General features: G+C 48.9%; 5 protein-coding genes across 67 annotated transcripts; 3 read left to right on the forward strand and 2 right to left on the reverse strand.

Moving 5' to 3' along the window:
- Window positions 1–933: 933 nt before the first annotated feature.
- On the reverse strand, window positions 934–28,525 carry ZAP70 (zeta chain of T cell receptor associated protein kinase 70). Of its 5 annotated transcripts, none has more exons than XM_081484544.1 (14): window positions 28,434–28,525; window positions 28,117–28,193; window positions 16,185–16,635; window positions 15,267–15,427; window positions 9,175–9,313; window positions 8,992–9,022; window positions 8,866–8,912; window positions 8,597–8,648; window positions 7,403–7,595; window positions 6,682–6,888; window positions 4,775–4,967; window positions 4,544–4,684; window positions 4,334–4,446; window positions 934–2,958 (listed from the first exon to the last, which is right to left on the reverse strand). In XM_081484544.1, exons 3-14 carry the CDS (start codon window positions 16,584–16,586, stop codon window positions 2,835–2,837), a joined length of 1,803 nt encoding a protein of 600 aa, XP_081340670.1. In that variant the 5' UTR covers window positions 16,587–16,635; window positions 28,117–28,193; window positions 28,434–28,525; the 3' UTR covers window positions 934–2,834. The 5 variants fall into 5 exon arrangements, with proteins under 5 accessions (XP_081340670.1, XP_081340667.1, XP_081340669.1 ...); XM_081484541.1 differs by having other exon boundaries at window positions 8,992–9,073; XM_081484543.1 differs by having other exon boundaries at window positions 8,992–9,073; window positions 28,304–28,525.
- Window positions 28,526–38,044: 9,519 nt separating this feature from the next.
- C4H2orf92 (chromosome 4 C2orf92 homolog) lies at window positions 38,045–120,211 on the reverse strand. 29 transcript variants are annotated; one of them, XM_081484585.1, is made up of 16 exons: window positions 119,974–120,211; window positions 116,694–118,109; window positions 116,159–116,308; window positions 111,417–111,537; window positions 109,596–109,770; window positions 99,449–99,677; window positions 97,953–98,202; window positions 97,802–97,835; window positions 78,658–78,720; window positions 74,307–74,403; window positions 74,099–74,133; window positions 61,430–61,522; window positions 55,809–55,886; window positions 49,286–49,399; window positions 46,892–47,042; window positions 45,025–45,714 (listed from the first exon to the last, which is right to left on the reverse strand). In XM_081484585.1, the coding sequence occupies exons 7-16, from the start codon at window positions 98,007–98,009 to the stop codon at window positions 45,633–45,635; spliced, it is 804 nt and encodes a 267-aa protein (XP_081340711.1). In that variant the 5' UTR covers window positions 98,010–98,202; window positions 99,449–99,677; window positions 109,596–109,770; window positions 111,417–111,537; window positions 116,159–116,308; window positions 116,694–118,109; window positions 119,974–120,211; the 3' UTR covers window positions 45,025–45,632. The 29 variants fall into 29 exon arrangements, 23 of the variants coding, with proteins under 23 accessions (XP_081340712.1, XP_081340708.1, XP_081340704.1 ...); XR_014051914.1 differs by lacking the exons at window positions 45,025–45,714; window positions 74,099–74,133; window positions 99,449–99,677; ... (3 more) ...; window positions 116,694–118,109; window positions 119,974–120,211 and adding exons at window positions 38,045–38,617; window positions 39,138–39,270; window positions 60,331–60,402; window positions 68,689–68,769; window positions 98,505–98,772 and having other exon boundaries at window positions 74,311–74,403; XR_014051915.1 differs by lacking the exons at window positions 45,025–45,714; window positions 74,099–74,133; window positions 97,953–98,202; ... (4 more) ...; window positions 116,694–118,109; window positions 119,974–120,211 and adding exons at window positions 38,045–38,617; window positions 39,138–39,270; window positions 60,331–60,402; window positions 68,689–68,769; window positions 98,505–98,772 and having other exon boundaries at window positions 74,311–74,403.
- Window positions 98,689–116,974, forward strand: ACTR1B (actin related protein 1B). 17 transcript variants are annotated; one of them, XR_014051911.1, is made up of 14 exons: window positions 98,689–98,863; window positions 99,268–99,377; window positions 102,417–102,481; window positions 103,581–103,656; window positions 104,672–104,797; window positions 105,196–105,320; window positions 105,546–105,762; window positions 105,879–105,971; window positions 106,058–106,232; window positions 107,701–107,762; window positions 107,994–108,034; window positions 108,229–108,346; window positions 109,562–109,797; window positions 111,779–111,879. XR_014051911.1 is itself a non-coding variant. In XM_081484553.1 (13 exons), exons 3-12 carry the CDS (start codon window positions 102,426–102,428, stop codon window positions 108,329–108,331), a joined length of 1,074 nt encoding a protein of 357 aa, XP_081340679.1. In that variant the 5' UTR covers window positions 98,689–98,863; window positions 99,268–99,377; window positions 102,417–102,425; the 3' UTR covers window positions 108,332–108,346; window positions 116,652–116,974. The 17 variants fall into 17 exon arrangements, 15 of the variants coding, with proteins under 15 accessions (XP_081340679.1, XP_081340685.1, XP_081340676.1 ...); XR_014051910.1 differs by lacking the exons at window positions 99,268–99,377; window positions 111,779–111,879 and adding an exon at window positions 116,652–116,974; XM_081484553.1 differs by lacking the exons at window positions 109,562–109,797; window positions 111,779–111,879 and adding an exon at window positions 116,652–116,974.
- A 2,323-nt stretch (window positions 120,212–122,534) lies between the features above and the next one.
- Window positions 122,535–126,002, forward strand: COX5B (cytochrome c oxidase subunit 5B). The gene is made up of 5 exons (XM_081484588.1): window positions 122,535–122,848; window positions 122,925–123,067; window positions 123,606–123,679; window positions 123,856–123,955; window positions 124,851–126,002. Exons 1-5 carry the CDS (start codon window positions 122,826–122,828, stop codon window positions 124,961–124,963), a joined length of 453 nt encoding a protein of 150 aa, XP_081340714.1. The 5' UTR covers window positions 122,535–122,825; the 3' UTR covers window positions 124,964–126,002.
- Window positions 126,003–134,316: 8,314 nt separating this feature from the next.
- FAM178B (family with sequence similarity 178 member B) lies at window positions 134,317–240,359 on the forward strand. Of its 15 annotated transcripts, none has more exons than XM_081484589.1 (17): window positions 134,317–134,611; window positions 144,049–144,118; window positions 144,294–144,715; window positions 145,708–145,769; window positions 149,356–149,448; window positions 154,679–154,831; window positions 162,602–162,707; window positions 166,290–166,374; window positions 187,308–187,422; window positions 196,295–196,376; window positions 196,647–196,823; window positions 197,060–197,157; window positions 210,537–210,624; window positions 220,771–220,896; window positions 237,802–237,879; window positions 238,171–238,326; window positions 239,994–240,359. In XM_081484589.1, the coding sequence occupies exons 2-17, from the start codon at window positions 144,073–144,075 to the stop codon at window positions 240,024–240,026; spliced, it is 1,920 nt and encodes a 639-aa protein (XP_081340715.1). In that variant the 5' UTR covers window positions 134,317–134,611; window positions 144,049–144,072; the 3' UTR covers window positions 240,027–240,359. The 15 variants fall into 15 exon arrangements, with proteins under 15 accessions (XP_081340715.1, XP_081340719.1, XP_081340717.1 ...); XM_081484593.1 differs by having other exon boundaries at window positions 238,171–238,323; XM_081484591.1 differs by having other exon boundaries at window positions 134,317–134,363.
- The last annotated feature ends 3,449 nt before the right edge of the window (window positions 240,360–243,808 follow it).

Below are 243,808 nucleotides of genomic sequence, written 5' to 3' on the forward strand. Positions count from 1 at the left end.
AAAGAGAGAGGAAGATCCTCTGGACCAGACACTTGGGTGGACCCATAGAAGAGGCTTGGGTTGCCCAAAGCCACAGCCCCCTACATCTGAAGGGCTGGAGGAAGGGGAGGCCTTTCTCTCTTTGCACCTCCCAGGACTCTCCCCTGCTCAAACACCCTCTGTGTCTCCCCACTGTCTTTCAGGTTCTCTAATTCTTCAACCTGGATTTACCTTCTCTTTCTGGCCAAACCAGAGGCACAGAGAGATTAAGTCACCTCCCTGAGTAACTTACTCATATTTTAAATACAGTACGAATTTTGTGGACATTAGTAAAATAGTGAAAACCATTCAGGCAGAAGGAACAGAAATTGCAAAGGCCCAGAGGTAAGCATTAACATGAATATGTTTGAGGAAACTTGGAAGAGGTCAGAGCTGCTCACAGGAAAGATTCTTCAAGTGGTTGTGGAGTGAATGGATTGCAGGGCACAGAACTAGGGGCTGTGAGACCAGGGGGGAGTCGTGGGTTCTGCTCCAGGCAAAAGTTAACTCAAAAAGGGCAGCAGGCGAGAGCCAGGTTTCAGAAGCTGAGCCACCGTGGCTTGGGGAACACCGCCATCTCGGGGTATCTTTTTGAAACTGCACCCTCTGACATTGGCTCCAAGGGTCATTAAGTGTGAGCACACAGCATTCTACAGCATCACCCACTCAATGCACTTGAGTTTGAGCAATCTCTGGAAAATAGTGAAGGACAGCGGATCCTGGACTGCTGCAGTCCATATGGTCGCAAAGAATCAGACATGACTTAGCAACTGAATGACAACAGCATTCTCCAGTGTATTTGACACCCAGAGAGATCACTTTAAACACCTCCTCCCCATAAAGTATTTTCAGCAATAATTATAACATGAAACAATAATAATAATGACCATAAAAGAAATGCAAACAGCGAAAATGTTTTCCCTTGTGATATAATACTTTATGTAACAATGTAAATAATTATCCAGGAATAACAAGTGGTTTAATAAAACTAAAATACCTGCAAACAGTACAACTTGGGAAGCCACAAAACAGTACTATTGATGTAACTTTTCTTGATTTGTTCATTCATTTGAAAAGTTAAAAAATAATTTTTGCCTTTTAATGGTGTTAAAGTAACACAGTCAGTTTATGAACTAATAAGTAGATTTATCAAATAAAAGAATATATCGCATGGTTTGCAAGCCTTCACGGCTTTAAATTTTAAAGACAAAAATCTCCAAGTGTGGCTGCACAAAATGAAAAAATGGAGGTAATTCAAGTTTGTGTCTTTATCTTTACAATTGCTGTGCTCTCCTTGTCTGTTGTCAATCTTTGCAGGAAGATACTGTCTGGCAGGGCTTGGAGACCCTCAAACAATTTCAAAGCATGACAGATTTACTCTCCAAACACAGAGCTGAGAGTCTGTGTGTCTGGGGTTGACTGTAAAACTGGGAGTTCTCTGAACTACCTTGCAGGTAGAATGCAAAGTTCATGAAACAATATGCTAACATGAAGCTTACACATAAATTATTACAACTCCGTAAGCGGTAAAAATCAGAGTAAGGTCTATACCTAAGTTAATAATTCCAACATCAATTTCCTGGTTTGGACAATGCACCCACATCACCAAGGTTCCGGGGCTTCCTCCTGAGTGTCCCCTGCCCACGCCCCCCACCCAGGTCTCATGCTCAGCCTCCACACGATCCCAAAAGCCCCAGTCCCCCACCCGCACCCTATAGTTCTACAGAAGAGCCTCTGACTTTCTAGAGCTCCACAAACAAAAAGAAAGAAAATCTACCTTCCCCGAAGCCGCAGAAAATCTCCTGGCCTCTCCCTGGTTTTGAGAGGGGTTCACGGCCGCCCTGGAGCCCTCAGCTCTTTGAGGCCAGGGAACTGAGAACGGGGCCAACTGCAGCTGAGGATGAGGGGGAGTGAGTCCAAAAGAGAGAGGCAGGGACCTGGCTCTGTTTCACACCCCCCGGCACCTCAAATCTCCGCGCGGGGAAGATGAGGCAGCGAGGGCCTGGAGACGGTCTTCTCCGGAGTGGGATTTAGCTGGGACTGAGTCCGCACACGGGGCATCGGGTTGATAAAGATTCCCAGCTGCGACTGCCTGGGCCCAGGGAAGAGGCGGAGGCAGCTGAATAGGCGGGACTGAATAGGCTGAATAGAATGCTGGAATCACCTGAGGAGACTTTAAAGACACGGGTTGGGGCGTGGCTGGGGGAGGGGCCAGCATGGTGTTTACGTCTCCGCAGGTGATGGCTCACAAGCGGTGAACAGGGGCAGAGCCTATTTCACGCCGTCCACGAAGGTCGGGAAGCTGGGGTCGGCAGTGCCCCTGGCCCCTCAGCCCCCCGACTCACAGGAACATGTTCCCAGGGCAGAGGGGTGGCAAAACCAGCCCCCAGACCCACACAAAAATAGCTGCTTCAGGCACTTCTCATGGACCCTTGCAATGACCCTTTCCTGGTCCTCCCAGCCCCACCCCAGAAAGATGAGGGATCCCAAACAAGGGAGAAGCTGGAGTTTATTCCAATGATTCCAGGTCTCGCAGCCTGAGGACTCCCAGAGTCTGCCTTTCTGGACCCAGAGGAAGGAGCGTCCAGCTGCAAGCAACACCCCCTCAGCTCAGGGCTCCCCCATAGATTCCAGTCCAGGACCATCTTCCCCTGGTCTTGCTTCCTCCCCCAGCCAGAGGGGCCAGGTGACCGGGCTGGGAATACTAGACCAGTGTGGGCCAGAGAGAAACTGAGCCTGGAGGTCCCGGGAGAGAGCTGAGGGCACAGGAGGAAAAGCTGGAGGCGTGGGGGCTCAGGCCCTGGGCCGGGTGGAGCTCAGGGACACGCAGCCTCAACCCCATTTCCACAAGCGGCGGGCTCCTCTGCCTTGCTCGCCAAGCTGTAATAGTAGGTGCGCATGCGCTGTTCAACTGCGGCAAAGTCGGGACGGTCCTCCCACCTGTGAGGGGTAGCGGAGATCCAGGTGGCTGACCACACCCCCAGAACCCAACTTCAGCTAGTGGGTGGGCATGCACGAGGCTCAGAAAGCAGTGAGGCAGGGGTTATTGGGTGATGGGGCGGGAATCTCCTGCGTGTAAGACAACTGCAATTCAGGGGTTGCCCTCTGGCATAAGAGAAGGGTTGACACAGGATGGACGGGAAGCGTATACTGAGTCCTGACTGCTAAAGACTTAGAATTGAGAGCTCACTGAGTGTTGGGGTGACAGCTTGACTCCAGGGAGCTGGGATACTGAGTGCTGGAGTACTGAGCATGTGTATTTGGGCAAGGTACTTGGGTGCTAGGTGTGGGCTCACATGGATGCAAGTATGCTGCCAGGGATGGAAAGGAATATTGGAGTGTGGAGGGAGGTGGGTTCATCTAGTGGAGATTCCAGGTACTAACGGTACTGTGTGTGAATATCCATGAATTGTGTTGGAGTGTTAGACACTAGCCTCTTTGGATATTGAGGTGTTGGTGTATTGAGCATTTCCTGATAGAGGATGGCTTAATATATATTAGAGTAGGAACGATCTGATCATTTCTTATTAATTTATCATAAATTTGTTGTTCAGTCGCACAGTCCTGTCCGACCCTTTGCAACCCCAAGGACTGCAGCATGCCAAGTTTCCCTGTCCTTCACCATCACCCAACATAAATAGGGTGTCTATTTATTGGATTGCTTGGATGTCTGGGTGTCAGCATGACAGGTGTTGTCCAGTGGAATAATTGATGTTGGGGCAGTAAAGGGATCAAATATTGGAATCCCTAAGCATTGCATGATTAGTGAAGAGTGACAGCTTGTTTGGGTGCACATTACCTGTGCTTGGAGGTGGAGGTACTGACAGTGTTAGGGGTTAGGGTGTTCAAGCACTGGACTTCAAGCTGATGAAGGTGGGGGATATTGAATATTTGGAGGCTTCAGTGTTGACCTGAATGGGCAACTAGGTGTTGGCTGATGGGGAAAAGGAATTATATTATATAATGGAATATTACCCCATGCCCTGAGTATTGGTGTCATATTTTGGGTAACAGTACTGACTTGTTTGAATCTTACAGGATTGCTTGAGTGCTGGCTGAGGGGGACTGAGGTTTTAGATGCTGGAGCCCTGGGTATCCCCAGGTAGGGTGTTGGGGTGCTGGAACATTGTAGGGTCAATGTGTTGAAGAGCTGAGCACAGACGCAGGGTAGTAAAGGTACTATGGGTTGGAAAGGCCATAAACCATGTGGGTCTTTGGGTGGGAAGAGCAACGCTTGACTGTTGGACACCACAACCTCCTGCCCCAGGTCCAGGTGTCAATTCAGCCAGGTACCCTCCCATCCGCTGGCACTCACTTGTAGGTCCAGCAATCGCTCATGAGCTTGTACATCTCAGGGGGACACTCTGGTGGGCACTCCATCCTCTTGCCCTGCTCGATGAAGGCCATGACCTCCGGGCCCTTCATCTTCTGCTCAAGCCAAAGTCAAGTGCACCTGTGAGTAATCGGCTCCCTCCCCCAGTCCCTCTTCCCACCCAGCCAACCACCTGCCTCTGCCCACGCCTGCCTTGTAGGGCTTCTGCCCGTAGGAGAAGGCTTCCCACATGGTGACTCCGTAGCTCCAGACGTCGCTGCGGCTGGAGAACTTGCGGAAGTTGATGCACTCAGGCGCATACCACTTGAGCGGCCATTTCCCAGCTGAGCGGGCCTGAGGGGTGGGAGATAATGCTGAGAGAGGGCTCAGGGACCCTCCACTCCCAACCTTCCTCCACCTGGGCATCCAGCACCGGGGGCTCACAGTGTAGTAGCTGTCATCAGCACCCAGGGCCTTGGAGAGACCGAAGTCGCTGATCTTGGCGTAGTGCCGGTTGACCAGTAGGACGTTGCGGGCCGCCAGGTCACGGTGCACAAAGTTTTTCTCTTCCAGGTATTTCATCCCCATAGACACCTGGTGCAGCAGCTCCGCCACATTGCTGACGGGGATTTCCTCCCTATGGTGAGGGGGAAGGGGGAGCAGCTGGGAGAGGATGCCCAAGTCCCCAAGGAGGCAAAGCCCAAGTCTGATCCAGGTGAGCCTCTGTTCAACAGGAGCTTATTGTGTACCCGCTGTGTGCTAGGCATGGGGTGGGGTCATACCTGGTGTGTGAACAAAACAGGCGCACAAAGTTTTGCCCTCATTCAGGCTTTAAATTCTACCCACCATGATCCCCAGACTTGATACATTTGCCTGCATCCCCTGTGTGCCCTCAGGGGGTCTCCTGGGCATCTCTGAGATAATAAAGATAAAGTCAAGCTCCTGATTGCTCACAGGTGCACAGACACACACTTCCCTTTCATCTTTTCATGTACTCAAGCCTTGCCCTCAGCTCCTCTTTTTCACACGCAATAGTCAATCCATCAGCAAACCCTGGCAGCTCTGCCTTCAGAATTCCTCCAGTATTCCTCAGCTTCTCTCCATGTCTGCTTCTGCCACCCTGGACCAGCCCCCATCATCACTAGCCTAGACCTGAACAGCCACCTCTGTCCTCACCCACCACGGCCTGTCCTTCACACACTGGACTCAGATCCTGCCTCTCCTCCTCTGCTCACAGCCCCCACCTCACTCAGAGTAAATGTCCAAGTCCTCTCCATACCAGTGAGGTCATGCATCATCCACCTTGTCACACCCCTGCCCATATCACCTTTCCTCCCTCCTGCACTCCTTTGCTTCAGCCTCAGGGCCCTAATTCATGGTTCCTCCACCACTCCAGGCACCTCAGGGCCTTTGCACCAGCCGCCCACGCTTCCCCTCAGCTGCACTTGGCTGCCTCCCTCAGTTTGCAGAAACCTCACATTCTCACTTCTCACCTCCCAGCCTGACACTATATACATTATTATAATTATTATTAAAGCCTCTCTTTCTCAACCAGAATAAGGGCAAAGAACTTTGTCTCTCCCTTCAGTGATAATCCCAAGTGTTGGTAATAGTCCCCAACACAGAGAAATTGCCCAGGAAACACCTGTGGAATAACTGAGTACCTGAGCTGGGACCCGTGAAGGCACATGCTCCAGTGAGAGCTCAGGTTCAAGGTCACGTGCCTCCATGAATGTAAAAGATTCTGTCATAAGGGTAAGAGTTTGAGGCATGAGGAAACCAAATGAAACTGCAATTTCTTTGTATTAGAGGTCGGCCAAATTTTTTTTCTCTAAAGGGCCAGAGAGTAAGTATTTCAGCCTTTGCAGGACACATTTGGTCTCTGTCACATAGTCCTTTTTCCTTTTTGAAGACCTTTGAAAATGCAAAGCCAGGCTATACAAAACAAACCTGGCTGCAGTTTTCTCACCCTACTTTAGGTCAAAGACAATCAACCATCACAGTGGATCTTGAATTGGCAGAGAGAGCTGGGGTGTCAGAAGCAACACAGCTAATACTTACAAAGCTCCTACAAGGGCCCTGTTCTGAGCACTTTATAAATATCAACTCATTTGACTTCAAGGGCCCCTGGAGGGGGCATTGCAGTTTTTTAAATGAAGAAACTGAGACATGAATTAAGAGACCCACCTGGAGTCACGAGAGTTAGTGACAGAGCTGAAACTCAAACCTGAGATCAGATCTGTCAGGGGTGTAAGTGTGTCTACGAACGTGGGGAAATGAGTGTGGAGCACGCCTCTGGGTGGACAGGCTCAGCCCCCAGTCCCAAACGCCCCGCCAGCCCAGGGGCTCACTTCTTCCCAACCAGGAACTTGTGCAGGGGCCCGCCACCAGCCATCTCCATGACCAGCATGAGAGCCTCAGCCTGGCAGACTCCAATGAGCCGCACAATGTAGGGGTTGTCCAGCTGGTGCATGATCTGCGCCTCCCGCATCATCTCGTCCTTGTCCGCCTTCTCCGTGCTCTGTTTCAGCACTTTGATGGCCACGTCGATCTGCTTCCTGCCGTGACACATGGAGGGGCACCGCCTGAGCCCGCACAGGCCTGGACCACTCCCTCATCCCCACCAGACCTGCCTCTCTTCTCCCCAGACTTGTGTAGTGGATGCTGTGGTCTGCCACCTAGACCTCCCCATCACTCAGAGCTCACAGCCAAGCCCCTCACCAGGAACTGCCCCTCACCAAAAAGAACCGGTTCAGTTTCACCCTCCCCAGGGGCAGCCTATATCCAATGACCAGTGTATCCAATGGCCAATCAATGGAGGAGACAAGGGTTGGCCCCTCTGCAGCTCCCCTGCGATCAGCCAAGATCTCCATTGCAAATGCAGCTAGCCCAAACTCTCCCTGCTCCTGGCCAGCTCCTCTCACTCCCTCTCGGGACTGTCCTGAACTTTCCCAGGTGACCCCCATCACAGTCAATCTGAAGTCTCATCCTGGCTTCACCCCACAAGGCCTGGAGAGGCCATGCCCCTTCTTCCCCACCCATAGTGGTTCCCCAGCCAAGATGGGAGCTTACTTGCGCATGCGGTAGACGCCCTGGCGAACTGAACCAAAGTTGCCGCAGCCAAGTTCGATGTCAGCCATGAGGAGGTTTTCACGCTTCAGGAAGAGCTTCTTGTTTTTGAGCTCCTCGGGGTCGCTGTAGGGGCTCTCGTAGACACTGGTGTCCATGGGCATCGTTCGCGGCTTCTCTGAGGACACTAACCGTGCTGGGCACACACACAGGTGTGCACTCCCAAGTCAGGAGCAGGGAAAGGGACAGGGGTGGGAGGAGGACAGGGCAGCGTTGGCACCCACCAGGCACACGCGCCTCAAGACACAAGTCACACCATGCAGAGTATGTGTGTGCACGTGCGCATGTGCACTGTGTACGCTCCTGGTCGCGCCAACTGTGAAGCCACATCTAATATGCACATGTAACATGTGAGCACTGGCTAACGTGTGCATAGACATGTGCCCCTGTGTGTTCACACATGTGCACCCACAAACTCTCACCCATGTCTTGGTGTGTGATAGGGGTCCTAAAGTGTGTCTACACAAGCAACCGTTAGTGTGCCAGCTGCAGTGTGCACATCTGTGCATGTGTGTGTACTGACACATGTGCACACGTGTCATGCCCACCCTTGTCTACGTATGAACCACACAGCCATGTGTACAAGGACTCCAGTGAATCTGTGTGCACATGCTTGCATCCATACATGAAACACACAAGCTTCTGTGGCAGGCATTTTAGGTATGTGGGCTGTGGAGTCTGTCTTCCTAGGTTCAAATCCCAGCTCCGCCCCTGGCTCGCTGTGGGACCTGATGGTTCCTGCCCTCCTCTCTCTTCTGTAAAATGAGAATAATGACCATGACCACCTCTTGTGGTTTGTCGGGAGGATTCTGTAAAGCTCATATACTCAGTGTGCTAGAGCATGAATGGCACACAGTAGGTGCTTAATGGAAGTGTTTCTAGACCCGAGGTTGCCTGGGCATGGCCAGGTGTACTCCTCTATGTGTCAGCATGCCCCCAGGCACACGCACCCAGGCAGGCGTGATACGTATGCCCATGTGGACACCTGCAGGCCCGCTCTGTGCACAGGGCAACCCAGCCCACTGCTAGAGGTCAGGCCTGGCCTAGGCCCCTCCTCTGACACACCCCAGGGCCTAGCCAGGATCCCGATCTCAGCCTGACACGAACCCCCACACGCCTTCACCTCTGCCGGCTCACCTGGTTCAGGGGTATATCCATCTGAGTTGAGAGTGTCGATCCGTCTCTGAGGCTAAAGGTCATGGGGTCAGCAGGGCCTGAGCAGGGGGCACCCAGCCCCTTTCATGGGCCCACATCCTCTGAGGACTCCCAGGGACAGTGCTGGGGGGGACCCTCTTCTGTTCCATGGCAGCCCCACTCTTCCCTGCCAAGTCCCACCCTGGGAACAGGACCCATCGCCCACCATGCTCCATCCCCAAGGCCCCAACTCTGGGAGGCCCCTGACTCACCTGAGTGAATGTGGACGGGTGGGCGGGGAGTGTAGGAGCAGCGGCCTCTGGGGGAGCAGAAGGGACAGTGAGGAGGTGGAGCCGTGGTCTCCCGGCCCCCCCCACCTCAACTGCAGCCCCACTCACCTGAGCTGGCGCTGCTGTTGGGACAGGCCTCCTTCAGGCAGTAGATGAGTCCATCAGCCTTCAGCTTTAGGTACTCTACCAGCTATGGGGGGTGGGGTCAGGGCTGGGACTCCCCTCTTCCCCAGGAGCCTGAGCACCCCCCAAACAGCCTCTCCCCTACAACAGGGCAGGTGGGTGGCTTACCTGCCAGAGTGTGTCAAATTTGGTCCCCTCGGGAATGCAGTATTTGCCCGCCTTGTCCTGGCTGATGAGGTAGTGGTACACAGTTTTCCCATAGATCAGAGACAGCGCATACGTGCCCTGCTCCTTCCGGGGTCTCAGCCTGGCAGGAGAAGGAGGGGGTGTCACCCCGACAACCACCTGGGCCCCTGGTGGTTCCCTCCTAATGGAACTCAGTTCCCACACATACACCTTATGGCCTCTGCACCCCAGAGCCTCATGGAGACGTGGAAGGGGTTGTGGGAACCAAGGTCAGGCCCCAGTTGACCTTCAGACCTACTAGTAACAGGCTCTGGGTGGGACTAGGGGAGGGGGCACCAGGGTGACCAGAGAAGAGGAGGACCATGTTCATAGTCGTCCAAGCACAGGTATGGGGCCATCCACAGGGGAATATTGGACCACCTGTGGTGGATATCCAGCCCTACATGGCCTAATTCTCAGCCACCCCCAGCTGGATACTTGGCCATTCAGGGGGGAACACTTGGCTATACACTGGGGACACATGGTTCTCCGTGGCTCAACATCTCACCACCCATGGCTAGACACTTGGCCACAAGTGGGTGGGGGAAGACAGTTGGCCACTCATGGTGGGATATTTTTCCATCTGAGCCACTCATGGGGGACACACAGCCTTAAGACCATTCTCCTGGGGAGGCAAAGCTGTTTCTATACATTGAGCGATAAAGGTAAGCACAGGTCCATGGCTAGATCATAGGGCACCTTCGTACAAATCAGAACAAGTCACATCATCACAACAGACTCATCCATTATCATAACAGATGACCTTTAACAGAATGAGACCCTTGATTGTACTCTTCTGGAAATTTGCCAAAATAAATGTTAAACTCTTCCACGTCTATGAACGAGAATGGAGCCCCTCAAAGACAGTGCCTTCATGCAGTAAGAACCTGTCCAACAACACACATGTGCATGGATGCACACAGACACACAGGCCAGTTTAGGGCGCCCTGCACCCTCCCATCCCATGGAAAACTAGTCAGCATCCTGGCGCAAGGTTCTACTTCAAGGTTAAGTGTAGGTTTCCAGCAGAGGAGGGAGGGCGGCTGTTCCTGGGGTCTCTAGCACTGTGGAAGTTGCGGGCAACTGACCAGTAATCTAGAGGATTGAACTAAGTTACACAAGAGTCGGCCAGCAGCACGCAGCAGGAAACAGTCATGGGATAACCCATGTGGGTTCCCTCAGGCCATACACTCTCAGGGCTTGGGTCCTGCCCGTGGATATCCATTCAATGGACAAATATTTACTAAGTCTTGAGCACATGCCAGGCACTGTTCTAAGGGTAGGAGTCCAGTGGTGAACAAGACAGATGCGAGTTCACCTTGCAACCCTTCCTTAGGCCAAAGGAACAGAGAAATATCCCTTAAATCTCCATGGCAAAACCTGAGTGAAGAATGGAGGGGTGACTGTGAATATCCTATCCATTCCCAGATAGCAAGTTCCCAAAAGAACAATTCAATGAAGGCTGACGTGGTTCCCAGGCCATCTCACAACATTCAGGGACACCTGGAGAGACAGGAAACAGGGTATGTTGGGGGGCAACAGGGGAGCACCAAAGTCAAGGAAGAGAATCCTACAACAAACTAAGAAATGCAAATGTCCCACAGAAAGGAAGGAGCTTCCATAACTAGACTAGTAGGCTGGCCTGGAGGTAATGGCCTCTAATTTCTAGTTCTCTCCTTTTGAGAAGTGAAAATACCTCATAGGTTCAAACTCTTACGATTTTTGAACTGACAACAAAAACTCAGTGCCCAGCCACTCACCCACAAATGTGTGTGGAATATTGAGAAAAAAGAAATACAGCCACAATATTGGGCATTTCTTCCCATCAACAGATGGCCTCTAGTTCTGTATGTTTTGAATCAGGGCTTGACCACATTACTTGCTGTGGCCAATAAAATATTAGCAAACAGGACACAGGAAGAGGCTTGAAAAGTGGTTGAGCACTGGGGCTTGCCTGCCCTTTCTTGCTTTTCCTGGCAACCCTGCAACCACCACAGGAATGAGTCCATGCTAGCCTGTTGGGGGAGCCACACAAAGGAGAACCAAGGCACCCCAGCCTGCCAACTGCCAGACTTGTGTGTGAGGCCATCCCACATCTTCCAGCCCCAGTCAGCCCTCCAGTTGTGACCACACAAACAAGTGCAAAAGAAACCAGCTGAAGAACCACTCAGCTGAACTAAGCCCAAAGAGCCAACCCATTGAATCAAGGATGAATAAACAACTGGTGTTTTAAGCTACAGCACTTTAGGTTGGTTTGTTACACAGCAAAGGCTGACTGATATACTGTCTTTGGGACAAGACATGAGCGTTCATAAAAGAGCAGCCACCAGTCCTATATAGGCAAACACTGGTGTGTTCACCAAATACATTTCAATACCACAAATTCTACTTTGTTTACTAAAAATCCACCAGTTGGTGGCAGTTCTCTGTCCTTGAAGTTCAAACCTGAACTTAAAAACTAGAGGTACAGGCTAACACACAACTTCTATCTCCACTTTTAAAATAAAATATAGAGGGCTGCCCTGGTGACTCAGTGGTAAAGAATCCTCCTGCCAATAGAGGAGACACGGGTTTGATCCCTGAGTTGGAAAGATCCCACATGCCACGGAGCAACTAAGCCCGTGTGCCACAACTATTGAGCCTGTGCTCTAGAGTCTGGGAGCTGCAACTTCTGAGCCCACAGGCCGCAACTACTGAAGCCCAGGCACCCTAGAGCCTGTGCTCTGCAACAAGAGAAGCCACCAAATGAGAAGGCCATGCACCATAGCTAGTGAGTAGCCCCCACTCTTTGCAACTAGAGAAAAGCTCGTGCAGCAACGAAGACCCAGCCCAGCCAAAAATAGATAAATATTTACAAAATAATACATGGAACCTGATAATGGTGATAAAAATAAGCTACCATTCATGAATATACTTGCTCAATTCTTCAATATTTGTCCTTTCATCTTCACCACATTCTCCACAAGATACACACCTTGTGCTATAATTACCCACGTTTTGCACATGAGGAAGCTGAGGTTCATCGAGATTACATCTCTTGCCTCAACTGCACAGTTGGTTTGGGATGGAGCCAGGATGTAAACCCATTTCTGACCCTACAATTGATTGCTACATGGGACTGACACCCAGCCCTGTAATAGATTCTCTGTGTACCTCCAGCAAGTTGCTTCTCCTCTGTGTACCTCAGTTTCCTCACATGTAAAATGAAAGAACAGAGCTAACTCAGACGTTCTTATCCCGAAAAGGGCTCCAAAAATGAGGTTCAGGATTAACCATGATCTCATATAAGTGTGAGCCACTCAGTTGTGTCTAACTCTTTGTGACCCCATGGACTGTAGCCAGCCAGGATCATCTGTCCACAGGACTCTTCAGGCAAGAATACTGGAGTGGGTTGCCATGCCCTTCTCCAGGGGATCTTCCTGACCCAGGGATCGAACCTGTGTCTCCTGCATTGCAGGCAGATACTTCACTGTTTGAGCCACCAGGGAAGCCCATGATCTCATATAACTGTCTGCAAAATCTTTGGGGGTAAACAAGTGTTAGGGATTATGAGTAGTGTTCGGCTTCAGTACAATTCCCAAAGGGGCCTGTGGTCCATTAAGAAACACTTAATGATATAGTCTTGAAGCCCCTTTCCAGGGTTCAGGTGTCTTTTTCAGTTGAATCAATCAGGACCACAAATGCTGCAAATAGGCAGAAAGGAAGTGAGCTTTGGCAGCAAAGAGCATTCAGTATAATTCCATCCATTTGCCAGCAGCTCCGAACAGTGGTCAGTGATAAGTATGGCCCTGGTCTTGATTCCTGGGCACAGGGGCCTGTGACTTTCCATCATACCTGCACCCTCATTGCAGAACAAGACCAGTCCTGGGCTTATCCCCAGCATCATGATGAACCAGGGGTGTTCTTTCATGAGATTTTGTGCCTACAGCTTTGACCTTCAGTCCCTAACTATCCACATATTGAGAAAGCAGTTATTGATGACAGGAACCACAAGAAGAGCCTATGACAGCTTCTGTCCAGAACATGCCCTGCCTAATTGTCCAGGAGTCTGGCTCACTGTAGCCGCTCTTGGTCTCAACATTTCCCTCCCTGAGTCATGTCCCTCATAATGTCACTGCCCCAGCTGTTTCTGAGCCCCAGCATCAGCCTCAGTCTATACTATATCCAGATCCTAGCTCTCTCAGCCTCAGTCTTAGAAAATAGCCTTAAGTTGTTTAGAAGCCATCTTTGCACCTGAGTATTATCTATAACATGCACTCAAGAATTCCCTCAGAAGCTTTGCAAACTCCACGTCAATTTACAGCCTAGCTTTGTTATACAGGGTGAAAAAAAATATTGTATTATTTGACAACAATATTTTATTATTATTACAAGAATCCTGTAGAGGGATCCCTGCAGATAATCTGGTGCACATGCTCAGGCCTCACAGGGGAGGTGAAATCAAGGGGAAAAGGTCAGTTTCTCTAAGTGGGATGGCCCTGGGAGAGGAACAGCCCTGGGGGAGGTGGGTGAGAGCAAGGACTCAGCGAGGCAGGATCTCAGGCCAAGAAAAGACCATGAGAAGGGAGGCCCTCAAGAATTCACATCTTAGGGGAGGATGCTGCACTTCCTGAGGCCACAGGAAAGAGACAGGCACCAATTTTCTCTGTATCTCGAGACCAGAGTGACCGCAGCTGCAATCTGGATAACATCTGCTTGATAGAGGAACCCAGGTCCTGACCAGAAAGCAGCAGCCTCAGCACAGGGCTGTAAATAGCTTTAGACAGACTGTTTCATAATAATTAACTCATAGACAGCCACATGGTTCAGCCATGGCCCAGGCTCAGGCAGAGATACCACATTTACCCATGTATACTAACATTCAGCACGCTTTTAGTATATGCCAGATACGTGACTTTTACTTGTTGCTGTTCAGTCACCAAGTCATGTCCGACTCTTCACAACCCCATGGACTACAGCACACCAGGCTTCCCTGTTTCACCATCTCCCAGAGTTTGTCCAAGTTCATGTTCATTGCATCAGTTATGCCATCCTGCCATCTCGTCTTCTGTCGCCCTCTTCTATTTAAGATTGCTTAACACATATTAATTGGTGTATTCCCCAACAGATCCTTGGGTTAGTACTATCGTCATCCACAGAGCAGTTTCAATGCTCCCTCAGGGCTCCTACCTCACTCAGGGTCAAAGCCAAAATCACCTCCCTGGCCTCACCCTCTCCCATTCCATGCATGCATGGGTGCTAAGTTGCTTCAGTTGTGTCCAACTCTGTGTGACCCCATGGACTGTAGCCTGCCAGGCTCCTCTGTCCATGGGATTCTCCAGGCAAGAATACCAGAGGGGATTGCCATTTCCTTCTCCAGGGTATCTTCCCAACCGAGGGATCGAACCCACGTGTCTTATGTCTCCTGCATTGGCAGGCAGATTCTTCACCACTAGCACCCCGGGGAAGCCCTCCCACTCCAGCTGTCACTTACTCAGCTCCAAGCACACTGGCCTCACTGCTTCTGGAACATGCCAAGAACCTCCTCCTGGTCTGAGTACTTGCCAGGAACACCTCCCAGAGAGCTCACAGCCCACTTATCACCTCCTTTGGTTCTTTACGCAAAAGTCACCTTCTCTGGCCACCTAAGCTCAACTTGCAACCCCTCTCCAGCTCCACACACGGCACTTCCCACCATCTGACATACTCTATGTTTTAGTGATTCCTCGTTTTTTGTCTGCCTGCTCCGTAAAGACACTGGATTTGTGTCTGTCTTGTGCACTGCCACGTCCTCAATGCCTGGAACAGTGCCTGGCACATAGTAGGCGTTCAGTAAATATTTGGTGAATGAAGAAGAGTTAATGCAAGCAAGCAGTTCCAATACTTGCCCAAAGAGCCCAGCTGCCAAGTAGCAGACGCTGGCTTTCAACCCAGGCCGCTCAACTCTGGAGCCACTAGCACTTGTGAGCACAGGCACACCCCCTCATTACCCACCTGCACACTGAGGTCCACCCCAGCCTCACCCGCCAAAACCCCAGGCCCCAAGCCCCACATACAGGAACTTGCCGTCGGTCTGGGAGCCCGAGTAGAGTTTGCGCTCGGCCTCCTCGCGCGTCAGGCTGCTGTGGTACCAGGGCATCCGTTCGTGAGCTGTCGTGGCAATGAGCTTCTCCACCTGGGGTGCCTGGCTGATGATGGCTTGCTCCAAGGCCTCGCCCTGGGTAAGGGAGGGTGAAGAAGACGTGTAAGTGTCGTTAAGTGCGCGCCACAGGACCCCTCTTCCATTTCCTGGACACTCCCAACTCAGGCGCGCCTAGGACATAAGTCTTTTAGGCTGGTGAGGACAGCCACCCCTCCTCTCATCTCTGTGGTCGCGCTTCAATCCATCCAGGCCCCGAGCATAAGCCACGGCCCAGGCCCCGCCTTCTAGTAGGCCCCACTCTCATCTCCCACTTGAAGGCCTGACACTGGTAATAGGGCAGTGCAGGCTATCGAAGACCACAAGCCACTGCCCCTGCCGGCAAACCTACCCCAGGGCACTGCTCCCACCATCCTCTCTTGGACCCCGCTCCCAGCCCAAGCCCCAGCTCCTTGGGTCCCGCTCCCAACCTCGTCCGTTCCGGACTCAGAGCGACCTCAACTTTCCCCGACTTCCACTTTGCCTTGGATAAGCATCATAGCTTCGCTCAGACCCCTGCCTCCGAGGTCTCCTCCCAGGTCATGCCCCCAACCAGGCCCCACCCCTCTAGCATCTAAAACGGGCGCAGCAAAGCACAGCGCAGGCTGGCGAAGACGGCCGCTCTCACCAAGTCCCATTGCTCCCTCGGCCCCAGAGCCCGCACTCCCCGCACCTTCTCAAGGCCCGCCCCTCCGGCTCCGCCCCAAGCCCCTTCCTCCAGTCCCTCCCCCTCCCGAAACAGCTCCACTCTGGCCAAGCTCCCCCAGGGCTATTCCCTCGGACCCCGTGCTCTCACCTCCAACTTCCAAGTCTGGCGCACGTAGTCGCGCACCATGGCATCGCGAAGGTTGTCGAAGACCCCGGGCTGCGGCTCGAGCCCCGACGGCCTGTTGCATGGCTTGCGCAGGTTGCAGGGCAGCCCGTCGGGGTCGCGCGAGTAGAACTCGCAGAGCTCAGCCGGACCGCAGTGCGCCTTTCCGCCCGCGATGGCGTAGGTGCCGTTGAGCTGGCGCTCGATGGGGAAGTGGTGGAAGCGCACTTCGTGCACGAGCGAGAGCACGTAGCCGCCCAGCGAGCGCAGGCACTGCCGCAGCAGGAAGAGCCCGTCGGCCATGCCCGCCAGCTTCAGGTGCTCCTCGGCCTCGGCGCGCGAGATGCTGCCATAGAAGAAGGGCAGGTGCGCCGCGGGGTCCGGCATCGCCGCCGCCGCCCTGTGCAGGGTGCGTGGCCTTGCGCCTCTCCAGACCCTGTGGGTTCAAAACGGGATTGAGGGCACGTCAGGGCCTTGGTTTCCCTTCCTGAACCCATCCATTGGACCCAGAGATAGGAGAGACCCTTCATTAAAGGGCATCCGTGCAGCACAGCTGTGTGTGCCAGTTGTGCAGAGCCTGATGTGTGCCGGAGTCAAATTGGAAAGGAGACTTACCCTGCTGGGCTCAGACTGGGGAGTCCCAAACCAGCCTTTGACTTTTCAGGCCTAGGACGGAGCACTGAGGCACCCCTCAATGGCCTGCACACACATGCACCGGGCACACCTATCTCCCAAACACGTGTTGGATTCTGTGTTTCAGGCTGGAGATATGGGTGAATAAGACAGACATGGTCTCTGCCCTCCCCAAGATGACAGTCTGAGGGACGGAGGATGCAATAAGCAAAGAAGAGACAAAAATAATTACAGATTGAGGTCAGTGTTTTAAAGGAAATACAGTGAGACCAAGAAAGAAGCTGCTGTAGCCGGGATGGTCACAATCTCTGAGGAGGTAGCATGTGAGCTGATATCTGAAGGATAAAGAGGAACCCACTTCTCAAAAAGCATCAGGCAGAGGGAACAGAAAGTACAAAGGCCCTGCAGCTGGAATAACCTTTGGTCACCAAAGGAGCTTGACTCCATTAGCCTTCCACAACCTGAGAAATGTCCCTTTGCTCGGCCCCCTCTGCCTTCATGAACTGAGTTTGTAGAAAGCAGAAACTAGTTCGAAGCTATGGCTTTTCCAGTAGTCATGTATGGATGTGAGCAGTGGACTATAAAGAAGCCTGAGAGCCGAAGAAATGATGCTTTCTAACTGTGGTGTTGGAGAAGATTCTTGAGAGTCCCTTGGACAGCAAGGAGATCAAACCAGTCCATGCTAAAGGAAATCAACCCTGAAGATTCACTGGAAGGACTGATGCTGAAGCTGAAGCTTCAGTACTTTATTCACCTGATGCAAAGAGCCAACTCACTGGAAAAGACTCTGATACTGGGAAAGATTGAGGGCAAGAGGGGAAGCTGGCAACAGAGGGTGAGATGGTTGGATGGCATCACTGACTCAATGGACATGAGTTTGAGCAAACTCCAGGAGATAGTGAAGGACAGGGAAGCCTGGCGTGCTGCAGTCCATGGGGTGGCAAAGAGTCGGACTGAGCCATTGAACAACACATAAATTAGTTCAGATAAAAATATATTAGGATTTAACACCAATGTGAACTTTGATATGTCCATTAAACAAAATAAAATGTGTGACTGGAAAGTATGACCTCTTGTGGTGAGGAGGAATTAAGGACATTTAAATAAATAGATATCTGAAGAGGCAGATAACCTAAAATTGCCCACCTTCAACTTTCCACAGTGATGGTGATGTCTGATATCTTGAGAAGCATTGCGTTACACAGGTATCTGAGTCGCTCAAAATTCAGACGATGTACCAACTTGTTCATTTCATTGTATTTGGGCCTCTCAGTTTTACAAAGCACCGTAAGGGATGTCCTTGGTGGCTGAGTGGTTAAGAAGCCATCTTGCAATGCAGATGACACAGGTTCAGTCCCTGGTCAGGTAACTAAAATTTCAGATGCCGTGGAGCAGCCTAGCCCCTGCGCCACAACTACTGGGCCCACACACTCTGGAGCCCAAGGGCCCCAACTGGAGAGCATGCACCACAGTGAAAAAGCCCTCATTACACGGCAAAGATGCTGAGTGCCTGTCACAACTAAGACCGATGCAGCCAAATTTAAAATAAATTTTAAAATATATTTTTTAAAGGCACCATAAAATATTGAACCCCAGTCAATGATCTGTGTGCAGAAATAGTTAGGTGAGATAGGTAGTGATGACTATAATTTATTTTGAAAGGAAGGCATCCAAAAACAAAAGTTGATGTATGGATAAGTAGATTGATATAGTTGAGTCTTGCTGTCTGCAATATTTCTATAAGGTATTGAATGAGGAAGTACCAAACCATTGCTTCTAAAAGAAATTCAGGGTCAAGTTGCTTTAAGTCTCTGGTCACAAAATTTTCATCAACAGATCAGTATATAACCTTGTTTTATTTACTTCTGTTTAAAGACAACTTACATAATTATATTGACTCATTAGCACTGAACTCTTGGCCAACAGCCCTATAACTATAAGCTTATTCAACATGTACTTTTTCTGGGAGGCATAGCTCAGCCTTCCTGCACTTAGGAACACTAAATAGCACCTCAGTGCTGCCCTTGGGGACCATTTACACAGTGAAATTATGGACAAATAGCACAAAAATGTGGTACCAAATAGACTGTGAGAAAGAGACTTGTTTACAATATGAGCTGAAACGAAAAGGCCAAGCATTGCCTTGTTCAGCCTCTGCAGGAACTAGCATGTGGGTTGACTCAAATTTCACACCCCTCTGCACATGCCCTCTAACAACCATGAAAGTGCAACGAGTGTAAGCTTGGAGGTTACAAATAAATTTTAGCAAGCAGGCGAGTTGGCAGATATAGAATCCAATAATAATGAGGATCAAGTGTATGTGATAAAGCAAATACAGCAAAATTCCACTGTAGAATCTAAGAGGTAGATAATTTGAACAACGAATTGTTCTCATTTTCTGTATGTTTGTAAGTTTTTATATAATGTTGAAAAAATTATGCCCATAACAGTTTCTGGTCATTTCTCTGCTAAGATGGGTCCAGTTAAGGCCACCCAGGCATAGTTTTGCATTCAAGGAAGGGTCCTCGGGCACTTTCTTAGTTCAGCAATTATAAGCAGGGGGTGGAAAGAAAGCTTTTGTGGATGGAGAAAGGCTGCCTTTCCCTAGCGGAGAAGGCAATGGCACCCTACTCCAGTACTCTTGCCTGGAAAATGCCATGGATGGAGGAACCTGGTAGGCTACAGTCCCTGGGGTCGCTGAGAGTCGGACACACTGAGCAACTTCACTTTCACTTTTCACTTTCATGCATTGGAGAAGGAAATGGCAACCCACTCCAGTGTTCTTGCCTGGAGAATCCCAGGGACGGTGGAGCCTGGTGGGCTGCCGTCTGTGGGGTCGCAAAGAGTCGGACACGACTGAAGCGACTTAGCAGCAGCAGCAGCAGCAGCCTTTCCTTGGTGTTCAGGAACATCCAAAGGCAGGCACTGGGACTGAGTGAGAATCATTTGAGGCCTGAATCAGGGCAACTGGAGGAGGGGCCACAACCAGCATTCTAACTAGAAGGCTTCTGACACTGGGGTTGGGAGGGCCAGAGTTGGGGGGCAGGCCCTGGATGTCCCAACAGTTACAGGCAGGTGATTAGCTGGGGACCTGGAGATGTAGGCCACCATCCCATTTATTGTTTTTGTTCAGTTGCTAAGTCATGTCTGACTCTTTCTGACTCCATGGCCTGTAGCCTGCCAGGCTCCTCTGTCCATGGAATTCTCCAGCAAGAATACTGGAGTGGATAACCATTTCCTTCTCCAGGGGATCTTCCCGACCCAGGGATCAAACCCATGTCTCCTGCAATGGCAGGAGGATTCTTTACCGCTGAGCCACCAGGAAAGCCCCCATCATCCCTTAAGAGTGTTGAAAGAATCAGAGGACTTCCCTGGTAGTCCAGTGGCTAAGACTCCGAGCTCCCAATGCAGGGTTAGGGGGAAGGGGGTGGCAAGTTCGATCCGTGGTCGAGGTATTATATCCCACATGCCTCAACTAAAGATCCTGCAGCAACTAAGACCTAGCACAGCCAAATAAATAAATAATAAAAATTTTAAAATAAAAAGCGTCGGTTCAAAATGAATAATCAACAAGGACATGGAACTTTATAGCACATGGAACTCTACCCAATATCATGTGGCAGCCTGGATGGGCGTTTGTGGGAGAATGGATACACATAAATGTCTGGCTGAGTCCCTTCACTGTTCACCTGCAACTACCACAACATTGTTAATCAGCTACACCCCAACAAAAAATTTTTTTAAAAAGTTTGAAAAAAAATAAAAGAGGATGGCTTCTATGTATTCATCCTAGAAAAATGGAAACTTAGGTTCACACAAAAACCTGCACAGGAGTGTTTACAGCAACTCTGTGCATGATTGCCAACATGTAGGAAGCACTCAAAGGCTTCCCTGGTGGCTCAAATGGTAAAGAAACTGCCTGCAGTCAGGGAGACCCAGTTTCGATCCCTGGGTTGGGAAGATCAACGTTTTCCAGCAGTTGAAGAAAGTGGGAGTACATCCCACGTGGGATCCTACTCCATCATGAAATGGAAGGACATGGTGATACACATACATGAATGAATCTGAAAAGCCTCATGCTGAGAGCACGGGGCCAGACTCAAAAGGCTACAAACCATCTGATTCCATTCAGAACTGCAGAACAGGTGGAGGCTGCCGAGGCTGCAGACCTGCTGGGAAGTGGGGGTGTCGGGATATGGACTGATTACAAAGGGGTATGAGGGAATTCAGAAGAATAGCCTGTATCTTAAGATAGTTTCTCAGCTGTATGCATTTGTCAAATCTTACAGAATTTTTCACTAAAAGGGGTAAATTTTACTGCATGTAAATGATACTTTTTTTATGTAAATAGAGGAAAGGCAGCAGGAGACTATAGACATGATGTGCGTGTGTGTGCTCAGTTGTGCCCAACTCTTTGCGACCCCATGGACGGTAGTCTGCCAAGCTCCTCTGTCCATGGGGTTCTCCAGAAAAGAATACTGGAGTGGATTGCTCTTTCCTCCTCCAGGAGATCCTCCAGACCCAGGGATTGAACCTGCATCTACACATCTCCTGCATTGGCAGGCGGATTCCTTACCACTGCGCCACCTGGGAAGCCCACATATAGACATACCAGGCACTAAAAATATTAATTAAAAAAGGAAAGAGCTGGCTGTCTACAGTCCTGTCTCACACTCTTGACTCCCTCTGTCCCTCCAGCCTCATAATCTGCTCCCCCCACCTCCGCCTGGCTGCCCTCCAGCTGCCAAGATATCACCACCTGATGGGCACCAGGCACCCTTTTTGAGGCTGGGTCCCCTGAGTGATGGACGCTGTGACCACCCCCACTCCTGCTCGAGCACTGTGGCTCTCTTGAGTCCTTCACCAACCCCCCAGCTTGCCTCCTTCCTCTCTGATGTTTCCTGTTCTCTCTCCTTCCCCATCCTCTGTTCCCAACTCAGGCCATTCTGTCTCTGCCTACCCACGCAGCTGCTCCCACCTGTCTAGTCCAGATCTCTTCCCCTGTGGTCTGTTTCTGCTGCTATCACCTCCTTTGATCGCCACCAGCTGTTTTCTCTTAATAAAACCTGAGATCCAGATCTAACTCACATAGTGCCTGTGGTTGGCTGAACCCCACAGTCTGTTTCCCACATGAGCTGAAGCTCTGGGGTCTGCAAGTTGCTTTGAGGTAGTTCTCCCCCAGGGCCTCCCTTGCTCAAGAAGCTACTGTGTGGGACTTCCCTGGCGGTCCAATGGTTAGGACTTCACCTTCTGATGCAGGGGGTGTGGGTACAGTCCCTAGTGGGGGGAGTTAAGATCCCACATCCCTCGGGGACCAAAAACCCAAAACATAAAACAGAAGCAATGTTGTAACAAATTCAATACTTTAAAAACGACCCACGTCAAAAAAAAAAATCTTTTAAAAAATAAAATGGACCTACTGTGGCTCCCTCCTGCCTACATCATTGAATCTATTAATAACTGAATTCCTCGGCCCTTCCTTTGCTCCAGCCAGGCTGTGCTATCAGTCTTTCTTCAAATTCACTTCCATGCTTGAATCCATGCAGTGCCCTGGTACCTCCTTCCCACTCCTCTCTGCTCCCCAAATCCAGCCAGCCCAGACTGGCAGACTCACAGCCCTGCTCCTCAAGGGGATCAGAACCTGAGACAAGGCAGCAGAGTGGAGGTCTGTCCAGGGGCAGCAGGGAGGGGTGGGGGTAGTGAAGCTGGTCTCTGGGGCCGGAAGCTGTGGCAGGAAACTGTTGACAACACAGTTTGAGAAGCTCCGCCCCGCGGTGGCCGCAGGTGCAGCCTGGGTAGCCAGAGGCAGGTTGGTGCAGAGGCGGGAGTTGGGAGAGGCCGGCCCTGGGGATCCCGTCCAGGGCCAGAAGTTGTGAGGCCCACCTTGGACCTGAGTCCAAGGTGTCCCAGAGGCTGGAGCCTTCCCGTGCAGCCTGTTTTATCCCCACTTCCCTGTCTCTTTGTCAATAACAAAGACAGCAGTAACAGCAGCAGCTTCCAGAGGAGCCTGGCTGGTCTGCAGCCTCTTGGAGGACCAGATGTTTCTGTCCTGAGCCAAGTCCCTACAGACTGCATGACTCTTCCAGGAGATGTGCCTACCATACTCTCCCACCCCGCTCCTGCCCAGGCTGACTCCCCCCAGCCTCCCCTTGAACTTGCGAGCTCCTTGTGAGCTCAAAGATGCTTGTCTGGCCTTCTCAGAGTTTGCAGCTCCATCAGGAGTCTACCAGGCTCATTCTCACAGCCCAGCCCCTGTGGGGAGAGGAGGAAACTGTGATCCTTGGCTAGACAGCTCTGTCTGAAATTCCACTCTTCAAGCCTCCTTTCTGGGGAAAGGTAGGGTTAAACTCTATCTGTTCCAGGCACAGGATGCCCAAATATATTTCAAAGGAAAAAAGGGACCAACTGCATTTTGAAAAGTTGTGGGGAGCATATTTGCATATTAAAGGCCCTGAGAAGACCTGCCAGGAAGGACACTTTTTAGCTTTTTTTAATCCCCACACCTGTTGAGAAGAGCCCACTTATTGGAAAAGACCTTGATGCTGGGAAGGAAATATTGAAGGCAAAAGGAGAAGAGGGCAGCAGAGGATGAGATAGTTGGACAGCATCAATGACTCAATGGACATGAATTTGAGCAAACTCCAGGAGATGGTAAAGGACAGGGAAGCCTAGTGTGCTGTAGTCCATGGGGTTGCAAAGAGTCAGACATGACTTAGAGACTGAACAACAACAACAACAATCCCCACACCTAAGTAGCAGAGCCTGGAAGCATTACTGTTACACAGAACAGACTCTGAGCGTCCAAAGCCCCATTTAAATGTCTACCTTGAGATGCCAGAGGGGAGACTGAGGGCATCGGGCTGCCGACAGAATGAGATGATCCAATTGGACTTGGCAGGGAAGCAGGGGGCAGTGGCAGCAGTCAGGTCTGGAGGCCCTGTGTGGCACCCACAGCCCGGCATCAACAGCATTCCCACCCACGGTGCTGCTGGAATGGAGCCACAGCCCCAACTGCCCAGGCCTCCTCTCACGGACCCCAGTCCTCTGCCCGAGAAGCCAAGTGCCCCCTGAAGCCACATTTCCTGCTCCTCAGTCCACAGGCCAGCAACAGAGGCAGCACAGACATTTGTCAACTAACAAAAAGCCAACTTTGTTCCATTCTGAGTCACCATGACAGCAGTGAGCACTGTGCCATGGATGGCAGCAGGCTCCTTCTCTCTTTTTCTGACACCATGGCATGAGATCTGATCATGGGATCACAGATCTATGGGTAGCAGCAATGTGGATCTGGGTGGGGAGGTACACTTGCCAAGACCCACCTGGAAGACTGGGCCAGTGAAGGTGCCCAGTGCTGGGGGGCTGTGAGGATCCCATGAGATAAGGCTTGCCCAGCACTGAACACAGGCCCAGCCCACTCTCATCCTATCACCTCCTTTTCTGCTTGCAGCCCTCCAGGACTCCTACCTCACTCAAGCTTAAAGCCCAGGTCCTTACAGCAGCCCCTGAGGCCGTGCACAATCTTACCTGCCACCTTCTTGTCCTCACTCACTCCCCACCAGCCACAGCAGCTTCCTAATGTTACTTGTTGAGAGAACTGGAACAAATTGGGCCTGGTCCAACCTCAGAGCCTTTGCACTGGCTGTTCTCTCTGCCTGAACACCATTCCCTCAACATGTCACTTCATTCGGGTCTCAACCTCCAAGAGGCCCTCCCTGACCTCTCTCTAAAATCACCTCCCCTTCTCTATCACTGACCCAGTGTTACTGTTCTTCACCACTGAAATTGTGATGTTCTATCAACTTGTTGACACAAGACGTTTGTCCCATGCTAGAATGTAAGCCTGAGGAGAGTGGAGACTGTCTTGTTCTCCTGCCTATACCAACCAGGCACAGAGTAGGTGCCCAATCAACTTTGGTGGTGGGCAGAGGCTACCCTCTGATACCAGACACCTGAAAGGGTATGTAGCCTGCTGTGGTGGGCTGGGACACCTTTGCAGGTTCTTGGAACCTGGCAGTCTGATGAGGGAGGAGAGGTGTGGGGGCTTCCCTAGGAGAGAAAAGGGAATGACAGACCTAGAGGCTTCCTTCACCAACAGATGGTGGAAGAGGAGAGGACCCACTAGAGGAGACTTTGCACAGGCTGTTCCCTCTGCCTGGAACAGCTTGTATGCTCAGTCACTAAGTTGTGTCCGACTCTTTGTGACTCCTTGGACTATAGCCGCCAGGCTCCTCTGACCATGGGATTCTCCAGGCAAAAATACTGGAGTGGGCTGCCATTTCCTCCTTCAGGGGATCTTCCCAACCCAGGGATCAAACCCACGTCTCTTGGATCTCCTGCACTGGCAAGTGAATTCTTTACCACTGCATCACCTGGGAAGCCACCCACGTTTCTCCTAGCCACGTCCCTCAGGTCCCCTCAGCTGTCCCTTCCACCCAGAGATGTTCCATGATTCCCCCTTCCTTCCCCAGCTGGGTCACCTACTCTGTTCTCCCAGGGCCCCATCCTCCCGCGTCATAGCCCTGATGGCCGTGTATGATCAGTGTCTCCGTTTGCCCCACAGTCTCTGACCAGCCTGAGCTCCCCAAGGCAGAGCCTACACCTGTCTTGTTTTCACTGTAGCTCCCACTGTCTCCCAATGAATATTTGTCAAATCAGCAATAATAACAATAGCCTGTGTGCTAAAGACTTTATGACACCTCTTCTGAGCATGATCTGTTTAATCTAACCCTCACTGTTATCCCCATTCCTCGGCTAAAAAATCTGAGGCTTGTGGAGGGTAATGTCATGTTCAGAGTCATGTGGCCTAAGAGTGGCAGTCAGGATTTGAACCCAGGTCTCTCTGACCCAGCAGCCAGTAGTAGCCACCCCAGTGCATGGCCATGAGGAAAGCGGCATCTACAGCTCTGAGCTGGGTCTCCAGGGCCCCCACACACACCTGGCCCAGGCGTGGCTGCACTCTGAGCTGCCTATGACTGTCAGGGTGCAGAGTGCTGGGCTGCTGCGGGGTCAGAGGCAGGTCCTCAGACCTCAGACAGACTCTGTTGACTGACTGAATAATGCCCCAAGACCAGTTCTCCACCACCACCACTCCCCACCACCTCCAACCTCTGCTGCCGGGGTTCTAAGGCTGTGTAGCCTGAGAAAGGAGCTAGCCCTCTCTGGGTGTCAGGCTCTGTGACTGTAAAAGGGAGATGGGAAAAGGCTTAGGGGATGGAAAAGGTGGGATGAATCGGACAACAGAGTCTGACTGGGAGATCTCACGCTATCTGTGCGTTGCAGCGTGTTTAGCAGTATCCCTGGTCTCTGTCTTACTAGATGCCAGTAACACCCACCGAGTCATGACCAAAAATGTCTCCAGATGGTATTGAATGTTCCCAGTGGGGATGGGGGAGGCAAAATTGGCTCCAGTTAATAAGCACTTCCTTGGAACTTCCCTGGTGGTCCAGTGGTTAAGAATCCACCTGCTAATTCAGGAGACACACGTTCAATCCCTGGTCCAGGAAAATCCCACATGCTGTGGAGCAACAAAGCCAATGGGCCAGAGCTACTAAGCCCATGTGCCATACCTACTGAAGCCCTCGTGCTCCACAACAAGTGATGCCTCCATGGCAAGAAATCCCCATAAGCCCCACACCACAGCTAGAGAAAGCCTGAGATGGGCAGCGAAGATCTAGTGCAGCCAAATAGAGAAATGAATAAATTTTTTAAAAATAATGTTTAAAAAAAAGAAGCACTTCCTTGACCCTATGTTTGGGGTGCGGTGGGGAGCGGCCAGCATGGAAAAGGCTGGTTGCTGCAGCCCCTTAGGAGACTCTCCAGGAGCCATGAGACCACCCTGAGCGAACGATAAGAATAAAGACTTTAACATTATGCGTATATAGCACCTCCAGCATGACAGGCACTCCAATCCCCACGAGAACACTGTGTGTGGAGAATTCGTGGGTTTGGGACATGAAGGAGGGACAGAGAAGAAGGAACTAGCCAAAGGTCACACAGCACACACACAGTACAGGTGGCAGAGTTGGGCCCTGAATCGGCCTCCTGGCTCCAGAGTGTACACGAAACACCATCTGTCTAGGCCACCTGCCTGCCCAGCTTCCCTGCCCAGGCTCCCTGACAAGGCTGCAGGCCAGGCGGCGACAGGAAAAGGCACTGGCAGGAGGAGAGCCCCCCCGGGTGACACCGAAGGACTTACTGTCATAGCACACAGGCCTTAATCTCTCAGCAAAGCTTTACTAAGCACCTGCGGTGCACTGGCTGCCCTAGCTGAGACAACAGTAACCAAATTCAGGGACTTTTCTGGTGGTCCAGTGGTTAAGAATTCGCCTTACAATGCAGCAGACACAGGTTCAGTCCCAGCTCTGGGAACTGAGGCCCCCACATGCTGAGAGGCAACTAAGCCCTCATGCTGCCATTACTGAGCCTGCTTGCTCTAGAGCCCAAGAGCCACAACTGGAGTCTGTGCGTGGCAATGAAAGATCCCACACCGAGCAACGCAATCTCGAGTGCCTGCTGCAACTAAGACCTGAGGCAGCCAAGTAAATAAACAAACGTTAAAAAAAAAGTAACAAAGCTCATCTTGAGCTGTTCACCACACGAACCCCTGTTCCTTCCTGCCAAGACCCTTCCCTGCCTGGGACAGCTTTCCCAACCCCTCACCCAACAGTCAGGAGCCAAAGAGCCAAGCACATACTAGGTGCCAAAATTTGCTTCCGCATTTAAAAGATGGGCAAACTGAGGTTCAGAGAGGCCAGGCAATTTGCCAAGGATACACATCAGTTGAGCAGGATTCAAGCTGTTTACTCCTTCACCTCTGTCTCCCCTTTAACCTGAGCTCCCTCCCAGTGGTTGGAGCCTGCCCTGGGCCCCCTCACGGAAACCATCCAGGATTTTGATGTTCCAGTCTACAGCCCTGTTGATGCTCCCTCATATTCCTGAGCCTGGGGGTCAGAGCACACGTCTGCTTTCTCTGGACATTTCTCTGCTTCCTGGAACTAAGGTTGTCTCACTGATGGGGCCCTGCAGGAGGCTAGGGACTGAGCCAGCATCTGTGGGGCCCCTGAATATACATGTCCACAGCTACTCAGCTGGCGCTCTGGAGAGAGACCTCTTTCCCTCAGGATGGCCATGTCTGCTTCCTTCTCCCATGGGACACCACCCACAAGAGCCCCACAGCCCTTCTGGTACCTCAGTTCCTCCTGACTCTCTCCCCCTTCTTCCTGTACCAGACCCAGGCCACTCCTAGAGATGGTGGCTAGGTGCTGCTTCATCCAGCATGACTTACCTGGGGATGTGCTGATGGACGCCAAGGCCTGGGCCACCTGCAAGGTCTCGGGTCCCAAAGCGACCAGACAACTGGTTCTAGATGAAGAATTGGGGTCCGAGAAACCACTTTGGGCTTCTCCGCAGCCTGAGCCCCCACCAGCTAACCACCCCCTCATACACCCCGGCCAGGTGTAAAGAGGTCATACCCCACTAGGGTTTCTCACTCAGGTCGGGGTGGGGGGGTGCAGAACCTGAGTCCCCCTCTGCCAGCTGCCCCGGAAGGCCCTGCAGTCGGTGGCCATGCTGGACGCAGAAGGCCAGAGGATAGCCACTCACCTAGATGCCCCAGAAGATCAGCACGCCCAAGCAGGGTAGGGATGGGCCCGGAAGGCCTGGTGTGCTCTTGGAAGCGCCTTTCTGAGAAACTCGGCCTATTTCCTTGATGCGCAGATAGGAAATGGGGCCGTGTTTGAAGTTTACGTCAAAGTCACAAAGTGCTGCGTTCAAGGAAAATCGTGAGGCCACGTGCTCCGGGGAGGGCAGAGGGCACTTCCCGGGCCAAGCAGAGCCCACCCAGCAGTGGCAGGAATGGGGCGAGCCACAGGCAGGCTTACACTAGTAGGATGCTTCCAACAGCATCCCCCAAACATGGGGAGGGGAGAAGAGGGAGGCTGTGCTGGAGAAGGGGTAGGGTAGTGGCAATGGGAGGAGGATCCCCTGGACTCGCTAGAAACTAGAGAGCCCTTACTTTCCCCTCCCAAGGGGGTGTGGACCTGGGGCCTGACCATGGCTGAACTGCTCATATGAGTTATTCATTCCACAAGCAGGTGAAAGCTGGAGAGAGGAGAAACCTAAGAAGTAGGTCCAGACTGCAAAGGTTCAGAGCACTTCCTGTGCGCCAGCCATCAGGCCAACAAGGATGGCCCTGTTCCTGCCCTCGGATGGCTCACAGGCTCAACAAGGGGGCAGCTGAGTTCAGGGAGGCCAGAGCTGGGATGGCAGAAACCTAAACACTGTGTACACAGTGGAGCCCGATGCAGCCCAGGGGTGCTGGGGACAGACTCTAAGAGGGATTGGTTGTGTTGTCAAGTCTGGGAGATAGTGTGTACCCCCAGCACCCCCTGGATCCCAGCCCGGCCCCACACCCCACACCTGGCAGCTGACCACCTCCTGCACTGCTCACAGCCTCTTCTCATCCTTTCTTCCCATGTTTGCCCGCCCTCTGACCATGTGACCACACCTCACATCTGCTCCCTCGGCCCACAGAGCTGTCGGGCTGCAAGGCCGAGTCTGTCCTGGTATCCACGCTGCCCCATCGACCCTTGGTGCCCCGAGACTTCAGGGGCTTGCTCACCCACACCTCCTTGCCTTCTTGGATGGTGGGGACCTCTTCAGTGGCCCTTCACTGTGGGGTCTCAGGGACTTATGTGGAGCTTTCCTAGGCCCACTATTGAGACCCCGGGAACCCTTCTTCTCTTGTGCCTGAGCCCTGCCAGAAGGGGGCTGGGCTCAGCTCCCCAACAGGCCTGGAGCTTCCTCCATGCTTTACCCCAGGTCTCCTTTCCTGGGGCCCTCTCCACAATCTCTACTACCTCCCAGTTCCCTAAACCCCACTCTCCCCACTCAGAAAATCTTTTCTCTAAGCTCCAGCTTCCCCTACATATATGTGTGTGCTCTGTACTCAGTCGTGTCAGACTCTTTGCAACCCCATGGACTATACCCACCAGGATCCTCTGTCCATGGGATTCTCCAGGCAAGAACGCAGCTCTGGGTTGCCATTTCCTCCTCCGGGGATCTTCCCAACCCAGGGATCGAACCCATGTCTCTTGCATCTTCTGCATTCACAGGTGGATTCTTTACCACTGAGCCACCTGGGATGCACCCCCACCCATAGATTTCCCCTAAAACTCTTTTTGTTAGAAGCCTCCCCTTTCCCCAGGGACATGGTGAAGTTCAGGATGCAGAAAGACATCTTTGTTTCCATCCTGCATGCTCTTCTCCCGGGGTAGTGCAGAAAGAACACCCTAAAGAACTGGAGAGGAGAGAAATCACAGCATCCGAACCACATCACCTACAATAATAATAGTAACTCTTACTGAGCACTTACTATGTGCCACACCACTGAATGAATCAATTTTCCAGATAAGGTAAGTGAAATCCAGAGAGGTTAAACCACCAACTCCAAGTGGCCAGATGTGATAAAGCAGGGTGATCTGGCCCCATAGCCTAGGTGGACACAGGAGGAGGGAAGCTTGCCTGTAAAGCAGCTCCTGTGGGGCCGCCCCGCCCCCACCAGAGCTGGAATGTGTGCAGCCTGTCTGTGGGGCACCCAAGGGGAGGCAGCATTTGGGACTTCCAGATTCCAGGGTCTTCAGGCCTGAGAAAGAGGCTCCCGGCCTCAGAAAGGCACTGGCTTAGCCACCCACTCACCCCCTTCCATCCCAGAGACCACGTTCTGAGGGGCCCAGGCCAGCTGGGTGCTCAGACAGTTCTGAGATGGGCCTGCAGATAAGACCATGTGTTTTGCCAAAGTGGAGGGCGGTGGATGCGTCTTTTGAAATCGCAGAGGAAAGAGTGAACGGATGGAAATGTGGGCTGGGAAAGTTGCGGTGCGTTTGCCCAGCGTGGGTTTGGGTAAACATGCACTTGAGACATGTGAAGAGCTTGGAAGAAGCTGATCACTCACTTTCACACTCCCCGGGGCCTTTGGCCAGCCGTGTCCCAGCCTGAACTCTCTTTCCTGATCTCTTCTTCCGTACCCGACTCCTCCTCCTCCAGGTCTCTGACTAAATGCAGCTTCCTCCAGGAAGCTTTCCCCCTCCTCAGACTGGGTGGTATGAGACTCTGTGCTGGCTTCACCTGCCCCTGAGCCAGCCAAATTTAGTTCCACAGCTAAAAGGACACCAGGCCACTGCGGGGGTGGAGGTGACATCCGGCAGGTAGGCCATGGGGCGGAGGCTTCAGGCTGCCAGAGAAGGCTCACATCTCAGCACAATGGTCCTCCCAGGGCCCCACCCCTACTGAACTCCCTCCCTCCTCGGTGTCTTCAGCCATGCAGCACCTTCCTTTCCTCTGGGTGGTCAGACAACGTGACTTTGTTCTTATCTGGTCCTTCCACTTACAGCTGAGGGAACTTGAGCAAGTTCTTTGACCTCTTGGTGCCTTCGTTTCCTCATTCAGGAATAGGGATGATAATGGTACCCACCTCACAAGCACTAGAGCAAATGCTCCATTATCACCATCATCCTCATCACCAGCACCTCCTGCATCTCTCTATAGTGTGCTAGTGACTGCATGTCCAAGGGCAGGGACGGGATTTCCTTGCACCCTCCAGGGACTCTTGAGTATAGCATCCTTCCAAGAGAAATTTAGGATACTAAGGGTGAAAGTGACACGCCCCCCAATAAAATCAATCCAATCTGGCTTAAGTCAGAAAGTGTTAGTTGCTCAGTTGTGTCCGACTCTTCGCGATCCCATGGACTGTAGCCCACCAGGTTCCTCTGTCCTGGCTCCTCTGTCCTTGCCATGCCCTTCTCCAGGGGATCTTCCTGATCCAGGGATTGAACCCAGGTCTCCATCCGGCATTGCAGACAGATTCTTTACCATTTGAACTACCCAGGAACAGAAGAGAATCAATTTGCTACAGCAGCCATGTGCTGTGCCCTCCTCTGAGGGTCAGCAAAGAGACGGCTCCTTCTTATTAAACATCCAAACCACAATGACAATGTCATCTCTTTAGATCAGTCTTTGGGGGTTCCCTATTTATTCAAACCGAGCACCTACCCTCTGGCACACTCTGTTCTAGGCACTATGGAGCTGCTGTGAACAACACAGATAGAAATCCCCTCCTTTGAAGGGACAGTCAGGGAATTTGGGATGGACATGTACACACTGCTATATTTAAAACGAGTAACCGACAAGGACCTACTGTACAGCACAGGGAACTCTGCTCAATGTTACGTGGCAGCCTGGATGGGAGGGGATTTGGAGGAGAATACATGTACATGTATGGCTGAGTCCCTACTCTGTTCACCTGAAACTATCACAACATTGTTAACTGGTTATAACCAATACAAAATAAAGTTTTTAAAAATAAAATAAATTTAAAAATTAAAAAAAAGAAAACCCCTTCCCTCATGGAGCTGACATTCTAGCGGAGGAGATAGAGAAGTGACAAAATAAGCAAGTATTCTATAGAATAAAATAAATCAGAAAAAGAATAAAATCAGAAAAGGGTAGAAAAGGTGCACAAGTGTGTGATTTTGAACACGGAGGCTAAGGCAGGCCTCACCAAGGGGATAATCTCTGAGTCGAGACTTGAAGAAGGAGGCGCAGGAGGGAGCCATGGAGATATTGGGGGAAGAGCATTCCAGGCAGAGGGAACAGCAAGCACAAAGGCCCTGGGGCACTGGGGACTGGACCTCTGTGAGGTGAAGATTGTCTTGTTTCTGGTTACATCCCCAGCAACTGTAATGGCAGCTGGTATATAATAGAGTTGAACAAACACAGCATGGTGGATGAAAAGCCTAGGTATGGACCGCAAGAACAACCTGCTGAAGGTTCATATGATGTTCTCAGGGTTATCACCTCCTCTATCTGTTGGCTCTATTCTCAGACAACTTTCTCTCTGTGGTCCAAGATAGCAACTCAGCCTCAAACCCCACTCAGGAGCAAACATCTGTTTCTCAGTATTCCCAGCAAAAACCACTTTTGAGCAAAAGCTCAGTGGCTGAGTGGATCACATGTTCTTCCCTCAGTCAGCCCCTGAAACCAGTGGATTGAATGAGAACTGGTCACAAAGGCCATCCACGTCTCACTGAGGTGGGGGAAGAACCCAAAGGGAAGTTGGAGGCTATGATTGGAAGGATGCTAGACAGGTGAAGAGTCAAAGTTTCTCAGAATAATCATAACAGCTCATGCTCTAAAGCCCGCCAGCCACAACTAATGAAGCCTATGACCTAGAGCCCGTGCTCCACAGGAGAAGCTACTGCAGAGAGAAGCCCACGCACCACCACAAAGAGTAGCCCCCACTGGCCGCAACTATAGAAAAGCACTCTTGCAGCAATGAAGACCCAACCCAGTCAAAAATAAACACAAATTCAAAAAATCATAACAGCTAAGATTCCTTTATTTCTTTAAATTGAGCACAGCTGTGTGTTGACCCAGCTAAAGTGCATTTAATGCTCACAACAGCCCCACAGAGCAGGTTAGCCCCATTTTACAGACAGAGGAACTGAGGCCAAGAGGAAACTGAAGCTTGAGATCTCACAGCTAGTAAAGTGGCACAGCCTGAGGTCTTCTGGCTCAAAGGGAACCCAGAGCCTCTCCAAGGCTCTGCTCTGAAATCCCTGGGGCTGTCTGGTGACACCCCCTCATTACGCCAGGGCCAGGCTGGCTGGACCAACCACTGAGCTAGAGGTGGAAACCCTGAGCAAACTGAGAACACAAAGGGAGCAGGCTCTCTGGTACAGAAAGAGGGAGAGAGACGGCTCCAAGCAGGCTCCCAGCGGGCCCGTCGGCATGGGGAGGCCGCTGGTGAAGCCTGGAGGCCCGTGACCCCAGCTCATTTCCCAAATGGAAGTGCAGATGGGGGAGGAGGCCAGCAGGGGGGTGGGACGAGGGCGGGGGCGCCGCCTGTCGGTAGCTCAGGATAAATCTGATATTTATGGTGTGCCTGCTGTATACCCAAGCCTGACAGCACATCTCCTTCCAAGCTCAGGAGGGCACTCGCAGCCTGCTATCAGGAAGCCAATCCACCTGCTCTCCCCACATCCCCAGCAGCCAGCCTCACACGCAACCAGCACATGGAGGGAACTAATAAATATGTGCTGCTGAATGAAATACCCAACAGCCCTGTAAAGGAGATAAATTCCTACCCCATTGTCAAGATGAGGGAACCGAGGCTCAGAGAAGGTCAAAGTGGGGCCAGTACGGGGGTCCAGCTGGGCCCCGCTTCCCAGGGGAGCATGCATGGGAAATGCTGGAGCGGTGAGGTCTGGGGGCAGATGGACGTAAGGTGGAAGTGGCTGGCCAGGCACCCAGAGACCTGTGGGGTAACCAGGGCCCCGCTCTCACTAAACTAGCTCTTCCCCTCCCTGGCCTCAGTTTCCCTGTTTGTGAAATGGGAACAATCACATGCACCCCATGATGAAAGAGTCAGCTCACTGACACAAAGACCAGGGCCACGCCATCTCCAGAATGAGCTCTGGGAGGACGGGGGAGTGGGGGGGTTTCTGCCGCCAGGGAACTGTGTCCGGCACAGGGAGGTGCCCGCTATACGCTTGCTCGATGGAGACAAGTGCTCAATAAATAATATTGTTGTTGATGATGCTGCCGATGCCAACTACGAACAGCCCCTTCCCCACCCCTCTGCTGCATTCATCCAGACCCCACAATCCTTCCTGTCTCCCTTTCCTTATTCCTTCCCCTCCTTACTTCTACACTCCTCCATTCAAACTACCCCTGACAAAATACAAATTAAATAAATAAAAAACTCCTCCATTATCCCATTTCTTTACTCTTCCCCTGCACCCCAATCTTCCTTTCTCCTCCCCACCCATCCCCTTCTATTTTTTTCTCCCTTCCCTCCACATCATTCTTCCCTAACCCTCCTTTTCCCCAACAGTGCCCCAGTGCTCCACCCTATTCTACCTTGTACCCTTCCCCAACCTTATTCTCCCATCCTGTTTGGACCCAATTCTCCTTCTCCCCATCCCCACTGCTCCCAACCCTCAGGGGCACCAGGCCTGGCTGGCAGGGAGTTTTCATGGAAGGCCCTCACCTCCTTCCCTGCTTCCTCCCTCCCTTGTGGTGACACTTTTGGGGGTCTGGGGTGATGCTGCCCAGCCCAGCAGAGGATGGGCCCAGGGCTCCCCTGCAGCTAAACCCAGGAAACTTCAAACCTGCTAGCCACCACCTCAGGGCCAGGCCACCACTGTGCACTTTCCTGGCTGCCCTAAACACAACCCTGTGCGTTTCTCAGCGCCTCAATCCCCAGGGGCTCCCAAGGCCAATCCTACATGCCCTCAAGACTTAAGTATCAGAGACAGTGCGTATGGCCATGTATCTGTTTTTCAGGACTGCCACAGTAAGTCACCACTAACTGCGTGGTTTAAAACCTCAAAAATTTATCATCACATTCTGGAGGTGATTTCAGATTTTTCACATTCTAAAACCAAGGTACATTGTACAGGAGACAGGGATCAAGAAAATCCCCATGGAAAAGAAATGCAAAAAAGCAAAACGGCTGTCTGAGGAGGCCTTAGAGATAGCTGGGAAGAGAAGAGAAGCAAAAAGCAAAGGAGAAAAGGAAAGATATTCCCATCTGAATGCAGAGTTCCAAAGAATAGCAAGGAGAGATAAGAAAGCCTTCCTCAGCGATCAGTGCAAAGAAATAGAGGAAAACAACAGATTGGGAAAGACTAGAGATCTCTTCCAGAAAATTAGAGATACCAAAGGAACATTTCATGCAAAGATAGGCTCGATAAAGGACAGAAATGGTATGGACCTAACAGAAGCAGAAGATATTAAGAAGAGGTGGCAAGAATACACAGAAGAACTGTACAAAAAAGATCTTCATGACCCAGATAATCACGATGGTGTGATCACTCACCTAGAGCCAGACATCCTGGAATGTGAAGTCAAGTGGGCCTTAGAAAGCATCACTACGAACAAAGCTAGTGGAGGTGATGGAATTCCAGTTGAGCTATTTCAAATCCTCAAAGGTGATGCTGTGAAAGTGCTGCACTCGATATGCCAGCAAATTTGGAAAACTCAGCAGTGGCCACAGGACTGGAAAAGGTCAGTTTTCGTTCCAATCCCAAAGAAAGGCAATGCCAAAGAATGCTCAAACTACCGCACAATTGCACTCATCTCACATGCTAGTAAAGTAATGCTCAAAATTCTCCAAGCCAGGCTTCAGCAATACGTGAACCGTGAACTTCCAGATGTTCAAGCTGGTTTTAGAAAAGGCAGAGGAACCAGAGATCAAATTGCCAATATCTGCTGGATCATCGAAAAAGCAAGAGAGTTCCAGAAAAACATCTATTTCTGCTTTATTGACTATGCCAAAGCCTTTGACTGTGTGGACCACAAGAAACTGTGGAAAATTCTGAAAGAGATGGGAATACCAGACCATCTGACCTGTCTCTTGAGAAACCTGTATGCAGGTCAGGAAGCAACAGTTAGAACTGGACATGGAACAACAGACTGGTTCCAAATAGGAAAAGGAGTACGTCAAGGCTATATATTGTCACCCTGCTTATTTAACTTATATGCCGAGTACATCATGAGAAACGCTGGGCTGGAAGAAACACAAGCTGGAATCAAGATTGCCGGGAGAAATATCAATAACCTCAGATATGCGGATGACACCACCCTTATGGCAGAAAGTGAAGAAGAACTAAAGAGCCTCTTGATGAAGGTGAAGGAGGAGAGTGAAAAAGTTGGCTTAAAGCTCAACGTTCAGAAAACTAAGATCATGGCATCTGGTCCCATCATTCCATGGGAAATAGATGGGGAAACAGTGGAAACAGTGTCAGACTTTATTTTTTTGGGCTCCAGAATCACTGCTGATGGTGATTGCAGCCATGAAATTAAAAGACGCTTACTCCTAGGAAGGAAGGTTATGGCCAACCTAGATAGCATATTTAAAAGCAGAGACATTACTTTGCCAACAAAAGTCCGTCTAGTCAAGGCTATGGTTTTTCCAGTGGTCATGTATGGATGTGAGTTGGACGGTGAAGAAAGCTGAGCGCCACAGAATTGATGCTTTTGAACTGTGGTGTTGGAGAAGACTCTTGAGAGTCCCTGGGACTGCAAGGAGATCCAATCAATCCATCCTAAAAGAGCTCAATCCTGGGTGTTCATTGGAAGGTCTGATGTTGAAGCTGCAACTCGAATACTTTGGCCACCTCATGCGAAGGGTTGACTCATTGGAAAAGACCCTAATGCTGGGTAGGATTGGGGGCGGGAGGAGAAGGGGACGACAGAGGATGAGATGGTTGGATGGCATCACCGACTCGATGGACATGGGTTTGGGTAGACTCCGGGAGTTGGTGATGGACAGAGAGGCCTGGCGTGCTGCAGTTCATGGGGTCGCAAAGAGTCGGACACGACTGAGCGACTGAACTGAACGGAACTGAACTGAAAACCAAGGTGTCATCAGGGGCTTCCCTCAGTGGTAAAGAATCCGCCTGCCAATGCAGGAGATGTGGGTTTGATCCCTGGTCCGAGAAGATCCCACATGTCTTGGGGCAAGTGAGTTCCTGTGGCACAGCCACTGAAGTGCACTCTTAGAGCACGGGAGCTGCAACAAGAGAAGCCGCTGCAGCAAGGAGCCTGCACACCGCGACGAGAGAGCAGCCACCTTCACCACAGCCAGAGAAAGCCCGGGCAGCAACGAAGACCCAGCACAGCCAGTCAGTCAGTTTCTTTAAGAAAAAAGAGCCACAGTGGATCTGGAGGCTTCAGGACAGCAGTCCCCCAACCTTTTTGGTACCAGGGACCGATTTCATGGAAGACAATTTATTCATGGACTGGTTTATGGGGATGGTTTGGGGACGATTCAGGAGCATTATATTAATGGTGCACTTTATTCCTAATCTAAAGCTGCCGCTGATCTGACAGGAGGTACTGGTCCATGTTTGGAGGCTGGGGACCCCTGTTCTAGAGCAGACATGTTGCCTTACCTCTTCCGGCTTCTGGTGGCTGTCAGCAGTCCTGGGATGCCCCAGCTGTGACCACATCACTCCAGCCTCTGCCTCTGTCTTCTCCGCATGTCTGTCTTTCCTCTTCTGTTGCTTATGACACTTGACCTTGGATTTAGGACCCACCCAGGCAAACCAGATTATCTCATTTTAAGATCCTTAATTACAAATATAAAAAAGAATGTATATACATGTATAACCAAGTCACTTTGCTGTACAGGAAAAATTAATACAACATTGTAAATCAATTGTAGTTTAATAAAAAATAAATTAGTAAGGCCTTAACTTGATTATATCTATAAAAATCCATTTCTCAAAGAAAGTAATACTCGTGGGGGTCTAGGCTTTTGGATGTGGACATATCTTTTTAGGGATCACCATTCAAACATATTCAGGCTATATCCGAGCTAGAATTATGTTAACCTGAAAGGGAGACAGAGCAGCTGTTGAAATCTCACTTCATTTTCTTTGTTCACAAATGTTGAGCAGCTGCCAGTGGGGTTGGGGCCGGGTGACAGACACACTCTGGAACCATTTATACTTAATTGTCATTCCATGCTTGCTGCTGACCCTAACTTGGTTGGTAAACACTGAGCCTTCCAATGAATTTCTAAAGAATTCTTAAGCTACTCCCAAGCATTTACTGTGCCTTGGTTACCCTAACACTGATGATAATGCTAAGATACCCAGAAAAAGAGAGGGGCTTTCAAGGGGGCAAGAAGACCAAGCACAGACAGCTTGGCACACACAGTGGGTATTGCACCATACTGAATTCAGTCTTTCTTTTATCTTCTGAAGAAACATCTTCTGTCCCTAAAAGCAAAGGGGGAAATGACTTACTATCTATAAATTGGTTAATAGATGCAAAGTGCTGGGCCTAGTGTCTGATCCACAGAGATGTGGTCATTATTACTCATTTTGGGCAATGTTGACGTTTATGTTGACTCTGACACTTGTCTGTCACAGCTTTGCAGTGTAAACAAGGCAAATTTTAGGCTGTCCATTGTGTAGAAGAGGAGAGGCCCATAGAGGGGAGATGAGTTGAGGTCCCCTAGAGTGGCCAAGGTTTATCTAGTTACATCACAGTGCTTCTCTGTGGAGAGGGGGCCTAAGGCAGAGCTGGGATAAGTCAGGTCTTTGAATGAGGTGCCAAAAGTGGGATCTGAGGCCAGGTTAACATTTTTAGAAATGCCCGGGGGGACACCAGCCAAGTGAAGTCAGAAAACCAGACTGAGATTTTAGCCAAGAAATGCCTTGCGTGCGGGGGCAGAAATCAGGGACTCTTTGGAACAGGGGTGAAGGAGCAGATCTGAAGAAAACCCAGCAAACCTACCATGAGCCGGTTTCACTCAGGGGCTGTCTTTGGAAGGGTCTCCTCTTACAGTCACTGGTCAAACTCCAAGTTCTCAAAGCTTGGGTTGATCATATTCAAAGGGAGGATTACATGTGTGGTGCTTCCTTTTAACCTTTTTTTAAAGAGGACAGAGGATCCCAGTTACCAAAGGGAAGTCCTGTGGAATTGGACTGAGATGTAGGTTAGAGAGTCTGAAGAGTTCTCCCATAGGTGAAGTCAGTGGAGTTTATCCAGAGATATTAACCTGGACCTAAAGGGTCACAGTGACTCCTTGAGCTGGTCCATCCTCCAGGCCAAGGCCTGGACAGCCCCAGTAGGATTCAAACAGAAGAAAGTGGTCTGATATTTCACTGGAGAGAAACAGGTGCCAAGAATGTCCCACTCATACCCAACCTGGCCTTTACCCTCCCCCATCCCCCATGGCTAAAAGCTTTGGGGGCTTCCCCAGTTTTGGAGGGCAAACGAGGAAAACCACAGAGCTGGGAAACATCTACCAGGCTTGCTTTTTCAGAACTACCTCTATTCCCCTGGGGCTGCTTCACCCACTCTGCCTCCCAAAAAAAAGGAGATCAGAATCCTTCCTATTTATTCCTCCTTGGCATGTCCCAAGGGTCCTTCCGGAGATTCAGGAGATGACAGGGGCTGGGCTACTCAATGGTTACAGCACAAACCCTGGATCCAGATTAGAGGCCAGGATACCCCCTTAGCTATATGACCTCTTGCTAGTGAAATTATCTGTCTGGGTTTTCCTTTTCTCTAAATAAGATGAGGACTATCATGCTTAAAAGATAAATAAGATTGACAAACCTCTGGCCAGCTTACCAAGAAGAAAAGAGTAAACTCAAATAAACAAAATAAGAAACAAAAAAGGAGACATAACAGCTGATATTTCAGAACTACAAAAAACCATAAGGGAATACTGTGAACAATTATATGCCAACAAATTCAACAACCTAGAAGAAATGGACAAGGACAAGTTTCTAGAAACATATAGCCCACCAAAACTGAATCAAGAAGAAACTGATAATTTGAACAGACTGATCACTAGAAGTGAAACAGAATCTGTAATTAGGGAATTCCTTGGTGGTCCAGCGGTTGGGACTTGGCACTTTCACTGCTGTGGACTGGGTTCAATCTCTGACCGGGAAACTTTTATCCTGCAAGCCATGCACTGTGGACAAAAAAAAAAAAAAAAAGAATCTGTAATTTTAAAACTTCCTACAGACAAAAGTCCAGGACCAGATGGTTTCATAGGCAAATTCTACCAAACATACAAAGATGAACCTACACTGATCCTTCTCAAACTCTTCCCAGAAAAATGAAGAGGGGGAAACATTCTCCAAAGACATCATATGAAGCCACCATAACACTGTTACCAAAATCAGATAAAGCCACCACCAAAAAAAAAAAAAAATTATAGGCCACTAAATTTGATGAATACAGATGCAAAAATTTTCAACAAAATATTAGCAAATACTGAATCCAACAGCACATTAAAAAGATCATACACCATGACCAAGTGTAATCTATCCGAAGTTCACAAGGATGGCTCAACATATGTGAATAAATGTGATACACTACATAAACAAAAGACAAAAACCACATGATCATTTCAATAGATGCAGAAAAAGCATTTAACAAAATTCAACATCCATTCATAAAAACTCTTACCAAAGTGAGTACAGAGGGAACATATATCAATATAATAAAAGCTACTTATGACAAACTCATGACCAATAAAATACTGAATGGCGCACAGCTGAAAGCCCTCCCACTAAAATCTGGAATAAGACAAGAATGCCCTCATCTCTTCTATTCAACACAGTATTGGAAGTCTTTCCTAGCCACAGTAATCAGACAAGAAAAAGAAATAAAAAAATATTCAAACTGGAAAGGAAAAGGTAAAATTGTCATTATATGCAGATGACATGATACTATATACAGAAAATCCTAAACAAGCTACACAAAAACTAGTAAAACTGAACAATGAATTGAGCAAGGTAGCAGGATTTAAGATTAACATACAGAAATCAGTTGCATTTCTTTACACCAACAATGAAATATCAGAAAGGGAATACAAAAAAAAACAATACCTTTTAAAATCATACCCCAACGAATAAAATATTTAGGAATAAACCTGACCAAGGAGATGAAAGACTTATACATTGAGAACTATAAAACATTAATAAAGGAAACTAAAGATGACTCAGCAAATTTGGAAAACTCAGCAGTGGCCACAGGACTGGAAAAGGTCAGTTTTCATTCCAATCCCAAAGAAAAGCAATGCCAAAGAGTGTTCAAACTACTGTACAATCGCACTCATCTCACATGCTGGTAAAATAATGCTCAAAATTCTCCAAGCCAGGTTTCAACAGTATGTGAACCGTGAACTTCCAGATGTTCAAGCTGGTTTTAGAAAAGGCAGAGGAACCAGAGATCAAATTGCCAACATCTGTCAGATCATCAAAAAAGCAAGAGAGTTCCAGAAAAACATCTACTTCTGCTTCATTCACTATGCCAAAGCCTTTGACTGTGTGGATCACAACAAACTGTGGAAAATTCTTCAAGAGATGGGAATACCGGACCACCTGACCTGCCTCTTGAGAAATCTGTATGCAGGTCAGGAAGCACCAGTTAGAACTGGACATGGAACAACAGACTAGTTCCAAATAGGGAAAGGAGTATGTCAGGGATGTATATTGTCACCCTGCTTATTTAACTTATATGCAGAGTACATCATGAGAAACACTGGGCTGGATGAAGCACAAGCTGAAAAAAATTGCCGGGAGAAATACCAATAACCTCAGATATGCAGATGACACCACACTTACAGCAGAAAGTGAAGAAGAACTAAAGAGTATCTTGATGAAAGTGAAAGAGGAGAGTGAAAAAGTTGGCTTAAAACTCAACATTCAGAAAACTAACATCATGGCATCCGGTCCCATCATCACTTCATGGCAAACAGATGGGGAAACAGTGACAGACTTTATTATTTTGGGCTCCAGAATCACTGAAGATGGTGACTGCAGCCATGATATTAAAAGATGCTTGCTCCTTGGAATGGAAAAGGAAATGGCAACCCACTCCAGTATTCTTGCCTGGAGAATTCCAGTGATGGCAGAGCCTGGTGGGCTGCCGTCTTTGGGGTCGCACAGAGTTGGACATGACTGAAGCGACTTAGCAGCAGCAGCAGCTCCTTGGAAGAAAAGCTATGACCAATCTAGATAGCATATTAAAAAGCAGAGACATTACTTTGCCAACAAAGGTCCATCTAGTCAAAGCTATGGTTTTTCCAGTGGTCATGTATAGTTATGATAGTTGGACTATAAAGAAAGCTGAGCACCAAAGAATTGATGCTTTTGAACTGTGGTGTTGGAGAAGACTCTTGAGAGTCCCTTGGACTAATGCTGAAGCTGAAACTACAATACTTTGGCCACCTGATGCGAAGAACTGACTCATTTGAAAAGACCCTGAAGCTAGGAAGGATTGAGGATGGGAGGAGAAGGGGACGACAGAGGATGAGATGGTTGGATGGCATCACTGACTCAATGGACGTGAGTTTGAGTAAACTCTGGGAGTTGGTGATGGATAGGGAGGCCCGGCGTGCTGCAGTCCATGGGGTCACAAAGAGTAAGACATGACTGAGTGACTGGACTAAACTGAACAGAGAAATGGAAAGAAATCTCATGCTCTTGGATGGGAAGAATAATGATTGCTAAAATGGTCATACTACCCAAAGTAGCCTGCAGATTTAATGCAATATCTATCAAATTATACATGACATTTTTCAGAGAGCTAGAACAATATGGAGTCATAGAAGAGCCAGAATTGCCAAAGCAATCCTGAAGAAAAACAACAAGGCAGGAGGCATAACTCTCTCAGACTTCAGACAACACTACAAAGTTACAATAATCAAAACAGCATGGTATTGGCACAACAGACATGAATCAATGCAACAGTCTAGAGAACCCAGAAATAAACCTATACACCTATGGTCAATTAATCTTTAAAAAGGTGGTGAGAATATACAATGGGGGAAAAGTCTTTTCAGCAAGTAGTGTTGGGAAAGTTGGACAGCCACATGTGAATCAAAGAAGTTATAACACTCCCACACACCATACACAAAAAGAAACTCAAAATGGCTTAAAGACTTAAATATAAGATGCATACTAAGTTGCTTCAGTCGTGTCCAACTCTTTGCAACCCACCAGGCTCCTCTGTCCACAGGATTCTCCAGGTAAAAATAATGGAGTGAGTTGCCATGCCCTCAGGCATGAGGGGATCTTCCTGAACTAAGGATTGAACCCGTGTCCCTTACATCTCCTGCATTGGCAGGAGGATTCTTTACCACTAGTGTCACCTGGGAATCCCAAAATATAAGATATGACATCATAAAACTCCTAGAAGAGATCATAGGCAAAACATTCTCTGACATAAATCATACCGATATTTTCTTAGGTCTCCCAAGACAATAGATAAAAAACAAAAATAAACAAATGGAACCTAATTAAACTTAAAAGTTTCTGCACAGCAAAGGAAACTATAAACAAAATGAAAAGACAACCTATAGAATGGGAGAAAAGATTTCTAAGCAATGTGACTGACAAAGGCTTAATTTCCAAAATATAATAAGCAGCTCATATAACTCAGCAACAAAAAACCAAACAACTGAATTGAAAACTGGGCAGAAGATCTAAGTAGACATTTCTGCAAAGAAAGAAATACATGTGGCCAACAGGCAGTGGCAACCCATTCCAGTACTCTTGCCTGGAAAATTCCATGGACAGAGGAGCCTGACAGGCTATAGTCCATGGGGTCGGAAAGAGTGGGACATGACTGAATGACTAATACTTTCACTTTCAATAGGCACATGAAAAGATGCTCAACATGGCTAATTAGAGAACTGCAAATCAAAACTATAACGAGGTACCACTTCATACCTGTCGGAATGGCCGTCATTAAAATGTCTACAAATAACATGCTCCTCATAGATGTCTTGGGCCAGGTCTCCCCATCCCTTGATTGGGAACTTTGCTTAGGCCGCAGCCCTTTCTTGAACCTCTGACCTCAGATCTCACTCCTGTCCTTGCCTTTCCCAGAATGACTAAGATCCACTCCCAAGAGTGTGCTTGTGGCCGGGCTCCTCCATTGCCCCTTTCACATTCCCAGACATAAGAAGGTGCGTGTCCCTTCAAGGGCTTCCCTGGTAGCTCAGAGGGCAAAGCGTCTGCCCGCAATGCGGGAGACTCCGGTTCGATCCCTGGGTCTGGAAGATCCCTTGGAGAAGGAAATGGCACCCCACTCCAGTACTCTTGCCTGGAGAATCTCATGGACAGAGAAGCCTGGTAGGCTACAGTCCATGGGGTCGCAAAGAGTCGGACACGACTGAGCGACTTCACTTTCACTTTACTTGTCCCTTCAAGAGACATGGGAAGGCATGGATGGCACCTGGAGCACGTGCACCTGAGGGACCCCTGTGGTCACACACGCAGCTGCAGGGTGACCTCCTCCAGCCGCAGGAACCCCCTTCCAGGAGACAGGAAGGTAGCATCCTTCTCTCCAGACCCTGCCTTCCAATGTAGGGGCAAGAACTGCCTGAGCTATAATGGCCACTCTCTTGCTCTTGCAACATCAACATAAGTTTCCTCTTTCCTCCTTTCTCCTCTGGACCCCAAGCCTCAGACCCTTGGCCCCTTTAGCAATGAAGACACAGAGGCATAAATTGACTACCAGAGAGCTTCAGCCGGCTGTTTGCCATGTCTTCAGAAACCTGTGATAGCCATGCCTGATTCAAATATCTTTGATTGCCTCATGTATTTTAATATCGCCTGTATATTAGTTGTTCAATTCATATCTGTTCAATGAATGGCTGAAAGAAAACAAACCAATGTTTTAATAAATAAATAAATCCATCGTTTTGTCAAGTTAGTCTCTCGGGAAACATGCTAAGTCTCCTGTATCAGCCATTAATGCTGTTACCATCATGAGCAATCTGTGGTCAAAACTGTTTTCTTGGTCCATTCAAAGTTGAGAGGAAAAGGTAAACATTTTTAGGGTGCACCTCACAGCCAGAAATCCAAAGGCCTTTCCGTGCATCTGGATGGAGACTCGCCTCACATCACAGCTTTAGGTGCTGGTTGGCTGGCCTCACCACCTGGCTTAGATACCGGGATTTAACTTCAACTGTTTCTGTTTTCCTGCATGTTTTTTGGTCTTCTTGTCTTGAGACTTTTGCCACCAAGTCTTGCCATTCATTATAAAAATATTGTATGTCATATCTGCCGGAGAACGTCTAAAACAAAACACACAGAAGCTGTACTCCACAACTAAATGTGTAGCAATTCCTAACGTCCATTCCTTGGGAGGCAATAGAGGCTGACATTTCTGAGTGGGAAGGTGTGTCATGTGTGAAATTCCTTTTGCCTCTGGGAATTATGGAGCCTCTGGAAATGTCCTCCCCCATCCTCAGCTTTCTCATAACCAACCCAGGCTCTTCACAGCTTTGATTCTTGTCTTTGGAATGGAGCCGCAGCCTTCGCTACTTCTTTTGATACTTCTGAAAGACCCAGGAAGGAAATGGTGAATCTGATGGATAGGCCCCCGTCAGAACCATGAAACGGGTCAAGTTTATTCCCAGGAGCTCTTTAAATCTTCTCTCTAACATTTGCCATATTCAGGGCTCCCCTTTCACTTCAAGGGACCCACTGCTGCCTCAGAGGAGAAAGCTGGGTGTGAGGTGGTGGTGGTTGGCCTGAAAGGGTTATTGGTCCTGGGAGCCTTGGCCTTTTATAGGACACTTTTAGGGAAAGCCATGCCATTGTTGTAGGGAAATGTAAATACTGCAGTGATGGGGTCGGGTGGGATCACCACACACCATGGCCCCCTTTCTCTGCGGACAGGCTGAGTATCCAACACAGTGGTGGGCAGGACCTGAGTGGCCCTAGGGAGCTGCTATTCCCTGTGTGTGTCCCAAGGGATGCAGACTGAGGCACATAATTTCGAGGTACTGTTACTGCAAATGCATAATGTTGTAAACCCTTTGTTGTGCCTGCTTCTGGTCAGAGCCACTGTGGTTGAGCTCTTCCATCAGGGGGATAACTGAGGTATTTAACAGCTAGTACAGGAGGACACTGACTAGTCAAGATGGACACAGTTGGAACAGAGTCCTGGAGGGTTCCCTGCTGTGCCAGACATTAATCCTTCATTTGCTGGGTCATAGGGAAGACTGGGAAGTCTGGGGAGGTCCTGGTGGGGAAGGGCCTGTTTACCAACCAGTAGAGGCATCTTTCAATAGTCCAACAACCAGCGCTGCTGCAGGAGCGTGAACGAGCTGAACATCAGCTCTCCTCTCCTCTCCTCCGGAGCCTCCCTCCCCACACTCCTGGAGCTGAGCCTTTCCATTCTTTCCTACCCCCACATTCCTGTTTTCTGACCTTCCTGCCAGAGGCTGTCCCATCTCCTCTTTCAGTGGCCCTCAGTATAAGAAGAGGTGTGGCCTGATCTGCAGTGGCCTTCAGAGGCCAGGATGGCCCAGACCAGGAAACCCCAAACCCAGCTGTGCATCAGAACCACAAGGCAGGGTGTCCAGGAAGCATGCCAACTAATGCGGACACACAAGCAGGCTCGGAGGCCCCGCTCTCCTCCTAGATCCAGGGTCAGAAGAAACTCTGAGCCAACGCTGGTACAAACACCTGTGGGCTCGGGAAGGAAGGCGGGTGCTAAGAGCCACTCACAAGGACTGCTTCTTCCTGATGTACGTGACCAATGCCAGCAGCAGCAGCACCGTGGCCATGACGATTCCCACCACTGAGACAGCAGCGATGATGATGTTCTTCTGGAGGAACTGCAGAAGCTGTGAGCACGGCATGCCCCTGCTTGGAACATCTAAGTGAGAAGACACACAGCCGAGTCAACAGAGGGTGGGCATCCCATACAGATCTGGAGCACAGCCTGTTGGTTCTGCTTGGATCCCAGATGAAAACCTTAGCTGCTGGCTCCAGGAGTCCTCTTGGGGAAGAAACGGGCTATGTTTAGGGAAAGACATTCATGACCTCTTTGGTGGTGAAGGTGAGCTGCTGAGGGTATGAGCTAGCAAGGAGCCAAGCAACCAGTTTGGAGGAGGTGAGGAGAGAAAAAGGTGAGAGTGAAGATGCAAGGAGGAGGTAGGGCCACCATGGAGGTGAGAAGTCCTACTGCAATGGCTTTTAAGAAAGATGGAGTCAAAACCATAAAAAATGAGTGAAATAATGCTGTTCCCAGCAACATGACTGGACCTAGAAATGATCATACTGAGTGAAATAAGTCAGATGGAGAAAGACAAATACCATATGCTATCACTTACATGTGGAATCTAAAAAAAAAAATGATACACATGGACTTATTTACAAAACAGAAACAGACTGATATAGAAAACAAACTTTTATGGTTACCAAAAGGGAAGGAGGGGGCAGGGATAAATCAGGAGTTTGGGATTAGCAGATATAAACTACTATATATGAACTATATAAACAACAAGGTCCTACTGTATAGCACAGGGAACTATATTCCATGTCCTATAATAAACTGTAATGAAAAAGAATCTGAAAAAGAATATGTGTGTGTGTGTGTATATGTTTATATCCTGAATCACTTTGCTGTACACCAGAAACTGATACAACATTGTAAATCAACTACACTTCAATAAACAAAAAAAGAAAAACAGAGTCAAGTGTCCAGTCCAAGGCTTTCACAGGACAAAGATACAGTCTCTTCTATGCAGCCGCCATTCCCAGCTTCAGGAAATTCTGCCATGCACACTTGTGTGCATGTGTGTGTGTGGGTTTGGGGGAATTTTATGACATAAGGCAAACATGGTGCCAAGCTCTTTCAACCCTTGAGGGACTTGCAGAAAGCTTGAGGGTAGATTTGGAATGCCCCTGCATATGGGCTGGGGACTACAAGGCAATCTTAGCTAGAGCTCAAAGGAAGGTGTCCTCAGCTGACACTGGGGACTCAGAGCTTCTGTCACTCCATTTGTAATGTGACCCAAAACAGACACAGGAACCAGGGAAATGGGGCATGGAGGTACAATGATAGGAATCAGATGTGGAGAGCTGCTGAGGGGAACTTAGTGATGCAGGCAGGAAGATGCTGGCCAAGGGCCTTCTTGGGATATAGGGAGACAATTGGGGCACCTCCAACTCCCCCAATTTCATCAGCTGTATGTCAAGAGGCAGCAGCAGCAAGCAGCTCTAAGGGCTCTGCTGGGATGATTCAGCATTTAATCCCTGAGAGTTAGCAAGTGACAACCAGCTATGATTTTGATAGTGAGTGGCTACGTGGAGCGAGTGTCCTGGGCTTAGTACCAGCACATTGCCATGATGGCTAAGTTTCTATCCATTCTGAATGGGCCCAGCTCAGGCTATCCAAGGTGAAGATCAAGGACTAAGCTAACCTTTGGCATGTAATCCCTCCTGCTTGTTAGAAAGCATCAGTGCTCAGTAATGTCAAGGACTGTGAACATGACGCCTATGTTATGAGTGACCCTGGCAGTGTAGAAACAACATCAAAGTGGCATCATTTTGAAAGTGAAAGTGAAAATGTTACTCAGTCATGACTGACTCTTGAGACCCCATGGACTACAGACCACCTACAGACCTCCTCTGTCCATGGAATTCTCAAGGCAAGAATACTGGAGTGGGTTGCCGTTCCCTTCTCCAGGGGATCTTCCTGACCCAGGGATGGAACCCAGGTCTCCTGCATTGCAGGATTCTTTACCATATGAGCCATGGAAGACCATCTTTTTGAAAGGGTAGGGGCAAATTCTTGAAGCTAGGGATTTCCCTAGCAGTCTAGTGATTAAGACTCTGTGCTTCCACTGCAGGGGGCACCGGTTCAATCCCTGGTCAGGGAACTAAGGTCTTGAATGCCTCGTGGCATGTCCAAAAGACAGATTTTTTTTTTTAATTCCTGGAGTTAATTTAATTTATAATTTTAACTGCTGTCTGTACGCTTTTATGAGTAAATTAAAGGTGTGCTGACATCTAGTCTGTTCCACTAAAATACTGTGAAAGGCAAACAGATGCCTTCTGAAGACATCCATACTGAGGCATCTTTTTCACTCACGCTGTGCAGACTATTATTAATACCTGGACTGACTGCTTCTTGAAGCTTCCTTTTATCAATGGTGGTTGACTGCGTATCACTCGAATCCCTGTTGAATAGAGAGGATTCTTGATCCCTCTGCTCCTCTGCAATGTGATCTACAAAAGACAAAACAAAACAGGTTCATCTAAAAACAACCAGAGGCCTGTGACTAGTTCTGTTTTCATGATGAAAGTAAATGCCTCCAGGGTCAAAGTGAGGAGTCAGAAGAAAGGTCCAAATGCACATCAGTGTTTTGGGTTGTTTTTAATTTATTTATTTTTGGTTGCACTTGGGCTTTGTTGCTGCATGTGGGCTTCCTCTAACTGAGGCACACAGGCTCCAGAGCGTGCGCTGTTTATTTTTTTAATCTAACGCATTCCTGGATAGCCCCAGGCTGTGGTTCTCACCCTGGAGTGTGTATCAGAATCACCAGGAGGTCCTGTTAGAACACAGAGTGCTGGGCTCCACCCTAGAGTTTCTGATTCAGTAAGTTTGGGATGTGGCACCCCAAGTGATGCTGGTGCTACTGATCAGGGACCACGCCTACAGCACCTAGCAAGAGCCTTTCAACTAGTTGCTGAGCCTCTCTGACCCCAGTGTCGACTAGTATAAAACAAGAGATAATAAGACCTATCTCCCTGATAGTATGATGTTCGTGAAAACAATTCATAACCACAAAATACTATTAAAAAACTGTTTCTTGAGGTATGTGGCCAAGATGGCAGAATAGGAAGACCCTGAGCACATCTTCCCTCACAAGCACAACAAAATTACAACTATTTGCAGAACGACCATCTATGAGAATGACCTGAAGACCAGTAGAAAAGATTTCCCACAACTAGAGATATAAAGAAGGAACCATGGTGAGACAGGGTATAATCAGGACCTACTCTGCAGGCAAGGTGACCTGCGAACAGGAGAATAATCACAACTGTGGATATTCTCCCCAAGGAGGAGGAGTTCAAATCCCACTTAGGGCTCCCTAGCCCAGGGCTCCTGCACCAGGAAGATGAGCTTCCTGGCTCTGAAGGCCAGCAGGGTTTGCAAATGGAAGAGAGAAAAGGTTGTAGAAAACCAGGGACTTCCCTGGAGGCCCGGTGGCTAAGACTCCATGCCCCCATTGCAGGGAAGGCAAGTTCGATCCCTGGTCCACATGCCACAGTTAAGAGTTCGCCTGCCACGACTAACACCTGGTGCAGCCAAATAAGTAAATATTAAAAAAACAAACAAAACAAATAAACAAAAACCAACAGAGACTCTGCTCTTATAGAATACACACAAAATCTCAATAATTTGAGAGGCAATAATTTGAAAGGATTCTGGTCAGACCCCCTTGCTGATCTCAGAGAGGCTCCCAGAGAGAGAGGAGGCAACAGGGACTTCCTCTGAGAACACGGACGCTGGCATAGCCATTTTGGGGAACTTGTTCTTCCACAAGGACTTTGGGACTGGCAAGCACCATCTTGGAGTCTTGGAGTCCTCCCTCTAGTCTATCAGTGCTGGGGGCTTGCCTGCCCACCATTGGACTGGCACCAGTCCCAGGACTCCTGGGCAGTGCAGCCAGCCACACCAGGACCCAGTGCCACAACAACAGAGGGCACGAGGCAGGGCCTGGCAGCCAACTAAGTCAAGAGCCAGCCTCACCTACCAGCACCCACAGTAGCCAGCCCTGTCACAACAAAAGAGCCCATCAAGCCCACGGAGCAGGCACTGCTAGAGCACATAGCTTGGGTGACCATAGGAAAGTGGGCTGTGGGCCCCCTAGGAAGTCTCATACATAAGGCCACTTCTCTAAGAAAAGCAAACATGACTGATTTACTTAACACTTAGAAATAAACACAATTAGGTAAAATGTGGAGACATATGAAGATATTTCAAATGAAGGGATAAAACAAAACCCCCAAAGAACTAAGCAAAGTATAGAGAAGCAACCTAGCAGATAAAAAAGGTCAAGGTAGGATCATAAAGATGCTCAATGAACTTAGAAGAATGATGAACACAGTGAGAAGTTTAACAAAGAGTCAGCAAATATAAAGAAGAAACAAACAGACTTGAAGAATAATAACTGAAATAAAAAATACACTAGAGGGAACCAACAGTACATTAGGTAATACAGAGGAACGGATCCACAAACTGGAAGATGGAGAAGTGGAAATCACCCAAGCTGAGCATAAAAAAGAAATAAGAATTTTAACAATGAAGACAGTAAATTAAAAAATATAATATGTTCATATGTTATGTTAAATAATGTTCATATGTTATGTTAAACTGAATATAATATCTTAATATATTAATGTTAATGGAGAAAAGACAATCCCTTTAACAAGTGGTGCTGGGAAAACTGGTCAACTGCCTGTAAAAGAATGAAACTAGAACATTTTCTAATACCATACACAAAAATAAACTCAAAATGGATTAAAGATCTAAGTGTAAGACCAGAAACTATAAAACTCCTAGAGGAAAACATAGGCAGAACACTCTCTGACATAAATCACAGCAAGATCCTCTATGACCCACCTCCCAGAGTAATGGAAATAAAAGCAAAAATAAACAAATGGGACCTAATTAAACTTAAAAGCTTTTGCACAATGAAGGAAATTATAAGCAAGGTGAAAAGACAGCCTTCAGAATGGGAGAAAATAATAGCGAATGAAGCAACTGACAAAGAATTAATCTCAAAAATATACAAGCAGCTCATGCAACTAAATACCAGAAGAATAAATGACCCAATCAAAAACTGGGCCTAAGAACCAAACAGACATTTCTCCAAAGAAGACATACAGATGGCTAACAAACACATGAAAAGATGCTCAGCATCACTTATTATCAGAGAAATGCAAATCAAAACTGCAATGAGGTACCATCTCACACGGGTTAGAATGGCTGCTATCGAAAAGTCTACAAACAATAAATGCTGAAGAGGGTGTGGAGAAAGGGGAACCCTCTTACACTGTTGGTGGGAATGCAAACTAGTACAGCCACTATGAAGAACAGTGTGGTTTCCTTAAAACACTGGAAATAGAACTGCCATACAACCCAGCAATCCCACTGCTGGGCATACACACCAAGGAAACCAGAATTGAAAGAGACACGTGTACCCCAATGTTCATCACAGCAATGTTTACAAGAGCTAGGACATGGCAGCAACCTAGTTGTCCATCGGCAGACAAATGGATAAGAAAGTTGTGGTACATATACACAATGGAATATTACTCAGCTATTAAAAAAAAACACATTTGAGTCAGTTCTAATGAGCTGGATGAAATTGGAGCCTATTACCCAGAGTGAAGTACGTCAGAAAGGAAAACACCAATACAGTATATTAATGCATATTTATGGAATTTAGAAAGATGGTAACAATGACCCTATATGTGAGACAGCAAAAAAGACACAAATCTAAAGAACAGACTTTTGGACTCCATGGGAGAAGGCGAGGGTGGGATGATTTGAGAGAATAGCATTGAAACATATATTACCATATGTGAAATAGATGACCAGTCCAAGTTCGATGCATGAAACAAGGCACTCAAAGCTGGTGCAGTGGGACAACCCAGAGGGATGGGGTGGGGAGAGAGGTGGAAGGGGGGTTCAGGACAGGCGGACACATGTACACCTGTGGCTGATTCATGTCAGTGTATGGCAAAAACCACCACAATATTATAAAGTAATTAGCCTCCAATTAAAATAAATTAATTAATTTTAAAAAATAAAGTAAAATAAAAATATTTCAAAAATGAGGATATGTTAATATATTAATATATATGTTAAATAAAAAATATTTCAAAAAATGAGGATATGTTAATATATTAATATGTTAATACATGTTAAACATTTCAAAAAATGAGGTTAGTAAATTTTAAATATGTTAATATATTGTGTTAAATTAAATATAATATGCTAATCTATTAATGTGTGTATCCTTCTCCAGGGGATCTTCCCAACCCAGGGATTGAACTCAGGTCTCCTGCATTGCAGGCAGCTGAGCGAAAGGGAAGCGCTTTACCAGCTGAGCCAAAAGGGAAGCGCTTAATATATACTAATGTGTGTGTGTATCCTAAGTAATGTCCAACTCTTTGCAAATCTATGGACTGTAGTCCACCAGACTCCATGTCTATGGGATTTCCCAGGCAAGAATACTGGAGTGGTTTGCCATTTCCTTCTCCAGGGGATCTTCTCAACTCAGGGATCAAACCCGGGTCTCCTGAATTGCAAGCACTGAGCCACCAGGGAAGCCTGGAATATATTAATATGTATATTAAATTTAAAAATGTTTCTGAAAAATGAGGATAGTTTAAGAAACCTCTGGGACAACATCAAGAAAACTAACATTCACACTGCAGAGACCAAGAAGGAGAAGAGTGAAGAAAGGGGCAGGGAACTTACTTGAAGAAATAATAGCTGAAACTTCCATAATCTGGGAAAGGAAACAGACATCCAGGTCCAGAAAGCACAGAATCAAACAGAATGAATCCAAAAAGGTCTGCACCAAGATATAAAGTGGCAAAAATTAAAGATAAAGAATATACTCCAGTAAGAAGAATTTCAAAAGAAAAAGAAAAAATAAAGAGGAAACTCACAAAGCAGCAAGGGAAAAGCAATTTGTCGTGTATAAGGAAACTCCCATAAGGCTATCGGCTGACATTTCAGCAGAAACTTTGCAGACCAGAAGGGAGTGGCATGATGTTCAAAGTGGTGAAAGGAAAAAACCTACAACCATGAATAGTCTACCCCGCAAAGCTATCACTCAGATTTGAGAGAGAGATAAAGAGTTTTACAGACATGCAAAAGCTACACTGAAGCAGTTTTACAAGAAAACTTAGAGGGACATCTCTAAGGGCGGGGGGGGGGGGGATAGGGCGTAGACCACAACTGGAAATATGAAAATTACAAAAGGAAAAATCTCATTGGTAAAAGCAAATGTACAGTAAGGTAGTGGAATAACCACTTATAAAGCTAGTAGGAAGGTTAAAAGACAAAAGTAGTAAAATCATCTATAGCTACAATAAGTAAGAATACACAAAACAAAAAGGTGTAAAATCTGATGTCAAAAACATTAAATATGGTGAGGGTTCAGGATTGGAAATGCAGGACTATCAGAATGCATTCGAATTTAAGAGATCATCATACTCAATGGTGAAAAGCTGTAAGAATGTCCTCTAAGATGAGAAAAAGACAAGTATGCTTACTCTGTCCACTTTTATTCAGCACAGTATTAGTCCTAGCCAGAGAAACCAGACAAGAAAAAGAAATGAGGAATTCAAATAAACAAATGGAGTCTACAGATTCAATGTAATTCCTATCAAAATACCTATGGCATTTTTCACGGAATTAGGACAAGTAATTCTAAAATTTGTATGGAAAAAAAGAATGAAATACTGCCATTTGTGGCAAATGGATGGACCTAGAGATTACAATACTAAGTGAAGTAAGTCAGACAAAGACAAATATTATACGATCTCACATATATGTGGAATCTAAAAAATAATACAAATACACATACACACATATATGCACACACACACACAAAAACAAAGGAGTGAAACAGATGAGGGAGATTAAGAGGAACAAACTTCCAGTTATAAAATAAACATGTCACATGGATGTAATGTACTGCATAGGGAATATAGTCAATAATATTGTAGTAACTTTGTATGATGCCAGATAGTAACTAAACTTGAAAAGTGTGAGTCATTCAGTTGTGTCTGACTCTTTGCAATGTCATGGATTATAATCTGCTAGGCTCCTCTGTCCATGGAATTCCCCAGGCAAGAATACCTGAGTCAGTAGCCATTTCCTTCTCCAGGGTATCTTCTCAACCCAGGGATTGAACCTGGGTCTCCTGCGTTGCAGGCAGATTCTTTACCACTTGAGTCACCTGGGAAGCCCAGTAACTAAATTTATGGTGATCATTTTGTAATATATAAAAATATTGAACCACTGTATTTTATACCTGAAACTAACATGATATTTTAAGTCGATTATACTTCAGTTTTAAAAAGAATGTTTCTTGAATTGCAACAGCAATGCAGAAGATTAAATACACTCAAATATTCATTTGTTGGTAGAGGGACCACAGGAAACAGAAACAGATAGGATTGAAAATCTGCAGCTAACTCTGCAGATGAATCTGTCTAGGAAGTATGTGAGAACAGCCTCACGTGGTTAAATTATTTCTAGAGAAAGAAAGAAAGAAACTTGTTTTTTATTCAATTTGGCTTAGAAAAAGAGAGCAAATGCACAGATTAATATGACTGGTAATTACGTGACTTTGGAAATGCCAGCTTGTCCAATCAGAGTTGAGAAATTCACCACCACAGACAGAAAACTCTGGATAACATAGATTTAATCTACTAAGGGGTTGTGTTTGCCTTGCTCTTTCATAGCGTTGTTTTAAAAAAAAAAAGATGGACATGCCACTTAAACACAAATCTTGACATTCCTTATCTCTGTAACACAAAAACAAAAAGCAGAATCAAGAGCCACGATCTACACTTATCACCAATATGGTCATAAATTCTCATTTACCTAATGATCTTTGGAGAGTTTGGAAGATGTTTTCCACGTGTGGTGTGTTGTGATTTTGATCATCTGCTGGATTATTTTCTGTGAGGAAAAAAAAATAAGCACGATTACCAAGGTTCGCCAAATACGGTCAATTTTCAAGCTCTATGTCAACTTTAGAAAGCCATTAACTGTGAGAAAAGCAGCAATCTATTACAAGAGCAAGTACAAGGAACCACCCCTCTCCCGCCCTCCCCCACCGGCCGCATTTCCATGATGGAGACTCAATCCAAGTTGTCCATCAGTAACATCCTACACCTGGTAAAACTGTCTTGTATGAGCCCAGAACCAAGAAATTCTGGCTTTGTGCCTAAGGAAAAGCTGAAGTTTTACATCTTTAGAATTTCTTTGGGTTTTGTTTGTTTTACTCCCAGGAGGCTCTAGCATAGAAATGAGCCTTTGGTTGTGTTAACACTTTGTTGCTACACTGTTACTGAAGACTAAACTCACTTCAGTGGAGCTACTACTAATCATTAAGGGCTTGAACTCTCCACAGACCTGGGCACATTCTTTCCAAGACACTTCACTTCTCAAAAGGATAATTTCTTCACCCATCTTCCTAGCCAGCCATCTTACTTTTTACCATTAATTCTGGTTTTTTGAAAGGTCTGCTAAGGAAGAGATGCAGACAGTGTGGTCTGGATTTCCTGGTCTCCGCAGAGTAGCCCAGAGTGGCTCCTGGCCTCTGAAGAGAGGTCCAGTCAGCCTCCTTTTCTTGTGGGGTGTCACCTTCACCACAGTCTGAAGGGGCTCCTTGGACCCCTTCTTTCTTCACACCCCCCTACTCAAAACACCTTATGAAGCAGACCTGCTTCTCATTTGATCTTCCAAGGTTCCATGCAAGTACAACCAAAAACACTTGTTTTGGTGGCAGGGTGTGTGTGGTGTTAGGTCTCTGCTGTGGCACACGGGCCTCTCTCTAGTTGTGGCAAGTAGGCTTAGTTGCCCCATGGGCATGTGGGATTCCTGCCCCAACCAGGGATCGAACCTGAGTACCCTACATTGGAAGGCAGATTCTTCGCCATTGGACCACCATGGAAGTCCCTAAAACATTTTTTAAATACCTTCAATTTTAGCAGATTTCTGTCCAGTAATTATTAATGACACTGATTCTCTTACTAGCTGTGAGCTTTTGGAAGACAAGAATGGCCCCTCTAGTTCTCCAATTCCTGGCACAAGGCTTACCAATGAGAAGGAGAGCAACAGGTAGGTCTTAACTGAGATCTCGACTGCAAGCAACCTCATGAAAGACACTGAGCCAGAACCACCAGTTATACCTGTCTTGCTGGCCAAGACTGTAGTTGTTTGAAGGCTGAAAAGCACTGGAGGGTCTGCTTCAAAGATGCCTCACACAGCTGTTGGCAGAAGGTCTCACCTCTTCACCGGCTATAGGCAAGAGGACTCAGTTCCCCATCACGGGGGACTCCCCTTAGAACCGCTGGAGTGTCCTCACAACATGACAGCTAACCTACCCCCAGGTGGGCCATCAATCCAAGACACAGACAGGCGGAAATCCCAATGTCTTCTATGACCTAATCTCAGGAGTGGCACATCACTTCTGCCATATTCTAGTCATCAGAGGCAAGTCACTAAGTTTAGTCCACAAGCAAGGGAATGAGATGAAGCTCCATCTTTTGAAGGGAGGGGTATCAAAAAATTTATGGACATATTTTAAAACTGCAGTTTTTGTGACCCTTTGTGACCCCATGAACTGTAGCCCATCAGGCTCCTCTGTCCATGGGATTCTTCAGGCAAGAATACTGGAGTAAGTTGCCATCCCCTTCTCCAGGAGATCTTCCCCACCCAGGAATTGAAACTGCATCTCTTGCATCTCCTGCATTGACAGGTAGATTCTTCTATCACTGCTCTACCTAAAATCACAGTAAGAATGAAATTCCAAGGAAAACAGTTGAACAAAAAAGGAATATTCACTTATGTCCATATAAATGAGGATTTTAATCAGCTGCCTCTGGTTTGGTGTAAGAATTGTAGATGGAGAAAAGTGACACCCTTACAGAGGTGTCTACACTCTGCAGGAAGCCAGGGTCTAGGTATACAACCTGTACCATTAAGCAGAGACCCTTGAAGGATTCCCAAGATATTAGATTGAACCACATGAAACTGGAGATTTTTGACAATTTTTGACCTACAAAAACAGTAAGTTCAAATGATTCAACCTAACATTAGAGTCCCAAGGGAGGTTTTCTAGTCTACATATTTCTTCTAATTTTGGTCCCAAGAGAGGTTTTCTAGTCTACATATTTCTTCTGATTTTGAGACTCCTAGAAACCCCACATTATGGATTACCAAGATAAGTTTGATGATCAATTTGTAATGTGATCCTTTGTTTACAAAGAAAATACAGATTTGGCTTCACACCAAGCTTAGATTGATCACTGCACACCTTGGGGATCTGAGAAGAGAGAGGAAAATAAGTCCATTTTGTACTTAGAAAGTGGTCAAACATCCAGTCAAGCTCCTCTCAAGGAGAAAAAGCAATAAAGCTGATGACTGATGGACAGTTTTAGAGGTGATGTCATTTTTGGTAATATGCAAAAGTTGAAATCTACCAACAAGACCAATAGGGATATGCTGGCACATTTTTCCCAGGGGACCAAGCTTAATTGGGCACCAGGGACTCCTGGCCCCCTCCTGTTTCATAACAGGGAGGCAGCGAGTGCTCACTGCCCACGTCTGTATTTGACAATTCTCTCATGTGGCAATTACTTGAAAGGAAAATGCTACCCTCACTGTTCTCCACTGGTAATGTTTCCAGCACATCAGCAGCACAGGTGGAACCCACTCAGCAGAAGACAGGAGGCCTTGCCCTGGGAATACTGGGCATCTGGTCTAGTGAGAAAATGTAAGGATTAGTCACGAGCAATGGCAAATTATTGCTCAATGTGGTGTCTGTGAAACTCTTTTGCCTAAAAGTTCTTCCAGGTGTCCTTAAAAGGGACACTGGGTAGTCATTTCACAGAAAAATGGGATGATGTGGACTGTGTTGATAAAGCCACTCTCGCCCATGTGTGGCCCTCAGCACAAAGACATCCTGTCAGTTCTTTAAGTGGAGACTCAGGTACCAAAGAGATGCCCCTCCATATCTAATTTATGACTATCATGCAATTTACAGAAGGAAATGTGTAGGGCAAATTCAGGGATATTAGAACTATTTATTTTAAAGAGAATTCTGTGGTAAATTGATCTTCGAAAACCATCTAAGCCAATGGTTCCAAATGCCAGGGGCTGGTGTCTGACTGACTGCAGCCAAGTCACTCAGAGAATATGAAAAGATGTGCAGAACCAAGACTCCACTTCTAGAGATTCCTGGTCAGTTCTGGAAATAAGATCCCCTGGAGAAGGAAATGGCAACCTACTCCAGTATTCTTGCCTGAGAAATCCCATGGACAGAGGAGTTTGGCAGGCTACAGGTCAGGGGATCACAAAGAGTCTGACATAACTGAGCCACTAACACTTTCTACTTCCTGGAAATAAGGATTTTTTGGAGGGGGGCGAGCATGTGGGATCTCAGTTCCCTGACCAGGGATCAAACCTTCATCCCCTGCATTGGGAGTGCGGAGTCTTAACCACTGGACCACCAGGAAAGTCCCAGAAGAAGGATATTTAATAAGCTCTTTTCATTCCACAACCTCTTCCCTGTGGCTGATGCATAGTTGGGATTGGGAACCACTGACCTAGTTTCTATTTCTGCGCCCAGGAAAGACGACAGAGTTGCCAGCTCAGACAGTGACATATTTGGCTTTTTTTGTTTGTTTCTTGGCTGCACCACGCGGCTTTTGGGATCTTAGTTCCCTGGCCAGGAATCAAACCTGTGCCCCTGCAATGGAATTGCTGAGCCTAACCACTGGACTGCCAGGGGAAGTCCTTATTTTTCCTTTTAAATCTTTAAATCTATCAAGGGAGGAAATGCTGCATGGGGTTCTATTCCTTATCCTGTCTTCATCTCGTTTGCTTTCTTCCTAATTGGATCTGAGATGAGTTTGCTTATCCTCTGAAAGGATAGAGAGAGCCCTCTAGGTACCCCTTCCAGGAAGTGCTCATCCCCTCACTAGCCCTGCCCCCCCCCCCCCGGGTAGGGGAGGGACTTCACTGGTAAGTTTGGGAGAATTCAGGTGTTTATGACTAGCTCCTTTCTCCTTCCCTCTCTAGCTCTCTACCTCTGTCTCTGCAGAGAGCAAACATTTTGATCTGCTCCTCTATGCTATGATTTTTACAAAAGTCACGTCTGTCGTGGAGGGGAACTGAAGAAGGCAAGGGCATCCTACACCTTACCAGTGATCACAGCACTCTTGCTAGTTTCAGGTGAAGCACCCCATTAGCCAGCCAAGTATTCCTGGAGAAGATGGTCTGAGCTCCATCTGCTGGAGCCTTAGCTTAGTGTCACACTTTGTTCTGAACTTGGGCAAGAGGAAGAAGAGGTATTACTTATGACCCCTAACTCCCAATTTTATCCATCTGCATTTACCGTTATTAGACATTCTGTCTGTGCTGTCAAAGAAAAATTCTGGTTCATGAGAATTCCCATCAATGGTTGCTCCTGTGATGATGAAACACGTGAAAAAAATAGAAAAATTTTTATCTATACATCCTTAAAAGCACCTTAGGCCCATATTTTCAGTGTTTTTTTAAAATTATTTTTTATATTATTTTCCATTATGGTTTATCACCGGATATTGAATATAGTTCCCTGTGCTATACCGTAGGACCTTGTTTTTATTCATCCTATATATACTAGTTTGCATCTACTAATCCCAAGCAGCTCCCAATCCAGGGCTGAAATGCTAATATAGACAGCAAATTGTACTTGGAAATGTGTGTTTGGAAGTTTGGAAGTTATTGTGGAGAGAAGCACCAGCTAGTTGCTGATTGCAGAGGCCATGGGAATGGAACCTCAGAAATCAAAGTTCACATCTTTATGCAAAAATTTCAACACAGCACTCACTCCTCTGCTGCCAGGCCCTGCTGGCAACTTCTGACACACAATTCCATCCTTGTGACCTGTGATCTGCCTTAATCCTCAAAGTGTTCCTTCAAAAATAATAATGTTATGAAGCTGCTATAAAGGGAAGGATGTGTTCACTTTTGTTATTTCTACAGATGTCCCTAGGGCCAGTGATTTCTGTCCTGATCTTATCCATGGAATGAGGCTCTAATGACTGCACCAGCTCTCACCCAGGGCTGAGATTACCCTCAAGCCATGTCACACATGTGGAAGTATAAAGCGTGTTCAGCAGAAAGCTGTTACACCACTCAGGGCTCTCGGTGTGAGAAACAGTAAACACCATTTGCAGTTCCAGTCTCTGTCCTCTGAACAGCCTCTGGAAAGGAAGAAACTGTCTGACCCATGAACTTGGGGGATTTCCCCCAAACAGGGGGATAGTCACACTTGCATCTTGGAGGTTTATATAGAGAATTTCAGACAGTTCTTTCCTTCATATCTCAATGTGTCTTTGCCGCACAAGTAGCTATTCTAAAGAATGGTAGGATGATAGCATAGTGCCTACAACACAGAATATAAGCCTACAGAAAAACACACACTTAGAGTTTTAAGCTCGTATACTTGCTTTCTTTTGTGTCTCTCTTTGTAATTGATCTGCCAGCTGCTGCTCTTGTTTCTTCTAATGGAACTTTGGAAAATACTTGCAGTAGAATTTCATCTCAAGAGAAGTAAATAAAGGCGTATTAATATCAGTAGTGGTGTTACAATGTTTTGTAAAAAAAATTTTGTAAAAAATTTTTACAATTTTTCTCTGTAAATACAGTGAATAAATAATACAAACTCAACAAATACATGAAATTACACTCTCAAAGTCTTTCTGTTGGGAAGGGAACTTCTAATGACATAAATTATTTCTGAAAAATTGTGATTCCACTAGATGTCCTGGGCAGTAAAAATTGTCCACTAAAGATATGTAGCTAGAAACTTTCTCCCAAATCTCGTAATATGGAGTGTCATAATTTTCCTTCTTATTCTTGTTGCCATTTTGACCCACCTCTGACACTTTCCATAAAAATGGGTTAAGGACAGCCCATAAAAGTGGGTGAAGTCTGCAATAAGGTACCATTTCACGCCAGTCAGAATGGCTGCTATCCAAAAGACTACAAGCAATAAATGCTGGAAAGGGTGTGGAGAAAAGGGAACCTTCTTACACTGTTGGAGGGGAATGCAAACTAGTACAGCCACTATGGAGAACAGTGTGGAGATTGCTCAAAAAACTGGAAATAGAACTGCCATATGATCCAGCAATCCCACTGCTGGGCATACACACCGAGGAAACCAGAATTGAAAGAGACATGTGTACCCCAATGTTCATCGCAGCACTGTTTATCATATCCAGGACATGGAAGCAACCTAGATGTCCATCAGCAGACAAATGGATAAGGAAGCTGTGGTACATATACACAGTGGAATATTACTCAGCCATTAAAAAGAATACATTCGAATCAGTTCTAATGAGGTGGGTGAAACTGGAGCCTATTATAGAGAGTGAAGTAAGCCAGAAAGAAAAATACCAATACAGTATACTAACACATATATATGGAATTTAGTGAATCGGTAAAGATAATCCTGTATGCAAGACACCAAAAGAGACACAGATGTATAGAACAGTCTTTTGGACTCTATGGGAGAGGGCAAGGGTGGGATGATATGGGAGAATGGCACTGAAGCATGTAAATTATCATATGTGAAACGAATCGCCAGTCCAGGTTCCATGCATGACACAGAGTGCTCGGGGCTAGTGCACTGGGATGACCCAGAGGGATGGGATGGGGAGGGAGGTGGGAGGGGGGTTCTGGAAGGGGAACACATGTACACCCATGGTGGATTCATGTCAATGTATGGCAAAACTAACACAATATTGTAAAGTAAACAATCGATAAATAAATAAATCTAAAAAAACAAAAAAAAGAAAAAAAGAATTATTAAAAAAAATGGGTGAAGTCTGGAGGGTAAAAATAAAGCAGAATAGATCTTTAAGCCAGAAAAACCTCTCTGTGTATAAAAAGTTTCTTAAAAGAAATCTGTTTATAAACTGTTCCTAATTTTTCATGTTACAGTCTTTTTTAATATATGCATTTCTCCTTCCCTTTTTAGGGCTTCCCTGGTGGCTCAGATGGGAAACCATCTGCCTGCAATGCAGGAGACCTGGGTTCAATCCCTGGGTTGGGATGATTCCTTGGAGAAGGGAATGGCAATCCACTCCAGTATTCTTGCCTGGAGAATCCCATGGCGAGCTACAGTCCATGGGGGTCACAAAGAGTTTGACAGGACTGAGTGACTAACACACTTCCCTTTTTAAGTTTTTTATTTTATTTATTTATTTTTGACCGTGCTGGGACTTGGTTGCTGCTCAAGAGCTTTTGCTCCTCTTTGTTGTGGTGCACAGGTTTCTCATTGCAGTGACTTCTCTTATTGTGGAGCATAGGCTCTAGGGCATTCAGGCTTCAGTAGTTGCAACACAGGTTTAGTAGTTGTGGTTCATGGGCTTAGTTGTTCTGGAGCATGTAGTATCTTCCCGGGCCACGGATTGAACCCGAGTCTCCTGCGTTGGCAGGCGGATTCTTATCCACTGCGCCACCAGGGAAGTCCCTTTATTTTTTAAAAAGTATTTATTTATTTGGCTGCATTGGGTCTTAGTTGCAGCAGGCAGATTCTCTAGCTGTGAAGCACGGGCTTAGTTGCTCCTCGGCATGTGGGACGTTAGTTTCCCAACCAGTGATTGAACCTGTGTCCCATGCATAGCAAGGCAGATTCTTAACCACTAGACCACCAGGGAAGTCCCTCTCCTTCCCTTTTTAAAATTTTCAGTCTTCTACTTTTCCCTGGGGACAGCAGCTTTGTTTATCCTTCTAGGTTGACTTTGCAAAGCCACAGAAAATAGTTATCACAAATTCAGTTTATTTTGTGTATATTCTGAATCCTTTTTCAAGAGCTGTTGGTACATTGGTACATTGGTGAGGGGTCTACTCACCTGATGGACTAAATGCTTACAATAAGGACACCAAGTTTGGCCATCACATTCACTCAATCAAGATGATGAATTCTCACAGCCCTTTCCTTGATGAATACAATGACCTACCAGTTCCTGAACGATTGCTCAGAGACTCTGGCAAGTTTGTTGATGGCCCACCAATGCCAAGGTCAACACTGGCCTGGCAGTGGGCATGTCAGTTGACCCAAGGGGGTGATGGGATCTCTCCAAACTCTGCACCAGACACCATCTTCAGATGCACCCACTCCCCTTTCACACATGCAGGGCTGGATTCAGAGACACAGGGCAGCTGCTAAGAGGAGAAATGTGCTCTCATTCCTAGATGGGAATTTCTGAAAGCCTGGATAGAGTGACTCCAAGTGCTATCTGCACCTACTCAATCATTCAATCATGGTCACTTACCACCGATCAATTAGCCAGACTTACTGAAGCCTCTTAAATCTCACACATGGAATAAGGGCAAACCCAGAATTCCTGAAATGCTTTATCTGCATCAGTTGAGATGATTGTGTGGTTTTTTATTTCATTCTGTTAATGTATAATAGTATGTTATATTGACTGATTTTCCTATGTTGAACCATCTTGGTGGTGGTTTAGTCACTAAGTCGCGTGGGACACTTGAGACCCTGTGGACTGTAGCTGGCCAGGCTCCTCTGTCCCTAGGATTTCCCAGGCAAGAATACTGGCTGCTGCTGCTGCTAAGTCACTTCAGTCGTGTCCAACTCTGTGTGACCCCATAGACAGCAGCCCACCAGGCTCCGCCATCCCTGGGATTCTCCAGGCAAGAATACTGGAGTGGGTTGCCATTTCCTTCTCCAGGGGACCTTCTCAACCCAGGAATCAAACCCGCGTCTCCTGCATTGAAGGCAGATTCTTTACCTCTGCACCAGGGAGCCACCAGGAAAGCCCAAACTGTCTTAACTTCCAGGAATAAATCCCACTTGATCTAGTGTATAATCCTTTTACTATGATGATGGATTCGGTTTCCTAGCATTTTGTTGAGGAATTTTGCATTTATATGGACAAGTGATATTGTTCCGTAGTTTTCTTACAGTGTCTCTGTCTGGCTTTGGTATCAGGGTTATACTGGCCTTTTAGAATGAGTTAGTAAGTGTTCCCTCCTCTTCAATTATTCATTGTTTCATTTTCATATATTTGTGCGTTTTCCTAAATTTCTAGTTTCATTCCATTGTGATCAGGAAAGATACTTTATATGACTTCAATCTTTTTCAATGTATTCAGGAGTTGTTTTGTGGCCAACATATGGTCTATCCTGGAGAATATTTTATGTGAACTTGATAAGAATGTATTTTCTGCTGTTGTTGGGTGGCATGTTCTGTATAAGTTTGTTAGGTCTAATTGGTTTATAGTAGGGAAGTATTCTATTTTTTATTGATTGTCTAGTCTTATCTGTTATTTAAACTGGGATATTAAAGTTTCCAAGTATTATTGTAGAACTATTTCTTCATTCAATTCTGTCCATTATTGGTTCATATATTTGGGGGCTCTATTGTTGTGTACATATGTGTTTGTGTTTATAACTGTTATGTCCTCTTTCTGTACTGAAATTCTTATCAATATATGTGCTTGTCTCTTGTAAACTTTTTTACTTGAAATCTACTTTTTTTAGCTACTCCAGATATATTATTTTGGTTAATATTTGCATGGAATACTTTCTTCCATTGTTTTACTTTCAACCTCTTTGTATCCTTTTACCCTAAGTGAGTCTCTTGTAGACAGCAAAGAGATCCTTTTTTTCTATCCAATTTGCTACTTTCTGCCTTTTAATAAGCATCTAATCATTTACATTTAATGTGATTGCTGATCAGGAAGAATTTACTAATGCCATTTAGCTATTTGTTTCCACTTATATATTTTTTATTCATCAGTTCCTCCATTACTACTTTTCTTTGGGAGTTTTTTGGTTTTCTGCAATGTTACATTTTGATTGCCTCCTTCATACCTTTTTCTGTATTTTTTAATTTTCTTCATATTTACCTTGAGGATCACAATTAAGATGTTAAACTTACAACAACTTAGTTTAAAGTACCAACTTAGTTTCATACAAACTAATAGTTAGCATTCATAGTTAGCATACAAACACATTGCTCATATATTAATACATCTCCATCCCTCCCCTTTTATGTTGTTATTATCCTAGATTACATCTATGGACATTGAATGCCTATTAACATAGATTTGTTATAAATCTATGTCATAAACATTTGTTATAAATCTATTACATAGATTGTTTTATGCACTTGTCTTCTAAATCATACTAGAAAAAGAGAAAAGTCACAAACCAGACCAAAATAACAATAATATTGGCTTTTATATTTACCCATATAGTCACCTTTACCAGTGTTCTTTATTTTTTTCTTATGGCTTTGAGTTACTGTCTAGTATTCCTTCATTTCACTCTGAAGCACTTTCTTTAGTATTTCTATCAGGGCAGATCTCTTAGCTTATGTTTATCCATAAATGTCTTTATTTCTCCTCCATGATCAAAGAATAGTTTTGTTAGATACAGAATTCTTGGGTGACAGTACTTTTCTTTTAGGACTTCAATTATGTCATATCACTGCTTCTGGCTTCCAAGATTTTTGTGTTGAAGCCAGCCATTAATCTTATTGATTAATGGCTTATTGATTAAACACAGCACTCTTGTACATAATGAGTTGCTTCTCTCTTTGATGCTCACAAGATTCTCTTTGTCTTTTGTTTTCAACAATTTGACTATAATGTGCTTTAGTGTGGCTCTCTTCCATTTGCCCAGCCTGGAGTTTATAGAGCATCTTGGATGTGAAGAATCATCAGATTTGGGAAGTTTTATGAGAACAGTACTACCTCCTGACATTTTTTTGTCTCCTGCTCATTTCTCCTTCCGGTACTTCTCAGACGTATTAATATATGTTGGTATTCTTCATGGTGTCTCACGGTCCCTTGTGCTCTGTCTATTCATTTCATCTTTTCCACTCTCCTCCTCAGACGGGATTATTTCAAGTGTCCCAGGTCAAAGTTAAGGATCCTTAATTCTGTCTGCTCAAATCTGCTGTCAAATCCCTCCAGTGAGTTTTTCATTTCAGTTACTATACTTTTCAACTTCAGAATATCTATTTGGCTCTTTTTTATAATTTTTATTTGCTTATTGATATTCCTACTTTGTTCAAACATTGTTTTCCTGATTTCTGCAAGTTCTTTGTCTATCACTTCCTTTACTCATTAAACATATGGAAGACAGTTGATTTAATATCTCTGATAAATAATTCCAATTTCTAGGCTTCCTCGGGGATGAGTTCTATCCATTTCTTTTTTCTTTTTACCCTGTGAATGGGCCACTCTGTCCTGTTTCTTTGTATGTTCTGTAAATTTTTTGTTGAGAGTTAAACATGCTAAGAGTTGGACACGACTGAGCGACTTCACTTTCACTTTTCCCTTTCATGCACTGGAGAAGGAAATGGCAACCCACTCCAGTATTCTTGCCTGGAGAATCCCTGGGACGGCGGAGCCGGGTGGGCTGCCGTCTATGGGGTCGCACAGAGTCGGACACGACTGAAGCGACTTAGCAGCAGCAGCAGCAGCAAACATGCTGAGTGTTATATTTTGGTAACTTTGGAAATCTAATTCTCCCAGTCCTCAGGGATGGCCAATTTCTGCTTTCAAGGGCTACAGCCTTAGTTTGGCTAAGGCTTAGTTTGGCTTCTCCAAACTGTTTTGGCAAAGTGTGTATTTCTTATTGTGTATGGGTTCTGAATTTCCAGCTTCTTACGTCTGCTGTCACTCAGTGATCTGACAAAGGTTTCCTTAAGTGTCTGTATTTCAAAAGGAGAAAAATTAAAAATACCATCTCTTTAATCCTTGACAGAGTTTCTTGGAAGCCTCTTCAGGTCATGCAAGTGAAACAGTGACCAGCCTCAGTGCCAGCCCTCAGTGATCAAAGGCAGTGATCAACATACACTCAGACTTTTGAAGGACAAGGTCCCCAGTTGCCCATTCTGGCACCAGCAAGCATACTGAGAAAGCAGGCTGCCAACCACCTGGCTACCTGCCATGGGGCTGGAGGGTGGAGAATGGTAGACTCTAAATGGAACACTGAAATTCACTAAAATTTATTAGTCTCTTCATCAAGCTTTTTCAGGACAATGCAAGTGTTCAATTGATATCTTATGCTCCAAATTAGTTGCTTAAGATAGTTCTTCTAAGCTCAGGTGTAGCTTTGGTTAAGAGATGTATTCTTAGAACTTCCTACCCCTAACATCTTCCAGCTAGGCCTTGGTTTTTCTCAAATGTTACAGGGGAGCTTGGAAGAGATCAGTACCAGCCTAGAATCACCTGGAGAGCTATAATAACTTCTGATGCAAACCTCTCATCCCACCCCAAGTAACCTGATCACTTGTCTCTTTTTTAATGATCTCCCAGGAGATTCTCATGCTCAGTTAGGGCTGAAGACCTGGGAGAAAGTCTGTCTCTGCCTCAAGGCCTTGCCATCTCTAACATGTGCAGAAATCACCTAGGGACCTCATCCAGACTGGTGTGATGCAGCTGGTCCAAGCTGGGGTCTGACACTGCACTTCCAATAGCTCCCAGATGGTTGGCCCTGCTGCTGCTACAAGGGACCCTCTTTAGAGCAGAATCCTTTCAGCTGTTTATTTTCTATGTTTTGCTTAATTTCTTGAGATTCTGGCATCGAGGGAACCTGTTTTAGCCTCAAGGCAAAGCACTTTCCTTCTCATCAGAGCAGCTGGGACAGATTATCTGGGAGACCACCACGGATAAGCACAAGATTCTACAAACACAGCCTGACCGTTTCACATGGGAGGGATACCTACCAAACAATTTAGCCAAATGTTCATCTCGCTTATTTGAACTCAATGCAAAGTCAGTTTCCCTTGAGCTCTTTTGTGGAGAACCTACGGGAAAATAAAGCTTAGCTGTGAGTCAATCTTTTGCTGGATCTGTGTGTGATTCTTTTGAAATCAACACTCTCATGGATGGTATTCTGAGAGGAGCATCCTGCACTTGGCTTGCTCTAGGGGAAGAGCACTGGACTTGGGTTCTGGTATGACATTTGAACACTGTGTGACCTTGGGCAGTGAAGTTCTGTGGGATTTGACTTTCTCATCTGAGGCTGGAGGCAAAGACGTGGACCACAGGAGAGCTATGGGGAGGAGGAGGAAATACACTGATGTGACTGTCAGACTCTCATCCCAATTCAGTGCTGTTATCTGTGATGGACGACAGTAAACAGAGCTGGTTCCAAGCAAGGGTATGCTCAGTGCTCAGCTGGAGGAGGAACGCAGACAGATGGACACATGTCTCAGTGGCTCTTCAACCAAAACTCTCCCCTCCACAGGCAATGAGGCCAACAGTCAGTGTCTGACCATTCTGGAAATGTGATACTTTCTTGCTTTGGAAGAAAGAGAACAATCCTGCTGCATACTCTGTACTAATCCTCACTGTAGGTTTACATTTAGGAGGGGCCTGGGGGAGTAGCCATCATGGTCAACAAAAGAGTCCAAAATGCAGTACTTGGATGCAATCTCAAAAACGACAGAATGATCTCTGTTCATTTCCAAGGCAAACCATTCAGTATCACGGTAATCCAAGTCTATGCCCCGACCAGTAACGCCGAAGAAGCTGAAGTTGAACGGTTCTATGAAGACCTACAAGACCTTCTAGAACTAACACCCCCAAAAAATGTCCTTTTCATTATAGGGGACTGGAATGTAAAAGTAGGAAGTCAAGAAACACCTGGCGTAACAGGCAAGTTTGGCCTTGGAGTACAGAATGAAGCAGGGCAAAGGCTAATAGAGTTTTGCCACGAGAACGCACTGGTAATAGCAAACACCCTATTCCAACAACACAAGAGAAGACTCTACACGTGGACATCACCAGATGGTCAACACCAAAATCAGATTGATTATATTCTTTGCAGCCAAAGATGGAGAAGCTCTATACAGTCAGCAAAAACAAGACCGGGAGCAGACTGTGGCTCAGATCATGAACTGCTTATTGCCAAATTCAGACTTAAATTGAAGAAAGTAGGGAAAACCACTAGTCCATTCAGGTATGACCTAGATCAAATCCCTTATGAGTATAGAGTGGAAGTGACAAATAGATTTAAGGGACTAGACCTGATAGACAGAGTGCCTGATGAACTATGGACAGAGGTTCGTGACATTGTACAGGAGACAGGGATCAAGAAAATCCCCATGGAAAAGAAATGTAAAAAAGCAAAATGGCTGTCTGAGGAGGCCTTAGAGATAGCTGGGAAGAGAAGAGAAGCGAAAAGCAAAGGAGAAAAGGAAAGATGTTCCCATCTGAATGCAGAGTTCCAAAGAATAGCAAGGAGAGATAAGAAAGCCTTCCTCAGCGATCAGTGCAAAGAAATAGAGGAAAACAACAGATTGGGAAAGACTAGAGATCTCTTCCAGAAAATTAGAGATACCAAAGGAACATTTCATGCAAAGATAGGCTCGATAAAGGACAGAAATGGTATGGACCTAACAGAAGCAGAAGATATTAAGAAGAGGTGGCAAGAATACACAGAAGAACTGTACAAAAAAGATCTTCATGACCCAGATAATCACGATGGTGTGATCACTCACCTAGAGCCAGACATCCTGGAATGTGAAGTCAAGTGGGCCTTAGAAAGCATCACTACGAACAAAGCCAGTGGAGGTGATGGAATTCCAGTTGAGCTATTTCAAATCCTCAAAGGTGATGCTGTGAAAGTGCTGCACTCGATATGCCAGCAAATTTGGAAAACTCAGCAGTGGCCACAGGACTGGAAAAGGTCAGTTTTCGTTCCAATCCCAAAGAAAGGCAATGCCAAAGAATGCTCAAACTACCACACAATTGCACTCATCTCACATGCTAGTAAAGTAATGCTCAAAATTCTCCAAGCCAGGCTTCAGCAATACGTGAACCGTGAACTTCCAGATGTTCAAGCTGGTTTTAGAAAAGGCAGAGGAACCAGACATCAAATTGCCAATATCCGCTGGATCATCAAAAAAGCAAGAGAGTTCCAGAAAAACATCTATTTCTGCTTTATTGACTATGCCAAAGCCTTTGACTGTGTGGATCACAAGAAACTGTGGAAAATTCTGAAAGAGATGGGAATACCAGACCATCTGACCTGTCTCTTGAGAAACCTGTATGCAGGTCAGGAAGCAACAGTTAGAACTGGACATGGAACAACAGACTGGTTCCAAATAGGAAAAGGAGTACGTCAAGGCTGTATATTGTCACCCTGCTTATTTAACTTATATGCCGAGTACATCATGAGAAACGCTGGGCTGGAAGAAACACAAGCTGGAATCAAGATTGCCAGGAGAAAAATCAATAACCTCAGATATGCGGATGACACCACCCTTATGGCAGAAAGTGAAGAAGAACTAAAGAGCCTCTTGATGAAGGTGAAGGAGGAGAGTGAGAAGGTTGGCTTAAAGCTCAACGTTCAGAAAACTAAGATCATGGCATCTGGCCCCATCACTCCATGGGAAATAGATGGGGAAACAGTGGAAACAGTGTCAGACTTTATTTTTTTGGGCTCCAGAATCACTGCTGATGGTGACTGCAGCCATGAAATTAAAAGACGCTTACTCCTAGGAAGGAAGGTTATGGCCAACCTAGATGGCATATTTAAAAGCAGAGACATTACTTTGCCAACAAAAGTCCGTCTAGTCAAGGCTATGGTTTTTCCAGTGGTCATGTATGCATGTGAGAGTTGGACAGTGAAGAAAGCTGAGCGCCACAGAATTGATGCTTTTGAACTGTGGTGTTGGAGAAGACTCTTGAGAGTCCCTTGGACTGCAAGGAGATCCAATCAATCCATCCTAAAAGAGCTCAATCCTGGGTGTTCATTGGAAGGTCTGATGTTGAAGCTGAAACTCCAATACTTTGGCCAACTCATGTGAAGGGTTGACTCATTGGAAAAGACCCTAGTGCTGGGTAGGATTGGGGGCGGGAGGAGAAGGGGACGACAGAGGATGAGATGGTTGGATGGCATCACCGACTCGATGGACATGGGTTTGGGTAGACTCCGGGAGTTGGTGATGGACAGAGAGGCCTGGCGTGCTGCAAGTCATGGGGTCGCAAAGAGTCGGACACGACTGAGCGACTGAACTGAACTGAAGTGAACTGGAGGCCTGAGGTCATCCAGACTTCACTTGTTTGATAAACACAAGGAATTCCTGATGTTGTCATTTGGGATTGAAAAAATGAAGGTGCAAACAGAGATGGACTGGGTCAGCCATCTCCCCTAGGACAGCATGGATGGGTGTTAAGACTTCTGCTGACTCACATGTGGCTACATCAAGGACATGAGCTAATTGTGCCAAAAGACTGTAGCAACCTGTGAAGATTTTGAGCTATATTATCAAGCTTTTTTAATGAAGGTTGTGATGTCTCAGGGTCTGAACGCATTTTCTTGATTCAAGATCAAGGTCAATCCTTTTCTCTGGCCCCTGGGGAGAGGGCAAACCTATCAGGGAGGCTATATTTGTGCCCTAATGAAGGTGTTTCAGGCCACAGAAGCCATCTATTCTGAATGCCACAGAGCATTCATGAAGTGTCTGAAAGAATCTGAACTTTCAACTCAAAACCAGGGATAACACCAATTTTCTCATGGTTTCCTCATAATCTGCATAGCCATTGAGTAATCTGTGCACATGGCAACTTTCAACTCTACAAAGAAACAACTGATAGGAAGGCCTACCTCGTGCATGCCAAATGATTAAAGTATGACTGCTATGATCCAGTAAATGACAAATGCCCATATCTCTGTTAATGAGACACTGGTGAATTACTAGGAATAGACACACTTAATCACTTTAGAAAGCAAGTTCTTTTTTTTTTTTTTGAACTTTATTATAGAGCAAGTACTTTCTAAAATGTGTTCAACACACAGTGTCAGTCAATGGCATAATAAGATATTGTGCAGGACACATCATCACTATTACACAGTACAAAATTCACTGTTTTAATCATGTGGTTTATAAAATGTACCAGGAGGGCTGTTAGTTATAAAACAGGTTTGCCAGCAGCTTTGCAATTTCAACATGGCATGCATGCCTGGCTTATCCCAATAAATAATTACCTAATTTTAATATGATCCTAATGCACATAGTGTCACCTTAAAGGATTTCTCAGTCCCTTGTGTGATTTGGGCTAATGTCCATGCTTTAGGCATTTGTGACCAGCTTCTTTCCCTCAGCTTTCGTATTTGAGCATCAGTGTGAACAGAGAAATCAGCTCGGCTTCTCAGTGCAAATGTTTTCCAGTGGCTGCAACGGGGGCAGGTGATGGGAAGGGATGTGGGAGGGCTTCCTTCTCAGGAGCCAATGAGTAGAGCACATGCACCCTAAACTATGAAGGGCTGATGAATAAAGAGTCATTACAAATTTTACCAGAAATAAAGGACACCACTAAAAAGTCTAGTTCCTGTCCCCTGAACAGCCTCCAGATTGAGAGAACCTGTCTGACTTTTAAACTTTAGGCTGCTGCTGCTAGTCGCTTCAGTCGTGTCCGACTCAGTGCAACCCCATAGACGGCAGCCCACCAGGCTCCCCCGTCCCTGGGATTCTCCAGGCAAGAATACTGGAGTGGGTTGCCATTGCCTTCTCCAGTGCATGAAAGGGAAAAGTGAAAGTGAAGTCGCTCAGCTGCTTAGCGACCCCATGGACTGTAGCCTACCAGGCTCCTCCATCCATGGGATTTCTCAGGCAAGAGTACTGGAGTGGGGTGCCATTGCCTTCTCCATTAAACTTTAGGGATCACCCCTAAATACAGGGCTATTCATACTTTGGACCACAAATTCCATAAGCAGCGATTCTTTCTTCCATATCTCAATCTGTTTATGCCCCATACCTACCTGGTTTAAGGAATGCTAAAATGATAGAGTAGTAAAAATAATATAATACAGGCACATTTTGAGACATTGCAGGTTGAATTATTCCAGACCACCACAATAAAGCTAATATAATAAAGTGAGTCACCAGGATTTTTTGTTTTCCAGTGTGTATAAAAGTTATGTCTTCACTGTAATCTATTAAGCATGCAGTAGCATTATGTCTAAAAAATCATGTACTTAATTTTAAAAAACTTCATTGCTAAAAAATACTAACCATCATCTTGAGCCTTCAGTTAGTTGTAGTAATAATATCAAAGATCACTGATTACAGATCACCATAACAGATACAATCATAATGAAAAAGTTTGAGATATTGTGACAATTACCAAAATCTGATGCAGAGACACAAAGTGAGCTCATGCTGTTGGGGAAAATGGCACCAAGAGACATGATCAATGAAGAGTTGCCACAAACCTTCAATTTGTAAAAACACAGTATCTGTGAAAAGCAATAAAGCACACCGCAATAATACAAGGTCTGGCCTATACATCAGCCTTTAGAAATATGTGTACTTCGAGTTTTAAAGACATATACTTGCTTTCTTGCATGTCTCTCTTTGTAATTGATCTGTCTGCCGTTCTTCTTGTTTCTTCTAATGGAACTTTGGAAAACCCTTGCAGTAGAATTTCATCTCAAGTGAAGCAAAGAAAGGCATGTTAATACCAGTAATCTAGGATTAGCATATTCTGTTCTGTAAGTTCCTCAAGTAGTCTACAAATACGGTGAATAAATGATGTAAATGCAATACAATGCCTTGTATTAAAAGGGGGAACTTGGTCTATCTATAGCATTTCTGAATCATTGTGATTTCACTAGATGGTTGATTCAGGAAACATTACCCTCTGTAAATATGCAACTACAAATTTTGCCCCAGATCTCATTATATTTAACATCACAATTTTTCTTCTTGCTCCTGCTGCTGCCATTCTCTCCTCCAAGACTGTCCCCAAGCTGTCCCTTTATAAGAACAAACCTCTTCCCTGTTTCCACAAGATACACATCATTTTCTGCCACTGAAACCTAATGCCTCTCCCAGAAAGCTTCTCACAGTGAGATCTTTTTTGGCACAGACCTAGAAGCAAATCCTGATTTTATTGTTTACCAAGATGTGATCTTGGGCAAATAACTCCACCTCTTTGAGCTTCAATTCCCTCACTGGAAGGATGAGCACATGATCATTTAACACATAGAATGTTTGTGAAAAGTAAATAAAATGATGTTTGTAAAAGCACTTAACACACAGTGCCAGTGTGAGGACCATGCAACAAAGGCCGAGTATTTGGAAACTACTGATCATCATCTCACTTATAAGAACCCCCAGGGCTTCCCTGGTGGCTAAGTGGTAAAGAATCCACCTGCTAATGCAGGAGACACAGGTTCGATCCCTGATCTGGGAAGATTCTACATGCCGCAGAGCCACTAAGCCCATGCACCACACCTACCAAGCCCGTGCTCTAGAGCCCAGGAGCTACAACTACTGAGCCCAGGTGCCACAACCAATGAAGCCACACACCCTAGAGTCTGTGCTCCGCAACAAGAGAAGCCACTGCAAAGAGAAGCCTGCACCTCACAGCTAGATTGTAATCCCCACTCTCCACAACTAAAGAAAAGCCCATGCAGCAATGAAGACCTAGCACAGCCAAAAATCAATCAATCAATAAAACTTAAAAAAGAACCCCCAGATCAGCTAGTATTAACTGTTTTCTGCTCATTGGAACCCTGCACAAGTGGAAGGATATGCAGGAAGAAGAAAGCCATAAAACACAAGGAAAACAAAGATGTTAATATGTGACAGGAAAGAGATATCTGCCACAGATTCTACAGCATTCCATCACCAGCTACTTTCACCTCCTTTCATGCCTAATTATGATCAGAACCAAAAGGACCAGGCCTCAGAAAAACACTTCCTTTCCACCCTCCCTGGCAGGAAGGAGGGCAGTGGGACATGCACATCTCCTCCAAAGACCCCTGGGACCCTGGAAGACTTTTAGACCTGCAGGTGGATGCGAAGGTAACGCTGGGGCTGCACTTCCACACCCCCTTCACCTCCTGTCCTGAGAGCAGATATGGGCAGGGGATTTGCATAGACTTTTTCTCCAAGAAAGACACAGAGATGACCAGCAGACATGTGAAAAGATGCTCAACATCACTAAGCATCCGTGAAATGCAAATCAAAACCACAGTGAGATATCACTTCAACCTGTCAGAATAGCTATTGTCAAAAAGACAACAAGGGCTTCCCTGGCGGTTCAGTGGTAAAGAATCTGCCTGCCAATTCAGGAGACACAAGTTTGGTCCCTGGTCCGGGAAGATTTCACATACCGTGAAGCAACTAAGCCCATGTGCCACAACTACTGAGCATGTGCTCTAGAGCCTGGGAGCTGCAACTACTGAGCCCATGTAGGCAAGTACTCACGCCTGAAAGCTCTAGAGCCTGTACTATGCCACAGTGAGAAATCCCTGCTTACAACTAGAGAGTAGCCCCTGCTTGCCATAACTAGAGAAAAGCCTGCACGCAGCAACAAAGATCCAACACAGCCAAATAAATAAATAGGACAACAAACAGTAAGTGTTGGTAAGGATGTGGAGAAAAGGACCCTCATATACCATTGATGGGAAAGTAAATTTGTGTAGTCACTACAGAAAAAAGTATGGGAAAAATATTAAAAGTAGACCTACCATACAATCCAGCAACTCCATACTTGGGTATTGATCCAAAGAAACCAAAAGCACTAATTAGAAAAGATAAATGCACCTCTATGTTCATTGTCAAGACATGGAAACACTCTAAGTGCCCATTAATAAATGGATAAAGAAGATATAGTGCATGTATATACATATATACAGATTGCGCTCAGTCACTCAGTCGTGGCCAACTCTTCGAGACCCCATGGACTGTAGCCCACCAGGTTCCTCTGTCCGTGGAATTTCCCAGGCAAGAATACTGGAGTGGGTAGCTGTTCCCTTCTCCAGGGGATCTTCTCAACACAGGGATGGAACCTGTGTCTCCTGAATCTCCTGCATTGGCAGGCAGATTCTTTACCACAGAGGCACCTGGGAAGTCCAAGAGTTCTCATGAAGAGAAAAAACATTTTTTTCTATCTCTTTAATTTTGTATCTATGAGATGATGGATGTTCACTAAACTTATGATAATCACTTCATGATGTATGTAAATCAAGTAATTATGCTCTATACCTTAAACTTATACAGCACTATATGTCAATTATATCTCCATAAAAGTGGAAATGACATAAAATGAAATGAAATATAACCTAACTTTACATATCGAGAAACTAGAAAAGGGGAATTCCCTGGCAGTCTATTGGTTAGGATTTAGCCCTTCACTGCCAGGGGCCCAGGTTCAACCCCTGTTCAAGGAACTAAGATCCACAAGCCACATGGCACAGCCAAAATATTTTCAAATAATAATAAAAAAAATTTTTTTAAGTTACTAGAAAAAGAAAAACAAGGTTGTTGTTGTCTAGTTGCTAAGTCACGTCCAACTCTTTTGGGACCCCACGGACTGTAGCCCGCCAGGCTCCTCGGTCCATAAGATTTTCCAGGCCAGAATACTGGAGATGGAGAGAGTTGCCATTTCCTCCTCCAGGGGATCTTCCCAACCCAGGGATTGAACTCCCCTCTCCTGCATTGGCAGGTGAATTCCTTACCGCTGAGCCATGGGGAAAGCCCCTCAATCATGGTCACAGACCATGGATCAATCAGCCAGACAGTTAGTGAAGATTTAATGAAGCTTCTTTAATAGCACACATGGAAAAAGGCCAAACTCAGAATTCCTGACATGAGACAGGAAAAACAATCCACACCTCGTGTAGACAGAAGTCCCCCTTCCAAGCAGGGCTGGAAGGCATTGCTCGGTGATCAGAACACCTAACAGCTCCTAACGCAGAGGAGGCAGCAACACTGACACACCTGGGAGCTCTATCTCAGACCAAAGATGCCTCTCGGTGTCCACTCACGATGACACAGCCGCCGGAGAGGAACCATGTCTCTAGAAGCTAGATGGCTTCTTTCAGCAGAGGACTGTGATTTTTAAAGTTTTTCATCAGTCTCAGCTCTCTGCTAAAGATGACTTCCCTGGACCTCAGATTTTCCCGAATATTAAGTGAGAGGCCTGGAGTGGACGAGTAAGTTCCAGCACAGAATCCCTTGAAGGGTTTAGAAAACTGCTCATGCAAGGGTCTCACCCTACACCAAGGAATCTGATTACTGGAGGTGGGCCTGGGTGTCCCTTTCTAACAATCTCCCCAGGGGATTCTCATGTGCACTAAGGGCTGAGTATCTAGAAGAAGGATTATCTTGGCTGTGGGGCCTTGCCCATCTCTGTGTGCTGTGCTCAGTCACATCCGACTCTCTGTGACCCCATGGACTATAGCCCACCAGGCTCCTCTGTCCATGGGATTTTTCCAGGCAAGAATACTGGAGTGGGTTGCCATTTCCTTCTCCAGAGGATCTTCCCAACCCAGGGATTGAACTTGTGTCTCCTGCTTGGCAGATGGATTCTTTACCACTGTGCCACCCGGGAAGCCCTGCCCATCCCTAACACAAGCAAAAATCCCCTGAACAGATGGACACAGCTGGTCTCAGCTGGGGTCTGACACTGCATTTCCAGTACAGTTCCCAGACGGGGGCCCTGCTGCTGCTTCATAGACCCCATAGAGCACAATCCTTTCCAACTGTTTCTCTTCAGTAATTTATTTAATTTCTTGAGATTCTGATATCTAGAAAATCTGTCCTAGCTTCAAGGCAAAGCACTTTCCTTTCCATCAGAGCAGCAGCAGGGACAGGTTATCTAGGAGACCACCACGGACGAGCACGAGACTCTTCAAATACAGCCTGACCGTTTCATGTGAGAGAGGTACTTACCAAATAGTTTAGCCAGACCTTTGTCCAAAATTTTTGAATTTGATGAAAATTCAGTATTTGAACCTGTGGGGAAAATAAGCCTCAGCTGTGAGTCAATCTTTCACTTAGGAGCTGCATGTGATTCTTTTGAAATTGACACTCTCTTAGATGGTATTCTGAGAGGAGAATCCTGCACTTGGCCTGCTCTAGGGGAAGAGCACTGGACTTGGGTTCTGGTATGACATTTGAACAGTGGGCAGTGAGGTTCTGTGGGATGTGGTTTTCTCGTCTGAGGCTAGGAGGGAAAGATGCGGACCACAGGAGGGCTGTGGGGAGGGGGAGGAAATTCACCACTGTGACCTTCAGACTGAGAATGCTCGCCCCTCATCCCAACTCTATTATCTATGATGGACGACAGTCAACAGAGCTGGTTCCAAGCAAGGGTATGCTCAGTACTCAGCTTCGGGAGGAACGGAGACAGATGGACACACGTCTCGGGAGATATTCAACAGAAACTCTCCCCTCCACAAGTAATGAGGTCAATGGGCAGTGCCTGACCATTCTGGAAATGTGATGCTTTCTTGTTTTGGAACAAAGGGAACAATCCTGCTGCATACTCTGCACTGATCCTCACTGAGGATTTTGTATTTAGGAGGGGATTAAGGGCCTAAGGTCATCCTGACTTGACTTGATAAATACAAGGAATTCCTGATGTTGTCATTCAGGATTGAAAAAATGAAGATGAAAACAGAGATGGACCAGGTCAGCCATCTCCCCTAGGACAGCATGGATGGGTGTTAAGACTCCTGTTGACCCACATGTGGCTACATCAAGGACATGAATTAATGGTGCAAAAAGACTAGTGACCTGGAGAGATTTTGAGCTATATGTGTGTGTGCTCAGTCCCTCAGTCATGTTCGACTCTTGGCGACCCTACAGACTGTAGCCCTCCAGGCTCCTCTGTGCATGGGATTTCTGTGGCAAGAATACTAGAGTAGGTTGCCATTTTCTCCTCCAGAGAATTTTCCGGACTCAGGGATTGAACCCACATCTCCTGCTTTGCACGCAGATTCTTTACCACTGAGCCACTGTGGAAGCCCTTTGAGCTACAATATCAGGCTTTTCTTTTTGGAGGTCATGATGTCTGTGGCACGTTTTCCTGATTCAAGGTCAGCCCTTTTTTCTGGCCCCTGAGGAGTGGGCAAACCCATCCGGGAAGAGAAACTTGTGCTTTAATGAAAGCGTTTTAGGCCACAGCGCCCCCACCCCCCGCCCCCGTTCTGAGTTCCACAGAGTATTCATGAAGTTTCCTCAAGAATCTGAACTTTTACCTCAAAACCAAAACAACACTGGTTTCCTCACAGTCTGCAGAGACACTGAGTTTATGTGCACACAACAGGTTTCCACTCTACAGGGAAATTGCTAATTAGTGGTTAATAGTGCATGGATATGATGGCTTTTTGGTGAATGAAGGGAACAAAAATTTTTCTCTTGCTGAGATAGTTGTGAATCACTAAGAATCAATAAGGTGGAAGTGTAAGTAAGCCCATGCAGTAAAATATTTGTTCACAAAAACCCTTGGTTTTTAAAGTGACTGTAGCCACAAAATTAAACGATGATTGCTTCTTGGAAGGAAAGCTATGACAAACCCAGGCAGTGTATTAAAAAGCAGAGACATCAAAAAAAAAAAAAAAAAGCAGAGACATCACTTTGCCAACAAAGATCCCTATAGTCGAAGTTATGGTTTTTCCAGTAGTCACGTATGCATGTGAGAGTTGGACAGTAAAGAAGGCTGATCGCTAAAGAACTGATGCTTTCAAATTGTGGTGCTGGAGAAGACTGTTGAGAGTCCCTTGGACTGCAAGGAGATCAAACCAGTCAGTCCTAAAGGAAATCAACCCTGAATATTCATTGAAAGGATGGATGCTGAAGCTGAAGCTCCAATACTCTGGCCACCTGATGCGAAGAGCTGGCTCATTAGCAAAGACCCTGATGCTGGGAAAGATTGAAGGCAGGAGAAGGAGCTGGCAGAGAATGAGATGGTTAGACAGTATCAGCGACTCAATGGATATAAATTTGAAGAAAATAGGGGAGATGGTGGAGGACAGAGGAGCCTGGCGTGCTGCAATCCATGGGGTCACAAAGAGTCAGATAGGACTCAGTGACTGAACAACAACAAGGACAAGAGGAGTTACTATCTTCCCTTTCCTTGAAGTCACCCTTGATTGACTGCTGTATAATGTACCTCTGTCCCTCATGATAGATGACACTGTTTTGTACTCTTGTTCTGCTCAAATTTTGGAAAACAGTAATGTAGTTTCCTCTATCATAAGGATTGTGTCTACTGCTTTTCTCCACAGACCCAATTTCTTTACATTGAGAGAATGTTCCAGAATGTGGTCAGCCAATCAGTTTAGTAAGTAGCACAAGTGCCTCCAATTGCAGTAAGATCCTAAAAGTAGAGCATGGAAATCTAATGTTCATTTTGAAAAACCCACATTCATAAGATGTTCATAACAGCACTATTCAGACAATCAAAAGGTGGAAACAACCCAAACGTCCATCAACTAATAAATGGATCAACCAAATGGGGTAAGTCCATGCAATGAAATATTATTCAGCCATAAAAAGGAATGAATTCCTGAGGCATGCTACCATGTGGATGAACCCTGAAAACGTGTTAAATGAAACAAACCAGTCACAAAAGACCATACAGTGTGTGATTCCATATACAAATGCCCAGAATAGACAAATCCGTAGGACAGACAGTGGGTTAGTGGTTGCTAGGGGCTGTGGAAAATGGGGGATGGGGATTGATAGCAAGTGGGTACGATATTACTTTGGGGGGTGATGAAAATGTTCTAAAATTAGATAGTGGTGGTTCACAACCCTATGAATATACACTGTAAAGGGTGTATTTTATGTTATGTGACTAATATATCAAGCTGTTGTTTAAAGTACAGTGTGTGAATAGCCAGTGGGAATTTGCTATAAGACTCAGGGAACTCAAATCCAGGCTCCATGACAACCTAGAAAGGTGGATGGGATGAGAAGTGGTAGACAGGCTCAAGAGGGAGGGGACAAAATGTAGACTTATGGCTGATCCATGTTGATATATGGCAGAAACTAACATAATGTTGCAATTATCCTTCAATCAAAAATAAATAAATTAAGAAAAAAACAAAGTGTGAAAAATAATAATTTTAAAAATAAAATATAGTGTGTGTGTGTATATATGAGGGGATAGACAAAACAAGACGTGACTGATTAGCACATATAGGTTCATTATATTAATACTAATCTCTCTCCTTCTGTATATGTTTGAAATTTTTCACAAGAAAAGTTAAAACGTGCAAGTATGCTACTCTCGCACGGAGCTCTGGATTTTGAGTAGGGTGCAAAGTTAGGAATACTGTTAAAAATTTCTCCTTTCTCCTTTGCAAAGAATCCCTAAGGTAGATCCGGGGAGGTCAAGCGCGTAGAGCGAGGAGAAACCCTGCGTTCCCTCCAGTACCCATCGGAGGCGAGCACCGTCTGCTGCCTGATTCAGGCTCACGGTGAGTCTTCACACGCATCTCCACCTGCCACAATACACCGGGGGCGGTACCTGTGGTCGGATGGAAAGGGTGAGGCTCTGCACCTTGCCAATAATCCAGCAAGAGAACAAAGAAGAGGGTCTCTGCTGCTCTCTTCTTTGCCATAGTCTGTGTACCATTACAGAGAAGCAGTCTCGCAAGACACTTCAGACAGAACAGCCTTTAACTCCAGGATGCTTCAGAACCGACGGTCTGTGACGTCACACCCGGAAACGGAAGCAAGGTGCTGGGCAGGTCCACAGTGGGAAGGGGGAGGGTGGTGTCTATGGGCCAGGACGGGAAAGGGAGAGGCCACCTTAAGGCAACAGCCTCTCCACTCACTTCCTTGGGTTCTGCACTGCCTTCCTTCATCCCCAGGTACCGCCTCCTGGAGGCAACCAGAACTCTTCAGCTGCAAGTGACAAAAACTAAATTAAATCAACTTAAATGAACTGCAAGTAGCTAGAGTAGCCAGAAAAATCTTAGGACAAATCAACATATCACATTACAAAAGTATCGTTATTTATTGCATCACATAATAGAATTGTTGTTGTTGTTCAGTCCCTAAGTCATGTCCAACTCTTTGCGACCTCGTGGACTACAATACACCAGGCTTCCCTGTCCTCCACTATCTCCTGGAGTTTGTTCAGGCTCATGTCCACTATCATGATGCTATCTAACCATCTCATCCTCTGCTGCCCTCTTCTTTAAAGCACCACCAAAAATGTTATAAATAAAAATATAAGTTGATGCTGTCGCTCATATGTCACTATTTCCCCTATTACATTTCATAAGTATTAAAGTATTTCCAAAGGGGAAAACTGTCTTTATATTTTAGCACTCTTAACTGTACTTTTCTTCCCGCATTTTCATTATACACTGGGTCCTACAAGTTATGTAGCCAGTCCTGCTTTGTATGCAGTGATAGGATGGAAGAAATCTGAGGAGGGGATAGGGTAGAGGGGGAAGTTATAGAAAAAGTTATAGAGTTGAATTCTGAGTAGCTCAGATGTACTGGATTGTTGGGGCTGCCCTAACGAAGTTCCACAAAATGGTGAGGTTAAACAACATCAGTCTATTATCTAATAGTTCCGGGGACCAGAAGTCTGAGACAGAGTTGGTTCTTTCTGAGGCCTCTCAACCTGGCTTGTAGGCAGCTGTCTTCTCCTTGTGACTTCCCTCTATAATCATCTGTGTCCAAAGTTTCTCTTCTTATAAGGACACCAGTCATATTGAATTATAGTCTACCCTAATGTACCTCATTTCTGAAGTACTGGTGGTTAGGACATCAACATATAAGTCTGGGGTGGGGACACAATTCAACCCATAACAGGAGGTAACTGCAGCAGCAAAAATGTTATTTCCCTAAAATATCTTCAAAAAAAAAAAACCCCAAAACAACAAAAAGAACATATACCACAACACAAAACTCACATCCTAAGCATAACTGGAAGACAGAAAATGTCCAACTTCAAATTCCGACAAATATAAAAAGAAGTCCTAAGCCCAAGCACTGATTCTCTAGCTTCTGCCAATTGTCTTGGTGGAGAGGAAACACAGTGGCCCCTAAATGACCTAAAATCTCCTGTAGAAAGAGAACATTCACCCTACGAATGCAAATACTGCAAGTGTGTCGCTCAGTCGTGTCTGACTCTTTGTGACCCCATGGACTGCAAGCACGCCAGGCCTCCCTCTCCATCACCAGCTCCTGGAGTTTACTCAAACTCTTGTCCATTGAGTCGGTGATGCCATCCAGCCATCTCATCCTCTGCCGTACCCTTCTCTTCCTGCCTTCAATCTTTCCCAGCATCAGGGTCTTTTCAAAAGAGTCAGTTCTTCACAGCAGGTGGCCAAAGTATTGGAGTTTCAGCTTCAGCATCAGTCCTTCCAATGAATATTCAGGACTGATTTCCTTTAGGATAGACTGGTTGGACCTCCTTGCAGTCCAAGGGACTCTCAAGAGTCTTCTCCAACACCACAGTTCAAAAGCATCCATTCTTCGGTGCTCAGCCTTCTTTATAGCCCAACTCTCACATCCATACATGATTAGTGGAAAAAACATAGCCTTGACTAGATGGTTCTTTGTTGGCAAAGTAATGTCTCTGCTTTTTAATATGCTGTCTAGGTTGGTCATAACTTTTCTTCCAAGGAGCAAGAATCTTTTAATTTCATAGCTGAAGTCACCATCTGTAGTGATTTTGGAATCCAAAAAAAATAAAGTCTGTCACTGTTTTCCACTGTTTCCCCATCTATTTCCCATGAAGTGATGGGACTGGATGCCATGATCTTAGTTTTCTGGATGTTGAGTTTTAAGCCAACTTTTTCACTCTCCTCTTTCACTTTCATCAAGAGGCTCTTTAGTTCTTCTTCACTTTCTGCCATAAGGGTGGTGTCATCTGCATATCTGAGGTTATTGATATTTCTCCTGTCAATCTTGATTCCAGCTCGTGCTTCCTCAAGCCCAGCATTTCTCATGATGTACTCTGCATATAAGTTAAATAAGCAGGGTGACAATATACAGCCTTGATGTATTCCTTTCCCTATTTGGAACCAGTCTGTTGTTCCATGTCCAGTTCTAACTGTTGCTTCTTGACCTGCATACAGGTTTCTCGAGAGGCAGGTCAGGTGGTCTGGTATTCCCATCTCTTGAAGAATTTTCCACAGTTTGTTGTGATCCACACAGTCAAAGGCTCTGGCATAGTCAATGAAGCAGATGTTTTTCTGAAACTCTCTTGCTTTTTTGATGATCCGACGGATGTTAGCAATTCGATCTCTGGTTCCTCTGCCTTTTCTAAATCCAGCTTGAATATCTGGAAGTTCACGGTTCACATACTGTTGATACCTGGCTTGGAGAATTTTGAGCATTACTTTACCAGTGTGTGAGATGAGTGCAACTGCCCGGTAGTTTGAGCATTCTTTGGCATTGTCTTTCTTTGGGATTGGAATGAAAACTGACCTTTTCCAGTCCTGTGGCCACTGCTGAGTTGTCCAAATTTGCTGGCATATTGAGTGCAGCACTTTCACTCACTTTCACTCAGCATCATCTTTTAGGATCTGAGATAGCTCAGCTGGAATTCCATCACCTCCACTAGCTTTGTTCGTAGGATGTTTCCTAAGGCCCACTTGACTTCCCATTCCAGGATCTCTGGCTCTAGGTGAGTGATCACACCATCGTGATTATCTGGGTCATGAAGATCTTTTTTGTTTAGTTCTTCTGTGTATTCTTGCCACCTCTTCTTAACATCTTCTGCTTCTGTTCGGGCCATACCATTTCTGTCCTTTATTGTGCCCATCTTTGCTTGAAATGTTCCCTTGGTATCTCTAATTTTCTTGAAGAGATCTCTAGACTTTCCCATTCTATTGTTTTCCTTTATTTCTTTGCATTGATGGCTGAGGAAGACTTTCTTATCTCTCCTTGCTATTCTTTGGAACTCTGCATTCAAATGGGTGCATCTTTCCTTTTCTCCTTTGCCTTTTGCTTCTCTTCTATTCACAGCTATTTGTAAGGCCTCCTCAGACAACCATTTTGCCTTTTTGCGTTTCTTTTCCTTGGGGATGGTCTTGATCCCTGCCTCCTGTACAATGATGTGAACCTCTGTCCATAGTTGGACACTCTATCAGATCTAATCTCTTGAATCTATTTGTCACTTCCACTGTATAATCATAAGAGATTTGATTTAGGTCATACCTGAACGGTCTAGTGGTTTTCCCTACTTTCTTCAATTTAAGTCTGAATTTGGCAATAAGGAGTTTATGGTCTGTGCCACAGTCAGCTCCTGGTCTTGTTTTTGCTGACTGTATAGAACTTCTCCATCTTTGGCTGAAAAGAATATAATCAATCTGATTTCGATGTTGACCATCTGGTGAGGTCCATGTGTAGAGTCTTCTCTTGTGTTGTTGGAAGAGAGTATTTGCTATGACCAGTGCGTTCTCTTGACAAAACTCTATTAGCCTTTGCCCTGCTTCATTCTGTACTCCAAGGCCAAATTTGCCCGTTATTTCAGGTATTTCTTGACTTCCTACTTTTGCATTCCAGTCCCCTATAATGAAAAGGACATCTTTTGGGGGTGTTAGTTCTAGAAGGTCTTCATAGAACTGTTTAACTTCAGCTTCTTCAGCATTACTGGTCAGGGCATAGACTTGGATTACAAACCATATTGAATGGTTTGCCTTGGAAACGAACAGAGATCATTCTGTTGTTTTTGAGATTGCACCCAAGTACTGCATTTTGGAATCTTTTGTTGACTATGATGGCTACTCCATTTCTTCTAAGGGATTCTTGCCCACAATAGTAGATATAATGGTTATCTGAGTTAAATTCACCCATTCCAGTCCATTTTAGTTCGCTGATTCCCAAAATGTTGATCTTCACTCTTGCCATCTCCTGTTTGACCACTTCCAATTTGCCTTTATTCACGGAATTAACATTCCAGGTTCCTATGAAATATTGCTCTTTACAGAATTGGACTTTACTTAAATACCCAGAGGTGGAAAAGACCTGGGCAAGAGATTGGGGAGGCTTCAATCAAGCAAGACCCTGGAAGGGCCTGGGTGTGCGCTGGATGTGGGTTGGAGATGGAGTCCTCTGGGGGACTGTAACCAAGGAGATTTCACACAATGCTGAGGGTCAATAAAACCAAAGCAATAGCTAGCTTCAAACTCAAGATGCACAAGCATCCATCTTTCAAGTCCTATGGCCCACTCCTGCCACTTTCCCCCATCTCAGCAACAAATCAATCCTTCTACTTGTTCAGGCCAAAATCCAGAGTACACCCCAGACTCCTCTCTTTCTCTTTCACCATGCATCCAATCCATGAGCAAATCCTCTGTTTGATTCTCAAATACATCCCCAAACCTGGGCAGCTGGCCCACCTCTACTGCCGCAGCAGACACCAACCAGCAGCATCCCATCTTCACTTCAGTGCTGGTGAAATAAGAGGCCACTGTTGAATCCCAACAAGTCATTACCAAAATCTTCACCACCTCCTCTCCCACTTACCCCTCCTTTTCCTTCTATCTGCTCACATCACCACAGGAAGAAAATACGGGTTGCTTTGCAACCTGAGGACACCATAGGACACGAGGTGTGACCTACAAGGTGCTGTTACATGATCAACAGACTTTCTCTCGAGTCTCTTATTTCCAGGCAGAATTGTTAAGTACCAAGGTATGACAGAAAAATATTGTAAGAAATTAATAAACAGAAACCTCAACTCTATTTAGAGTTGAGAGACCACAAGGGGGAGCTCTTACTCTCAGAGCCCAACAGGAAAAAGAAACAGTTCCTCTTCATTTCTGGCAAGGGCTCAGCCAGTGAGAAGCCATGGATTCTTTGTTTGCTATAGCCTCCCCCAATTTGCTTTTCTCCTTTATGAAAGAGTTCTCCCTCTCTTGCCATGCGGGGACTTATCCGTAGCACACCATGATTGAAGACCCCAAATTGGAATTCTCTGTGGATCCCAAAATAAACAAACCCCTTTTCTTTTTTTCTTTTTCCTGGAGAAATCACTGGCAGTCTACTTCTTTTAGTTCAACAACATCTATATTTATATAGTCATTCTAGTATGGAGTAAGAATCAATAAATCTTTTCTGTAAAGAGCCAGATAGAAAATATTTCAAGTTTTGCAGGCTATGTATGTTTCTTTTTTCTTTGCTGTTGTTTTTATAACCTTTTAAAAACATAAAAACCACTGGGGGGAAAATCAATGAAGCAAAAATCTGGTTCTTTGAGAAAATCAATAAAATATAAAACTCTAGCCAGACTGATCAGAGAAAAAGACAGAAAGCATATTAACAATATCAGGAATGAGAAAGTAGACATTACTAGAGATACTACAGATTTTAAAGAAGATAAGTGGACAATTATTTTAAAAAACTTTCTGCCAATAGATTCAACAACTAGATAAAATGTACAGATTCCTTAACACAAACTAATAGAGCTTCCTCAAGAAGAAATAAATAACCTTAATAGTTCTGTAAGACAGAAAGCACTTTTCTTTTTTAAAAAAGAAAAAAGCTCCATATTAAAGAAAAGGCACTTGATGAAAGCTAAATGGCAACCCACTCTAGTACTCTTGCCTGGAGAATCCCATGGACAGAGGAGCCTGGCAGGCTACAGTCCATGGGGTTGCAATAGTCTTAACTGTTAACATACTTAACACAACTTAGCGACTAAACCAACCAACCAAACCAGCCAAAATCCATTTAGGATAAAACTCCCATTAACTAGAAAACAAAGAGAATTTTCTCAGTTTGATAAAGAGAATCTATGAAAGACCTCAAGTAACATCATCACCAACAAAATGGTAAAAGATTGAATGCTTTCTCCCTAATCTCAGGATCAAAACAAGGATGTCCATTCTTACCACTCCCATTCAACTTTGTCCTAAAGGGTCTACCCATACAATAAGGCAATAAAAAGAAATAAAAGGCATACAGATTAGAAAGGAAGAAGTAAAACTGTCTTTATTCTTAGTTGACTTGATTATCTAGGCAAAAAAATCTAAGAATTCCTAAGAAAAAATAAATGAGTTTAGCAGGGCAGCAGGACACAATGTTTTTAAAACCAATTGTACTAAGAGAATAAAAAGACAAGCTACAAACCAGGAGAAAATATTTGCAAACACACATGTAATAAAGGACTTGCATCTAAAATATACAAAGAGTTCTTAAAACTCAACAAGAAAACAACTCAATTTAAAAATGGGCAAAACCTGAACAGACACCTCACCATATCTGCTACACTACACAGGTAGCAAATATTCATATGAAAGATGTGCAACATCATATGTCATTGTTGCTGCTGCTGCTGCTAAGTCGCTTCAGTCATGTCCGACTCTGTGCGACCCCATAGATGGCAGCCCACCAGGCTCCCCCGTCCCTGGGATTCTCCAGGCAAGAATACTGGAGTGGGTTGCCATTTCCTCCTCCAGTGCATGAAAGGGAAAAGTGAAAGTAAAGTCGCTCAGTCGTGTCCGACTCTTAGCGACCCCATGGACTGCAGCCTACCAGGCTCCTCCGTCCATGGGATTTTCCAGGCAAGAGTAAGAAATTACAAATAAAACAACAATGAGATGCCACCACACACCTATTAATTAGAATGGCTACAGTCCAAAACACTGACAACATCAAATGCTGTAGAGGATGTGGAGAAACAGGAACTCTCATTCATTACTGATGGAAATGCAACACTGGTAACAACCACTTTGCAACAATGTTTAGCAATTTCTTACAAAGCTAAACATAGGCTTACCATCCATCAGTTATATTCTGAGGTACTTAAACAAATGAGTTGAAATTGCATATCCACGTAAAAAGCTGCACATGAATGTTTATCACAGCTTTATTCATAATTGCCAAAAATTGGAAGCAACTTGATGTCCTTCCATAGATGAATGGATAAACAAACTGCAAGGGAGTTCCCTGGTGGTCCAGGGGTTAAGACTCTGTGCTCCCAACACAAAGGGCACAAGTTCGATCCCGGGTTGGGGAAGTTGAAGTTTCGAGTGCTGAGGGGTGCAGTGAAGAAAAAAAAAAGCAATACATCCACACAATGGAATACTATTTAGGAACAGAAGAAATGAGTCTGTTGAGTTACAAAAAGGTATGGAGGAGCCTTAAATGCATAATACTAAGTGAGAGAAGCCAACCTGAAAAGACTACACACTGCATGATTCCAACTATATGACATTATGTATAAAGGCAAAATCATACAGACAGTAAAAAAAAAAGGGGGGGGAGGGAGGAATGAATATGTGGAAACATGGAATTTGTTTAAGGCCATAAACTATTCTGAATGATACTGTAATGGTGGATACATTATGCATTTGTCAAAAACCCACAGAAAGTAAAACAGAAAAAGTGAACCCTAATGTAACCTACGTGCTACACTGTGCTCAGTTGCTTCAGTCGTGTCTGACTCTCTGTGACCCTATGGACTGTGGCCCACCAGGCTCCTCAGTCCATGGAATTTTCCAGGCAAGAATACTGGAGTGGGTTGTCATACCCTCCTCCAGGATCTTCCCAACCCAGGGATCCAATCCCCATCTCCTGCCTGTCCTGCATTGGCAGGTGGATTCTCTTCTGCTGAGCCACAGAGGAATCAATGCAACCTATAGGCCTTAGTTAATAATAATGTATCAATATTGGTTCATCAGTTGTAACATATGCATACAGTAATGCAAAATGTTAAGAACTGAGGAAATTGCAGCAAGGAAGGGTGGGAGTTTATGGAGGTATAGGGGAACTTTGTTATTTTCTGCCCAATTTTTCTGTAAACCTAAATCTGCTCTAACTATAAAATCTATTATTTTTTTAAAATCAATTTTATTTCTATCTATTGAAAATGAATAATTAAAGTTTAAATTAGAGAAACAATACTATTGATAGTAGCACCAAAAATATGAATTATTTAGGGATAAACCTGATGGAAGACTCTAAACCTATACACCAATAACTTTCAAAAGTAATAAAATTTATCTCACTCCTAGACATACATCCAGAGAAAACTCTAACTTGAAAAGATTTATGCATCACAGGGACTTCCCTGGTGGTTCAGTGGTTAAGACTTCACCTCCCAAGGCAGGGGGTATGGGTTTGATCCCCAGTCAGGGAGCTAAAATCCCAAAGGCCTCATGGGCAAAACACCAAAAAACATAAAACAGAAATAATGTTGTAACATGCATCCCAATCTTCACAGCAGCACTACTTACAATAGGCAAGACACAGAAGCAACCTAAATATCCATCAAGATTTGGTCCTATATATATAGATTTTCCAGGTGGCATTAGTGAAAGAATCTGCCTGCAAGGTGGGAGACCTGGGTTTGATCCCTGGGTTGGGAAGATCCCCTGGAGAAGGGAAAGGCTTCCCACTCCAGTATTCTGGCCTGGAGAATTCCATGGACTGTACAGTCCATGGGGTTGCAAAAGGTGGGACACAACTGAGCGACTTTCATTTTCACTTCATACTGGCTTCCCAGGTGGCGTTAGTGGTAAAGAATCCACCTGCAAGGCAGAAGACACAGGAGATGCGGGTTGGATTCCTGGATCAGGATGATCCCCTGGAGCAGGAAATGGCAACCCCCTCCAATATTCTTGCCTGGGAAATCCCATGGACAGAGGAGCTAGAGGACTACAGTCCATGGAGTTGCAATGAGTCAGTCACGTCTGAGCCCACAATGTCTGAGCACACACACGCACACACACACACATACACACATATACACACACACAATGGAATACTACTCAGTCATAAAAATGAATGAAATAATGCGGCAACACAGATGAACCTAGAGACTATCATATTAAGTGAGGTAATTCAGCAAAGACAAATATCATATGATATCACTTATATGTAGAATCTAAAATATAATACAAATTAACTTATTTACAAAACAGAAACACAAAACAAACCTATGGTTACCAAAGGGGGAAAGGGGGGAATAAATTAGGAGTTTGTGACTGGCAAATATAAACTACTATTATAAAGTAATAACAAGGTCGTACTGTATAGCACAGGAAACTATAAACAATGAAAAAGAATCTAGAAAAGAATATATACTTACATATATGTACATATATGTATATATAACTGAATCATTTTGCTGTATACCAGAAGCTAACACAATACTGTAAACCAATTATATTTCAGTAACAATAATAATAAAATTTTAAAGACCTAATATGAGGAGAGACACTTATGGATCAGAAGACATTATGTTAAGATGTTAACTGTCCTCAAATTGACCTATAGATTCCATGCAAAACCAATCAAAATTCCAAGAGGTTTCTTTGTAGATATGGAAAAGCTGATCCCCAAATTGTATGGAAGTGAAACAAACCAGATTTTTCAAAACAATTTTAAAAAGAACAAAAAAGGACTTACATTATCTGATTTCAAGATAGAGAAAACTACAATGAATAAGACCATGTGGTATTGACATATAGATCAATGGGACAGAGGGTCCAGAAATAAATTCATACACATGAGGTCAACTGATAACTAACAAAGGTGTCAAATGACCTTTAACAGAATGTACTTTGGGGGCCCTTCCTCAGGCACTCTTTCTCCAGCACTGTCGTCCTGCTGACAAGAGTCCTGAGGACTCGTCACAAGCAGGACCCTGGCACTTCTAAGACTCAGGGGTTTGTTATGCAAATACTTTTTTATTTCCATTTCATATTTCATTTTAAAAAGTAACATATCAAAAGCACTTCCCTGGTGGCACAGTGGATAGCAATCTACACCAATGCAGGGGACACAGGGTTCAATCCCTTGTCCAGGAAGATCCCACATGCCTTGGAGCAACTAAGCTGGTGTGCCACAACTACTGAGCCTGTGCTCTAGGGCCTGCAAGCCACAACTAGTGAGCCCCTGTGTTGCAACTACTGAAGCCTGAGCGCCTAGAGCCTGTGCTCCACAGAAGAAGTCAGCACAATGGGAAGCCTGCACACTGCAGCAAGAGAGTAGCCCCCACCTGCCGCAAAGAGAAAGCCTGCGCACAGCAACAAAGACCCAGCACAGCCAAAAATAATAAATAAACAAGTGAATAATTTTTAAAAAGAAACTTGAAAAAATGGGTAAAGGAATTGAATAGACATTTACCCAAAGAAGATATACAAGTGGCCAATAAGCAAATTAAAAGCTATGCAACATCATGAATCACTGCAGAAATGCAAATCAAACCAATGATGAGCTATGATATCATACTCATTAGGATGGCTATAATACAAAACAAAAACAGAATATAACCAGGGTGGTGAGGCTGTGGAGAAACTGGAATCCTTGTGCACTGTTGTTGGGAATGAAAAATAACGCATCCACTATGGAAAAGAGTATGGCTGTTCTTAAAATAATCAAAAGCAGAATTTTAATATGATCCAGCAATCCCATCAGTCAGTTCAGTTCAGTCTCTCAGTCATGTCTGACTGTTTGCAAACCCATAGACTGCAGCATGCTAGGCTTCCCTGTCTATCACCAATTCCTGGAGCTTGCTCAAACTCATGTCCATCGAGTCAGTGATGTCATCCAACCATCTCATCCTCTGATATCCTCTTCTCCTCCTGCCTTCAATCTTTCCCAGCATCAGGGTCTTGGTCTTTTTCAATGAGTCTTCACATCAGGTGGCCAAAGTATTGGAGTTTCAGCTTCAGCATGAGTCCTTACAATGAATATTCAGGACTGATTTCCTTTAGGATTGACTGGCTTGATCTCCTTGCAGTCTAAGGGATTCTCAAGAGTCTTCTCCAACACCGCAGTTCAAAAGTATCAATTCTTCGGTGCTCAGCTTTCTTTATGGTCCAACTCTCACATTCATACATGTCTACTGGAAAAACCACAGCTTTGACTAGATGGACCTTTGTTGGTAAAGTAATGTCTTTGCTTTTTAATATGTTGTCTAGGTTTGTCATAGCTTTTCTTTCGAGGAGCAAGCGTCTTTTACTTTCATGGCTGCAGTCACCATCTGCAGTAACTTTAGAACCCAGGAAAATAGTCTGTCACTGTTTCCATTGTTTCCCCATCTATTTGCTGTGAAGTGATGGAACCGGATGCCATGATCTTAGTTTTCTGGATGTTGAGTTTTAACTCATCTTTTCACTCTCCTCTTTCACTTTCTTCAAGAGGCTTTTTAGTTCCTCTTCCCTTTCTGCCATAAGGGTGGTGTCATCTGCATATCTGAGGTTATTGATGTTTCTCCCTGCAATCCTCATTCCACCTTGTGCTTCATCCAGTCCGGCATTCTACATGATGTACTCTGCATATAAGTTAAATAAGCAGGGTGACAATATACAGCCTTGACGTACTCCTTTCCCTGTTTGGAACCAGTCCGTTGTTCCATGTCCCATTCTAACTGTTGCTTCTTGAACTGCACACAGATTTCTCAGGAGGCAGGTAAGGTGGTCTGGTATTCCCATCTCTTTCAGAATTTTCCACAGTTTGTTGTGATCCACATAGTCAAAGGCTTTGCCATAGTCAATGAAGCAGAAGTAGATGTTTTTCTGGAATTCTCTTGCTTTTTCTATGATCCAACAATGGATGTTGGCAATTTGATCTCTGGTTCCTCTGCCTTTTCTCAATCCAGCTTGAACATCTGGAAGTTCACAGTTCACGTACTGTTGAAGACTAGCTTGGAGAATTTTGAGCATTACTTTACTAGCGTGTGAGATGAGTGCAGTTGTGCAGTAGTTTGAACATTCTTTGGCGTTGTCTTTCTTTGGGATTGGAATGAAAACTGACTTTTCCCAGTCCTGTGGCCACTGCTGAGTTTTCCAGATTTGCTGGCATATTGAGTGCAGCACTTTCACAGCATCATCTTTCAGGATTTGAAATAGCTCAGCTGGAATTCCATCACCTTCACTAGCTTTGTTCGTAGTGATGCTTCCTAAGACCCACTTGACTGCACATTCTAGGATGTCTGGCTCTAGGTGAGTGATCACACCATCGTGGTTATCTGGGTCATGAAGGTCTTTTTTGTATAGTTCTTCTATGTATTCTTGCCACCTCTTCTTAATATCTTCTGCTTCTGTTAGGTCCACATCATTTATATCCTTTATTGTGCCCATCTTTGCATGAAACGTTCCCTTGGTATCTCCAGTTTTCTTGAAGAGATCTCTAGTTTTTCCCAGTCTATTGTTTTCCTCTATTTGTTTGCACTGATTACTTAGGAAGGCTTTCTTATCTCTCCTTGCTATTCTTTGGAACTCTGCATTCAGATGGACATAGCTTTCCTTTTCTCCTTTGCTTTTTCTTCTCTTCTCTTCTCAGCAACTTATAAGGCCTCCTCAGACAGCCATTCAGCCTTTTTGCATTTCTTCTTGGGGATGGTTTTGATCGTCACCTCCTGTGCAACGTACCCACCTCCGTCCAAAGTTCTTCAGGCACTCTATCTATCAGATCTAATCCCTTGGATCTATTTGAAACTTCCACTGTATAAGGGATTTGATTAAGGTCATACCTGAATGGCCTAGTGGTTTTCCCTACTTTCTTCAATTTAAGTCTGAATTTGGCAATAAGGAATTCATGATCTGAGTCATAGTCAGCTCCTGGTCTTGTTTTTGCTGACTGTATAGAGCTTCTCCATCTTGGGCTGCAAAGAATATAGTCAATATGATTTCGGTATTGACCATCTGGTGATGTCCATGTGTAGAGTCTTCTCTTGTGTTGTTGGAAGAGGGTGTTTGCTATGACCAGTGCATTCTCTTGGAAAACCTCTATTAGTCTTTGCTCTGCTTCATTCTGTACTCCAAGGCCAAATTTGCCTGTTACTCCAAGTATCTCTTGACTTATTACTTTTGCATTCCAGTCCTCTATGATGAAAAGGACATATTTTGGGGTGTTAGTTCTAGAAGGTCTTGTAGGTCTTCATAGAACGGTTCAACTTCAGCTTCTTTGGCATTAGTGGTTGGGGCATAGTCTTGGATTACTGTGATACTGAATTGTTTGCCTTGGAAATAAACAGAGATCATTCTGCTATTTTTGAGATTGCACCCAAGTACTGCATTTCAGATTCTTTTGTTGACTATGAGGGCTACTCCATTTCTTCTAAGGGATTCTTGGCCACACTTGTAGATATAATGGTCATCTGAATTAAATTCACCCATTCCAGTCCATTTTAGTTCACTGATTCCTAAAAGGTTGATGTTCAGTCTTGCCATCTCCTGTTTGACCACTTTCAATTTACCTTGATTTATGGATCTAACTTACCAGATCCCTATGCAATATTGTTCTTTATAGCATTGGACTTTACTTCCATCACCAGTCACATCCATAAATGGGTGTTCTTTTCGCTTTGGCTCAGCCTCTTCATTCTTCCTGGAGCTATTTCTCCACTCCTCTCCAGTAGCATATTGGGCACCTACCGACCTGGGGAGTTCATCCTTCAGTATCATATCTTTCTGCCTCTTCATACAATTCATGGGGTTCTCAAGGCAAGAATACTGAAGTGGCTTGCCATTCTCTTCTCCAGTATACCATGTTTTGTCAAAACTCTCCACCATGACCCATCCATCTCGAGTGGCCCTACCCAGCATGGCTCATAGTTTCATTGAGTTAGACAAGGCTGTGATCCAAGTGATCAGTTTGGTTAGTTTTCTGTAACTGTGGTTTCCATTCTGTCTTCCCTCTGATGGATAAGGGTAAGAGGCTTGTGGACGCCTCCTGATGGGAGGGGCTAGTTGTGGGGAATCTGAGTCTTGCTCTGATGGGCGGGGCCATGCTCAGTAAATCTTTAATCCAGTCCAATCCCATATATTGTTATATATCCCAGAGAATTGAAGGCAGAGTCTTGAAGAGGTATTTATATACCAGTGTTCACAGCAGTATTGCTTACAATAGCTAAAATGTGGAAGAGACCCAATAATTCATCAACAGATGGATGGATAAGCAAAATGTAGTATGTACATATAGAAAGAAAGAAAGTGAAGTCGCTCAGTCGTGTCCAACTCTTTGCGACCCCATGGACTGTAGCCTACCAGGTTCCTCCATCCATGGGATTTTCCAGCCAAGAATACTGGAGTGGGTTGCCATTTCCTTCTTCAGGAGATCTTCCCAACCCAGGGACTGAACCTTGGTCTCCTGCATTGTAGGCAGACCCTTTACCATCTGAGCCGCCAGGGAAGCGCCTGTACATGTACATATAATGGGATATAAATCAGCCATAAAAAGGAAGGAAATTCTGTCACATGGGAAATGGGAAATTACTGTTTAATGAGTACAGCATTTCAGTGTTATAAGGTGAAAAATGTTATGGAGATGGATGGTGGTAATTGTTGCACAATATGACAAATGTATTTAATACTGCTGAACTGAACACTTTAAAATGAGTTAAGAAGAATCTTAAAAACAGTGGATATATATATATGTATAACAGATTCACTTTGCTGTACACGTGAAACTGCACATTATAAACCAACTATACCCCAAATTAAAAAAATGTAATGAGTTATGATGGTAAATTGTATGTTGCATGGATTTTACAACTTAAAAGTAAGGAAAAAGTAATATATACATGAACAGGGGTTTCCCAGGTAGCTAGGTGATAAAGAATCTGCCTGCCAATGCAGAAGACACAGAAGATGTGGGTTTGATCTCCAAGTCAGGAAGATTCCCTGGAGAAGGGAATGGCAATCCACTCTAGTACTCTTGCCTGGGAAATTCCATGGACAGAGGGGCCTGGCTAGCTACAGTCCATGGGGCCACAAAATAGCTGGACACAACTGAGCAACTCAGCACCCATGCACAAATACATGAACAAATTAAAAAATTAAAATAAAAGTTTACATTGTACAAAGAATTTGCTCTTCATTCCCCCACCTTTACCAGTGGTCTCTTCCCCATATTAAAAAGTCTTGAAGGTTCCTCAGACATTCTTCAGAGCCATTCACACATAAAACATTCTGGACACTGTGACTGATTTTCTTTGCTTTGACTTAGCCATATGTCCTGATGTATTTCATATCAGATTATATAGAACTCCTTCATTATTTTAAAGTTGCACACTGACAGTTTTATGAACGCATAGACACCAGATACAAATGAACACATACCTATGATTCTATTTGCATAAAACTCCAAAATAGGCTAAACTAACCTGTGGTGATCTGTAGACTGGAGGATAGTAGTCCCTTTAGAGGAAGAAGAGGGCAGTGAGCAAGAGGGGTGGGAAGCTTCTGGAGTGCTGCTCATGCTGTTTTTTAAGCTCAGTGTTCACAAGTTAATAATTCATTGAAATGTACACTTACGACTTCTGCACTTTCCTGTATGATGCTGTGCTTCAATTTTACCAAATTTAATCTCATTGTCTAGTGGGAAAGTTCTATAGAGCGGCAAATAACTATGGCTCAGTCTGGTCAATGAATTCAGGACTGGGTATCTTCTTGCCCTGTGGACCCATGAGCGATTGGAGGCTCCCCGCGTGCTTATCCCAGCTGCTGCCAACAGGATAACTGTTGGGCAAGGTATACACGCACTGAGGCTCCTCGGTTCCCGTATCTGTAAAATCGGGAAATAATACCTGAGTAATTGCAAGGGTGTAATATGATCATCTATGTAAAATGGGTAGAAGTGCTGCGCAAGCTCCAAGCTGGTGCCCCATTCACTTCAGCTACCGTTATCACGAAATTATCATTTTTATAAGGAAAAGGATCTTCCTCAGTGCTCAATAAAGAAATGCTTTGTGTGAAATATCCACTGCCGGCCTCTCTGGGGACTGCTCGCTGAGAAAAACAGGCGTCCTGGACCGCGCTCTCTTTAAGCGCGGGGCGATGACGTCGCCCACACGCGCTGCAGCCTACCTTGGAGGCGTCGGGGCAGTTCTTCCTGGCGGCCTCCATTGGCTGGCCAGCACCCGACGGCCCCGCCCCTTAGCCCCCCGCGGGCAGCCGGCGCCCGGCGTCAATCTGCCGGGGGGGAGCGGTGACTGGCCGCGGGGCCCGCCCCCTTGAAAGCCTCCGCCCGGCTCGCGTAGGCTGCGTGCTCGGGGTGGGAGGGGCGCAGCAGCGCGCCTGGAGCCGCGGTGGTCCCGGTCTGCCCGCCTGCCTGCCTGCCAGCCAGCCGTTGGTTACTGCCGCAGCCCGCCTGCTGGGCAGGGCCGGCCCGCCCGGCCATGGAGTCCTATGATATCATCGCCAACCAGCCCGTGGTCATCGACAACGTGAGGCTTGGCAACCGGGGGGAGGGCGGGCGCCCCGCCCCCGGGGGTGGACGCGGCGAGGTCTGCAGGGACCCCCGCGTGTCTTGGCTGGTCCTCGGCTTATTGCCGGCCCGCCATTCCTGCGGGCTGTCCCCACTTGGCCCTGTATCCCGGGCCGCGGGACCAGCCCCCCGCAAGCGTGGCAGAACCCAGCCCCAGCGCTCCCTGAGCTGGCGGGGAGGTCGGGAGAGGAAGGGGTCCCATGTGTCTGGCAGCCCTTGATCAGCATCTGGAGAGCCGGAGTACAGCCGGGCGACCGACCGATGCACCGAGGTGCCAGGCCCGGGGACTCTCCCCAGACCCTTCTCGGTGGAGAGTAGGCTCACTGGATGGGTTTCGACCCCAACCCCTTTACCTCTCCTCAGGCTTTGGCTGCTCTTTGCACACTGCTAGCCCCATCTTTTGGCGACGCTTGACCTGCGGGCCTCTACAACAGCTCTTCCCAAGTGCTGCGTCCACAGGCAGCACGTCCAGGGTAGGCAGGCCTCACTACGCCCTTTTCCTGGGACTGGCGAAAATGCACGTTAAGTTTTGCCAACCACATACCCGCCGCCGCCTGGCTGGGCACTCGCCTGCTTTGACCCTTTCCTTAAGTGCTCCCTGAGCCAAGCGGATGTTCCACAGCTGGGAGGGCAGTGGAGAGAATTCAGGACCACTCTTCCCAGGACCTGTAAGCAGTTTGGGGGTCTTGCTTGGAAACCTCAAAGGAAAGTTACTTGGCTCCATCGTGGTCTTGTTCTTCAGCACCGGGGCTCAGCTCAGCATGCTTTCTGGTCTATAGGAAGAAGATGAAGGTCAGGGATCAGTGGATTTGCCCCTAGCTGAGTGTCTACCTCTGAACTGTGGGCCTTGGAGTTTTTAATAATGACTCACTGCTCTTTCTGGGATCTGTCTCCCTTACACATGACCCCCATGTAATCTCTGAATGGCTGCCTGTTTTGGAGTAACCATGTGAGGGCCCTGAGTCACAGCAGGGGGTGTTTAATAAGATGGCTGAAGCTGGGCTTGGGGATGCTCTCCATCAGGCTTCAGGAAGGATCAGCCACTTCCTTTCTTGGCAGGCTAATCAACAAGTTTATGAGTTTCGAGAACAACCTGCTTGGTCCCACTGGGCTTCCAGCCCCCTCCTCTGTAAATTGGGAATGTTCCTTTCTCTTTTAAAAAAACTTTTTATTTCGTATTGCCTGTGTGCTCAGTCACTCAGTCATCTGTGACTCTTTGCGACCCAGGCTCCTCTGTCCATGGGATTCTCCAGGCAAGAATACTGGAATGGGTTGCCATGCCCTCCTCCAGGGGCTCTTCCTGACCCAGGGATCAAACCCACATCTCTTCTGTCTCCTGCTTTGGCAGGCAGGTTCTTTACCATGAGCACCATACAAGAAGCCCATTTTGTATTGGAGAATAACCAATTAGAAAACAATTTTCTGATAGTTTCTGATAGGTGAACAGCGAAGGGACTCAGCCATATGTACACATGTATCCATTCTCCCCCAAACTCTAAGGGACGTTTATTTCTGCTCTACAGGCCCTAAGGGTGGTGATGGGTGGTGGGGAGAGAGCTTGAGATGCTGATTCCTGCTGTGGGTGGGAGGTTTCTAGATACCAGGATCCCTTTAAAAGTAGCAAACGAAGCAACAGACAAACAATTAATCTCAAAAATATACAAGCAACTCCTGCAGCTGAATTCCAGAAAAATAAATGACCCAATCAAAAAATGGGCCAAAGAACTAAACAGACATTTCTCCAAAGAAAACATACTGATGGCTAACAAACACATGAAAAGATGCTCAACATCACTCATTATTAGAGAAATGCAAATCAAAACCACAATGAGGTACCATTTCACACCAGTCAGAACGGCTGCTATCCAAAAGTCTACAAGCAGTAAGTGCTGGAGAGGGTGTGTAGAAAAGGGAACCCTCTTACACTGTTGGTGGGAATGCAAACTAGTACAGCCACTATGGAGAACAGTGTGGAGATTCCTTAAAAAACTGGGAATAGAACTGCCATACGACCCAGCAATCCCACTGCTGGGCATACACACCGAGGAAACCAGAATTGAAAGAGACACGTGTACCCCAATGTTCATTGCAGCACTGTTTACAATAGCCAGGACATGGAAGCAACCTAGATGTCCATCAGCAGACGAATGGATAAGGAAGCTGTGGTACATATACACAATGGAATATTACTCAGCCATTAAAAAGAACACATTCGAATCAGTTCTATTGAGATGGATGAAACTGGAGCCCACTATACAGAGTGAAGTAAGCCAGATATATATGGAATTTGAAAGACGGTAACGGTAACCCTATATGTGAGACAGAATAAGAGACACAGATGCATAGAACAGTCTTTATGGACTCTGAGGGAGAAAGTGAGGGTGGGACGTTCTGAGAGAATAGCATTGAAACATGTATATTATCATATGTGAAACAGAACACCATTCCAGGTTTGATGCATGAGACAAATGCTCAGGGCTGGGGCAATGGGATGACCCAGAGGGATGGTATGGGGAGGGAGGTGGGAAGGGGGTTCAGGATGAGGAACACATGTAAACCCATGGCTGATTCATGTCAATGTATGGCAAAAACCACTACAATATTGTAAAGTAATTAGCCCCCAACTAAAATAAATAAATTTATTTTAAAAAATAAATAAAAGTTTCCATCCAGCTTCCATGCTGGAGCAGTAGCAGGACCAAGTTCTCCTCCTGTTGTCTCTGGGGAAGCCACTTGAGGAGGGGTGCTAGTTGGTCCCCATGCACCCAGTAATCTTCCCCAGCCAGTCCTGTATGTGGTCCATGGCTACTGAGGGGAGTGGGCCATGCTTTTTCAAGCATGTTGAAAAAAACCATAAGCAACCAGTCTTAAGGGTTGCTTCTAGCTGGGCTTTGGGAGTCACTTGTGCTGCTAAAGAGTCCTCCTGCCTGGAGCTGACCCACGAGTGTGCCTAGGAGGGTGTACTCCATCTCCACACTGGTGACATTCTGGCTTGGATAATTCTTGGTGATGAGAGGCTGCCCTGTGCGCTGTAGGATGCTTAGCAGCATCCCTAGCCTCTACCCACTACATGCCAATAACAGCCTCTGCCCCTAGTCTTCAGACATTGTCAGATTTGGGCTGCATGCATGCTCCATTGCTAAATTGTGGTGTCTGAATCTTTACGGCCCCATGGACTGCAGCTCCTCTGTCCATGGGATTTCCCAGGCAAGAATACTGGAGTGGGTTGCCATTTCCTTCTCCAGGGTATCTTCCCAACGCAGGGATTGACCCACATCTCCTGCTTTGGCAGGCAGATTCTTTACTACTGAGCCACCTGGGAAGCCTTCAAATTAGGGGGACGAGTTGCCCCTAGTTTTGAACCACTGGTGTACGTGTAAATGGCCTTGCCCTCTTGGCAGGATCTCAGGCTTCCTTCCCAGGCTATTGTGGGGGGGCAGCCCTCTCCATAGCAGGACACTGCCTTCATCTGGAGATGAATGTTGGGATCTAACTGCTGTTTTTCTTTGCAGGGTTCCGGGATGATCAAGGCTGGCTTTGCAGGAGACCAGATTCCCAAATACTGTTTTCCAAACTAGTAAGTGTTGCTCAGGCAGTATTCCTAACCCTTTGGTTTGCTTCTGGGGAGAATATGGGTCCTGTGTCACCACTCTGAGGCTAACTTTTGCCCCCGCCTGCAGGGGAAAACACCAGATTTCTGAAGCTGGTGCTGTGAAGGGCTATGGAAGGAGAAGACAGGTGCTCTGGGCTTCCCTCACCCCTCCGGAGTCTGGTTTTGGTCCCTCCTGGGGCTGGAAAGGCGGAGCTACCACCAGCACCCCCCTGGGGACAGGGCATGGTAGCAGCAGCAAGAATACAAGAGAGATGTAAACTCAGAGGAGAAAGAATGGGGAGTTACTGCCACTCCTTCTTCCTAGGAAATGTTCTCTTCAGGGCTCATCCTTCCCTGAATGATGCCAGTGGTGGCAGAAGAGAGAGGGGAGTGAAACCCAGGGGAAGTTGGGAGCACTCCACTGGCCGCTCAAGCCCATTGGGAAGTTTTCCCTTGATGGTGTCTCGTCTCAAATCCTGGAGGCCTTAGAGCTTAGTGGCTGAAGCCAGGGTAGGGGAGTCCTCAGGCCCCCGAAGTAACTGGCCATGTCAAGACAGAGCCTGCATGGGGCATCCAGGCCTCAGCTGTCCTTTCTGAACTCAACTGGAGTATAATTAAAGGTTCCTCTTGACGTGCAGGGAAGTTGGGTCAGATTTTGGAGTGGTAGCTCATCCACTCTGCCAAGAACTGCATCTGTGTTCCAGAAGCCCTGGCAGGGAGAAGGACGGGATTGACTGAGTGAGAGAGGGGTATACGAAGGAGCCATGGCCCTGCTTCCTGGGGCCACCCCACCTTGTTCTGCCCCCGTGAAATCCATACCGAGGGCTGAGTCATCATGGCTGCAGAAGCAGACCCTCTGCCAGGGCTGACATTCCAGACCTCTTGGCCCTCTCTGGGAGGGCTGGTGGGAAATGGCGGGAACCCTTCTTCTTCTGACCCTGAGTCTTCTATCCCTCAAAGGCCTGCTCTGTGGTCCCACGGCCCATAGGCCTAGGTTCTGACCATTAGAGTCGGACTTTGGTTTTCCTGGACTAGGCTTAGCTATGTCCCCGGCCCATCTCCCTGACTTTTTCTGTCCCTGCAGTGTCGGGCGCCCCAAGCACATGCGGGTGATGGCTGGAGCCCTGGAAGGAGACCTCTTTATTGGACCAAAAGCAGAGGTAACATCTGTGGTGCCTGTCTGTGCCTGGGTTGAGGTCTTCTGTCCCAGGAGCCTTGACTGGTGGTCAGAGCTGAACCTGGCATCTACTAGGTGCCATAAACACTGTGGTCCCTTTGCTCTGTGAGATGGCTCAGGGTTCCTGTGTAAGGCAACACAGCAAGACCACTTCCTGCCCCTTCCTTTAGAAGCCACAGAGGAAAGAACTGGTTAAAAAGTAACTTTAAAGTCTGAGTCACTTGGATTCGATGACTGATCGAGTGAGAAGGCCAGCTCTTGTGCTCCAGCTAGGGGGTTGAGGGGGCAGGGGAAGGGACGCCTAGGGGCTGCACAGCCAGGTGAGGCCCTTGGGAGGAGGAGCGAGTGTGGGTGGGGGGATGGCAGGGACTAACCAGCAAGTGCAGTTTAGGAACCTGGGGAAGACAGGAAGCGGTGCTGAGGACCCAGAAAATGGGGTCAGCAGGAGCTGCAGCCATGGGTGAGAGGCCAAATGGTGCTGGACAGAAGGACCACGTTGTGGGGGGAAGCTGAAGGGCAGGTCTTTGCAAGAGACACCTGTACTGGCTGAAGAGCTGGGAGGAGAGGTGGCAGCACGAGACTGCAGGAGGGGGCCATATAGGATCGGGTGTAGGAGGACTGGCCTTCACAGAGGCTCCTGGTGCTGACGGAATGGTAACTGAAGTGGTGGTGGAGCTGGAGCTGGAGGTCAGGCCGTGTGAGAGGCTGGACGGGAAGGATGTGCTAGTAGTGAGTGTCGAGGACACAGGGCCGTGGGGGAAGGAATGGGGGCACTCTGGGGTTCAGGGAGCATGCCACCACCCCCTGTGGTCCTGGTCTTCGAAACAGGCTGGACTCTCAGAGCCAGGGAAACAATTGGACAGATGAACCCATGCTGGGTTAAGGATCTAAGGGGCACAGGGACCCCCGGTGAGCGGATGAAGGGGTGGCCCCCCCGTAGGTCAGAGAACAGCTGCTGGGTGAGTGTCTGGTGCCACCTCCAGCCTCCCGGTCTGCAGGAGCACCGGGGGCTGCTGGCCATCCGCTACCCCATGGAGCACGGCGTCGTGAGGGACTGGAACGACATGGAGCGCATCTGGCAGTACGTCTACTCTAAGGACCAGCTGCAGACCTTCTCCGAGGAGGTGGGGCTGCGGCGCCCTCTCCCTGCCCCGCCTGCGACGTCTGCGTCAGGCTTCCACACTTTCTCTGGCTCTTGTCTGGCCTGCAGCCCCCTCCGCCCCACATTGTGTGGGTGTGGATCACTGCTGCCCCTCCACCCCGCATTGTGTGGGTCCCTGCCTCCCCTCTGCCCCGCATTGTGTGGGTGTGGGTCCGCACAGCCAGCGGCTGCCAAGTAGAATATTCCAGGGAGCGCTGGGTCTTTGGAAGACTCACTGCTGGCAGATGACGTGCCGGTGCCCTCAGCAGGGATGGGAAGGGGCAGGTTCGTGTGCTCCCGGGGTAGGTCATTGCCGGAAGGATCCCGGCAGGGCCTTCACGTTGCCTTTGCACCTGCCTGCAACCCTGCCGTCTCCTGCAGCATCCTGTTCTTCTTACGGAAGCGCCGCTCAACCCGAGTAAGAACCGGGAGAAGGCGGCGGAAGTGTTCTTCGAGACCTTTAACGTTCCGGCCCTGTTCATCTCCATGCAGGCCGTGCTCAGCCTGTGAGTGCTCCCTCGGCCCTGGTCCCTGCGTCTCTGGCCTCCTGATCGGGATGGCGCGGCACCTGACTTCCCTGTACAAACAGCCTCCGATGACCATCCCTACAGGGGGGGCCCGTGGGTCCCTTTCTCAGACCAGATAATGCACATGCCCCGGGGTCCCTTCCAGGGGTGCAGAGGTCCCAGTGCCTCAGGGGCTGAGATGAAGGGATGCTGACCTGGTGACAGGTACGCCACAGGACGCACGACGGGAGTGGTTTTGGACTCAGGGGACGGGGTCACGCACGCCGTCCCCGTCTACGAGGGCTTCGCCATGCCACACTCCATCATGCGGGTGGACATTGCCGGCCGCGATGTCTCCCGCTACCTCCGGCTGCTGCTGCGCAAGGAGGGAGCGGACTTTCACACCTCGGCTGAGTTCGAGGTCGTCCGGACCATCAAAGAGGTGACGCGGGGCAGCGGGTGGGGAAGCGGAGGTGGTCGGACCCAGCGTGAGGTTGAGCCCTGGGCGTGGGGGTCCCGGTGGCCACCTCCTGAGGGCCCTGTCTCTGCCCACCGCAGCGGGCCTGCTACCTGTCCATCAACCCGCAGAAGGATGAGGCTCTGGAGACAGAGAAGGTTCAGTACACCCTGCCAGACGGCAGCACGCTCAACGTAGGTTCGGCCCGGGCGGGGGCGGGTGTGTGATGCGGGGGCTGGAGGAGGAGGAGGCGGGACGAACTGCATCTTGTGTTCCGAAGGTGGGACCAGCGCGGTTCCGGGCCCCTGAGCTGCTGTTCCAGCCAGACCTGGTAGGGGATGAGAGTGAGGGACTCCATGAGGTGCTGGTCTTCGCCATTCACAAGTCTGACATGGATCTTCGCCGCACGCTGTTTGCCAACATCATGCTTTCCGGTGGCTCCACGCTTTTCAAAGGTACCTAGTTGGTCGGGATGGTATGGCTTGGAGGCCACAGGTAGCCGGGCCCTCAGACTGCACCCCAATTCCTGAAAGCCTGGGACATGGCCCATTTTCTGTGAGTTTTTTGGGTGTTCAGTGAGTTTTTTTTTTAAGGGATAGATTTGAAATTAAATTTTGTTTACAAATAGATGGTAAGTTTAATGAGGTCTAAAATGTATTCGATGAAGTCTGCCTTCTGTTGTCCTAGTCACCCAGTTTCCTCCCCACACTTATTGTTAGTGGCTCAGGTAACATCTGTGCCTAGATAAAGCATCCTTTTTACTCAGCCCTGGAGTACTCTCTGCACTTCCCAGGGGGCTCAGTGGTAAAGAATCAGCTTGCCAATGCAGGAGATATGGGTTCAATCCGTAGCTCTGGAAGATCCCTTGGAGAAGGAAATGGCAACCCACTCCGGTATTCTAGCCTGGAGAATTCCACGGGCAGAGGAGCCTGGCGGGCTACAGTCCATGAGGTTGCAAAGAGTCAGACTTGACTTAGCGACAGAGCAGGAACACAAAGAGCAGGAACACAAACACGGTCTCCAGCTCCACGCCCTGTGTTGTTGATTTTGCACCACAGATGGCAGATGTTTGTGTAGGTTCTCTTTATCTGGTCATGAGGGCTGGATGTGCATTTGAACCATTAACCTGCTGATGGCCTTGGAGGTGGTGAAAAAAACCTGCCGATGGCCTTGGAGGTGGTGAAATTCTTTCTGATCACAAAAATGTTCCACTAGGAGATTGCATGCACTATCATTTCACATAATGGGAAGATACCTGAAAGATAAATCCTAGGGGTGGAATTGCTGAGTCAGAGGGTACACATGTGTGCATTTGATACCTGGTAGATATCACAAGTTTCCCTCCTGAGAGGCTCCCCCAGTTGTGGCAGAGAGTCCCCCAGTGCCATCCCAACACTGTGCGAGACATTTGCCTGTCTACTGGATGGAAGTGACTGCTTGTTCTCCTGACTCATCATTTGCCTTTGACTGCTTCTGGTGGTTTTGGCTCTGGAGTGTCAAGGGGGAGAGGGTAGGGGCCAGGCAGAGGTGGGTGACTTGGGGTTGCATCTCCTGCTACCTTCCTTTCTTCCTAAAGAGGGAAGCGGGCCCACCTGCAGGAACACTGCTGGATCTTTTCTGCCTTTGGTGTGGTTCTCTCCACCCTTACTCCTGGCAAGAATGACTAAAACAAGGACTTCCCTGGCAGTCCAGTGGTTAAGACTGCACACTTCCACTACAGGGAGCATGGGTTCGATCCCTGGTCGGAGAACTAAGATCCTACATGCTGCACGGCATGGCCAAAAATTAAAATAGTAGCTTAAAACATAAAAAAAAGTGGCTGGGGCTGAGGCATCAGAAGTTGGATGTGAGGGAGCTAGTGATGAGGGGTCAGATACTGGACCAGATACTGGACCCTGGGTTCAGCCAGCCTTGTGTTCACAGGCTTCGGTGATCGATTACTAAGTGAAGTAAAGAAGCTTGCCCCAAAGGATGTCAAAATCAAGGTGAGATTGTGGGGAGTCCCTGTAGGGCATGGGGGTGCTGGGCAACCTTGACCTGGGGAGGGAAGGGCAAGAAGCACCTTCAGATGTCCTCTGACTTCACACTCAGCCCAGCCCTGCTGCTCCCCCTGCTCCCGGCTGAGGCCTGGCTGCAGACACTGGGGGAAGTGCCCCCAAGGCTGGGATGGGGTTGCTGGGGGGACAGGGCAGTTATGCTGTGCTTGCTCCCTCCAGATCTCGGCCCCTCAGGAACGGCTGTACTCCACGTGGATCGGGTAAGGCGGGGCCCAGAGCCGGGGCTCTGGGAGGAGGCCACTGTGCTCTGGACACTTCTTCCTGGGTTGGTCGAGGCCAGGTGGAGGTGGGTGGATGTCCCCCGCAGGTTAGAGAAGTGGAGTTCTGGGTGCCCAGGGCCGATGGCTGGCTCAGCCCTCAGGTCCACAAGAATGCTCTCCCTCCCTCCTCACAGGGGCTCGATTCTGGCCTCCCTGGACACTTTTAAGAAGATGTGGGTATCCAAAAAGGAGTATGAAGAGGACGGCTCCCGGGCTATTCATCGAAAAACCTTCTAGTGCCCAAGGAGGAAGGTGTAGCTCTGGGAGGAAGGGAGGAAGGGGGAACCAGAGTCCTTAACCCTTTGTGGTTGGGTTCACAGACGAGGCTCTGAACCCTGGGCAAGTGGTGCAACAGCACTTCCCTGAAGCCTCCCCTACACACATGAGCACATGCGTGTGCACGTGCACACACACACACACACATATGGTCACAGTTAGCTGCATGGATGGGAGGCTGGAGCTGGAAGATAGGAAATGAGGGGCCCAGCTTTGGGTGGTTCTGGGTGTCCCCCTTGGCAGAGCCAGTTAGGCTTGGGGTTCTCTGCTTCCCCAAGCTCCAAAGCCAGACACCGGAATGCCCCCATTGCCTCTGACAGAGCCCCTCTGACAGAGCCCCTCCAACAGTGCCTGGATGCCCGGGTGACTGGCCTTGGGGAGCGGAGGGCGGGCACCAGCAGCTCCCCTCTGGCATGTCACCACTTCTTGGGCAACATCCTTGTCCTGACCCAACAGGGCAGCCCAGAAGGCCATACAGTGGCATCCCTGACCCCTCACGCTCTGTCCTCTCGTCTTCCCAGATGGGTGCTTTGCTGTAGACTGAGTTCTGGGCAGTCTTCCGTCCCCATTGAGGGGGTCTGGGCCAGGGTCCAGTGGAACCAGGACAGGATGCGCGGGGTTTGGGCAGCCACAGCGGGTTGTGCGTTCTCCCCATCAGAGCACTTCATGGACTTGCTGCTCCCTCTCCTTTACCCCAGAACCTGGGACAGGAAGGGTTAATGGTCTTCATTTGTTGAGGGGAAGCCACTTAATCAGGAGTCAGACCTAGTGGGGGAGAGGGGAGGCACATTTCCTCCTCCTACTTCTCCCACAAAAGAAGTCTTCATTTACCCTGTGGCCAAGACCCCCATCTCCCTCTCCCACATACGTACAATAACTTAACACAGTTGCCTGAAAAAACTTTTTGTAAGTCATTATAGTAATAATTATGGAAAAGGCCCAGAGCACGGCTCTGTTTTCATGTGTTTCTCTGTGCTGTTTGCTCATACACCCCTGGGGACCAAAGCAGCGAGGCTCTGGTGCCAGCTCAGAAGCCTGAGGTTTCAGTGGTTGGTGGGGCAACGTGGCACGGGAAGCCCCAGGAGGTTGGGCTCTCAACCTGGTGGCACAATTCCCCAGGCTCTTTACACGCTTGCTGCAGTTCACCAGGAGAAGCAGATAACAGGCTGCCTTCCTCCCCCTTATTCCCAGATGGGGCTGGGGCTTGATGGGCCCATGTTCTCACCTGTTCTGTTTGGAGCACCTCTGCTGCCTGGCTCCGATGAAGCTGAGGCCAACACACCAACACCAATGCAAGTGCCAAGTTCAGACAAGAAGGGTGGGTGATGGGAGAGATGTAGAAGGCTGTATCGACGAGCTGGGTTCTGAAGGAAGAAGCTGAGCAGCGTGGAGAGGAAGGGCTGTGGAGAAAGAGGGAGCCATGAGAAGTGAGTTTGGAGTGACTACCCTCTCCCTCCTCCATCAAGTACTTGAACACATACAGTAGGTCCAGGAAGTGTTATGGGTTTGGAGCCAACGGTAAACAAGACATATCTTTGCTACCCAAAACATACATATCAGGGGAGAAAGGTAAACAGACTGTTTCAGTCCAGAATTGCTATGTCTAAGCCAGGAGGTGGGGCAGGCTGACTTGCTTTTGTCCAGGAGGGGTTAGCCAGGTAAATAGGGCATGTTCCTGGGAGAGGTAAGAGTTCAAAGAGACGCCTGGGACCCATGGGGCTAGAAAAAAAAGGCATGGACCAGAGTGATGCCAAAGCAGCAGGGCAGGGTGAGTGGTATTTGGCTATGATGTGAGGTAAACCAAAGAGGTAAGTTGGAGCGAGCATGTAGGGGCTCTTGAGAGGGCTTTTAGCTGTGTCTTGGGTGATGGGCAGTCAGCTGGGGGTGCATGGTTACCATAGCTGTATGTTGAAGGCAGTGACACCCCAGGAGGAGTAAGCACATAAAATATCCAGATCTTGCTTTCTAAATACAATTCTTCAAAGGAAGGAGTCAGAGCTCCTTGGAAAAACTGCAGATCTGGGGCAGAGATCTGAGCCTGGGATATCTTGTGGAAGGAAAATGCTCAGAAAAGAGGGGCCTTGTCTAAAGGACTCAGGAACCAACCTGAAGGAGCAACCAGTAGTCAGGTCTGTAATGGACTGTAAGTCATTAATTAATCATGAGTCCAGTCTGAGAAAAATAATTGAATAAATATATACACAGGGGAGCAGGGGCAGTTCTTTCTTACTGAATTACAGTTAATGAATGTAGAAGGAATAGTAGAAAAAGAAAATCACCCTTAGGCAAACATCCCAGTCATCAGTGGTGCAGGCAGAAATGGATCCAAAAACTAGTAAGCAAAAGTAAGGACATTTGCATTATCTCAAATTATATACCCATGAGGTACTTACTAGTTTAAAAAGGAAAAAATAGTAACTATACAGGGGAGGAACCTAGTAAATACCACCTTAATCAAATTATCCAAGTTTACATCCCAGGTAATGAGTCACTATCTTGATGGGATACATTAAGAGGCTGCAGTGTCACCTGTTTGTTCTTGGATACCCTCAGTCTAACCAGGAACAAACAGCAGGCAAACCCAAACTGAGGGCATTCTACAAATGAATGGACCAGGTGTCTTGTTCAAAAGTGACAGGATATAAAGACAAAGACTAAGGAATTGTCACAGGTTGGAGGAGACTAAAGAGGCTGTGATGATGAAATGCAGTGGCTCAGAAAGGACCTTACTGAGAAAGCTGGCAAAATCAGTTAACAGTAATGCATCAATGTGAATTTCCTGGTTTCAGTCACAGCACTGTGTTAATGTCACAGGTTAATGTCAGTGGAAACTGGGTGAAAGGTAAACAGGAACTCTGTACTATTTTTGCAACTTTTCTGTAAGTCTAAAATTATTTCAGAATAAAAAGGGAGAAAAACTCAGGCCTGAGCTAAATGGTCTGGATTCACAATTCTGCTACCATAACTAGCTAGCTGCATAATCCTGAGCTGTTCCTAGATTTCTATATCTCTAATACAGAATGGGGATGATAATAATAGCACCTACCTCATGGGTTTATTAACAGCCTGGGACATTTTGTGTCAGAGGATAGACGAAGTGCTACAAGAATGATAGGGACCTGTCAAAAGACCATGGAGCCAGCCTGAAGAAGTTCCACTGGTCAAATCTGGAACAAATTAAACATCAAAAAACAATGACAGTTATGAATTATAATTTACTGAATATAATATAAAAGCATGAGTCTATACTGACATGGATTAATAAACTGAAAGTTTGATGAGGAACAGGGTATTGACTTCTCAAAGTATTACCCCATTAGATACTTATTAATAATTAAAGGGCAGGGAAAACCATAAATAAAAAAGATACCTGTGCCCCAATGTTCACTGCAGCACTGTTTACAATAGCCAGAACATGGAAACAAGCTAAATGGCCATCAACAGAGGAATGGATAAAGAAGATGTGGTATGTATATGTAATGGAATATTAGCCATAAAAAAGAACAAAATAATGCCATTTGCAGCAACATGGATGGTCCTAGAGATTATCATACTGAGTGAAGTAAGTCAGACACAGAAAGACAAAATGAGATATTGCTTATGTGTGGAATCTAAAAAAAGGATACAGTGAACTTATTTATCGGAGAAGGCAATGGCACCCCACTCCAGTACTCTTGCCTGGAAAATCCCATGGACGGAGGAGCCTAGTAGGCTACAGTCCATGGGGTCGCTAAGAGTCAGACACAACTAAGCGACTTCACTTTCACTTTACCCTTTCATGCACTGGAGAAGGAAATGGCAACCCACTCCAGTATTCTTGCCTGGAGAATCCCAGGGACGGCGGAGCCTCGTGTGCTGCCGTCTATGGGGTCGCACAGAGTCGGACACGACTGAAGCGACTTAGCAGCAGCAGAACTTATTTATAACACAGAAGTAGAGTCAGATGTAGAAAACCAACATGTTTATTGGGATGGGGGAGGGATAAATTGGAAGATCAGGATTGACATATACACACTACTATATATAAAACATAACTAGTAAGGACCTACTCTATAGCACAGGGAACACTACTTAATACTCTGTAATGGCATATGTGGGAAAAGAATCTAAAAAGAGAGTGGATATATGTATATGTAAATAAACACATAACTAAGTATTTTTTTAAAGTTCTGATAATAATTAAAGGGCAACTTCATAGTGGGGAAACCTGGCAGACATTACTTTAATCAAGTGACCAAAGTGAACATCTCATCAGCAAAATGCTGTGCTTAGTCGCTCAGTTGTGTCTGACTCTGTGCAACCCCCTGGACTGTAGCCCACCAGCCTCCTCTGTCCATGGGATTATCCAGGCAAAAATACTGGAGTGGGTTGCCATGCCCTCCTACAGGGGATCTGCCCAACCCAGGGAGAGAACCCAGGTCTCCCTCATTGCAGGCAGATTCTTTACCATCTGAGCCATCAGGAAAGCCCAAGGATACTGGAGTGGGTAGCCTACCCCTTCCCTAGGGGGTCTTCCTGACCCAGGAATTGAACTGGGGTTTCCTGCATTGCAGGCAGATTCTTTACCAGGGGAGCCCCGTTCATCAGCAGTGAGACAAATCAACATCACATGCCCGCTGAGACAGGTCCAGTGTCGCCGCTTGTTGCTCCTGCCCAAGATATACAACCTGAATCCAATAATGAGGGAACAGCAGACAAACCCAAGTTGTAATTTTTTAAGTGTCAAAAGTGAAAGTTGCTCAGTTGTAGCCAACTCTCTGCCATCCCATGGACTATCAGTCAGTTCAGCTCAGTTGCTTAGTCGTGTCTGACTCTTGGCAATCCCATGGACCACAGCACGACAGGCCTCCCTGTCCATCACCAACTCCTGGAGTTTCCCCAAACTCTTGTCCATTGAGTCGGTGATACCATCCAACTATCTCATCCTCTGAAGTCCCCTTCTCCTCCTGCCCTCAATCTTTCCCAGCATCAGGATCTTTTCCAATGAGTCAGTTCTTCACATCAGGTGGCCAAAGTATTGGAGTTTCAGCTTCAACATGAGTCCTTCCAATGAACACTCAGGACTGATCTCCTTTAGGATGGACTGGTTGGATCTCCTTGCAGTCCAAGGGACTCTCAAGAGTCTTCTCCAACATCACACTTCAAAAGCATCAATTCTTCGGCGCTCAGCTTTCTTTAGAGTCCAACTCTCACATCCATACATGACTACTGGAAAAACCATAGCCTAGACTAGACGGACTTTTGTTGGCAAAGTAATGTCTCTGCTTTTTAATATGCTGCCTAGTTGGTCATACCTTTCCTTCCAAAGAGTAAGCGTCTTTTAATTTCATGGCTGCAATCACCATCTGCAGTGATTTTGGAGTCCAGAAAAATAAAGTCAGCCACTGTTTCCACTGTTTCCCCATCTATCTGCCATGGAGTGATAGGACCAGATGCCATGATCTTAGTTTTCTGAATGTTGAGCTTGAAGCCAACTTTTTCACTCTCCACTTTCACTTTCATCAAGAGGCTCTTTAGTTCTTCTTCACTTTCTGCCATAAGGGTGGTGTCATCCGCATATCTGAGGTTATTGATATTTCTCCCAGCAATCTTGATCCCAGCTTGTGCTTCCTCCAGCCCAGCATTTCTCATGATGTACTCTGCATATAAGTTAAATAAGCAGGGTGACAATATACAGCCTTGATGTACTCCTTTCCCTATCTGGAACCAGTCTGTTGTTCATGTCCAGTTCTAACTGTTGCTTCTTGACCTGCATACAGGTTTCTCAAGAGGCAGGTCAGGTGGTCCGGTATTCCCATCTCTTTCAGAATTTTCCACAGTTTATTGTGATCCACACAGTCAAAGGCTTTGGCATAGTCAATGAAGCAGAAATAGATGTTTTTCTGGTACTCTCTTGCTTTTTTGATGATCTGACGGATGTTGGCAATTTGATCTCTAGTTCCTCTGCCTTTTCTAAAACCAGCTTGAACATCTGGAAGTTCATGGTTCATGTATTGCTGAAGCCTGGCTTGGAGAATTTTAAGCATTATTTTACTAGTGTGTGAGATGAGTGCAATTGTGTAGTAGTTTGAGCCTCCTTTGGCATTGCCTTTCTTTGGGATTGGAACGAAAACTGACCTTTTCCAGTCCTGTGGCCACTGCTGAGTTTTCCAGATTTGCTGGCATATTGAGTGCAGCACTTTCACAGCATCATCTTTCAGGATTTGAAATAGCTCAACTGGAATTACATCACTAGCTTTGTTCATAGTGATGCTTCCTAAGGCCCACTTGACTTCATATTCCAGGATGTCTGGTTCTAGGTGAGTGATCACACCATTTTGATTATCTGGGTCGTGAAGATCTTTTTTGTACAGTTCTTCTGTGTATTCTTGCCACCTCTTCTTCATATCTTCTGCTTCTGTTAAGTCCATACCATTTCTGTCCTTTATTGAGCCCATCTTTGCATGAAATGTTCCCTTGGTATCTCTAATTCTCTTGAAAAGATCTCTAGTCTTTCCCATTCTATTGTTTTCCTCTATTTCTTTGCATTGATCGCTGAGGAGGGCTTTCTTATCTCTCCTTGCTATTCTTTGGAACTCTGCATTCAAATGGGTATATGTTTCCTTTTCTCCTTTGCTTTTCATTTCCTGTCATTTCACAGCTATTTGTACGGCCTCCTCAGACAGCCATTTTGGTTTTTTGCATTTCTTTTTCTTGGAGATGGTCTTGATTCCTGTCTCCTGTACAATGTCATGAACCTCCATCCATAGTTCATCAGGTATTCTGTCTATCGGATCTAGTCCTTTAAGTCTATTTCTCACTTCTACTGTATACTCGTAAGGGATTTGATTTAGGTCATATCTGAATGGTTTAGTGGTTTTCTCCACTTTCTTCAATTTCAGTCTGAATTTGGCAATAAGGAGTTCATGATCTGATCCACAGTCAGCTCCTGGTCTTGTTTCTGCTGACTGTACAGAGCTTCTCCATCTTTGGCTGAAAAGAATATAATCAATCTGATTTTGATGTTGACCATCTGGTGAGGTCCATGTGTAGAGTCTTCTCTCGTGTTGTTGGAAGAGGGGGTTTGCTATGACCAGTTTGTTCTCTTGGCAAAACTCTATTAGCCTTTGCCCTGCTTCATTCTGTACTCCAAGGCCAAATTTGCCTGTTACTCCAGGTGTTTCTTGACTTCCTACTTTTGCCTTCCAATCCCCTATAATGAAAAGGACATCTTTTTTGGGTGTTAGTTCTTGAAGGTCTTGTAGGTCTTCATAGAACTGTTCAACTTCAGCTTCTTCGGCGTTACTCGTCAGGGCATAGACTTGAATTACCGTGATATTGAATGGTTTGCCTTGAAAATGGACAGAGATCATTCTGTCGTTTTTGAGATTGCATCCAAGTACTGCATTTTGGACTCTTTTGTTGACTATGATGGCTACTCCATTTCTTCTAAGGGATTCCTGCCCACAGTAGTAGATATAATGGTCATCTGAGTTAAATTCACCCATTCCAGTCCATCTTAGTTCACTGATTCCTGATCCCTTCTCCAGTGGACCACATTTTGTCAGAACTCTCCACCATGACCTGACTGTCTTGGGTGGCCCTATACGGCATGGCTTAGTTTCACTGAGTTAGACAAGGCTGTGGTCCATGTGATCAGACTGGCTAGTTTTCTGTGATTGTAGTTTCAGTCTGTCTACCCTCTGATGCCCTCTCTCAGCCCCTACCATCTTAGTGGGGTTTCTCTTACCTTGGACGTGGGGTATCTCTTCACGGCTGCTCCAGCAAGGCACAGCCGCTGCTCCTTACCTTGGATGTGGGGTATCTCCTATACAGTCCATGAAATTCTCCAGGCCCGAATACTGGAGTGGGTAGCCTTCCTCTTCTCCAGGGGATCTTCCCAACCCAGGGATTGAATCCAGGTCTCCCACATTGCAGGCAAATTCTTTACCAGCTGAGCTGCAAGGGAAGCCCTTAAAAGTATCAAGGCATAAGAATCAAGGAAAGGCTGAAGAAATGTTACAGTGTGGAGGAGGTTAAAGGGACATGACAACTAACGGCACCATGAACTGGATTCTTCGCTATAAAAGACATTCTTGGAACATTTAGCAAAACATGAATAGGGTCTGAGGATTAAATGGTAAAAAAGTACAAGTTGTAATATCCTGACTTTGATAGTCATACTGGAGTTACACAAGAGAACGTCTGTAGGAACACACACTCTCCTATGATGGGGCATCTGATGAGTAACTTGCTCAAACTTCCAGAAAAAAAAAAAAAGATCTTTGTTCTGTCTTTGCAGATTGTTTAATAAATACCATTAGAGAGCTGCCTGTGGACTTACCTGGAGGTCCAGTAGTTAAGAATCCGCCTTCCAGTGTGGATTGGAAGAGATGGGCTCGATCCTTGGTCCAGGAAGATTCCATGTGGCATGGAGCAACTAAGCCAGTGTGCTGCGACTACTGAGCCCGCATGCTGCAACTATTGAAGCCCGTGCGCCTAGAGCCCATGCTCCACAAGAGAAGCCACTGTAATGAGAAGCCCTCACACTGCAACTAGAGAAAGCCTGTGCGCAGCCATGACGACCCAGTGCAGCCAAAAATGAATAATAAATATAAAACGAGAGTGCTGTCTGCATTCTTGCCTAGTGAGGAGAGATGGGATCCAATTTCTAAGCTACTAAATGGCCAAGGGTTCAAATGGAGCCCATTTCTATCCAAAAGCATAGGTTTGGTGTTCTTAGTTAGGGCGGGGGGTGGGGGGTGGGGGTGGTACTTTTACACTTCCTCTCTGACCCCAGGGTCCCAGATACCAAGAGGCAAGAAAAAGGGCTTCTCCATGTTTTGTAGTTAGCCTGAGGTGGAGGTTCTCTACCTTGGCTGCATGTTGAAAATACCTGGGGAACTTTAAAGTAATAATGCCTGGATCTCACCCCCACAAACTCTGCTTCGATGGTCTGGATATGATCTGGGTATTGGGAACAGAAAGAGCTTCAGGTGATTCTAATTAACGTGCAGCTAAATTTGAGACCTGCTAACCCAGGATACAGGAGTTAACTGATCTACTGATGCCATGAAAGCATTACAGTTCTATAGAAGTCTGACCTGGGTCTCATGGGCTGAAATCAATATGACAGCCGGGTTTGTGTTTCTTTCTGGAGACTAGGGGAGAATCTTTTCCTTGCTTTTCCCTGATTCTAGAGGTTAATTGCATTCCTTGACCTGTGATCCCCTTTCTCCATCTTTAAAACCAGTAACATTGCATCTCTCTGAACATTCCTCCACAGTCACATCTCCTGACTCTCTTCTGCCTCCCTTGTGATTATTGAGCCCACTTAAATAATCCAGGATACTCTCCCTATTTTCAGGTCAGTTGATTAGCAACCTTAATTGGAATTAAGGATCTGCAACCTTAATAACCTTTTACTATTCAACTTAACATATTCACAGATTCTGGAATTAGGACATGGACATCTTTTGTTGCTTTTGTTGTTGTTCAATTACTAAGTCCTGTCTGACTCTTTGCAACCCCATGGTCTGCAGCACACCAGGCTTCCCTTGTCCTTCACCATCTTCCAGAGTTTGCTCAAAGTCATGTCCGTTGAGTCGTTGATGCTATCTAACCATCTCCTCTGCCACCTCCTTCTCTTTCTGCCTTCAGTCTTTCCCAGCATCAGGGTCTTTTCCAATGCATTGGCTCTTTGCATCACGTGGCCAAAGTATTGGACATCCTTGGGGGACCGGTATTCTGCTACTGCAGTCTGGAAATATATGGAGATTTTTCTTAGGGGAAAACTGGTTAAAATTTTTAAAAGACAGAGAAAAAGAAGCAAGGGGTACTTAAATCTACAGATTTACTGCAATCCCTATCAAAATACCAGAGGCATTTTTCACAGAACTAGAACAAATAATTCCAGAATTTTTATGGAACCACAAAAGACCCTGATAGCCAAAACAATTGTGTAAAGAACAAAGACAGAGGTATCATGCTCCCTGATTTTAATCTATCCTTCAAAGATATAGTAATCAAAACAGTATTGTACTGGCACAAAAACAGACATATAGATCAATGGAACAGGTTTGTATCAACAAAATAAAAAGCAGCGCACTGAATGGGAGGAGATACTTGCACAAGATATATCCAATAAGGGGATAATATCCAAGGTACTTGAAGAAATCATACAACTCAACATTAAAAAAAAAGAAACAACTCAATTAAAAAAATGGGCAGAGGACCTTAACAGACATTTTCCCAAAGACATATAGATGGCCAACAGATGCATGAAAAGATGCTCAGCATCACCAATCATCAGGGAAATGCAAATCAAAACCACAATGAGATATCACCTCACACATGTCAGAATGGCTACCATCAAAAAGGCAACAAATATCTAGTTTGACAAGGATGTGGAGGAAATGCAAATAATCACTAAACTTGTGAAAATAAGTTCAGCTCCCTTAGAGGTCAGGGAACTGAAATGCAAACTCCAGCAGCATCTCAGTTTTCATCCCACAGTGGACAGATTTGGCAAAAGGCGGGTAACCCTCACATGTGGAGGAGGGCATGGCAGTCCACTCCAGTATTCTTGCCTGGAGCCTGGCAGGCTACCATCGAAAAGAGTCTGACATGACCAAAGTGACAACACAGCAGGGCACAGCATGGGCAACCCTCACACATACCCAGATGGCAGGAGCAGGAACTGCTCCAAACTTTTGGGAACACAGTCTGGCAGAATTTTTTTTTTAATCACCATGTAGATTTTTAAGTTATTAATATTTTGTCATTTTCTTCAAAGCTTTCTTTTTTAAAAAAAGCTGTACAGATACTATGAAAGCTCTTGACCTGGTTGGAAGCAGATAGATTTGCTACCCTGTACAGAAATGTTTGTACTATTTTTATATTTTGCAGTAATTTTTGACAGAACTTATTGTTATGCTTGATGCACACATCTTCTGACCCTATTCCTCAGAAATGAAGGCTCCAGAATTTATGGCTATATGATTGGGCTTCTCAGGTGGCAGCAGTGGTAAAGAACCCACCTGCCAAAGCAGGAGAATAAGAGACTTTGGTTTGATCTCTGGATTAGGAAGATCCCCTGGAGGAGGGCATAGCAACCCACTCCTGTATTCTTGCCTGGAGAATCCCCATGGACAGAGGAGCCTGGTGGGCTACAGTCTATAAGGTTGCAAAGAGTTGGACATGACTGAAGCGACTTTGCATGTACTAGAGATGTCTAGTGCAGCATTGTTTGAGAGGCAAAAATGTATAAACCATCTGAATATCCATCAAGCAGAAAATGATTAGGTAAATTCATAGATATTACTTTCATAGTAGGGAATACTATGCAGTAATTACATAAAATGAGTTAGATCTCTATGTATTGATCTGTGATGCCCACAAAATAAAAAGGAACTTTTAATTTGTATAGTAGTGATTTTTCTATTTTATATTCATTTACATGTCTATACATTTTTAAGAAATATATCAATATGTGCATTTGCTTGAGTATGACCATAGGAGCACGGAATAGAGATTCTCAATCAGGGGCAGTATTGCCCTCCAGGGGACATATGGTAATGGCTGAAGGCATTTTTGGAAATGGCAGCCCACTCCAGTACTCTTACCTGGAAAATCCCATGGACAGAGGAACCTGGTAGGTTACAGTCCATGGGGTCGCAAAGAGTTGGACATGACTGAGCAACTTCACTATGAACTATGAAAGCATTTTTGGTTGTCACCACTGGGGAGTGCTAATGGTGTAGATGTTGAACATCCTGAAATGCACACAGGAAAGCACTTCCCTCAACACCCTGCAAAGAATTTTCCAGTCCAAAATGTCAACAACACAGAAGTTGAGAAACCCTGGCATAGAGAAAGGAAAAAAAGGATAAACACAAAACTATTAACAATCAACTTTTCCTTAAAACATATATGTTGGTTGGTTTATTACAATGAGCATTTATTTTGACCTCTAAGAATTATCCTATAAAAATAAAAAATAATACTCAATAAAAGTTTATTCTTATGGCAAAGACAATGGAGCAGGAAGGAGTGGGAGATTGTTGCCCAAGCCAAGCTGTTTCTCAGGATGAGATCTAGGGGCAGGAGTGTAAACTGAGGGTAGTGAGAGCTGGAGGCAGGAGGGGATGGGTGGGGATGCCCTGGAGCCTGGCCCTGACACTGGAGCTCACCAGCTTAGAGTGAACAATCCCAGGGCTTTTGTGAGTTGAACAGGGACCTGCAAAAAAGGTCCTATGATTAGGAAAGCCTACTGTGAGAGGGAGAAACAAGCCTCAACTCTATTTCCATTTTATAGGCTGGACTAAACCATTTTATGATCAAGAACTGTAACACATCAGAAGGGAATTTCTCCCTGGTCTGCTGAGAGTTGAGTTAGCAGGTATTTCTTGCCAAAGAATGGTCAATTAAGGTGGGAAAATGAAAACAGCATTCTCTGCTGCAAGTCTAATCAGAGTCTTTAACATACTAGTGTGTTCATCTCCAAAAGGGCAGTTATCAAATGCAGAACTTCCCTATCTTTCATACGAAAGTGCATGCTCAGTCTCTAAGTCGTGTCCGACTCTGTGCGACCCCATGGACTATAGCCACAAGGTTCCTCTGTCCACGGAATTTTCCAGGCAAGGATACTGGAGTGGGCTGCCATTTCCTTTTCCTGGAGATCTTCCCAACCCAAGGATCAAACCCTAGTCTCCTGCATCTCCTGCATTGGCAGGCAGATTCTTTACCACTGAGCCATCTGGGAAGCCCTCCCTATCTTAACCAAGTCTTTTTAACTGAGAGCATCTTCTGAAACCAGGAATCCATGGAATACACTTCGGGAAATACTAACCTAGTCTAATCATAGTTTACAGATTAGGAAATGGTGGCCAAAACAAAAAGTGACTGAGTTGGCTGGTGGGTTTCATCCCAGAACACTTGTTTTCCAGACCACTGCTTCTCCCCCACCCAGCATTAAACATCTCACCATAGTTACAAATCAACTATAGATTCTTGGGAAACATTCCTAGGACTTAAGGGATTTTTTTTCCAATTTAATTTGGTAGAGTTGCAGTGGGGGCAAGGGAGAAAGAACGGTGAAAGTCATTCAAAGCAAAACTCACCTTTCAATAGAATCAAGACATTTTTGGTCTTAGAGATGTTTTTTTTTTCCTTGATGGAGAGGCACCCATGAAGACTGTGCTCATGTGAAGGGATGCTCCACCTGGTCCTTTTGAAAATATAACCTGCACAGGGCAGGTGGAAACACCTGGAACTTCAACCCTCCCCAATTTACCTCAAGTTGCTCTCCTTGGGCCAGGGGAAGCCCTACAAAACTGATTCTGTAGATTCTCTCCAAGAAATAAATTTACTAAAGTTTCCTCGATCTTCTTACATGCTGGGCAAGCACTGAGAATTCAAAGATGAATAGACCATAATTCCTGCTCTAAAGGGTTGGTTTGTTTTGTTTTTTAAATCAGGTAGGGAAACAGTCACTGCAGGCAGCCAGACTGTGACAGGGCTATACTGACCATGGGAATTAGGGCCTAGGAGCCCATGGAGGGCAGTGTTTACAAAGCCCACCCTAAGAAGCTTGCACACCTGAGCTCGTGGGCAAGCGGGGAGCTACGGAAGATGTTTCCAGTTTTCAAAGGAGAACTCCCGTCCTAGTACATTCTGGGACTCCATTACCATTATCAACTCCGCTTCCCGTGGAGGAATCTCGTTTATCCTCTTCTTAGTTAACAGCTTCTGGAGGTAGCCAGCCCTTTACCCCACATCACCAAGGGCTTTGGTTCTGGGTGTGCTAAGTCGCTTCAGTCGTGTCCGACTGGGCGATCCTATGGACTGCAGCCCGCCAGGTTCCTCTGTCCATGGGATTCTCCTGGCAAGAAATACTGGAGTGGGTTGCCGCGCCCTCCTCCAGGGTTGGTTCTGGGAGGCGCCCAAAACCTGGCCCTACCTTCTTCCCCTTCCTCAGCCTCGCCTCAGGCCTGGATCTCATCACCTCAAAGCCACAGCTACAGGAAAATGATGCTAAGGCTGCGGGCAGATCCTGTCCAAGTTCTTATAGGTTGGGCCCCACGTTCACAGTGGCTGTCACACTGCCAGGAGACCCAGCATCACAATTTCCTTTCCATCACAATTAATACTGTGGCCTTTGGGACGCTACTGCTAAATGGGGACCGCTTGATGTGTGGCAAGTATCCTGACAGACACTGGCTTCACGTCTTCCATCAGCAGCCTCCACGTCGCCCGAGCACAATTGCCAGCCAAGAAGCACATGAACTACAGTGGGGTTGCCCCATTCGGACGACGATACTGACTCTCACAGGCGCAAAACAAGTTGCACCCAACCTCAGCGTTAGCAAACGGCAGGTGTCCAGAAGCCTACAATTGAAACCGTTACTAGCCCCGCCCCTAGCCGGCTGCACGGATTGGGCAATGAAGCAGAGTGGCGCAGGCGCAGCCTTTCCTGATGTCCCGCCCCGGAAAGGTCACGTGAGTAGGGCGGCCTCTGGACCGGAAGGAAGGGGAAGAAAAAAAAGCCCTCCCCCGGAAATCCTTTCTGTTTCAGGAGCCTGCTCCCGGAAGTGCTGGTGTTTGTAGCGGGCGTGATGGCGTCAAGGTTACTTCGAGGAGCTGGAGCTTTGGCCTCCCAGGCCCTGAGGGCCCGCGGTCCAAATGGAGTCTCCGTGGTGCGCTCAGTGGCGTCTGGAGGTACTCGCCGGCAACGTGCGCCGTTGCCCTCCTGCGGTGGTGTTAGGTCAGCAAAGGCCGGGGTGGGGGAGGCCTTACATCTCCTCTGGGCCCCAAAGGCCTGAGGCTCTACGGACGTCTCCCTGTTATTCTCGACCGCAGCTGCTGCTGACCACCAAAGTGATCTGGCTGCGAAAAATTCCTAAACGGAGTTGCTGGGTGACCTTGGTGGGCAGGGTTTGCAACCGGGGCGTGGAGGGGCCAAGCCGCCCTTCAGACCTGCGCCCGTCTCCAGTTGGATGCACCCCACTAGGACTCTTGATTAACCTGCTTTTAGAGAAAAAAAAATGCAGAAAAATCGGCCTCCGTGGTTGAAGGAAGAAAAGGTCACCTCGTGTTCCACTTTTGGGTAACGTGATTCTGGTTCTTAGGGGACAGTGAGTATGGGTAGACAGTGGGAGCCTGTGGGCCCGCTAAAACTGTAAGCAAAAATTGACCTATGTGCGTTTTCCCTCTTGATCATTTCAGCCGACATGATAATAATTTTATTTTCTTTTAGGTGGTGTTCCTACTGATGAAGAGCAGGCAACTGGGCTGGAGAGGGAGGTCATGCTGGCTGCACGCAAGGGACAGGTGAGAAGAATGTTAAATGCCTTCTGGGAGAGAGTTCATTGCCTTGGATGGGATCAGAGCAGCCTCCTCTCTGAGGAGCCTTCCCTCCAGGAAACCTGGCTTCTAGGAACAGCATTGCTAATCCCTAGAGGGTAGGGATCATTTGGCATTATAGACTCTTATTTTGTTTTTTTCAGGACCCATACAATATACTTGCCCCAAAGGCAACCTCAGGTACCAAGGAAGACCCTAATTTAGTCCCCTCCATCACCAACAAGCGGATAGTGGGCTGCATCTGTAAGTGCTTCTCTACTATTTTCTTACCCTTTTGTTTGTTTGCTTATTTATTTATTTTTTGGCTGTGCAGCGTGTGGGATCATAGTTCCCCAACCAGGGATGGAACCCACGCCCCCTGCTTTGGAAGCACAGAACCTTAACCACTGAACCGCCTAGGAAGTCTCTGTTTAATTTTTTTTTTTTTTTAAATATTTGTTTATTTGGCTGTGCCAGGTCTTAGTTGGGACCCTCGGGATCTTTGTTACCATGTGTGAGATCTTTTAGTTGCAGCATACAGGATCTAGTTTCCTGACCAAGGATGGAACCCAAGCCCCCTGCATTGGGAGCACGGAGTCTTAGCCACTAGACCACCAGGAAGTCTCACCCATTTGTTTAATTTAATATCTGTTTAGTATGAAGGATGTCTACTAGTTTCTTCACATCTGTTGTCTGTGAGTGTATGTGTGTAAAGATATATGGGTAAATATTTTAAAGGTTTTGACCCTCAGCCCCCTTTGCTGAAGTAGGTCACCCTCCCTGTAAAGAGGCCTGGAACATCAATAATACTGCCTCAATGGAGAGGTGGCGTGCAGAAATATTCATCTAGAAAATACTGTACTTTCTCTTTGCCAGACACCATATCAGCCACTAGGTATACATACCAAAATGGACCCAGCTTTGGGATTCTACACAGGCAGGGAACTGTGAGAACCTAATAAGGAACTGAGAAGAGGTCAGTTTACTCACAGGTAAACTTGGCCTCAGTTCCTTCATCTGAAAAATGGAGTCAGGTTGAACTGACCTTAAGGTGTCAACCACAACTTTATTTGCATCTCATAGGTGTCTGAGGGCAGTAGGTTAATGGTGAAAGTCCTTCTTCTAGGCTACATGGCCTTCAGCTACCTTTTTCTTTCAGGTGAAGAAGACAACAGTACTGTCATCTGGTTCTGGCTGCACAAAGGCGAGGCCCAGCGATGCCCCAGCTGTGGAACCCATTACAAGCTGGTGCCACACCAGTTGGCCCACTGAGCCATTGCACTAATTCACTCAGAATATGATGTGGAATTTCTTCTTTCCAGTAAAGACTAGCCATTACATTGGCTTCTCCTCCCATAGTTGGCTGGTCTTATTTCTTTCCTGTGTTTTTGGGGGAAGTGTGGATAATTTTTATGTCAGAAATAGCTATCTGTTAATATTAGCTTGCCATCCACTTGCTTTTGTACACTGAGATTGTCAATCCCTAATGCAGTGATGGTGACAGTCGGTATGGGGAAAACAGACTGTGGAGTCAGGCTGACTGGACTTGTAATGTTGGCTTCATCATCTAGCTTTGTCATGTTCTCTGAGGGTGGATTGTTGTTTAGTAGCTAAGTTGTATCTTTTTTGTGACCCCATGGACTGTAATCTATCAGGCTCCTCTGTCCATGGACTTCTCCAGGCAAGAATGCTGAATTGGGTGGCCATTTCCTTCTCCAGAGGATCTTCCCGACCCAGGGATTGAACCCGTGTCTCCTGCATTGCAGGCAGATTCTTTACCACTGAGCCACTTGGGAAGCCTAGCTGACACTCTAGTGGGAGAGAAAAGTGAATACACAGCCACCCTTTCAGCATCAAAGGCAGCATAGCCACTCCCATACTTGGCATCAATTGACCCTCACAACTATCCTGTGAAATGGACCTTTCTGTTTGTGTACTTTATTTCTAAAGATTCAGATATAATTCATATACCATAAAATTCATTCTCAAAGTGTACAATTCAGTGGTTTCTGGTAAATGCACAAGGTTTTGCAGTCATTATCATTAATTCCAGAACATTCTCAAAAATCAGTACCCATTAGCACTCCCCTGCTCCTGACAACCACTAATCTACTTTCTGTCTATGAATTTGCCTATTCTGGACATTTCCTATTTGTTGGAAAACTTTTTCCCATTGTCTTTGTGCCCTGTTGAATACTGACCACTAAATGTGTAGAGTTATTTCTGTACTCAGAAAACCTCTTACAGAGGGTTCAGAGAGTTTAAGCTATTTGGCCAAGGTCACAGAGCTAATAAAAACACTGGATCCAAACCCAGCTCCTTAGATTTTGTCTAAAGTGCTGTGAGAATGCATGATGGGGGAAATGATTAACTTCCCACCCCAGGAGGCAGATGACAGGACTATTCCTAAATTCTCCAAAGGGAAAAAGCAGGCCTTTGGGAAAACAGCAAAGAATAAGTTGTGGTTGGAATGCCAAAGACTTGCAAGGGTATTTGGCCTTCGTTTATCTGGGAGAAGGGGAGTTCCTGAAGGTTTGTTAGCAGGGAAGACAAGGAGAGGAAGGGGATGCTTGGAGGAGAAAGAAGGTGAGTCTGGATAACTTGATTTTGCAGACCCTAAAGAATCATGAGGTGCAGATGGGGATGGACAGGTTAGCTGGGGAGAGTGGGCTGGGAGCAGAAAGAAGGCTCCCAGTGATGGAAATGGAGCTGAGCTCCAACCTCCAGCAGAGGGAGAAAAGCCAAGAAGAGGCTGAAAGACAAGGTCGAGGAAGCTTAATTTGGGAAGGCAAGGAGAAGGATTGACAACAGGAAGGTGTCTATCAAAACAAGGTTGTAAAGAGAGGCTGGGGCTTGGCATATAGGAGGCCTACAGGACAATAGTTTCAGGGCACAGTGTGGTCAGAAGGCCGATTGGTGAGACCACGTGCAAGTGGTTGCTGATGATGCAGACAAAGGGAAGAAGCAGCTTGCCCAAGCAGTCTGGAATGAGAAGACAGATTGAGGGCACAGAGGCACCATGCGAAAAAAAGACTCCTGTCTCAGCATCCGTGAGGGCCAGCGGAGGGTGCCTGATGCAGAGAGGGGAGGAAGAGCCTGGCCGGTGAAGGAATAGCCCTGGAGAGGTGAGACCCAGTTTCTCCAAGACCAGAGGGAAGGGAAGAAGGGAGGGTCAAAGAGGAGGGAAGGGAGGCTGAGTGAAATACAAGTAGGCAGGGCTGGGGCTTCAGGGCAATGAGCGAAAGAACTGCCAACCTCCCAACACCAGTGGCTCAGCCAAGGGCAACTGCCACAAGCCTGTCCAAGTGTATGACATTCTCCAGCAGCGCTAGCCACCTTGGAAGCAGGAAAATAGAAGACAAATGGTTGGGCAAATTTAATGTTGGGCAAGGGAGAAAGGAACTGAGGATGTCGGTGACAGTGTGGTGGAACCATCTGGACGGATTGTCCCAGCTGGAGAAGCAGGCTGGTCACTCCCTATGTGATCCTCCAGATCCACCCTCCACCCCTCTCTCTGCTTGGGGAGCTGACCTCCATGGCTTGCATCAAGGGACTCTTACCCTCTGGTTGCCAGTGAGGCAGGAAGGAGGGTGGAAGGGCAGAGAGATTGGGCAAGAAAGCTCCTCCACCCCGCCCCCTCTTCCTGGTTCTGGTCAGTGGCACCGTGCCCCCTGCTGCTACAGCCTCACAGGTGCTAGTACCACCCAGCCCAGCGGGTCAGAACATCCCACTGAGGCCCGCCCTGGTCCTCACCATCCCCTGGGGCTCCCTAAAGCCTGAGCACCCTCTACACACTGGCAGATCCTGTGGGCAAGCCCAGCAAAAGGGTGGGAGGTGGAGGGGGAAGGAGAGGGGAGGGAGGGATGGGTGGAGAGGAAGAGAGGAATACTAGGACTTCCCTGCTGGGGTCAGGTTCCTCCCTGAAAGAACAAACAGCTCCATGGAGTTGGCAGGGGAATCAGTGGGTGAGAGAAGGGTCCTGGGAGAAGGAAGGGCAGTAATTCACTTTTCTCCTGTGCATGCTGTCTTGTGCCTCCTGCTTTTGTTTCTTACACACAGACACATACACACACACTAAATAAGAAGCCTGCTCAGATCCCTCTGAGCGGCAGTCCCAGCCAGGCCTCATGCTAACGTGGTTCCAGGCAACCCATTTTGGATTTGCAGCATGTACACGAAAACATTGTCGGACCTTTTCCTCCAGAAGAGTCCTGGCCCCCACAGCCTACCAGAGGTTCAGTCACTTTGTCACATGGTCCTCAGGCCTCCCTGAGGGCTCCAGGGCTCTGAGCTGTCTCTGGCTGCAGGATGAGGCGAGCCCTCACACAGCAACTGTCTCCCCCACTCCTGTGATAATTAAAAACTAGCCCTACCTCTGCTTTTGTAAGAGGTTAGGGCCTCTGTGGTCCAGTCAGAGCTGCTCTTTCTGGTGATAGAAATGCAGATTAAGTCCTTTATGACCCCGTTCCTTCAAGCTTGTGTGAACTTGGCCCAGGTGAAGAACAACCCCCTCTCTTCTACTTTCTTGAGATGGATTCAGGCAAAAGCCACATTCCACTCCCTCCTCCCCCAACACGCACCCAGAGGCAACTGCTTGTATTGGTTTCCTGTGTATCCTTCCAGAGCTCCTTTAGGTAAATATAAACAATTATGAATACTGATTTAAAATACTGATTAATGATGAAAATTTTTATTGAAATATAGTTGCTGTACAATATTATACAAGCTATAGATGTATACAACATAGTGATTCACAATTTTTAAAGGTTATACTCCATTTACAGTTGGGCTTCCCAGGTGGCGCCAGTGGTAAAGAACCCGCCTGCCAATGCAGGAGACATAAAGAGACACTGGTTTGATCCCTGGTCGGGAAGATCCCCTGGAGGAGGGCATGGCAACCCACTCCAGAAGAATCCTGTGGACAGAGGAGCCTGGTGGGCTACAGACCATAGGGTCATAAAGAGTCGGACATGATTGAAATGATTTAGTACACATGCACGATTTACAGTTATTATAAAATATTGGCTATATTCCCTGTGTTGTACAATATATCCTTATATGTTATGTATAATCTCCTCCCCCATCTTGCCCCTCCCTCTCCCCCCAGCACTGGTAATCACTAGTTTGTTCTGTATATCTGTGTCTGCTTCTTTTTTGTTATATTCACTAGTTTGTTGTATTTTTTAGATTCCAACATATAAGAGGTATCATACAGTATGTCTTTCTCTGTCTGACTTATTTCACTTAGCATAATGCCCTCCAAGTCTATCCTTGTTGCTTTAAATGGCAATTTTTCATTCTTTTTTTATGGCTGAGTCATATTCCATTGTGGGTATTTATATCTATTACAATGGACCTCATTTTCTTAATCAATATGATCTTGGGTCGTCTCAGCCTGCAGGGGCTTGAAGTGGGGCTTCAGTTCCTGGCCAGAGATTGAGGTGGGGCCGTGACAGTGAGAGCACCAAATCCTAGCCACTAGATTGGGATCTAATCCTGACCACTAGCCACTAGACCAGTAGTCAGTGACAAGGCCCTGGCCCTTCAGCTTTGCAGAAAAGAATTCCCACAAAGATGGAAAGTAGTGAAACAAGCAAAGCGTTTATTAGGAGGAAAAAGAGTACAGCACGTGTGGATAGACACAGGACCAGCCTCAGAGAGAGTCGCTCTTTTGCAGTAGTTTAAATAGCTTTTATGGGGCATTTCTTCCAGGTTTCCTTGGGCCATTCTGATTTGCCTGGTTCTGAGTCTGTATTTGGTTTATCTCAAGATCCTCTAGGAGCTGGCAACAGTCCATGGGGTCACAAAGAGTCGGACACGACTGAGCAACACAGCACAGGATCCTTCCACGTGTGTGCATGCAACTCTCAGCCAAGATGGAGTCCAGCAAAGAGGCCTGTGGGTTGTTTGGCATCACTTCCCTTTGACCTCCAAGAAGCTTTCTAGTCAGGAAGTTCTCCTTGGCTTAGAGAAATATGTGATCTCTTCTCTCTTATCTAGGCAGGGCTCAGCCTCCTCTTTGGACTGTCCTGTTGATATTTTGGACTTTCTGTCCACAGGGAATGAACTCTCACTGCTCACCCTGGGAGGAGTGGGCATCTACCTGCAACTTCACATTCATTTGTTGACGGACACTTAGGCTGCTTCCATATTTTGGCAATTGTAAATAATTATGCTGTTATGAACATTTAGGGTATATCTTTTTGAATTAGTGTGTTTTTTTTCTGATATATGCTCAGGAGTGGAATTTCTGGGTCATAGGGTGGTTCTGAATGGACATTTTTTTATGCCAGCACTGACTGAGCATTTACAGTGTGTTAGGCATGGTTCTGAGCACTTTGTCCTCAAAACAGCTCCAGAGGTAGGTGCTTTGTCCATTTTTTTTAAGATTTCTTTTTTTGATGTGGACTATTTTTAAAGTCTTCATTGGATTTGTTACAAGATTGCTTCTGTTTTATGTTTGGTTTTCTGGCTTTGAGATGTGTGGGATCTCAGCTCCCAGACACCCCTGTAACCCCTTGCACTGGAAGGCGAAGTCTTAACTACCTGACTGCCAGGGAAGTCCCCTGAACCCAGGAGTTTAGCCCAGGAATGTAAACTCCTCCAGGATAAGCCCCCTGGACCACATCCAACTTGCTCCTCTCCTTGTCCAAGTGCCAGATTCCAGCATGTAGTAAGTATTCAACAAATTCCAGTCATCACCATGAAAGACAATTACTCTGTTTCTGTAAGCCAATGGGAATACTTCATTATATATAGGCACACCTGTATATGAATACAGTCAAAAAATAAGTTCATGAATCCTCAGGGTAATTGGGACAATTCATCTGAACTGGACACTTGTTCAGCTCAGAGTAGGGCTTCCCTGGCGGTTTACACAGTAAAGAATCTTCCTGCAATGCTGGAGACCTGGATTCAATCCCTGGGTCAGGAAGATCCCCTGGAGAAGGGAATGGCAACCCACCCCAGTATTCTTGCCTGGAGAATCCCACAGAGGAGCCTGGGAGGCTAAAGTCCATGGGGTCTCAAAGAGTCAGACACAGCTGAGTGACTAACACTCAGAGTAAGCAGATGATTCAGTGAAGAAGCTTCTAAAAATTTCTCTTCCCAGAATGACATCAGAGAGTCTGAGCCCAAATCATCTTCTAAAGGGAATTCCCTGGCTGTCCAGTGGTTAGGACTCCATACTTCTAATGCAGGGTATTCCCGTTCAGTCCCTTGTCAGGGAACTAGAATCCTACATGCCATACAGCCAATAACAAACGCATACAGGTCTAAAGAATTAAAAAAAAAAAATGGAAAAGTGACATACCAAGGATAGCCCATGGTATACACCCTTTATTCCGTCCTTGTCCTCAAATCTCAGCTCTGTCCCAACGGGGAGTATTTTAGTTCCCAAAATGCTCTGGGTCCATCCGTAGATTCTTGCACAGCGCCACCCTCACCAGTTTTGCTTTAATATGGTATACTTCATCTACAGGAATAACTTTGTATTAGACTTCACCCACTGAATACTCTGTGGATACTTAAAATTCACCTGGTTGCCAACTGGATTCATTTTGAGTCCACTCATCCAGTTAGTGGGATCTGTCCTCTGGGTTGACTCATTGGGGTTCCCCTCGCATCTCTCCCTCTGCCCCCTCCCCCATCAGGTTCTTCCTCAGCAGTAGTCACCGGGATGGCCCTGCTCCCTGCTAGAGCCTACCCATCGACTCCTGTGTGTACCCTTGTAACTACCCTGTTCCCAGCTCCTCCCATCTCTGGCCTCTGTTCCTTCAGTACTGAATCGAATCCTGCTGAGGAAACCCTGTAGCCTGGCTCTCCAGGTCCCTGTCAAGCTGGCTGTCACCTTTTGAGTCCTGTCCTGCCCTTCTGAGAGGTGACAGTTCAGTACTCAGATGCAACATTAGCCTTCATGGTCTTTGCACATTCAGTTCCCTTTTCCTTGAATGCCTTATCCTCCTTTTGGAAATAAGTTGCTAATCCAAGACTATGGGCAAATGCTACCTTGCCTGTGACCCCCACCCCAAGGCAGGATATCATCCCACTCGGGTGTACTCTCGAAGCATCGAGCATACCTCCATTACAGTTGATTACACTGCAGGATAATTATCTTTTTGCATGTGTTTTGCATCTCAGCAGCCAAGGCGTGGTAGGTGCTCAATGTTTATTGAATGATTGCTGAATGGACAAACACATTACACAGGACAATTATTTATCTGTCTTTTGCTGCACCTGGTTTTTGAAAACTTTATTCATTTTGTTATGCAATGTCCTTATATAAAACCCCACATGAGAAATTACTCCTGGAATAGAAAATAAGAGAAAAAAATTATTTCCTTTGACCACAGAGACTCTGTATTATATAGAGAAGCATGTAGCCCTTCATCTCCCCACACTTTTGTTCTTGCTTCCAAAAAGCTCAAAGACAGATTTAATAGTCATTCACATAATCACATTAGTCCCCTTGGCCACATTTGGGTCTTCCTCCTCTTTGTGGTTTTGATTTTTAATCTTTTCTTTAATAACTTTTGAAATCAGCTAGTGTAGTGTGGAGGAAGAGGTATAGGCTATGGAGTCTGATCTACTAGGGCTTCTGTAGTAGGTCAGACAGTAAAGCATCTGCCTGCAATTCAGGAGACCCAGGTTCGATCCCTAGGTCGGGAAGATCCCCTGGAGAAGGAAATGGCAACCCACTCCAATATTCTTGCCTGGAGAATCCCATGGACAGAGGAGCCTGGCTGGCTACAATCCATGGGGTCACAAAGAGTTGGACATGAGTGACACATAGTAACTAGCAGTTGTATAAAACTTGGGCAACTCACTTAACCTCTCAGAACTTCCAAATCCCCTTTTGCAGGATCTTTAAAAAGGATTAAATTACAACCTATATCATACATGCAGCACCTACTAGAGGATCAATAAATGATAATTACATGAAGTAGAAGCCTTGGATGAATAAAATAACTGAAAGTATCACTCCAGGCTGGCCTTTGAAAGACCAAGCAGCTACTCACATGGCATAACTTGGAAAGAAGAAAGGCCAGCTTCCCTGAGTCAGTCCCATTACTAGGGTCACTATTCAAAGGACTCTTAGGTACACGGTTTTTTAACTGGGTTAAGAGATCAAACCACTAGAAGGAGACATGCACAGCAGGTGGTCCCATGGGGTAGGGCCTAAGGGAACAGAGATTTCAGGGAGAGGAGATGGAGGAAGAGGAGGAGGTAGACAGGCAGAGGTCCTCTCCTGTAGTCCCTGAGCTACTGAAGCATCCTTGTGCTCAAACCTCCTTTTCTCTCTCAGGGTCCTCTGGGAAGATTGTGGATGGCCTCAAAGACACAGAGCCTGAACGCAAACAAAGAAGTAGGACAACAGGTCCCTAAAGTGAAGGCAAAACCCTAGGAGATGTGGAAGAAGATAGACCGGGAGCACAGAGAGTCCTGGGCTTCACTGCTTCCTCTTATAACCCCATTTATGGCCCTGAGCCAAGTTGGTGGCCTCCAAACCTCAGTTTCTCCATCTGAATAATGAAAGTAGTAATAATGCCCTCCAGCCTGCTGTGAAGAGGTAAAATTGGAGGAAGCATTTATATACTGAAAAGCACTATTCTTGTGTAATTATTTTCAATTTTGCCTATCTTAAACTTAGAAATGATGTTCACTAAAATGGGTCTAACCTCTATATGTTTAAAACATTTAAAATAGCAGGAATTCTCAAAAGAACAGTAAGGAGTTCAGATAGGATCCTTTGAACCTCCCCATTATCCCTTTTGACAACTGGAAGTAAGATGAATTAAAGGGCCCGAACTCCTAGAGGTGTTGATCAAAGAAAATCAAGAAGCAATGTTGCTGGGAGAGCCTCTCAGCACAGTAGGGCTGCTGCCTCCCCACCCATCACACCCTGGCCCCAGAATAGGGGCTCCCGCAGAGTATGGGCTTCCCTGGAGTTCCAGCAGCAGCTCTACCACCATCCTGTCTTAAAAACCGTGTAAGGGGATCATTTTAATAAGTTATCCGTGATGCCTAACTAAAAATCAGTCCACGGAAGAGCAGGATGTGGGTTTTAACTGATGACAGGACTGGCAGAGGATAAAGAGGAATAATGTGTAAATGGCCCAGCTCAGTGCCAGGCACTGGGTTGGGGCTCAATCCATTGTTGAGTGTGAATCTGAGGGCCGACATCCTCCAAAGTGCACACAGATATTCACACACACTCAGATACATGTGAGGAATCATAAAGTGGTTGGTGGTTATGAGCCGAGTGTTCTCAACACACCAAGCCTGTAGGGTCTCCCAGTTTAAAAAAGTACCAAAGAGGTGGGAAGAGCAGATCTGTTCTGGAATGAAATCTTGAAGCCAGCTCCTTCTGTTCGTGTGCCTTTGCAAGTGGCTCTTTCCCCCTGGGCCTCGGTGTCCTCAACCGTAAAACGGAAGCCATCCTGCCTAGGATTTAGCGACTTACTCGGGGATTTGCCTGAGAGGGTGGGGTCTGATAGGAGTAGTGGGAACGATCAAGCTGTTGCGATGAGCCACCAGGGCAGGTGCGCACCCTAGAGGACGCGCACGTGGCGCGCACGTGGTGGGGCTGCGCATGTGTGTTGCAAGTAGCGGGGTGCGGGGCCGCTGAGAGCAGCCGTCGCGGAGCCTGTAACTAGGGGCTGTTGGTGACCAGGTCAGCGTTGAGCGCGGGGAGGCCCTGGAGACCCGCGCCTGTCCCCACCTGGCCCACCGGTCCCCCGTCCTCCACGCTCACCGTCCTAGAGGCCTGTACCCACTCCCTGTCCCCAGTAGCTGGCCGGGTCCCCTGCCACCAACCGGGCCCTCCCGAGTCCCGCCCTGCCAGGCCTCCGTGGTGTGGGCTCCCTGTGTGGCCTTCGGTCCTGTGACTCAGGGGGTAGACTGGTCAGCTCCATTTTACAGGTGAGGAAACTGAGGCTAAGGATCCTCAAGCGGCATGGCAGCCACAGTACCCACCTCCCACCGCCCCCACCCCCGCCAAACCGCGGTAGGTCCCAAGCCCAGCGCTGGTCAGCTCTCCTGTCTTGTGTTTTCATGGATTCCTTTGTTCTACCGGTGTGTGTGCGTGTTTGCGGTTGACTCTAATCTGGTTATCGGGATTGCCCTGACCAAGACTGGCCAGGCCCTCCTCCCCCCGGGTGGCGCAGTCGCCAAGCCATGGTTTGCTTTATTGGGGTGGAAATTTCTTCAGACTGATTTGGAATCAGTTTATGTTTTGATTTGATGGTTTGTTGTTGTTTGCTTGTTTTTCATGTTTCCCAGGGCACAAAGGGTCACGGCTGTTTTTCTTTCCAGAAGGGCTTTCTCTTCCCAGCCTCTTCCCAGTTTGATGGGTGTGTGGTTTATGATGCTGGAGACTCTTTGGCTTTTCTTTGTGGATGAAACTCATCTCGCTTCATCTTTCACATTGTGAGCTGAGTCCTTGCTGATGGGAGTCTCTGCCCTGACTAACATTCCTGAGCTATTAAATATTTGTTTAAAAGGACAGATAAAAAGCATGGTGTTAGGAATACGGCATCTTGAAGAAGCGATCTTCATAAGAAGCACAGTTATATTCTGAGTTAATCTTGGATCTCTTTATATACCAAAGGCTCAAAACACTCTGGTACCTATAATTATTTGGCCTGGTAGTCATGTTTTAAGACAGATTGTTTTATTTTTCTTGTAGCCTGGAAAGTAAAAAAACAAAAACAGTGAGGTGATCTGCTGAAATCACACATGAGAGCATGCTGAAGAGTGGGAGAGGCTGGGAACACAGGCCGAACATTAAAAGCTTTGGGGTTGGGTTTAAGGGACTTGGGGAGGCACTAACCCTGCCGTGGGGTGTGTTTGGAAGATGGAGCCCCAGTTCCTGGGCTGGACTGGGGAGGAGGGAGCATGGCCAGACCAGAGGCCCATGCTCTAAGATGGTTTCCTTTTTTAAAATATTTATTTATTTGACCATGTCAAGTCTTAGTCGTGGCATTCAGGGTCTTCGATATTCGTTGTAGCGTGCAGTAGCTTTAGTTGCGGTGTGTGGGATCTTGTTACCTTACCAGAGATTGAACCCAAGCCCCCTGCCTTGGGAACCTGGAGTCTTAGCCACTGGACTACCAGGGAAGTCCCTAAGATGGTTTTCTTAACCTGGAAAGAATATGTGTGAAAACGAGGAGGAACAGGCCCTGGATGGTTGGGTGGTTGGGGCTTGGGAGGGAGACAACAGAAGTAAAGTTTAGACAATGAGTGTGTCTCCCCGTTTGACTGGCGCAGGGCCCTGACATCATCACTTTTGTTCTCTGGTGTGTTCCTGTCTTGACACCAAGTACGCAGTGCTTGGAGCCTGTTGACTAACCATAATTATCATTTTAATTGATTCAGGAATGCATCTTTGTTCACATTTTCACAGCTCGATGTTGAGCTGGGTCCCATGGTGGATGGTGATTTCCTTTGTGCCATTGTTCACTTAGCAGCTTTTTATGTTTCTTCGTTGAACAAAAAGTCACAGTGCTTTTCTGTTTTTTTTGGCACACCGAGCAACACATGAGATCTTAGTTCTCTGACCAGGGAAACCAGGGATCAAATCAGTGCCCCCTGGTTTGTCTCAACCTCCAGACCACCAGGGAAGTGCCCACAGTGCTTTTAAAATCAGAATTATCCTAGCTCCGATGAGTTGCAGTTTTCAGAGTTGGAGATTCAGGCAGAAAAGATGACCTCTTATTAGACTGTATCATGGCTTGTTTCTTCATTGAAGATGCTGATATTTTTAAGGAACTGGAGGGAGGGGGTTGGTAAAAGCCAGGAGCAACAGGTACAAGCATGAAAATGTATTCCTTTGTGGGCTGGAGAGGAAAGAAATAGCCGGTGGCTGTGTCTCCTTTATAGGGAAAATTGGACTGCTGTACAACCACTGGTAGTGCAATAGCTTTGAGTGACCGGTGTTTTGTGGCAGCCAGGCTTAGCTGCCCACTGGGCAGGTGACCCTAATCCACGAGCCTGCTCACAACCAGCCAATCTGAATACACCTGTTGGGGCAGTGGGGCCCAGGCTCCATCATCTGCTGGAGTCTTGGTGACCCTGGGTCTGTCTCTTGGCAGACACTTCCCACTGCTTGCAAGTTCAAGGGCAGAGACCTTCTCTTCCCCTTCCTTGGTGTCTGAGGGCTCAGCACAAGGCCTGATGCAGCAGACATGCTAAATTGGGTTTGCTGAGTGGAACTGTACTGGACACGTTGGGGCACGTTGTCTCGCAGTGCCCAGGTCAGGCCTCATCCCAGAGGAATCATCTTCTGGGTCAAGACTCTGTTCCCAGCCCTCAGTCCTCTGTGCAGCTGCTTGGTGGGTTGCTGAGTCTGTGAGCTAACCTGGAGGCTCACATCTTTCCAGCCCTCATCTTTCTTATTTCTAACCCTCAGCTTTCAGAATGAGCTTTTGGGGCTTATTAGTCCACTTACGGGCTTCCCTGGTGACTCAGCAGTAAAAGAAAAACAAAAAATCCCGCCTGCCAATACAGAAGACTCAGGTTGGATCCCTGGGTTAGCAAGATCCCCTGGAGAAGGAAATGGCAACCCAGTCCTGTATTCTTGCCTGGAGAACCGCATGGACAGAGGAGCCTGGTGGGGCTACAGTCCGTGGGGTCGCAAAAAGTCAGACATGACTTAGCGACTAAATGACATAACGCAAGTCCACTTATAAATTTTTGAACCTGCTTCTGTGTCAGCTTTCTTGGTGACTTTGCCCCCAGAGAGCCTAACTAGTTAAGCCGCAGGAGAGCAGGATTCCAGCTGGTGTAGCAGGTTGTCTGTGCTGGGTTTGGTGTTTGAACAGATGAGCCGGTCCCAGCCTGGGGAAAGCTACAGGCAGGAATGAGACTGTCCTGGAAACATGGGCCAAGGTTCATCTTCTTCTTTGTCTTCAGAGAAGACATGAGCTGACCCCAGGGCCCTCCAGATCTGCCAGCCTTCATCCTGCCCCCACCCTGCCCTGGGTGACCTTGTGTGCTTCTTCTAGAATGAGGTGCTTTGAGCATGCCAAACGTCTTTTCTCAGCTTGCACCGGGATTGTCTGCAGGTGGTTTGTACAGAAGTGGAGCCTTTGAGGTGCAGTGATCTCTGTCTCCTTCAGCTGCCTCTCGGGCCTTCGGGGGAGGGTTACAGTTTGCCTGAGAATGCAGCCACCTCCGCTGCCACCACCAGTCTGCCAGGTTTTTTGTTTTTGTTTGTTTTTTTAATCTTTGAAGGGGACTTTGAGGATGTTTTAATGGTAAATGTCTGATGATGGAAGAACTGACTCATTGGAAAAGACCCTGATGCTGAGAAAGATTGAGGGCAGGAGGAGAAAGGGACGACAGAGGATGAGATGGTTGGATGGCATCACTGACTCAATGGACATGAGTTTGGGGAAACTCTGGGAGTTGTTGATGGACAGGAAACCCTGGTGTGCTGCAGTCCATGGGGTCACAGAGAGTTGGACACGACTGAATGACTGAACTGTCTGATGATTTTCCAGTTCCCATTTGATTTGTGAGAAGTACTGGTTATTACTGTGGGCTTCCTTGGTGGTTCAATGGTAAAAGAATCTGCCTGCAATGCAGGAAACACAGGAGACTTGGGTTCGATCCCTGGGTTGGGGAGATCCCCTGGAGGAGGGCATGGCAACCCACTCCAGTATTTTTGCCTGGAGAATCACATGGACAGAGGAGCCTGGTAGGCTATAGTCCATGGGGTCAGAAAGAGTCAGACACGACTGAAGGGACTGAGCACACATGTACACACAATGGTTACTGAAAGATCTTTGCAAAATTTGAAGTCATTAAAAACAAACACTAATTTTCAACCGTTCCCATAAAAATTGAGATGAGAATCATCAATTGATGCTGAAACTAGGAAAGGAAAGTATGATGAGAAAGAGGATGTTTACATAGTCTCAAAGGATCTTCTCATAAGATGTTGATTAATTACAGCAAAAAGAAAATAGTGATATTGTGGTGGTGATACCTGTCAGATATCAGCTTCGCCAGGAGATGAAAGTTATTAGTAGCAACATCAGTAATGGAACAAATTGACATCTGTGCGTTCTGATATGAGGCTCTGAAGAGGACATACCACTGAACCTGTATGTTCCTGCCCCAGACATATAACCTGAATCCAGTCATGAGGAAGCGTCACATAAACCCAAATGTATAGAATCTACAAAGTGAGTAGCCAGTACTCTTCAACAGTGTCAAGATCATAGATGTACACACACACATGCACACACACATGTTAGAGGTAGTGATAAAGCAAATATAGTGAGATATTAACATTTGAGAGATTTGGATGCAGGTCATGTGGAATTCTTTGTCTTTTTATTTAATTTTTGGCTGCTCTGGGTCTTCATTGCTGCGCTTGGGCTTTCTTCACTTGTGATGAGCAGGGGCTGCTCTCGAGTCGCGGTGCACAGGTGTCTCCTTACGGTGGCTTCTTCTGTTGCAGAGCAAAGGCCTCAAGCACATGGGCTTCGGTGGTTGCGGTGCACGGGCTTAGTTGCCCTGAGGCATGGAAAATCTTCCCACACGAGGGATCAAACATGTGTCCCCTGCACTGGCAGGCAGATTCTTAACCACTGGACCATCAGGGAGGTCCCACCCATTCTACCTCTTTGTAATTGTTTGACCTTTTCTACCACAAATGAACATAACTATTGCTGTGACCCATCAATTTGACACCTACGTGCATTCTCAACAGAAGTGTGTGTGGCTGGGTGTGTGGGTATGTGGCTGTGTGTGCACAAAATGCAAGTGTAACAATGTTCATGCAAGCATTACTCATAGTAGTCAAAAGCCGAAAACAATGAATATGTCCATCTGGAGTAGAAGAGTTGAGCCTGTATTCATACAATGAAACACTGCAGAGCAATGAAAACATGACACTGAACAAAAGAAGTCTGACACAAAAGAATCCATACCGTGTGATTCATTTACACATTATTCAAAAAGCAAGCAGACAAATCTGTGGTGTTAAGACCTACCTTTTGAGCAGAGGATGGCGTCCTGACCAGGAGGGAGTGTGAGGAGGACTCTGGGGTGCTGGTATATGCTATTTTTTGGACTTGCGTCATGGTTACCTGGGCTTACCTGGTGGCTCACTGGCAAAGAATCTGCCTGCCAATGCAGGAGACATAGGTTTGATCCCTGGGTTGGCAAGATCCCCTGGAAAAGGAATTCTCTGGTATTCTTGCCTGGGAAATCCCATGGACAAAGGAGCCTGGTGGGCTGTAGTCCATGGGGTCTCGAAAGAGTCAGACACGACTTAGCAACTAAACAACAGCGACAACAACATGGTTACCTGGGTGTGTTTACTTGGTGAAAGTTCATCAAGCTGTATTCTCACCGTGGTTCCCTTTTCTGCATGTATATTGTCCGTTCAAGTTGATTCATTTGATTTGTACCTAGCATAGTAATGTTTGATATATTGCATATCACGATGGACTGAACTGTGTCCATCTCCCCCCAAATGCTTGCATTGAAGCCTTCACCCTCAATGTGATATTATTTGTAGATGGGGCCTTTGGGAGGAAATTAGGGTTAAATTAGGTCATGAGGGTGGGACCCCATGCTCCAATTAGTGACCTTAGCAAAGGAAGAGACCAGAGCCCACACTTAGGTTCACTTTCTCTCCCTCTCCCTGCCCTGTCCCACTCCCTGTCCCATGAGTCCATAAAAGAGAGGTCAAGAGAGATGGCAGTCCCACCACAAAGCACAAGAAAAGCCCTCGGAATGCAACCTGCCTTGCCAGCACTCCAGAGCCACTTCCAGCCTCCAGAGCCATGAGAAATAAATCTGTGGTTTAAGCAACCCCCCAGCCTATGGTATTTTGTTAAGGCCACCCAAGCTGACACATAAATGCACAATAGCATCGACCACCTAGTTGTTTTTTTTTCTTTCGGCTGCGCTGCATCTTTGTTGTGGTGCATGGCTTCTCTTATTGCACGCAGGTTCAGCAGTTGTGGCACTCATTCTCTAGTTGTGATGTGTGGACTCTCTAGCTGCAACATGTGGGAATCTTAGCTCCCCGACCAGGGATGGAACCCACGGCCCCTGCATTGGAAGGGAGATTCTCAACCACAGAACCACCAGGGAAGTCTGCCTAGTTTTCTGAGCTTCCTTCTGGGCTTGGCCCTGGACTGGGCACTGGAGTATGGAGATAAGATTTCCTCTGTGCACTCAGGTGATGCAGCAAGAGCAAGGACCCCCACCCCCACCCCACCCCAGCTCAGTGTGGGGATGAAAGTGCAGCTTCCTCACTCATCAGGATGGCCCACCCCTTGGCAACCCCATTATCCTCCCATCCAGAGCCCTGAACGGCTGAGCTGTCAGGGACCAGAGTGAGCTGCTTGTCATGATCTTGAAAGTGGAATGGCAAAAGCCAGAGACTCTGGACTGGAACAAAGGCTGTGCTGTGTCTCCTAAACTTAGTGAGCGCCGCATTGTTAGGAAGACACAGAAAGCACTTGTGCTCAGAAAAGAAACTGATTTGAAAGGGAGAACATAGCCTCCCCGCCCACCCCCTCACCACCCCCATCCCCTCACTGCACACAGCTTTTTACGTGGAATTGGTCTCCTTGTATCAGCAGTTTCTGACTCTTTTTACATTTTTTTTTTTCTCTTTTTACATTTTATCTTATCATCTCCATGGACTTCTGAGCACCAAAGCATTTGCTTGGTTTTGGGGGCAGTTTTCTTGTCTTTAGATATTATAATGCATTAACTCTGGAAATAAGAGTTCGCTGTTGCCACTGGCTGTGAGTGATAGTGTTCATGTAATGACTTTTCAAAACTATTTTTGTAAGTGAAAGTTTCCCAGTCACATCCAATTCTTTGCGACCCCGTGGACTATATACAGTCCATGGAATTCTCCAGGCGAGAATACTGGAGTGGGTAGCCTTTCCCTTCTCTAGGGAATCTTCCCAATCCAGGGATTGAACCCAGGTCTCCTGCATTGCAGGCGGATTCTTTACCAGCTGAGCCACCAGGGAAGCCCCCAAAAGACAATTATTTTGTTGTATGTGGTCACCAAAGTCACTGTTGCTTTAGCTTTATGGCCAGCTGGCTATTTTATAGATTTCCTGAAATGCCTAGAGCCCATACAATGACGAAACTCTTCCAGGCTCTGCAGATTGGTTCTGAGTTGGAGTCTCCCTTCAACACTTAGCCAGGCCTTTGGCAACTCTGCCTTACCCTTCACTCCCTGATTACGGGGAGCCTAATGAGTAGTCTCAGTGGTAAAGAATCCACCTGGCAATGTAGGAGACACAGGTTTGACCCCTGGGTTGGGAAGATCTCCTGAAGGGAATGGCAACTCACTCCAGTATTCTTTCCTAGAAAATCCCACGGTTAGAGGAGCCTGGTGGGCTATAGTCCGTGGGGCTGCAAAAGAGTCGTACGGCACTCTTCTGTTGTTGTTGACCAAACAGTAACAACGGTGAACAGAGGAGAAAGCTTATGGGCTTCTCAAGTCTTTCACTGGCATGCCTTAGTCCTGGGCGTGCATGTGGCTTTCTAGACACTCTGCTTTACATGGGAACTATTTATTTATTTTAGAAATTTGAAATACTTTTCTGTTCAGAATTTTCTCATTTTCTCTCTCTTTCTTTTGGTTTGTTTGTTAACTTATATTTTAGTTATTAATCAGTGGTTTTTTTTTTTCGGCCATACCACACTGGCATGTAGGATCTTAGTTCCAACACCAGAGTTCGAACCCATGCCCCCTGCATTGGAAGTGAGGCATCTTAACCACCGGACCACCCAGGAAGTCCCATGAGACCTTTTTAAAACTTTTTTCTTTCTCCATCATCTCCTTCCTCAGCCTCTTCCTTTTCCGGCCGCTCGGTCCTCTGGCTGCTTGTCCCACCTGTCAGTTCTTTGCCCCAGGTGGCTATGACTGGTAGATTTATCTTTAAATGATTTCATGAAATGCCACCCAGGAGGACACTCCAGCCCTAAGAAAGTTCCAGTGGGGGAGTGGGTGTAAAACAAAAGCAAGACCTGAGTTGATTCTTTTGGGAGCTGCAAAACAGGTCAAAACATACAACCACAGTTCTTCAAGAACAAAGTTTGTGTTGCCTCACTGGAGCCGCAAACCACACCACCAATGCCACCCCCACCACTGCCTCTGAGCTGGGAGCTGGGGGTGTTGGGAAGGTCAGATCAAAAGGAAGATCACAGTCCTGCTGACATCTAGCAGATCCTTCTTCTTTAAACACTCCCTTCATTGTTGTTAGTTTTTTATTAGATTTCAGAGTTCCGTAAGTGTTGGTCCTGACGGTTTTTTCCAGCTTAATTATTGCATTTGTGGAGGCACAGATTTCTGGGGTTCCTAACTCCTTGATTTGGACATTTTGCAGTGATTTTTATATTGTTAGATTACTCTCTAAAAAGAATATGCCAGTTAGATAGTGCTAACAGTCGTGCATGTCTTCATAGCCATGTCAGCATTCATTGTTATAAATTTTTAAGTTTCTGATTGTTTTCTTATTATTGAATAATACTTCATAGTCATATTGATTTGGGTTTCTTTTGTTGTTGTTGAGTTTGAACCCTTGTTGAGTGAGTATTTGAGCTTTTTTTGTAAGCTGTCATTTCCTTTGATCGTTAGTCATTCAGACATTAGCCTTTCATCTGCGTTTCGTGTTGTCTGAGCCTGGGCCTGCTATGATGAGAGATGTCTGTGTATGTGGCTGGGTCCACCTTAGCTGAGGACAGGCAGCTGCGAACACAGGAGCAGGCTTATTGGAGCACCAGGGTCTCTTGAAATCATTCATTCATTCTACAGAAATGCACCCAGCCTACCGTGTGCCAGGTCTGTGCTGATGCTGGGGAGATGGGAGGGACCAGACAGCCCTGTCCAGCCCCTTCTTAACAAAGAGCCTCACGGGGGTGACACCAAGCAAGCAAGATGCACAGGATGTTGTTTCATTTTTATTTTTTATTTTTTGGCCGTGCTGCATGGCATATGGGATCTTAGTTCCCCAACCAGGGATCGAACCCAAACCCCCTGCATTGGAAGCACAGAGTCTTAACCACTGGAACCATCAGGGAAGTCCCAGGATATCGTTTTAGAATATGGCCTTTCCTTGGGGCTGTGCTGATTTTCATTTCATACAGGTTTTAAAAATATTGATGTCTGTACACTTGCGCATTGCATCCTTGAAATGAGAGGTCAGATGGAGCCTCCTTGACCTTAGCAACTTGACGTTCATGGAGCACGTGCTGGGTCCCTGGCATGGAGCTGGAGGAGGGCAGTTCCTTCCCGGGGCCCAGGGCCCTTCTCTCAAGCGCTTGGCCCTTTGGAAGGCTAGCCTCACCTGATGGGTGGTTCCTTCCAGGGTAAAACTCCCAGTGGCTTGCCGATGGCCGGGCCCGAGAAGGTGGTGCTAGACCTTCCTTGGAGAGAAGGTAGGTATCTCTCACCTGTGTAGGTGGAGCCCTTCTGAGGTTTGGGGCCACGAGGGAGTGGGAAACCCAGTTGATAGGCTCCCCTTGCTTGCTGCCTCCTCCTCGTCAGAGTGGCCTGGGGGCTGGGAAGGTGGTGGGCCACTGGGGACTCTGCAGCTCTCTGTCCCATCCACAGACGTCCAGGCCACCACCACCAGTCCCATCCTCCTGCCCAACCTGAAGGGCAGCTGCTTCGACCATCCGCTGTACCAGGGGCTCCCGCACCCCACCCGGCGCCTCTGCAGTCCCACCTCTGCTCCAGCCCCCAAGTCGTCAAAAAAGCCCAAGATGCAGGCTGCCGGGAACACATTCCCCAATGACTGGAGCCCGCCGCCTGTGGCGTTCCTGAATCTGAGGGTCCCACAGGACAACAGGGGGGACCCAGCCCCAGGGCCTTGGGGCCTGGGGAGGCTGGCTCACCAGCTCCCCGAGGTGTCAGAGCAGGAGCCCCAGGACCTGGATCGAGTAGGAGGCCTGACCTTGCTGGAGGAGCCGTTCTGGAACATGGCAGGGACCAGCCCAGAGGCTGCAACTCCTGGGATGGGCACCCACACCTCGGTAAGCCAGGGGCCTCCCCTCCATGCCACCCCTCTCTGGCCACTTCTCCAGAGTACTCGCCAGGCTATCCCTTTGTGGCCACTCCTCTTCAGCCACACCCCAGCTACCCTCCTTCGGCCCCCTCCCCTTGACCATAGCTTTTTCTTGGCCACACACCCTCTGACCTCTCCCCAGCCCCTGGGCCCTCGTGACTGGGAGCTTGGGCCCCCAAGGCTGGGCTGTCTTCACCTTTATTTCTGCCTCTAACTCCTAACAGAAATGCTTGGGGTGGTGCGGGGCCCCTCAAGGCTTTCGCAGCCAAGGTTGAGGTCATGGATCTGGGCTAGGTCAGGCACAAAGCCTCGGGCTAACTGTGGTCCAGCGACTTGGGAATTCCAAAGTGGAAACTTCAGTGATGAACTTCAAACTGGGAATAAAACGTGGTTGCTGGGAAGACTTTGGGGACATTTGAGCGCCCGTAGATCCAGGAAATGTATTCTAAGAATAGGACCTATTTATGTGTAATAGCCCAAGATTGCCAATAACCAAAATGCCTATTACTAGGGAACTAGTAAATTATGTTATTATCATACTTCAGAATACCATGGAAGTGGTGGTTTTTTTTTAATTATCTCTTTAGTATTGATATGGAATGACCCTGAAGACATACTGTTAATTGAAAATCAGAGCTAAGTACAGAATAGCAGGTGTACTACACTACCATTTGTGTTGAAGGAGAGTCTGATGTATTCCTGATTGCATCTCTGTGTGAACAAGGTCTCCAGCAGTGGACACCTGAGGTCACCTGTTGGGAGGGACCCAGGGGGCCAGGGGTGGAGGTGAGGCGAAGTCCTCATACTGTGTGCCTTTATGCTTTCTGATTGTTTTAATCGAGTGAATGTACTGCCTGTTCAGAAAAGTGAACTAAATAGAAGGCTTAACATTGATCAGTTTTTTTTCTCCCTCTGTCTTTGTCTTTGTCTTTGACATCCATTCCCGTATGGTTTCGCCAGCTCGCTTCTGGGAGCTCAGAGTGCTATGTCAACAGTTTGGATTACTTACTGCGGGAGATGAGGTGAGCAGGGAGGGCCTTCGTTTCTTTGAGGTTAGCGGTAATTTTACGGTAATTTTACAGCGTTTGTACTCAAAGACTCAGAGCAAATTCCTCCCAGGATAAAGCAGCCTACTCTCCTCCCCACCTCAGTGTGCCTCCCAAGTGAGGGCCCTGTGTGCCCTGGTGAATAACCAGCGCTCGGAATGGCAGGGGTTCAGAGGACAGCATCTCCGAGGCAGAGCGCGCCGGACCGGACCATGTACAGAGACCTTGCTCCTGGTTCTCTTCACCTAAACGCCATTCTGCCCAATTCATGCCAGTTTGGGGCTCATTCAACTCTCATCCAAGGGTTCAAGGGAAGTGGAGGAAACAGGCGGCTTTGACACTGGGACGTGCAGCCTGGCAATGGCTCTGACGGTGCTGGGGGCCGAGGACAGGCAGAAAGAGCCGGCCTTTCCGGTCGCCCTGTCCCAGGCGGGCACCTGAGCAGTTCTCCTGTAGTACTTGGTCTAGGTCACCTGCTCTCCCCCTGGGATTACAGTGAGCCTGTCTCACGTAGAAGTTGGGTTTTTTTTCCTTTTTTTTAAAAAAAAGATTTGTCTAGTTATGGCTGTGGAGAAGGCAATGGCACCCCACTCCAGTACTCTTGCCTGGAAAATCCCATGGATGGAGGAGCCTGGTAGGCTACAGTCCATGGGGTCGCTACGAGTCGGACACGACTCAGCGACTTCACTTTCACTTTTCCCTTTCATGCACTGGAGAAGGAAATGGCAACCCACTCCAGTATTCTTGCCTGGAGAATCCCAGAGACAGCGGAGCCTGGTGGGCTGCCGTCTGTGGGGTCGCACAGAGTCGGACACGACTGAAGCGACTTAGCAGCAGCAGCAGCAGCAGTTATGGCTGTGCTGGGTCTTCATTGCTGCTCACGGGCTTTCTCTAGTTGAGGTGAGCAGGGGCTCCTCTCGAGTTTCAGTGAGCCAGCCTCTCATTGCAGTGGCTTCTCTTGTTGCAGAGCAAGGGCTCTAGGGCACTCAGGCTTCAGTGGTTCCCAGGCTCTAGAGCACAGGCTCGGTAGTTGTGACACACGGGCTTAGTTGTCCTGCAGCATGTGGAATCTTCCTGGGCCAGGGATTGAACCCGTGTGCCCTGCATTGGCAGGTGGATTCTTTATCACTGAGCCGCCAGGGAAGCTGAAGTTGGTTTCTTAAAGCGAAGGTCACATGGGATCAGAACCGGAAATACCTTAGGAAGGCACAGTGGTGGGATGGAAACCAGTACAAGTACTCTTTCTCCCCTGGGAACCAGGTGACGTGGTTGGCTTGCACTGAGGTCCCATCTGCAGTGAAGATACTAGAGTCCTAGTCCTCCATTGTCCGTGAGGACTGGGGTGGCCAGGGCACAGATGGACTTCACCCTGGACCTGCACTTTGTCTGACAGGAGCGCATTGTCCACAGGCTTATTCTCTGTGTCCTCTTCCCATCTCTCAGGTTGTTTTTGCTCAGTGCCTGCACGCTCCTTTTGTGGAAGTTACACATAGAAAGAGGCAGTGCTGTTGTCGGATCCTCGGGTTCTTATCGGAATAGCATCTCACTGGACTCTGTTTTTCCCGGCTCTATGTTCTTACCCCACTGGAGAGGGTTAAACACATGTATGGCATGCATTATCGTATTTTCCCCTGGAAACTGAACACAGTGATTCTAGTATTTCACAGCCCAGGTGGCGCTGGTGGTAAAGACTCTGCCTATCAATGCAGGAGACGCAAGAGACACAAGTTTAATCCTTGGGTTGGGAAGATCTCCTGGAATAGGAAATGGCAACCCGCTCCAGTATTCTTGCCTGGAGAATCCCATGGACAGAGGGGACCCCAAAGAGTCGGGACACAACTGAGTGGCTGAGCACACAGACACAGAGGGGACTGGAAAAGTGGCACCTAACTTAGCCTGAAGGTTAGGGCAGGATCCCCAGGGGGACCCTTGTCCTTGGACCGTGGAGGATTAGATTTGGGAGGGCAGTGGGAGTGACCACACATCTAAAGGCATGTAGGACAGATGATGCTGGGACTGGAATACTCTGTGTCAGAGTGTGGGGGCAGGCCAGAGCAGGAGCTGCAACCGAGATGTGAACTGGGGCCTCGTGAACACAAGGTCAAGTCACGGACGAATTTCAAGCAGGTCACAATGTGTTTTCCCATGCGTTTAAGAGAGATTGCCCAGGCAGCATTGTGGAGAATGGACAGGAAGTGTGAGAGGGAGGAATAGAGTGGTGATGAGCTGGCTCCCGTGGGACCTGTCGCCCTGGGTGGCTGGGGCCTGTGTTGGGAAGAGGAATTCAGAATTGGGTACCTGAGGTCCAAGGGCTGTCCACCTTTGGCTGGAAATCATCCAGCTAGCCCAGTCCAAGATGGCGGCTGGGCAGGAGACAAAACCTTTGAGAACTGAGGAGCTGTGGACAAAGCCAGGGTGAGCACTCAGAGGCCAGGGCCAGGGCTGGAGGGGCGGGGCTCCCAGGGCTCCTTTAACAGCAGAGGGAAGAAGAATGCAGAAGGTCAGAACGGGGACTGATGCCCGCTCGGGGTTTGTGTGTGGTCAGGGCAGAAGGTGAGGGAGCTGATTTCCTGCAAAATAATGGTCAGCTCACAGGGCCTGCAGTGGGGTTGGTTGAAGAGGGAGTTGAGGCACTCAGGGCTACGGGAAGAAACAGACTGAGGGGCAAGGCACTTGGAGGAGGGAAGGAGCCGGCCCTGGGGGGCTGCCACTTGGGGCCAGAGAGGCAGGCCCAGGGGAGCCGTGGGCACAGGGGCTGCTCCTGGTCAGGGTAGCTGGACCCAGGAGGAGCAGAAGGGCAAGGCCCAGGCCCCAGGGTGTTGTTGTTCAGTTGCTAAGTTGTGTCTGACCCTTTGTGACCCCATGAACTGCAGCACGCCAGGCTTCCCTGTCCTTCACTATCTCCCGGAGTTTGCTCCACCTCATGTCCACGGAGAAGGCAATGGCACCCCACTCCAGTACTCTTGCCTGGAAAATCCCATGGACGGAGGAGCCTGGTAGGCTGCAATCCATTGCATCGCTACGAGTCGGACACGACTGAGCGACTTCACTTTCACTTTTCACTTTTGTGCATTGGAGAAGGAAATGGCAACCCACTCCAGTGTTCTTGCCTGGAGAATCCCAGGGATGGTGGAGCCTGGTGGGCTGCCGTCTATGGGGTCGCACAGAGTCGGGCACGACTGAAGCGACTTAGCAGCAGCAGTAGCAGCAGCATGTCCATTGAGTTGGTGATGTCATCCAACCATCTCCTCCTCTGCTGCCCCCTTCTCCTCTTGCCCTCAATCTTTCCCAGCATCAGGGTCTTTTCCAATGAGTCAGCTCTTTACATTGAAGTTGTGTGGTGTAAATTGTCGTCTTTCAGGCAACGCAGGCCCTCTGCCCCACCCCCACCTCCATTGCTGGAATCTGAGTTTGAGAGCCTCTGTGCAGGGACAGGGCCCTGGGCTCCCTGGTCCCCGTGCCTGGGCCTGGCTGTGCACAGGGAGGCCCTTGTGGCCCTGTGACGGAGCGGGATGAACAGGCCCTGGGCTGACCTTGGTTGGCACCTCTCACCTCCTTGCAGGGAGCAGAAACAAGAGAAGCCACTTCTAGACTGTGCTGACCTCAAAGCCTGGGATCTTAATGAAGATGAAGTGCTGCTCACACCTGAGCACAGGTAAGGGGAGTGGGGACAGGTGGGGGGAGAGGGCACCCTCAGGAGGGAGGCTCTGCCCACTCAGGGCCCAGTCCACACACCCGCCTCTCCAGAGAGAGGATTTAAGTGCTGACCTGTCCTTCGTTTTGGACAGCTTCTTTCTTTTTCAATATTTATCTGTTTGGCTGTGCTGGGTCTTAGTTGCAGCCTACAGGATCTTTGATTTTTGTTGAGTCATGCAACCCACTCCAGTCTGCTTACCTGGGAAATTCTGTGGACAGAGGAAGTCACAAAAGAGTTGGACACGACTGAGTGCAACTGAGCACACACACAGGCCCTTGGGATCTAGTTCCCTGACGAGGGATTGAGCCTGGGCACCCCCTACATTGGGAGCATGGAGTCTTAGCCACTGGACCACCAGGAAATTCCCTGGACCGTTTCAACCAGCGGTTTGTGTGCCGCTGATGAGTTCTCAAGCTGCCTCCTTCTCGTAATCCCATATCCGTTCATTGATTTGAGAAATATTTATTCTCCCATTGTGTGTTGGGGTCTAGTGTGGGCCTTTGAGGACACACAGGTCTAAAACATGGCCTGTTCTTCCCTGACTGTCTGCCCAAACTCATGGGACCATATCTCAAGCCACAGTCTAAAACAACACTGCTTTTGAATGAGAGAATACAGCCATGTGACACCTTTGTCTTCCTCTGTGTGGGGAAGGGAAGTGGCTTCTGTCAGAGGTATCATCTGGGCTGGACTCTCCTGGCCTATTGGCTAGAACCAGGGCTGGATTCCATGGAGATGCCCGAGGACCACAGTTGAATCCATCTTCAGGGCACTTGGTTTTCCATTCATCCATTTGTCTGTCTGTCTCTCCATTTGTCCGTCTATCCAACAAGCATCTATTGTGTGCCAACTTTGCATCAGGCTCTGTAGAGATGGTGAAGGACAGGGAAGCCTGGCGTGCTGCAGTCCATGGGATCACAAAGAGTCAGACACGACTTAGCGACTGAACAGTAGCTGTGCAGACTCTGGGACCCAACAGGAACAGAGCCAGACCGAGGTCTCTGCCCTCGTGCTGCTTGGGGTCAGGGCCGGAGACCAACAGCGCAGTGGTGAATGCAGGAAGCTGGTGACCAGTGCTAATGAGAAAGGAGACAGTGGGAGCCAGTGGTGTTGGGGGTGCTGTGAGATTTGGACGACAGGTCAGGGACTCCGAGAGCAGATGAGTTTTCAGCAGAGTCCTGGAGATGGCGAGGGGTGGCCCTAGGAGGGCCTTGCCATGGGAACAGTGAGAAGGGGGCGGAGGTGGGGAGTGGAGGTCGGGGGGCTGCATGAAGCTGGTTGCCACTCATCTGAGCAGGGTCTTCTGTTGCTGTGTCCATGGTAGACTGGTGGGGCACGGGGGAAGTCGGGCAAAGGGGGCCACGGTAGTAATCCAAGAGAAGTGAGGACGGGTGAGGAGGAGGAGGCAAGTTCTGGGTAGACTTTCAAGGTAGAACTGACAGGGTTTGCTGACTAGCTGGATGGAGGCTGTGGGAGAAAGAGAGGAATCAGAGTGGACCCCATGAATTGAGGCCTGAGCAGACGGATGGTCGGGGTGGACTCTAATCGAGGAGGGCTGAGTGACGCAGGCTGGGGGTGGTGGCAGGCACAGGAACAAGTGTCCACTTGTGGGACCCCTGGGGCAAAACCAAGACAAGGACCTCCTTGTCTGGAGAGGCCAGCTTGGGAATCACCATGTATAGGTGACATTTAAAACTGCAAAACCAGATGAGATCACCAGAGAAGACAGTATAGAGAGAACGGGCCCGAGGGCGCAGCCTGAAGGTCACGGTGACCTTGACAGGAGCAGCTCCGGTAGGTGACTAGGTGACTAGGGGCGAGCCTGCCTGGACTAGGTTCAGAGGAGACCGAGAGGGGAGGGTGAAGGAGGAAATTGGGCGGCAGCTGAGGGGGAAAGTGGAGCCAGGACAGATCTTTCTGTCTGTCTGTCTGCCTGCCTTCCTTTCCATTCTTCCTTCCCTCTCTCCTTCTTCCCCTCCCTCCATCAGGAGCCGCGTGCCCCCATGTGACCCAGGGGCAGGCTGGTCCACACTCCCTGGACTGTCTGCCTGTCCAGGCTTCGCCTTCTCTGTGCGTCCGGGTGACGTTATTCAGGCCTCAGCTGGGCAGTCTGGTTGAAATGCCCACACTGAGTCAGCATCTTGTGTCCACCCACACACACAGACTCCCCGGGGGCCCCCTCTCTCAGGACCCCCATAAGGTTCCTCCTCAGATCGGGACTCAGCAGGCTGTCTGTAAAGCTTGTGAACTGTAAGGACTTCCTTCCACCTCTGAGGGCCTTTACAGCCTGCTTGGCTGTGCTGCTTGGTAGCAATGGTGAGCTTGCTTGTGTGGCAATGAAAGCCTCATTTATTGAAATGGGCAGGGGGAGGCCACTACTGCTGACCCTTGGCCTGGATTAGGGATATCTGCCTCCTAACTGGTGGCTCAGTGGTCAAGAATCCACCTGCCAATGCAGGAGAACTGGGTTGGATCCCTGGGTCGGGAAGATCCCCTGGAGAAGGAAATGGCAACCCAGTCCAGTATTCTTGCCTGGAGAATTCCATGGACAGAGGAGCCTAGCAGGCTACAGTCCATGGGGTCACAGAGAGTCAGACTAAAGAACTAAACAGCAGCAGCAGCAGCCTTGTAGCTGGTCCCAGTTTCCACATGCTGCCCAGAGGCAGGGAAAGGGTGTCTGACAGTCACACGGTGACTCCTGGCAGATGGAATCAGCAGGTTTGGGCCAGAGGCCTTGGTGGCATCATGAGTAATGAAGCAATTTTCTCTCTCTGTCAGGGCTGGGGATTCGCTTCCCAGGGTCCCCACTCACTGGACGGAGAGCCTTGGAAGTAAATGGTTTAAGACATGTCTGTAGCCTGGATAATCTCCCTAGCTCTTTCCCTTTCTCCCAAGTGCATCCAGGATTTTGGAAGTTGTGGCCTGGATGCTTTTAAAATTCCCCACAGAAAGGGAGTTAACCTGGGCAGCTGGTGCCCCAGGCTTTGAAATTGCTGATAATCCTCTGTGCACGTGCCCTTTTCAAGTGGTACTCTGAGACAGCCTCTTCTGACAACAGCTACTTTGAGGTGGTTGTTTTGATGTGCAATCATTTTGATGGGTCAGTTCGGTTCTCTGCTTCAAAGAAAATTACTCACTGATGTACAAAGCCCGGCAGCCTCTTCCATCCCTGAGTGGGGCCAGGGGTGGGTGGGAGGTGCCATGCAGGAGTACAGGTCCAGAAGGGTTGAGGCCCAGGCTGGGGGGCTGGCCCCCATCTGGCAGACAGGTCGCCTGTGACCAGGAGTCACGTAACCCCCTACCCTTGCCCGGCAGAGAAAGGCCCCCAGTCATCCTGAGCCAATCAGCTGCTCCTGCTCCAAGGATAGCCTGTGTCTTGAACAGACAACATCCTCCATTCTCTAGTCCTTAAAGTTAAAAGCCCTTATTTGTGTACCAGTGCCAGGGAGGGGAGGATATTTATACCATAGCATCAGCCTTTATGCTCACTTCTGGGCTGCACAGGAAGTCCTCAATTAGAGTCATCTCAGAGCTCTTAACAATGCACATACATTGTATTTAATATCACAAAACTCCTTTTGAGCGATGGCTTGGGGTCAGGAGCCGAGAGCTTTTTACAGATGAATCTGGTTCTTACAGACTTTTAATAATCTGTACTTTTTCTAAAATTATAAAAGCAACCCAGGAAGCCGTTGTTGTTGTTCTGTCACTTGGTCGTGTTCAACTCTTTGAGGACATAGGAAGCCGTAGATACTCAAAAACTCAAACGGCAAATAAATTAACAAAACAGAAAATTGTTGTACCATTTGTATGGTGGTTTGCTGAGGCTGTTTCCGAAGTCTGCAAGATCCGAACCTGTCTGGTTTTCCGATGTCATTCCCATCTGTTGTGCCATTTCATCCTTAGGATGACCTTCCTTACCTTGGGTCACTTGGCCAGATAGTGACAGGTTTCCTCTGGCAGCTGGTGGGCCCCCAGCTCACCTGGTCTACCTCCGGCGCTGGCTGCTGGGTCCCAGATACTCACAGGAGCCCCTGGCCGTGTCCCCTCCCTGTTTACTGTCTCAGGGCCCAGCTGGCAACCTGGGTACCGGCCTTCCTCTGATGAGAAGAAGGGGTGCAGTGGCTGTGGCTTGCTTTATTTTGTTATTATTACTGTTGAGTGTATGTTATGTTAGTGCAAAATCAAGCCAAACACTGTTGTTTGAAGTAAACAGGAAATGTCTCCCCTTCCTTCCCCTCCCCTATCCTGTTCCCTCAGGATGACCCTGGTCCATGGTTGGGTGTGTCAGATGTGTGCAGGCTGTTGTGTGTGTCTAAGAACATGTGTCCATGTCTGTTTACCTGCACAACACACACACACACACTCTTCCTGTTCTGTGGCTTGCTGTGTTCACCCATCGCGTTCTGTGTAAGGGAGACGCTTCCATCTGGCATGGTGCTGCAGCTGGCCTCATTCTGAGGAACACTGTTTACCTCCTCCCTTAGACACATCCCCAATGAGCTGGGATGTGTCCCCTCTTCTTCTGCCTACTGCTTCCCTATCCATGGGACCTAGCTCTGGTTCACTAAATGACTCTTAGAGCAGGGCGGGCCTGCGCCTCTGCATTTCACAGGCTCCCTAGGGAGTCCTCCTGCTCACAAGGCCTTGAGGATGCTGTTCAGAGAAGGAACCCTGGCTCCCTCATCGGACCCTCCCTGACCTGCTGCACCCACCCGAGGCTTCTCTCCCAGGCCTCTCCCAGCACCGTGTGGCTGCTATGGGGCTGGTCCACTCGCTGGAGGGCCTCGCTGTGATCCCTTTACACTTGTCCTGGCCAAACATGGACAGCCCACACCTGCCTCAGCCTTGAGCACCTGGCACCTGCGGTCGTGGGCACTTAGTGGACGTTTGACTAGAGCCCACGAGTAGGGCAGGATTTGGGACCAGGACTTCCAGCTCCTGCACTAAGGCCCTGAGAGAGGGGTTGGGGTCCAACAGGGAGGGAGTGGGAGAGGAGAGAGCCCCTTTGTCTACATCTGGTGGGCTCTCCCTCCATCAGCAGGTGGCGCTGTGCCCCCAGTCTGGTTCCCACCGGGTGGGGGCTGCAGGGACAGGGCAGCCATCTGGCCTTCCCTGGCCTCCCTCCAGTCTACAGACAAGGTGCGCCTGCTGATGCCCAGCTCTCCTCTGCCCCTTGATTTGCCAGGAAGCTGGTGGAGAGGTTCTCCGTGCCACTGCAGGTCATCCCAGTAGTGCATCCGGGCGAGACTGTGTTTCTCCCCAGGCGCCACCCCATGCCCTGCATCCTGGACAGTTCACACCTGAAGCCACGGAGCCCCCTGGAAAAGCTGTTCCTCAGGTAAACATGCGTGCGCCTTGACCAGGCCCCTCCCTCAAGGAACTCAGTGGCGAGGACCACCCCAGAGGAGGCAGTCAGAGGTTGCGTTTGCCAGTGTGGGTATGTCAGCCTTTAGGGAAACATGCAGTACACACATGTCTACTTATGGTATTTTCTTCACTAATTTAGATGTATATCCTTTACAGAATCTTACACTGTAGCAGATATTCGACATCTGTTATGTGCTGCCTTTTCCTCCCCCATGACCCAGTTGCATGGTCAGACTCATCACACATGCCTTTGAGGTTATGTCTCCATCAACACTGGAGCCCCTTTCCTGGCTGTCCAGCAGTTTCCCAGAGCTTGTCATCCCCTCCTCTCTTCCTCCTGGAAAGTCTGTCCCCGGCCGCAAGTACAACTCAGCGTAACATCAGGACAGCTGCCTTGGTCCTCTTCTCGGTGGAACTTGTTCACAGTCATTATCACATAACCCCTGACTATGTTTGATTTTTTTAGGGGATTTTTGAAAACTTTACCACAATAAGATAAAACTCTTGCGATTGTGAGTTCACATGTCTAACAATAAGAGCAAGAAAGCCTGCAGGATTCAGTCCATCGGCCTCCACTGCGGGCTGGTGCCCTGCTGGGCCCCGGCCACTTGGGAGATGAAGGTGAGACCACCTGACCACTCCCCACCAGCCCATAAGGCACGTGGAGGTTAGGGACACGTTAGGACTTGAACGCAAGAACCTTGTTCCCTTTTCCGGCTAGCCCATCTTATTTTATAACAGAAAAATAACGGTGCTTTGATGTGTTTCCTTTAAAGCTTTTTATCATGGAAAGTTTCAAACACACATAAAAGTAAAGGGTACCTATGTATCCTACCAGTCAACATCAGTTACTGACTCGGAGCCAGTCTTGGTTCTTCTGTACACCTGCCAACTCACACTGCCCCTCAAGATCATTTTTAAGCAAGTCCCAGACACATACAATTTAATCCTTTAAGTCCTTCAATCTGGGTCTCTAAAATACTATCTTTAGACATAACTTCAATACATTATTACACTTAAAGAATATAGGCATGTCTTAATATCATTAATACCGATCAGCATTCAGATTTCTGTGATTGCTTAGAAGTTTTTTTTGTATGTTGTTGAAATAAGAATCTAAATATAAGGCCCAAATGTTGCAATTAGACCAAGTAATGTTAATGTTGAAATTATACCTCGCATGTCATTGATGCCTGACATACTTAACCATTTTCTTCATTTTTTTCGACATGCAGGTGGTTTCCAACTTTCCCCCCATAGTAAACAGTGTGGTAGACAATGTCTTTATACAAAAACATTTGTCAGCAGTTCTGGAATAGATCTCTGGATGTGATGTGAGATGACTGGGTCTTAGGGTATGAACATTGGTAAAATTTCCCATTGCCAAATTGAAAATATATCTAGGGATTTCCCTGGTGGTCCAGTGGCTAAGACTCCAAGCTCTCAATGCAGGGGGCCCTGGGGTTGATCCCCAGTCAGGGAACTGGATCCCACACGTTGCAACTAAAGATCCTGCAGGCCACAACTAAAGCCCAGGGCAGCCAAATAAATAAAGATTTTTTAAAAAGCAAATATATCTCATAAAGAGATGATGAAAAGGGGGCAGGGGAAGACATGAAGGAAAAGAAGACAGATAGTAGAGCCAGAGGAAGCACAGGGACAGAGAAGCGGCTGGACAGGGAGGAGATAGAGGGGAGAGGCAGGTGGCTTCCTGAGCTGTTTCTCCTCGGGATTTGGGGCCGACAGCAGATTTTATGTCCCGGGCTGGATGGCGGGCAGGAAGTGTTCGACAGAGGAGATGGCCTGTGGAGTGGTGGCCTGAGATCAGAGCAGCTGTGCCAAATGGGGCCAGGTGGCCGGCCAGCCTCCTGGAACGAAGAGTCCAGACCCTCCTCCCTCAACTTTGCTAACGAAGCAGAGCGGAGATGGGGCCTGGGGCCAGGAATGTCCATGCCCTGCCTGAGGCCAGGTCAGGGGATGCCTGCCAGGCGCTGGGGAAGGGCCACTTCCTGGAGGTCACCCTTTAACCTGCGGGTCATCCTTTATTTCCTGTTTGTGCCAAAGACCTCAAGTCGAGACAGAAAGTAGGAATTACTAGCCGTTCAATAATTAGTGCATTGTGAGCAGCCGGAAACGTGAGGATGGAGGAAGAAGAAAATGTTACTTCATCTTTCAAAGAGCAATATGGTTGAGTTTCTCACTCTTCAGAAAGTGAATCGCACTTTGTGAGATTTCAGGTGACTTTTAGTCTCCTCATTAGACTCCTCTGTATTTTCACACTTTCTGTAATCATTAGTGGTTTGGGGGGAGAATGAATACAGTTTTTAAAAATCACTTCTTGGGCTTGCATGGTGGCTCAGTGGTAAAAATCTGCCTACCAATGCAGGGGACGCAGGTTCGATCCCTGGAAGATCCCCTGGAGAAGGAAATGGCTACCCATTCCAGTATTCTCGCCTGGGAAATCCCATGGACAGAGGACATGGGTTTGCAAAGAGTCGGACATGACTTAGCACTGAACGAACAAAAGGTATACAAAAGTAAAAAATCACTTCTTGAAGTAGATTCACCTCTGCTTGCTGTCTGGTGAAGAGGGATGTTATCTTTCTTTCCGCTGTACAAAGTGGGAAATGTTGGCACAGATTAAGCCAGCAGTTCATCTCAGAGCAAGAGCAGGCGGTCTCGGTGTCTAACCCAGGCCTGGTCCTCCTGGGTTGGACCTAACACAGGTTTACATGCGCCTCTCCTACCTGAGTAGAGGAGTACGTCAAGGCTGTATATTGTCACCCTGCTTATTTAACTTATATGCAGAGTACATCATGAGAAATGCTGGGCTGGAAGAAGCACAAGCTGGAATCAAGATTGCCGGGAGAAATATCAATAACCCCAGATATGCAGATGACACCACCCTTGTGGCAGAAAGTGAAGAAGAACTAAAGAGCCTCTTGATGAAAATGAAAGAGGAGAGTCAAAAAGTTGGCTTCAAGCTCAACATTCAGAAAACTAACATCATGGCATCCAGTCCCATCACTTCATGGCAAATAGATGGGGAAACAGTGGAAACAGTGGCTGACTTTATTTTTCTGGACTCCAAAATCACTGCAGATGGTGATTGCAGCCATGAAATTAAAAGACGCTTACTCCTTGGAAGGAAAGTTATGACCAAACTAGACAGCATATTAAAAAGCAGAGACATTACTTTGTCAACAAAGGTCCGTCTAGTCAAGGCTATGGTTTTTCCAGTAGTCATGTATGGATGTGAGAGTTGGACTCTAAAGAAAGCTGAGCACCGAAGAATTGATGCTTTTTTGAACTGTGGTGTTGGAGAAGACTCTTGAGAGTCCCTTGGACTGCAAGGAGATGCAACCAGTCCATCCTAAAGGAGATCAGTCCTGGGTGTTCATTGGAAGAACTGATGTTGAAGCTGAAACGCCAATACTTTGGCCACCTGATGCGAAGAACTGACTCATTTGAAAAGACCCTGATGCTGGGAAAGATTGAGGGCAGGAGGAGAAGGGGACAACAGAGGATGAGATGGCTGGATGGCATCGCCGATTCGATGAACATGGGTTTGGGTGGACTCCGGGAGTTGGTGATGGACAGGGAGGCCTGGCGTGCTGTAGTTCATGGGGTCGCAAAGAGTCGGACATGACTGAGCGACTGAACTGAACTGAACTCCTCCCTGCACTGCAGCTATAGGACCTGAGGTGGCCTGGACCGTCCTCTCTCATTTGTCACCCGCTGGACGTGTGACCTCAGGTTGCTTCCCCAGGACCAAAGTCACATGCTGCTGTGACAGAAGCTGGTACGGGGCCGGGGAGGGGGGGGAGAGGAGGAGCGGGGAGGAGGAGGGAGGCTGAACTCTTTCTTCCTCCCCTGACAGCAGTTCAGCGGGAAGTCCAAGCCTCGTGACTTGGACTGGGGCCTATGCCCCAGGGCAGCTCTAAGACAGGAACCAGCGCCTCGGGGGTGGAGCTTGCCCGCTGAAGCGCCCTGGGTCCTCCCTGTTCCCCACCCTCCCCCCAGTGTGTGTGGGAGTGTCAGGACCCACGTTTGTCCTCTGGGTGCACCTGCCGTTTGCAGTTTGTTCTCAGGACCCCTGAAGTGCCCGTGGGGACCTTCCTTGGCAATGGCTTCAGCAGGCCGGGGAGGGACGGGTCCCAGTTCAGTGATGTAAATGGTGCTCAGGCATCAGACCTCCCTGAGGTCCAGGCCCCAGCTCCTGTTTTGCCAAGACCTCCTCCTGGTCTTCCTGGTAGGCAGGGGAAGACCGAGTGAAATAAATCCAGCAGTCCCACAGCAGGGGCAGCATTCAGCCGCCCCCCCTGCCTGCTCCTGCCCCCAAAACCCAGAGCAAGTGGGAGTGGCCCTCCAGGCAGTTGCTAGGATCCCCGGGCTTTGGACCAGAGTGGCACTCATTGATTTTTTTTTTTAAGCAGTCTTTTTTTTTTTTTTTAATCTTTTTTACAAAATTATTTGTTTATTTCTGGCTGTGCGGGTCTCCGTTGCTGCACTCAGTCTTTCTCTAGTTGTGGCGCTCAGCCTTCTGTATGCAGAGGTTTCTCTTGTTGGGGAGCACAGCGCTCAGTAGTTGTGGCGCCCGGGCTTAGCTGCCCCGTGGCACATGGCATCTTCCTGGACCAGAGATCGAACCCGTGTCCCCTGCATTGGCAGGTGGATTCTTAACCACTGGACCACCAGGGAAGCCCTCCGCTCCCTGATCTTTAAACAAAGGAAGGAAAAAGCAGAGGGCTAGGACCATTATTGGTGGCTCTTCTCCCTCGGCGTTTCACTTAAGCTTTCATCTTAGTAGCCTGGCAAAGGTGCAGAAACTGATACCCTATAAATAACGACGCTCGGTGTTTATCCTTCTGCCATCACTTGGGATTCCCGAGGCATTTAGAGACTTTGCCCCCTGGGACTGCTGCCCGTAAACTAGACCAGAGATGGGGGCTGGGAGATCCTGACTTGGGCCTTATCAGGAACACACAGTCCAAGCAGAAGATCAGAGTTCCACCAGCAGCCCAGCATGCTGACTGAGGCTGGGGCCTTTGTTCTGTCTGACTCCCCCTTCTTGCTGATCCCCTCAACCCCGCACCCTGTTTTCCTTCCTTCTTTTCCCATTGCCCTGTGTCCATGCCACCAAGGCTGGGGATTAGCGCATTCTGACCGTGGCCACTCCTTGTTGGGGTGGGGACCTCCCCTCCCTGGATCCTCAGGGCTGGCAGCTGGGGCTTCACGCCCAGCTGGGCCTGAGTGGCATCTGCCTCCAAGAGGAGGCTCTGCTCATCCCTGCTCACCCCATGGCATTCTGACATTCTCAGGATAACTTCCAACCTTGGCATTGGCTTTGCCACAGGCACGGGCGCCCACTAGGACCCAGTGTCCGCATTCTCAGTTTGTGAACCTGCCAAGGAATTTTATAAATCTAACATCAGTGGATTCCGTAGCCCGCTCACCTTCTCCCCCCAGGGCCTCCCCACTTGCAGACCCTCCTCCCCCCTCAGATCAGGGTGGTGTCTGCCTGCCAGGCCCCTCCCTGCCCTTCCACCAAGCAGGAGGTTCCTCCTGCCATCTCTCTGTCCTTCCCCTGAAGGGTGGCAGGGCCCGCGGTTCAGCCAAGGCAAGGCAGCAATGCCCTTTCACTGAGCACACTCACAGGAGATTCCTCGCATCTCATCGAGCTGAATTCTTTGACAGCCATTCACTTGCAGGCCTAGCTGGACCATGCCCTTCACTGCCTATCTCTGACCCCTGGTCCTGCACACCAGGCCTAACTCAGCAGCAGTGAGCCCTGAGGCAGACTGATCCTTCCCCTGGCAGAAACTGCACTGCAAAATGTGTAGCAGAAGGGAGACATCGTCAACCAAGAGGCATCTCTTCCTCTGAGCAGCAGTTGGAAATGTGTTGATCTGAGCCGACAGGGGCTTGTAGAATCCATTCTCCTACAGAGAAGCTGGCGGGTGCCTCCTGAGCAGAATGCCAGAGCCAGCGTCTTCTTGGAGTCCCTGGAGCGCCGGCCTCCTTCCACATGGCCCCCAGCCAGGCCCTGCCAATCTGTGAGGTCCTCCAGACGTGGCTGGCTTGGCTATTGTCTGCGTTTGAGAGGCTGCGCATGAACCACACAGGCATCGCTGGGGTCAGCCCATGAAAGTGGCTGTGTGACTGAGCACGTGGGGCAGAAGTGGCGTGTGCCAGCAGCCCTGGGGTACACACGTGTTTGTATGTACAAATAAAGGTCTGTTTTAGAACGGTCAGCTTCACACACACAGGAACAAAGCTGCTTTCTCCTCTGAACTTAAATGATTTGTTGGGCGGGGGGAGAAAAAGTACACAATTTGTAAATTGCCTGGATATACTCAAAGAGACAGCAACTTGGCTTGGAGGAGCATCTTTGTTTTGGAGCATTCTGTTCCTGGCAGATTAAAATATGATGTCCTTTTTAAAAATGAGGAGGAGGAGGGTGGGCTGACCGAGGAAATTTCTATCTAGAGTCATGACTTTAAATGCCATCCGAAATGTTTTTGCCTGGATTTGGTCGTTAAAAAAAGAAGAATGGACATGAAGTTAACGGTTTCATTTATCTGGAATCTTTATTAATTGCCTTTAGGACATTATCTAGAAAGAGAGCAAAGAGGCATTCACCAGACTCAGAGAGAGTATTAGGCAGTGGTTGTTCAGTTGCTAAGTTGTGTCGGACTCCGTGACTCCATGGACTTCACCATGCCAGTCCTCCCTGTCCTCCAGGGAGGATCCTACCCCAAACCCAACTTCCGCAGAATGCCAGGAGTACAGGAGGGGGGTGAAGTCCAGCACCTTCCACCAGAGGCCCTAAAATCACACGAAATACATCAACTCCTCGTCCAGGGATCTGGGGTCCTATGGGTCCAGATGATCTCCTAGGATGACAGTGTGCTCAAAGTAGGGCTCCTCCCCACACCAGCAGCTCAGGGCAGAAGGGTGAGGCCTGACAGCCTGCCATGAAATTACGGCTCCAGAAGCCCGGGGGTCCCCTCCCCCCGTCAGGACCCTTGCTGTTCACATGGTTTCCCGAGACTCCTCTGCCACCCTCAGTTATTACTTCCTTCCCCAGATCTCCCTGTCCTGGGCCCCTGTCTGTTCTTTTCCCTTCTTCTCAGGTGTCCCCTTTGTTTTGGAAAAACACAAGATTCGGCAGACATGCCCTGTGTAACCGGACCCAGACACCGGGCCCACGCAGGCCTGGCGGGTAATCCTGTCCTCTGGCTGTAGCCGGGCTAAGAGGCAAGGCTCCTGGGCACACTCCTCATCACAACCCAGACCCTTCTCAAAACTGGTCAGCACCTCAGTTTCCCCCTCTATCACGCCGGAAAAACAAACTGTACTCCCCAGTCCTGTGTGCAAAACACTGAGAGGGGAATTTCCCTGGCGCTCCAGTGGTGAGGACTCAGCACTTCCACTGCCAGGCACTCGGGTTTGAGCCCTAGCGGGGAAACTAAGATGCCACAAGACTGGTGAGGCGAGACCAAAAAAAAAAGCAAACGACATTGTGAGACTTGTTTGTGGACAGCAGATGATTCTGAAGGGCGCTGTGGGTTGGTTTCCGTTCCAGCAGCTGCTTGCCCTGAGCGTCTTTGTCCAGGGCGGTGACTGCTTCTAGTCCTGGGGAAGCTGAAATCCGGACGCCCCCCGCTCAGCCTCGCTGAGAGGGTCACAGAGGAGTGTCGCCTCCCTGACCTCCCCCTCTGTCCTTCTGCCCCCGCAGCTCTTCGCCAGCCGGGCAGCTCACCTTCCTGCGCCAGGGCCTCCTGAGCAGCATCTACCTGCCCGCGGGCGACTGCCCCACGCCCCTGCTCCGGTGGCTGTTACAGGTGAGGACCGCGACTGCCACTAGGTGGCAGGAGCGAGCTGGCCCAACACCCGGGGAAGGGCCGCAGGCCAGAGGGGCTGGGCTCCCATTCTCTTCCTGCCCTTGGGGGCTGCTGGGTTGGTCCTCGCTGAGGCTGGAGGAGGGAGGGAGACTTGTGATGATGGAGTCAGGAAGGTGCAGGCACCAGCCTGTGGTCTCAGGCCGGGACCCCCCAGAGCATGTGCCTTGCAGGGGGTTGCCTCTCTGTGATTCCTGCTCAACAGGTGCTCCCATTGTGCACAGGCTGTTCTCCAGGTCCCAGGTCTGGGCCCTCATCCCATGGGCAGCGGCCTTACAGATGTGAGGGCACTCATGAATCTGGAGCTGGGATGTTCACTGTGGAATTGTAGGTCAGCTGGAAAAGCCTAGAACAGCTGCTCTGTCTTCCCCTCCCTTCCTTTCTACCAGAACATTTTGCCTTGGCAGAACATGCTTTCTGCCCTAGGCTCAGAACCTTCACATGGAGAAAGACAGCGAGGAGCAGCCAGCAGGGAAAGCCCGGGCACCAGCTGCTAGGATCTGAATGCAGGGCACGGGGATGAGGCCTTGGCCCCCACCCCAGACCATCTCTGCCAGGGACAGCAGGTCCCAAGCTCCAGCTGGTCTCATTCCTGCCAGTTGGAGCCTGGACCCCAGCTGTAAATTAGAACCGCCATGCGGGGCAGATCATTCTTGGGACTCCTCAGCCTCGGCAGACTGGCTGCCTTCCATAAACAGCCCTCCAGCACGCTCTCCTTCCCACTGGGGTCCTTCCTCATTGCCCCTCCCCGCCGCTCCCCCAGGCCCCGGGCGACACAGGGGACACAGCGGCCATTCTTCTCTGTCCTTGCACAACGCACAACAGACACAGCCAGTCTGAGATGCTGGCTACAGCGGGTCCTAGTGTGACTCTGACACGGCGTGGAGGCGTGCATGAGCCCCGCCTGGTCTCTTCCCCAACCTCTGTCACCTGTAGGGGGAGGGGTGCGGCAGCAGAGCACCCCTAGCCCTGCTTCCCCACCCAGTACCGTGTGACTTGGGTCATTTAACGGTGGCTCCATGTCTCCGCTTCTCACTCTGTAAACTGGGCTCAGCAGTCCCACATGAAGGTCGAGTGGGGAAATCCTGTGGACTGCCTTGTCCTTCTGGTCCCGCCTGCTGCTCTGCCCAGGGCCTGGGCACCATCAGGAAGGAATGGTGTCAACCCAGAGGTCAGGCTCTCCATCTTCAGGAAGGAGAAACAAAAGCTGAAGGCAGATCCATGCAAGGGGCGCACTGGCCTTGGGGACGTCTTCTCAGGGAGACCCTGCCCAACATCTCTGTCTCTGCAGGGAAAGGAGCAGGGCACTGACGTCTGCTACTCACGTGACCACCCCGCAGGCCTTAGGATGGGTTCTGATGCTTCACTTCCGAGGTTTAGGTTCTCTTGCCACTGGGAACTTCTCTTCCTACAGCAGCAGTAGCACTTGTTCTCTCTCAGACCTTGGCTGAGTACTGGCTACATGCTGAGCTGTAGGGACAGAAGGATTCTGGCAGCGGTGACTCAGGTTTCCATTGAGGGCTTCCCTGGTGGCGCAGTGGTGAAGAATCCACCTGCCAATGCAAGAGATGGAGGTTCCATCCCTGGGTTGGGAAAATCCCCTGGAGGAGGAAATGGCAACCCACTCCAGTATTCTTGCTGGGAGAATCCCCATGGACAGAGGAGCCTGGCGGGCTACAGTCCATAGGGTAGCAAAGAGTCGGAGATGACTGAGTGATTGACATGCACACACACATCCCAGGTAGACATGGCCGTGGGGCTCCCTGTACTTCACGCTGTTGGTGAGGACTCCATTTCAGAAAAGCGCAAATCCATGGGGGATCCCTGAAGGTGCTGGGGGACTCCTGTGAAGCTGCAGGGGTGATTCATGGGATCCAAAGGCAGGGACAGCACTGGGCCTCACAGGAGCTGGAATCAAACTGGAGACAGGTCAGGATCCTAGGACAGACTTTGGCTTCTCTCTATGCCCCAAGATCTCCATGGTCAGATAAACCCCCAGGAAGAAGAGTCTAATTGGCCTCTGAGGGGTTAAGGGACCACCCCCAAGCAGAGGCAGCTAAGGAAGCAGGGCCACAGGGCTGCTAGGGGCCTGCACACATACCTGGGATTAATTCTAGAGCCAGGGGTTGGGGGTTAGACTTCTCCAACCCTGCTCCCTCAACTACATCTCTGGAAGGGCCATCCTGAGTCCCTATGGGAACCAGTTCCTGCTGCCTGCCAGTCTCCCTGCTCTCGGGGCTTTGGCGGGGTGAACAGTGGACCCTGGGGGAGTAGACTTCAGCCTTGCGTGCATGCTCAGTGACTTCAGTTGTGTCCGACTCTTTGCGCCCCTATGGACTGTAGCCCCCCAAGCTCCTCTGTCCATGGGATTCTCCAGGCAGGAATATTGGAGTGCCCTCCTCCAGGGGAACCTTCCCGACCCAGGGATCGAACCCACGTCTCCTGCACTGTAGGTGGATTCTTTACCAACTGAGCCACCCGGGAAGCTTAGGCTTCAGCTTTAGTGCTCACCAATTATGTAAGCTCATCCTTGGAGCTCTAGAGCGGACTTCCCAGGTGAGCCTTGGAGGCCAAAACCTGGAAGCATGTGCCATGGATGAATTCACATTCTTGTAGGGGAGTGATCATGTGTTTAACTATGAAGAAGAGAGGAAGAGGGAGGCAGAGTTCTGGTGTCTTAGATCTCTTGGAAGCAGACAACTGCACCTGTGAGGGAGGGAGGCAGCAGGCGGGGGCAGAGAGGGAAGCTGAGGAGCAAAACTAATGAAAGAGAGGCCACAGCTGGTCCTGGGCGGCGGCGGGGCAGGGGGCCCTGGAACTGGGGTTACTCTTTAGAGTTGTCCCAGTTGAGGCAAGGGTCCTGGCCTTGGAGCCCCTGAGTTGGCCAGTTATCAGAGGAAGGCAGAGGGGGTGTGACCCACTGGCAGAGCGGGTGTGGCCTTGAGTGATCTGAGTGAGGGACTCTCCTTAGACTCAGCTCAGGGCCCTTGGCCAACAGTACCTCCCAGCCCTTGTGGATGGGAGCCCTGGTCCTGAAAGGTCTCTGCAGACTCAGAGGTCACCCATGCCTGTGAGATAAGGTGCTGACCAGGAATCCATGTGAGGCTCACGAAGAGGAGCCACCTTGACCTTATCCAGCTTACTGTAGTTAGTGCTTCTGAGCTCTTTCGCTTCCCTACACGGTGCCTGCCCCGAGGGGCATGGCCGGGGCCTCAGGGCGTGAGCAGCAAAAGGAACAAGACTCCCACACAGGGAGGTGGACAGAGTAGGAGATGTCAAGTCACCTAGACCTGGGATTGAATCCTGGCTTTGCTCCTTACTTGCTGTGGCCCTGGGGAAGTTGCTTGACCTCTCTGAGCTTAGTTTCATCATCTGTAAAGCGGCAGTAATGACAGTATCCTTCTACCATGTGGATTTGTAAGGATTAAATGGGACTTGTTTAATATGGTGTAATAAAGGTTTACTACTATTACTCCATAGTGATGACCCAACTAATTTGTTTTTGTTTTTTTTTTCTCCTCCTAGCTGCTGACATGGCCTCCAGAAACTTCTTCAAGAGCCTTTGGTCTCCTGTGGGACCTCAGCCTGGATGGGCTCTTCCGTCAGTCTGGTTAGTACCTGACGGAAGTGCAGGTTGGCAACTTGCACTCTGGATACCCAAGCTGGGGAGCCTACCCAGTGCTCGGCTCTCGGGTCCCCCCCGCCCCGCCCCCAGTCCAGCATGCAGGCAGGTGCTGGTGGGGATGTTGTATCACTGTGGGGCCCAGTGCTCAACTCTCGGCCCCCCCCGCCGCCCCTAGTCCAGCATGCAGGCAGGTGCTGGTGGGGTTGTTGCATCACTGCAGGGACATGTAGACATCAGGCCCTCTCCGGCTCTGGCTCCAGCGTTAGGAAAAAGCTGAGCCAACAGGCTTCTTGCCACCTTATCTGGCCTCAGAATCACGTCACAGGGGCCAAGTCCAGGCTGACTTCACAACCTTAGGATCCCAGAACAGTCTGGAAGGGGGGTTCTCTGGATTTATGGGGACAGCGGGCCTCCAGTTTCTTCCTGAGAGCGCCAGTTTGCCTGGGAGGGTTGCAGGAGCCTCTGCATCGAATCAGGGAAGCTCTCTGAGTTGGAGTCACCAAGGTGGGGGGTGGTTCCTGAAGCTGAGCCCCCAGCAGCAGCCCTCCTCATTTCCCAGGGCATCAGCGGAGCCCCGAAGTTTGGGCTGGGCTGAGGGGAGAGCCTTGAGTCTGTACCTCTATCCTGACATGTAAGGCATACACTTAGTCGTTTTTATACTCCTGAGATGTTCAGAGTTGCACAGATGCAATTAATTTCCCCTTCAGTGACTGCACCTTTCCCAGCCTGTCATCATTTGGTGCCTGAACCTAGACAGTTCGGCACCAAAAAATATCATGTAACCTATTGAAAGTTGCTTACGGCAGACAGAGAGAGGGACCCATAGGTGTCCAGACCGCGCCCTTGCCCACCAGCTGCAGTCCCCCTACACTCCCACTAAAACACGGGAGCACCGAGCTCTGAAGGCTGAGGTTATAGACCCACGACGTGCCGTTAACCAGCCCCCACCCCACCCCACCCCCACCAGCCACCAGCCCTTTGGATTTCTGCCTCTGTGCCTCCCCTCCTGGAGGAATTGGCTGAGCTGGGGGCCATCTGTCAAATGAGAGCATTCCAGACAGCTCCGGCTCCCCCCTCCCCCACACCCCACCCCTAGGCCTGGGACCCCTCTCACGGAGGTCCTCTGAATAGCGCCAGCCTCAGCCTCCTCTGCCTTTACGTAACCTCTGCCCCTGCCGTCCCGCCTGCCCTTTCGAGCCCCTGGGGCCGCCTCTGCAGCTGGCCTGCCCTTTTGGGGAACAGAGGCCTCCCTTGTCCCACTCTTCTCCTCCGTGCTGTGGTATGTGTCCCCTCGGAGACACGGAGGCAGAGGGGGCGTCCCATTCCTGTTCTTGGCCACATTGTTCCTGATTCGCCCTCGTCGGGAGGGGGCGGGGCCAGGAGCGGCTTCCTAGGTGCCAGGCTCAGCTCAGCTTGGAGGGCCCCCTCCACTGCAGAGCAGTTCTCCTGGCATCAAGTGTAGGGGATGGGGTGGGGGATGTCTTTTTCCCTCCCCTTGGAATAGAGACTGGCCCCCAGAATGCCATGCCCAAGGTCAAGATCTTGATTGATTTGGGCAAAGGTCTGGTTCACAAAAAAACTGAAAACAGGGACTGGAGCAGTTATCAGTACCCCCCCACCCCCTCCCCCCTACCGTGTTCACAGCAGCGAGCTCCCCAGGTGGCGCTAGTGGTAAAGAGCCCACCTGCCAGTGCCAGAGACATAAGAGACACGGGTTTGAACCCTGGGTCAAGAAGATCTCCTGGAGGAGGGCATGGCAACCCATTCCAGTATTCTTGCCTGGAGAATCCCTTGGACAGAGGGGCCTGGTGGGCTACAGTCCATGGGGTCGCAAGGAATCGGACATGACTGAGGTGACTAAGCACGCACACACGCATGCACATTCACAGCAGCATTACTCACTATAGCCCAACGGAGGAAGTGACCCAAATCCCAAACGTCCACATGCATGGATAAGCAAAATGTGGCCTATACATGCAGCAGAGTCTTAATCAGCCTTAAAAAGGAAGGAGATTCTGTCACATGCTACAATATAGATGAACCTGGAGGACATTTTGCTAAGTGAAATAAACCAGTCACACACAAAAGAACAAATATTGTAGGATTTCTCTGATGTGAAGTACCTAGAGTAGTCAAATTCATAGAGACAGAAAACAGAATAGTGGTTGCCAGGGGCTGGAGGAGGGAGAATGGAAGGGTTAGTGTTTCCTGGGTATGGAATTTCAGTTTGGGAGGATGAAAAAGTTCTGCAGATGGGTGGTGATGAGGTTGCAGAACAATGTGAATGTACTTAAACACTACTGAACTGTGCGCTTGAGAATGCCTAAGATGGTAATTTTTATGTTACCTGTTTTTTGCATAATTTTGAAAAACAAAAGGCCAATTACAAAGTCAAGAGTCAGGTGCCAGGAGAGAATCTACCAAGAGCTGGAACTGAAAATCAACTGCCAGTTGAGGAAGCGTGCGTACGGTTAAATTAGACCCAGGCTTGATGCAAAAGGAAATTGTGCTTCTCAGAGTTGTCAACACCTTGAGGTGCTCTGAGTGTCCTTGTCCCCTGTCGGGGTGCTGCCCTCCAGGGCTTTGGATGTGAGCTTTCAAGTTGCTTAGCCTTTCTCTTGTGAAACAGAGGAGATTTGTATGTGTGTAAATTTCCACTTTTTCCTGGAATTTGTGGTTGACCAGAAGTTCTTCCCAGATTATCCTGGGAAAGGTCTTATACAATTGCTTTCATCCCTGCATGCTTCCTGAGTAAGGGACAAGTCTGGGCCTCTGGCAGGACCTGGGACCCAGGCTTCAGAGGTGACTGTCATGGGTGTGCCCTAGGTGACTAGGGCTGAGGGCTGAGAGCCCAGAATTCGCTAGAGGGTTGGAATAAGGTGGGAATCATCTTCCTAGATTAAGAAGCAACACACATCACCTGCTTAAACCTCCTGATGAACTTGGAGAGTGGGATATGAGTGCCTCCCATATATATTCTGGAGAAGGCAATGGCACCCCACTCCAGTACTCTTGTCTGGAAAATCCCATGGACGGAGGAGCCTGGTAGGCTGCAGTCCATGGGGTCGCTAAGAGTCGGACGACTGAGCGACTTCACTTTCACTTTTCCCTTTAATGCACTGGAGAAGGAAACCCACTCCAGTATATTTGCCTGGAGAATCCCAGGGACAGCGGAGCCTGATGGATTGCCGTCTATGGTGTCACACAGAGTCGGACACGACTGAAGCGACTTAGCAGCAGCAGCAGCACTATATATATTCAGGGACTTCACCAGAGAGCAGGAGATACAAGGATGAATAAGGCATGGTTGCTGCCCTCAAAGGGCTGACAGTCAAGTGGGAGGGGATTAAATGTCCAATTACAATAGCAGGCAGAAAGGAAGGAGAGATTGAACTGCGGGGAAATTACTTCTAGCTGGATGGGGTTGGGGTGGAGGAGGAAGCAATCAGGAAGTACTTTGTAGAAAAGGGAACTGTTTTTCGATCCATCTCTCAACAGATGTGTAGGGCAGGGAATGCAGACTTTGTTGCAGTGGGGACCAAGTGAGATCAGTAACTAGAGAGTTCCTGCCCTCTCTAAAGAGGCTGGCAGGTACCTAGTTGCCAGATCTCTCCATTTTCAAGAGAAGCTGTGTCTTAGTTGGGATGTGCTCAGACTAAGTAACAGATGTCCAATTAAGAACAGTTTATTATCTCACATGACAGGAAATCCAGACACACAGGTTGTTCCATAGTCTGTTCAACAGATTTATGCTCTTGGGGCTCTGGCTTAGCTTGTGCCCCGCTTCTTCCCACTCCCCCTCAAGGTTGCAAAATGGCTGTTATTGCTCCAAGCATCATCATGTTCTCACAAGACAACAGTATTCAAGGCAGAAAGGACAAGGGTGAAGGATAAGAGATCATTGCTTCTTGTACTTTTTTCTCTCTTTTTGTCAGGACATTCTTTCCATTTTGTTTCATTACACAGAACTGGATCACAGGCTTTAGAGGACCCTTTTCCTGTATTCTAACTACCAATACACTTTGAACATGGACTAGGTCTGAAGAATTTTCAACTTCGTGAATCCTACACCTCCAGGGTAGAATACAGCAGATTCACTTTTTTCCAGCCTCCTTGAAAATATTTGAATTTTTAGTTTTGGAATTTCCATTTAGTTCTTTATTGTTTCTTTTTTAATAGTTTCTGTTTCTCTACTGGGATTTCTTATTTGTTCATTCATTTCATTTACCACCTTGAGCATACTTCTAACAGCTGCTTTAAAATCTTTGTCTGCAATTCTGACAGCTGAAGCATCTAATTCATTACATGGAAAATTAAATATGAAAGTGAATGTTTACTGAGAATGAGTCAAGAAATCGTACTGGATAAATATTAAACCCTGGCAGTCTCAGGGCTTTTTGCACTCAATCTCTTTATAGGATATTTTTCAGAACTGTTCATGTTCACCTGCTAACTGCAGCTTGGCTTCCCTGCCTAACCTAGAACACTCACAGGGCCATGGAGGTGAGGTGTCCTGGAGCTTAAGCTTCATGAACTTTAAGGTCAATTGGTTTCTGACATATAATAAAACTGTTTTCTGCTAATACAGCCAGAGCCTGTTGCTGTTGCTGTGACTTAGAGCTCCAATAGCCACCCTTGGCCATTATCTACAAAGACAAATAGCATGACATGGTTCCTCCGCTGGGGGTGGACCCACTTTCCCTGAGCAGACACAAGGTGAAACCAGAGTTCCCTTTCTAGGGAAGAAGGGAAGCCTGGCACTTGGATTGACAGCCAACAGAATCTATTGTAGCCAGAATACACGTGTTTATGCGCAGTCTCCTGGTGGTAACGAATTCAGTTAAAAAACGAAACCCAGAAAACCCCCACCGTGAGCCCATCTGCAGACTATATTTGACTGAAGGTGGAATATAGTTCTACTGTTTGCAGTCCTGGGCATAGCCCTGGCTGTGGAGAGATGCAGGGCAAGCTGGGAGCAGCAGGCATGAAGGCAAGGAAGTGGGGAGAGTGGGCCGAGTAGGAGATAAGACTGGATGTTTGGGGCCATCTCTTGGAAGACAGTGGGGGCCGTTTCAGGTATCATGAAGCTTTGTTAATATTTGGCAAGATCAGGACAGATGGTTGTTGCCATTGTTGTTATTTAGATACAATTCATGTGCCATATAATTCACCCTTTTAAAGTGTATGATTCAGTATGATTCAGAGTTGTTCAACCACTGCCACTGTCTAATTCCAGAACATTTTCATCACCCCCCAGAAGAAACCTCATACATCAGCAGTCACTTCCCACTCCCCTGGCAACCCCTAATATGTGTTCTGTCCCAGTGGGCTTGCTTATTCCAGACATTTCGTATACATGAAATGATATAACATGGGACCTTTTGTGCCTGCTTCTTTTACTTGGCATGATGTTTTCAACGTTCATGCATGTTGTAGATGTAGTAGTACTTTATTCCTTTTATGGATGAATAATACTCCATTTTATGGATATACTGCATTTTATCCATTCATCAGTAGATGGACTATTGGGTTATTTCCACTTTGAGGCCACTGTGAATAACGCTACTGTGACGGGTAAAGAATCTGCCTGCAATGCACGAGACACAGGAGATGCAGTTCGATCCCTGGGTAGGAAAGATGCCCTGAAGGAGGAAATGGCAACCCACTCCAGTATTCTTGCCTGAAAAATCCCATGGACAGAGGAGCCTGGCGAGCTACAGTCCATGGGATCGCAGAGGGTCAGACACGACTGAGCGACTAAGCACACGTGAACATTCCCACACAAGTGTATGGGGATATAGGTTTTTAGTTCTCCCCGGTATATGCTTAATAGTGGAATTGCTAGCTAATAGGGTGACTCTGTTTAACTTTTTGAAGGACTGCGAAACCGTTTTCCTAACAAGCTGCATAATTTTACTTTCCCTCCAGCAATGTATGAGGGTTCCAATTTCTTCACATCCTTGCCAGCATCTGTTATTGTCCATCTCTTGACAGGAGTCATACTAATGGGTATGAAGTGATATCTCATTGTGGTGTGGGCTTGCATTTCTCTAATGACTAAGGATGTGGAGCACCTGTTCTTGTACTTCTTGGCCATTTGTGTATCTTCTTAGAGGAGGTATCTATTCAGATGCTTCACTTGTTTTTTGGTTGGATTGTTTGTATTTTTCTGTTGAGTTGCAGTAATTCTTTATATACGCTGTGTACTAGACCCCTCCCTGATAGCTCAGATGGTAAAAGAATACTCCTGCAATGCGGGAGACCTGGGTTCAATTCCTGGGTTGGGAAGAACCCCTGGAGAAGGGATAGGCTACCCGCTCCAGTATTCTTGGGCTTCCCTGGTGGCTCAGCTGGTAGGGAATCTGCCTGCAATGCAGGAGAACTGGGTTCGATCCCTGGGTTGGGAAGATCCCCTGGAGAAGGGAAGGGCAACCCGCTCTAGAATTCTGGCCTGGAGAATTCCATGGACTGTATAGTCCATAGAGTTGCAAAGACTCGGACACGACTGAGCAACTTTCACTTTCACTTACAAGATATGTGATTTGCAAATATTTTCTCCCATCTTGTGGGTTATCTTTTCACTGTTTTGGTGGTGGCCTTTGATGCACAAAAGTTTTTAATTTTGATAAAATCTAATTTAGCTCTGTTTTCTACTGTTGCCTATGCTTTTGATGTCAAACAAGATACTGTTGCTTTGTCTAAGGTCATGAAGGTGTCCTCTTATGTTTTACTCTGAGAATTCTATAGCTGTAGCCTTTCCGTTTAGGCCTCTGATCCATTTTGAGTTGATTTTTATATACAGTGTAAGATAGGGGTCCAGCTTCAGTCTTTTTCATGTGCAGATGCTCTTGTCCCAGGATCATTTATTGAAAGACTGGGCTTTCCCACAGTGAGTTATCTGGGCACCCTTGTTGAAAATCAATAAATCAGTTGACCATGGATATATGAGTCTATTTCTGGACTCTCAGTTCTAGTCCATTGATATGTGTGTGTGTGTGTGTGTGTGTGTATATATATATATATATATATACACACACATATATTGGAGAAGGAAATGGCAACCCACTCCAGTACTCTTGCCTGGAAAATCCCATGGATGGAGGAGCGTGGTAGCTTACAGTCTATGGGGTCGCAAAGAGTCAGACACGACTGAGCAACTTCACTATATATATATATTTGTCCTCATGCCAGTGCCACAAATTCTTGATTATCATCAATTCAGTCACTCAGTCATGTCTGACTCTTTGCAACCCCATGGACTGCAGCATCCCAGGATTCCCTGTCCATCACCAACTCCTGGAGCTTGCTCAAACTCATGTCCATTGAGTCGGTGATGCCATCCAACCACCTCATCCTCTGTCTTCCCCTTCTCCTCCTTCATAGCTTGTAGTCAGTTTTGAAATTGGGAAGTGTGAGTTCTCCAGCTTCACTCTTTTCAAAATCATTTTAGCTATTCTGGGTCACTTGTATTTCCATATTAATTTTAGGATTGGCCAGTCAACCTCTGCCAAAAATGACAGCTGGGTTTTCCGTAGTGATTGTGTTGAATCTATAAATGACTTTGAGAGTTACTACCATCTTAATAATATTGAGTCTTGTAATCTATGAACATGGGCTATCTCTCCATTTCTTTAGATCTTCTTTCATTTCTTTTTAAGAATGTGTTGTAATTTTTGGTATACAAGTCTTGCACTTTTTTTTTGTTAAATTTATTCCTACTATTTTCTTCTTTTTGATATTATCATCAGTGGGACTTTTTTCTTCATTTTCTTTTCAGATCATTCCTTGCTAGTGGGTAGAAATACAACAGAGTATTTCTGTATTGACCTTATATCCTGCAACCTTGCTGAACTCGTTTATTAACACTAACAGTTTTTTTTTTAATGGCAGTTTGATTTTGAAAGCAAACATATTCTTGTGCAACTAATTGCTTATGAGAAATGACCTCATGTTTCTTTAACAAACATGCTTCAGCCGTGCCCATGTAGGACTGGCCAGTAACCCAGGGCAAATCACACTGAGTAGGCAGCAATGCCTGGAGAAGAGGAGCTCCGTCAGTGAGATCAAAACACTGGACAAGAAGTAAAACACGTGTAGCTTCTTTCCCATTAGTTTTCAAGACGGTGTGGTTCATTCTGACCTACTCATTCCATTCCCTGCCAGCTTCTATGATAGCTGTGTAGGAGGGAGAGAATATATCAAAATAAAGCGACCCTGGCCAGGACATTCTTTGGATATTTTTTTAAGTGGGTGTGACATTTAGCTTTCAGAACAAATTTGTTTTGTTTTCATGAGCAGTATCTTCGGAAGCTTTGTCCTGCCTCCCTTGATCACCATGCTTTTTCCCTTTGTCCCCAGAGCTCCAGGATCGTAGTCACTGGAACTTGGGGGCTCTCTTGGACGAGCCCCATTTTGTGGGTGACTTTCTTTTCTGTCATTGCTTGCATCCTCTCTCCTTCCTCCTTTTCAACCCTTTCTTTCTGCCTCCCAGATAATATCTATAGGATTACTTCTTATAAGAAAAATAACAGGGACTTCCCTGGTGGTCCAGTGGCTAAGACTCCGCAGCACTCCCAATACAGGGGGCCCTGGGTTCAATCCCTGGTCGAATAACTAAATCCCACATGACCCAACTAAGAATTCGCATGCCGCCACTGAAGATCTCAAATGCCCTGACGAAGATCAGAAGACTCCGAGTGCTGTAACTAAGACCCAGCTCAGCTAAATAAATGATTAAAAAAAAAAAAGAATAACACCAAAAGATGACCAATATCTCAGTAGCCACAGAACCTGTTTTTATTTTCTCAGAAGTACTCTACGCATCAAGCGCAGAACATTCAAATAGGGCAAGAGAAAGATACTTGAAAAGCAAACTCCAGCTCTCCACCCATTCCCCACAGCTCCCTCCTCTCCTCATAATCAACAGCTTCTTGTAATGATTTTCAGGAGTGGAATTAATGCACAATCCACTTAGTGTGTGTTCTTGTATTTACGGGTTTATTACACCATCTTTCTTCTGTCATGTTGACATTTACCTGCAGTTGCCTCCCGTGGAGAGTTACTCTTTTAAGAGTTTCCCCGCTCTTTCCCGGATCAGGAGAGGCCACAGGCCACACGGCACACGTCAGGTGGGGTCTTCTCCAGAGTGGAGGGAGATGAAACAGCCACACACCCCCCCGGGGGTAAAAAGAAAACATCAACACTTAGAGTTACATTTTAGCTCATCTTTTTAAAAACAGTTTTGTTGAGGCATAATTGACATACCTTAACCTATATGCATTCAGCGTATACCACTTACACACAAAACACGAACATAGACCCATAAAACTCTCACCATGATCAAAATAATAATGTCCATTGTCCCGGGCCCTCAAGCTTTCTGGTTCCATCCCTCTCCCCTTTTATACCTAGGAAACTATCAATTTACTTTCTGTTACTCCAGGCTAGCTTGCATTTCCTACACCTGCATGTGTGCTAAGTCGCTTCCGTCGTGTCCGACTCTCTGGGACCCCTGGACCATAGCCCTCCAGGCTCCTCTGTCCGTGGGATTCTCCAGGCATTTTCTATAGTTTTATATAAATGGGACCATGCAGTAGGTACTCTTTTTTTTTTTGTCTTGCTTCTCTCAATTACTTTGAAATTCACCAACACCATTGTGTGTGTCAGTAGTTTATTCCAGTCAATAGCTTTGTGGTGTTCCTTTGTGGGGCAGCACCACAGTGTGTTCTTCCAGTCACCTCTTAGTGGACATACTGGTTACTTTCAGTTTGGGAGCTATTAAAGTCGATATAAATGTTCTTATGTAAGTCTTTGGGTGGACCCTTAGGGTAAACATCTATGCATAAATAGGCTGGGTCATATGGTAGATGTGTGTTTAAGCTGTTAAGACAGTGCTGCTTTTTCTCTAAAGCTGTCGTACAGTTTCCCACCAGCCGTGCTCCAGTTGCTCCACGTCTTCCCCACCACTTGGTTTAGTCAGTCTTTTTAAGAGCTATGTAGTGGTATCTCATTGCAGTTTAATTTGCATTTCCCTATAGCCTGATGATCTTTGCATTGCATCAGTTTCCATCTGTATATCAGTTGCCATCCCCTTTGTATATCCTTCTTTGGGCTTTGGGTGGGGAAAACCATGCAGCAGGTCCAGGCTGCCTCAGGACCCAGGTGCAGTTCAGCAGTCAGGTACCAAGTTCTCACCTGAGGGGCAGCTGTTGAGCACTGAGCGTTATATTCAGTGTTAGTAGTGTGGTACTGGAGAGTCCCTTGGACAGCAAGGAGATGAAAGCAGTCCATCCTAAAGGAAATCAACCCTGAATAGTCACTGGAAGGACTGATGCTGAAGCTGAAGCTACAGTACTTTGGCCACCTGATGCAAAGAGCCAACTCATTGGAAAAGACGCTGATGCTGGGGAAGATTGAAGGCGGGAGGAGAAGGGGGTGACAGAGGCCAAGATGGTTGGATGGCATCACCAACTTAATGAACATGAATTTGAGCAAATTCCAGGAGATAGTAAAGGACAGGGAAGCCTGGCGTGCTGCAGTCCATGGGGTCACAAAGAGTCAGATACAACTTAGCGACTGAACAATAAGAAATTACATATGTGAAGCACCTGGTGTACAGTGGACATTCAGAATGATAGCTAGTATCAAAACAAAATATAGGAAGTTCCCTGGCCATCCAGTGGTTGAGACTCCAAGCTGCCAATGCAGGGGTTCAGTCCATGGTGAGGAACTAAGATCCCACATGCTGTGCAGCACAGCCAAAATAAAAAAATTTTTAATGTATTTCTTTATGAATCAGAGATCATTAGATAAACCGAAGGAACTAAGCAGCACAAATGTTCTCAATACTCTCTGTACTTCCTCTTAATTTCTGTAGTTTTTTATTTTGGCCATTCATCTCTCACCCTATTCTTGGATGGCTGGGTTTTGTTTTTCTTTTCTCTGTTTTCTCACATGATTTCTGTTTTTTTCTTACATGGTTTTTAAGCAGTCAGAAATCTCTTGATCTCTAGATCCAGTTGACACTGTCTGCTCTTCGCTGCCTTATGAGGAGTTGTGCTCACCTCACCTGCTCTGCCGACCACGGTGGGCTGGGAAGTCTCCAGGTGCGGGGCTGGCGGGGTGGGGTGGGGTGGGGAAGCAGTCCATTCAGAGCCTCCTGGAGCTGAGTGGAGGCCCAGCCTGTGGACAGCTGCCCCTTGGGGCTCCCCACAGCCTTGTTACTCATGGATCACACACACAGGGAGGAGCACTTCTGTACTGAGTCCAGGGCCTGCTCTGCATTGGTATGTGGGTGCCATCTACTCCTGAACTTCTCAGGGCAGCTGCCCCTGTCCCTGGGCCCAGAGAGACAGGCCAGGATCCAGTTCTTTTTTAAAGACTTTTTTTTTTTTTTAATGTGGACCCTTTTTTTAAAGTTTTATTCAATTTGTTACAATATTGCTTCTGTTTTATAATTTGGTTTTTTAGCCAGGAGGCATGTGTGATCTTAGCTCACCGACCAGGGATTGAACCCACACCTCCCTGTATTTGAAGGTGAAGTCTTAACCACTGGGCCACCAGGGAAGGCCCTAGGGATCCAGTTCTGTCAGCCCAGCTGCACTCAATCTCCATCCTAACCCTGATGGTGCTGCAGGAGTATCATGTAGACCCAAATAGGCAGGAAGACATTTTGAGGACCACCCAGGAGGTCCGCCCCCGACTCCCCGGCTCCCTTGAAACTGTCATTGGCTCAGCACAGCCCCTCCAGAGTCTCCAGTTGGAATGCAACAATAATAGTAATTCAGCTTCATAACTGAGCCTCGTTTTTGAAACATATTATTGTGTGTTGTGATGATAAACGTGATTTCATTAAGAATAAGAGCTAACTTTTCTAGAGAGCTCATGCCAGCCCCTGAGCCCCAGGCTCTGCCTGTCTCATTCAGTCACCACAACCATCCAACAAGTAGATCCTGTCATTTTCCCATTTTACAGGTAGTCAGGTGGCTGGAAGGGGCTTCCTGGGGGCACAGATGGTAAAGAATCTTCCCGCAATGCAGCAGACTCAGGTTCAATCCCTGGGTCAGGAGGATCCCCTGGAGAAGGGAGTGGCACCTCACTCCAGTATTCTTACCTGGAGAACTCCATGGACAGGGGAGCCTGGTGAGCTACAGTCTATGGGGTCACAAAGAGTCAAACTTGACTGAGCAACTAACACTTTCACTTTCAGGAGGCTGGAAAGACTGAGCTTCACAGTCTTTGTATGAAGTGCACAGTCTCCTGTGTGGTTAGCCTGACCCCCGATCCAGCTCATTTTATCTTTTTCTCTGTTTCACTATCTGTGCTCCAGCCTCGCTGCCCTTCTGTCTCCCCATTTGTCCTCCTGCTACAGGGCCTTTGCACGTGTGAGTTTCTCCGCCCAGATTCTCTTCCCACCTCCCAGCAGTCCCCTGGCTTTTGCCTCTTTCACTCCACCTCTCTGACATTACCTCCTGACATTGCCTCCTCAGGGCAGGCTGTGCTGCCCCTGCCCTCACCTCCCTTCCTCTACTCTCACACTCCTTTCCCAGTCTTCCTGGCTCTGCCTATAGCTGATGTGTGGATTGTTTGATTCATATCATTTCCCGCAATGGGCTGTGAGCCCCAGAGCTCAGGGACCGTGTCTTCGCTTGTTTTTGTTTTAGCCTTCACTTGCGTTCCTGGCAGGTCTGAGAGCTGAGCACACGGTAGGACGTGGACTAGACCCATTGAATGAGTGGATGCATCTCAGGGACCATGTGTGTTGCCCACAGCAGACATCTGCATCCCCTCACGCCAGCTTCTCTCATCCCATGAGGTCAGTGGTTGGAACGAGCTGCCTGTCTGCTCCTCCAAGGTTGGGACACGGGTCTGCTGGCCCCGTGGGGACTGGATTGCATGTGCACTCTACCCTCACTCAGCCAGCATCTTCCTGGTCCCCAGACCTTTGATTCTGACCCACCACCTGTACAGCCGGCTCATAGGAGCTGCTTCAGGAGCTGCTGGACTCAGGTGGTTTTGCTCCCAGAACACACGTATCACAGTACCTGGCACAGGATTTTCTTCAGCTCGCAGGTGGCTGTGATGCACAGCCAGGCTGAGGAGGTGCCAGCTGGGAGCACTTTGGCCAAGTGTGCAAGCCTGTTGATGGAGCAGAGAGGCCACGCATCAGAGGGGCTCATCCTGCTGCATTAGCTGCTGAGACTCTCAACCCACCTTTTTAAAGGAGGGGAATAGACTCAGATGAGTTACGTGTGGTGAGCACACCTGAACGTCTGGCTTCAGACCCTGATCGGAGGATGTCAGCAGCTCCCCCAGGACTCAGCTTCTGGCCGCTGCAGTTCTTAGCTGTGCTTGAGCTTTACAAAGTATGGGGCCAGGGTCCCGTCCTCTGATCCTGGTCTGGATGCATCCTGGGCTCAGGTACCTTAAAACCTCCCTAGATGATGCCACATCGGAGAAGGCAAGGGCACCCTACTCCAGTACTCTTGCCTGGGAAACCCCATGGACGGAGGAGCCTGGTAGGTTGCAGTCCAGGGGGTCGCTAAGAGTTGGACACGACTGAGCGACTTCACTTTCACTTTTCACTTTCATGCACTGGAGGAGGAAATGGCAACCCACTCCAGTATTCTTGCCTGGAGAATCCCAGGGACGGCAGAGCCTGGTGAGCTGCTGTCTATGGGGTCGCACAGAGTCGGACACGACTGACGCGACTTAGCAGCAGCAGCAGCAGCAGATGATGCCACAGGCAGCTGGCTTGGGTGCAAAGATGGGAGCCCTGGGTGTGATGTGGAGCTGGGGCTGCCTTCCCTTGATTCCTCCCCTACCCCGCCCACACTATCTGCCAGAGCAGGTGAGGATGGGCCCCCACGGTGCCACAGCTCTTCTTAGCTCAGTGGTTCCTGAACTTGGCTGGTATTAGAATCACTTGAGAATTCTTAAAAATTCTACCGTCCAAGCCACACCCATGCTAATTAAACCACAGTCACTGGGGGGTGGGACACAGGCAGCAGCAACTTTTGAAGCTGCTCCCTGATTCCAGACTCTGCAGACAAGTCCAGGAAGCACTGTATTAGATTCTCAGCGGGGCCCCAATCCAGAACACACCGCTGTCCCTCAGACCATCGGGCTCTACTGCTCAAAGTGCTGTGTGGGGAGACCTTTTCCTCTCTTGTTTTTTTTTTTTTTTTAGAGTTCTTTGTGTTGTTTTGTTCATTTTTTAGAGTAGTTGTTGTTTAGTTGCTAAGTCACATCCAGCTCTTTTGCAGCCCCATGGACTGTAGCCCGCCAGGCTCCTCTGTCCGTGGGATTTTCTAGTCAAGAATATTGGAGTGGGTTGCCATGCCCTCCTTCAGGAGATCTTCCTGACCCAGGGATCAAACCCACATTTCCTGCATTGCAGGCAGATTCTTTACCACTAAGCCACCTGGGAAGCCCTTAGAGTAGTTCTAGGCTTACAGAAAAACTGATGGGAAATTACAGAGTTCCCCTCTATCCCCCCACCCCAGTTTCTTTTAGTAACATCTTGCATTAGCGCAGTATAATTTGATCCATTATTGATCCATTGTTATTTTTTTTAATAAATGAGAGAACTTTAAAACAATGTACTTCTTTACTTGGCTCAGTAGGCTTCCCTGGTGGCTCAGATGGTGAAGAATCTGCTTGCATTGGGAGCACAGAGTCTTAGCCTCTGGATCACCAGGGAAGTCTCTACTGAGCCATTGTTATTAATGGAGATTCATTGTTTAAACTAAGGTTCGCACTCTGTTGTGCAGTTTATGGCCTGAATCCATCATTACCATGTCTCTATCGCACAGAATGCTTGCGTGTTCAGTCACTTCAGTCATGTCCGACTCTGTGCAACCCTATGTGCTGTAGCCCACCAGGCTCCTCTGTCCATGGAATTCTCCAGGCAAGAATACTGGAGTGGGCTGCCATATCCTCCTCCAGGGGATCGTCCTGACCCAGGGATCAAGCCCATGTCTCTTGCATCTCCTGCATTGGCAGGTGGGTTCTTCACCACTAGCACCACTGGGGAAGCCCCATCATATAGATTAGTTTCACTCTAAAAATTCTCTGTGCTCCTCCCTCCCTCCCTACCCCTGGTAATCCCTGATCTTTTTACCATCTCTATAGTTTGCCTTTTGCAGAATATCATATAGTTGGAATCATACAGCATGTAGCCTTTTCAGACTGGCTTGTTTCTCGTAGCAATATCCATTGGACGTTTTTCCATGTCTTTTCATAGCTTGATTGTTTATTTTTTTATTGCTCAATGGTTTTCCATTGTCTGGATATAGTTTATTCGCCTATTGAAGGACATTTTGGTGTCTTTGGTGTGTCATAACTTTTGACGGTTATGAATAAAGCTGCAGCTTTATTCACGTGCAGTTTCTAAGTTCATGTGGATACATAGCAAGAAGCACGGTTGCTGAGTGGTATGGTAAGAGTATGTTTCATTTTGTAAGACACTGCCAGACTGTCCTCTGAATCGGTCATACCATCTTGCGTTCCCATCAGCAGCAACTGAGAGTTCCTGTTGCTCCACATGCTCACCAGCATTTGGTGTCTTCTCCTTCATTTCGTTCTAGACCTCAGGACCATTCCCAAAATAACAGGTTCAGGAATCCAAAGGTAGAGAGAAGTGGTGGGCCATGCATTCAGGGATGTTACTGGGAAGCTCTTTGTTTGAGTCTGAATCCGTCTCAAATTCTTGCTTTTGAAACTTAAGAGGGCAGTTTGCAGCTGCCTTCCTGACTCACACTGAGGGGGCCTGGCATCTTTACAGACAACCCAGAGATGCATACTGAAGTGGCAAAGGGAGGAAGTGGTTGCCTAGAGGTGAGATGCAATGGCTGGCTTCTGGCAGCCATCCTGGGCCACCAGGTGGTCCCGAGAAGAGGCACTTGTAGAGTATGACAAAGCAGCAAAGCCATTGAAGATCCCACACATCAGTCAGGTCCCCGCACAGTGTGGGCCACCCACCTCCAAACTTCTCTTCCATCAGAAAGAAATGAAGCTCTAGTTTTGTTAAGCCCAGGTGGGTTTTTTGTTTTGTTTTGGAGCTCTTTGTTATTTGCAGCTGAACCTAATTCTAGCAGATACCAGGGGTTCGGTGGTTTGGCACAAAGCAGGTCTGTCCTACACATGGGCCTGGAAGCCTCGATAATGTTACATGACAGCGAGAGTGGTGTGAGTTACAGAGGGCAGCAGGGAGGAGAGGTGGCCTGGGGACGGCCTCATGCACCCCACACACACCCTCAGCTCGTGGGTCAATGGACCAGGAGCTGACTGAGCCCCTGTGTGTGTGTGTGTGTGTGTGTGTGTGTGTGTGAGTAAGTGGTGTGTGTACATGTGTGTGGAGATGTGTGAGTGGTGTGGTGTGTGTCGGGGAATATGTATGTGTGATAAGTGAACAGATGGGTATACATGTGTGTGGGGATGTGTGAGTAGCGTGTGTGGGGGGATGTATGAGCCCCTGTGTGTGTGTGTGTGTGTGTGTGTGTGTGTTGTGGGATGTGTGTGTGAATAAGTGGTGTGTATACATGTGTGTGGAGATGTGTGAGTGGTGTGGGGGGGGTGGGATGTGTGTGTTTGTGATAAGTAAATAGATGGGTATAAGTAAATAAATGTGTGGGGAGATGTGTGTGTGGGGGTGTGGTGAGTGGATGGAGGGGTGTATATGTGTGTGGTGGGGGGGTGTACGAGTGGTGTGTGTCTATGCAGTATGTGCTGTGTGTGTGGATGGGCGTGAGTGTGTGTGTGGTGAGTGGATGGGTGGGTGTATGTGTGTGTGGTGGGGGTGTGGAGGGGCGGGTACAGGCTGTGTTACATGCAGGGAGGCCATAGGGCACCACGGAGAGGGCCTGAGCCCCAGAGGTGTGGTGAGAAGAGGGACAGCAAAGGGGCCGGCAGTGTGGGTTGCAGAGCCGAGGAGGAACAGGAAGGAGACCAGAGCAGAGCAGGTCTGGAGGGGAGACGGGTGTGAGAGGCCGGAACAGCAGCAGTGAGTGGCCTGGGTCTGGCTGGGGTTCCTCAAGGCCCTGGGGCGTGGTCCTCTGTGGTGGGCCCTGAAGGCAGTGAAATGTGGACTTGACAGGATTTTGTGTTTATACCACATACACGGCAGATTCCTCTGGTAACATCCCCTTTGCCCTTTGTCCTGGCCCCACCAGGGACAGGCACGTCCCCTCCCCTCCCATGCCTGCCTGTCCCCACCTCGCCCTAACCCTGACCCACCCCTGGGCCTGGCACCAGCTCCAGCACCATGGGCTCCTGGCTGGCCCCAGGGTTCTGCAGGCTCTTCCTTCAGACCATTACATCACTCTGCGTCACGCTGACACCCACCCCCCCACCTTCCACACCATTTACACCTGGTGTGGCGTGTTTAGCCTTCATGCGCATGGCCTGTTTCCTCACCAAACCTTCAGCTCCACGAGACTAGAACTTCAGTCACCTGGTGTTCTCTTACTGTTTGCTGACTAAATAACAATTTTTTTTTTTTTTTTAGCTGCACTGAGTCTTAGTTGTGGCTTCTGGGATCTTGGTCTTCGTTGCTGCATGTGGGATCTTTAGTTGCCACACATGAACTCATAGTAGCAACATGTGGGATACAGTTCCCTGACCAGGGATTGAACCTGGGCCCCCTGCATGGGGAGTTCAGCGTCTTAGTCACTAGACTGCCAGGGAAGTCTTCTGAATAACAATTTTATGTGACTAAGGCTAGAGCTGATTGGCTAAAGCCCGTGCAGAGCAAGTTTAAATTTAAATACAAAAGTGCTGAAGGAAGTTAAGTAATCTGAGTTAGGAGGATGAAAAACAGTAAGGTTTTAAGCCTCCCTTTCCCTGATGGCTCATCGGTAAAGAATCCACCTGCAGTGCAGGAGATACGGGTTCGATCCCTGTGTGGGGAAGATCCCCTGGAGGAGGAAAGGGCAACCCACTCCAGTATTCTTGCCTGGAGAATCTCATAGACAGAAGAGGCTGGCAGGCTGCAGTCCATGGGTTGCAAAGAGTCAGACATGACTTAGTGACTAAACAACAATAAAAAAAAATGTCACGAGCCCAATGATTGGGTGTGTGATGGGTCAGTAGCTCACGTTCCTTTGAGAATCAGCACTCCCATTTAAGGCTGATGGGGGCTCCCCTGCTGTGGCCCTGTGGGGTCTCTATGTCAGAAAATTGGGACCCCATCAGATGATGGCACTTGGGTCTCCCCACGGCAACACCCAGAACGCAAATTAGCAGCTTGATTTGGGGCGGAGCGGGGGGGCATGAACAAGGACAGATGTCTGCAGACCCTGCTCCCCTGAGGCCCTGGGTGGGACCTGGCAGGTGTGAGGAAGGGACGAGGAAGCCCCGGCAGAGGGGCTGGAACTCGGAGGACTGAGGGGGTCGTGGGGATGTGCGTGGTATTCCCATTGTGCACAAACGGAGCCAGAAGAAGAGTGGTTACGTGAAGTCAAGAGGCTTCTGAGGCGCAGGTGGAAAAGTCACTTTTATTTCCGGCCTGGGCCTCCTTTCCCCACCCCCTCCCCCCCAGCCTTCGCTCTGTCCCAGGAGAGCTTTCAGACTCAGCCTCTCAACCGAGCCCAGATGCGCTGGCTGTTGGGGCTGGCATTGGAATCAGCCCAGGGCCCCGGTGCTCCCCCAGGGGGTCACCTCAGATGACCGCGCTGTGGGCGTACAGAAACCGAGTTCTTGAGACTTTTCTTCTGTGTCAGCTCTCCAGAAAACCCTCACTGGGGACGCACAGTGCTCGGGAAAAGCTGAGTGCCTGGCCTACTTACAGGCAGCATTAATTACGGGCTCCGTGGGGCCTGTTGTCACTTAACCAACTTCCTGGGCTGTCAGTTTGACGGGGACCGGTTTATCCCGGGGCCACCCAGACCCCTTTCCCTGGAACTTCTCCTGGCACCTCAGCCCAGGGGGAGTGATGCAGTAAACGGCCGGGCAGACACAAGGAGAAGGGTGAGGCCTGACTGGGCCCCAGGCCAGCGGGGTCTGCAATGCCGTCCAAGGGTTTTCAGGAGCAGAGGCACCTGTGGGGGCCGCCATGGGGAGGGGGCTCAGAGGCTGCAGGGGCAGGATGTGGCCACCCAGCCGGGCCTCCTGGGGCCTCGCCCTGACCGATTCTCTTGCCACATGGTCCTCCTCTCCCTGGCAAGGTCACCGGCCTCCCACACAGCCCCCCTCCCACCCACTTCCCCCGGCTCGGGCTCTGCTCGGCAGACAGCACTCTCTCATTGTGTTTTGCAGCCTTCATTCTTCCCAGCTTGTTTGCGACTTGGGCAAGGGGTATTATTACCTTTCTCTGACTTGTTAAGTTGCCCAAGAGGAAAAAAACAAGGACATTTTTGCTCCTCCCAGAGTCTCATTACCTGTTGGGTGAGTCTCAACCGATATATGTTTCCAGAGAGACACACTCAATGCCACCATCCCCAAAGGCACGTCCCTGGCTGGGACTCAGACCCTCAGCTGGCTGCCACGCAGGGCCGTGGCCAAGACATCTCAGTGCCCTGTTTCTGGCTAGATGCGCCATGCTCTTTCATGCTCTCTGCCACTTCCATTCCTTGCCTAGGCATGGGCTTCGTTTCCTAGTACCTGTGCTGTCTGCCCCCTGCCCCAGCCCCCAGTTAAGTCTCTCTCACCTGAGCAGGTTCCCCACCTTTCACCAGCTCTGGGTTTTACGGCAACACACTCTCTTGTATTGATTTATACACCTGGCTTCTCCACCTCCTAGACCACAAGCTACCTGAGGTCAAGGGATCTACTGGGTCACCTTTTAGTCATTGGCAGCTGGCATGGTTCCTACACACAGTGGGGTCCATCAAGGGGTGCCCTTAGGAGGGAAGGCTTGCCCTCCAGAATGGTGGAGATTCAAGCTGGCGCTGCTCTTGGTTCTGGATTCCTGCACCTCACCCTCCATCAGACCCTTCGTTTGTGTTCTCAAACACTGCCAGCCTGTCCTGTGCTTGTTGCCAGTTTCCCTCTTAGTCGTGTGCTGCTTGGTCAGGTTTATGTAGGATGCGTTCATTCATTCCATCATCTCTCCATTCTTCCGTCCATCCAGCTTCCTCCACACACCGGCCACTCTGAGTGTGCAGGGAGGAACAGCGTGGACCTGGCCCCTGTCCTCACAGGATTTACATTCTAATGGGGAGACGCAGACAAGCAGACAAGCAGCGAGCAGACCAGCAGATAAGAGGATGTGGAGGAGGGAGAGGGAGGGGCCAGCGTGGGGCTGGGGCCACCGAGGTGCAGCCAGCGTGGGAAACACACTCCACCATGTCGCCTTCTGCTTCTCTATTCTGCTAGTTCGGAAAATATCCTTAAACAGTCTGAAGGAGGAAAGGCCCTCTAGTCCATAAGGTATTTCCCCTTTGTTGAGGAGGTCAGATGATCGCTCCTGTCCTATTAAGAGAGAATGGTCCTAAAAGCTCGAGCTTGCTGAGAAAACACTTCCAGGACTGTGAGGAGGCCCTCTGGCAGGATCAGTGGACCTGGGAACGCCAGACGTTGCCCCAAGGACACTACTGAGACTGTAGTAGGTGCCAAGCTGGACTTGGGCCTCGGTGGCGGAGAGTGCAGGGCTGGGGAGCCTCGTGTCTCCTGAGTCTTGTGGTTTGGAGGCCTCTGGTTGGGGACTCAGCACCTGGCTCCACTCAGGGCAGCTGATGGAGCTGCTGAAGGTGCCATCCTTCCCAAGCCCATTCATGTCAAGGTGGCCGGAGCTTGAAGACAGGAGAGTGAGTGTCCAGGGTCCCAGAGCACCCTCGAGTGTCTGAAACCACTGGAGGCTTCACCCTCCAGGAAACACCTGTTCTGCCCGGGAGTGCGGCTGGTCCCCGTGGGCCCTGCCAGTGCCCAGTGTGGCCTGTCCTGTTCTGCCCCCTAATCCCCCACCTTCTTTGGTCTGACAGATGGGGACACGAACGTGTGGTGCCCCTCACTGCAAGAGGTCTCGGCCACGTTCCACAGCCTAGGAGCCCATAGCCCCGCTCTGCAGCCCCTGGGGCCCACACAGCACGCTGGGAGGTGAGTGCTCCCCTCCCTGGTACCCTTCCTCACATGGCCACAGCCACCGAAAGCAGTTCAAACCTATCGAATGGTGTCCATTAAATATGTGCAGTACCAATTACACCTCAGGAAAAATGGAAATATATGTATATATATCACCCCAAAAGGAGACTCTTCTAAACATATTGGGTTAGCCAAAAAGTTCATTGGGGTTTTTGTGTTACATCTTACGGAAAAACCTGAATGAACTTATCAGCCAACTGAATATATTCATGTGCCTAATGCTCAGTCATATCCTACTCTTGTGTGACCCCACGGACTGTAGCCCACTAGGCTCCTCTGTCCGTGGGATTCTCCAGGCAAGAATACCAGAGTGGGTTGCTGTTTCCTTCTCCAGGGCATCTTCCAGACCCAGGGATCGAATCGTGTCTCTTGCACTGGCAGGTGGCTTCTTTACCACTGCGCCACCTGGGAAGCCCACATATTCTTGCTTGGAAACACTAAAGTATTTCCTCTTCCATAAATGTAATACACGTGGCCGGTCACTGTACAAAGCTCCATTGTCATCATTGTTGGTGATAGCCTGGGCTCAATGAGCATTTTACTAGTTAGAAAAAGAGATTCTTCTGATGATTATTGAAAATTATGTGCATTTGTTTTTTTGAAGTTAAAAAGTCACCAGACTGGCAACTCCAGACTCCAGCCTAAAGAGGGAAGCATAGGGTCTGAGGGGTCACAGTGAACTTTGCATCATACCACGGGTGATTGGTGTGTGAGTCCCCATGCTCACAGCTCAAGGCAACGACGGGAAGAACCAGGCACAGCCGGATCTTACTGACCTGGCGGCTGGCATTTGCTCCTGCCCCTTCCTGACTCAGAGCTCTTGCTGCCCCTCCTCTTCAAGACATGTCCCAGTCCCTTTGGTCTGTCTCCAAGCCCCTCCTGACACATTCAGTTCAGTCGCTCAGTCATGTCTGACTCTTTGTGACCCCATGAATCGCAGCACGCCAGGCCTCCCTGTCCATCACCAACTCCCGGAGTTTATCCAAACTCATGTCCTTCAAGTCGGTGATGCCATCCAGCCATCTCATCCTCTGTTGTCCCCTTCTCCTCCTGCCCCCAAACCTTCCCAGCATCCGGGTCTTTTCCAATGAGTCAACTCTTCGCATGGGGTGGCCAAAGTATTGGAGTTTCAGCTTCAACATCAGTCCTTCCAATGAACACCCAGGACTGATCTCCTTTAGGATGGACTGGTTGCATCTCCTTGCAGTCCAAGGGACTCTCAAGAGTCTTCTCCAACACCACAGTTCAAAAGCATCAATTCTTCGGCACTCAGCCTTCTTCACAATCCAACTCTCACATCCATACATGACTACTGGAAAAACCATAGCCTTGACTAGACGGACCTTTGTTGGCAAAGTAATGTCTCTGCTTTTTAACATGCTATCTAGGTTGGTCATAACTTTCCCTCCAAGGAGTAAGCATCTTTTAATTTCATGGCTGCAGTCACCATTTGCAATGATTTTGGAGCCCAAAAAATAAAGTCTGACACTGTTTCCATTGTTTCCCCATCCATTTCCCATGAAGTGATGGGACCAGATGCCATGATTTTAGTTTTCTGAATGTTGAGCTTTAAGCCAACTTTTTGACTCTCCTCTTTCACTTTCATCAAGAGGCTTTTTAGTTCCTCTTCACTTTCTGCCATAAGGGTGGTGTCATCTGCATATTGAGGTTATTGATATTTCTCCCAGCAATCTTGATTCCAGCTTGTGCTTCCTCCAGCCCAGCATTTCTCATGATGTGCTCTGCATATAAGTTAAATAAGCAGGGTGACAATATACAGCCATCACGTACTCCTTTTCCTATTTGGAACCAGTCTGTTGTTCCATGTCCAATTCTAACTGTTGCTTCCTGACCTGCATACAGGTTTCTCAAGAGGCAGGTCAGGTGGTCTGGTATTCCCATCTCTTTCACAATTTTCCACAGTTTATTGTGATCCACACAATCAAAGGCTTTGGCATAGTCAATAAAGCAGAAATAGATGTTTTTCTGGAACTCTCTTGCTATTTCGATGATCCAGCAGATGTTGGCAATTTGATCTCTGGTTCCTCTGCCTTTTCTAAATCCAACTTGAACATCTGGAAGTTCATGGTTCACATATTGCTGAAGCCTGGCTTGGAGAATTTTAAGCATTACTTTACTAGCGTGTGAGATGAGTGCAATTGTGCGGTAGTTTGAGCATTCTTTGGCATTACCTTTCTTTGGGATTAGGATGAAAACTGACCTTTTCCAGTCCTGTGGCCACTGCTGAGTTTTCCAAATTTGCTGGCATATTGAGTGCAGCACTTTCACAGCATCATGTTTCAGGATTTGAAATAGCTCAACTGGAATTCCATCACCTCCACTAGCTTTGTTCGTAGTGATGCTTTCTAAGGCCCACTTGACTTTGCATTCCAGGATGTCTGGCTCTAGGTGAGTGATCACACCATCATGATTATCTGGGTCGTGATCTTCTTTGTGCTGACACATTACCTAATATCAACTCATGGCCAGCCGGGCACAGTTTTACATGGAATGTCTACAATGCTCCATTTTGTGTTGTTGATGCCCCCATTGAGCACTGGGTTCTGGGTGGGTGGGACAGTGATGCTAATTGGTACAATACATGAACGACTCTTGTTGGATGAATGGTGGACTAGGTCTGGGCTGTAAAGGCATCCGTTACAGCACCATCCAAACTTTTTGTTGAGACCTCTCTGAGCAGTAGGTTTGCGACTTGACTGTTGAGGGGGCTTCCCAGGTGGTGCTAGTGGTAAAGAACCCACGTGCCAATTCAGGAGACATAGGAGATGCTAGTTCAATCCCTGGGTCGGGAAGATCCTCTGGAGGAGGGCATGGCAACCCACTCCAGTATTCCTGCCCGGAGAATCACATGGACAGAGGAGCCTGGCGGGCTGCAGTCCATAGGGTCGCAGAGAGTCGGACACTGCTGAAGCAACTTAGCACACACATGTGCATGAGTGTTTAGGACCCTGGACAGGCCGAGCCCCCTCCCTCCTGCCAACTAGCCCTGGGGCCGGCTGTGGTGGGTGGACATCCCTCTAGGGCATGACCAGAGCTTTCTCAAGAACCTATTCCACCACTGTGTTTGGTAATTGTCTGCCAAGCCAAACCAGACCAAACCGCCCTCACTCTGCTATAAATACCCCGTGCTTGTGCCAGCCTGCCCTGCGCCTGCCCCTCCCCCCGCTTGGCATTCATACCAGGTGTAATAAGTCACTTGCCTCTTCCCCAACACGGAGCTTCAATTGAACCACCTTCTAGGAGGAATCGGGGAGAGAATTACACTCAGAAAAACAAATGTCCATGAAGGGGAGGGCCCGGGGGGCCTGAGGATTCAGACGAGCCATTTCCGACCTCTTGGAAAGTGGTGCGCACCTGGTGTCCACTTGGAAAGTGGGAGGTGGCACTGGAGGCTCTTAACCTCCCCATTTACTCTGCAAAGAGCCACACTCCCCTAACTTCCCCCTTGCCCCGGGGGCAGGTGAGCCATTTAGATGCATCATTTCAAATACTTGAGGGTGGCTCTCTTGAGCAGTAAAGCATCCGCCTGCAATGCAGGAGACTCAGGAGACCTGGGTTCGATCCCTGGGTTGGAAAGATCCCCTGGAGGAGGAAAGGGCAATCTGCTTCAGTATTCTTGCCTGGAGAATCCCATGGACAGAGGAGCCTGGCGGGCTACAGTCCGTGGGTCAGCAAAGAATCAGACACAGCTGAGCAACTGAGCATGCAAGCACAAATACTTGAGAGCGCAAACCCCGGCACGAAGGCTTCCAGCATCTCAGCACCCTGTGGGAGCAGGGCAGAGCCCTGTGGTCCTAGGGCAAGGCCCAGGGTGCCGCGGCCCCGGACGGCTGTTCTGACACCCCTACCTCTTTCCTTGGGCCCCTCACCTTGGGATGGCCGCTGGCACAGGCTCTCCACCAAGGATTCAAAACGCCCAGAGCATCTGGCTGATGGATTGCCCCTTTAAGATTGCCCCTGTACAGATTTCAGCTCTATAAGAGGGGCTGGGACCACCCGTCAAGCCACTCAGCCTAGGGACGTTCTTTTGGGAATATAGCCTCCTTTCAAGAAGCAAACAGGTCCAGGAGAGACCTTTCCCATAACCTCCCTGGGGTGGGGGATGGTGTAGTGCTGGCTTGCTTCTGTGTTTGGGAAACTCGGGGCGTCTCAGGGTTGGAAGACTCTTCTAGAGCACTCAGGGAACATCAAGAAAGTTCTGACATCTCCTCTACCAAGGTTTTGGCATCCTTCTCATCTCCATGGGCCACAAGAGAATCTTCAGGACAGGCCACCCTCTCTCCATCGTCCTCGTCCTCAGAGGCTCATCCCATGTCAGTTGGTTCCGCATCAGGTGCTTCTCTGTTGACCTCCAGGGATGTCCCCATCTAGGGCTCCTCTGAGGCACCCACACGCCGTCAATGGCCGAGACCGGAAATGTCCCCGGTCTCACCTGGAAAGAGAGGGCGCAGTGGCTGATCTTCCTAGGCTGCTCCCTGATTGCAAAGCCCAGAGGAAGAGCCCTGGTCAGATCATAGGTGTGTGTGCATACTTAGTTGTGTCCAACTCTTTTGCGACCCCGTGGACTGTAGCCCACCAGGCTCCTTTGTCCATGGAACTTTCCAGGCAAGTATACTGGAGTGGGTTGCCATTTCCTACTCCAGGGGATCTTCCTGACCCAGGGATCAAACTCCCATCTCTTGTGTCTCCTGCACTGGCAGGCAGATGTTTTACCACTGCACCACCTGGGAAACCCCAGATCATAGGTTCAGCCACTAAAGACCAGTAGCCCGCTGCTGTTGCCTGGTGCTGGTAGCCTTCATCCACTGGGTTCTCTGAGAGGCAAGCCTGGTGCAGAGGCCAATGGGCTAAATAAATGACAATCAATCCATTGAAAGGGCATCCTGTCAAGTGTGGGGGCGGTTGCCTTGGGACAGAGTAATTGGATCCAGGTAAAAGTTACTCCCCTCCCCCCATTAGCTCAGCATCGATTCCTCTTCGTTGCCTTGACCTCGGTCACTAGAGCCCAGCTGACAGCTCTGGTCTGGTTTAGCAGTGGCAGCCCGGGAGAGCGCCCTGCCCACAGCCTGCGTGGTGGAGCCCCTGACCCCCTAGCTAGACTCTTGGTTTTATCGTCTTCCCAAGGAGAAGGAACAGAGGGTCACTTTCACTTTGTTTTTTCTCAAATTGTAATAGGGGAAAACAAATATAGAAGCCGACACGCTTCTCTTAAGAGTGTAGAACAATGCCTTTGCAACCCAAACTCTAGCTCCTGGGTGCTGGCCATGGGCCAGGAACCCTGACTCTGCCAGGCCAGTGTCAAGGCTAGGGGTGGGGATGGGGGAAAGCTGCTTTGCTGGTGAGGCTGGTGGTGGGACCCTCAACTCAATTCCAACCTGCTGAGTCCAGGAGAGGAGTGGGCTCATTAGACTATGAATTCCTCTTCTCCGCGGCAGAGGGCTGGGGATCAGCCGATGCCACTTCCCAGAATAGCAGTCTCAGATGCCACGTTCCAGGCGAGTGGCTCCTCAGAGAGGCAGGCAGGGAAGGGGAACCCATTATGTTGCCTGCTGGTTGTTCCCAGCAGAGGCAGCCTGGGGAGACACTGGGGTGCAGTACAGCAGTGGGAAGGGGGGGCGGGCGGTAGTGAGGAGACTATGCATCCTTCCCACTTGGAAAGCCTGGCATTCTGTCCATCCCCAGGTGGAGAGACCCTTGTCACAGACACACTTCCCCTTTCCAGCTCCGAGAAGATGAGTCACCAGCTCACAATTTCTACCCTCTTTCTCCCACTGGCAGCATGGAACTGTCTGAGAGCCCCCTCCACTTGGGCAGAGTCACAAAGTTGGCTCTGAGGCTCCCTGCCTCTGGGCAATCTAAAAGCATTCCCTCCCATGCTTGCACGGCCCCATGCACGCTCACGGACTGGTATAAACCAGGACTCCCCTGCAACTCTGACACAGGCCCAGTGCATGAGCTCCAGTCTCCCCCTTTTGTTCGTGTTCTCTGGCGCTCATAAATGCTGAAGAAGAATGGCCCAGCCCAGGCCTATCTAGCACTGTCCCCACCCCTCCACTCCATCAGTGATTTGTTGACACCGACTTCCTGGGTGCCTAGAGATGGCATTTTTCTTCCCTCTCTGAGAAGCAGCATAGAGAAGTAAAGAACAGCGGAGCCTTTTCACTGGAGCATCTGGGAACCGTGGCCAGGGTGGCGACCTCAGAGGCTGTTACTGTTGGCAGTGTTGTCGTCATCATTGGTGACTTCATTTGTAGAGAGTCCCTTGTTATCAGGAACTTCAAGCTAGTTAGTAAGACTGCAGGAGTGGAGGAGACAGCAAAGGGAGCCTTGTCATAAAGTCATCCTACTTGGATTTCCCTGGTGGTCCAGTGTTTAGGAATCTGCCTGCCAATGCAGGGGACATGGGTTCAATCCCTGGTCCAGCAAGATTCCACATGCCATGGGGCAGCTGAGCCGGTGTGCCACAACTACTGGGCTGGTGCCCTAGAGCCCATGTGCTGCACCTACTGAAGCCTATGCCTAGAGCCTGTGCTCTGCATCCAGAGAAGCCACTGCAATGAGAAGCCCATGCACTGCAAGGAAGACCCAGCACAGCCAAAAGTAAATAACAATTTTTAAAAAGTCACCTCACTTACTTGATGCCAACAATATACACATGGCCAGAGAAAGAGCATCATTTAGTAAGGACACCCCAGCTCAGTGTTTCACCCGGGGAGCATGTGCCTGGCAGGCCTGTGCAGAGGATGATGTGAGTCTGCTGTGTCGCCAGCACCTCCCTTCCTGTAGGGCTCTCGCCAAACTGTGTGTGACTCTGGTCATTAAAGAGGGTGTTTTAAATGTGACCCTGGCCTCTGGCTTCATCCAGGCTGTTTGCTATCTAAGAGGAATCTGGCCATGCCAGGCTTGTCTGTGGACAGCATGGTAGTGTAACACCTTTGGAGGGGGTGTTGAGGATCTCTTTCAGTCTAATTTCACCTTACTTGCAGACTTTGGAAGCTAACTTGACATAAGCTACAATGGAGCGTGCTATTTCATGCATGCACAGACTCACCATACCTGTGTGGACAAAGAACGCTTTTAAATGAATTTTCTTTATTTTACTTACGTATTTATTTTTACTTATGTTTTTAGCTGCACTGGGTCTTTGTTGCTGCGAGCAGGGTTTCTCTAGTTGTGGCAAGTGGGGGCTACTCTGTAGTTGCAGTATGCAGGCTTCTCATTGTTGGGGAGCACGGGCTCTGGGCACAGGCTTCAGTAGTTGTGGTGCTTAACTGCTCTGCAGCATGTGGGATTTTCCCAGACCAGGGATTGAACTCTTGTCCCCTGCATTGCAAGGCAGATTCTTAACCACTGGACCACCAGGGAAACTCCAAACAATGCTTTTGAGGAAGACTTTGTAGGAACCAATGGAGTATGATTTTTCGGGCTTCCAAGCCCCAGAACACTAAAGCTAGGGACCGTCCTGGAGTGACAGTGTTGGGCTGCCAGCCCCCGAGAGGCACCAGTGACTCCACGTTCTGGTGTTCACCCCATTGTGCAGCCGTCTCCCACCCTGAGTCAGGCTGGCCCATGTGTCTGGGGGAGATCACAGAAGCAATGTCACCTCCAAGGTTAGGTTCTAAAAGGTTGCAGCCTCCGTCTTAGGTGGGCATCTCCTCTCTCTCAGATAACTCACTTTAGAGAAAGTCGGGGCAAGTTAGGGAACCTTGGGGTGAAGCTCATGGAAGGACTGAGGCCGGTGACCCCCAAGTGACCTGAGAAGCAGTTCTTCCAGGCCAGTCAAGCCTATGCTGACAGCAGGCCCCCCCACGAAAGCCTTGGGGGCAGCCTCCCCAGAGACCCTGAGTTAGAGCCCCCTTGCTAAGCTGCTTCTGGATTCTTGACCCTCAGAAGCTGCACAGGATAATATGTATTTGTTGTTTTTAAGCCTCTCCATTTGAGGGGAGTAATTTGTTACGCAGCAGTGGATGACCTTTTCATTGTGTTCATGACATGTGACATTGTATTCATGGAAACAGTGACGTTTTATTGTCTTGGACTCCAAAATCATTGCAGACGGTAACTGCAGCCACAAAATTAAAAGACGCTTGCTCTTTGGAAGGAAAACTATGACAAACCTAGACAGTGTATTAAATAGCAAAGACATCACTTTGCCAACAAAGATCCATATAGACAAAGCTGTGATTTTTCCAGTAGTCATGTATGGATGTGAGAGTTAGACTATAAAGAAAGTTGAGCGTCAAAGAATTGATGCTTTTAAACTGTGGTGTTGGAGAAGACTCTTGAGAGTCCCTTGGACTGCAAGGACACCCAACCAGTCCATCCTAAAGGAAATCATCCAACCAATCCATCCTAAAGGAGATCAGTCCTGAATATTCATTGGAAGGACTGATGCTGAAGCTGAAACTCCAATACTTTGGCCACCTGATGCGAAAAACTGACTCATTGGAAAAGACCCTGATGCTGGGAAAGATTGAAGGCGGGAAGAGAAGAGGACGACAGAGGATGAGATCATTGGACGGCATCACCAACTCAATGGATATGAGTTTGAGTAAGCTCCAGGAGTTGGTGATGGACAGGGAGGCCTGTGTGCTGCAGTCCATGGGATCACAAAGAGTTGGACACGACTGAGGGACTGAACAATAACAACAAGTGAAGCACCCGCACACACAGGGCACCAGGGCCCTGGGTTGAATGGGTCGTCCAGGAACTCAACTCTCCAGCAGGCACGGTCTCCCTCTCTGCCTCAACTCTTCCCTGTGCCTGCCTCTGACTGCTTCCCTTCCTTTTTTCTGTCTTACCTTAGTGAGGCCAGCCTGAGCTGCAGTGAACAGCAGGACGCCCTCCAGGAGGTGGCTTTGGAGAGCAGCCTGAACCACATCTGTAAGGTGAGCCCCGCCCATCCTTGTGCTCGCTCTCAGTCCAGACCCACTCAGCATCTAACTCAGTGGGCACCACTGGGCACCATCAGAGGCACTTTGCTGGTTGCCAGGGTGGATGCTACAGAAGCTGGCTCCCTCCAGACCCATGCCTGCCCCTGACGACCCCGGGAGGCTCAACTTCAGGCCTCAGGTTACTGTTCTCAGCTCCTTCCCAGCACAGTTGGGGGATCGCAGTGCCAGGGAGGCACCCTTGCCCTAGTGCTCTCTCCTCTCCAGTTCCTGACACTGTGCGCACTGGCCCAGCCAGAGGCCTACACCGACCAGAACCTTCTGGACCTGATTGAGCTGCTATGCCGAGCTGGCCTAGACACCAGACTCCGCCTGCTTCCCAAGACTGACCTCCAGCAGCTCCTGCTCCAGCTCCTGGAGAACATCCAAGAATGGCTAGAAAAGGTACTGTGGACCCCTGAATCAAAGCCCAAGCCCCCAGCCTCACCTGTGAGGTCCCCAGGGCTCTCTTGGCCCCCAGCAGGGACCACGCTACTCCAGCGGTCCTCCCCTAACCTGGCTTCTGTGAGCCTCCCTCTGCTCTCCAGGCCTCCCTGCTGAGTGGGCTGGTGGGGAGGTCAGGGTAGGAGGCGCCCTGCCTCTGGGAAGCCCACCTGGATGCCCTCTGTCCCCCCCCGCAGCTCCGGCAGCTGTGCTGTGCCCTGAGTCGAGTGTCTGATCACCACCACAACCTGCTGGCTCTCGTGCAGCTCTTCCTGGACGTGACCCCCCGGAGCAGGTGGGTACTGCTCCACCTCCGCCTCCCCTCCCTCTGAGGCTCATCCTCGCCTCCGTGACACCCTGTGGGGTGTGGGGGATCCACCATCCACCCTATCAGTCCCCACAGACCTCCCCCTCCCGCCCAGTGTCAAAAACCCAGGAGCAAGAACTAAAAATACAACTCACTAATGACTTCATTACCAAACGGAAAAAAGCGTCATTTTCTTAACACGGTCTTATTAGCAAAACAATTGCCTTGTGCAATTAGCCTCAGACTCGCAGCACCCCCACCCGACTTCCAGACTGCTCCCTCCCCAGTCCTCATGGAGGTAGGATTCCTCCTCGCCATTCAGACATCAGCTGCACAGTGTCACCTCATCAATCCCCTTGACGCCCCCTTCTCAAACTCTCCGTTCGTCATTCTATGTTCTGCACAGCACTGATCTCTGCCAGAAATTTCTTTGTATTTGTTTCCCTTTTTTAAAAATTTAATTAATTTGTGGCTGCGCTGGGTCTTCCTTGCTGAGTGAGGGCTCTCTCTAGTTGCAGTGAGCGGGCTTCTTATTGCGGTGGCTTCTCTTGGTGCAGAGCACAGGCTCTAGGTGCTCAGACATCAATAGTTGCAGCTCAAGGGCTCAGTAGTTACAGCATATGGACTTAGTTGCCCTGAGGCATGTGGGATCTTCCCGGACCAGGGATCAAACCCATGTCCCCTGCATTGGCAGGTGAATTCTTAACCACTAGACCACCAGGGAAGTCCTGTTTGTTCCTTGTTCATGGCTGCCTCTCCTCCTTATCACCTCCAGTGATCAGGTCTCTTATTGGGGTCACTGTCATATCACCCCTCATCCAGAACAGAGCCTAGCACACTGCTGGCGCTTTGTAAATTCTTCTTGAATGGATGAATGTGCTGAACAAACAATCTCAGCCTGCAGGGAGATAAGAACCAATTTTCTGTACCCACTCCAGACTCCCCTTCTCCCCTCCTTCCTTCTCCTACTTGAGGGCACAGCCCCAGGGAGTCCCTTTCCCTTCCCTCTGCAGGCCTCTCCCCTCGTCCCCTCCTCTCCTCTCTAGGTCTGCTTGCAGCTGCTCCTACCTAGAATGGGGCCTCCCTGGTGGCGCAGTGGTAAAGAATCTGCCTGCCAGTGCAGGAGACCTGGGTTCGATCCCTGGGTTGAGAAGATGCCCTGGAGAAGAAAATGGCAACCACTCCAGTATTCTTGCCTAGAGAATCCCACGGACAGAGGAGCCTGGAGGGCTACAGTCCATGGGGCAGTGAAGAGTCGGACACACACGACTCAGCAACTAAACAACAGCCATCACCGCCTAGAATGACATCTCTTCCCACCTTCCAACTAGGCTATCCTGGATCCCCTCCAGGAAGACTCGAAGCCTTCACAGACACTCCCAGCTCCTCCTCCACAACCTGTTTGATCTGTGGCTGCACGTGATTGTCATGTCTCTGCCTGGCCTCCAAGGCCCCTTGTGGTCCAGCCCCAATTTCCCGTTTGCTCCAACCAGGCCATGTGATTTGTATTTGTTGTTTTCACTTTTATATGTATGTATATTTATATGTACGTAAACGTGTCTGTGTATTGGCAGACCTCATTTTATTGCACTTCTTCACTTTATTGCGTTTCACAAATATTCCATTTTTTGCAAGTGAAGCTTTGTGGCGACCCTGCATTGAGCAAGTCTGTCAGTGTCATTTTCCCAACAGTATCTGCTCACTTCACGTCTCTGTGTCACATTTTGGTAATTCTCGAAATAGTGCAAGCTTTTTCCTTATTATTAAATCTGTGGTCTGTGATAGTCTGTGATCAATGATCTTGGATGTTACTATTGTGAAAAGATTAGGACTCACTCTCTGAAGGCTCAGATGATAGCATTTTTTAACAATGGAATGTTTTTAATTAAGATATGTACATTATTGTTTCAGACATAATGCTGTTGCACACTAATAGACTACAGAATTAATACAACTTTTGAAAAAATTTTATTGAATTATAGTTGAGTTGCAATGTTTTGTTTATTAATAATTTCTGCTTCACAGAAAAGTGACTCAGTTATACATGTGTATATAATTTTTCATACTCTTTCTCATTGTGGTTTATCACAAGATATTAAATATATATACTGAGCTATACAGTAGAACCTTGTTGTTTATTCATCCCATATATAACAGTTTATATCTGCTAAACTTCCAGACTTCCAATACTTCCCTCCCCCCAAGCTTCTTCCCACTTGGCAACCATAAGTTTGTTCTCTATGCCTGTGAGTCTGTTTTTGTTTGGTAGATATGTTTATTTGTGTCATATTTTAGATTCCACATAAAGTGATATCATATGGCGTTTGTCTCTTTCTGATTTACCTCACTTAGTTTGGTAATTCTAGGACCATCCATGTTGCTGCAAATGGCATCATTTCATTCTTTTTATGGCTGAGTACTATCCATTGTCTATATGTGCCATATCTTCTTTATCTACTCATCTATTGGTGGACATTTACATTGTTTCCATGTCTTGGCTATTGTAAATAGTGCTGCCATTAACATGAGGGTGCATGCATCTTTTCCAGTTATAGTTTTGTCTGGATATATCCCCAGGAGTGGAGTTGGTGGATCATTTGGCAACTCTAGTTTTAGTTTTCTGAGGAACCTCCATGCTGTTTTCCATAGTGGCTGCACCAATTTACATTCCCACCAACTGTGTAGGAGAGTTCTATTTTCTCCACACCCTCTCCAACATTTATTGTTTGCAGAATTGCTAATGATGGCCATTATAACTGGTGTGAAGTGGTACCTCATTGTTGTTTTGATTTACATTTCTCCAATAATTAGTAATATTTACTATCTTTTAGTGTGCCTATTGGCCATCTGTATGTCTTCTTTGAAGAAACGTCTTATTTAGATCTTCAGCCCATTTTTCAATTGGATTATTTGGGAATTTTTTGTTATTGAATTATAGGAGCTGTTTGTAGATTTTGGAAATTAAATCCTTGCCAATCACATCATTTGCAAATATTTTCTCCTGGTCTGCAGGTTTAAACACAACTTTTATATGCACTGGAAAATTAAAAATTTCATGTGACTTGATTTATTGTAGTATTCGCTTTATTGTGGTGGTCTAGAACCAAACCTGTAATTTCTCCAAGGTGTGCCTGCACATATGTGTGTGTGTGTGAGGAACTGTGTTATTTTCCATAGCTGCATAGTATTCCCTGGTTGTGCATGCAGCCTGTCCCTGGTTATGATATTTATCCAGTATGCAAGCTTGTGCATCTATGCAAATACTTCGATAGGATAAGTTCTTTGAAACTGCCATCCTAAAGTAGGAATATTTAAAATTTAGTCTCCAAAAAGGAAGCGATACTAATTAGTAATAGACATGAAAATGCCTGTTTCTCTATACTCTTACTAACACTCCCATTCTCAGTATTGTTTTTAAGTTTTAGTTAATCTGATAAGTGAAAAGTCTCATCCCGTGATTCTAATTTTCATTTCCCTGGTTGCCAGTGAAACTGAGAAACTTTTTCTGTGTTTCCTTTGGTGTAAATTATCTCTTGATACTGCCCATCCATTTTTCTATCTGGTAATTTTTCTTCTTTTTTAAGTATCTATTTATTTGGCTGCATCTGGTCTTAGTTGAGGCACCTTTCGTTGCAGCTCATGGACTCTCTAGTTGTGGTATGAAGGCTCAGTAGTTTCAGCATCAGGCTTAGGTGCTCTGCAGCATGTGGGATACTAGTTCCCCAACCAGGGATCAAACCTGTATCCCCTGCATGGCAAGGCAGACTCTTAACCACTGGACCACCAGGGAAGTCCCTCTTTTTCTTAATTATATTGATTTGTAAGTTGCTTATTACATATGTTTTGGGCACCATGTTTTCTCCTAAGCCTGTAAATTGTCCTTTTTAAACCTTTGTGTTTATCCTTTCACAAAATGATTATTTTTCCTTTTTCAGTAAACTTTTCATTTCAGAATAGCTTCAGATTTTCAGAAAAGTTACCGTGCATAGTACAGAGGGTTGATTTGTAATTGAATCTTTCTAACTTGAAAAGGAAGGCCTTCCCCACCCCAAGAGCATAAAAATATTGTGTTCTATTTTCCTTCAGTACTTATATAACTTTGTTTCTCTTGGCTCCTAATCCCATCTGGAATCCATTTTTTGTAGGTACAAAACAGGGATCTAACTTGATGTTTTTCCCCACCCTCAAAGAGCCAGTGACCCAACACCCATTCTTTTCAGTCTTAATAATCCGTCACTTCCCAAAAGATTTGAAACTGCTTTTGTCACATCCTGAATTTATGACATCCTTCATCTGTTAGCCAAACTGCGATTTCAGATTCTAGGAGTCAGTGTCTTTCAGAGGGTGTCTTTTTGGAGCTCCAGTGCCCTTGGCAGATGCTCCTTGAATACTTGGAGTGAATATCGTGGAACAGACTTACCTGCTTTAGAACAGACACACCAAGTAGGTTAAACCCTGCTGTTGAGCACTTTGCTGAGAAAGAGGGCTCCTCACCAGGGCGGATATTATTTATTCATTTATTTAGAACTTGTATTTCTTTTTTCTAAATAGATAAAGCCCTCCAACTGAACAAAATTCAACAAGGAGCAGGGAGCGCCTCTAGAAAACACGCCTGTCTCCCTTCCCCACGCCTGTGCCACCCAGCCTGTCCCCATTTCTCATCTGCTCTTGCATACAGCTTGTCCTCCCCTCCCCTCTTTCCACTTCAGCGTAGACTTTGGCAGCCATTCCAAACTGGATCGGAAAGAGCTTCTAACTCTTTTCCACAGCTGCCCTGTGTTGCCTGTGGTCTTAGTTAGCTGCCCCCTCCCCTAGCCATGCCCCCCATGTTGGTGGCCTTGTCCCCCCTCCCTCGCTGGTGGCTGCCCCACTGGGCTCAGTGCCCAGACCGACCCCGGGAAGGAGGGCATGTTGTTGTACAAGGGGCTGCCACTATCTCTGTCTGCCGACTAGTTAAGCACAAAAGATCAAGAACACTCACCAACACTGGTGTGATGCCCGTGCTCTCCCCGACCTCCACAACCAGGGACGCACTGTTAAGTTGAAGGCAAAGTGGAGCTTAGCAGTGAAAAATGAGAGTACAAACCAGCGTCTTTCAAGCAGCCCCCTCTCCCACAACCATCGCCTCTCCACATCACCCTCCAAGGCTGGAGCAGCTCACAGTCTCCAGTCTCTTGCCAGTTTGACCGTCCCCATGCTGTCCAGCGGCGGGATCTTGCCTCTGGTGCACATCTGGCCCTGTCACTCCTTCGCTTGAAATCCTTCAGACTTCTGTGCCCAGGATGAAATTCAGACAGCCCTGCCTGGTGCACTAGGGCCTTCCTGCCTGCTTTCCAGAACCTTCCACGTCCCTCCACGTTCCCCAGCCCCCCAACCGCTGCAGGCTTCCATGCTCCAACCCTATCCTAAAGCTGTGCCGCTCCCCAAACCCATGAGGAGCAGTTGTCTTGAACGTTTCAACTATTCCCTCTTCGCCAAAAAGCCTCTTTGCCTGGTCGACGCTTCCTCACCCCCAAGACTAGGCTCTGAGGAGGTAGCTCCTCTTTGTAGAAACCTCCGGCTGCAGAATCCTGGTTGTTGGTGCCCTTGGTTGATCCCTTGGGCTGTGAGCATCCTGAAGACAGGAGCTGTGACTTTGCACTGTGGGTCCCTGGAATCCTGGCACAGAAGAGGGAGCTTGCTTGTGGAAAGCTGGCTTATGAAGGGTAGATTTCAAAAAGCAGAGAGAGCAAGAATTTTTTAGTAGCAGATTCCAAAGACAAAGTGGCTCAGGTGGGCCAGGAGATCCTACAGTGAGACTTTGAACATGGATTGCAAATGGACCCAGCGAGGGAAAAAGCAGAAAGTGTTAATATATAGAGATGGCAAGGTCTGCACCCAGAGCTCATCATGCATGATCTATGATCTTCAAAGATATGGAAGAGAGAGAGAAGGGGTCACAGGCAAGGCACATGGAAAAATAACACAAACCAGATGAACCGGTGACAGTACTTTTGGGAACAGCTAAAGCCCACGGAAGGAGCTTCTGTATAATTTTTTTTTTTTTTTTTGCCGCACCAAGAGACATGTAGGATCTTAGTTCCCTGACCAGGGATCGAACCCACACCCCCTGCAGTGGGAGCATGGAGTCCTAACCACTGGACTACCAGGGACATCCCCTGTGTAGTTATTTTTGATGCAAGGAGAACTCTTCTGGGCTGACAGGAAAATGATAACCCCGGGGAAGAGAGAACAACACCATGTCATTCCTGTTTTGTTTGTGTTGTCTTTGTGAAGGAGCCTAATTTTTCATCTGGACTGGAATATTGATCAAAGGGGATTGCACCCTGTAATAGCAGGGGGAGACAGGATGGCAGCATCTAACTGGGTGGAATGAGTTGAGGTCCCCTCCACGTCTGTCTGTCCTGCACGATGTAGAGATGCCCTGCCTCCACAGAGACCTCTGGGAAAGGAAGAGCTCCCCAGGGGATGAAGATGAAGGGTGCCCTTCTTCATTCAGCGCTGTGGACTTGACAACTTCCTCAACAGAACTCCCAACGGGAAAGCTTGTGAGTGCATACATAGAAAAGGAAGCCCTGCTTTCTAGGATTCCTAAGAATAAATCATACCAGCCTAGCCTCTTTTAGTTTGTGATAGGCTAACCAGAAGAATACCCTGGAGAGGGCTGTCTGGGTTCTGTAGGGCATTTGATGGAGACGCACATCCTATCTTGCCACAACATACAGAAGCGCGGGCTGAAGAATGGTATCCAATTAGATGGACTTGTCGTCAGAAGGTGCCACTGGCCATCAGAGTCTGCCTGGAGGACAGGTCCGGGTGGCCACCCAGAGCTCTGTCTCCACTGACAGGTTGGCCAGCACAGACCCAAGGTCTTGGACGAGGCCATTAACAGAACAGTGGTTGGGTTCATACATAACATGAATGCAACTGACAGCAAAGATCCCCAAAGATCTCCAAAGACCGTAATGATGGGCCGAGTGGGAAAGAGAGACTGAGCTGCACAATGAAGAACAGGATCTAGGAGATAGAGTTTGACAGCCAGGTGTGTGAACTAGGCTTTGGGCTCAACCTGTCAAGAGCGTAGCTTTGAGGGGCTCCCCCCCAAATAAGGGTCCACTTCAGTTCTGAGCGCCTTGCTTGATGAGAATGTCACCAACCTAAGGGCTTTCAGAAGAACCCACTGGAATGGCAAAAAATTCCAAAAGACAGAGAAGAGTAGCTGTTGCACTAGGGGGAAGGGATAGTGTGTGAAGTATGGCTACTTTTTTTTTTTTTAATTTATTTATTTGGCTGTGCTGGGTCTTAGTTGCAGTACGTGGAATCTAATTTCCTGACCAGGGATCGAACCCAGGCCCCCGGCACTGGGAGCGCAGAGTCTTAGCCACTGGACCACCAGGGAAGTCCCTGGCAACTTTTCTTCAAGTATGCAGAGGCCCTGACTGAATGGACGGATATGCGGGTCCCAGGACATGAGAACGGGTGACTTTTCAGGTGTTTTAAGAGTAGGGGTCTAGGTTTCATCATAATACCAGAAAGAGAGAAAGAGAGGGAGGGAGAAAGGGAGAGAGAAGGATGGAAGTCTGGATGTGACTGTCTATATGAACTCGGTTCACGCAGTGGCAGTCTCCATCTTATTTGGTTGTAATGTACCTGCAGGAGAGGACATGTTGGTGGTGGACACTGTGCACTGGGCCAGGTGTCTGTGCAGCCTCCACTGCATCACCCGCCGGAAAGTCACCCGCTCCCCTAGAAGGGCCCTGGACCCCTCCCAGGCATTCCCTCTGCAAAAAGAACCACTTTGGCAGCTTTCATCCCGTGGATTTGTTGTGCTGTGCTTCAGACTCAGGTCCCAGTGGGACCATACAGTGTTCTGTCTCATATCTGGCTCCCCTGGCACGGCCAGCACTTGTGGGCTTCAGTCACGGCAAAGCCAGCGGTCATAGACAGCTCCTTCGCGTTGCCTGGTGGGAGCCCCTCGCGTGGGTCTGAGGCTGTCCACATGCTGCCTTCCCTTCCTGTCCGCCCTGTGCTGTGCCCACATTTGTGAGTGCCCCAGCGGGTGTGAGATGACCGGGCAGATGGCTGAGGAGGTTACCCTCCACCTCTGAGCCCAGGCCCTCATCTGCCTGCCTGGGTAACACGTGCTCACATGCAAGACAGGAGACTCCAGGGGAAGGACTGAGGGGCAGGTGGCATGAGAGAAGGCAGTGCCGGGTGAGGTGGCGTGAGTGGCCCAGGAGGGGCAGGCCCGCCGACGCCCTAGGGCAGGGTGTTGGGCAGTGTTTCCAGCGCGGAACCGGAACCAGCTACTGTGGTTGCTTCCTGAACTGCCCTGGAGACATGGAAAAGGACGTTCACACCTTTGGCCAGATGCCTGATGGCCTTTCTGGGGAGCTCAGCTTCGGCAGGGCCCGGTTCCTGTCTGAAGGGGGTGTGCTGACCTGTGTGGTGGCTCTGGCACCCTCCTGGCCCGCGTGGGCATGGGGCCTTCGCTGCCCCCAGAGCCCCAGCAGGCTGCCCTTGTAGGAGCCGGGGGAGAGGGGCTGGAGGCTGGGAAACTGAGCGCCTGCGCTCCATGTCCGACCCGGCTCTGCTGTCGGTTTGGAAAAGTCATTTCTAAACCTCCCAGTGCCTTAGGCCCCTCTGTGTGCTGATCCAGCATCCTGGTCTTGCAGCGGCCCACGGGGGTGGAGGGGGCAGGCCGCTGCAGGGGCCTGGCCTGGTGTGAGCGCAGTGGGCTGAACCCGTTGCCTTATATGACAGTAGCTGGGAAGATTCCAGGGCCTTCTGCGTCCTCCTTTGTCCGGCTGTTTTGAGTTCCCGAGAGGCCTCCCGGGTGGGGTCAACCTCAGCGGAGCCACAGGCCTCGCCCCACTCCCACCCCCCTCCCTACCCCCCACCCCTACTGGCGCCCTGCGCAGTTTGGGTGGTGTTTGGGGTGAGTCTTGGCTTTTCCTCTTCTGTCCAGTAACTTCTCAGTGTAAAATTAAAAACCGGTCCCGTCTCCCTGTTTGTGTGTCCCAGTGGGAACTGAGAGGGCAGGGGACTGTGTTTAGAAGGCAGAGAAGGGCCGTGGGGATGAAAGGCAGTGGACAAGCAGAGAACGCTGCCCTCAGATGTGGGTTTCTTGCATCCATTCGCCCCCTCAGTTCTCTTTCTAGTGCTTTTCTCTTTATTATTCACCCCCGGACAACAGCTCTGTCCTGACCCACCCGGTCCGCCTCTTCCCTCCTGGAACCAGCCCTGGCTCTGCCGGCCTGCCTGCACCCCCATCCAGGGTCTGCCCCTCCCCTCCCGCTGTGGGCAAGAGCGCTCCCGAAGGCTCGGATTTGGGTTAATGAAGCCCAGATGCTGGACTTCTGACTCCCGCTGCAAGTTCGCTTTGCAGCAGCGGCTGGAGGGGCTGGAGGGTCCGTCTACCTCCCACTGTGCTCCGGCCCAGCTGCTGCCGGCCCGGGGCTCGGCGGGAACAGCTGGAGAGCAGGTTCTGGCTGACAGTGCGGTGGTGGTAGGCGGAGCCCAAGGAGAGACGGGGTGGAGCTCCGGGTGTGGGGCGGGGCCCTGCCTGCCTTCACCCGCAGGAGGCTGGTATGGGGGGCGCTGGATGAGGGGCTCCTGTTTTCTGTCTCTTGGCGGAGTCCAGATGGGATTGCCTCTCCCTAGGATTGAGATGGTCGGTGGGAACACTGGCGCGCTCTGCAGAAAGGGAACCGGGGTCAGAGAGGGCCCCACGCTCCCTAATGGCAGGTCTTTCCAGTCCAGGATGGCTGATCCCTCCCAGGGAGGCCAGATACAAAACAAAGATCACATGGGAGGAACTTATGCTAAGGAATTATTCCTTGTCTGTAGGATATTATTATTCCGTATCTATAGGAAATTCAAATTTAACTGGGCATCTTATATCATCCTATCACTCCAGGAGATAGTGAGGGACAGGGAGGCCAGCATGCTGCCAGTCCATGGGGTCACAAAGAGTTGGACACCACTTAGCAACCGAAAGACAACAACCACCTATATTTTTATTGGCTAAATTGGGCAATCCTTACCCCACCCCCACCCCCGCCCAGCTGAACTTCTTCTTTAAGTAATCGTTTTATTGAATTGCAGCATACAAACAGAACACCGACTGTGTGTGCTCAGCGAGTTTTCACAGGTCGAACACATGTGAAACCAGCACCCAGAAGGAAAGGAGGGGATTCCCTGGCAGTCCAGTGGTTAGGGCTCATTGTTTTCCTCTGCTGGGCACAGGTTCAGTCCCTGATCAGGGAACTAAGATCCCGCAAGCCATGTGGTGCAACCAAAAAAAAAAAAAAAAAAACCCAAAAAGAAATGAAACACGAACAGAACCTGCCCCCCACCAAGGATAGCAGGATCCCCGTTTTCGTACTTAATCTTACACATGTAGTCTTTTGTAATGGCTTCTTCCGCACAGCGCTGTGAGGTCACCCATGCTGCTGGGTGGAGTCCTGGCTCATCCATGGTCGTTGAGTGCTGCGCATGGAGTTCAGTCGTCTCTCTGTCCATTCGTGGACCAACATTGCACATCTGCCTCTCTGTTTTTTCCTGCGCCGTATCTCTGTGCCAGGGAGGAGGACTGCTGGGTGGTTGGGTGGGCACACGCACCTCTTCCCCTTGAGCAGGTCTCGCCTAGCAGGTGACCAAGGTGGGTGTACGCATTTGTGTCCCCACCAGCTGTATGGGCGTGTCCCCCCTGCTCTTTCTCACATCTTCCCTTCTGGTATGGGGCACTGCTGCCTGATGCTCTTTTTGTTTGTTCGTTTTTTTAAATCAAGAGCTTCTTGTGTTGTTGATTCCTCTGATTTTCTTGAATAAGAATATAAACAAGGTGCCTGCTTTAGGTACCACCTGCTCAGTCCCATGGGAAGTTGGAGGAAGCCATTCCCACCTCCGTTCCCCACCACCCACAGGAGCTCCCCACCCCCACCACATGAGCCCAGGGTGGGCGCAGGCCCTGGGGGAGTTGCAGGGGTGCCTTCAGCCCCGCTAAGGGGGGGCCAGGCTCAGTCCTGCCTCTCCCAAGTACTTCTTTAGGGAAATGTCATTTCCGAGGGCTGCCTGCAGCTTGCCATCCCCATGTGCCATCCTTCTGTTCCTTGTGGGGTCCTTCCAGGGATGGGGGTGGAGGCGCCCGTGGGGCCCCTCCAGCAGTGTTGCTGCTCGAGGGCATGTCTCCTCTACGGAGCTGGTTCTGACCCAAGTGTTTTCCACCATGTTGCTTCGGTTTCCTCCAGCTCTAGGACCTCACCTTTGCTTCCCCTGGTGATAGCTTTCTGTGGGAATTAGAGATTGTGGCCACATCAGAATCCATGTCAGGGGCTGACCTCCGCTGCCCGTGGGGGCCACGCCACCCACCCCGCCTCCCGTCGACCCCTCCAGCCTCTCCTGGCCACTGCCACCCCCAGTCCCATCCTCTGGTCTCTACTCCCCTCTTCTCTCTCTGTTTTACTCACCCCAGCCCTCAGGGACCCATGAAAGCCAGAGCCCTACTAAGTCAAAGATCTCTCTGGGTAAATGTCATATTGCACTTGAAAATATGTGGGTTACATTCACTTATCTTTTGATACTGATTTCTAATGTTAATTCTACTGATAAGAGAACAGACTCTATGATTTTAATACCTTTAGACCATGAAAATTTTGCACCTTGTTTTAGGTCCCTGGATATGTTCCAGTATCTCCTAGTTAATAGTCTATGGAAACTTGAATAGAATTTGTATCCTACTTGTGTGAAAATTATATAAATCTTAATTCTATTGAATTGGTTCATGGTGCTTTTCAGGTCTACTGTATCCTTCTACTTTTCTGTATATCTATTCTATTAATTTTTGAGAATTTGGTATTGAAACTCCAATTAAAAATCTTAATGTGTCTACTTAAAAAAGTAATTGTAATACATAGTGATGGTGGTGGTGGTTTAGTCACTAAGTCGTGTCTGACTCTTTGCGACCCCATAGACTGTAGCCTGCCAGGCTCCTCTGTCAGTGGAATTCTCCAGGCAAGAATACTGGAGTGTGTTGCCATTTTCTTCTCCGGGGGATCTTCCTGACCCAGGCATCAAACCCTGGTCACCTGCATTGCAGGCGGATACTTTACCACTGAGTTACAGGGAAGCCCCAATATATCGTGGCTGCTGCTGCTGCTGCTGCTGCTAAGTCACTTCAGTCGTGTCCGACTCTGTGAGACCCCACAGACGGCAGCCCACCAGACTCCTCTGTCCACAGGATTCTCCAGGCAAGAAGACTGGAGTGGGTTGCCATTTCCTTCTCTAAATATATCGTGGAGCTATATGTAACTTTGTTCTGTATTTTCCAAGTCTCCCATAAATGTGTTGTCATATTTTCATGATTTAAAAAATAACATAGAAAGAGAAAAAAAATCAGAGCCATAAACATTGGCATCTGAAATCCCCATTATAAGGCTTTACTCCAGAAGAGAGCCGGTACCAGCTCCACCCTGAGGGAATCAGTCAGGACTGGTGCTAGCCTTAGAAGCACAGCTCAGACTTGCTGAAGAAGCAAAGGGGACTTTATTGGCTGAGCTACCCGACCCACTGACTGCATAGGTCTGGGGCTTGGAGGCTTCAGGCAGGGAGGGCTCTATCTCTACTTGCTCCATTCTCCAGCCTCCCACACCCCTGCCCCAGCCTCACAGAGAGGCAGAGTGGCCACCAGCGACTGTAGGAGCCCCTCCCAACAGATTAGTGGCCCTGTTGGAAGAGCACACAGTCTACCAGTCCCGGCCGAGACCCCAAGGCCACCTTGCAGTGGCTTGAACACAGGGACCGATGGGCCAGGCCCGGCTCAAGTACCCACCTGGGAGCCCGAATCTGGGCTGGCGGGTGGGAGTGAGGGGATTCTCCAAAGAAGAGTCACTGGATACTGGGTGGAAAAAAACAGCAAAATGTGGCCTCACCAGCCCCGGTCACCCACCTTCTACCACCTTCCACAGGCTGAAAGACCTTAACGCTGCAAAGGAAAAAAAAAGACGATGGTCTGTATAGAAGTGGTTGAACGGTATCTCTGTGTAACACAGACCTATAGAGAAAAAAAAAAACTAAGAAGAAAAACACTACTATGCTAGCCTCTGAAATCACCACCTTTTTTTCCATTAATTATTTTCTTTTTGCTTATTTTTAAACTTTCCCATATGGCATGTTTTTTATGACTTCTAAAATAAATCATAAATGCTGGAAACCAAAGGAGAAAGCTAAAATTCCCCAGACAGAGGTGCTCTTCCCTGCTCACCTCTCGGTGTGTGTCCTATACTTCCCTGCCCACCCCCAGACTTTAACCCCCACCCCCATAGCAGGGTGCACCCCCCCAGTCTCTCTCGTCCCTTCTCCCATAGGCAGCTTCGAGGCCAGCTCAGCCTCCTTGTCATGGCGCGGCTGCTGAACCAGCAAGAGAGACTCCCTCTGTGGCAGGAGAAGGCCCAGGTGAGTGTTTGCCTCAGCATCCTCTGGGGGCTGGGGGAACCAGGCCAGCCCCTCCTGCCACTTTTCCTGAAGGTTGGAAGCCTCAGGCCAGGGGACTCAAGGTGGGTTTGCATTTTCTGCTGACATCCTTGCATCTAACAGTCACTTTCTGCATGCCTACTGTGTGCCAGCCACTGAGGATAAAGCAATGAGCTGGGAGCAGGTATTGCTTTTTTTAAAGCTGTGTTAAAATATACATAACATAAAATTTACTATTTTAACTGTTTTTTGTTTTTACTACCTTAACAATTTGTGTGTGTGTGTGTGTGTTAGTTACTCAGTCATGTCCAACTGTTTGTGTCCCATGAGCTGTAGCCCTGTCAGACTCTTCTGTCCATGGAATTCTCTAGGCAAGATTACTAAAGTGGGTTGCCTTTCTCTTCTTCAGAAGATCTTCCTGATGCAGGGATCGAACCCAGGTCTCCTGGACTGTAGGCAGGTTCTTTATCCGTCTGGGCTGCCAAGGAATATTTATTCATTTGACTGCACTGGGCCTTAGTTGCGGATGCTGGATCTTTTTTTTTTTTTTCCTCCAAACTTTAAACTTTTTATTTTATATTGGGGTATAGTCGATTAACAATGTTGTGGTAATTTCAGGTGAGCAGCAAAGGGACTCAGCCATCCATATGCGTGTACCCATTCTCCCCCAGAGCCCCCTCCCATCCAGGTCGCCACATAACATTAAGCAGAGTTCCCTGCGCTACACAGTGGGTCCTTACTGGTTATCCATCTTAAATACAGCACTGTGTACAAGTTCATCCCAAACTCCCTAACTGCCCTTCCCCCTAGCAGCTGCATGCAGGATCTTTATTTGCAGCATGCAGTATCTAGTTCCCTGACCAGGGATTGAACCCAGGCCCTCTGCCTTGGGAGCTTGGAGTGTTAGCCGCTTAGCACCCAGGAAGTCCCCATCTTAGCAGTTTTAAGTGCAGAGCTCTAACTATTCTGAAGGACCACCATCCATCTCCCAAACAGAAACTCTGCACCTGCTGAATTCCGACTCCCATTCCCTCCTCCCCAGCCCCTGCATCTATGATGTTTTATAGGTAGAAGAACAACAAAGGTGAAAACAAATACGGCTATGAACACTGCCCACTCTCAGTGGCCCTTCTGCCCCATGTCAGGCATGCTGCGGGCAGCAGGGGAGGAAGGGTCTTCTTTCCTCTTCCCCTTCTCTCCAGAAAGCTCTGACTGCAACCTCCTTGCAGCTCAGAGAACTGTACTTTAGCGGCCCTGGAGGCAGCGTGAGTCACAACCAGCCCAGGATGCAGAGCGGGGGAGGCCTGCGGGGCCTGGGGGAAGTTGAGAATGCTCTTACCAGCCTCCAACTCCCAGTAGTCTCCCTGGAACCCGTAAGACTTGCCGGGGAAAGCTGAGCCGTCTAGCTTCACCGCATGAGCCAGGTGAGGCAGTCCCAGGGAAAGGCTGAGTCTATAGTCACTGGACGTGCACAAGGCAAGGCGGCATCACCCCTTGGCCAGAGTGCTGAGAGAATGTTCTGGACCCTCCTGGGGTGGGGTGGCCTGAGAGACCACAGTCACAGTGCAGGAGCTCAGAAAGGTGACCAGTTGGGTGGGCTCATCTAAGTGGGCCCTGGCTTTGCCCTGGCTGCCCCCTCTGCCTTTCACACTTTTCCCCTCAAGATTTAGAAGCTTGGCAGGAGCTTCTGGTCACTCCAGTTCCAGCTGAAGTGTCACCTCCTCCAGGAAGCCTTTCCTGACCACCCAACCCAAAGTGCCCTGGCATCAGCACCCTGTTTGAAAGTACTCATGGTGCTCACCGGGCTTCCTTGGTAGCTCAGCTGGTAAAGGATTCACCTGCAGGAGACCTGGGTTCGATCCCTGGGTCAGGAAGATACCCTGGAGAAGGGAATGGCAACCCACTCCAGTATTCTTGCCTGGAGAATCCCATGGACAGAGGAGCCTGGCGGGCTACAGTCCATGGGGTCGCAGAGAGTCTGACATGACTGAGCAACTAAGCACACACAGCACATGATGTTCACCTCCTGAATTTTTTTTGAATTTGTTCAGGGTCTATGTTATACACAGAGAGACACACACAGACACACACACACCCAACAGCAGCTCCTTGAGTGTAAGGACCAAATGGTTGTGCTCACTCTTGCTCGTCAGCTCCTAGTGCAGTACCTGGCACACACAGGACCTCAGCACACACTCGTGGGCTGAGGGAACCCAGGGCTGAGTGCCAGGGTGTTCGAGGGATGGTTCCGCAGGCAGAGAGCTTGGGAAGGACAGTGAGGAGTTGAGGGGTGGCCTGTACACAGGGCCTGATGACAGAGCCTCTCCGCGAGAAAGAGGACAGAGGGACCAGACAGAGGCAGGGCAGGCAGAGATGCAACGTGGGAGCGAGACCAGTGGTCCCAGGAGGCCCCGGGCGACAGGGGCAGCCTAGTAGACAGGCATTGCAGGGCAGCCTCTGAACTCTACAGAGAAGCGAGAGCAGGTGAGAGGCCAGAGTGTGGAGATCGGAAGAGGCAGGACCGGCCGCAGGTGGTGGGTGAGAGTAGCCACCTTCCGGCAGCACTTGGCAGCGACCAGGAAAACACAGGCTGGCTGAGCTTCAGGGTCAGGTCAAGGCTTGGGGTTTTGTTTTGATTTGTTTTTTGGCTGGAGCTTGTGCAGGGGAGGGTGTGGGGAGCATGATGAAGGCTGGAGAGGGTGAGGAGAGTGGTGTGGGGGAAGAGCTGGGGATCTGGGCCTGGAGGGGACTCGCAGGCGAGGCAGGTGAGCAGGGCTGGTGGGGGCGGGAGGCATGCCCCTCCCCAGGGATAGCTGGCCTGGGAGCTCCCAGCCTGTCCAGCCAGGCCCAGCCCTGCCCTTGTGGGTCCCAGCTCCAGGGCTGTCCTGCCACACCAGTCACCCACCTGCCTGCATGCCCACCATGCATTCATGAAACCCCAGTGGTGCACCTCTCGTGTGCAGGCTCCGCACCCAGAGACGACCTCAAAGGAGAGGCCGTGAGCGAGCCAGGCTGAAGACACAATGACTAATTCTGGCCCAGGCAGCCAGGTGGCTTCCAGAGACGTCCTGAAGCAGGTCTTGAAGGATGAGTCAGTGCTTGTGCAGAGGAGCAGAGACCATCAGCAGGCGGGCAGTGCAGCCTGTGCAGACCCACACCAGACGGAAGGGGAGGGCAGACCGGCTGGGGCCTGCCTCAGCCATCCCTCCCGAGCGCGTCCCCATCTGTCCTCCCTGCAAGCCCAGGGCTGCTGCACAGCCTCCTCCCAGGTCTCCGAGCTGCAAGCGCTCCCCTTTCCAGTCAGGCCTGTCAGACGGTTCCTTAGGAGACACGCCTTCAAAGGGTCACCTCGAGCCCACAGCCACCCACGTCCCGCCCACATGCCCCCTTTCCCCACTTCTCCTTGAAGTCCTGGCTGCCAGGGCTGCCCAGGCCCTCCTCACAGGCCAGCCTGGCCACCCTCTGCACACGGCTTTGTGCCCAGGACACTTCTTCCTTTCCACCCATCACGTCCCAACCAGAGTGGCGGCTCTAATGTGCCACAGAGCACAGCTGAGCCCCGGTGCCCTGCACAGGACTCAACCTCTCGCAGCAGTCTCAGGTGGTCAGGACTGGTTCTGTTGTCCCTGTTTTGTTGTTGTTCAGTCGCTCAGTCACGTCCCACTCTTTGCAACCCCATGGACTGAGGCACACCACCCTTCCCTGTCTTTCACCATCTACTGGACTTTGCTCAAATTCATGTCCATTGAGTCAGTGATGCCATCCACCTTTACAGATAGGGAAATGGAGGCAGGTACAACTAGGAAATTTCTCAGGGTCACGAGGTGGGAGAAACTGTGACGCTCGGATGCAAAACCCACGTGCCCTGATAACAGAGTCTGCGCCCTGGACCCCTGCGGGGCGCTGTCTCTGCTTGCCCAGCTCCTTGCTCCTCGGCTCCCATTGTGAGGACAGCCTGACCCATACCTGCTGCTTCACGCCAATGTTCCCAGCTGGTGCCTTGAGCGTTGGTCCCGGACGGCAGACAGGAAGACCAGGGCCAGCCCTCCCACTTCTTTCATCCATATATACATGCTTGATTTTTGTTGTTGTTTAGTCGCTAAGTCATGTCTGACTCTCTTGTGACCTCCATGTACTGCAGCCCACCAGGCTCCTCTGTCCATGGGATTTCCCAGGCAAGAATACTGGAGTGGGTTGCCATTTCCTCCTCCGAGGGATCTTCCCAACCCAGGGATCGAATCTCTGTCTTACTTGCTTGATAAACCTTAGCAGTTGATTCACCATGAAGGGCAGTTCAAGGGGTGAGAACTGGCTCACTAGAGGAGAGGACCCAGGGTGAGTGCCCAGGCAGGAGCTTTCGGGGCATCACTGGGCAGGAGGAGCCCCCAGTGCCTGGATGGGTTGTGTTTCTGTCTGAAGCTGCAGCCTAAGGCCCCAGGAGCAGAAGCAGGTGCTGGAGAACTGAATCTGAGGGACAGGACTTCTGTAGGTGGTTGGAATGCAACAACCCCAAGGCTTGCATCTTCCAGGAGAGTCTTAGGATCAAATTGCTTCTTTCCTGTTGTTCCCACGAATCCTGAGAATATCCCAGAAACAGCAGGGTTTGGACCTCAAGCACCAGTGTGCTCCAGACACAGCTCAGGGCATGGAAGATACAGCCCTGAACAGAGCTTAGTCCCTCCCTCCTAGAACCCAGAGGGAGACAGACAGAGGCACCAAGAGAGAAGTCAGTCTTTGGCATTCCAGATGGTGCTAAGTGCTGTGGAGAATAAAGCCAGATAAAGAGGAGAAGGGAGGAGAAAGGAGTGTTGAGAGAAGATGCTACTTTATAGTAGTGAACAGAGAAGGGGACATCTGAGCACAGACCTGAAGAAGTCACACGGGTTTCTCGGGGGAAAAACATTCCAGGCAGAGGGAACAGCATGTGTAAAGGCACTGGGGCAGACAAAGGGCTCTTAGGTTAGAGAAAATGAAAGGCCAGTGTGGCTGGAGCAGAGGGCTGAGAGTGGAGTAAGAGGAGTTGAGGTCAGAGGGGTAAGTGGGGACTCGGGTGGGAGCTTGATTTTCATGCCAAAATGGAGAGCTGCTAGGAGCTTTTGATAACAGGAGAGACATAACTTGATTTATAAAAATCTTTTACAATTACACTGGCTGCTGCATTGAGACTAGACTGTTAGGGGTGGGGTGCATGCATGCTGAGTCGCTTCAGTTCAGTTCAGCTCAGATCAGTTGCTCAGTCATGTCCGACTCTTTGCGACCCCATGAACCACAGTACGCCAGGCCTCCCTGTGCATCACCAACTCCCAGAGTCCACCCAAACCCATGTCCATTGAGTTGGTGATGCCATCCAACCATCTCATCCTCTGTCATCCCCTTCTTCTCCTGCCCTCAATCTTTCCCAGCAGCAGGGTCTTTTCCAATGAGTCAGCTCTTTGCATCAGGTGGCCAAAGTATTGGAGTTTCAGCTTCAACGTCAGTCCTTCCAATGAACACCCAGGACTGATCTCCTTTAGGATGGACTGGTTGGATCTCCTTGCAGTCCAAGGGACTCTCAAGAGTCTTCTCCAACACCACAGTTCAAAAGCATCAATTCTTCAGCGCTCAGCTTTCTTTATAGTCCAACTCTCACATCCATACATGACCACTAGAAAAACCATAGCCTTGACTAGACGGACCTTTGTTGACAAAGTAATGTCTCTGCTTTTTAATATGCTGTCTAGGTTGGTCATAACTTTCCTTCCAAGGAGTAAGTGTCTTTTAATATCATGGCTGCAATCACCATCTGCAGTGATTTTGGAGCTCAGAAAAACAGTCAGCCATTGTTTCCACTGTTTCCCCATCTATTTGCCATGAAGTGATGGGACCCGATGCCATGATCTTAGTTTTCTGAATGTTGAGCTTGAAGCCAACTTTTTGACTCTCCTCTTTCACTTTCATCAAGAGGCTCTTTAGTTCTTCTTCACTTTTTGCCATGAGTGTGGTGTCATCTGCATATCTGAGGTTATTGATATTTCTCCTGGCAATCTTGATTCCAGCTTGTGCTTCTTCCAGCCCAGCGTTTCTCATGATGTACTCTGCATATAAGTTAAATAATCAGGATGACAATATACAGCCTTGACATACTCCTTTTCCTATTTGGAACCAGTCTGTTGTTCCATGTCCAGTTCTAACTGTTGCTTCCTGACCTGCATACAGATTTCTCAAGAGGCAGGTCAGGTGGTCTGGTATTCCCATCTCTTTCAGAATTTTCCACAGTTTATTGTGATCCACACAGTCAAAGGCTTTGGCATAGTCAATAAAGCAGAAATAGATGTTTTTCTGGAACTCTCTTGCTTTTTCGATGATCCAGCGGATGTTGGCAATTTGATCTCTGGTTCCTCTGCCTTTTCTGAAACCAGCTTGAACATCTGGAAGTTCATGGTTCACGTACTGCTGAAGCCTGGCTTGGAGAATTTTAAGCATTACTTTACTAGCGTGTGAAATGAGTGCAATTGTGCGGTAGTTTGAGCATTCTTTGGCATTGCCTTTCTTTGGGATTGGAATGAAAACTGACCTTTTCCAGTCCGGTGGCCTCTGCTGAGTTGTCCAAATTTGCTGGCATATTGAGTGCAGCACTTTCACAGCATCATCTTTCAGGATTTGAAATAGCTCAACTGGAATTCCATCACCTCCACTAGCTTTGTTCGTAGTGATGCTTCCTAAGGCCCACTTGACTTCGCACTCCAGGATGTCTGGCTCTAGGTGAGTGATCACACCGTTGTGATTATCTGGGTCATGACGATCTTTTTTTGTATAGTTCTTCTGTGTATTCTTGCCACCTCTTCTTAATATCTTCTGCTTCTGTTAGGTCCATACCATTTCTGTCCTTTATTGTGCCCATCTTTGCATGAAATGTTCCCTTGGTATCTCTAATTTTCTTAAAGAGATCTCTAGTCTTTCCCATTCTGTTGTTTTCCTCTATTTCTTTGCGTTGATCACTGAAGAAGGCTTTCTTATCTCTCCTTGCTATTCTTTGGAACTCTTCATTCAAATGGGTATATCTTTCCTTTTCTCCTTTGCCTTTCCTTCTCTTCTTTTCACAGCTATTTGTAAGACCTCCTCAACCATTTTGCCTTTTTGCATTTCTTTTTCTTGGGGATGATCTTGATCACTGCCTCCAGTCCAGTGACAGAAGGTGCTAACTGCTTGGGAAACAAAAGTCATGCCCGGAAGGGGATTAGCACGTGCAATTGCTGTGGGCCTGCAGGATAGACGGGAGGGGGAGGTGGCAAAAGGCTGGAAGAAGGTAGGGGCAGCCATGCAGTGTCAGGGCAGAAGGTCCAGGCAGGGCACAGGCTCCAGGGAACAGCAGGGGCACCTTGGGCCTTGGAGACACTTACATTACTGACTAGAGGATTTTTGCAGAAACTAGTTCCTGTGGCCGTAGTTTCTGATAAGTGAATATTGAAACTTCTGCAGCTCATAAAGGTCAGGTATCAACAGACATATGAATACGTCTCTGGTCAATAATGTGTTCAGGTCCTGGCCATCTCCACTGAGCTAACAGAAGCAGCTGCCGGGGTCTGAGTGCAGGAGTGACCGCTGTGTGGACAGTTGCCTGGCCGGGAACTGTCTGCCGCCTCTGGCCAGACAAGCCCCCAAGGCCAGTGGAGGCTTGCCTTTTTGGGTGATAGTTTGCTTCTTGCCTGGAGACGTCTGTCCTGAAGGGCTGAGTGTTTGCAGAGACAGCTCCCAGCGGTAGGGGTGGCATGGGGATACGTGCTGGTCAGAGCCTGGCCCTGCTGGGGACCCGGGTGGCCCAAATAAGTCCTCATCCCAGAGAAGGGTGTGTCTGCTGGAGAGGGAACTGCTGGGGCTGCCAGAACTGGAAACAAAAGAGAATAAGCAATCAGAAGGCAGCAGCTTGCCACGCTGAGCAGAGTGAAGCTGTTTTCATGGAGTGAGAGGAAAAACGTGGGAGCAGCCAGCCTGCTGCCCTGTGCTCCCCTGCCTGCCACTGCCCCCGCCCAGGGTCCCAGCCGGGGCGGGGCTGCATGCCGGAGGGCTGCAGGCTGCTGAGCTTGCCCTGTGCGTGCACAGCTGTGAGCCCGGAGCAAGCAGGACTGTTTTGGAAACTATCCGCAGACTTGGAAGGCCTGAGCAAGGCAGCACAGCCCTGGTTTTGGTGAGAATCCAGATGGTGCCTGTCTTTGCCCAGAACCTTCCCGCTCTCTGTCTCCCTGCCTCCCGCTCTCCCTTTCTGAAGTGATCAGACGCTCAGCCAAGAAGCCCTGGCCGCCTTCCAGCAGCCAAGGGCCCCGGGCCTGACTCCTAGCCCTCACCTGGCCCAGCTGCTCCTGTGGGCTGTCTAAGCCCATGACTGGCCAAGGTGCTGAGCAGGTGTCTGCGGCTGAGCTGGGGAGGAAGCCAGGTGTGCCGGGCAGGGCTGTGATCGGGCGGGAGCTGGCCCAGGGCTTAGCCCTCGCCCTTTGGGCCAGCCTACACCTGCTACATCTGAAGAGATGGCGCCTTCGTGAACTTCCCTGGCCCCGCACCTTTGTTCTGGGTCCTCCCTCCCCAGGGCTATAGGCAGCCTCAGAGGGGCCCAAGACTTACAGCCTGCCTGCCTTCTGGAGCCCCAGCCTTCAGTCAGCCCTGGGGCAGCTGGTTGTCCTTGCTGGGGCCCAGTCGAGACTGCCCAGACCTGGTGCAAGGGCTGGGCAGGAAGAGTGGCCTGCTGCAGACACCTGACTTAGGAGGCCTCATGTCCCCTCGGTCACAGAGGATGGGCAGTTCAGGTGCAGTGCAGGGCGGCTAGCAGGTCAAGTGTCATAATAACCAAAGGGCAATGCGTGGACCTCCTGGGGAATCCCACTCCAACAAAACAACTGCGTAAGGACATTGTTGAGACAATCAGAGAAAGCCGAGCCCAGGTGTTGGATCGTATAAGGAATGCTTGTTAATTGTGTTGGGCAGGAGAATAATGTGATTACTTTATAAGGGGAAAAAAATCCTTATCCTTTTCTGTTAGAAGATCTTTGTGGGTAAAATGATCCGAGGTTTGGATTTGCTTTTAAACTCTCTGGAAGGAAACAGGTGGGGGTGGAGGAGGGTGTGATGAGTGCAGTCATCATTCACATTCAGAGATGGGCTGGGGGCAGTTCTCAGCCTCTCTTCTTTGAAGAGCATTGAAAAGCCCCTTGTTATTGTTCAGTTTCTAAGTCATGTCTGACTCTCAGCGACCCCGTGGACTGCAGCACGCCAGGCTTCCCTGTCCATCACTAACTCCCGGAGCTTACTCAAACTCATGTCCATCGAGTTGGTGAAGCCATCCAACCATCTCATCCTCTGTTGTCCCCTTCTCTTGCCTTCAGTCTTTCCCAGCATCAAGGTCTTTTCCAGTCAGTCACCTCTTTGCATCAGGAGGCCAAAGTATTGGTGCTTCAGCCTCAGCACTAGTCTTTCCAATGAATATTGAGTTGATTTCCTTTAGGATGGACAACCCCCATAGTAACCAGTTAAATGAAAAGAGAGGGCCAGTGGGCTTGAGCAGCAGCAGCTCAGAGGTGGGAGGGTCTTGTCTGGTGGCAGAGGAGACCCTCTTTCTGGTCTTGTTTCTTCTAAACCCTGAGTGTCTGCTCAGTCCCGGGATGTGGCTTAAAGCTACGTAAGTCCTCATTCACCTGTCTAAAGTAGCAGTCCCCAACCTTTGTGGCACCAGGGACCAGTTTTGTGGAAGACAGTTTTTCCACGGGCTGGTTGGATTGGGGGTGGTTTGGGGATGATTTGAATGCATTACATTTATTATGCACTTTATTTCTATTATTATTTACATCAGTTCCACCTCAGATCATCAGACATTAAATCCCAGAGGTTGGGGACCCCTGGTCTCAAGGATGCTCACCCTGTGCCAGGCCCTGTGAGCATGTGAGCCTCCTCTCCCAGGAAGAATGGGTGAGCTTGTCTCCATTTCACAGATGGGGACAGGCCCCAAGAGGCCACATGACTCCCAAGGGAGAGGTGCCCCCAGGTCATGGAGCCAACGGTCTGGCTCCAGAGCCTATACTCCTGCCAGCCGGAGTATCCCAGCCACGCATCCCCGAGGCACCCCAAGCACTCGTGAGTGATGACTCCCCTTCTCCTCCCCAGCTGTCCTCGCTCTGCCAGCTCCTGAGCCTCATGAGGCCGTCATCCCTGAGGCGGTACTTGGGGCCTGAGACCGTGCTGCCTGGCCAGGAGCAACAGCCAAAAGCCAGTGCCCAGCTCGACCACAAGGTGAGCACCCAGCCCTTGCCTGCCTCCACCAGGGCGCCACCCCAGGGATGGCAGGGCTGTCCACACAGCACAGCCTCAGGGGCTCAAGGCTGCCAGTCCCAAAACCTCTGCCCCAAGGATGGAGCCCGGCCAGCTGCTCCCACCCCCCTCCCCAGAGCCTGTGCCTGGTGCCCCTCACAGAGGTGGAGCGCTGTGGGCACAGGCTCGCAGGCTTGCGGGTTTTGCTGAGTCTTTTGCAGCCTGGCGTGGCTTTGTTAGAGAGAACACAGGAACTGAATTGCTGGTGAGGGGCGTGGGATGGAAAGGAGTGCCATAGAGAAGCAGCACAGGGAACATTCTCATGCAAAAAGCCGCCTGTTTCTGGCAATCAGAGCTGAGTCCAGGCCCCTGTTCCTATCTCCTGTTGTCCTTACTGAGGCCGAGTCCTAAGCTTTCCCAGTTCTTCTGAAGTGGCTTCCCAGACCTCACTCAGCTTGCCTGAAAATCACGCTTGGAGGGAGTCAAGAGCCACGAGGGGCCTCAGAGCCTGCAGGTTGTGGGGCTTTGAATGGTCAGGCCTGTGGCCTCTGCGGTGGGTGTCAAGCCAGGGTGGCTGTGTAGGGCCTTCAGGCTGGGATTCCCAAGCCAGGCTCCCTCAATGAGCCCCTCCATCCCTCCATCCCTGGGGAGTGGGGGACGAAGGATGCAGATAGACATCTTCCTAATTGGGGAAGGTGGTTAATTCCAAAAGCTCTCCTGGAGGTTGGATGTTAATGATCAGGAGGCCAGCCTTTGGGCATCATTCTGCAAATCAGATAAGTGAATTAATTACTTAATGAACACAAATGAACTATTAAGAAGATGTGATCACCCCCAAGTATACGCTCTTCTCCTGGAACACAGAGGGAAGGTTCTCAGCTGAGCCTGGCGTGAGCACACTTAGGAGGCTGCTGCCTCCCAGGAGAGCCTGTCTTCTTTCCAGTCCCTTTCCCTTGAATCTGGAGCCTGTTACGGAGCCTGAATCTGGTTGTTCGGGGACGGGGCGGGGTGCGGGGCTCGAGAACACAGGTGGGGTCAGCCCTTGGGGATGGTGCCTCTGAGCAGAGCACAAGTGGGCAGGCCCCAGGCCTGAGCTAGAGAAAGGGAAAAAGTGACAGGAAGAAGGGAAGGTTGAGAAAGAAGAGTGGCGGCTTGTGTCTGGGGCCACCCCTGGACCTCACCTGCCTCGCAGAGGTCATATCATTGCCTGGCCAGAGGGCGCCATTTGGTTCATTGCATTCCAGAGCCCGTCTGTAGGAGATGTCCCTTCAGAAGCCAGGGAAGAGAGGGGAGTAGTGGGCTCAGGGTATCCTTTTATACTTGAGGATTGTTTTCACGCATGTAATCCTGGTGGCTCAGACGGTAAACAATCTGCCTGCAATGCAGGAGACCTGGGTTCGATCCTTGGGTCAGGAAGATCCCCTGAAGAAGGGAACAGCTACCCATTCCAGTATTCTTGCTTGGAGAATCCCATGGACAGAGGAGCCTGGCGTGCTACAGTCCATGGAGTCACAGAGTGTTGGACACAACTGAGCATCTAACACACTCATGCATGTGAAGGATGCTGTGAAGTGTCCCCTTGGTCAGCTGCCATATTGAAAATGACCATGTGGCTGGGAAACACGGGGGGCAGGCATGTCTCGGCCAGGTGCCCCACACATGTAGGGTGTGCTGGTCTAGGGAGGCCAAGGCAGCTCTTACATGCCTCTGTTGCAGCTTGAGCCGGGCCCAAGAGGTGGGGAGCCTACAGCAGAGGAGGGGCAGGGCTGGTCGGGGGACACCGGGGTCTGCACAGCAATGTGAAGCCTCCTATTCCCCTGGGCCAAGGACTGTTCTGACTGGGAGGGGCTCGGTGGGGCAGGTGACTGGACTCCCACAGCCCGGCCCCACTCCCCACTCAGTTGACTGACTCTTCATTAGGCCCCAGCGTGTTTCATCTTCAAAGGTGATCAGGCTGCTCACCAGCCAAAAGAAGCAGTGGCGTCATCCGCCCTGTTTTACAGGGAGTGGTGGTCGGGGCTCACTGAGCTTTTATCCCCAGAGCTCAAAGTCTCTGCCTTCTTTCTCCCTGGGGAGCAGAGGGGAAACTAAGGCCAGAGTGAGGCTGGCCCAAGGCAACCCAGCCTGGAGAAAAGGGGGACAGGCCCTTCCCAGCGCTGGGCCCCATCCCCCAGGCCCCCACTCCCTCCTGTCTAGGAGATTTCCTGCCCAAGACTGCCGGGTCACAGCCCTTCTCCAGCGCTGCAGATAAACACTTCTGCCAGCCTCCATCCCACCTCCCCCATCCTGTCTATGCATGGGGCCTTGGCCCAGCTCCTCCTCCCCCTGGGAAGCTCCTTCCCAGGAGAGGCTGGGTGCTCAGATGCCCATGGTATGACTCTCTCTCCTCTCTGATTCCCTGGCTTTGCAGTTGTCCTTTGCTTTGTCTGTCTCCCCAGCTAGACTGTGGGCACAGCTGGTGTCCCAGCATCGCGTGCTGTTTGGCACTAGATGATGGAATGAGTGAACCGGTGAATGAATGCAGTTGTAAGTCTCCCTCTCTGAACTCTCTTCTTCCACCCCGCTCTGGGCCTCCCACCCTCCTCCACTGGAGAGCGTCCTCCCTCTGCATGCCCTCTGCCTTCAGACCAGCCTTTGCCTGCAGGCCCCCTTGTCTTCTAACGTCCTCGTTTCATTAAGGCTACAAGGGTTGATGGCCTGGGCTTCTTCTGTGGGAGGCCCTTGACTTCAGAAGTGTCACCAGCTTATCAGAAAACCAATCATAGCCATTGTTTGTAATTATAAGCTAGTAAGATTCCTCCCTAGAGCTTCCCAGGTGGTTCAGTGGTTAAAGAACCCACCTGCCAATGCAGGAGACACAGGAGACACGAGTTTGATCCCCAGGTCGGGTAGCCCATGGAGTAGAAAATGGCAACCCACTCCAGTATTCTTGCCTGGAGAATCCCATGGACAGAGGAGCCTGGCGGGCTACTGTCCACAGGGTCACAAAGAAATGGACACAACTAAGCGACTTAGAATGATTAACAGTGTTGTGATCACTTCAGGTGCACAGCAGAGCAACTCACGCATACACACACACCTATCCATTCTCCCCCAAACTCCCCTCCCATCCAGGCTGCCAGCTAACATTGAGCAGAGTGCCCTGTGCTGTGCAGTAGGCCCTTGTTGGTCATCCGTTTTAAATATAGCAGTGTGTGCATGTCCATCCCTAAGTATCCCTTCCCCCCATCCTTCCCCACCAGCTACCATAAATTCGTTGTCTAAGTCTGTGAGTCTGATTCTGTTTTGTAAGTTCATTTGTATCATCTCTCTGTAGATTCCACATATAAGTGATGTCATACGATATTTAAAGTGCTTTTGGATAAAGAAGTTGCTCAGCCCCCTGGGTGCTTTTGGGGGGCCTGGGCTTGCCTGGTTTGAGAAGGCAGGATCTCCCAGAGAAGGATCACTGAGGTCAAAGTGACGATCTGGGGTCCTGCATGGGCCAGGGCCCTGCGTGTCTCAGAGGTGGGAGAGGATGTCTCAGTGCGGGCGTGTATCCTGGGAGTTGGCCTCCAGGTGTTCCTCTCCAGTCCATGGGCACCGATTCAGCAAGAGGCCAGCTTCTCCCCAGGCCTCCGTGTGTGTGAGGCTGTCCTTTCAGTTCCTGTGCAGACAATCTTCACATAACTGGACTCAGTTTACCAGTATTTCCTCAAAGCAACTAGCTCAGCCGTACAGCTCAGACCAAGGGTTTCCTGGGGGCTTTCTGTTTTCTTGTAGCTGACGTGTGTAAACCATCTTTGGCCAGACTTACTCACTTTTATCCAGATGACTGATGCTCTGGTCATGTTAAACCTCCGCCATGTGTGATGTTCCTATTGATGGCACTCCCCTCCCCTTTCTGGCTTCTCCCCAGGGCCATCTGCCACATGGATGTTACCATGAAGGAATCTGGGGTTCTGTTTTCCCCCTAGGGATTTGGAAGGTCTATATAACCAAGAGGTCTTCCCAGGTGGCACTAGTGGTAAAGAACCTGCCTGCCAGTGCAGGAGATGTAAGAGACACAGGTTCAATCCCTAAGTAGAGAAGATCCCCTGGAGGAGGGCATCGCAACCCACTCCAGTATTCTTGCCTGAGAATCCCATGGACAGAGGAGCCTGGTGGGCTACAGTCCATAGAGTTGTACAGTTGGACACAACTGAGGTGACTTAGCACACACAACACGTAGAACCAGGATCTTTATGGTAGGGTGGAAGTTTACCCCTTGGTTTGGTTAAATTTGGGGACTTCGAGGAAGTTAACTATCTCTCGTTGTGTAGAAAGAAAACTAAAGTCCATGGAGCCAGGTGTCCCTGGGTTGGGGCTGCATGGAGACACCAGGAGCCAGTCTCATCTCCTCCTCTGTCTCCAGGGTACATCCTCCTCATAGTCTGACAGTGTCCTCATGGGACAAACAGCCTAGGACCCACTAGAAGTTCTGCCTCTGTGATGGCCCCTGTCCCCCAGGGCCCAGCTGCAAGAAGCCACCCGACCCAAACTGAGCCTGGCGGTTGCAGGCAGCCCCCATCAGCTTCCTCACTAAGCACAGGGCCTTCGGTCCATGTCTGTGCTCACGAGGCTTAGGGATGGCTTGTTTATAGGAGAAGTGCATTTATGAAGAGGTGAAGGGGTGGGGTGTGCTCTAAGCTTGGGTAATGCTCTGGGGTGACCCCACCCCACTGCATGGATTCCTTTGAACTCACTTCTGGGATTTCTGCACCTCTGCGTATCTCCGCACATCTTCTGCAAAGGGCACGGGGCTGCCATGCATGTGTGTGTGCACATATGTCTTGTGTATGCGTGTGTGTGTGTGTGTGTGTGTGTCCTGTGGATCCCCTATATGTATATCTTCATGGTGTGCCCAGGTGTTAATGGAGTTGACAGACAAGTTATACTGCTTTTGCTCCTGCGCCAGCCTGTCCCTGTGTCGAGTGACCCTGCCAAGAGCAGCCTTAAGTGACTGGGGTGTGGTTGGGGAGTTTGGAGAGAGGAAGGGAGGGTGCCACTGCTGTCCGGCTCTCCAAGCCCGCCTCTGCACCCTGCACTCTCCCGCAGGCAGTCAGCACCAGCAAGGGGACGTGGACTCCCTCAGGCTTGGCTGGGGCACAGGCATCTTGCCCTGTGTCACCTAGAAGGACAGGTGGAGGGGGAACCCCTCCCTCTCCCTCCATTCTCTGCCTTCTCCCCACACTTCCTGGCCCTTGCCCTGCTCCATAGGGAGAGCCATGCCCACAGGGCTGGGGACCTTGGTCAGGCCAAGAGTAGGAGGGTTGGGAAAAACTGGCTGGTTTTGAAGAATGGGCAGTGGTTGTTCCGGACTCCTGAATCCCTGGCTAGTCTGTCGTGGGTCCCTCCTCATTTCCTCCAAAATGAGGAACATCTGACATCTTTTGAAATAAACTTCGAAGAGGCGGCCTCCGGGCAGCTGACCCTAAGGGGAGGCCCATGCCCCAGCCACACATCACAGCCACCTGAGTGGCCACGGGCCTCTTCAGAGCAGATGCCTCTGAGCATCTGAAGGCACATGGGGCCAGGGCTGAGGCCAACTTTGATTGACTCCCAGGAATTCTGGCTTCTTTGCAAGTGTGTGAGCAGGGCTTCAAGTGATGTTATTGAGCTGGGAGGAGAGGCGTGGATTCTGCAGGCAGCTGTTGCTAAGCCCAGCCACCTGGCCTCCTTGGCAGCTCCTGGGCCTGCTGTCTGCCCTGCCCCACCCTAGGCTCAGTTCTCCTGAGGACCCTTCAAGGGTCCCTCCTTAGGCTCAGTCCCCATCGCAGGTGGGTGACTCATTGGCTTCTGACCTAACAGCCCAGTTCCATCTCTTCCTCCTTCAAGTCCTCCTGGACAACTCTGTGATTGTCTTCCTCCTATTCTTTCTTAGGAAAAAGTGAACCTGAGCACCTGTCACATCACATTCAAACCCCATCCAAGGGCTTTGTCAGCTCACCCTACTCCATCCATGCAGTTCTTCTCTTGTGAATCAAACTGCTCCATTTGATTCCAAGCAATGGATGTCTTTCCCAGAAACCCTCCATTCTTCGGCCATTGTCTTTGCTCCTGCTGGTCCTCCTTCCTGGTGATGCTTGGCCTGTCTCTCCTGTCCTTGGTGATCATTGCAGTCTGTTTACTCAGCCCTTGGCTTGTCTGCCCATTTCTTCACACACCTGAACAGAGTCGCCTTTGAGGGCAGGGTCTAGGGTCTAATGCGCTCACTAAAATGCCTGCCCTGAGCAGGTACAGTCTGGTGAGGAACCCTTTCCCATCTCTTGTGTACCCAACCCCGCCCACCAGTCTCGAGAATGCCAGTGGAGGAGCAGTGCCGGCTTGCAGAATCTTAGTTCCCTAACCAAGGATCAAACCCGGGGCCCGGCAGTGAGAGCACAAGGTCCTAACCACTGGACTGCCAGGGAATTCAGCACGTGGCTTCTAAGAGCCACGTCTAAGCAACCTGGGCTCAGCTCCCACCACCATACACCTGAGGGGAGCAGGAGGGACCCTCCGGTCCCTCACTGGCTGTGCTCAGTCTGCAGGAGCCTGGCAGGCCACAGCCCTCTCAACTGCTCTCCTGCTCCCCACCTTTCCTGTCCCTTCTCACCCTGTGCCAGGACCCTGTAGTGACACAAACACAAACATGTCCCCAAAGGTCCTGGGACAGCTCATCAGGCTTAACTGGACCAGAGCCGAGCAGTGTTGCAAAGCCTCAGTGTTGCTCTCTGTCTCTTTCACCTCTGTCCTTTGGTGCCTTCCCAGGCAGCTTTTCTGCTGCCCCTGAGACATTCCAGGCTTATATCCTTCCCTCTGCGACCCTTGTTTTTGTTCAGTCACCAGGTCACGTCCATCTCTTCATGACCCCATGGACAGTAGCACACCAGGCTTCCCTGTTCCTCACCATTTCCTGGAGTTTGCCCAAATTCATGTCTATTGAATCAGTGACACCATCCAACCATCTCATCTTCTGTTGCCTTCTTCTTCTGCCTTCAGTCTTTCCCAGCATCAGGGTCTTTTCCAATGAATCAGCTGTTCTCATCAGGTGGCCAAAGTATTAGAGCTTTAGCTTCAGCATCAGTCCTTCCAAAGAGTATTTATTCGGGGTTGATTTCCTTCAAAATTGACTGGTTTGATCTCCTTGCAGTCCAAGGGACTCTCAAGAGTCTTCTCCAGCACCACAGTTCAAAAGCATCAATTCTTCAGTACTCAGCCTTCTTTATTGTCCAGCTCTCACATCTGTACATGACTACTGGAAAGATCATACCCTTGACCATACAAACCTTTGTCGGCAAAGTGATGTCTTTGCTTTTTAACACACTGTCTAGGTTTGTCATAACTGTCCTGCCAAGAAGCGGTCTTCTTCTAATTTGATGGCTACAGTCACCATCCACAGTGATTTTAGAGCCGAAGAAGAGAAAATCTGTCACTGCTTCCACCTTTTTCCCTTCTGTTTGCCATGAAGTAATGGGGTGGGATGCTATGATCTTAATTGTTTTAACAGAGAGTTTTAAGCCGACTCCCTAGCCAGGGGGAAAGAAAGAGCTTCTATGCTAGATCCTAACAGAGTCCCAGAGTTGAGTGTGGTTGGCTTGGCTTGGGTCATGTGCTCACCTCTCAGCCAATCACACAGCCGGGCATACAGTGATTGGCTGGCCTGGACTATTGGGCTTCCCCTGGAGTCAGGGCTGAAGTCCCCACTATGGGGCACCTTGGCCTGGGTGTCGGGGACAGGAGGCTGGGACTTCACAAAAGGAGGGGATGGGATCCTGGGCACTGGGAAACCTTAGTGTCCACAGCATCCCTCTGGTCTTCAGAGCCCCATGTGGGAAGTGTAAGGAGGGAAGTGCTTCCCAACAACTCAGCGAGTGAGAAAGATAAGAAAGAGAAGGCAGGAAGCAACTGCTCCAAAGGGCCTCTCCAGCCCCTGGAGGAGGCCTTTACCAACACCCTGGCTGGTTCCAGGGGCTCCCCGCAGTGCTGGCACCCATGCACTAATGTGCTCGTGCATACCCAGACAGAGATTCTCAAACAGAGGCACTGAGAATCTCATCCCTCTGGGCAGCCAGCAGAGCTGGGCTTCGGTTCCAGATCCCCTTGGGGTCAGGGTCTCTATCCCAGTGGAGGAGCAGGAAGGGCTGGCCAGTCCCTGCCTGTCATCTCCCCCCACCCCAGGGCCAGCAGGAAGCCAGAAAGGAAGAATAGGCTGGGTGGGAGCGCTCTCACAAGGGTTTGCCTGCAGCCCCTCGGTTCCTCCCACCCATGGACATCAGAGGGGGGCAGATGCTCCGAGTTACCCCCCTGCAGCAGATCCACAGGAACAAAAAGCCCTCGGCCTTCCCGATTTTGCCTCAGCTTATCTCTTTCACAGGGCTTCCCTGGTGGCTCAGACAGTAAGGAATCCGCCTGCAATGCAAAGACCCCAGTTCAGTCCCTGGGAAGGGAAGATCCTCTGGAGAAGGGAACAGCAACCTGCTCCAGTATTCTTGCCTGGAGAATCCCATGGACAGAGGAGCCTTGCGGGCTACAGTCCATGGGATCACAAAAAGTCGGACATGACTGAGCGTCTAACACACTCATCTCCTTCCCACCTGGCCCCACCATGGCCCCCAGTTCCCTCTGTATCCTCACTGCTGAGACCAGGGGCCAGGACCACTCTGGGTCCAATTCAAAGTTCAGGATACAGCTGAAAAAGAATCCCTCTGTCCCTTTCCAGTGAGTTCAAGGTCTCAGGTCTTTGAACGCACTTCCTGTGGACAGCTAGAAGAGCAACTGAGGGGCTCATCTTCTGAGGAATCTGTAGAGGGGGACCCAGGCTGGGCCCCGGGGTCCTCACACAGCCTCAGCAGAGACATCATATCATATCTCTCCGCCCAGCTGGGGCCTTGAGAGCAACTCTCTAGGAAGTAGCCATTCCTGGCAGCTGAGCCAGAAGTCCTAGTCCCACCCAGAGGCTGCCAGCCCATCTCCCATCACCCTGTTGGCCTCATTCTGCTCCTTGTTTAGGGCTCCACCCACGCCCTTGCCTAAAGAGGCACTTTCATTTACAGAATTGAGTGTCTGGCCTCTCAGGCCCCCGGGATGAGTCTGGCAGGCCCTGCTCCTGTGACGTCTGTTCTCTGGCCTCTGTGCCCTGGGCTCTCAGGGACCCTGGGCTAGGAAGAGGTGCCGTGTCATCATGTCATTTCCTAGTGATGGTTCATGCATCCTTGTCATTTCCTTCTCTCTGGGACTTATGACCAGTGACCTGCCCTGGTCAGAGTCACTTCCAAACTCGGCTTTCCTTTGGGCACCGCCCTCCACTTGCTGCTTTTGGGGCTTACCGAAGCCAAGGTCAGAGAGTGTGACCTTAGAGCAGGAGCAGCCTGAGCAAGAAAAATAAATCACGCAGGTAACTTGTGGGGTAGAAGAAGATAGGAAGAAATAGCCTCCTAGAGGTGTTGGAATGTACCACCCTCCAGGACAGGTCCAGATGGGGCTCTCCCAGGGAAATGCATCCCCTTTTATCTTGAGTCTGTCACCAAGCTGAGGCTCTCAGCCTGGGACTCCGCAAATAACCCTACCTCAGGATTGTTTAGTTGCTAAGTCATGTCCAACTTTTTGCGACCCCGTGGACTATAGCCGGTCAGGCTCCTCTGTCCGTGGGATTTTCCAAGCAAGAGTACTGGAGTGGGTTGCCATTTCCTCCTCCAGTTGTTGTTTAGCAGGGGATCTTCCCAACCCAGGGATCAACCCCCCTTCTCCTGTGTCTCCTGCATTGGCAGGCAGATTCTTTACTTGATGAGCCATTGGGGTCGCTCAGTTGTTTCCGACTCTTTGCAACCCCATGGACTGTAGCCCACCAGACTCCTCTGTCCATGGGATTTCCTAGGCAAGAATACTGGAGTGGGTTGCCATTTCCTCCTCCAGGGGATCTTCCTGACCCAAGGATCAAACTCACACCTCCTGCACTGCAGGTAGATTTTTCACCACTGAGCCACCAGGGAAGCCCACTTCAGGATTATTCATGACTAAATTATTTTTGTTGTTATTTGCCCAGCCTCTCCTGGCCTGCAGCCCCCAGGATTATATCTATTAGGAAACACTCACAGCTTGTCCAGCTTAAGGGGGCATGTATGCACATCAGTTTCACTCCTAAGCCGTACTGGAGATAGTCATGCAGTCAGGGGACCTCTTAAGCTCAGCTTGCACATCTACTGTGGCCTCTGTGGGAGTGTGCTGGGTCAGGGTACTGTCCGGTGGGGCTATAGGGTTCAGTTTGATAAATGGAGAAAGCAAGGAAGAGAATTCATTAGGACCCAGCTCTAGCCTTGGGTTTGAAATGGTTCAGTCTATCCCAGACTTCACTGGTTCTAGAACCAACCTTCAGCATGTGCGTGTCTCCAAGGGATCAAACCCGCTGAGAGGACCCATACGTGGTAGTGATGGGACCTGTGGCACAACCTTCCTCCTGGTCCCCTCTAGGTGCTCCAGCTGGGGCTGAGAGCAGAGTAGACTGTGGCTGAATGCAGGTCCCCCAGCACACACTCTCCCAGAGCCTGTGAGCATGGAGAGGCGAGCCCGGGGGAGCTGCTCTGGGGTCCTGGCACCCCAGGCAGGGGCCCGGGCAGCAGTTGGCTTTGAAGGCCAGCTTGCTGAACCATGCCTGCACCGTGCGCTCCTGGGCCCCAGCAGAATGACTAGAAGGGCCTTCGAGTCAGTCTGTCCTTCCCACCAGGTGTTCCTCGGTCAGCCTGAGTTCTCCCTCCTCCCAACACCCACAGCAGCCACCCCAGAGCCTGGCTGGATTGCTCCTGAAGGATCCCCCAACCAAGGGCAAGGTCTCCCATACCCCACCCTCACCCAGGCCCCAGGCTGGTAGCATCTGGGAAGAGGGCTGGGTTCAAAGGGTTGCCTCGGGTGATCCTAGACTCTTGGTCAGATCCGAGGTGGGAGAAACTGTACCGCTCTGGAGGCTTCCTGGGACATCCTCTCCCTCCCCCTCTCTGCCCTTTCTTAGGGTAAATAACCCACAGCCAGCTCCCTTGGCATTAGCTAGAGGGGAATTTTCTAAAGCATGAATTTCCTGGGAAACGTCCACCCTTTCTCCCTTCGTCTTATGACGAAAGCTCTACAAACGGAGACTTGGCCAGCAGTTCCCAGGTCAGAACTAGCTGGACCAGAAAAGGAGGCACTGGCCTTCCCCTCCCTCAGCCCCCTCATGGGTGACAAGCCCAGTGGGCCTGTCTCCTATCCCTCTGCCTTGTCATCTTCCCCAGGGGGAGGACAGGGCCCGCCTCCAGGCTCTAGAGCCGGGAAGGAAGGAGGCATCCAGCACAGCCCTTCTCAGAAAAGCCCGCCTACCAGACCCAGAAGATGGAAGCTACAGGCTCCGCTGGCAGCGGTGTAAAGGGACCGTCCTTTCTTGTCAGCATTGGGTTCAGGCACGTCCCATGCCTCAGACTCTGCCTCTCCCCAAGTTGTCGGCTGAGGTTTCCAGGCCCTGTTTCCCATGGGGGCTTCCCAGCCTCCACTCACAGCCGGTCTGGAGGGACTGGGTGGCCTGAGCTATGGAGCTGGGGAGGGGCCCATTCTACAGACAAGATGTCCAGGCTTGGATGGACACAACCCCCTACCAGGGGCATGCCCCCTGCACTGCTGGGTAACCCTGAAGCCACACCGACCCCTATCCCCGCATACACACACACACACACCTGCCCTTGAGGACCTGGGCTTCCCAGGTGGCTCAGGGCTAAAGAACACGCCTGCTAACCCAGGAAACTGAGGTTCGATCCCTGGATCTGGGAAAAAGCCCCTGGAGAAGGAAGTGGCAACCCAATCCAGTATTCTTGTCTGGAGAATCCCAGGGAGAGAGGAGGCTGGTGGGCTACAGTCCATGGGGTTGCAAAGAGGCAGGCACAACTGAGCGACTGAACAACAACAACAAACAAAGGGACCTCAGGCTGGAGGAAGGGCCACCTTGCGCTTGCAGCCCTGGCCCTGCCAAGGCTTGGCCTCTGCCCAAACTCTCTTCCCTACATCTTGAAAGAGAAGACAGAGCCCCATGTCTTTGTGGTGCCAGCAGGACAGGATGGGGCTTGCTGAGTTCAGGAATTGGTCACAGCTCAAATGGAGCAGGAAACGCAGCCCTCACACCTGGCTGTTTACTGAGCAGCAGGCCCTGTCTCCTGCACACTCCTGCCCAACCCAACCCCCCGACCGGCCCCAGAGGACCTCCCCCAGCCTACCTGAGCCCCTGTTTGTGCTCACGTTCTGACCTTCACAGAAGCAGGGACGGGGAGAGGAGCCTGGGGGAGGCTGGGGCTTCAGGAGAATCCTGGCGGGTCCCCAGTGCCCTGGGCTGTCCTTTGTCTGAACCAGAGGACAGACACTGCCTTACCTCTCCTCATGCTCTCAAAGCAGAGACTGTGGGTCTAGGGGGCATGAGGGGAGGAATGGTCTAGGTGACTCTGCTGCTAACAAAGTCCTTTTTTCCAGGCTGTTCAGCCTCTCAGTCATGTCTGACCCTTTGCAACCCCATGGACTGTAGCCCACCAGGCTCTTCTGTCCATGGGATTCTCTAGGCAAGAATTCTGGAGTGGGTTGCCATGCTCTGCTCCAGGGGATCTTCCCAACCCAGGGATCGAACCCTGTTCTGCCACATTGCAGACAGATTCTTTACTGTCTGAGCTATCAGGGAAGCCCCCTTTTTCCTAAAGCACCACTGTCAAGACTGCTGTCTGGGTCCTGATTTCTGACCACAGGTGGTACTTTATCCCCTTCAATCAGAACATTCTTTCCTAAAGGGCCTCAGCTCACTTAGGCCCACCTGCAGGGGTCACCCTCGCGTGCTCCCAATCATCCTTCCAGGTAGGTGTTGTCCTTTGGAAAATCAACTTATAAAAGGTGATTTAAAGGGCTTTTCTTTAGAATTCCTTATTCCTTCTTGCTGTTCCCGCACCTTAGTTCAGTTCACTCGCTCAGTTGTGTCCAACTCTTTGTGATCCCATGGACTGCAGCATGCCAGGCTTCCCTGTCCATCACCAACTCCCAGAGCTTACTCAAACTCATGTCCACCGAGTCGGTGATGCCATCCAACCATCTCATCCTCTGTCATCCCCTTCTCCTCTCACCTTCAATCTTTCCCAGCATCAGGGTCTTTTCCAATGAGTCAGTTCTTTGCATCAGGTGGCCAAAGTATTGGAGTTTCAGCTTCAGCATCAGTCCTTCCAATGAATATTCAGGACTGATTTCCTTTAAGATAGACTGGTTGGATCTCCTTGCAGTCCAAGGGACTCTCAAGAGTCTTCTCCAAAACCACAGTTCAAAAGCATCAATTCTTCAGCACTCAGCTTTCTTTATAGTCCAGCTCTCACATTCATACATGACCACTGGAAAAACCATAGCCTTGACTAGACGGACCTTTGTTGGCAAAGTAATGTCTCTGCTTTTTAAGATGCTGTCTAGGTTGGTCATAGTTTTCCTTCCAAGGAGCAAGCGTCTTTTAATTTCATGGCTGCAGTCACCATCTGCAGTGATTTTGGAGCCCGAAAAAATAAAGACTCTCACTGTTTTCATTGTTTCCCCATCTATTTGCCATGAAGTGATTGGATGGGATGCCATGATTTTAGTTTTCTGAATGTTGAGTTTTAAGACAACTTTGTCACTCTCCTCTTTCACTTTCATCAAGAGACTCTTTAGTTCTTTTTTGCTTTCTGCCATAAGAGTGGTGTCATCTGCATATCTGAGGTTATATTCCAGCTTGTGCTTCATTCAGCATTTCTCATGATGTACTCTGCGTATAAGTTAAATAAGCAGGGTGACAATAAAGGCAAAGGAGAAAAAGAAAGATATACCCATTTGAATGCAGAGTTCCAAAGAATAGCAAGGAGAGATAAGAAGGCCTTCCTCAGTGATCAACGCAAAGAAATAGAGGAAAACAACAGAATGGGAAAGACTAGAGATCTCTTCAAGAAAATTAGAGATACCAAGGGAACATTTCATGCAAAGATGGGCGCAATAAAGGACAGAAATGGTATGGACCTAACAGAAGCAGAAGATATTAAGAAGAGGTGGCAAGAATACACAGAAGAACTATACAAAAAAGATCTTCATGACCCAGATAATCACGATGGTGTGACTACTCACCTAGAGCCAGACATCCTGGAGTGCGAAGTCAAGTGGGCCTTAGGAAGCATCACTACGAACAAAGCTAGTGGAGGTTATGGAATTCCAGCTGAGCTATTTCAAATCCTCAAAGATGATGCTGTGAAAGTGCTGCACTCAATATGCCAGCAAATTTGGACAACTCAGCAGTGGCCACAGGACTGGAAAAGGTCAGCTTCCCTTCCAATCCCTCACCTTCCTCCCCTGCCGAAAAAAGCCCCATATTCAGAACAGTATTCCTGGGATTTTCCCTCCAGATTCAATGATGGGAATCGGCACACAAATGAAATTGTGAAACCTGCCTTTTTTTTCTGCTCAGTAATTCCCCACTGCACAGACTTCCCTCCAGGGCTTTTCTCAGATCCCAGGCCCACCCTCACCATGCATCCCAGCCAGGAAGATAGTTCTGCAGAGCAGTCGGGGGTCAGGGGTTGGGGGAAGGCGGGCCAGAGCCTCCACCTGAGCCAGTGGTCCAGCTGGGATTTCACCTGTAAACAAGTAAATGTTTACAAGCCTAAGGTCCTCTCTGCCCTCTGCCACACCCCCTCCCAAGCTTGCCCCCTCCCAGGCACCCTCCCTCCAGTCATTGCCCCTGGATATTTTCCTTGGCTTCTTCCCCTTCTCACCTTCTCCCTCCGCTTGCTCAAAGCCCCTCTTCAAGACCAGCCTCGGGCTCCGTGCTTTCCAAGGTTTCGGCCCTCTCCCCTGCCCCACACCCATCCCAGACCCCAACTGGACACAGTCAGTTATAATTGGTATTGTCTCCTTTAAAATCAATTTAAAATTTTTTTCATTATATTCTGATTATATGAGGAAAGCACATACAGTATAAAGAAATAATCTTAAAAAAAAGATGAAGGAGGAGCTGTAATTCTTCTCAGAGTGGTGGTTCCACTTGGGTGGATTCTATCCCAACAGATTCTAGTGTCTGCTTTCCCCATGTGCCCCCTAACCCCCTCTGTCCCCCACAGTGTGATCTCCCTGCCCCAGAGCAGCACTGAGTGGCCTCCACTGCCCGCTGTCTGGCCCCTCTGCCGCCAGCCAGCCCTGTTCCCAGGGCACCCCTCCCTTCCCCCTGCTCCAGCCCAGCTGGTCCCCCAGCAGCGAGCCCTGCCTCAGCTTCTTGCATCAGCCCCCAGGGTCTGTCTGGTGGTGTGATTCCCGCCCCCACAGGGCCATCTTCACCTCAAATCCTACTGCTTCTTTGGGGCCTGGGTGGGTTTAGTTACTTCCTCCCCGAAGCCTTCTGAACTGCACACCATCACTGCGACCTCCCACCCCGAAAGGTAGAAGGACCCTTTCTCTTTCCGGGCCAAGGCAAAGCTGAGATTCGTTCAGTATTCATGGACCTTCCTGAAGTACCTTTTCCCCTCTAGCGTCTGGGTGTTGGCAGCAGTGTCTTAGTCAGGGTACGGCGGCTGGCACACAGGCCTGAGCCTGCTCTCTGGGGCTGGGGTGGCGGGAAAGAGCCATTTGCCAGGACTGCAGAGCTCAGGAGTTCCAAACGCCCTGGGCCTCCGAGGGGAAGGCCAGGCTGGGGAAGGGGAATCCAGCAGAGGGAGCTGGCTAGGGAAGCTAGATCGTCCCCCAACCCCTCCGGGGGCATCACAGCCTGGAGGCACACCCAGTGGGCTCCTACTTTTCCCCACTGCCAGGTGTCAAGTCCCAACCCGGCCATCCCACGGCATCAGCCACCTGCGGGCCTCAGCTGTTGTGCTGAAGAACAGGCTGGGTCCTGGGCAGCACAGGTGCTGCTGGAGGAGCGGGGCAGGTGGCCTGTGTCCTCAGGATTTTGCACATGCTGTTTGAGTGGGAGAAGAATGTCCACACTCCAGAGTGTCTGGTGTCTTCAAACAAGGCTCCGGCTTCTGCCCCAAAGAGGCCACCAGCTCTGTGCAAAGAGGCTGTCACTATTTCTGGGGCACTGCCAGATGCTGTAAAGGGGGAGGGTGATAAGGGCAGGGGAAGTGGGGGAACAGGGGAACCTCAGCTGACTCTGAGCTCCCACCCCATTATCACCAAGCCGGAGCCCTGCTGGCCATCTCTGGAGCCTGCCTCCCCCCTCCCAGTATAGCCTTGGGGTGGGTTATCTGCCCTGGGCACCACGGTGGGGTGTTTCCTGCCACCCTTCCTATCTTAGAAGGCGCCTGAAGGGGATGAGGCAGTGGGAGCCTCCAAGTGGGGGAGGGGCATGCCCGCTGGGTGCCAGGAGCCTCACCTGTCTTTGGGGCAGGTGCTCCCCGCCCTTCGTTTTCTCTGTGCAGCAGGTGAATGTCCCATAAATGAGTGGGCCCCAACAGCCTCCAAGGGCACCAGGGGATCAAAGCATCCTCTTATCAGATAGAACTGGCCTTGGTCCTGCTTTCACCCCTTGTTGTCCAGGGGGCAAGAGCGAAGGCGTGAGTAGGTGGGTGAGGGGGCAAATGCTCAACCAGACTTCCTTCCCTCTGCGCCTCCTCAGGTCAGCACAGCGGGGGTGTCCGGACTGACCAGCACATCTGTCTGTGAAGGGGTGTCCACGGGAGCCCCAGGGCTGGGGGACAGTGTGGATTTCCAGGTGGCAGAGATTTCTTCCTTTTCTGAAGGGAGAGAGGGTGGTCATTCATCAGGGCCCTAGAGAGCGCTGAGTGAGTGGGACCCAGAGCCCTCTTGGAAGATGCCTCCTGGACACTGTGGTTGCAGAAATCCCAGGCTGAACTTGCAGCACTGGAGTCAAGGAAGCCCATCTTTCCCCAGGTCTGCTACCTGTGCCACAGCCTCCTGACCCTGGCCGGGGTGGTGGTCAGCTGCCAGGACATTACTCCAGACCAGTGGGTGAGTCTCCCGAGAGAGGCTGGGCTGGGGCTGGCCGTGGAGGATCCCAGCCCACTGCCAGGAACTGGAAAGAGTGGGAGGCTGAGAAAAAAGCAGGCCTGAGGGAGCCGGCCTCATCCTCCTCCTCCCAGCAGGTCCTCCGAAGGGATGCTGACCCATGCCCCCAGTTGCCCATGCCTCCCCTCCCTTTCCTGCCCCACTGCTGAGCAGTCACTCAAACCCATCCTCCTCTTTCTCTGACTCCGTGCTCCCCTCCCTCCCACCCTCCCTGCCCTCCCATGGCCTCTGCAGGGAGAGTTGCAGCTGCTCTGCATGCAGTTGGACCGCCACATCAACAACCATATCCGGGAGAGCCCCCAGGCCATGCATCGGACCACACTCAAGGACCTAGCTGCCCAGACCTACATCCGCTGGCAGGAGCTGCTGGCACACTGCCAGCCCCAGGTGGTGCCCCTGCCCCACCCGCCCCCAGGCTTGGAAGGGGAGGGAAGTGGTCAGTTGACTGACCAGAGCCCGCCGAGCGTCTACCCCCTCTGCAGCTGCCAGGCTCCTGGCTGGGAGATGGGGGGAGAGGGCAGTGGGGGATTGGAGGGGAGAGGCATCCTCGGTGGACCATCATCTTTCTTATCAAGGGTCAAATGCCCAGTGTGGGGGTGCAGCGAGGGGAACACAGACAAACTGACTCCTGGGTAAAGGCAAAGAGAAACTTCATCCCAGAGAGAGGGAGGCGCCTAGACCTGAGGGCCGGTTTGCCGTGAGCGGTGCCAGGAAGGGACACCGGAGGCACCAGCTGTCCGCCCTCTGCCCAGCTGTCCTGCAGGCCTAAGGCAGGCCTCCCACCCTGCTGGGGGGAACATACCCAGGCGGCCCTGGTTCCTCCCAATTTTTGTAGCAACGACCCCCTGCTCCTGATTTTCTCAGACTCTCTGGGTAATAACTGTTCAGTTGCTCAGTCGTGTCGAACTCTTTGCATGTGACCCCCGTGGGCTGCAGCAAGCCAGGCATTCCTATCCTTCACTATCTCCCGAGTTTGCTCAAACTCATGTCCATTGAGTCAGTGATGCCATCCAACCATCTGTCGCCCCTTTCTCCTCCTGTCCTCGATCTTTCCTATCATTAGGGTCTTTTCCAGTGAGTCAGCTCTTCGCATCAGGTGGCCAAAGTATTGGAGTTTCAGCTTCAGTATCAGTCCTTCCAATGAATATTCAGGGTTGATTTCCTTTAGGATGGACTTGTGATAATATTCATAGCTAATATTTATTGAATAAAGATCCTCTTCTACATGAATCCACATAACCACCCCCCTCCATGAGGCAGGATTGTTGTGATCCCATTCTACAGATGGACAAGCTAGCCAAGAGTTGGTGAGAGGTTAAACAGCTTGCTCCATCACGCAGGCCATGGCTTGCAAATACCAAGACCAGGGCACCAAGCCAGCCTGACTCGCAAGCCTGCAGAATTAAGCACGGTCCAGCCCCTCTCTCTGGCAGCCTGGCTTCTGGCCTCTGTTGGTTCCTTCCACAAGCAGCCGTCCCACCCCCAGCCCCTGATAGAGATGAGCTGGGTCTCCTAAGAACTCTGTCTCCAACTCCCTTTGCACAGCTCCTGAGCCCCCAACTTTCCTTCCCCTCCGTGCTCCACCCCCCAGCGGCCCGTAACCTCTGACTTGGGGCTGACACATCAGCCACAGGCTGTGGCTTGGGTCTCAGATTGCACAAGTCTCTGAGAAAGCTGGAAAGCAAACCTCACCCTCCACCCCTGAGGAACTAGATCACACTGGTCTCTGGTGGGAAGCGGTGTGCTTGTCATGAAAAGAAGGAAAGATGATTTCGCGGCCTGGCTGAGCCAGGGCCAGGCCCCAGCTTCCTCTCACACCGCTCTGGGCCTGCAAGCTGGCAATAGAGGGAAGCAAGGCAGAGCTGTGGTCGGGTGGCCTATGGACCTGCCGCGTCCTCGCCCGGACAGGAGCCCCCGGAGCCTTGTGGCTTAGCGAGTGGCATGGAGGAGGCCTTCGTGGATGTTCAAGGGGCGCTGGAGAGTCAGGGAACATCAGGTTCATGGGCCCCACCTGGGCCTACCCAGACCATCACACTGTGTTTTTCTCTTTGCCTCAGGCCCAGTACTTCAGCCTCTGGGAAGACGTCTAATGGAGCAAGGCGAGGGTGGCCCAGCACTCCTGGCTCTGGCAAGAAGTGAACATGGCCTAGGTAACTGGAGTCATGAAGAATGGAGGCCAGGGGAAGACCAACCAGCTGAAACAAGCACCTGCCTCCCCTGCTGCCCTGAGGCCAGCTGGGCAAGGGTTCTGTCTCCGTCCCTTCCCATCGGCTCCTCTCCCAAGGCCATCTTCTCCCAAACTCTGGTTTCCCCTGGCCTCCCGAGCTCTCCAGCCACCATCCTCCCCACCCTCCTCCACTTCTCTGTGTGTCACTTATGTGCGGGTTCTCTGTGCACACTAAAGTCTCAGCATCAGTGGTTTAGAAGAGTTCCTCTGGTCCCTTACTGAGGGCCTGTGCCCAGCGTCCAGGTTCCTGATTTCTCCGCTTGTGCTTTGCAGAACTCTCACCTGGGGCCAGCTGTGTGACTGGGTCTCAGGCCCCGCCCTGCCCCCTGCAGCAGAGGACTGTTTATTAAACCTTCAGGGTTTAGGAACAGTCTCTGCTATGGCCTGAAAGCTGTCAGAAACCCTGGGAGCAGGGGTGGGGAACATCCGTTTGCCCAGTCTGAAACCACCCCCCTGCTGCCACTGGGGAAGAGCCATGGGGTGAAATGGTAGATGAGGGCTGTAATTACCCTTAATTCGCTTTATTGTTGAGCTCTGAAATCAACTCCCAGACTTAGGAGTTGGAAGCAGGGGTGGTTAGTTCCCAATACTTTTTGTCTTCTCTTGGCCTCAGGTTTTGTGGGCCCTGATCCCTAAAGGGGTGCTAGATGTCTTCGACCTGCTCTCTTTGAGAGCAGGTATCCTTCAGTACCCCTGGGATATCCATGGGTATCACTTTCTCTCTCTGCCCTGAGAATCCATTGCTAGTCTCTGGCCCTTCCTGAGCCTTTCGGGGGGGAGGGCGGGGGGTGGGTTTTGCAGGGGCCACAGGAGTTGGAGAGGAAGTAGCAGAGGTTGGGCCCTGCGCACTGGGCCCATGCCCATGATCCAACTCAGCCCCTAGCGCCTGCCAACGTTCACTATGGCTGTGCTTGTGACTTCTCTGTTTATTTGTCCCTCTCCTTTGTTCTGTCATGCCAAGTTAAGGCCGGTCAAGTAGGAGAGAGACTCCCCCAAAATAAAGGACCTTCCAGGCCAAGTGCCTCAATTCACAGACCTGAAGGGCAGCCCATCACTCCCTGGGCCTGTTGGAGGTCCTCACTGAGTCCCCAGAATGCTGGGAGCCGGTATGTGGGCTCAATCGCTCAGTTGCGTCGGACTCTTTGCGACCCTATGGACTAGCTCACCAGGCTCCTCTGTCCATGGAATTCTCCAGGCAAGAATACTAGAGTGGGTTGCCTTTCCCTATTCCAGGGGATCTTCCTGACCCAGGGATCAAACCCACGTCTCTTGCATCTCCTGCATTGGCAGGTGTGTTCTTTACCACTGTACCACCTGGGAAGCTGCTGGGAGTCAGGGGCATCTATAATTTAAAGGGCACAAGCTCACAGCAGGGTGCCAGGCACCATGCAAGTTGTCTCCCTGACTCTCTGCCTTTGCCAGGTGAGAGGTAGAGAAGCTCTCTGCCAGGGAGGCTTGGAGGCCCAGGCAACTTGCCTGGGAGTTCTGGTTTCTTTTCCTGGCCACATCACAGGCCCCCTCAGCCAGGGCACCGCTGAGGCCCCAGCCGCATCAGGTAGGCCTGAGATCCTCCGATAACAGAGTGGCGGCTGCGGGAAGCCACCTCCTTCAGCCCCCTTCAAGGCAGCCCCAGCTCCTGACACCACACATCCTGACGGTTAATGCTCGGCTATTCAGTTTGCTCTGGAAACCTGGAAATCACCTTTGAAATTTCCCTTCTTTGTTCTCGCTGCCAAGGGAGGCCTAAGAAGCTGAAGCGGGGATTTTTCAAAATTCTCGAAGCTGCCCCTACTGGGCTCAGAGAACGGGTTCGAGCTGTGCAGCTCAAGAACCCTTCCTCTCCAGGCCGGGTTCTTGTGCACCTCCCCCTCCTCTCAAACCCACTCATCCCCAAGGGAGAAATAGATACCAAGGAGAGAGGAGGTGTGGGTGACAGCTCAGGCCCTCCAGAGGCCTCACTGTAACCTGAGCAGAGGTGTGCACTTTGAGGTCACCCAAGGGCATGCAGTATCCCCCGGGATGTGTAATGGCCCCTCTCTGGAACTGGCTTGGAGCTGACCAGATCTTCTAAAATCAGTCTAGGACCAGTGAAAGAGTCAGCTTCCTCGAGGCCAAAAATTCACAGTGATGCTGGCAACTTCACCACTCACCCTTTCCAGATCCCTGAGCGCCTGGGAAAAGGCTGGGGGATATCCTGATGGAGGCCACTGGAAACGCAGCATCCGGGGCTGTGATGACGGATGCTTTCCTGCTTCCTCCGCTGATGGTGGCAGGGAGGGGCTGGAAGGGAAGGGCTTCCCAGGTGGACGGCTTTGATAACCCTCCTTCAGGAGGAAGTGGAGGGAGGAAGTCCTTTTCCTCTGTCCCCACTCACCTCGGTCCCCAGGCCCCCAGATCCCTGAAGGGTGGCTGACCCAGGCTGTTTCATTTCTCCCTGCGGGTTGACGGCAGCTCCTGACTCCCTTGGAAGTCGGCCAAGCAGTGTGGACTAGAGAACCCCACTGTGAACCCTGGGCCCCCCTCCTGGCAAAAGGCAGCCTCTGGCGAGCTGGAGTTAAAAGTAAGGGGCACCAGGCGGGGTGACCAAGACATGGGGACAAGGGGGGCCTAGCTATCTAGATAAGACTCCCAGATCTGTCTCTAGGGGCCAGCATGAGCTGCCAGTGGGTCCTACGGGAGCCTGGCAGGGGAGGGTGTGGGCATTTAGCACATCTGCCTTTTCTTGGCCACAAGTGGTTGAACAAATGGGGTAAGTAAGAGGGTCTGTCAAGGCCTAAGGCATGAACGCTGGGCCCCTTCCATATGAGTGTGGTCAGTCACTTCAGTTGCACTAAAGTGCAACTTTGCACTTCAGTCCGACTCTGCACAACCCCATGGACAGTAGCCCGCCAGCCTCCTCTGTCCATGGGATTTCCCAGGCAAGAATACTGGAGTGGGTTGCCATGCCCTCCTCCAAGGGATCTTCCTGACCCAGAGATCCAACTCGTATCTCCTGCATTGGCAGGCAGATTCTGTACCATCTGAGCCACCAGGGAAACCCTCATTTTAAAGTATGAATCACGAGCAAATAGTCATGCAGGAAACTTTATCCCCTGCCCACCCACCCACGGAAAAGGCGAGCACTGGAAAGGAACAGAATCTAGCAGGAAATGAGCAAGGTAGAAAAAGGGAGCAGGCAAGGAGCGTTTGACAGGGAAGGGCTCTGTGATGAACCAAGAAGCCTGCCTTGAGCTACAGAAGACGTCCCTGCCAGTGAAACCAAACCTCCCTTCAGAGACTTTCCACTGGGGCCAGTCTTGCAGGTGGGGCCAGGAGCTCAGGTCTTGGCCTGGTAACCCTCACACCTAGAGGTGAGAAAAGACAGCAGGAAACTAAGTGTCTGTGGCCTAAAAGTTGTCAGGATATCCCATAACTTAGTGGAAAGATGGGAGGGATCAGGAGTCTTAAGGCCTGATTTAACATTCTGACCTTGCTAGTTATCAATGTGACTTTGGGCAGGTTATGGCTTTCTGACACTCTTCTGATCTATAAAATGAGAGAAGCAATGCCTACTTTGTGAAGGGTGGTCATGAGGGCGGAGTGAAGGCAGGTTGCAAAGTCTCAAGCACAGACCCACTGTGAGGGTACCCGCCCATGGATTTACCT

Source organism: Giraffa tippelskirchi, chromosome 4, assembly GCF_054371585.1.
Source record: "Giraffa tippelskirchi isolate mGirTip1 chromosome 4, T2T-mGirTip1v1.2.pri, whole genome shotgun sequence".
In the NCBI taxonomy this organism is placed as follows: domain Eukaryota; kingdom Metazoa; phylum Chordata; class Mammalia; order Artiodactyla; family Giraffidae; genus Giraffa; species Giraffa tippelskirchi.

Coding starts and splice junctions, on each gene's coding strand:
- ACTR1B (XM_081484546.1), top strand. CDS start 100,468: ATGCTGATTCCTGCTGTGGGTGGGAGGTTTCTAGATACCAGGATCCCT. Junction 102,482..103,580: donor AAATACTGTTTTCCAAACTA/GTAAGTGTTGCT, acceptor CTGTCCCTGCAG/TGTCGGGCGCCCCAAGCACA. Junction 103,657..104,671: donor TTATTGGACCAAAAGCAGAG/GTAACATCTGTG, acceptor CCCGGTCTGCAG/GAGCACCGGGGGCTGCTGGC.
- COX5B (XM_081484588.1), top strand. CDS start 122,826: ATGTCCCGCCCCGGAAAGGTCAC. Junction 123,680..123,855: donor TGGCTGCACGCAAGGGACAG/GTGAGAAGAATG, acceptor TGTTTTTTTCAG/GACCCATACAATATACTTGC. Junction 123,956..124,850: donor GCGGATAGTGGGCTGCATCT/GTAAGTGCTTCT, acceptor TTTTTCTTTCAG/GTGAAGAAGACAACAGTACT.
- FAM178B (XM_081484589.1), top strand. CDS start 144,073: ATGGCCGGGCCCGAGAAGGTGGTGCTAGACCTTCCTTGGAGAGAAG. Junction 187,423..196,294: donor CCCACACAGCACGCTGGGAG/GTGAGTGCTCCC, acceptor GTCTTACCTTAG/TGAGGCCAGCCTGAGCTGCA. Junction 220,897..237,801: donor GTGCCCAGCTCGACCACAAG/GTGAGCACCCAG, acceptor ATCTTTCCCCAG/GTCTGCTACCTGTGCCACAG.
- C4H2orf92 (XM_081484563.1), bottom strand. CDS start 82,337: ATGGCAAAGAAGAGAGCAGCAGAGACCCTCTTCTTTGTTCTCTTGCTG. Junction 78,721..82,243: donor CCCTTTCCATCCGACCACAG/GTACCGCCCCCG, acceptor TTTTCCCCACAG/GTTCAAATACTGAATTTTCA. Junction 74,404..78,657: donor AGGTCTGGCTAAACTATTTG/GTAAGTACCTCT, acceptor GCTTCACTTGAG/ATGAAATTCTACTGCAAGGG.
- ZAP70 (XM_081484542.1), bottom strand. CDS start 16,586: ATGCCGGACCCCGCGGCGCACCTGCCCTTCTTCTATGGCAGCATCTCG. Junction 6,889..7,402: donor GGCGTCTACCGCATGCGCAA/GTAAGCTCCCAT, acceptor GTGTCACGGCAG/GAAGCAGATCGACGTGGCCA. Junction 4,685..4,774: donor CTGATGACAGCTACTACACT/GTGAGCCCCCGG, acceptor CCCACCCCTCAG/GCCCGCTCAGCTGGGAAATG.